The following is a 280,931-nucleotide window of genomic DNA, read 5'->3' as shown; positions in this document are numbered from 1 at the left end:
CTAAAAAGTATTTAAAATCAGGTTCCTGTATATTTTCGCAAAAAATACTGCCATTAAAAATTCATTTATTTCAAGTAATATTTACAAGTTATTTCAAAGTTAGTTATAATCATGATCATATTTTCATAAAAGTAACTAAATTTATATACTTCTTCAGTTTAAAGTAATTGATTCCATTCCTTTGTCAATTCATGGCATAAACCTTGCATCATTTCAATTGTTTGCTAATGGTTTCCTTTGCAAACTCCTTGAAATATATCCTGCCCTCCTTCTCTCACATTTTCAACTGCAGGTACTTTGCAACACCGTTTTGCTATTTGCTCAACACTTATTAATGCGCTCTTGGTCAAGTGATGCGGCAGAAAATCAAAAGGAAATATTTCCACATATTAAACTCATTTGTTATATTTTTTCAAGATTTTTTTTCACCTGCCCATTTTGGCCTACAGAGAATTCCAAGTAAAGATTCTCAATTATATGCATAATAGAGGACTGGAAACTATTTGGTTTGCCTCACAAATATTATATAGTATAGTTTGGGATTGAATAGGGACGTGACTACGATCTCATGTATCGAAAAGCATTTTTCATTGTCTGGCGACGGTTTTGTCGCTGCAAAAGTGTGAGGAAGGCGAAGCTGAGAGAAGCCCTAGCTGTGGATGTGGACGATGTGGATATGGACCTGGACCAAGTGGGGGGAACACATTGAAACGCAGGCTGCGAAAGGGCAGCCGAAAGCAGAAACAACAATGATAAACAGTTTCCAGTTATTCTCGTGCAAACACACAAAGGATCGAGAGAGGACAGAGAGAGAGACAGAGAGATAGAGAGAGACAGAGAGATAGATATGGATATATGTATGCGACGGCCACTTGAAGCAGTCACATCCTTTAAAACGACGCTGCTAAATATAAACTAAATAATCAATTGAGCGCATCGTTGAGTCTGGATGGCCTAACGGCTACTTCAAGGCCGGCAATTCCTGGAACGGCTGCCCATTGAAGAACGAACTTTTTCTCTTCTCTTCTTTTTTTTTGTTTTTGTATTTTCGTGATTTTGGTCTCCTCGTTGATACTTTCACACGCACTGCGGCGCACTGTGTGCACTTAGTTGCCACAGATACTTTTACATGCTCGTTTACAGCGACAGACAGCGGAGCCCTAGATACAGATACATTTAGTTAGGAATGCGCTGAGAGAAATAGTTTTGGGTTAATTGCTTCAACGATAGTGAGTACTATGCATATATTAAACGAAACTGTTTTCCATATACCATATGCTGCTCAACATATGCTTGAGTTGTACATAAATAAAAAGGTTATAAGCTTTCAAAAGTTTAAAACATTAGTATACAATTGATATATATGGAGCACAAAAACACAATTCAAATTTATTAAATTTTTAAAGGAACTCAATAGCTTTTCTAAATTAATCAGGTTTCTTGCTTAAATTTAGCTTAAAGCTCTGATGTTAATAATAAGTGTTAAGGACGCTGAAAGTTAAAAATCTTTTTACTATAGGGGTTTCATTAGTGCATTTAATTGAACACTTTGCTATGATCTTGCTTAAAGCTTTGAGTCATCTTAAGCTAAAGCTCATTGTTTTCAAAATTCGTGTACTAAAGAGCTTTTAATTTTGCGCTGATTTTAAGCGCCAAGGCACTTAGAGCTGCAACTAATTGCAGTCGCGCCTCAGGGGCAACAACAGGGTGGGGTGAGGAGGATGAGGAGGAGCCATTGGCATTGACAATCCAGACAATCCACGCTACATATGTATATATAAACCATATGAATGCATGTATATGGATATGCATTTATCTTGAGTATCTCAGGAATGTATCTTACTCGTTGTGCAAGCGCAGCCCAAAATGCATGCAACAACGACAACGACACCGACAACCACAACAACAAAAGCAGGCGGCAGCAACACGACAAACAACTCAAAATACATTCAACATTCGCACACACACACACTCATACACACCAGGTACGCACACTCGAGGCATACACACCGAAAAAGGACGCACAAAAATTGCAGCGACTTGAGACAGCGACGTAGACAGCAAAGCAAGCAGAAGAAGTTGTAGACGAGTCTCGGAATTCGGCAAGGGATCAAGAGGGCCAGAGACCAAAGACCAGGGACCTGTTTTGCTCTTCTCTCTCGCTCTCTGCGATTCTCCATGTCTCGCGCTCTGTCTCTCTTTCTCTGGGTTTCTCTTTCTCTGTCTTGCTCTCTTTTCACATTTTGCGCATTTTTCGACATTCTGCGTGTTTTTTTTTTGCCTCAAGTTGCGCGTTTGCTGCGAGTATCTTTATCAATTTCCTTGTGGGAAATTGTGTATTGCACATAAACACACACACACACACAACACACAAAATAAATATGAATTGTAGTACAAGAAAATTTGCTTCCTCCTCTACCGAAAACAATTCCAGTTAAATCCGTTCGCATCTCATTGTTGTTGACCTTGGCCTCCAGGTAAACAATTTACTCATGCGTCGTCTAATTAGGCTCTGGGAAGATTGAAAGCGCCTTTCATGTTCCACTCTCTCATTCTGCTTTTGCGTCTGCTTCTCCTTCTCCACCTTCTCTCATCCTGCGCATCCATGAACAATATGTATTCATATTTGTGTGTATTTACCTGTCGCCGCATAATTCTCGCTAACTTGATACCGACTAGAGAACAGATTGCATTCTCTGTCTTCCTCTCTGCCTACACACAACTTAATCTTCATTAAGGCTCCTTGACTTAGTCTAGTCCGAGTTTCTTCCCCCTCAAATAGACGATGCCGTGTGTGGCCAGTGAGCTATTGCAATTAGTAAGTCATTTATTATTGTTAGTTGCAGCTATTAATCTGGTCACTTCTGAGAACTAAACAAGACGTCACATTGCGAGTCCTTTATTATTATTAATACATCCTTAAAATCACAATCAATTATCATTAGGATTATAGCTGATCAGATGAGCCCAATCGGCAGGGATTTCCAAAATTAAGTTACTAACTTAATTCCCACATATATTATGTTAAAAACTTACGATTATGGCGTTTTAATTTAATACAATATATTGCAAATCTTTTTTTAACAAGAAATTCTCTATTATTAACGATCGAGCAAATTCTTAAAATATTAAATGAATGTATACTTCAAATGAAACAGGAACAGTTTTAAGCATGGTCTCTTCGTAGGGTTGGGAAAAATGAGAAAGCAAAAAATAAAGTAAACGGAAGAAAAATGTAACCATAAAACGAAGAAAAGTAAAAGAAGGCAATTAATTAGTAGGCATATCCGCAATTAGTGTGAAAATGATGGTTGAAAAACTGGCTGGAAATTGTGTAAGAATGGGCGGCAAAAGGTGGAGAAATTGAGAGAAACGAAAGTCGTTAACTAAAAAGCAGTAAAAATGGGGTAGTTATAGCAAACATACATCCATATCCCAGGCTGGTGAGGTGTCAAAGTGAATGCCAGACAAAAGCGGCACATAAATCGTGGCAAAAATAACGCCAGCCCATATGTCACAAAGCAGCAGCAGAGGCCGGAAAAGAGAGAAGGAAAAGCCAACAGGAATAACAACAACAAAAGGAGACGCAACAGAGGGAAACAAGGAAACGCGACAGGATACGAATGCGCGAAGCAATTAGCGCAGGGGAAGTCAATTGAAGTTGCAACTACAACGAATTGTAAGACGAAATGTTGTCTATAAAGTAAAAAATACAAAACACGCAGAGACACAAGGAATCCTTTTTGGGCAGCAGCCTGCATAACGTGGCCAAGTGAAAGAGAGAGAGAGAGGGGTTCGGATACGAGTTGCGAGTTCGACTTTGAGTTCGACGTATCAACAGCTGCTGTGGCATTCACCTGCCCGCAGACAGAAGGCGAATAGCCACATGAAAAGCCATCAACCATCAACAACAACAGGTGCATTGATCTCCCATATTAGAGCTCGATATAATTATGCGTCGCCTGTTGTAAAAACCTCCACTAGACAACAGAGAAGCGACCGACCGCTGACGGTTGACGTTGCGCATGCGCCGTTGAATGTCGCCTCCACTCCCAAGGAACACCTGACACCATCAGCGCCATCGTCAGCGGGATGGCCGGCCAAGACAGGAAGAGCCACTTAATCGAGACTCGTGGAAATTCTATAAATTATTTTGCAGTGGGCTACCTGTCTAATCCAATACTTGACCCATGCCTATCTATGTTATACCCGAATGTAATTTGAATATGCATCTTCGACTTTGGCTTGGCTCTGGGCACGTTCATTTTACATCATCATAAAATGCTGTTCAATATTTACTTTGGTTCTATTTTTTTCCAAAATGTGCACGTAAACAAATTTGTTTTGGGTTTTCGCTGATCCGTTGTCCATTTCTTGCTCTTGGACCACGACCACATGCTGAGTTCCCTTAGTTTCCACATGTTGTTATTCCTTTGGTTTTATGTGGGTCCTTGAAGAACCTTCCAGTTCTATCGTTAACTTCTGTAAATCATGACAAAACGAAACATATGACGAGTCCCTGCTCAGATAAGAATTACGACATTTTTATACTTTTTATTTAATTTGTTTTTATTTTCATTCATTTTATTTCAGTTCCTTTACATAATCTGCACAACATTCACTGCTTACCAAGCAGCTCAACATATTCCAAAAATTATAAATTTATTATTTAAAAACTTCAACGGCTTATCAAGGCCGTACAATTATGGATTTATATGCCAAGAGGTGAGTAATCCTTTCTATTTGAATATGTTTATTTTTTAATTATATTACGTATTTTTTGTGATCTATGTAAAGTTTTTAATTAAGTTTTAAAAACCTGTAAAATATTTAAATATTGTATTAAATTTTCCCCAGCCCAATGCCGTTTTTCGTAATTAATAAAAAGTATTAAGAAATCATAAACTATTTAGTTTAATATGTTGTTACAATGATCTTCCATTAGTTAGGTAATTATTTATATTCTCTCTGTCTCTCTTTGATGTCTAATTTCCTACTCGCATTAGACGTCTTGACTTCCTTTTCCTTGACTTTTAGGCAAACCAACCAATTAACACCCCACATAAAATTGAAAAGCCAACTGTGAGTTGCTGTCTTTTCCAATTTGTTTTCTAACTGACTTCCTGTGGCGACACAATTCACGACATTCACTTCCTTACCGCCAAAGTGAGGACCACAACTATCCTGGTAGGATAGAAGGCAGTCAGTCGCTATGATGTTTATCTAATACTCGTAATAACATTCCCGTAATTATAAAGTGACGGACCAACTGGTTATGGCTGACTACCCGCAAGTGGCGACTACCCGCAGTCAGTAGTCGAAAGTCTTTTGCTTTGAAGCCAAGTGCGATAATCTAAAATGCATTTTCATTCGCTTTTCCCAAAATTCCCAATTTAAAGGACAACGCACAATCGAACAGCTGTTGTAGGTGTTAAAATAAGTTGCCTTTGATAACCAAGTGGCGCAACGTGCAACGCGCAACCGCCTCGCATTCCTTTACACAACGCATTCCGATGCATTAAATATAGGCGAGGGTCGTCCTGCGTATGTCCTGCGTGTGATTAGTAAATAATTGCGCGCGAAAAAGTCATTAGAAAAGTGTTTAGTCGCTGTCGAGGGAATGTTGAGAGACTGTCACATCATTGTGTCGCTTTTTTGTCATGTTGCATGTTAATAATGTTTTCATAACGCACATGAAAAGTAGTTATACTCTCCATATACTTTGTGGCTTTTTAGTTTTTGTCATGTCCTGGCCAGGACAATTAATTTACCCCCTTGGGCCACAGTGCGCGCTTCAATATAATTGCATAATTGCCCAGTCATTTGGCATCGTCAGTTGCGACCCTCGCACTATGTCAACTCACTCACTCAGTCCAACTTCCAACTTCATCCGCGATCACTTAAGTGATAGTCCATTTTATGGACATAATTCGTGGTCAACATGTGTGCGACATAATTATTGGTATATGTAGCGAGGCGAAATATGTCAACTCTGCGCTAAAGCTACGAGTATAACGGAATTCTCTCAATCATCAACTGATCAAGTTGAAAATTTTGGTTTTGAGGTTATATGCAAATTGTGTTGCATACTTTTGAGCGCAGCGAGAATTAGGTTAGAATTGAAGCGAATTGAGAAAAATGCTTGAATAATGTATAAAGCCAACTTTATAATTATTTTAGTATAGTTAATACTGTAATTTACTTTCAAATGTAGAAAATTATTTAAATTTTTACACGAAACTTGAAGAAACATTAGAATTATTACACTATATTAAGCAGTTCGTTATTAAAATTACAAGAATTTCATATTATCAATATGGTAACATATTAAAAATATGCGAAGTAACTATCAAATCTAAGAAAATCTTTAAGATGTGGGATACTCTAAATATAAGGACGATCAAGAATGCAAAAGGATCTTAGCTGACTTGATATGAATAACAAATTTAGGAATGTTACATTTGACCTAAACTCCACAGCGTCGGATATATGATAGATTTCCCATTAATTTCAATTTTTCCGAGTGCTAATCAATATGCAATACATAGTCGTATTTTAGAATTTTCCTACATTTCACGTATCATTGCATTGGCCTTCAATGATTTGTTTGCGACAATCTCACAGTTACCCCAAAAGAAATGTCGTCCCTTAAGATGTTACAGCTGCCGCTTTCTCTACCTACGATTTTCACACCCAGATCTCTGCAGATCAACACAAAAATTTCCACGCTGCATCAGCAGCGCCTTTCACAAGACGCAAAATAAAAAATATAAATAACAACGACGAAGGAAATTGATTGAATGAACTTTCACCGGGAGCAAAATTGACAAATTTTTTGGTTCGGGTTGACAGCGAAGTTGAACCTTTAACCAAGCAACAACCTATAACTACACCCTTCTTCTGCTGACCTAAGGTTGACAAAAAGAGAAAAGAAAGAACAAAACTTGTGTGCGGTCGCTAGCACGTACGCGCCATTAGTCTGCGAGAGGATTCGTGGACCTCTTTTTTGTTCAATCGGCGAGGACTCGATCATAACTCATTTCTAAGCGATTCCATTTCCTTGTAATTTACTACGTGATTACTTTTTCTTGTTCATTAAACCATTAAACGGGATCGATAAAGCAGCAGCAGCAGCAACAGCAACAGCGAAGGAGCATCAACAAGATTTCTTGGTCGTAGCATTTGAATTTATGTGCAGCAGCCCCTTTTTATATATTTCGTCGAGAACATAGACGTTTCTTTAATGAACCCCATAGCACCTTTTTTTGCCAGTTACGAGTTGCGTCAAGGGTTAATCCTCATCTTGCCAAACTTCTCCAATTGCAAAAATTCGCGAAACGAATTGTTTGAAGTGCAGCAGCTTCCTCCTTTTTTTGTTTTTTTCTTTTTGCCGCAAGAAAATTCGTTACTGCTTGAAACAGAGATAAACATCTGCCGAGAAAAAAAGGAGGCAAACACTTCCTTCTATTATGCATAATGCATAATGTGCATGCAAATTTGCCAAAATTGCTTAATTTTCCCAACTTGAAGAAGGGTCTCAGCTAGAGAGAAAGAGAGTGAGACGTGCTGCTCTCGATTACAATTTCCCGGATGTTAGATGTTAATGTAGCCGATGGGTGCCTGTCAAAATTCAATGAATTTATGTATCTTGCATCTTGTATTTTTAGGTACGCCCCTATAGGCACATTTCTTTTTCTCGTGATTGAGTGGCATTGAATTTCCCTGCAAATTTCTACAACTGTACTAAAATGTTGCTGTTTTGCTTTCTCCTTGCAGTGCCAACACAACCAGCAGCAGCCGCAGCACCACCGCCAATGCATCCCAAGAGCAGATAGTCACCCCCGCCAGCATCAACAGCATCGACAACATCGATTGCAGCAGTAGCAGCAGCAGCACTGGAGCAGCATCAGCAGCAGCAGCCACATCCTCAACCTCAACTCATCATTGGCCTTGGAGCAGTGTATCCACCACGTCGGATATGTGTTCATGTGATAGTCAAAAAAATGCAACTTCTGCCACATTTGCAACTGGCAGCAACAAACGCAAGCGTCGTTCTTCATCAAAGGTGAGTTTTCTCCCTCCCCCACTTCATTTACCCCATTTCGATAAGGTTTATGAATGCAATTAATGGGAGAAAAGTGAAGAGGTTCAGCTCAGTTTCACTATTAGCCTCAATATTGTTCACTCTCTCACTCTCTGTGAATGTGGCGCCTCTGACTGATATCAGTGTGAGCTGCGCAATCTTATCAAGGAAATGCCAAGAGTCTATCCGCCTTGTCAATGACCCAAACGATCTTGGCATGAATGAATAGTGCAGTGCAATCGTCAGCTTTCTTCTTGTTTGCTAGACTTTGAATTTAGCATTAGGTCATCTATTTGTGCATAAATGTTTGTCTATTTCTCGTTAAAACAGAAAATCAAGCGCCAGTGATTGAATGTTTTTCTTTCAAAGTGATCAAAACACTTTCATTACATTTTTATTTCGCAAATAAAAACGTTCACTTTAGTTTGATAGTTGTATAAGCTTCATTTCCTATCAGCTCTACTTCGAATATGTCTATTTATAAGCTTTGAAATTATGACTTCAATGCGATTGTGCTTGTGGAAAATATTCATCTAACTCAAACAGCTGATCACAATTGTATTTGCACAATTACTCATCAAAATTTCCATGCTTATCTTCATTGCGTACGTTTTGTACGAGTGATCATTGGATTATTTAAAAGTAGTCTTCATTGCTGATAAGGTTAATGTTCCATTTTAATATTTATTCTTACGTATATGTACAATATTTAAATTTCATTCATTCATGATTTTAAATTTGTTCATTTAGGTGCAATTATATAATTACAATTTGTGCTTTGACTAAAGTGTTTAATTTAGCTGAATATTTACAGTATTCCTTATGTCCTTACGTAAAAAGCGATATTGTCATTTATCAAAAAGTGATCAAGTGATCAATACTGATATTCAATGCGAAAATGAAATGAAATTAACGAATTCTTAGGATCGTTGATTGTACTTGCACTGTATTCTATATTTAAGAAGCATTAACCATTAGAAACTTATCTGCATTCTAAGTGATCACCAATTAATATAAAGTGATCTTCATTCGTATTTATTTAATTGATTGACAATATTTATTTAAATTATATATAATCGGTTTGTGACATTACTCACTTTTTTGTGTTCTTAGATTTATTAACTTACGCCGAAATATTATATAGTGATCAGCAACGATCACAGATACTGATCATGATCACAATGATCCACGTGATCAACAAAATATTAGCGATCTTCATTCATTAGGAATTCTAAGCATATTTATTTAATTGGCTCTTAATATTCACTTAAATAACGTACAACTTACTAAAGGGTCTTTAATAGATGTATTCTTGGATTTATGATTGATGTCTATCTGAAATAATCCTATGCAAACGAGTCGAACAACAATTTGGCTTGTTAATGAGTAAATATGCTGGTTACATTTAGTTCTTTGATCTTTCGTTGCTTGAGTTGTGACCAAATAAGCCGTTAGTCACGTATCTCTGGCTACTGGGCATTTATCGTTGAGATGCATCCAAAGAACCCATATGCGAGAAGACAAACACAATGCAGCAAAGATCAGCCCAAAAATAAATGCTACTTATGAAAAGGCTCATTTAGCGGTTCGCTATTTTCGAAAGTCAGGACGTGGACGTCTTGGTGCGTTGCTTGCTGCGTTTTCAAGTAGCTGCAATCAGAGGGCCTGTAACACAATGGGAAGCCTGAAAGACCAGCACAGACAACATCCACAGTCTGATCTCTGCGGCCTCTCTGGCTTCTGTGCTATATGTGATAGACAGGCAGCTGTGTTGGTGCAAAGGATTTCCAAGCAAATGCTTGTGTGTACTTTTTCTCTTAATTTGTTTTTTTTGTTGCTTCAACTTCTTTTCGAGGGAACCTTAAAAAACTGGGATGGCAGCGAGCAATGAACTTGCAGAAATACTTTTATATGTATGCTATATCAACTATGGGTTGTTTTTGCAAACGACTCTACCCCAGTTTAATGCTGCAAAACAAATGTCATTTCTCTCTCTGTTGTGTGTTTGGTTTTTTTTTTATTTTCCTTCCACATTTCGCTCAACTGTTTTGCCTCAGCGCCCCCCAAGAGCCGATGGCTAAGAATTCCAATGCTCTTGCAATATGTTGAGCATATGCACAGTAGGACAATACGACAAAAGGACAGACGACGACGGCAAAGTTTGAGTACGTTGCGCATGCTCGCACACCTTGAGAGACGGCTCCAGGGGTGGGTTTTATGCGCAGGACCTAAAGTCAAGGCCTTGGCGAAAATGTCCGTTAAGGCGGCAAAGAAGTTTTTGAAATTGTAGTTATAGGTTAGGTTAGCTTAGACGGGTTTCTCGTGCGTGAAGAAGAAGCGCCCTTAAACGCGTGTAGGAACTAGATCAAGAAATGGGACGATGATGATGATACTTGATGGTACGAGGAGACGCCTTAACCACAACAAGAACGCACCGCAGGCGCACTACGGGGTTGCACTCCTTATCCTTTGGCGAAAGGATCGCGACGACGCGACGTTCCAATGCCGTTTTCTTCCTCTATCTAATTAAATATTCATCGAGTCGACATTTGTGCAGTAGCAAATGAAAAATGGTCGATGTACTCACTGGCTGACTGAGTTGCATTACCGGTCTTAAAAAAACGGGACACCTTTCCTTGACGTTCCGATCCGATCCTTATATGCAAATGTAGTTCCTTCTGTTCATTAGATTTCCGTTAAACTTTTATGCAAATCATTTTCTTATCGCGGCAGTAACAAAAGGGACGAATGCTCTGTAGTGTGTCATCTGTTTATGGGACGTTATGGTTTTCGTCCTTAATTATTCTGGGGATTCGTTTGCATGCTTACATTATTTTTTGTTTTGAGCTTGAAATATTATACAATATTTGTTTAGCGTACGCAAAAGGATAAAAATTATGGTATTATTTTACCAATTTGTCAGTGTAATGTAACCCTTTTGTGCGTGATATGTGTAGACTGCTTGCTTCTTTGCGTGTTTTTTTGTTTGGATCTTGTAAGCATGAAATCAGCACAACCTACCAAGCGACCTACCAGCCCCTTCGTCTTCTCTTTCTCTGCTTTTTTCCATCGAAAAAAGGGATATTTATTGAATACCGCTGCGGGTCGGGATTCTCGACTCGGTCCTTGGCTCATCTTGGCTGCAATCAAGTGCAGGACCTGGTGCTTGATTTCTGTCAAGTCACCAGACACATTGAGAAAACTTGATTTCGGTTTCGGTTTCAAGTTCCATTTTGTTTTAGTAGCCGATTCCCAGGCATCGTCATGCATCCCATTTTGGAATAGACAAGGAAAAATTGATGTAATTTGACGTGTTTTCCATTTTCTAAGGATTTCATTTAGCTTGATATGTAAACACAAGCTTAATGACAGTTGTGTATCGTGCGAAAGAATTGCCAGTTTGGGGTAATAATATTATAATATGATAACATGGAGTTGTTTATCTGCTGTGTGGGAACTACATTTTTAGGGCATAATAAATCCAGAAGAAGAAAAGAAGACAAGACAAAATTAATAGAGAAGCTTTATATTTTATTTGTTAATAAACCAAACAAATAAGCTATAACTATAACTTTAAAGGAAAATATGTAATTATTCTCAATATTGGAAATTCATAAGCTAAGACTTGCAGTTCTTAACAACAATTTAGTTTCATTTTATCTTTCATTAATATCATATTATTTTATCATTAATGATTCATCATTGCCAATCCTTCACCAATTGCCCATTGTCAGATTCGGTTTCACACTCAAAACTCATTTGCTTAGCTGTCCCTTTAATGCCGCTGCAATTTTGCGTAAATGCCGCAACAATTGAAGCCGCAGAACCTTTTACTTAATCCATTTTGTCATGGAATCTAACCAATTGCATGATTAATTACACTCGACAATCCGACACGAGGCGACTCTTTTTCCCGCTCGGACAGTGGAAATTGCCACTGGAGGAATTTCCATAATGAAGTTGATGATGACACAAAATATGTGCAATGTCATGTCCTGGACAACCGCGGAAAATGTTAAAAAGGAAAGCATTAACCCCTTGTCGGTGCCGATGACCAAGGGTCAGTTCTTAGCTGGTCGGGAAATATGAGTGTTTGTTATTGTCCTGCGGCCAGTGTGTCCTTTGGGAAATACGTCATGTTTGCATATCATTTATTAGCAGCAAAGAGAGAAATATTGCTGTTTGGCTTATTCTGAAGATGGTCAACGCGTTTGTCATTTATCATTAGAAAAGTTATGAGTTCTTTTCAGAGTTGCTTAGGAATTCTTGAGGAAATTAGCTCATGCCACTGCATGTTGCAGCTGCCTATTGCAACATATTAACAATTATCAAACTGCGATACGAAATTAAATGTTATGAAAGAAGTTGGTCGGGGGCGAATGCAAGAAACTCGAACTACGAGCACAATGCGATATTACACACATACACACACACAGAGTAACAACAACAAAAGTTACACCTGGACCCACGCCAAGGTTCGAGGTTCGAGGCGTACGCTAAGCGACGCCTGCGTCTCGGGGTCCGACAACGAGGACAGGGACGCAAGAAGCGAGGAGGAGAAGAAGAAAAAAAGGAAAGGTGTTTCGGTATTTACAGGGCGATCGAAGCGGCGACGGCAGACGAAAGATTACGACACATAAGCGCACTAGGACTTTAGGGTATATTGGTTGGAGTGCACAATACAATGGACAACAGAGTGCTAAGAATGAGGATGACGATGAGGACAACCATGAGGTTGACGTTGACGTTGTCGGGGACAATTGTCGATTGCATCATCTGCCGCTGTTGTTGTTAATGCTGATGCTTTTTTTTCTAAAACGAACTCCTGGCGATATTTCGAGTGATGTTTTGGGTGTCCTCGTGGGTTCCAAGTAAAAGTTCTCTAAGCAGGGATTGAGATCGAGAGCAGCTGCCTGCTGCAGTTCAGTTGAGTGCATAATTATATTTTTGCTGGCGAGAGAAATTCAAATCTTGAGACAAATGCTAAAAGAGGGCAACCCAGTTTAACCCTTGTTAAACTTGAGCAGCAACCCTCTCACTTACTCAGCCCACTTTGCTTTACCGCTCAGTAAATCCGCAGAGCTCAACACACAAGATCCACGGGGATCAATGCAATCACTCGGGTTCACATGCTCGGCATTAGCTTGCACATTTATTTGCCAAGAAATTCGTAAATCTTACGCTGCGCTTGACCAGACACAGAGCAGACATAACGACAGATGTTGACCAGTCAAAGATATGGTTGTGTAACTTATGCCATTGCACGCTTTGATTTTAATTACATTACATTCCATGACATGTGTCCATTTCCATTTCTATTTCCATTTGCCTTTAGGGTAAGGGTAACATTTTATGCCAAGAATAAGAAATTAAATTTGTCATGCGCTTCTTCTTCTCTGCTTATTTACCAGGTAGACACATTATATTTCCTTCTTCTCTGCTCTTACTCTCGCTCTCAGTTAGGGTTCAGTTTTGGCAAAAACCTACTCAAACAATTAAATCTGTCACATAAATATCATAAAAATTTACGTTATTTTCCTCATTTTCATGCAGCTTATTTTCCTACAAATTATGTGAAAATCTTTAATGAGACTTCGCCCGGCAGGGATTGTTAAGCTTTTATGATGTGCGAGATTGACAGCTCCTTTCTTTGGGGGGTTGCATTCAACCCAAAGTCTTGTGACGCTTCACTGAGTTTCAGTCGAGGTTCCATTTCATGTTCATAAGCAAAGTAATTGTTAGTCGTTTAAAAAGTATTTCAGAAATGTAAAAAAGGAAGAATTTTGCCTGAAATGATTTTTATTATTTTGCGGACTCAATGTAAAAATATTTATATTATTGTTGAATTTATGAGGCTATTTTATAAGGTTCATCTTATATATACTATTTTTTCCAATTTCTGGGAATTTTATGGGAATCTTTGCGTTTTCTCTGCTATATTAAAAATTTCTTCCGAGTTTCAGATCATATCATATTATGTGAAAATCTATGACCTGCTCTCCTCTGCCTTATATTATTTATTGCGAATTCATTCCGCAATTTCTTTGACTTTTTTGGCAATGCAACAATGGAGTATTTGTGTTTTCTTGCCATTGTCCTTCCTTTCCTGCATCTTCTCTTTGACGGTCTCTTTCCATTAGCCCCGCTCTACATTTTGCCTTTAGCAACACCCCACATGCTGCATTAGTGGACTGGACCGCATTCAAGACCTTTGCCAAAAGATAATTTATTGAAGAAAAATGAAGAAGAAGAATATTTGTAGCCAATATCTTGGGCTGCAGCTTGACAGCTCGAGCCAAAAAGGCGATAATGGTAGGGAGTTTAGGGTAGTAGGTAGTGATTTTCTTAACGTTGTCGTCTACCTGGAGTAGTTGACAAAAATAATTGTAAAAAGGATCAGCGGCAGCGGCAGCAGCCGTCAGAGGGATTTGTTGGCTGATAAACTGGCAGACGCAAACTGCAATGCCAAAACAACAAACGGGCGTCTTAAGAAATCGAATCCGAGTGGAAGCGAGAAGAAGGTAATGAGAGAGAGAGAGAAAGAGAGGTCGATCCTGTTTCACCGTTGCATTGCTATGCGAGTAAAAGCAACCCCTATTTTCGACTGCATCGCTGAGCAGGATAACGACAGCGACAACAACAAAACCGACGACGTCGACGACGACGACGACGAAGTTAACGATCAGGGGATCGACGATCTGGAACGAGCGGCGATGAGCTCAGTTGCACAGCGCAAGTCAACGCGTTTGCTACACGACAGCTCAGAGCGGAGATCAAATTAAACCAAATATTTTGAAATGCAAAGAAACCAAAAATAAGAAAATGAATCGTTGTTGCTGAGCCAACGAATAATACAATAATAATAGCGAAATTAACGAGTACAAAATAATCGTAGCACAGTTGCACAAGAAAGACTGACGACTATATAAAAACCGAGTGCAAAAACCTAATTTAAGAACCGGATTTCGCCAAAAATAAATAAAACATCAAGCACAGCAGCGATTAAAATGTTTTAAGTGCAAACAAAAGACTTTTATCATACCAAAGAAAGAACTAATCACGATAAAACCAAAGACTGCTGCTAAATTATACTAAATAAATCACAAAGCAAAAGTGCAATACACACACACACTCTCGAAACCTCAACATCAATCTCAAACTCTATCTCAAAATTTAACTCGCTCTCTCGATCCCACGCTCAACGGCAAGATAAAAGTGCTATTGTTATAACTGTAATTGTTAACTGGAAACTGTAACAGGAATTTGGAGCTACAAACCAGCATCCAGCTGACAACAAACATATCGTGTGTGGTTTCCTCATTGTGCGGGTGCATCTATAATACGACTCTCGACAGGATTAAAACATTTTTGACAGGCGTGCCCTCATAAATTATTGTTATATTAGGACATCCTTGAAGTGTCTGCCAATTAATTCGAAACACGTTTTTGCCCTGTTATTGTTCGCTGCTTTTGAAACGCGTTTCTCTTGCTCCTTTGTTTCGGCCAGTTTCTACAAATTGTTGTTCATGTTATTATGAAGCTGGAACAGAAGCGAAAATTCATCGAAATGGTAATAATTCACTACAACTCATTTTAAAAACTTAGTTTTATGTTGAAATCTAGAATCTTCTAGTATACTAGAAGAGTAATTTAGTTAAAAAAAGGTGATAATCGATTAAACATTCAACAAATGATAATCGATTATAAAGTTTTTGCAAGAATTCCGGTCAATTTAATGTATCGGTATTAACGATAACGTATCGATATTGATTTAACTTGACGTGTGACAAAAGCTAGTTGCCTTCTTGCTCTTCTTATTTTGCATTCAGATCGATCAGCGTGCATAAAAATGTTATATGTAATCTAATCGAAAATCACTAACAAATTAACATTAAAATGTCTGTTCTTGCAGGATCCTGAACTTGGTTTTGAGCCACCATCTGCCAAGCGTCAACAGCGTCAACAGTTTCGCTTTGTGCCAGCCTCGGCTTACGGCAGCGATCAGAGCAATCAGTCCTCGGTGTATACGTCACCGTTGACAGCGACAGCGGCGCTGGCGGCAGCAGTGGCACAGGATGTGCTTAGCATACGCAGCTCGCCAGCTGAAGAGCTGTCGGAGGCGCCACACAGTCCGCTGCCCGACAGCCCAGACAGTCCGCCAAGTCCCGATCGCGGCAACAAGCAACAGCCGGTTGTGGTGCGCTATGCGGCGGAACAGTCAAAGGCGAATGAAGTCGACGACGAAGAGGTGCTGGATGATAGCAGCGAGGATTACTCGTTCGATGAGGACGAGGAGGATGTCGACGATGAGGATGAGCAAATCAATTCGTCAAGCTGCTCGCCAGCCTCCTCAACCACCACCACGACCACGGGTTGCAGCCAGAATGGTGAACGCACTCCGGCCACCGCCACACAGCAACTGCATGATCCTAGCAATGCTGCTAATCGCACAGTGCTGAAGTTAAATCAGATGGACAATGCCATGCCCCACAACAACTACAAGTGCATGTCGCCAGCCATGGAGTACACGTTGCGTCAATGCCCACTGCCGGCCTTGTCGTGGGCCAATGCGGCCGATGTGTGGAAGAATATGTGCTTGCGCGATGAGCAGGATTCGCATTTGCGCAGTAGCAGCATGCTGGAGCATCATCCTGGTCTGCAGCCACGCATGCGCGCTATATTGCTTGACTGGTTGATTGAGGTGTGCGAGGTGTATAAGCTACATCGCGAGACTTTTTATCTGGCTGTTGATTACCTCGATCGCTATCTGAATGGCGAGCGTCAGGTGCAGAAGACGCATCTGCAGCTGATCGGCATCACGTGCCTCTTTGTCGCTGCCAAAGTGGAGGAAATCTATCCGCCCAAAATCTGCGAATTTGCCTATGTCACCGATGGTGCCTGCACCGAGCGTGATATCCTGCAACACGAGAAGATCTTGCTGCAGGCTCTTGGCTGGGACATTTGTCCCTTGACTGTGACTGGTTGGTTGGGCGTCTATATGCAACTGAATGTGAACAATCGTACGCCTGCTTCGTTGACGCAAATTGGCCAGCAGGCTGCGGCTGCGAATGCGAATGTGACAACGACGGGAGAAGCTGATGATGCCTTCATCTATCCACAGTTCTCGGGCTTTGAGTTTGTGCAAACAACGCAGCTGCTCGATTTGTGCACCCTGGATGTTGGCATGGCCAACTATCCGTACTCGGTATTGGCCGCAGCTGCCATTAGTCATACATTCGATCGGTAAGTTGAGCAGATCTCATCAGTTGTCATAGGCAGATGATCTGACTGTTTACTCTTTCTTTTTTTAGTGAGACCGCTCTGCGTTGCTCGGGACTTGATTGGGAGACAGTGCATCCATGTGCACGCTGGATGGAGCCCTTCTTCCACGTCATCTCCAAGAAGGCGCCCTATCTGCACATGAATGAACAGAACGAGCAGGTCACAAATAAGTTTGGACTTGCGCACATCTGCCCCAACATTGTCACCGATGATTCGCACATCATTCAGACGCACACCACCACAATGGATATGTATGTAAGTATCGTCAGCGAGTAGGCTCAGTCTCGAATTAGTTGTTATCAGTGTTCCAATTGAATGCTAAATGATCGTTTTACTTTTGCTCTCTTCAGGATGAACTGCTGATGGCACAAAACGCATTGCATGCGATGCGCGCACGCACTCAGGCCTCGCCGGCGACGGCACTGCGCGCTCCGGAGAGTCTCCTAACGCCGCCAGCCTCTAGTCACAAGCCGGATGAGTATCTGGGTGATGAGGATGAGGTTGTGGCAGCCACAGTCACCGCTACCGCCACAGCGACGGCAACAGCAGCAGCCGCAGTCACAGCTGCGAGCAAAAGCAGCTCAAGCAGTAGTCGAGTGTCCAGTCACAAGCAGCAACAGTAGAGCAGGGAAGGATGTAGCAGTCTAGTTTAGATGGAGATGAGCAATTGCTCTATCGCCGCCTTGTCACTGACTCTCTCTCTCTCTGTCTCTCCTGCATGCTTGCTTTCTCATACACACACACGCCCGCCCTAACAGTTTTAAACGCTAAGTGTTTCTATTAATAATAATAATATAAATATATATATACAAATATTATAAATTATTTATGCTAAGTAAAAAGTTATTAGTTTCCTAATTCCACTGCTTAAACACTATTTAATTGAAATTTACATCTTCGCGCGCTATATTTGTTTTGTTTTTTTAGTTTGAAATTTGCTCAAAACTCGCCGCACACTTTAGTTGTATAACAAACAACAACAACGACATTAACAACAAACAAACACAAACAGAAAAGGAAACATAAAACAATACCTATTTAAATATGTGTATTTATAAAAACAAACCAACAAACAAAATATAATTTTAATATCCACTATATATATATATATATAGAAATAGTTATTGCACAAAATTGAATTCAACAAATACCATTTAGATTAATTTTTTTTGCTACAGACCAACTTAAAGTTGGACAGTGTATTTATTATAGACTCCAGACTCAAGCAGAAACCACACAAATTGTTGGCAAATTGAATATATACAAAACACACAGACTTCGCTGTCAGTCGTCAGTACAATCGGTTTAGACATTATCATTCATAGCGTGAGACAAATACTAACAAACTAATCTATGTATGAGCTAAAGCCAAGCACAATTCACTTGACTAATAAACTAAAATTACTTGATAAGTTGAGGACAAATGCACAGAAACTAAAACGACTAATGCTTAATGCGGCAAATTCATCCACATATTTATTTATACAACAAATTAACAAACTAACCAATCAACAAACAGAACACAAAAACCCACAATACAGACGATAAGTCAACGCTGACATGGAGAAGTAATTAAGAGATATATGTATATGAGTAATGGCAATTGAATATCTGAGAAAAATGAATATGAAATTAACAAATACAATACAAACAATTAATTAATGTAACGCACATGTATTTGAAACATTTTATTGTAGACTAATTTGCCATAATTTGCTAAGCAAATAAATTTGTATATATAAATATATATATATATCTATATATGAGCACACACACACACACAACATATAAACAAACTGAAACGCATATAATATATTATTATATAAGTGTACAATTTCTATATGTATATTTAACACAACAAAACCACAAAACAAAACAGAAAAAAAACACAATATAGTAAAATTATTCACTTAGCCTAAGCTAAATTAAACATTAAGTGTTCATATGTCTAAGAATGGAATGAAAACAAAAAAAAAATGCACACAAAAACTAAAAAGCACTCTACGTATTTAAGTTTTATTTGTAGTTTTTAAAGCAATAATCATTTTAAAGTTATGAATTGATTTTAAATAATTTCACAAGTACGCTTATCCATGATTTAATGTCAACAAAAAAACAAACAAAAAAATAAAATAAATATATATTGATATTTTTGTATATACAAAACCAAAACTAATACAGTGTTTGTTTTGAATCATTGATGCTTAAGAATCCCAAATTTTCATGATTTAAAGGAAAAGTAAATTAACTTAATGGAAACCTGATTGATGAACACGATTCGTAGTTAGCTCTTTAAATTTAAAGGTGAAGTAGCTGTTACAAAACTTTGGGAGCTTTCTTGAAATTCACAATAACTATCGTGACGCGAAAAGCTTTTTTGTTGAATATTTCTGCTTTAATCACAGTGTATAATTTGAACGTGTTTGGGTAACTATAAGTAAAATATAAATAAAATGATAGGGAATAATTAGAAATTAATTTATGACAGATTCTAGATTTACATTTAATTGGATTTGAGAATTACGATTGATTTTATTTTATAATGTGCAGATTTACTTAAGCTCGCGCGATTTACATATCTCTCATTTTTATGTTAACTTTGCTAGAATAGTCAATAGTCGCATCGTCAGCATTAATTGGATACCATTTTCAACAACATGTTACATAACTATTGTATTCAAATTATATAAAATTAAAATTAATATCAGAACTAAAAGTAAGCAAATTTCTTTTTAAAAAGTTCGCTTATGTTTTAATACCGGATAAAGTGTAACCAAGCTATAACCAAGGGAAGTGGTAGATTTAGTATATTTTTTTGGCCTTTAATACACATTTTGAAATTCCACTTGTCACTGGTCACCCTGTGTTTTATGACCAATAACAAACAACAAACACGTTCAACCCCAATTATTCGATTACCAAGGACAACTGTTGTGTGAAGAAATTCTGTGAATTTGTGAAAATAGTTATTTTAATTTATTCGGTTAACTTAACATAGAGCAATCAAATATTTGTAAATGGAATTTGAATATGTGTTTAGTTTTAAGAGTATTCTTTGAAACTTGACTGTCAAAGAGGCCAATATATACTTTTCCAAACTTTTAAATGAGCAACTTGGCGCGCGTTTCCTTGGCATGTGTAATGTTGCCCTCTCCATCAGCTCTCCCCAATGTTGTTTTCGAAGTGGCGAGCAACATGCTCCCCAAAGCAATGGCCTCAAAAAGAGCGCAACGCTCTCAGTTTCAGTTCGGTGCGTGAACCTGGCGAGTGTGGATGCGTTTTTGCGCGAAACGCCAAATAGCCAAAAGAATTAAATCTAAAAGCCAATACAAAACAACAAAACTAAAACGCGACGCCTACAAATTAAAAAAAAATAAATAAATAAATACATGCTTGCAGTGCAATAAATAATTTGAGAAATTGACAAAGCACACATTCATACAAAGGAGCATTAATAGTTAAATTCGTGTTTTTTGCTAGTGTTAAAAACGGGAACGTCGAATGCGTCCCAAATAAAAATTTACATCAGTCGACAAAATTAATACAGTGTTGTAAAACAAGAGGTAGAAACGAATAAAGCACGAAATCGCGGCTGCAATTTAGAAAAGCCATGTGAAAATCTGTGTACACCACAATTTCTTAAAAGCAAATGTAGAAAAAATTATATATATATATATATATGTATATAAATATATATGTAGCCGTACATTACATATATATGTATATGTGTGTGTGGTAGTACAATATTTGTGAGCGCCAAAAAGCCGAAGAGCAGGCCCCAACTCTGACGCCGACGCCAACGCCGCGCAGTCATATAAATTGTCTCTCGTCGCGCGCATTTCGAAAGTACACGTCCACCGCTCGTCCTGTAAATCCTGCTCAACGTTCTCGTAGTAAAAACGTCGTAGCGTGTGTGTTTTTTGTCGGCAAATCTGTTGACGCTAACGGCGACGGCAACGTTTACTGAGACTGCGACTGCGACAGCGCTGCGCTTCGCTGCACATAGAACGGAGTACTCCGCCAATTTCGCCTCACCGTTCCATTCCTGCTAGGCGTTCCTGTGCCAAGCAAATTTTTGTTTTTGGTCAACGAACAACGCTTTTTCGCACTCAAGTTTCGAAATTGCGAATTTGGCGCGCTGAGTAAGCAAGTGTAAGTGTGACTGAATGCGAAACACTGACGGTATCCCGAGAGTGCGAGAGCGAAAGCAAAAGAGAAACTTTAAAGAGCGCGAGAGCCGTTATGCTTGACGCTCTCGCACTCTCCCTTCCCAAGCTACATTCGAAGCTGCACTCGTTGATTGCACAATAAAATTACGCTCTCACACACACATCCAAAGGGGAAAAGAAAAAAAACAAGAACCCGTTGAAAATCATTAGGTTTTTTTCTTTAAAAAAAAATTACATAAATTAGCAAAAGTTTCAAGCGGTGCCATAAATCAAAATTGTCGTGTCGTTGAGTGCGTGCGCATTTTGTTTTTGTGTTGCGCGCCCAAAAAAGTATGCTATGGTATTTTACTATTTACTACTACGCACGCTCCCACACACACACACACACACACACACTCGCACGCCCGCATTGTATACATATATATGTATGGGTTCTATATGTATATGTCTAGTGCGGTACATAATAACGGTATTATTGTGTACTACACTGCCACGCAGCTTACGCAGCTGCGTAAAATCTCAAGGCTTGACCACTGCCTCGTAACCTCTGCAGGCACTACAACACTCCCCCTCCCGGCTACCCTCCCAACAACAAAACTAACCCGCAGTAGCGTTAGCTACTCTAAGCCGTTCACCTACATAATGACAGAGCTCTTGGTGTGCATCGTTTGTGTGTGTGTGTGTCTGTGTGTGTGTGTGTGTGTGTGTGTGTGAGGGCGAGTGTGTGCATGTAAAGTTACTGGCAAACAGAATCTTTATTATCCTTGGTTTTGGTTTTATTGCGTCCTTCAATATTTTTTATCTCTGTTGCTGCGAGCAGCATCCATCAGCTCAATTAATTGCCGCCTGTCACTGGAGTTGTTCGGTTTGAAGTGCATCCTTTAGCTCAGCTTTTGCCCAAAGCTGCTGCAAACAAATTGGCTGTGGGCCCTTTTAGAGAGAGAGAGTTGGGGATTTTGGAAAACGTTCCTTCGTTCGCTTGTTCATTCGTTGGGCCAAACAAATGGGTTTCAAGTACTGCAGAATGTTGGCAAGTGCATGTCAAGGATTTGTGAGTGCTTCTGGCACGACTTAAAAGATAAATTCTTACTAAATAATGACATTAAAACATTGATTAAATTGCCAAAGTTCCCAAAATACAATTTTAGATGTGTGTCTATTCTAAACGTATCGAATTTCAAGATTAAAAGGTCAATAAATATAATTGTGTTGAAATTAAGTGAGTAGTTTTATTTGAATTATCATACGATAACAATATTAATGATTTACCTCTTTAATGTGCTGTTAGTTTAGTTCACTGTTTTATATTCCACTTTGGGACTGCTCTCTTATTTAAAAGTTTGAAAAGAACTCGTGAATTATATTAAAAATATTCCCTAAGTTAAGTAAGCGATCTGAATAAATAAATTAAATTTCTAGTTGTATTTTTTATATACCTTTTATATCATTTAATTTCAGATTTATTTGGTTGAAAACTTTCAAAATAAATTTGTAATAATATTTGAAATTTATATGTATGAGCAAATCTTTATGAATTGGAAGGAAAAATAAGATTGGAACTTTTTATTTGCATAACTTATTCTGAATTTATTTTGTTGAGTTAATAGTCTATTACGTTCACAATTGAGGAACTACTTTTTTACGTGTTTTGAAATATTAAATTATACCTTAAAATGTGTTGAAAAAAAATCAAAGATTAAGCTTTCAATTTTATGTGTTTAATAAGGTACCACATTTCAGTTTGGATTTATTTGTGATGGATTGCGAGTTCATTTAATTCTTTAAAGTTGCAGTTAGGAAATGCTCACAAATAAAGTGTTAAGTTAAAATTGAGAGCCGAAGTAGCAACAATGATTTTTTATGCGGATCAACAGTTTTGTGGTGAAATTGTGCATAAATAAACGAATTAATGTGTTTGCTCGCTTTACAAACCGTTATACCAATTATTAAAAGTATTATTGCTGTAAGCTGCTATTTACAGTCTCTTCAAATTACATTAGCCCAATTGGCAGACAAGTCATAAAAAGCTGTCAGGATACACACAGACACACATAGACATACCGCAAAGAACAAGTATGTATATGTGGGATGTACAGATTTATAAGTTATCAAAAAATTTTATATTACCCGGACGAACACACACACACATACACATACAGAGAGGCAAACCAAAGCAGAACACAGATGCAATGGAAACTTTTCGCCGTCGCCTATTGAAATTTTCACAATCACATTAATTCCGTTACCGAAAACTCCCAAGGCCATATTTGCCCAGCCATTTTATGTTGTTGTGGTTGTTGTTGCTGCTGTTGTCGACCAGCGAAAACAACAAAGCAAAAACGCCATGGAAAACATAAAAAAAAAGAAAGCAAAAAGGCAAACACAGCATAAAAAGAGAGCAGCAAAAGAAGACTGAAAGCAGAAAAAAGAGAGAGAGAGCGAGCAAAAAAAACAAAAATGGGAAAAAAAGAAAACAAAAAACCAACAGCCAGCGATATATGCGATATAATAAATCTTTTGTATAACACGCAAAACTTTATGAACGTGCGCCAACTATAAACTTTCACTTTTCAACAGTAGAGCGATAGCTGTGCCCTGTGTCCGTTGCGTATACGCCATGTAGCACATGCTTTTATGATTTTTATAACTATTATTATTTTTGCTACTTCCATGCATGCACAGTTTTCTTCTTGCACCAGGCATTTGGCTTTTTCTAATAAAGCGTGCTGAAAAGACAGACAACGATTCGTATATTTGTTGACACTATCTAAATCAGTGGAAATTTTCAATATAAGCAACATAATCGCTACTATTTAAAGTGTCAAATACAGTATTGTGTGAAAACTGATAACAGTTGTATTTTTCATTATTCATTTCAATAAAAATTTCAAATATTATAGTTATTATAGTTCTCTTGAACTATAAAAACATCTTTGAGACATTTTGAATAAGACAAAAGCAGTGCGGTAGTTAATATAACGCAAAAAATTTTGAAATATACCGAAGGCTATACTTGGTATATTGATTTAGAACTATTGTCGGAGATGTCTCATACATTTCCTGCAGGCACAAACTTAAAATTTATTAATTTATAGTTTCTAAATAGTACTATGTTCTAGATAGAATTAGCTGATACGGTAACAGATCTTCGTTAATAATTTTGAGAATTGAAGAATATGAAAATGTAGTATTTAGTATATGAATAATATATATTTTAGTATATTACATAGATGGGATAAATACATAAAACATTTCTTTTTTGCATTGTATTTCTTAACAAACATAGTTTCACTATATAGTCAAATAAATTTAATGTTAGTTCTTGTTTTAGGTGATTTTCAAATATTGTTTTTATTAATTCAATATATTTTTAAATTAAAATTCACTCTTGATATTGAAAATTCAACCGAATCGTTACAACTGCGTTAACAATTCGTTAGGATTGCGGTTACTTTGAATCATTATAATTTAGAATAACTATTAAACAAGCTTGTCAGTCTGTGTGCGTGAAGTAAATACATACATATGTAAGTTGGCATGTGTTAGTTAGCATTTTGAATATGTGTTGCATGCTTTTAGGCATCGCTGAAGCTTGACAACGCTTGGGCTGCATCCTGTGCGTGGCTGCCGTTCCATTTCTGTCAAAGTTTTTGATGTGCAGCGTGCAGTAAAAAAGGCAACACAAAAAGCGCTGTGAAATCATGCTATACATAAGTATATATACATACATACACATATATATGCTCTCTTGTGTTACTCTGTGTGTGAGTGTGTGCGTATCGGTCACAATAAATTGTCTTTATTTCATGCGGATGTGGTCGCTGAGGGGCTTGGGGGCGAGTGTGAAGTTATGTGCTGCCCGCAAAAGGCTTGCGCCATGTTTAATGAAAATTATTACGCGATATCCTTGGGGACACACACACACACACACTCATACAGAGATCGACTCGCACGATGTACAGCAATGTGCGCCTTTTTGGGGGTGGCATGCTCATACAAAAAATTGCTTGTGCATAGCCATCAGAGGACGACGTGGGCCAAATGAATGGGCCGCCTTTTCCACTGCGCATGTGCTGATCTCCCACGAAAAGGATTCGACTTCGAAACCAGAGCATAAACGACATGACTGCGTGTGTGTGTGTGTGTGTGAGCGTGCGATTGTACGTATGTTTGTTGGGGCGAGATGTGTTTATGCGTGTGTGTTTGAAAACGCATTTCTAGGTCAAACTCAACCTCCAAATGGAGCCCAATAAATGCCCGTTGCAAACATATTTTTACAACTCCTCGCAACCATTTTGTGCCATGGAATGGAAATTACATTCTCTCTGGCTCTGTTGCAATGTTCAAAGTTTCAAATTAGTTTTATTTTTATATCAAGTTTATTATTTTGTAAACAATAAAGCTGCGCCAAAACTCGTGCATATCTCAATTGTTTATTATTCTCTGAAGTGGTTTCGAATTCAAGGCGAACAACTGCACACGAAATTAGGCTAAAAGCTTTAATTGTTTGCCATTATTCCACTGCAATTGTGAATATCGCAATGATTTTGTTCACTTAAATTCTTGTATACTTAAAACAAACATGTATTTAAGAGACGGCAAAGTTTTCATATTATTTTCATTAATCGTTTATTGGCAAATTACGACATGAATTATAAAATAGATATTGACTAAAAATAGAAAGAGACTTTCTAATATTTTTAATCATACAGTTTTCTTACTTATTCAATATATAATCTACACTTCGGATTTATAATATATATAGTTTATTTATTTGTATATTTAATGTATTTTATATTATATTGCGGTTATTTTAAAATAAACAAATTAATGTCGATTATGTCTATAAGAAAAGCAAATATTTTATATAGGGTTTGATTATTTCTTTATATTCTTCAGAAATGTTATAAAATTAATTGAATGTTGATAATTGATTCTATAAAATTATTGAAGAATTATCTATTTGTTTCAATCAAGCAATTTAATTTCTAAAACTCACAGCCAACCTAAAGATTTGAGCACTTTAATTTATATATACTGCACCTAAGCAGCTATTTTAAATTGAGCAACAATAATTTCAATATTTCAATATTACTTTTTCGTATACCTGAAGAACAAAATAAATTAATGGATAGATTTAATTGAGAGCAGAATATGTGTAGATTATTAGTTTGTAAAAAGATAAGCTCGACGATTGGCAATCTGCTTTTCATCTAGAACAACATTTTCTTGAAGCAAGATTTTAATCTTAAAATAAGATTTTTAATCTTAAAATGCAAATTTAGTACACAAATCTTGATTTAGGATTTTTTCTAGATCGACAAAATCTTGGATTCTTGATTTAAGATTTTTTTTCTAGATCAAAAAAAACTTGAATTAAGATTTGCAATATACTTTTCAATATGGATTTTTTTCTTAAAACTAAGCTTTAATTTTTTTTGCTTACTTTTGATTCTAACTAAAAAGTGCAATTTAGCAAAAAAAAACATGTAATAATAGCAATTTAAAATCTTATTTCATTACAGATTTAAACTAGCAAATTCCAGAGAAATAATTCACGGATCACGAATTGTTGTCAAACAAAGCGAATATTAATTGCAAAAATGTTAAATAATCGACAGAATTACATTGAAAATAGTTGGAAATTTGTAAAAAAATCTGAAACTCACCACTCGCAAACAAATGAATGAAATTTAATAATCACTAATTACTGATATCAAATCAAACTATTTCATAGTACTCGTAATTGAATACTTATAAATAAATTGTGAAAACCAAAATTGAAATTCATTGAATTGATAAAAATTAATCGCGCGTTTTTCAAACAAAAAAGTGTCAATACATAAAAACGAAGTAAAACGAATTCGAAATTCGTTTGGTAAACGATTTTGTGGCTTTCACACAAAAACACACACACTAACTGGGGGAAAAAAAAATACCAATAAAATAATCAAATTGCAAATGTGCGAGTAAATCGAAAATAGTTTATTGAGTGTCGGTTGCGGAGCCGCAGATTTAATCGAAACCAAATCAAATCGCAACGAACTACACCGAACACAGCCGCAGAATGGAGGGCAAACATTTGAGTTGCTTTGTGGCCCTTTTGCTGGGCGTGTTAATATTCAAAATGCACATATTCCCAGCTGTCGGAGATCAGGATGAGGATATACCACACAATGAGTAAGTGCTCGCAGTTACACGCAATTATATACATATATACACATTTATTGTAGTGTATAGCAACAACTACATACATTATCTCCATCTGCTGTCGAAATTATTTTTATACCCATTTCCAATTATGCATAATTGAAACTGTGTGCCGAATCGATACAAATCGCTTGTGTTGTGTTTCCCCCAAATAGGAAATTAATTGTAAATTTGTTTATACATTTCGATTCAGTCAGTGTATAAATTATTCTCTGCCAATGTTAACTACAATGCTAATGGCCATAAATATACAAGTAATACATGTGTTGCACTATTTATGCAAATTTCAACACATTTTCTGCTTTCTTATTCATATTTCTAAATTCAAATTGTATTAAATATATATCAGTTCAATTAGTTTCTTTTGACAAGAAAGTTTTCTAGAATCTTTATTTAATCTTATGCGTCATCTATCGTTGCCTTTAAAATTAATGCATTAAATATGTAAAAGAGTGTCGAGTCTTTGTTTCTTTATTTTATTCATGACTTTCGTATTTATGAGTTTGGTTTACGACTTCTGTTTGTAGATGCCAATGCCAATGTCTAATGACTACCATCAAATTGAACTTTTCTGCATAGATATTTTTGGAATTTCTACACATAATGCCGAAACTTTTGTCATCCATCTCATTTATAACCCATTATATTTATGACTATTACTTTGTTTACCACGGACAATATGCCAATTTATTGGTAGGACAAAAACCCTGCAAAAGTCACTCGAAGCATCATTAAAAATGTGCATAAAAATAATGAGCGATAAAATGTAAAGATTCGCATATTAAGTATACGTTGGGGTAGACATTACAGATGACATGGGATGAAAGAATTTCAATTTCAATATTTGCAAAAATGTGGTCTAAAGAGCTCTCTCTACATGTGTCGTCGTCGTTGAGTAAGTTTGTGCTTGTGTGAGTATCTAATGGATACATAATAGGATTTTGCAATTAGTGCGCTGGTGTGAAAGAATATGGGTGTGGGTGTATGTGTGTGTGCGTGTGTGTGTGTATGTTTGGGCATATGTGGTCGTATGTGAGACTAAGCGAATGGCAGTCACGTAACCGCAACGTTCACTTGGCTAATTAACCCAGAACCAACTGCCATTTGCAGTCCAAACCCAGTCCATATAGAGAGGCAGACAGACAGGCAGACAGACAGCAGGAAATTCAGAAGGCAGGAAGGAAGCTAGGCAGCCTGGCAACTAAGTGATTTTTTGTCTAATGTCACTTTTATTTATTGAAATTAGATTTAGCATTCAGTTTGTCGTTTTTGTTGTTTCTGTTAATGCTTTTATTGTTGTTATCTTCCCCCGCATTTTGGCACTTTGACAAACATTTGTTTTCCTCATAATACTCTTAGCACAATACTACAATAATAATATTCTCATGATTTTGTAAAGCATTTGGTTCTTGGCTTATTATTACTACGTATGATCGCAATAGATTTGCGTTGTCAAATATTTTGTGTAGCATACTTTTAGGGTTCAACATTTTACTGCTAATAACAGAACTCTGTTAATGGTAGCTAAATTCTGTTATCATCAGCTCTGTAATCAGTGAACGAATATGAAAGATGTTTAATAAGTATTAAATTAAATGACAAATTCTTGATAATTATGATTAACAATATTGCGAGAAATTAAATTTGTATTTTGGGTAATGTTATCACTAAAATATATGTATGTATGTATCATGTATGCCCAGATGCGTAAAAATTAATTTCGTTAATTTGAAACATGAAGTTTATGCTTGTCCTTCTTTATTTTATTTGGATGTTGCTTTTGTGTGTCACTGCAGAAATTCAATTAAATTTATTTCAAGTTTGTTGCCAGCTACAACAACAACAGCAATCTGGGTGCCTTAAGGGGCCAACAGCATTGACGATTATGTTTGAGGCATGTAATGATGATGATGAAGTTGTGCCTGGTCTCTGGTTTTGGGCCTGGCTCTTGCTCTTGCTCTGACTCTGATGCTGGTCCTGGTCGAATGGTGGGCCCATTGCTTTTGATGTAACTGACCCAAATCGTGTTTATGCTCGGTAGTACTACATAGAATTCGTTCCGTTTGCTTCATTCATTCAACGGGATATTTTTAGCTCTCTGGCAGCATTTCAGCTAACAGCGCCAGCTTGTTGTTGTCACAGTTGCTGTTGATGTTGTTGTTGTTGCCATTGTGCCCATTCATTTGACTCATTTTCAGTTGCAGCATTGCCATTTTAATACAATGCCCGTTAGCTTAAAATTTCTCGACTTTGTTAGCAGCTGGTCAACATTTTTTGGACTTGTTCTCTACGAGCTGGTCACGTGCCATGGCCAGAGATTAAAGAGCAGGTCAGCCTGTTTGCTTGTAAATTGAAACTGAGCAACCAAAGCAGCAATTGGACTCGAATTAAGGTCTACTTTCTTCATGTAACAGTAGCTACAAATGTGCTTGTAAGCGCCTAAAGCTCTTTGCTAATGCTAGCAGGTTCTTTACAAGTTTTCACTGTGTCTTACCTTCTCTTTAATGTTTTTATTTTTTTATATAATAATCCCGCTTTTTGGTTTTCATTGTGCCGACTTAATCTTGCTTCACTCTACATTGAATTAAAATTAATTACAGACTTTTTATATTTAAGTCAATGTAATAACCTGGAGGGTCCTACTATTTCTTGGGAATACATCTATTAAAAAGTATTTATTCAGTAAAATGAATAAGTTCACCTTTATAGATATTGAGTTCGTTCTTATGCAGTTGTTCACGTTTTATTTTTGGTTTTGTGGTCTTGTATTAATTCTGATTCTGATTAGTATTTACTTTTAATGGCTATATTAAATGATGTGTTTTGTGTATTGAACGTTAAGAATGGGTTAACTTGGTATTAGTGAACTTATGTTGTCTTACAAATTTGAATAAACTTCAAACACAGTAAGATTCCTTTTAAAAGTTTAGTATATTTTAATTATAACAAAGCGGATTTAAAAGAAGTAAGAAAGCTAGAGTCTAATGTCGTCGAATTTGAGATCGTCTATCTATTTTCAATAAAAGCAAAAACAGTTCTTAAATATTCTAAAAATATATCAAATTAATATAATACCTAAAAAATACTAAACTATACCATTGACTATATAGACTATATAGATGTACCAGTGTACTTTAAATATACCATGAAGAACAAAAAATATACCACATCGTCTGCCAAAGCAACAAAGTTCTCATCAGCAGCCTTTCTTTGCTATATAAAATTGTTTCTTAAATAACTTCAATAATTTTTATCTGATTGCAACCCAAATTTTCAAGATTTATAAATGCTCTAGTTATGAATGTGCGAACTAAATAGTCTAGCTTCAAAATCTCGCTTGCTATTCGATTTTCGTAATGAATGTTGTTAATCTTTAGTGTTACACAGTTTTTCCAATGTCAATATAAGTATGCTATATTCTTTGTTCACGAAAATATTTCTCAACATATTTACTCAGTATAAAGTAGAATTGTCTCTTTCTCTCTCCCCAAGCTGTCTGTCACTTTTCTGGCCTGCACTTTATGCGCCGCTTCAGACTATATATATTTATAAATTAACTTGTCGTGTTCTATGCAAATTCAAAATCCACTTAATTGCAGCAAGAGTGCGACGCGTGCAGAGAAGGCGGGTGAAATAAAAACCAAATAATTCCCCAGACGCAATGCAACGTTTTCTATCCCCTGTGCGTTTCTCGCTGTTCGCTTATTCCTCTGCCTCTGCCTGCTCCTTCTCTTCTTCCTATTCCCTCCTCAAGCATTTACCGCTTAATGCACTTTCACTGTCATTTGTCATAAGTAGTTAGCGCTCTGTTTGTTTGTTTGGTTCGCTGTGTTTTTCTGTTCTGTTCTGTTCCGTTCTGGTTGCCATTGTTGTATTTTTATTTATTCACTTAAGCTGGCTGGGCTGTAATTAGATCTGCCACGCCCATGCACACACACACAGAGACAGAAACAGACACAGACACACCCATGGATATACAGAGACAACATTCTGCAGTGCTCACTTCACGTAGCGAGTCAAAGCTTCAAATGCAAATTTATTTTAAGTAGCATTCGCGCCACTTGCAGATACATGCAACAGCAACAACTAAGACTAAGAAGAAGCGCGTCAGCAACAACAGCAACAACAACAACTGGAATGTGACAGTTAATAAATCTGACAGCGAACAGAGTTGAGAAAGTCCACAGACCTGTCACGAAATAAAAGATGTACGTAATGTCAGTTGGCAGGTGTGGTTTTGCTTTTCAGATCAAGTTTCACCATTGAAAATCTAACATGAAGCAGGCAAATGGGTAGAAATGTTAATCACACATTTTCTGTGGAAGCGAGATATTCTCATTTGTTCTTTTTTTTAACTTTAATAGCTTGGATTCTGTTTCACTATGTTATTTCTAGCGGCGATCACACACCAGTGCGATCGATTATTTATCGATTATCGCTTCTCTAATTTCTTCCTTCTCTTATCGATATTTCCTGATCATCGATGACACATAAAGATTGTTTAATTGAAGTGTTGAGAAGTGCGTAAAGATAACTTAGTTTAGTGTTGTGTAATGTATAAAGATTAATGGATAATAAATGAAGCAACTCTACAGTACCTTTTCGCTTCAGTCAAAGACATTTTTAAAAGATTAAAAGAAACTCCATCAGACATTAATGAATTCAATCAATATAAAGCTTAGAAAGAACATAGGACATTCATAGATGTTCTCAAAAGATGGAGATTTAAAGCTCCTTTGCTGTCAAATAGAAACATAAATTACATGCTCGAGTTTTATGGGGAAACATGCTTCAAATAAAGTTAAGATTCAGAGTTGTGCTTTAAAAGTTTCGAGAGTTTCAAATTTCTATTCTTACGACTTTCGACTCTTACAAACTTTATGACTTTTCGCCTAATGTATGTATTTGAAGTGGGATTTGAGAACATAGATAAATCATGTGCGATATTATCGAACGAACGAATAGGAAAACTTTGCTACGTGCTTTAGTGAGCTCTTCAGATTTCTGCGCACATCTCGAAGATGTTGAAGAAAATCTCATTTCGATTTCAAGCTGCCAACCCATTGACCTATTACCTGGACCACAAAACGAGTGTCTCACTGTATCGGCATACTATACTATAAAAAGTTCGCTCAGCGGCGACAAAGAAAAAAGTGAAATCTAGAAAGCTGGAAAATAAAACTACTTCGATGGCGTATACGTGTACTCGTCTATGGTACTTGAGCATGACATACACGTGGTTCGTGCTCAAAAGGCGCACAACGCGCAAGACAATGCAAAATACACCTGAGCTGAATTCTTGCAGGTGAAGAGCAATGAAGAAGAAGCTCGAGATGTTGCTGTCATATAGCCAAAGAAAAAAAGAAAAGAAAAGGAAGAAGCCTGTTATGCTGTAACCCCTCCTCTAGTTACGCCCCACGCAGTTGTCTGTTGTCCTCAGCATATCACGTAGTTTTTTAGTCATTGTCAAGTTTTGTCGTGCACAAACTGCCAAAATGGCAAAACAAAATGCGCCTTTTTATTTCCAGGCCACGAAAATCTCTTTATTCCGTTACCAACCAACCAACTGCACACACACACACACACTTCTTCTCTTTGCTCACTTGATTCTCTCTTGGTCTCAGACCCCAGCTTTGTCTTACATGCAGGCAAGAGCCCCAAGATGACGTTGATGGTCTTTCATTGGTGCTTGCGGTCTGCATGTCGATGTTTTTGTGGTTTCTTTGGTTTTGATTTTATGTGTGTGCATTGTGTGCGCTCTGTGTCTGTGTCTTTTGGCTCTTTGGCTTTTCTCTGGCCAACCTACGTGAGTTGCATTTTGGTTCTTACATTTCTCTGTGTATTTTTTTTTGTAGTTTTGCCGAGGTCTTCTTGTTTTTCTTTTTATAGCAGCAACAACAGAGTACGGATGTTGTGAATGCCACTCGTTGTGGCATTGTTGAGGTGGTCATAAGCTCAAATTCTATAATCTAATATTCAAAGTATGCCACAAAAGCTGCTAAAACTTTTAGCAAAAGTTCGCTTAGATTACACTCACACGTTTCACCATTGCGTATACTTGATTCGAGCGCAAGAAATGCTCAAGAAAATGTCATAAAAATAAGCTTTGTTTTGATGAAAAATTGACAGTCAAATATTTAAACGAAGGTGAAGCGAGGACATCACAAGTTTACATTTCTTGTGAAAACAGAAACAGGCTTTAACATTGACATTTTGAAAACTTTTGTATAGGCTGCAAGGACTAAGCAGTATTTAAATGTGATTATGTAACATAATATTCATAGTAATATGTAATTTTGCATATATTATAGCATAGCAGCGTCCTTAACATATTTGTGTACGAGTATGTCTTGTATATTGATATTTCTGTATTTGCTTGCAAATTGTCAAAGCAGCAAAGTAAACATGGGAAGTGGAGGAGGAAACTTGAGTTCACTTGAGCAAATTGAAAAGCCAGCCAAACTCATTACAACTTAAGTCAGGATATGAACAGAGCGAGAAAGAGGGCAATCAGGGCAAGAGAGCTGCACAGAGACTGAGACTGAGAGTTACAATAAGAGGGCAGGATAATAGGAAAACAGGACACCAACAACAACAACAACAACAAGAACAACGATGGGAACTGTGAAAACATTTGCCAAACATTTATAATCTAAACGCGAAAGTCAAAGCAAAACAAAAGCTGCACAACACACTGCGAAGAGCTTATAAAACAGACGGTAGCCACAAGATAAAGACAAGAAACAGGAACAGGAACAACAGCAACAGCAACAGCAAACAGCAAATTGAATAAGTATAAACGCAGAGCAGACCCAAAAAAACCTCAGAGACAAGACAAGGCGTTGATAAAACCAAAATGAAATATTATTTCATAAAATGAAAAGAAAAAAGAACAAAAACAAAAAAAAAAGAAAGCGGGCCAAGAGCCAAGGCATGCAAAACAGTGCTACCCAAAAATATTTGCACAATTTTATGGCATTATCTGCAATATCAATAGCAAAAAGAGAGAGAGAGACAGAGAAAGAGAGAGAGAGAGAGAGAGGGAGAGAGAGAGGAGTGGAAGAGCAAAAGAAACAGCAACAAGAATGGCAACAGCAAGCCAACGTTGCGTATACGCAATGTTGATTACGTTCAGCCCTGTTGGAACGAGCTTTTTCAGACTCATCGTCGTCAACGCCATCGTCGTCGCCGTCGCCGTCGTTCTGGCAGCCATCTAGATACAAAATAAGCGCATGTTTATATGCACTTGACGGTGTGCGCCAGAAGAAGGAAAGAGATGGCGAGTTGGCGCAGTGTCAGGAGCGAGTGCAACAGGAATGGGGCAGGAATACGACTACATCAAGCAACAGACGCAGACAAAGTTTTATGGCCAACGACGATGCCCAAAATGATTTAAATTATATGAAAATTGTATTATGGCAGCGCCACAGCAACGACAAAAGTTGTTTAAATTGCAGGGTGGCTGCAAAGTCGAGGCGATGGGGGAACCTACTGATGGCTGATGGCTGATTGCTCCTATTGGCCCCAGTGCGGGGAAATGAAGCGTAAACAATGGAGCGATATAAAGTGGCGAACAAGTGATTGAAATTGGATAATGGCCATAATGGTCAGAAATGGCGAATGCGGGAGACCAAATGGGAGGCCACTTAATGAGCAATTCAATGCGGAAATGAGCGCCAAAATAATACGTGAAAGGAGAATTACGAAATGTGAATGCAAAATATGATGCTAGCCATCAAAAGAGTTGCTCAAAAGAAAGAAAAAGACATTTTTTAAATGGCACTGAAATGCAAAAAGCTGCAAATTCCATTCGGAGAATGAGAGTTGGTCCGGGAAATGTCTGCTCTTCAGAGAAGAGAACAGATTCTTTATCTATGGTTTAATATTGCATTTTCAATTGTAGTATGAAAATTGAAAAGAAAGAGAAAAAGAGATATAGAGAAAGCTTAAGAACGTTAGGGTAATCTGATTTTACTTAGAAGTTTCAGAGTAATGTACAAATTTTGTAGATGCAAAGACAAAAAGAAGATCGTATCTACGAATATTCAATTTATACCAGAATATAAATACACTATATTTTATGATATTTATATAAGTTTAAATTTTTAAATTTAAATTACTTTTGATTTATTTATTTACTTATTTATTATAAAGCTTAGATTATATATTAATATATAATCTATCCGAGATTTACTAGCTCTGGCTGATTTGACCTTTGGAGGTAAAAGTATGCTTAAATTATTAATAAAAGATTTCTTAAAAAGGGTTTAATTGCTTTGGCTGATATTTTGTCCTCTACATCCATATTCCAAATGTACCATTTACTAAATTTTCAGTATTTTACAGTATATTCTTTTCGTATACTTTAAGGATTATATCGCACTGTTTTAGATTTGGTTCAAAATGGGTAGCGGGCATCTCACAGTCGAGCACACTCGCCTCTAGCTTTCTTACTTGTTTTCATTTAAATTTTAAGCATTTTTAATTTGTGCTATGAACCAATTTTAGTGTTAAGCATTCCGTAAGTATAAAACTAAAATTGAATACTTTAATTATCTGACTTTTATTAAATACACCTTCAAAACTCGATGTAACTTAAATACTATAACTTAATTTTTTCTGTATTTTTGCAGAGTGCGCAACTGGGCCCTGAAATTTGGAGTTGATTTATGGGAATTTGGACGGCAATTTACCAAAATGAATGAAATCAAAAGTGTGAGTAAATAGTTAACAATATATCAGTGGCTGGCTGCCGTATGGCAAAAGCCTAACTAAATATCATAAGAACATTGAGAACATATTACATACTATACATATGTTCAGAGAAGCACGTTCGTACTTTGGGAATAAGTCAACATTAACATAAATTGGTTAAAAGCCTTAGTGACATTTGTAAATGGCTGTGATTGCTCTATGGTTTTGTTGTGCGGTTTCGGGACTTAGTTAAACAAATACATTTAAGCTTGGCTGCGATAAGAAATTATCGATAAACACGCAGACGATACTGGCTTAGTGCTGGCTTTACCCTCAAATGCGTCAATTTTTTTGTGTAATGTAATTTGCCTTCTTTTCTCAGTTCCCTACTCTGCTTCGCTGTTGCTGTTGCTGGCTTTTGTTGCTCGGGCGCTGCTCTAATGCAATTTAAACACAAATAAGGCTAATTGAGGCAAGGCTCGAGTCTAAGTGTGTGTGTGTGTGTGTGTGCGTGTGTATCTGTGCTAATAAGCATGGCTGTTTGGCTTTGGTTGACTGTCGGATCTGCGGTGTAGCATCGACTGCTCTTCACTCATTCGCGTATTTTTTGCGTTTAATCAGACGTGCATGAGTTAGTGGGCTGCCTTTATTACGAGTCTGTTTGTATGTTCATCTGTGCCACAAACGCCCACACATACGCATATGTACAATCACACGCACACACTCACACGAACGCACACCACATTTATTTTGCATACACAACAAGATTGCCAGCCAGCAAGACTATTTTACTATGAAGAATTGCCAATACGCTTTAGTTGGTGTCTCTAGTTAATCATTTTATCAACCAACTACCAATCTATTACATTTTTAGATAAACAAAGAAATAAATAAATGTATTTGTTTATAAATAATCATTCCTAAAAACTTGTAAATGAGAGAGCTAGTGAAATAACGCTTTCTAAGATTAGATAGAGAAAAGCAAATTCTTTTAAATGTTCTTTTACTTTAGAATTTTATATCTGAAATATAGTATTTATGATTTTCTTATGTATATGTATTTAATATAACATTTATAGTAATACTATTAATGCTTGCATATCGTTTTACAAATATCTTTTTTGATATATAATATTATTTTAAATTAATTTGTATTTTTTGTGCAACTTTGAATAGAGTTTAAAGTGGAAACAAAATGCATTTCGTATTAAAAGGCTTACAATACCCGTTAAAAGAGTATGAAAATCAACAAAAAAAGAGAAACATAGAGGGAGAGAGAGAGATAGAGCGAGTGAAGGAGAAGAAAAGATACTGAAAGGGCAGCAACAGAGGCAGCAACAGCAGCTAAAATGCAAATAAATTTGCTGGCTGTGACTGTCATTGAGTCTGTAATTGTCAAGTGACTCGTTTTTTGTTGCTCTTGTTGTTGCTGGTTCTTGTTGCTGTTGTTATTTTTGCTGTTTGTTGTTGGTTGTCGGTTGTTGGTTGTTTGGTTGTTGGTAGGTGCTGCCTCACCCACACTTACATATTTTGCCCATTGCCATTGCTGCTGACAATGTTTGTTTGTGTTAATTTAAAGCGTACGTCGCGTTGTGCAGGCGGCAAAAAATGAAAATCTACGCCCAGATTGAATTAAATATCAAGTATACGCGACGTTGTACTCTTGCGTGGAACTTTTTTTTTTTTGCATGCTCTGTTTGTCTGTCTCGGCATGCGTTTGTGTGCGTGTGTGCTTGTGTGTGAAATGTTATTTGCTTTCGTATGCGTGTGCGTGGGTCTCATAAACATAATGTCATAACAATGTGTGGGTGTGTGCGTACGTTTAAATGTGTCCGTGTGTTCGCCTTGTTCAACATTAACGCGTTCCTCTGGCAAAGCAAATAAATTGTGTGTTTTAAAATTATTGGCATGCCAAGCACCAAAAAAAAAATAAAAAAGAAGGATTGAGGATTGCTGACATGGGTTCGTTATAGTAAGGGTCTTTTTTTTTTTGTAAATTCCTAAACAAAAACGTTGGAAATGTTGCAAAATTTTAGCGCATATTGGACAAATGGTACCGAATTCGATTTTGAAATGTAGAGATATGAAAACTAAATAAAACAAAAAAAAAAAAACAGTGGAGCGGATTGAAATGCGAATTTCAACAATTGAGTTTCTTATATATTGAACAAATATTTTAGATATTAGCTATAGAAGCTTGTACAAGATGCCTATACTTGGGATAACTTATAAGGTAGTTCTAATTTTGGAAAAATTTAAGTGTATTATAATTTCATTCTTTATGAAAGCGAATAAACATTATTTTAAAAATACAATAGATTTCTAATTTTTACACTATTTTATTTTATAAAACTATGTAAATCAAGTAAAATATTGCATTGTTACAATATACATTATTTAGTTCTCTTTTTTAACTATATGCAAAGAAAATACTTCCTGTAATGAAAATACTTCAAAAACTTATAGAAAAAACTTTCTGGAATATTTGAGAACTGTTATGATTATTTATTCAATTGAAATATGTCAATGTTCAACTTTATTTCGTATTATTGTTTATTCGTTGTTTTCTAGAGGGAAAATAAATATTTTTATCCTAGTAGAAGAGAAATTATATTATCCCTCGATGCGAGCGGGAGCATAAGCCATTTGACAGGCAGACAACTTGCCTGACACTGAATACCCGTGTTTCGTGTACTTTTTTTCAATCTGCCAGAGGAAGAAAATGAAAAGTATTGACATGGCACATTACGACATACTTGCGACAATATTAATTCAATTATGGACAAACGTTTTTCTTTCCTTTTCTCCTATCATCTCTCCTCTGTATCTTTTTCTGTCAGTTGCCCTTCAAAATTTTGTAATAAAAGTTTACGAGTGCCGCCAAAGCAGTTCACAAAAAAGAAAAGAATGAAAAGAAAAGAAACGAAACGAAACGAAGCGAAGAGGAAAGGAATTAAAAGAAGGCTGCCATATTTCGGGGGATGGGGAAGCTACCTTTACTCTCCTATCCTTGTGCTCATTTCCTTTCGTTAAGCAATATTGTTGTTGTTATTGTTGGTGTTTCTTTTCCATTTTAAAGTAGCATAATAAAATGTTAAACAAATGCTGTGCACACGTTCAGCTATGCGAGAGGCGTAAAGGACAACAACAAAAAGCATAGACAAAATGCCTGCTAAGAAATGCTGCGAGTGAGTAAGATAGCGAACTCATTTCTGTTTGTCGCTCTGTGTATATACATACATATGTATGTGGGTGTGAGTGAGCGAGTGTGTGTGTATTTGGGATGCCTGTGCGTGGCGCATATTCATTTATTTTCCTTCTTTTTTTTTTTGTTTTTTTGAAACATTTACGCTGACTAGCTAAAAAATATATACGAAAGCCATGAAATATGTTGTTCAGACAGACACAGATATATACCTAAATGTTGTGTGCAAAGACAAGCTAAAAAGCCGAGACTGAAGTTGCCCTCAGCGGGTATTCAAAGCTTCAAGTCACTTTATTTTAAACGAAAACTTCACGCCACAAACATTGCCGGACAACTTCATAAAGATTACGATAGTAATCAAAAAAAGTTAAACGAAATATCCAACCATACACTTTCATTTAACAAAAATATTAATTATTTAAAATAATGATTACTTGAGCCTTAAGTATTCCATTGACTTGGCGGCCTATGCAAGCCAACATACTCTTCTCTGTGAGCTCCTCTGACGAAGGCCCTTTGCACACTCACTGCAAGAAGGAGGCTGGCATGACAGCACACTAAGTGTAGCACATTTGTGTAGTAGTCAAGTGACAGGCGGGGCGAAACGCAAGGGGCGAAAGAGTACGAGGCGAAATGGGCCACAACGCTTCGCAATGGGATGAAACGAAATGAAATGAAACGAAACGAGGCAAGGCGTGGTGAAGACAAGAGCGAGACAAGACATCGATGGCAAATGATGATGTGTTGCTAATGATGATGATAACGATGATGAAGTCACTGTTACGGTTACTCTTGGGTGATCATTATCGGCACGTCTTCGTCTCCTTCGTAGTCGTATTTTTTTGGTCTCTCGTTTTGCCATCGCGACTCTATCTCGACGCTGAGTGCAATGAAATATGGGTCAAAGTACAAGTCGAAATTGCAAAAAAAAAACACAAAAATGTAGCAATGCCGTTTTGCATTTGTTGTATATTATTTTGCTTGCCTTTATTTCTCTTCCTTTTCGGGGCGGCCTTCTTCAACCTGACATTTTTTCTCTCTCTTTTTCTCTTTGCATTCGCATTCAAATAAATTTAAGCGTGCGCTTATTTTGCACGTAATACAAAACTTTTTAACTGCAAAACTGGTAAAATGGAACAACGGCGCGTGTTGTCGTTTTTCTTCTCCTAATTTTCCTTTTTCGTTCATTTTGTTTGCCTCGTATTCGCTCACTTATTTCCTCCTTTTATTTTATTTTTTTTTTAAACCAACACGAAAGTAGCTTGCAAATTATTCTCCACTTGTGTACTTGGCATTCGGTTTGAAGGTAAAAGTAAACTAACTGTACGATGAGTTGATTGCAATTGCCCTCTGTGTATACACACATATACTGTATGTGTTGTAATTGCGTCTGTGTGTGTGTGGGTATGAGGGTATTCAGTTAGTTAAGTGTTGGCTGAAAGACTTAATCAGCGAAGCAACTGGCACAAGCGCGGATTGCGTTGTAATTGTGTAACATTGAAATGCTTTATGGATTAAAGATAGCAACATCTTTGAATAACTTGAATCAGAAAATGTGCTTGTTCTCGAGAAGACATAGAGAGAGAGAGAGAGAGAGAGAGAGAGAGAGAGAGAGAGAGAGAGAGAGAGAGAGAGAGAGAGAGAGAGAGAGAGAGAGAGAGAGAGAGTAGTTATACATAGTTTTATATAGTATTCATATAGAAGATATGCATAGTAAGCAATTAAGAATATTGTATTTACTGGCAAACTGGAGGAAATATTGTATTTACTGGCGAACTGGATGCAGCTTACTATACTATATATACATATATAAAATAAGTTACATCAGTTAATATTTCTTACTATATGTAAATTCTTATTACAATAATAAAGAGGCTCAAGCATGTTTAAGACCTGCAAGATCATATTCTCTTATATGTTAGTTGCTTGATATACCACAGGTGTTCTTACGAATTTATGGACCAAAAGAAGGTCATTATTAGGCAAATGTACTTGGCTATAATTGAACTTGAATATATAATTAGAAAAATCACATATTCTTTGGGTGTGACAAAACTAATAACATAGTTTAGTCAATTTGTACCGAATTAATTTAACCACGAATATCAAATGTAATATACATATATAATATTAATATAAAAGTTTTTTTTTTGGGTTCTAGTTTGTTAATCGCCACAAAAAACTGAGTCAAAATTCACATCAGCGACTTCGAAGGCTACTGTAGGGTGGGATAGACTGCGAAATGATCCGATAATTATTTGTTTTATTAAAAACGTGGACTTACGATTTAAAACTGAAAACTAATATTGAAATAAAAATTAAATTCCAAAGTATTCTATACAAATACATATATTTACTGAAAATTACTAGAGATGAAAGTAAAAATAATTTTAATGTGGCCGATAAAGAATTGAAGTATTTTATGTGTGTGGATTTGTTTCTTTCTGTGTGTAACATTCATTTTGTGTTAGTACTAAGTTATAATACCCTTTAACGCTATGACTATTGAGTATAAAAATTAAATTTTTCAGGGAGTCTGTGAATGCAGCATTACATGGTGTGTGAGTGTGTGTGTGTGTGTGTGTTTGCATTTCTATGCAATTATAATTTTTGGGGTGTAACCCAAAATGCAGATTGTTGGCCATTTGTTTGGGCAATGCGACCAACAGCTGGAGACACCAACTCCTCCTAGACTAGCTGCTCCCTATTGCCAGAACGCTTCCCCCTCTCCTTTCCCCTTGCCTCATCCGTTCTGCGCTGGTTGTAGCGGCTGGTTTCATGTGTAGGCTTTGGTGACAAATGCAAAGGCCAAAAGCGTTTTGGGTGGCTAAGAATGGCTGCGGCTTCGGTCTGGAGTTGCTTGTGTGTCTGTGTGTGTGCGTGTGTGTGTGTGTTTGGCTAACTAAGTGTGTGTAAGGCCGAACAGTGTTGCGGGCTGGAAAGAGACCAATCGTAAATCAAGGCATGACTGCCACGTCTACGACTACAAGGACGTGGCGGCACTTGAGGGGCGTGTCAAGGAGAAGCCCCCACAACACAGACAACGCACAACACACGGGTAACTCCACTCTATGGATTTGTGCCCTTTGTGGTTCGGAGCGGGTTCGAGAATGCGAATGCATTTAAGTTGAGGCAGAGGATCAGGCGTTTGGCTTCAGTTCGCAGCTTCAGTTCAAGCTCAAGCTCAGTTGGTTTGTGCACCCACACACACACACCCACACATATACATATATACATGCGAGTGAGTGTGGGTATAAAGTATACTCGGTGCTTGTCTATGCAAATATTTAAGTCTGTTGTTGTCGTTTGGTGGCAAAAATTGCGAGCATGACATACTACAGCGAGGCATACGAGGCAAACAAATGTAAATGGAAGCAGTTTGCGGAAGCGAGGAGGGGAAGGGGAAGAGCTGACAAGCAACTGGAAAAGGGCATTGCTAAGTGCTCTACCCAAAATGGGGCTGGGTCTGAAGTCCAAAGTCTGAATGGGGATGGTGCTCTTAATGAAAATATAAAGCAAATTAAATATTTAATTTAATCAATGTGTGATGGGACTTGCATTTGCACTGAAGGATATTAGATTTCCCACAACGAATCTGTCAACGTTCGCAATTCAATTCGCTGGGGGCACATGAGACTTGCTTGTGGATGTCAACAAAATAACGACAGTGGTTTTCTTGCCACTAGTTTTCAATCAGATTTCGAGCTCTACTTGTTGAATTCGTAATGCAATTTACTCATAGAATGACCGAAAAGTCGAATAATTATTTTCATCTCTTCATGCTTTAATATTTAGTGATTCAGAAGCTCTGAGAACACGCCAAGCATTTGACCTAAAAATACATTCAGTATGCGTGACTTTGTTTAAATGCCTGTAATTGTTTTAAAAATAATACATTTGGCGTGATGCGTGACACAATCCATTATTACGTTGAATTTCATTAAATATGCAAAAAAGAAGTTGAATATTCATTTCGGACTCGAAGTGTTAGTTAAATATAAAACAGATCGACGGATAAATTGTTTATTATTACAATTTGTTTTGACGTCGAATGAATTCAACATTGAGGCTAAAATAATAAACAAATCTGAAATATTTTCTTGGAAATGATATCTTCCAACAATTAAATCACCTACAACTAGTGCCAAACAGAAAATAAAATGCACAAAGTTTTAGTGAAAAATTACAAATTTATTGACCAAGTTTGTGAAAGTTAACAAGAAATTCGTCAGCTATTTTTCGTATGCAAAAGGAAGTCAATGAAAGTGAAACAAATAAACTTTAAGGGGTGCAATTAGAACTTTGAGACGAAGCCAATTAAAATTGTAAAACAAAAACCTGCCAATTAAAACTTTTTTTTTTTTGCTCAAAACTAACGAAAACGACACTGAATCGGGAAAAATGCGTAAAGCGTGAAAATCAGCGACGAAAAATAACTATGAACTTTAAGGAAGAATAAGTGAGAAGAGTTTGGGCTACAAAAAAAAAGGGAGTCAAGGAACGTGTAAAGGAATCTGCACTTCAATGCACACGGAAACATGCGCGTTGATGCTCGACATTGTTGCCAGACAGAGAAAGCAAAGAAAGAGTGGGAGATGTAGTTGGAGATGGAGTCGGAGTTGGAGTTGGAGTTGAAGCTTTAGCTGTGGAGCTGGAGCTTGGAGTAGACGACATCTTCATTAAAATCTAATTAGCGCATAGCCCGGCGAGAAGTTTGACTCTTGAAAAGTGAGTCCTAGACTTGCGACTCTGGCTTTTGGTGTGGCATGCAACCAGCGCAATGGCTTGAGCGCATAATCAGTCAGGTGAGGCAGTGAGGCGGGGAGGCGGTGAAGCAGGGAGGAAGGCAGCCAGTTGCATGCGTAAGCTGCTTAACTTGTGCTGGAATTTAAGCAGCACCACCAGATGCAGAGGTAGCAACATCAGCAGCTCAGGAATGCTTGACGTTGCGGGTGGCAGCTGCACCTTTCCCGTTGTCCTTGCTCCACTTAAAGTTTGATGCTGCCAACTGCACACGCATCCAACATGCAACCATTGCCGAGCAGAGCAGAGCAGAGCAGAGCGGAGCATTGGGGGATTGGTTAGCGGTGCCTTCGGGCAACTCCTTGCGCAACATTTTCAAATTCCAGAGTCAACCGCAAAATGAAAAACTTTCTATGGCTGCTGCTGTTGCAGCTTCTGTTGCTGCACCCGCTGTGTCCCGTTCCATCGCCTTAAATTGTATACATATTGTATATAGTTTTTTGCCTCCATGTTGGCAGCAGGACACTCACACTCACACACTCACATCCATAACATGTATAGTACACAAGCACGCGTATGTCCTTCAGGCGTGCATTGCATTTCGATGTTGCTCCCGGGGAAATTGCTTTATAAAATGTTGCTATCGCATTCAAGTTGTGGGCGGTGGGCCGGGGATGTGGGCGTGGCCACCACTGACGCGACCATCTTGCTCCCAACTTTTGCTATATTTTCCTACCAATTCCTGTTTTTTTTTCCTTGTTGCCGCTGCTGCTACTGATTTCTGCTGCGGTTTGTTGTTTGACATGCTTTTAATTTTCCACACATCTCTTTTGCCTTCCCGATTTCAACTATTATCGTTTTGATTTTTAAATGTTGCTAATGGTTTTGAGATGCTATAAATCATTTTCAATCGCAGCACATAATAAAAACATTATCAGTTAGTGCTTAATTTATAGCTTCTATGTATTTAAACTACATACATAAAACTTTAAGCGAGTTCCCAAAGCTAGTTTCTATCCAAGTCAAAAATTTTAAAATGCGATTATTTTATTAAAGATTTATTGAATTGAAAACTTCAAAAATATATAATAATTTCACAAAACAAAAAAGGATTTCATTACCAAACGACAAAGGATGCTGTTTTGGGTTGTCGAGCCTCGCAGATATATCGATTTTGAAAGTCACATGGTCGATCGTTTATCCATGAACCGGTTTTACTTTTGGCCCAATTGTATTCGACACAGTGCTCCATTTTATTGGCATTATCCGGTTGGTTTGGGCCCCACATTGCTTTGTCGATATGTTTGTTATTGGCAAACCAAACATGCTGTCCAATTTTTCCCTGATCTGTTCCCGATGTCCAGTAAAATTCACCGATATTGAATTCTTGTACATATGCATTGATGTCACGCCATTCTTCTTGGGTTTCGATCGATAACAGTTCGGCGTCCATAAGATGACAAGACTGATAGGCTTCGAACCAGTTCTTCTTTACATTCATCTCGAAAAAATAATATCCATGGGTGATTCGAACAAATGGACCCGTTGTCACATTCGTATTGGCAGGTATATCTATTAAGACATCATCTAATAGATAAATACACAAGCAAGAAAGCTACAGCCGAGTGTGATCGACTGTGAGATACCCGCTGCCCATTTTCAATATGGTATTAAAGTATTTCTCCGAAAAAAATACCAATATATATGTGTATATATTGATATACTATTCAGTGTATATTGTATATTGATAATCTTCAATAAATATTCTGAAAAAATAACGAAACATACCAATATCTATACTTGGTCTATCGATATACTGTTCAATATATACTCTAGTATATAAAATACTAACTGTGGCACATAGCTTTTGGCATTTACAAAATTTTGGTTAATCGAAGCTTTTTAACTGATCACATGCAAATTTGCCGAAATCATAAAGATTAGTAATTCTTTTATGAGATTTATACGGATAGACGGACAGACTGACAGTCAGATAGATATTCGGACGCTGATCAAGAATATATACTTTAACGGCAGCGGAGATGGCTCTTTATCATTTTTGCAAAGTTAAAGTAACCTTTTACTTTATGTGTAGCGGGTAACTAAACGTAATGTGAACTCACCATTTGTTACAATGGGAAATAATTTATATGCCAAGCATACAGATAATAATCCTAAGAACTCTAGAATACACGCGTACTTGAGAAACATTTTTCTACAACTGTTGAAAAAGTTGAAGAAAGCTATTCCTTATATATCCATTGCCAGTACAATATTATATATTCGAATTCCTTTCAAGATATACAAATGGCTATTTCAATATTATTTCCATATATGTACGAAAATTTTTTTTCAAATTTTGAGATTTTGCAAATTTGAATAAATTTGTTGATTTTGCATTGTTTGCAAAGTAGAAATATTTTGAAATATACATTTTTAACAAATAAGTACACATTTTGTTTATAAGATATTTGGAGTGCGAATCGAAATAAACAGTCTGCTTATTTGCTGAAATCTGTGAGTTATCATTTAAACGTGCTGCAGTAGAAACTCTTGTGTGAGAACTTCTTTAGATTAGCAACTCTTGTGGTTCGCATACTTTCTATAAATAATAAATTTCCTTATTCACGATTTAACCATATTGGAATATTTAGATATATTCAAATAACAACTTTAAAGAAAAACTTCTTGAATTTTTTATTTGTACGAATCGAGTCTGATAAAGAAAGTTTTCACTGTATTTAACAATTAGACGATTATTAAACAATGCGAGTTTTGGTTAGTGTATTTTGCAGATACATTTATCGATTCAGAAATCACATGGTCTAAACATTGAATCAATTTATTCTTCTATCAATTTTACTCGATGCAATGTTCAAATTAATTGTCGAGTACCCTGAGCTGCATTCTGTGTATTATAACCAAACGATATAAACATATATAATGCGAAGGAAATATTAGTTTATAAGCACAAAAATATTTGGATATACAATTTTTCAATTCATCAGAAATTCAAAGTGTTTATATGAGCCATATTTAACAATGAAACATTGTTTATAGCCAACATATTAATGGATATATTTGCAAATGACGCTCCACAGAGATTAATGAACTCAAACATTGATAGATCAATATAGCGAGTAACACGTAGATTTAATGGCCACCTGATTTTCATTGAACAAGCTTGCTTCCATAAAGGTGATCAATCACATGGGCAAGTAATTATTTTTAGAAAGATATTGAGACTTTTGACTTTTTATTTTAATGACTTGATTGGTATATGTATTTATATACATGCTTGCCTCTTAAAAATCACTTTGCTGCCTAATGTGTCTAATTAAATTTCACAAGCCGTTGCACAGCAGACAGTTCCCACTCTTTCCCTATCTTAGATCCCTCTGTCTTTTCATGTATGTGAGTAGCAGCAAGTTTGGCATCATCTTTCTAGTTCACACATACACATGCACACCCCCACGCACATATATACACACACACATACTCACAAATACAATCTGACTGCTACGAGACACGCATTTAGTGGCCATGTTAATGGCTGACACATTTTGCTTTGCTTTTGATTTGACGGTGTTTATGGAGACGAGAGAGGAGAGAAGCGAGCAGAGCGGAGCGTAACAACAACAGCGTAAAGTTAGGTGGGCGGGGCAAACGTCTCTCATTGCGAAACATAATCATCTTTCCATTGAACGTGTCGTCATTTGTTTTAATGTTCGAAGGCGTTGAGTAAAATGCCATTTTCATACGAGATTTGATGAGTTCTACTTTTCTTTTCACTTCTTCCATTTTTTCTTGCGTATTTTTTAGTTGTTTTATCTTCTTCTTCTTCCATTGTCGTTCCATTTGATATCAGCAATGGAATGGAAGAAAAGTGTAGCATATTTTCGGGGGCAGCAGTAAATTACGTAGCCGCATCGCTGGGCTGCTGCAAATGCATTTTATGACTTTTCTGCAAAAGTCTCGCCTCGCAAGCCAATTAGCTGTTAGCGGGGCGTGGCCGAACGCCTACTTTTCGCATGACAATTGTCACATTTCCAACAAAACTGTCAGTTAAATTATATTTTCGTAACTGGGCGTCGCATTTGTAATCATCAACGTCGCGTCGAGCATATTTCTAGTCCCTCTAGTGGAGTGTCTCTGTGTATTTCTCTATGTGTGTGTGTGTGTGTATGCATCCCAAGCGAATTAATTACAAAACTTTTCTTAACTGATTCAGTGCCAGTATCAACAGCAGTAGCAGCCTCAGAAGCTGAGACACAGCGAGCGTCTTTAGAGAAACGTTGCAAGAGCTGTGTATAAAACACACACACACACAAACACACGCTAAAACACACACATGTATGTATGTGTGTATAAAAGAGACAGTGCAAACATTTGCGGTTAGAGCCAAAATGTTGCCACAAAACTAAAACTGCATGGGAAAAGTCTTTGAGGCATTCATTAGTTCACTGGAGAACATTTTCAGTGCTTATATACTCTCGTGTATATGTGTATGTATATGCATGTATATGTGTGAGTGGAGATTGCAGATAAAAAGAAAGTGGCACAAACGCATGTAGCAATCGTTGCAGAGCATTATAAATTCAACATGAGGATTTAAAACTCCCAGAGTATGTCCGCTGCATTTGGCAGAGAGTCGTCCATTAGCCGCATATTACCAAAATAGCTGAGCGACTTTGACTTTTCTTCTAGAAGAGAGACAAAGCCATTTTATAGAATGTGTCATTGAACTTTCGATTGGTTGGCAATTAGTCAAGTGGAAGATTACATTTACAATCGAGTGACTTTATGATTAATTGTGTTGAAAAGCGTTAATACAAATAATAGAAAATTGGAAAATCAATTTTGGAAAATCAAAATATTTATACTTTGTGCATGCTGGAAATGTATGTAACAGGCAGAAGAGGAAACATATCCGATTTTATAAAGTATTCAAATTTGCTTTGGCTGATAATTTGGTATATTTTAGTACTGTATGGTATATTATGAAAGTAGTACTATATAATTATACCAAGGCTATATGCCTTCTGCTTATTTTAGTATTGTCGCGGTTTATTAAGTTGGTATATTTTAAGCATAATGCCACACTGTTTCGCTCTCATTAAAAATGGGGAACGGGTTATCTCACAGTCAATCACACTCAACTGAACTACTATTGAAGTTTCAGTAAAAATTTATAAATATAATCTTCAATATTTTAACATCTTTTCATTACTATAAAATGAACAAGCCAAAAAGAGTATTTTATTAATGTATTTTGTATTAAGTAAATTATGTAGACTAAAATCCTATAAAATATCTCTACAATGAAAATTGAATTAATTATGTATTCTTAAAAATGTATAATACTATTTGTAAAGGAAATTTGAATAAATTAGCTAGTAGCTGGAAAGCTCAAGCTTATCTCCAAGAGTTTCTTCCTTGGTTATTTTAAATCAATTTTAATTGCTGATGGAATGCGGTCATTTCATTCCCAGGGAAGAGTTTTCCCAATTGAAGTTTTAAGTAACTGATATAATTGGCTTACAAGCTGCACGCGCAGCCAATGAAAATCTTATTAAATTAATAAGATACATTAAAATCAATTTTACAACAACTTAAGAGTCGCCTCAAGTCGCAGAGTCGAACCGAAGAAGTATATAAGAGTTTTATGTGCGACAATATAAACGACAGTGAATGGCAAATTGAAAAGTTTTATAACCCCTTAACCCCTTGCTTCTCTCTAAGCAACGTGGAAATGGAATTGCGATGAGGCGGTAGGAGCCAAAGTAGGCGTGGCCGGCGTCTACATAAATTTCATAGTTTATTGTTTGCAGTAAGAACGAGAAATTACAGACAAATGTTTTTTTTTCTTGTGCTTTTTGTGTACACACTTTTCTTTATCGTTGTATTTTTTTTTCTTTGCAGCGCTTTAAGGACAATGACATCGAAGTGAAGCGCAAGGATGGCATCATCTTGCTGCGTGAATTAGCGGCGGAGGTGAAGAACTTTATGGATTTCAAGCGTAACGCAGTCATGGTAAGTGTGAAACTTGTCCCCTCGCCCCCTCCTTGGCCCCTCGTTGTGTCCCCTCGCTGTGTTCGCTTAACTCCCACAATTGCCCACAATTGACAAGTGGCTCAATAGCTCAAAGCGCACGCGACAAATGGCAAAAGCTCTCAAATTTAAGGACTACACTAAAAACACACACACATACACGCATACGTATACGCACAACAAACACACACATACACACAAAACAATAACGGGAAGGCGACGCTCAGTGGGACATTGGCGTAAAGTGGAAAACAATAAATTGCCGTGGGCCAAATACACAGCAACAATAAGAACAGCAGCAACAGCAGCAGCAGCGACAGCAACAGCCGCAACACCAACAACAACAACAGCTCAAGTTGCTTTGTGTGTGTGGGTGTGTGTGTGTGTGTGTGTGTGGAGGGGTCGACAAATTGAAATTAAAGTGCGCCAGCCACAAGGACAAGTTTTGATGGTGCCCGCAGCTGCTGCGGCTACTGCTGCGTGCCCATCGCCATCACCAATCGACGCCCAGTTGCCACTTGCGACTTGCCACTTGCCACTTACCACTTACCACTTGGCAGTTGGCAGTTGGCAGTTGCTCGTGGTTACCATTTTGTCAGTCGACACAGAGTCGACAGAGTCTCCAGAGCGGGATGAACCTCTGCGGTGTTGTGGTCTTTGCCCTGCTCATTGTGGCTTGCCAGACTGCGCGTCCTGCGTATCAATAGACTTCGTTTACTGTCCGGATAATTTGCTGCAGGCGTCGCTTCGGCACCGTGTCACAAGTCAAGCGAAAATCAAGCTTATTGTTTTTAAGGTCAAGTAGCTTATTTATAAATAGGTCTATGTGATTATTGCATTAATATACTTACTGCAAATATTTGGCATTTTCAAAAATTTTAACTTTATGGAAAGTTTTTATGCAGGGACTAATTAATAAGAAAGTTTATTCTTCGGAGATATTAAGCCAATTTAGTTTCCCATTCTTTTCATTCTATGCACTGAATATGCTTTTTATAATTCTCTCTGTATTCTGTGTAATCTCTATAACGTAATTTGCTTTAACAAATCTATTCATCAATTTAAAAAGTTATTATACCAATATCTATCTAGTAATTGGTTATTTCTATTGAAAAATGTATATAACAGAGGTGGAAGTTATTCGATAGACCCTATCGATATCAGTTGGCATTAGCAAGTCGATAGTCAATAAGCTATTGGTAGCATCAATCGTAAGAAATAGATTATTAGACGTGAGAAGTTGAACAACAGTTTTGTGAAGTAGATCGTAGCAGCAGTCATCCGTCATAACGAAATCACACTATACTTTAAAACATCTTATTAATTATAAATATATTAAACAATCAAAGGTTATCTACATATAACCAACATTACATATTTTTTTGTATTAATTATTAATTGCTTATTATATTATTTGTCTAATGTCTTTTTTATTGTTCGCCGTTTCCGATTAATGTTGTTTCAAAAAATGTATTTTGTTTTGTCCGCGCGTCAACATCGTGCTTGACATCGGAGATCAAGTAAATTAAGAAATGAAAACAATCTCTTTTTAGGGTATTCATTGTAGTTTTCTATGGATTGGAACCAGTGTACACTTTACTAAATGCCAAAGGCACTTTGTTATTAAAAAACTGTAGATCTCTTCTCTCTTTCTCAATTCTACTATTGCGTTTATATATTTTTGTTTTGTTGATTGATTGGTAAAGTATCTACATGGCCTCTTAGTTATGTTTCTTTCCATTTTACTAGCTAGCTGTCTTTCATTTCAGTCAGATTTCAGTGACTTCTCAGAGTCAGATTCCTACTTCATTTAATTTCTTTTTTTGTGGGACTCTGACAGTCAGCGGCCAAGAAATTATCAGATGAATTGCTGTCGCGAAATTGTTTTTGATATGCGTCCTAAAATGTTCGCATTCATTTAATTATGAGAGAGAGAATTCAGTTGCAAGCGAATTTCGCAGAAATATAAGAATATTTACAACTCGAGGCAACAACAAACACGTCCAGTAATCATTAATAATGCGGCACAAAACAATTAAATGTTATAATCAAGGCATAAGGCCACCATTTATATGTATGCTAAAGTCTGTCAGTGTGGTGGTATTGATGTGTGTGTGTGTGTGTGTGTGTGTATGCGTAGCCGCATGTCCACGTTGTATTCATGTCATGGGCCGACCCATGTCCATGTTCCCGTTCATGTGCGTGGGTATACATAAATAATTTTTTATGATTTCCGCAAAATATCGATTTAATTTTTTTTTTGTTTTTTTCTGGTTTTTTTTGGGTTTTTTTTTGTGGGTTTATTTGGCGAACGAAATCTGCCGCTACTTCCGCTCCTTATGGCCAATCCGCATACATACGCATTCACCAGCACATATACATACATAAAGACGCAGGCATACGCACATCTGTGTGTGTGAAAAGAGAGAGAGAGAGAGAGAGAGAGAGAGAGAGAGAGAGAGAGAGAGATAGGACCCAGCTGCGGCTGCTTGCTCGGTTGTCCTGTTTGTTCTGCAGTCTGGGAGTTTGGCCCTGACGCAAAACGCATACGAAGCACCATTAATTAAAAATCAACCCACATGAACAACAACAACAGCACCAGCAGCAGCAGCAACAACAACAACAACAACAACAACTATATCACCAAAGAAAGCGGTAACATCAAAAACAGCAAAACTGCAAACAACAGGCACAAGCAAACAAGTGCTATTCCTCCAAAAATGCGACTACAAGATGCTCTATATATGACTTGATCAATCTTTTCAATATTTGCTTGATTTACAAACTTATTTCCGAAGTAATTCGTACAAGGTCAATGTTCGTTGAACTTCAGACGAGATTATTTCAAACCTTTAATTTATATTTATTGAAACCATCTTGTTATGATAAACTCTTTGAGATTTTATGCTGCCAAAAACTGTTTTCTTAAAAGTATTTCAAAAAGTAAAAAAACATATAATAACATACAACTAAATAATTGATGCTTCTTTGAATTCCAAGAATTCGTTTAGGCAATTCTGTGGAAATAAACTATTTGGTTGTCAATATCCGTTTCAAAAAAAAAAACAAGTAAGAAAGTTACAGTCGAGTATGCTCGACTGTGAGATACCCGCTACCCATTTTTAATAAGGGCAAAATATTGCGGTATTATTTTCAAAATATACCGAAAATACTAAAAAATACTGAAAATATACCAAATGGTATGTTTGGTATATCGATATAGTACCGCATTCAAAATATACCATAGACGGCACAATATATCAGATTGTTAGCCAAGGCAAATAAGACCCCTAGTAAGTAGGCGATTTGCCCATACAAAAGTATTTCTTTAATAACTTCCACAATTTTTATCTGATAGCAACCAGGAATCATAACTACAATAGTAATTATACTATATACCAAAATTCGCAACTCTAGCTTTGCATTTACGCTTGTTATTAGATTTTTTTGATTTGCGTGGGCGGAAGTGGGCGTGGCTAAAATTTGAAACAAACTTGATCTGCGTGCAAACATTACAAATGCTGTTGAAAAAAAAATATAGCTCTATCTCTTATAGTCTCTGAGATCTAGGTGTTCATACGGACAGACGGACAGACAGACAGACACACAGACACACAGACGGACAGACGGACATGGCTATATCGTCTCGGCTGTTGACGCTGATCAAGAATATATATACTTTATAGGGTCGGAGATGCCTCCTTCTACCTGTTACATACATTTCCTGCCGGCACAAAGTTATAATACCCTTCTACCCTATGGGTAGCGGGTATAAACATAGTTTTAAAAATATATAATGAACTTAAATTTTGCGGCATCTAACCACACCGAATATGTATAGACAAAAATACAGTTATGATCAAGTGTGAGCATACAACAAAATAAGAGATATTTTAAACTAAATATAGACACATTTGTTGTTCTAATTATGATACAATTATATACATCATAATTAGTTAATTAATTACAATAAAAACATAAAAACTGACACAATCGTAAAATTACGTAAAGGTTATTTTTATAGCTCTGGAGTAGCAGTATATTTAGAACTAAGTTTGAACTTTGGAACTTTTCCTGTTTTATGAAAAAATATATAATTTCGTCCTTTGTTTTTGTTTTATGTACAATTACGTTGATTTTTGCAATTATCGTAAAACACAAAAATAATTTCAAAATCATTTTTGGCTTTCCACTGATGGGTTTTATACACTAGATAACTAATTCAGCGTAAATCTACATAAGTGAAGGGTATAGAGAAATGTTTAAGCTGACACTGAAGTTGGAATGTGCTCTTGCTGTTGTTGTTGTTTGCACAGCCAAATACTAGATTGACCATTGAATGTTTGAAACATTTATGAAAAACGCGAATAAAGACTTATAGAGCGAGAGAGGGAGAGAGAGAGAGACACACGTTTGCGATTGTATCGGTAGAAACTGTGGAAGTTCAACGAGCTGCAAAAGTGTCATACACGTGACCACGCCTACGATAACGCCCACAAAGAGACTGCGTGATATGACGTATCAAAAAGTCGGTAGCCAGAAGTGCGGAAAAAGAGAGACGAATAGGAAAGCTGCAGAAGCAGCGCAGATTGCGCCTTCTATTCCATACATAGTTTGCCTTTTATCGTTTTTGCATACGTTGGCTTAACTTTCAACTTGGCAACGTTGCGTATACGCAATGTGACTCTTTATCAGAGAGTTTAGTGCGAGATAGAGGAGGCAAGAGTGACGCACGAAGACAATACTCACTCCCACTTACTTGGTTTTGTGTGTTTGGCTTTCAAGGAAGTCGTTTTATTTATTTATTTCTATATTATTTTTTCTCTTCTCTTTTTTTACTTTTCTTGTCATCTTTTGTGGATCAAGTGACCTTTTTGGTTGGGATTTTTCTTTGTTTGATGTCTGGTTACAAACTATAAAACGCGGGCTGTCGCATCCATGACTTTATTATTATTACTTGTTATTCTTGTTCTCCCTGTATATGTATATGGTTATATTGCTTAGTATTTATAATTGAATAATGTTTAATTAACAACTGGCTTTGAAAACATTTTATTTTATCTAGCTAAGAATTGAATCGTAAATATTTGTGAAACCTTTATATTATAAATTGGTTCTTCGTCGACGCTTACAACGTTGTTATTTTTTCCCATATGTGATTCGAGTTTTCTTTAGTTCATTAAAACATACGAATTTGCTGGGTTCTTAAAAGATATTACATTTACTTTTGTGTAGTGTGTGGAGTGGGTAGCAAGTTGGGTTAAAATAAAATGGAATTTCACCACAGTTATGTTTTCAAATAAAATAATAGTTTTATGGACAACAATCGCAGATTACGCAAAATGAAAACCAGTTTTCTATTCTTGATTTCATTTCAAACTTTTGTGAATGAAAGCGCGACATAAAGTTAAGAATAACATAGTTGCTTAAATAAATCAGAAACAATATATGAACGTAACATTTTCTCTGTTAAGTTTGTGACCAAGTATTTTAAGTTCATTTTTATTTAATAATTGATGTTATACAATTCAGTTCAACTAAATCAAATTAAATTATTTTCTTATTAAAAATAAATACATTTCAAATTGTTTACATTTAAATAAAGAAAATAATTAAAATTAAATTATATTATTTATTTGGTCACCCCTATGTTATTTAAAAATTTGTGTTAGAACTTTTACTTACACAACTTTATGTCTCAGTTGAATATCTATTGCAATCAATTACAAAACAAATTGAAATAAGATTAAAATAGTCAGATTGTGACTAATATGTTGTACTCCATACAATTTACAATATATGTGTAATCAACTTATAAGCTTAAAACTAAACTTAGACGAGCAAGTTATTCCAGTGTGAGCACTAGAAATAGTTGTTTTAGTGACGCATTTTTCAGCCGCAGCGAAATATTAAAATATATACTATATACTAGAGACTATACATATGCATATACACAAACCAGAATATTCGCAGCTTATTGCACATGCACACTACAGATTATGTCTATATGATACTTGAGAGACTTGATTAAAATAATTGTAATTGCTTAAGTATCAATAATCAGCAAAAACAAGCAATAAACTTACAATCCAATGTTGGCTGTAATAGACTCTTTATTTTCTTTTGGCTTACCTAAAATCTTGACCTCAGAATTTATTTATTTAAAAAATTTAAATTTATTTCACAAAAGCTTCACATAAAATTTAAAGTATTCTTTATATGATTAGGCACTATTGTTTTGGCTAAGGTGCAGCAACAATTGAAATGGATTTGTTGCTGAAGTAATCTGATCGTTTATGGGCAATGAAGTTGTCTATGATATATTTCAATATCGTTGATTTGGTTTTTGTGTTATTTTTGTATTTTTATTTAAAATAAAATAAAATTAAAACTAAATTAAAACATATGGAAACATTGCAGAGTCTCCTTAGTCTTCTTGAAAAGCCCATATCAATTTTGAAAAACTTAATATACCCTTTTCAATATTTTTTTTCTAAAATTGAAAACTGTTGACATGCTAGTAGCGGGAATTCCGTTTTTTTATTTTACATTTTTGTGAAACTGGATTCTGGGAATCGCCCCGATTTGAATCAATCGATGTAATGTCCATATAATGCTGTCAACTATTCAGATTTTATAATCAGTTCTCTCTTGGTCTTCAAGCAATCACAATCACAAACCGAGCTTACAAAATGTTGAATAAGATTTTGTGCCTTATTGTGATGATCGTATATTTTGTGGTGCTCACAATGAGCGCTCCCTGCAGTGAAGGCTTCTATGCCAATAGAGGAGATCTGGTCATTGATATAAATAAACTAAATTCACTCTTCAATTGTGTGGAGCAGCAGCATCGGAATCATGGATAAATTGCAATGTACCGTGAATTAACAAATTGTGAATAAATGAGCTGTGTTTTGCAGTTATCATGAGCTGAATTAAATGTGTGAATTATGTGTTATTTTATTTATTGGATAGTTTATATTAATTATTGGTCGGCTTGTAGCAACTAAATATTATTCGAGTGATATGAACTTTAATAAATAGCAAAGTTTTACAGATGTAGAATTAAACAGAGCATATATTCAAGCATATCGAATTTATTAAATTAATAACACACAATTAGTTATCTAAGTGCACACCTTATAGAATTATTATAACTTTTAATACAGTGATTACAATACTCGTATAGTGAGAGCTCTTATCTCTTTTATTCGCAGTCTTCTTAGAAAGAATACTTTTCAATGTGTTCTGTTTTTTTTTTATACAGATGCAGTAAAAGTTTTAATCAAATATACAAACATACAAGTGAATTTTGAGTATACATATAGAGACATTCAAAGACAATTTAGCAAAGTGAAAATACAATTTGCGTAACTCTAACGATGAATTTATTTTTGAATGATAAAAATGATGTATTAACATAAAATTCACTTAATTACAATAATGAATATTTTTGATGAAATTGAAATGGGACCATAAATAACTAATTATTACTAAATGAAATAAATTAATTTTTTTATCAGAAGTGCCAGTTGTTTTCTGCATAAATATAATTAGTTTTTAATAATATGATTGTTAAGTTTTTTTTTGCCTCACTCTGTTTTAGTTTAGTGGTTTGTTCTAAGCTTGCACTGATGGTTTTTTATTAGGCATATACTTTATATTCTTGGTTATAAGTTATTGAATGGTGTAGAAATGAATGCCTACTTTTAGGCGGCGATTTAAATGAATGCTATGGTAATGAAATTGGAAAACAATTACCAATTACTTTTAATAATAACTATTTAAATTGTTGGTAATTATACCCGCTACCCATAGGGTAGAAGGGTATTATAACTTTGTGCCGGCAGGAAATGTATGTAACAGGTAGAAGGAGGCATCTCCGACCCTATAAAGTATATATATTCTTGATCAGCGTCAACAGCCGAGACGATCTAGCCATGTCCGTCTGTCCGTCTGTGTGTCTGTCCGTCTGTCCGTCTGTCCGTATGAAACACTGGATCTCAGAGACTATAAGAGATAGAGCTATAATTTTTTTTCGACAGCATTTGTTATGTTTGCACGCAGATCAAGTTTGTTTCAAATTTTTGCCACGCCCACTTCCGCCCCCGCAAATCAAAAAAATCGAAATACAAGCGTAATTTTAAAGCTAGAGTCGCGAATTTTGGTATATACAATATTTACTATAGTAGTTATGATTCCTGAAAATTTGGTTCCGATCAGATAAAATTTGTCGAAGTTATTAAAGAAATACTTTTGTATGGGCAAAAACGCCTACTTACTAGGGGTCTTAGTTGCTTTGGCTGACAATCTGGTATATTGTGCCGTCTATGGTATATTTTGAATGTGGTACTATGTCGATATACCAAATATACCATTTGGTATATTTTTAGTATTTTTGCAGTATATTCGGTATATTTTGAGAAAATACAGCAAAATATGTTTCTTTTATTCAAAATGGGTAGCGGATATCTCACAGTCGAGTACACTCGACTGTAGCTTTCTTACTTGTTTTAAAATGGAAACGAAATTCAAATGGTTTCTGATTATTGTAAACTGCTTTTTTTATTGGCCTATAAACATTCGTCTTAAGTTAAAAATGAAGTATTTGGGAATTATGAATTTACAGAGAAGTTACACAGAAGTATAACAATGTTGGCATTCAACGAATCGTTATTCCTTTTGTGCTGTTGTTGATGATATAAGCAATTGCTCCAAAAGGAAAATATTTGAAAACATATTATTATTATTTTTCCATTAATTATGGATTGGTTAACTGAGAAAATCCATTAAAATTACTATTTCTTATGTTTCAAATCGTGTTTTTTAGTTGGGAAAATATGTGACCTTTAGTTTAAGAAGAAGGATTTTCAATAGGGTAGAAATTTTAAGAGCAGCCATATTCAGGTCATTTGATACGACTGTTGATTTGTTTATGCTAATTATTTTGTGTCGTGCATTGTTAGAAGTTCAGAAACAATACTGTTGATTGGCCGTTGTTACTGGCTTTGTTACTAGCCAAGTCTATTGTTTGCAGCACTGTTAGATGAAACCAATTGTGTTTATCGCAATCAAATTCATTAAATCTGTGTAAATGCTCTGGTATCGGTAATCGGCAAACCCAATCAAATAATTAGTGATGCTCAATATTACGCGTTATAAATCTATTTGTCAACACTCTCACATTTCCCACACAGCCGCAATTCACAACTGACCCATAAACAGAGTACTGCCAAGTGGTGCGTATACGTGATATTATTTAAACACCCGACAACACCCGCACAATTTGACCAGTGGAATGACACAGCGACGACGTCGCCGTATAGGGCTGACGTTGGCAAATAATGACAATGAAATGAGAGAAAATAAAATAATATAAAAATCATTGTAAAAGGACGAGACAAACAGAATGTCAAGCTGCAGCTGAGTGAAATATTTGGACGAGTGGAAATGGAATTTGGTGGGCAGCTGCCCTGTATTCAGTCAGAAAACAATTAAAAAACTTATTTAATAGATAAAGCTATTAAAAATGGATATTTTCAAAGTCAATTCAAAGTATTAGTGTAAAAACACCTGGAAAACCTTGCTTACTATTTAAGTTGACTTTATGTGTGAGTCGCATGAGCACTTTGGCTTGTCTGTAACTATTTGCTTTTATTTTTACTCCTCTCTCTATCTCTCTCTCTCTCTCTCCCTGTCTCTGTACTCCTTGTTGTCACTCTTTGCTCGGTCGAGCCACACAAACAATTTGCAGTCATGTCGAACATGAAAAATAATGAAAAACGAAGCGATCCGTGCGTGGCAAAAGTCCACACGCAAACCACACTCTCACCGACCCTCACTCAGTCAGTCTCCAGCCTCTAGGATGGCTGGATGTCTGGCTGTCTGGCTGTCTTGCTCTCTGATTGTCTGTCCCTGTGGCATGCAACCTCATCATAATCGTTATCATCATCATCACGAGTGCCATCATTATTATCATCATTCGCTTCGGCACCTGCAGCTGCCTTTGTCTGTTGGCGGCATTAAAATGCTAATTGCCTGTAAACATAAAGGTAACTGCAGCAACGCCTGCTCACACACACACACTCACATACACATACACAAACCCACACACCTGTATGTAGGCGTCAGTTGCAGGTGTTGCTGTGTTGCATTTGCCGCTGCCATCCTGTCACACGCAACGTATGCGTAATTTTTGATGTGGTGGCCAACGTGGCGAATGCTGCTAATTCAATTTCTCGGCGTGCTGTCAATATGCCGTTATAGTTTAGCTACGCCCCAGCATGCGCTAATAGTTTGTGTCCTCCCAGCTATCAAGTAATGGTGAAGCGGAGGGGGAGTGAATGGAAAAGTGAAAGAATGGAAGAGTGGAAGAGGGAGAACTGTCTGTCGCTGACAGGCTTTATTTGCGTTAAGTTTGAAGTTTAAATTGACTTTAAAATTGCATTTAATGGCAAAAAGCTTTACAGTTTTGCTATTTTTATTGCAACCTCTTGCTCTCTTTCTATCTCTCTCTTTCTCTGATTTTGCCCAGAAAACTAAACACCCATTTCTGGGCCATTTCTCACTCATTCTCTTGGCCTCTTGTTGGCTGTCATTCTGCGTCTCTGCTCTGCTGGCTGCTTGGTTGGCTCGTCATCATCCTTGTTGTTGCTCTTATTGTCGCTGCTGTAGCTGTTGTTGTTTTTGTTGACTCCTTTGCTATAATGCCACTTGCACTTTGACGTTGACATTGTGAGAGGGTTGGGCATATATGTATATGTATGTGTGGGTATATTGAGCGTGTATTGAAAAGCCCTTCGAGTCTGGGGCCTGCATTTCTTAAATAGAAACATGTAAAAAGGCAACAGCAACAACGCCAAGCAAATGTCTTCACACTAAAAGCATTGCCATGCACCCAAGACCAGTCGGAGTCTCCAAAGGAATCACCCAATCTCGCCTCTGTCCTCCTCTCTCTCTCCTCTCCTGTCCTCTTTTATCCCATCTCCTGCATCTGCTTCAGTCTCTGTCTCTGCCTTCCTATCACATTGTCCAATGTTGACATTTGCCCCGCTGCAATTTTGATGCGCTTGCTGTTTATTTTATACACACTTACATACACACTCGTGCATATCTATCGCATGTGTGTGTTGCGGGGCGTGGCTGCGTATGGGCATTTAAGTGCCCACCAGAGCACAAGACCAGCAATCAGCCAGCGACTGTTGGCATATCGAATGGTAATTGCTTGGGGATGTTTATTAAGTGAATGCTCATAGTAGAATATCGTATTTGTGGCTTCGAGTACTTGCTGCTGGGAATACTTGAATGAACATTGAATAAACTAATATAATCATCGTTCAGAAACAATATGCAATTAGAAATATTAAGCGAATTGTTTTCTATAGATGTCATTTAGTCTAGCTAATACGAAACTGTGATCTTAAATTAAATTGTCTTGTTGGTTTATTTTATAGTAGATGGATGGTTTATTTTATAGGAGTGTGAATAACTCTGCGGAGCGGTATTATTCTTGAAATATACCATATTTATTTATATCGGTAAAATACTAAAATATATCGATATACTAATACATTTAATTTATACTATAGAGTAGAGCCACAGCAACTAAGATCAGACTAAAACAGCCAAATAATTGGTTTAGGAATCATAAATGCTGTAGTTATTCTTTAATGTACCAAAAATCGCAAGTATTTAAATTAATCTTGCCACACCAGCATGCATATATCGTCATATATTCATTAAAATATTGAGATTAACTGTGAATATATATATTTTCATTATCTTTCACTTGAGTTTATTTAATGTAATGTTGGTTTTATAGATAACCTTTGACTAAAGTATGTAATAGTAGAGTGTGATTGTACTTAAATAATATTGCTCTTCTTTTGATGACTGATGCCACCGATAGCTTAGTGTCTATCGACTTATTAACGTCAACCGATACCGATTCATTTATAATATGAATTATAATGAAACATTATTAGGATAAATATAATTGATGTAAAGAATTCTCAAAATATTCGCACATTGGCTTAACCAATATTATTTTTAAATATTTTAGTAATGTTAACTTGAAAATAAATATTTTTTAACTGATAGTATTTCATTTTTTAATATTATTTTACTTTTGCTATATACATATTTCATATGTAATACATACTTCAGTTTTATTAAAAATCTAAATGTTAATCTGCTGATTATTTTAGAAGAAGAATAAAGTTAGCACATAGCTTAAATATCTTTTGAAGCTACGTTTAAATAATTTAATATCGCAGTACATGGAGCGAACACAAAGCAAGTTATAAAACATTTTTTTCAGGTAGTGCGCTTGGGCAACAATTGTTACCCAGATCGAAAGATAGAAAGGAAAGCATGAAAAACTTATTATTTTCATTGCATAATCTTTGAAAACGTCCCGTACAAGTTGTCCAGACTTTAAGCAAACACAAAGTACACAAAAAATAAACAAGAAGAAAAAACTAGATAGCCATCTATGTATGTATGCTATGCTGCTGGTAGTAGGATAGTCGTGAAAGCTTTCATGTAGTCCAGGAGCAATCGCCACGCTAGCCAACGGACTCTTACATGTTCTCGAAATGCGTTAATAATCCTTAAAGTAAACCACATCAACTGTGAATGTGTCGCCACTGCAGCCACGGATCCTTACAGTCAGAGTCCGCGTCAGTCGTTATGCTTGTAGCTGCAAAATACTCCACCGACAGAGCAGACATCACGTCAGCGAGGGCTTCAAGAAGGAGGACGAGGGGCGAAGGTGATGGAAAAAGTAGAAAACGAAGCTAGGTTGGGGGCTGAGCCGCATTCACTTGATGTCAGTCTATTTGCCAGATGCTTATTCACCTCGCTTGCTCGACAGTCTCACCTTCGCAGCAGTCGCAGCTCGAGTCACGTCTAATAAGTTGGTATAATCCACAGGAAGACGCTTTCTGTGGTCTACGTCAGGTTATTATTCTACTTCTATGTCATATATTTGTATATCAAAGTCTGGCGAGTCGTCGTTGAAATGTTAAAGACGCAAATATTTAACTAATCCCTTACGAAAACCTAATATAAATTTCAACTACAAGTTATTGCCTCAGCATTTGGCACGTGCACTCAGTCGGCAAATATATATTGCAAATAAATGAAAAAAATAAAAGACCTTACTTTAGATATGTGCTTGTAATCTTAAGATGAAGCAGACAGAAATATCGTTGCTGCAAACCCAAACCCAAAATGAACGCTAATGTGATGAAAAAAATGCTCTTTTCTTCGCTTCAATAAAGTTTAGTCTACTACTTTGTTAAATTATTAGTTAAATTATAATGTCGTATTTTGAACGAATAATGTTGGATGTGAATATGAATATTACAATGCTGTAGTTGTAGACTTGTTTCTGCAAATCTATTTTGAATATAAAATATTCAATCAATATTTATTTGTACTAAACATTTATCATACATAAGCGATAAATTGTAACATATTTTGTTGTCCCTCATTTTGTGGCCAAACACCTCATAAAAGTTATGGTATCCGCTACAAGAGTATCTCTTTCGCCTTCGTATATTCGTATATGTATAAACGAAAAGCTTAAAAAATCACTCATACGACAGCAGCTGCCAGTTGACTTGGCAAATGGTCAATGCGAATCGCAGTCCGTTCGTTGGCGTTCTTCGTCGTGCTGCTTTTTTGTGCTGCATACTTTCAGGCTGTTGCTCAGAGCTCAGAGCCAGAGCTCAGAGCAGCCAGCCAACGCCCTTGCACTTGCCACGCACTTTGCTTCTTACTTTATCGCTTTCTTGCCATTTACACTGCGCTTTCATTTTTTCTGCTCGTCTGTCGCTTAACGCATTGCGTGTGATGCATTAGTCTGAGACGGGGTACTTAAGTGAACTGAAATTACGATGACAATCTTTATATTAATATTTTGCTCATTGAAGTGCGGCTATAAATCACTTCTTAAATACAGCTTAAAATCAACAGTGGCACTAAAGAGAAACTTTTTTTTTGGCAAAATATTATATACAGTTTTTATAACTTCAGCATAGTTTTTTGACTACAGATATCTTACATATTTGCCAGTGGAATTGATTCGAAAGGGGAATTCAGAACAGGTCCACATTACTTGTGCAAGTAGCTGCATTTTGCTAATTCCGGCAACTGTCTGACATTCGAGCAGTCTTTCGTACTTTGCCATTGCCATCTACATCGTTGTTGCTACTGCTTGCTGCTTGCCGTTGTTTTTGTCGCCGTCGTTGTCATTGTTGGCTTTTGAATGTTAAGATGTCGACAGCTGCTGACGCCGGGACAGACAACCAGCTGGTGTCAAATGAGAATTGTGTGCGAGGGCATTGCTCAGCAAAGCAGCGCGTTTTGCCCCCACCCAAAAACCCTAAGTCTAAACCATCTAGTCCAAACCAAACAAAAAAAAAAAGACAAGAAAAAATGGGGGAAAACTGAACCCTCCATGGCAGCAGCCACGACCTTTATAAAATATCCAACTGTTGTGCATAAGTGCATAATATTGTTAAAATAAAGAAGAAAAAATGTGAAATATGTTATGATACACGGCCATGTTTTGTATGATTCCATTCTACGCTATTCTGCTCACTTCTCTCATATTTTCTTGTATGTGATTTTGTTCCTAGACATGTTACACCAATTATAAGTACTCTGTTTTGCTACTTTAGTCTGTGTCCAGTTAAGTAGTCTACCAAAAGAGTTCGAAAAAGTTATGTAAATATGAAGAACATGTGTTAATATCAAAATCAATTGTGCTTAACAAACTTAAGGGATTGCAAGTCAATAACAAGTTGTACAACAGAACATAGGACTGAATATTTTTTTGGCTGATCTAAAAGGCATTTAGTATCTATTCTTAAAAGACTAGATTATTGCATAAAAAACAAGTAAGAAAGTGGCCTTCTGCCCATTTTCAATAAAACTGTATCTTAAGATATTTCAAATTAATATACCGCAAAAATACTAGAATATACCGAAGGATATATGTGGTGTGTCCAAAATATTCCAGATAGTCATCCAAAGCCATTAAGATCCGATTTCATTAGGCGTTTGTACGATAAAAAAGTATTTCTTAAATATAATATATGAATATATATTCTATGGGATTCGGAGATTCATCCTTCTGTCTTACATCCTTTCAAGCACAAAGTTATAATTAATATATAAATTTTATTATTACATAATAATATATATTAATATAAAACTATTATTTACTCTCGTCCATTCCTGGGGAGAGCCCACAATCCCACAAACGTGTTACTTGATTGAATTGTGTAAATGCAAATAAAGAACATAATTGATAATTTATATCCACATTATTAGTTTTATACAATTTATAAGAACAAATAATTTGTCTCCTTTCTTCAAACTATGTAAGGCGATTCAATCAATATTTTGGATTTTCTGGTTAGTAACTGTGTTAGTGTTTATTATTTAATGCCTTAACTGTCTGGCTGTCAACACCTTAGCCAAAGTTGAAGACTCCTTAACTAATTTGGCTACTCGAATAATGTGCAAATAACTTTGCGCTTGAGCTAAGACAAAGTTTTCAGTGCAAGTTTTGCTTGATTTTTCTTTTCTTTTCTTACTTACTTTTCCCGATGATGTTGAAGTGCCCGTGGCTGGGCCTGGCCATGTAGCAACTCCAACTGTCTGCTTCACTCTGTTCTCTGCTCTCTGTTTTCTGGTCTAGTCTAGTCTGACCGAGTTTGAGTTTACCCTCGCCTGGCCACCATTTGTCTAAGCCGCTGACACATTCCCGTGGCGCAGTGTTTGCCCAACGGCAGCCAATTTACATTGAAATCCTGGTCCACCTTTTGACGCCTCTTCCCTCGCTCTATTCCTTGAAAAGAGCTTAGGCCTTGCATTTTTCTCTATTGTGCAGAAAGTAGTTGAACTATTCGAAATGTACCCACATACTCCACGAAAACTGCGACCAGAGTTCGCTTCAGTCACTCTCGCACTCTCGCACTCTCGCACCTGAGCTGCTTAGGGCTCCTTAGCATCTGCAGCGTCTTCAGGTGCAGCCAGGCAAGCAAAAGGCAGTCTCCGTTGTTTTTCTGTTTTTCTCTTGCTCTTCTCTCCGCTTGAACTTTCCCACCCACACACATATACATATATCTATGTGGGTGCAACAACTGCAGGTGTTTGTTAGTCCCCATCTTCTTGACCCTCACCCAACATCCAGCATCCGACATCCAGGTTTCAGCATAGAGCACTCCGATTCTTGGCGTCCGTTCCCTCGTTGTCGCGTCTAATTTTACTGCAGCTAAAGTTCTTGTTTGTTTCTTATGAAAATACACACAAACTCAGGTTAAACTTGTGAAAATAATTCGTGCAGCAAGTTGCAAGAGCTACTACGACTACTCAAAACGCACACTGATTCGCAAGTATTTAAAATTTAATATCACTTACTATATAGAACCATAAATTAATTGACAACAAATAATGCTCAATAATGGCTTGTGTTTTGGTTTGTTTGGTTTGAGTAAAGAAATATTTGTAGTATTTGTTTTCTGAATTACTTGCGCTAAAACTCTAAAAACTAAAGTTAAATTAGGTACAATAAAGAAAGGAATACATAAAATAATATAACTTTTATACACATATTTGAAATAAGCATGTTTTGGCAAGAAGTTTGTACAATTAATGATCAACATTAATACAGTCTACTGTTAGATTTAGTTAACATGAATTAGAAATAAAAGATTTATATGATTTGCTCAATAATGGATTGTGTTTTGTTTTGTTTGGTTATTTTTTAAAAGATCCCCCATTAAATATGACATTAGATTTCATCTAAAGCGAAATTTGTGTACAAGGAAAGTGTCAGGCTAAAAGAATACGTCAATATTTTTCTCCGTAATTTTAAAGGTTTTATAATAACTTGATAACCGTAATTAAACAACACCTAAGGGAATATTATGGGAAAAGTGTCCGATGAAGAGGAGTGTCCAGATAGTAGAGTACACTTTTAAGCACATTAAAACTGTCTATATCCAGTGTGCACTTGAGATTTATTTCCACTAATATCCCACGTAGCTTGAATTGCTTTCAATACACAAACTAACACACACATTCTTACACGAATACAAATATAAAGAACACAAAGTTGCCCAGAGAGAGGGAGCGAGTGTGTGCGAGAGAGAAACAGAGAGAGAAGAGTAAACTCTGCTCATCGAACTGCGTGCGCTTTGTGCAATTTAAGGCGCCATCAAGGGAATAAATTGCATAAAGAAAATCTGGAAAAACTTTAGCCTCCAAATTAAACAGATTGATGAGCATGCCCCGGAAGTGCACACTTGCTCCTCTGATATATAATATATATATATATATATATATATATAATATATATATGTGTGTATGTGTAGATGTATAACTGATATCTTCATCTCGTTTCTTGTGCCTTGCAGCGATTGATGGACTCGGCGGAGCAGGCGGCTCTCTCGGAGCTGGAAGGCCAGAGCAGCTCGGAGTCGGGGGCATTGGGAGGACAGCAGCATTACGATGCGAGACGCATCAATGAGTATAATGCCGATGGCAAATTGGCGGACGGAGCTCGTCACATGGATATACGATTCATGCGGCGCTTCGAGCGTCTGCCGGTGAATCTCAGTCTAAGCTCGATTCTGGTGCCGCACGGCGTCGATTTGGATGAGACGGACGTGAAGTCGGCATTGCAGTGGAGCGCCCACTTGGATCCACTCTTCCAGAACAACTTGGAGCGAGATCCGGCATTGTCCTGGCAATACTTTGGCTCCTCATCCGGTTTCCTACGTCGCTTCCCCGGCACTGCCTGGCCACCCGAGGGCTCCAAGGGCAGCAAGCTAATCCATGATTTTCGCACTCACAATTGGTTCGTGCAGGCGGCGTCTTCACCGAAGGATATTGTAAGTTCTTTTCACATTTATTATCTGAGCATAGATTTAACATTTGATTTCCCTAGATGATTCTGCTGGATTCCTCTTCGAGCATTTCGGAGAAGTCCTTTGATCTGGCCATGGCTACAGCATTCAACATACTCGATACTTTGGGTGAGGATGACTATGTGAATCTGATTACCTTCTCGGAGGTGGTGAAGACTCCGGTGCCCTGCTTCAAGGATCGCATGGTGCGCGCTACGCCCGATAATGTTCAGGAAATAAAGTCGGCCGTCAAGGCAATTAAGCTACAGGACACCGCCAACTTTACTGCGGGTCTCGAGTACGCTTTCAGTCTCTTGCATAAGGTAATACTCAAACGCCGCTTAAGTGCAACATTTGTTAATCTATCTCCACCTCACAGTACAATCAATCGGGAGCTGGCAGCCAGTGTAATCAGGCCATCATGCTGATCACGGAGAGTACTTCGGAATCGCATAAGGAGATCATCAAGCAGTACAATTGGCCCCACATGCCCGTAAGGATCTTTACGTATCTGATTGGCAGCGACTCGGGCAGTCGGAGCAATCTCCATGAAATGGCCTGCTCCAATAAGGGCTTCTTTGTGCAAATCAATGATTTCGAGGAGGCTCGCCGTAAAGTCATCGACTACGCGCTGGTCATGGCGCGACCCATGATTATGTATCAGGCAGATCATCCGGTGCACTGGAGTCCGGTGTTTGTGGCGGGCAAATCAGGTGGCTTGGGACGCGATTCGGAGTATCAGCGACGTTTGGTTACGACAGTTTCAACTCCGGTCTTCGATAGACGAAATCATTCGGTGCGCGTGGCAAATCTGTTGGGAGTCGTGGGCACCGATGTGCCCATTGAGGAGATACGCAAGATGATACCTCAGCACAAGCTGGGACCGAATGGATATTCGTTTATCGTCGATAACAATGGGCGTGTGCTTTACCACCCGGATCTGCGGCCGTTGAGCGATGGCAATCAGTACATCGATCAGCTGCGACCCAAATACGCCTCTGTCGACATTACGGAGTTGGAACTGCCGGAAACGGAGGTGGGCAACGAGCACGAAGTAGTCGAAATGAACAAGAATCTTCTTAATGAGGTGAGTGAATCAATTGCCCATTGCCTAGAATGCTGTGTCAGCTAATATATTTCTATTCCTTGCAGATGCGCGGTGACATGATTCGTCCCAAGGAGGGCGAGACAGAGTTCACTGTGCTGAATCATTATGATGAGTCGAAGCGTGTCTCCACACGCACCCATCGCTACTTCTACGGCCCCATCGAGGACACGCCCTTCACGCTCGCTATTGTGCTGCCAGAGAAGTACGGAAGCCACGAGTTAGTCTCCCAACAGGAGATACGTCATTCGCGTAACAATGGTGAGTTGAAGTATCCCAAGCAGGGGTATATTGATAAAATGGGAGTAACAGACAGTATAAAGTAACTTTAACTCTATGCATGATCAATCGGCATAGTAAGGTTTACCTCTGTCTCTTAATTTGTCTGAGTATGTATAAAGATTAAATAGATAATGTAAATTTGAATTATAAACCAAGCAACATAAAGTAAGGCGGACAAATAATAGTGTAGTCTTGGGTGTAAGAAACCATTCTTGTTAACCTGTCATCGTCAGAAAGTAATAGTTAAACAGGAAGAATAATATGAGTATATTTAAAAAAGATCAATAATTTGATTTATATCTAATAATATATTTTGATGATAGATCGATTATCAGAAAGCTCAAGTGTATTATATTCAATTATTTTATATACATAAATAGGGATAAGAAATACCTCACTATTACCCCCAATAATATACTTTGATGATAGATCGAATTAAACTGTGACATATGTATACAGCTCAAGTTTGTTATATACATGAATAGGGATAAGGAATATCTCACTATTATAACCCTTCATATCATATCATCTTCAAGATATTTACTCACATCTTTTATACATTTCAGTTACCGAATACTTCAAGGGGGACAACTGGCGAGTACATCCCGATTGGGTCTACTGTGAGTACAATAGTGTCAGCGATTTGGAGAAAGAACGTGAGAGTTCCGGCGAATACACATCGCGCGATCAAGAGCCCAGCTTTGGCTCGCCAGAAGAGCAGGTTTTGCACTTCTTGGCACGCGCTGGACGTCCTGGCTGGAAGTGGATGTCGGTAAGCAATCTAATTATATTAAGCTTTAATTGAAGTTGATCTTTCAAGCTAATCTCTTTCCCCTGTTCTCTCAAATAGGTTCGACCCAAGTCACCGCAACCACATCACAATTTGCATGGCACCTCATCGAGTGCTGCCCACTTTGGAGCGCAGCATCTGAATGTTCAGGGTTCTCGCAAGGCAGAGCCCTACTATTGCGATCGAACCCTCATTCAGAGCTTGGTGCGTGATGCAATGGTCACCGATGGCCTAGACCGCAACACAACTGGCACATCAAACGGGAAGGAGGACAAGCAGTAAGTGTTTGCTGTTACTTTGTTTTCATTTCTTGTTTCGAAGAAGTTTTCAGTAACCTCTAAAGAAATCATATTTTTTCAATATTTTATATGATATTTTTTTAATTTTTATGATATTTTAATTTCTTATTTAATTTTTATTAAAATAAAAAAGAGATATATATATTTATTTTTTTACGGATCAATAAATAAGTTTGATAATTTATGCAATCAAACAACGTAACTATAATCATAGAAATCTTATTATTTTAATAAGGGACACCCAGAATATAAATTATATATGTCCGTTTAAAGATACATTCTAGTATCTCTAAGACCCAGATATTATAAATTTGTAGACTTCTAATATCCAAAAGTACCTTGACACATTTATCATATAAAAAACCTGAGGCTTTCAAGCTATTTGATATATAGTTATCAGTTGGCAATAATCCTGTCACTCTTGGGTGTTAGAGAGTTAATACTGATTTTATACACTCATAACGCACTTTGTCGTTTACTGCAAAATGATAGATTACGATCATAAAAATTCAAACCGTCTGTCTGTCTGTTTATATAAAAGTTTTCCACTATCTGAATTATTTAAATTATGTGTTTTTAGTTTGTTGTTTTTTTTTTTTGTATCCCAGACATATTTTAATTGAAGAAATTCGCTTGCAATTAATTTTTTATGCAAAATTTAATTCAAGTATTTTATTTCAAACACTAAAGCACCAAAAAATTTTCTCTCGCCTATATTTCCCTCACTCTATTTTCTATAATGCAAAAATACGAATTATTGCACCCAACAACTTTTCTATAATTATAATCATAAAATTGTTCTTTCCACACCGCATAAATAATTTATGAATTTTATTTATAATGCAATATTCAAACATGATTTAAATGCACATTTATAAATTTAGTCCAATCGCCACATTGATGGCAATTTTAAAGAGGTAAATGAAGTGTTTTTTTAACCTGGTCAAGTAGTTTTTGAACAAACGCAATTGCTTCAACAAATCAACTAGCGCACAATCTCGTACAAAGATGCTCGGATCCAAGTCCCAACAAGTCAAATGTCTGGAATAATCATTGCTGATGCCCTTGCAAATTGTCTTGCAGTCAATTCATGCTTTACTAACAGTTTTTCATCATCTTTTTTCACAGGCAAGGCTATCAGAAATTTGTGGTTGCCACTTCATTTGTTGCCACACGTTCGGGATTACTGCGCTGGATTGATCACATCAAAAGACCCGAGGACACGCCTGAACCGTAAGTAGAATGCGAATCACATAATGCAAATTATTTAAGCGGATATTGAAGGGCTTTTTTAAAACTAGTTACTGGCCTTTAGAATACTTGTTTTAATTAGAATCGATATATAATGATAATAGCTGAAATTTATTCTATTCTAAAACTAGTTTTCACAGTTGTATGAATTTAAATGTTTATTTATGTTGTTCATATACTTAATGTCAACTATTGGCAGCTGAGAAATTGTTTCACAAATATATCAATGAGATTAGATTTCTTACATATTCAAAAAATCTCAAATGGTGTTTAAGCATTGTTGACTTAGACTCACAGAAGAATCATGTTAATTATATAAAATAAAAATCAAAAACCATTAGCTGATCACATTTTTTTTTAATGGGAATTTACATAGGGAAAATGTTACATTTTTCATTTTTTTTTGTCCTATGGAAACAGGCTATTATATCATTAGTATTATCTAATACATTTAATTTCTCTGTTTTCTGCAGTCACTTTAGCGAGGATAATGTCCGTGCCATGGACACAGCGTGGTACAAACGTGCCGTGGATCAGCATACTGTGGAGCCCGACAGCTTTGTGTACAGCGTACCTTTTGGCTCTGGCTATGCCATCAAATCGAATGCCACCTTGGTGACCGCATCTCACGCCATTTTCGTGGAGCATCGTGGCCACAAGGCGCCCGCAGGTGTTGTTGGTCTGCAGTTTCAACACGATTCGCTGGCCAAGCACTTCATTAACATCACATCTACTGTGAGCAATCTTTAGTTTAATTTCCTACATATATTTCGATTATCTACAAATAACTTTTGCTATTTTGTAGTGCACTGGAATGACGGGCTGTAAGAGAACTTGCGCCTCAGACAATCTCGATTGTTATGTGCTGGACAACAGTGGCTTTGTGATCATATCAGAGGAAATGGAGCATACTGGCAAATTCTTTGGCCAAATCGACGGCACGATAATGGACTCTTTGGTACAGGATCGAATCTACAAGCGTGTCACTGTGAACGACTATCAGGGCGTTTGTTCCGACTCCGACAATCCCTACACTGCAGCTGGAGGTATTTTGAAGCCTCATCGCTTCGGCAACTGGTTCTTTCAACACTTGGTGGCACTCAGCGCCACTTGGCTGTCGTTTATGCCTGCCTCGCTGCGTGCCTGGCCTCAGGACGATTATGAGACTTATGATAACAATGGTGACGTGGTTTTCATTGAGAACAATTATTCGGACGAGTATGAGGAGACTTTCGAAAATGAATACAATATGCAAGTGGATCAGGAAATGGATGAGTTCTTTACCACAGCCGATGTGGTGAGTGCACCAAAGTGCTTTCATGTCTTATACACACTTCAATATATATATATAATTTTTATTGCAGGAGTACACAACACCACCACCGAAACAACACAAGCCACACAGTGGGCCTAGATTCACTCCTGATCCGCAGAATGCGCGACGCTGCGATCTGCGAACCGATCTTTACATGTTGCAGCCAGAGCGCCTCAACCAAGGTGGTCAGAACAATCCTCTGAAGGTGGGTGAAAGTAATGATCCATTTGCAGTTGAACTCGGATTAATTTCATTGAAATTGTTTTCCACAGGGAAAGCTAACCAATTGCCACGTTTCGGGCTGTGAACGCCCATTTAGTGTGCAGAAGATTCCGCATAGTAATCTGATACTGCTGGTAGTGGACACACTGTGTCCATGCGGTTCCAAGCAGCTGGACATCGAGCCCATGGAGGAATCAGGTGTTGTGGGTAAGTGCTGTCTGCGTCTTGCTGCGATGATCATTAAACCATACCCATAGGCTAGAAGGTGCTTTGTGCCGGCAGAAAATGTATTTAACAGGCAGCAGGAGGCATCTCTGACTCCTTAAAGTATATATACTATATTCTTCATCAGCATCAACAGCTGAAACCATAAAGTCATGCCCGTCAGTCCGTCGGTCCGTCTGTCTGTCTGTCTGTCCGTATGAACTCCTACATATCAGAAATTATAAGAGATAGAAATATAATTTTTCGACAGGCCTTGTTGTATTTGTACGCAGATCAAGCTACATTCAAATGTTTGCCACGCCCCTTAAAAATTCAAAATCCAAATCGAAAAAAATCGAACAACAAGCGTAAGAAGCTAGAGTCTCGATTTTCGGTACAAGCAATAATAACTATTGTTTTTATGATTTCTGAAAATTTCATTGTGATCAGATAAAAATTGTTGAAATTATTTATGAAATACTTTTGTAGGGGTGACAATCTCGTATATTGTTTTTATACCCGCTACCCATAGGGTAGAAGGATATTATAACTTTGTGCCGGCAGGAAATGTATGTAACATGTAGAAGGAGGCATATTCTTGATCAGCGTCAACAGCCGAGAAGATCTAGCCATGTCCGTCTGTCTGTCCGTCCGTATGAAACACTGGATCTCAGAGACTATTAGAGTCAGAGGTATAATTTTTTTCGACAGCATTTGTTAAGTTGGCACGAAGATCAAGTTTGTTTCAAATTTTTGCCACGCCCACTTCCGCCTCGCAAATCAACAAAAATCGAATAACAACCGTAATTTTAAAGCTAGTAATTGTGATTCTTGAAAATTTGGCTGCGATCAGATAAGAGCACACTCGACTGTAATTTTCTTACTTATTTCTAAATAAATGTTGAATGCAGTATTATAAAAATATACCAAATCCTTCGGTATATATTTGTAGTATTTTTGTGATATTTTGTGTATTATAAGAATAATACCGCTTTTCTTAAAAATGGGTATAGGATATCTCACAGTCGAGCACATTCGACTGTAGCTTTTCGACTTGTTTAATAATGAAATATTTGCGCAGGCGCCTGCAGCACGCGTCGTCAGAGCCAGGAGCAGGAATCGCGCCGTCGGCCCAAGAAGTGCATCAACTATCATCCCGAAGAGATCGAGATACAGCAGTGTGGCCGGGGCAGCACCTTGTTGCGCATGTCAGCCTCAGTTGTAGCAGCGCATCTTCTCATGGTTACCGTGACCTTTGTGTTGGCCAACGCGTGATACGAGCACTAAATGCTATACTGGATGTGAATCTGGATAAGGTGGTAAAAGGGCAGCAAAATAGCGGACAGAATAAGTTCAGTGGAAGGGTATTTAATTTTCATCGAGAGAAAAGAAGAAAAACTCCATGCACGTGCAATGCTTAGCCAAATGAAAATGAATGAAAATCAAAGAGATTCTTGTTTGAATTAAAATAAAATACTAACCAGTTACAAGTTAATATATCTATATGTTTGTAGACAATAATTTGCAAAAGAATATATTTCCATTGACAATTAGACAAAGTACTTATTAGCTAAATATTAGTTAATATTGTGAGTGTTTTGCAGCAAACCAGAGAATCACAATTTAAATCAAATATTTAGAGAGAGCGAGATAAATACTATACGAACTTTATTTAACTACGCGTATTTATTGTTTTCTCCAAACTTTACACTTAAGGCATGCAATTGAATTATTGAATATTTCCAAAATGAAGGCAAACTAGTTTTTCACAATTTGTTCGAAACATATATTGAAATATAGACAAAGCGATAATGCAAAATAGTAAGTTTATGTAAATAGCATGTGAAAGTATTTAAACACAACAAAATTCCTACCGAAATACTTAATTCAACAACTGATTTGTAAACAACAAAATTCATAATTTGCACTAACTGCGTACGCACAAAATGTCGAGTATTATATTTTACAAGGAAACCAAAACAAAAAAACGAAAAAAAAAAAAAAAACACGAAAAAACAAAAACAAAAGTTATATAACAAATTCACTGAACAAACAGAAGACTTGAAAATACCAACAGCAATGTATAAACGAAAAGCACATACAACAAAAACAAACAGATGAGAAAAACAAAACCAGTTCATATCGAAAACATATGCATGGCAGCCAATTTTGAACAGCAATAAGCAAAACAAATACAATAACAAAAAGTATATAAATAAATTACATAAATATATATATGATGAATTGTATGTATAAACAAATTAGTTTTGCAGAAGGAATAACATTTATTTTATATACATTTTATACAACATCATTTTGACAAACATAAAAATATAAAAATTATAATAAATATATCAACAGGAAAATCTGCGAGAGCCATATGAACAATTTCAAGCGTTTTATAGAAAATATTTAAAACAATTATTTACTTTCAATTTGCTTTAGAGACAAATAAATTTAAAGCTTATTCGAGATTCGAGATGTGCGTAGCATTTAATTTTTAAAAATCAAATTATAGAACTTCACATATCGTTGTTAATTTGGCAAAAAACTTTGTGTTAAAGTTACTGAAAACAAAAACTATTACGAAAACTATTTAAACTCAACACACACACACACACACACCAAACACATTTAAACACACTCACACGTACACAAACAAAAACACACGTCTACAATATAAAAAGGAAAAAATATTTTCTGTGTCTTAAACTTGTATAAAAAATGTCTTCCATTACAAATACTTAAAGAAAAACAAAAAACAAGCAAAAAGAAAAAGAAAAATTTATAACTTAATAACTACTAATTAACTAACAAAATATATTTAATATTTAACTTGAAAATCATTAACCATGCATTCAGAATTTAAATGTTTTCAGCTCATTTTGATGGCAGCTAAAAGCTGACAATAAAATAGCAGACGCGAAAGGTAAATTGAAAGAGAAAAACAAAAAGAGAGAAGAATAAAAAAATTACATTTAAAAAATTCTTAAAAGCATAGATTTAATTGCATAGAAAATAATATCTAGTTAGGCATGGTGTGGTCGGGTCTTTTGGCAAATGTTCAGACACAACCAATACGAACGAAGTTAAAGCAGCAAAAAAAATCAGAAACAGAAACAACCACAGCAAAGAACAACAACAACAACGCATGCATTAGACAAAATATTAGAGGAATAAAACAATATAGTATATAAAGATATATATATAATTGTAATAATTATAATATTAATTAAATATACGATTAACGTACTAATAGCAATTGTAAGGTCGTAACGATAAGAAGCTGTTTGTTAAACGATGTTTGTGCTGGGGTTGTACAACAGTGCGTATGTGTAATGTCTACAGCTAGTCGATTCAATACTCGACCATGTGTGCATGTGACTTGCTTGTCTGCTTGTGTGAGCATGTTTGTATGGATGTGGATGTGGATGTGGATGTGAATGTGTATGAGTGGCAACATGGACTGATGTTTGTAGCGGGGGGAGTGCGACGGACGCGTATTAGACCTTTGTATAACTTCTTACATAGTTAATGTACGAGTATACCTGGTAGGCCAAATCGCGCATATAACACACACACATATTCATGATTATTCCCCATTCGCTAATGGCCAGTTACATCATTATAATTACAATTCAGAGAACTATCCTCCATTCTGCTAAAATATCGAGAAACAAAAAAACGAGACAACTGTAATTCACTGTAAAACTGCATTTACTTCCTTCACAAATTAAACACAAAAAAAATACAACCACTGCATAAAATTTATAATAAATACTTATATAGTACCTACATTTATGTATTTGTACTTTACAAATTTCCATATCGAAATACAAATAAAACAAAAACAATTGAATTCTGAAATTTGAAATGGCATGAAAACGTTGTTCCGCAACATTTTCGATGTTTGTTTATTTTTTATAAATGAGAACAGAACAAGAAAATAAAAGAAAAATAACAAATTTGAAATGTTTGTATGTGTAGTCCATAATTTTCTAAAGGCATATGCATATATTGACTAATATAAATTAATTCAGAAATTACGCAACAAAATTACACACATTATTGGTCTAAATGGAAAGAAAACTAAAGAGAAATGAAGTGAAAATTAAGAGGAGGAAGTCGTATATGATAAAAACTACCATTATTAACTTACGAATTAAATCAAATTTTTGACAATGCGATTTTTGCTTTTTGGAAATCGTGCTTTTTGCTAAAAAACAAAACCAAAAAAGGAAAAAACGAAAACGAAAACAAAAAACAAAAAATCTTAAGACGAATGACATGAGAAACTATAATTATAAAACAAACTTTTGCTCTCTATAAACCCTATATACAAGAAACTTTCTATATAAAACAAAAAAACAAAAACATTTATATAAAATCTACTTATATCGTACATTCATACATACATATAACAAACTGATCCTTCAATCTCTCTTCAGATACTTACACTAAATGCAAACAAAAATATTTAAATTCATCAAATTTTTGTTTGTTCATTTATTTATTTATTTTTTTTAATTTCACGGCATATAAAATTGATTTGTTATAACTATTTTGCAGAATTGTCAAGATATAATACAGTGCATGAAAGACCAATACATTGGAATGGCAACTACGCATACATACATTAAAAAAAATAAATAATTAGGACTCCATAATGCAAAAAACAAAAAAGAAAAACTTGAAAAAACAGTTGAATATTAATTTAATAAAAGTAAATAAGAAAAAGTGAAAACATTAATTCTGTTATTGTTGTCAATGCATTGAAAACAACTTTTAATATGTGAGAGAATTGTTGTTTCATTAAATTTGTCACAAGGAAATATTAATGTTTAACACAAAACCATTAGATATATATATAATATACAAATGTATATTCCAAAGACAAGGCGAGAAGAAATAATTAAATTATTTCATGAAATTTGTAAAGCAAAACAAACTTTTAATTTTCATTCAATTTTCACACAAACGGCAAAACTGTAATATTAATGACCACCAAAGAAGACATTCTTACACACACATATACAGAAATATTACATCACTCTCACACACACACAACACACATACACTTTCATTTCCACAATACAGGCAAACATATGAATACATAAATATACAAAGCTTGTGTTATTTTGTAATGAAAATCTACAAAGAATTTCACCTAATAGTTTATCAACTATGAAAGAAACTTTAGTAAAAAAAAAATGATAAAAACAAAGCACACAGATGAAGCAGAAGAATTTGAGAAAATTAACTATTAAGATTAAAACGCATATTTAAATAATTAATTATAATTAATATAAAATTGCTCATTATTCTAATTATAAACACAAGTAAATCGGTAATACTTAAATAATATATTTAAACAAAATTAAGATTAATATAAAACACAAAAACAGGTGGCGCGTACGAAAAATAAATATTATGAATACATAATATCTATGAAATGAAAATAAAAACAAAAACAGTGGCATGAAATTGCAGAAGAATGAAATAATGAATGAGAATAAAATGAAAAGTATTACAAATAATCGAAACGAGTTTTAATTACCGTACAAAAAGTAGAATAAATTAAAAACAAGTAAGAAATCTTCAGTCGAATTAATAAACCGCAAAAATACTAATATATACTAAAGGCTACATTTGGTATATTGTATTTAAAATATACCTTAGAGTACAAAATATACTAGATTGTCAGCCACAGCAACTAAGATCCTTAGTAAGTATGTGTTTTTCCCCATTAAAATTATTTCTTAAATAACTCGTACAACTAAATTTACAGGAATCATAAATTTTGCAGTTCTTAAACCAAAAATCACGGCTCTAGCTTCAAGATTATGCTTCAAAATATTTGAAATAAACTTGATCTGCATTACAAGTGCTGCCGAAAAAAAATTATATCTCTTATAGCCTCTGAGATCTAGATGTTCATACGGGCAGACGGACAGACAGACGAACATGGCTTATCTTGGATGTTGGCGCTAATTAAGAATATAAAATATATCTTATGGGGTCGGAGATGCCTCCTTCTGCCTGTTACATACTTTTCCTGCAGGCACAAAGTTATAATATCCTTCTACCCCATGGGTAACGGGTATAAAAATTTGAAATAAACTTGAACTGCTGTTGAAGAAATTATATCTCCATCTCTAACATTCTCTGAGATCTAGATGTTCATATGGGCAGACGGACAGACAGACGGACATGGCCCGTCTCGGCTGTTAATGCTGATCAAGAATATAACATATACTTTGTGGGGTCGGAGATGCCGTCTTCTGTCTGTTACATACATTTCCTGCAGGCACAAAGTTATAATACCCTTCTACCCCATGGGTAACGTGTATAAAAATATAATAAAATAACAATAATATTAGCTTAAATTAAATCAACATTTCTGGCTCAATTAATGACTTCACTCCTTCATAGTTTGAACGTTCCGAATCACGGTATTTAATTGCCCAAATCACGCCATTATCAGGCAGATTGACATGCAGGTTACACAATCGTATGCCATGATTTTTATGGCCCACCATAAAGCTTGAAGTTTATCTGAGAAACTTGGCCAAACTTATCTATAATAAAATCTTGAATGTTCTTACCCCGAAAATCCCCTTCTCAGCAATCAAAGGTAACAGCAACAACAAGCCAATGTCAACTATCTTTTTTTTTTTGGTGATTGAGTTGAAAAAGAGGAACAACACAGAAAACACGCAGCTAAAGCACGCACAGCCATTATCTCAAGCGAAGCCATTATGAACATGAACTTGCGACGCTTTTGCCGTCGCTGATAAGCGATAATGGCACGGGCCGCTTGCCGCTTGCCGAACACCAGCTGCCAGGTGAAATCATCGGCATCGGCATCGAAAAACCCCAACCCCAACCCCAACGAGGCCCTCAGACAATACACAATATTGAAAGTGAAATGTTCGGCGGGCAGAGAAGAGAGGGAAAGGTGGAAAAGTAATCTTTGTTTATATTCGATTCGTCTAGCTGGAATATTGGTACAGTGATTGGATGCATCGCATGATTAGATTTGGCCAATCGCCAGCTCAGTTTCGGTAATATTCCATATTTCAATTGTATGTTGATGGCTACACGTGCATGCAATTTGTTTTTAATTTCTTTCTTGCCTTATTTTTTTGAATGCTTTTTGGGTTTTTTGTGTGTTTTTGTACATACTCGCTCGCATATATATTAATTTTCTTATTTATACGATTTCATGATAATCACAGTCTTGAGTTTAGTTGAGTTGAGGACTGTGCCAATTTTTCTAATCATTGTGCTAATTTGTTGTGCGTATCTTGGACTTCAACTTCTAGAAACTGATAATTCAACAGTAATTAGTCTTTGTGTCAAGCACAAAAGTGTGAATCATTATACCACGCACACACAACATCTGCTAAAGGGTATGCACAGTTGACGTTAAACTTGAATTTGGGTATTTTCATATTGTTCATTGCTTATAGCACTCATTCGTGTGGTACGAGGTATGGAGGAATCGTTCATTTTCAATTCATGTTTGTAAAGTTTTTTTTTGCAATACAAAACACAATATATAATAATCTATTGGGCAATTACTGGACACACTTCAAAGGGCAACACTCTAGCGTTGTTGTTGTTCTGCTTATCTCTATTCTCGAAAACCTATGAGTATTTTGCCAAAAGTTTGGATGAGTCGCAATCTTTTTCATTTACTACATAGTAATGATTGCCAAGTAGTAACTTAAGAATGTGTATACACACACTTTATATATGTTTTCGAACAATGTTAACAAAATGTTTAAGTGCGTGTGCACAATATAAAATACTAACGGAAACTAGATGAAAGAAGATTAAACTAACTCGTTTCGATATTTATAGAAAGGTGCTTCTAAGTATTAGTCAACTGATTTTAGTAGTAATAAAAGTAACTTACTAAAAGAAGTGCTACTAAGTATAAGAAATCTAATTTTAGTACTAATAAAGGTTACTAAAAGAAAGTTAACCACAATCCTGACAGCTCGATAATCCAGCAAAGTAACACTTGTGCTATAATTGTTTGCACATTTTTATGAAGAAATCAATCATACTACTTCTTATTCTACTATTATACACTAGTTGATCAAATATTGATCAAGACATTTCGTATGACACATTCGGTTTGTTTATCATAATGTTTTGGACCAGTTCTCACGTTGGCACAATGATTTCCTGCAATTGCAACTCACGAGTTTCGTCATTTGACAAGTCTTGCCAACCAAATGAAGAAAAACAAAAACACAGTGATAGGCCTAGTGATAAGCTGGCATGTGTGTTAACAAAAATTAGCATAGTAAACTGTGAGAATCAAAATCTACACAGACAATTATCACATGTTGACCGCATAAACAGAAGTGTGAGAGAGATAGATCAGGGGAGAAGATGAGAGCGATAGAAAACGAGAGATATAGTGGGTCTATAAATAGATGTTGATTGGGTGACAGTTTCGGTTTATTTTCGCCACGCCTTTTGCATAGGTAAACAAAAGTGACCAAATGTTAAATAACCACAACATAACATATATCGCTATATGATGTCAGACTGCAGGGGACGTCATACTCGTAAGATGCCAGCACAGCCAGATGATAGATCTGTGCGTCATTGGCACATTTGGAGGCGTGGATGCGAATTGGGAAACAGAGCTGGGGGAGAGCACGAGCTGCATGCGTGCTCCAAGTTCAGTTCAGTTCCCAGTTCCGTTAATTGATCTGTGAGTGCATTGATGAGCAAATGAAATTGTAATTGAAATTGAATCAAATTGAGCGCATACGCATTTGTGATACTTGTGTGTTCAAGTATTTCGGGTTGTCTGTTCTCCTTCTGCTTCTGTAAGTGGTTCACACGTCTGGCGCATGACTCGTAAATGGACTTTGGCATCACGTAGGCAAAAAAAAAAAAAAAAAAAAATGCTCTATGTACAAACGCACTTCAATTAGAACTCAAATTAACTCAATGTAGTTGTCGGGCCGCCCCTTCGATTGTCTGTCAGCCGTCTGGCAATGCATCAGCATCGGCATCGACAACGACATCAGCAACGGCATCGACAGCGACAGCGACAACGACGTCGACATCGCTTGGACTACAAAGTCCAAAAGTCCGATTGGCTATAGACGATTCTCAATATCGTTGGCTGCGTCACACTTACGAACACTTTTAACATTTATGGCGTGCATTACGTACAATTATTTTTAGATATTCGAGTAACATTTCTTTAAGCTCTTTCGCAGAGATATCTGAGGCATAAACTATTGTCTTAGCCAAATTATTTTTAGCTTCAGGATTCACGCCAAGTTCACATGCAAATCTCCCCGTTGTCCGCATGTGGGGGCTATTCCATAGGCACATGCTAAATACTTATGATTACCGGATTCGCCCGTGGTGGAAATGATTCAGATTTCGACGCGTGTATCATTATAAATCTTGGCCATGATCCGTTTGATAGAGCTTATATTATATGTGTGTGATAATTACTAATGAATACGCTGTACACAATCAGGGTATGGGACATTTTTTACTGCTTATACAACAATATACAAATATTATAAATTTGAATTTGAATTGAAGAACATTTAAACTTTTCTATCGAAAGTATTCTAGGTTTAGCCGTCCAGAGAATTTTATGCACAGCAAGAAATTTGCTGATCTTATCATTCCGTTTGGAAATTGGATATACCATAAATTAAGTCATAAACTAGTCTAAGCACCGAGTAAACGTAATTAATATTACTATTCAAAAGTGGAAAAAAGATCATAACAAGAAATGAATTATTAAAACTAAAAGAATTTCCTTAAACATATTTTTTTTTAATTTTCTGCTATATAATATATATTATATATTTAATATTATATTCTAAAATATTTTGTAAAATTATTTGCTGTCGTAATGTTTAGTTATTCTTACATCAACAAATATTTCTAAATCACTTAGATTTTATTTGCTGAATGCTCTAGATTGTTCATTTTAATGAGGGTTTGTTTTTCGCCATTTTGAATTTTGTTGTTTTCTTATTGCTAATTATTTCCAAAGTCGTGGGTGTTATCAATGGTTATCAATGTTCACTTTGAGCATGTCTGGGCACTTTCCGGTTGCCAACAAGGAATCATCTATAGCCGAAGGTCTTTGCAATTGCTACCCACTCATCTTTCTTTTTTTTTTGTTTCTCTTTTGTTTTTTGTTTTTCCCCTTTTTCTTTATTCCCCATTATTTCATCGTTATTTGTATTAGAAAAAAATTATTTATTTTTTTTTACAATATTTTTGTTATTTTTAGCTATATGATCAAAGATGAAATTCTCTTTAAATCTAGCATGCGAGTTCTGCATAATTTGTAGGGTATCTATAATACTCGATGGCAGACAATTTCGACAACGTTTTTTAATGTGTTATTAAATCGGGTTTAGAATCATGTAGAATCTGGAAACTACTAAAAATAATATATAAATTCAAGAGGCGCGGCCGAGATAAGCTTCTGTGACGTGCTCCTGAACATGCGCGCCTTTGGAATAGGTTAAACTTGATGATGTCCCATATGTGATCTTGGATTAAGATGGCTTTGAAATTTTATAAAAAATTCCATAAATAAATTAGCTGATATTGGGAATATTTGCGGCTATCGCTTCAGCCTGTTTCAAGGTAGACTTGGGTAGCTGCTATAGATTGTATCAGTCTTGAGTGTCATGTTTTTTCCATTGCCTTGATATTATATAACTTCGAGAATTTTGTAAATTAATTTTAATAATTTTGCCTAGATTATGATCGAACACTTATTTAATTCTTTATCGAATCCAATAACATGCATAGTGAACGTGAAAATTCAATCAATAATAAAAACTAATCAATCATAATTTGCGATACGCAAAAAAAAAAACATAATAATAAGACGCATGCGCCTCATCGTAAAGATTAATATCAACAACGTTTGACAGCGTATCCTGCCCAGACTAAAAGTAAATAAATGATTAAAAATACCAATTAGTCGAAAGTGAAAGCTTTATAACCTGACATCATTTAATAATGGTCAAGAATCAACACTCGACAACAACAAAGTGGGCACAAAGGCAACAACAGCGGTAGCGGCAGCGGCAGCGACAACGACAACGACAACAACGACGTCTACGTCGACGACGAAGCGACGCAACTCGAACTTTGGACCTGATCGAGGGGCACACACCACACAGATATAGCAGGTCCAAACAGCACGACGACGTCAGTGTTGTGTGTTGTGTTGCGTTGCGATGACAGCTCACGTTTTGTATGAGTTTGATTGCAACGCAACGCAACATGCTCGAACGCAGGAGTATTTAGTATGAGCGTGTGCCAACGCACGAGTTCCAACCGGATTTTAAATCCGGGCTGCGAATCGCCATGCAAATGGAATCGTCGCTGGGGGAAAGTCAAGCAGCAGTAATAAATATGCACGCTTATCAGATGAGAAATAAACTCACCATCGACCTCTCTCCGTCCGCCTCTCGCTCGCCTTGGCATAATCAGGTACACAAAATTGCGCATCATTTAATGAACGGTGGAACATGCTAAATATTTATATCGCTGTTATCAAACAATACCAAAACAATAATACACGCTCTCACACACAATCTCACACTTGCTCTTGCTCTCTCTCCCACTCTCGGGAGTAAATGAAGATCGGTGAATGGGACAATTCATTTCAGTCCCAAGCACAAAGCCAGACCAGAACAACCCAAACCAACTCAAGGCAGCCTTTGCGGTAGCTGAATGCCCAGCATCGAATTATTCACACGCAGACGTTCTGACTGCTCGGATCGAGCCAAAAAAAAGTTGCTCTATATTATTGTGATCAAAGCGAATGTTATTTTGGACAAAGAAAAGTGTTAAATGTTATTTAAAGCACTGTGCATAAATAATAATACTGCAAAGGGCGAAGCCTTTGAATTATAATTATGTTTTAATAACATTCATGAAAAAAAAAGAAAAACGCTTGTCATCGTCATATCAATATTTGACAAGTTCAAATGGTGAAATACTTAATTAGTAACAATGATTTTATAGTGAAAAATGATTTGCACAAATGAATAATAATTTATAAATTGCTCGGACTATTACACAAATCAGTTTACAATAAATGAAAAAAATTTAATTTTCTTTTAAAGGATTTTATAAAAAGGTGAGTTATATAATATATGAATGTAAATTAATTACGGAAGTAGATAAAGACCGAAGGTCACTGTTGACGGCCTTCATCTACTTAGATAACTTAAATAACTTTTTAGATATTAATAGATATCCTCTTATAAATATATTCGTACCAAATAAAAAAAATAATAAATAAATGCCAAAATTTCTCCGTTGACAGTTGACAACACATAATACCATTAGCTAAATATAACAGTCTGATAATCCTCTGCGTGTGGTTTAGCTTAAATATATTGGATTTATTTATAAATTTAAAATTTACTTTTTTTGGGCTTCAACTCACGTGTATTAAGAATTAATACGACATAAGAAATGGCTTAAATAAATTGGATTATTTATGAAACATTTATTTGTGATGAAATTTCTTTAAATTAATTGAAATCATTTAATCTTTTCGAAGTTAGCCATAGCAAAACTTATATGCAATTTGTATGTAGTGGAATCTTAAATTTTATTTGGAATTCATTTACGATTTTATCGGTGATAGATCAATGATTGCGCAGGTTTAAAGGGGGGCGCCATATTGGAATGACCACCATGCTGGCAACATAACCTCAAACCCGATTTCGCATATTTGGCTAAAAGCGTGTGAAAAAGTCAACTTATATAAACCAAATGGCGTATAAAGATTTCAATAAGAAATGTTTTCCGAAAATGTTTTGAAATCCCTGACAGCCAAGCATTTTGATGGGATTAACCCGCAGAGATGTGTAGTTAATTTTTAGCGTGTGGCAAAAAAAAGTGTATTAAGTGGTTTTTTGCTGCCTATAACCTAGCAAATCGGAGCAATCTTCGTGTGTGCGATTCCAAAGTTCAGACGAAGCATGCTCCAATACGCTGATCACAGCACATTGCTACGCTCTTTTGCCTGAGCAGAAACGAGAGAGTATGATGGAGACAGAGAGAGAAACAGTGTGAGATTACTCTGTCGAAAAACCAAAAATAAAACACAACAATCAAACAATTGAAATTGAAAAGTGAAAAGGAGCATTTCTGCAGTGCATTCAACTGCAACTGTATTAATCTTGGGACAAGAAATAATGATATGCCGCTCAATGCATAAGTATGTATGTATGTAAGCAGAGGAACGCATGGAAAACCCCCAGATGTCAGCGTTGCCCATTGCCCGTCTGCATTTGCATTTGTACTTTGCACCCCGAGTGCGCCCATGTGTGTGTGTGTGTGCACAACACTCTACACAACACTATGTCTCCAGTTGACAACGAACTTCGTCTTCGTCTGCGTCTTCTTCCTTATTTCTCTCTTTCTGTCTGCTGCTTCTGCTTCTGTGTTGGCGCTGCATCACGCTTCGGTTGCGTGTACAGTGACGTCGCCAACTTGTTTGATTCGCTGACGACGTTGACGCCAACGTTGGCTACGCTGCTGCTCTTATTTCTGCTCCATTTTCTCACAGTGTGTAGAGTGCAGTGTCTTTTTTTTTCTTCTGCATGTGTTGTCCCCCTTTTTAGGATCGTCACATGCGGTTTTTTTTTTGATTAAGTCGCGCGCCCCTAATTGGCATTTTTATAGTGTTGTATGTTACTGATCTGTGATTTTGTTGCTGATAATTTGTGATGATCGTTGCAAAAAAAAACAGAGGGTTACGTCAAAAATGTGCCGCGTGTCACGTGTTGGCATTCTAAAGACATCAGTGAGGTAATCGACGTCATTAGTAACTATGGAAAAACACTTTGGATCTTGTCAATTTGCGTAGATGCAAAATATGGACTGATAATGTTGAACTAATCGGTTTTATGTTTTCTGAAAGGGCATCATCGAAAGGGCAAGCAAAGCATTGTACATAACATTTGTACATACATATGTATGTAGATCACATATGATCACTACCAGGAAGAGTTGTCTAATATAAGCCACAGCATACTTTACGGATGAAAGAGAAAACCGGAATAGGCCAATAAAAGGCAAATACCATCTCGCGATAATAAAATGAATATTTCTCTTCCGACTTTTTGGTCTCTTATATAGTATTTCAGTTTTCATCTCTTCCGGCGACAAAATTGAAAACTTAGTGAGTAGATTGTTTGGCTTTGGCTCACGTAGCACTTTAATCACGTTTTTAAACTTGGCTGATGTAATTTGTATCTTGGCAAAGTAAAGCTTAAACCATTTGACAATGAACTGAAAATGCGAATGAAAATTCTCAATACATTTTAAACGCAGCGTAACAAGGTCAATTATTTCGAACTGGATCATTAGGCATGCGGCTGTTTAATTTCTTTGGCTGTTTTTTTTTTTTTATTTTTTTTAATTTCCGTTTCTTATAGTAATCGCAGCATAATCAGCTCGATTAGCGGCTCGGTGCAAAGTGATTAAGTTCTTGAAGTAAATATAATTCTACATAATCTTAAATCACATAATAGGCGCTACATTTTCAATGAATATCATCCATTCGAATATTCAAATGGCAATGTGAGTATGTGCCATTATTCATGTAGAATCCGCTGCTCATTGAATACTACATACACATGTAGTAGAGCGACTCGAAAGATTTGCTTATCAGCAACGTGTTGGCAATTAATTGATTGACTCTCATGAACACGACAAGCCAGGCAAGCAAGTGTTTGGGGGAATGCGTGAGTGATTCAATTTCAATTTCATTGTGCAGCCGAATTACGCTGCTGGCGCCTATCTGGCATTGGGCGTTACGCGGGGGCGTGGCGTAACGTTCACAGGTGCATTATCCAAAAATAACTGAAACTTAAATGAACTAAGAATTTATGCAATCTCATTTTATGCGCTGTTGGCAGCAGCGAAGTCGGCGCCGTCGTCTTTAGCTGATGCAATGAACCAGAGAATTTGCATATGAATTGTCTTGTCTTCAGCACCCAATACTACCATGGTGATGGTGGCGGGGCTTCTGTGTCTGCTGTCTCGAGAGGGGGTCGTTGTGGGAAAACGAACGAAAGCCAGCAGCAACCTTCGTGCATGTTCGTGTTCGCTGAAGCTCGTTCGTATGCCGGCCAACCAAGTTCGTATGCGTTCGTTACGCTCTCGACGCAACTCATTGGCTCTCTCGCGTTGTGTGCGCTCTCACTCACGACAGCGATCAATCAATTGGAATCGCAACTTCGCCACACATAAATTGTTCTACTAATCAGGCAGCTGGCTCATTCATTCACAACTCGTTTGCGCTGTCGCATGTCCCCAACGGAACTAAAAGAAAATTAGCAACAAAAAAATTGAAAGGAAAATAAACCATAAAATTTAATCACAAGCTGCGCAAAACTTCGTCGTGTGCATAATTCGTTTCGTATTTTGTGATTCGTGTCCGGGTTCGCAGCTTGACCCCGGCTTTGGATTAAAGCTTCGGCTGCCGCTTCGGCTCTGGATCGTGCCAAATCATCAAATTATAATTAATGTGCGCAACGGTACGTGTGGTCCCTATTTGATCTGCTTATATAGTATATAAATATATGGAGCACTACTTGCATGCCCTACGCGGCGTATACTTGATACAGTTACTCGTGTGTCTTTGAGTTCGATTAATCGCCCTCGCTCTGATTGGCAGGCGCTACATAACATTCGAATATGATTATTTCATTTAATTTTTTTTTTGTTGCGCAGTTTTGCACTGATAATGCCAATTAAATATTTTAATTGCAACGATTTGCATTTCAATTTGACATGCAACAATAAATAATCTCAAGAAATATGAATTATACTCGTATTGCCCTGCAGTTTGCCGCGTGTCCAAATGAGGGAAAAAAACGTTTCGATGGGCGATAAGTTGAACTTTCATGAACATGAAATACGTTGCAAGGGATCACTAGCTACTAGCATGAATCATTTGTACTCAATTTTAAATGCTATTGAATTGAATTTAAAATTTTATAAAAATTGTATTTTCCTTTCTATTTCCAGATAATTGCTACAACAAATTGTTCGTAATAAATTGAAATAGTGAACAATATGCATCAACTGCTCAAATAATTAGTAAACGTCTAGAATCATTTGGTAAAATCCAATAAAATAAATTAAAAGTGCAACAAGCGGAAAAAGCAAGCAAAACGGCAACAATTAGTGAACACAGCTGCAATTCTATGAGTTTTGTAAGCAAAAGGACTACGAACATTGAGTTTCTATTGCTGCCAAACAGATAACAATTTAATCGCGGATAAATAAAGTGTAGTTAATTAAGTAACTAAAACACCAGGTGTCCAGTTTACACAAGTGAACCCAATCAACCCAACTCAACCGGAAATGGCCAAGTACTTCATGACCTTGGCTCTGCTCCTGTGCCTGGCACTCGAGAACAACAACATCTATGCCCGGTCACATGCCAGCTCCCAGGAGTCGCTCAGCCTGCCCCTGGTGCGCACTCATCCGCATCCCAGACACCAGCCGCATCAGCATGTGCAACACACGTCGCAGCAGCTGCAGCAGCATCACACTCGCCAGCAGCGGGATCGTCAGCCAAAGCATGTTGCCCCAGATCCCACCAGCGAGGAGGAGGAACCGACGGCCAATCAGCAGCGGAAGCTATTCCACTACTATCAACGCCTGAGGCGTCATCTGCGTCACCAGCGGGAGCACCTATTGCAGCAGGAGCGCAGTTATCATCGTGTGTCGGATGAAGAGCTTAAGAACAGTCCCAAGCTGTGGCAGTTGCTCAGTCACGGATACAACTACGACGAACCCGATGAGCAAAGCGATTACCTGGACTCTACACAAATGTTTGCTGATGCTCCAGCCCTGGAGGATGCACTGCTGTTCAACGCTGAAAACGAGCAAGAGGATTATGTCAAAAATGAGCTGGCTTCAAGTCTGGTTGAGCCTGCGCCACCAGAGCTCATTGTAGAGCAACCAGTGGCAGCTCCTGATCCAGCCCCAATTGAAGTTCCAATTGAAAGCGCTGCAAACACAACGAAGAAAGCAAGTGGCGGCTGCCCGAAATGTGAGAGCAATCGCCAAGTGGAGCACATCACAGAGGAGGAACTGCGGCGCCTGCGCATCGAGTTCGTCAAGCAGCAGATACTCGAGAAGCTGCGCCTCAAGGAGAGCCCCAATGTCTCGGCCTCAGAGCTGCCACGCCCCATCTTCGAGGGCGTAACGCTCACACAGTCGGATGAGGCGAACAAGAATAAAGATTATGATGATTACTATGCGCGCACCAATCAGAAGTTTATACTCTTGCAGCGAGGTGAGTTCACAAAGTTAGCGGAAGACAGAACGATTTAGCTATAACTGCATCTCATTATCATTTGCAGAGGAGATCGAATGTAGTCGCCTGGGCGTGCATCCATCCATGTGCTTCAGCTTCAAGATCGATGACGTGGATGCCGATGGCTTCGATGTGAGCAACGCCGTCTTGTGGCTCTACAAGAACAAACAGAACTACACCAAGGCCAGCAACGAGAGCCAATCGAATGGGCCACAGAAAAAGCACACGCTGGTCGTCTCCGAGGTGGAGCAGCAACTGGACTCCGAGTATCTGCCGCTGGCCAAGGCGATAGCCATACAATCGGTGGATGATCAGGGTAAGCATATTGGATCAAATGTATAATTTCAGCGAACCTTTTGCACATCAAAGGCCTCTCTCCCTCCCAGTTTATAAGTAATTCCTATCATGATCACCGAGTATATTATAAGGCTGCAAAGCTGCGATGATAATGGCAAATTGTTTCTTGATGCCCACAGAGACTTGTTGTCAGTGAGTGGAGCGGAGCTTTGCTTTTTCTTTATTTAGCTTGTTGTGGGATCATTGGTTATTTACCTGATAGCGCAGCGAGAATTGTGGGTGAATAACTTGCGATCCACTTCAAAATATTTTTGTCGCTGATGCGCCAAATTGAACTTTGCTCACAAGACAATTTGCCCAGAAAACGATGCTAAATCGTGCAACGGCCGAGTTACGCAGGTCATACGTAGATAAGCTTAGGTGAGGCTAGCTCAGCTAAATACTCAAATTAATGCTTAGTCGGTGGAAAACAAAAACAATGAATTAGCTAAAACCGCAAATCTCAAATTACAGGCATTAAGAATTTAATTAATTTGCAAAATTAATGATTAAGTCATACTACTAGTACAAAGCGAGTTAAATAAGATACTCAAATACAAAAATATACTGAAGGTTATATTTGGTATATTGATTTAGTACCACTTACAACATTTATCATGGATTACTAGCCAAAGCAAAAGCAAATTACCAGCCAAAGTATCTAATACCCGATTTCAGTATGGCTTTCTTACCATTCATAGATATTCTGCAGGCACAAAGCTATAATACTCTCATAAACATATATATTTGGATAACTTTTTGTAGAAAATTGTACTTTATTAAATATTGATTTACAATATGTGTTCCCCATAAATTAATTTTGCTTGCATTCTTTCGCTTTTGCAGATGAATGGATGCAAATCAATATCGACTGGCCCATCAAGAGGTGGTACGGCAGCCATGAGCTTAGTCATCTTATACAGATCACCTGCGAATCGTGCGATATTAGCAGCATGGAGCAGATCATCTCGGTGAACAAGAACTACAGACCCTTCATCATGATCGACACGCAGAATCGTCCGAGTAAATCGCGTCAGAAGCGCAATATCAATTGCTCCAGCGGTGTGACCGAATGTTGTCGTGAGAAGCTCAACATTTCGTTTGCAGACATTGGATGGGACAATTGGATCCTGCATCCCAGTGGCTACGAAGCCTACTTCTGTCGTGGCTCCTGCAGCTCTGTGGCGAGTGTCGCCCAGGCTTCGTCACATCACAGCTCTTTGCTGGTAAGTTTAAAGCTTGCAATACTTTCGGTTATATTGAGACTAAATTTGGATTTTTTTCTTTTGTTGGCAATTGCAGAAAATCCTTTCATCAAATGGTACACGCAAGCCGTTGGATCTGATTCCCTGCTGTACCGCCAAACAGTATTCCTCGCTGCAGTTGGTCGTGCTTGATTCGAACCAGGTGGCGACAACCAAAACTCTGCCCAACATGATCGTCGAATCGTGCGGCTGCAGATAGTTGGGAATCTTATGGCCAAGGGCCAAGGCTATAGAACACACGCAGAAAAATGCAATTAGTTATACAAATCGAAATACATCTACCTAAGTTGTGTTGGGATCCGGAAAACCACATCGCGTTATCCCTCTCTCAATAACCATAAATCGGACAAATTAGATCTTTAGTGCGCATTTCCAATTCCATTTCCATGACCATCTCACATTATTTCCGTTTATTTAATTGCATTAATCATCTTCATGTCACTGCACTTATTTAAGCTAACGGTATTTAAATTACTTACTTATCTTAATTACGCTGCCATTAGTCGTAGTCTAGTTGCCATTAGCTTATTTAGTTAAAGCTAAAGTGAATGTACTTAAGCACTCGCAATCACACTCGCATTCGCACTCGAACCATGGATACTCTAATTCACATAAGTAGCTAGCCAATAATTGCGTTATCCACACATTAATTAGTTAATTTAACATTTAATTATACGTGCACTCTAGCTTAGTTTTGTTTTATGTAATGTTTCCTCGCCTCTAAGTAGTGTCATAAATTATTGAAAAGAAAAATAACAAAATGCTAAAATAAAATATAACTTCTAAATAAATTTTGAGTTTCAAATAAATTAATTTAGTAAGATATTGATTTAAATAACATAAGAAGTGTTGGGATTTCAATGAAAGAATAAACATTTTATTCTTTTAGAAATAATTAATAAAATAATATACTTTTACTAAAGTAGTTGACAGGTAGGAAAGCTACAGTCTAGTGTGGTTGACTGTGAGATACGCGATATAAAAATCACAATAAGTTTATGACTACGTATCCATAATTGTGTAGTAAATTCTTATGTTGTCAATTTACTTCAATAAGGAATTAATTGCTTAGTTTTAATGATTTTATTTTTCGAGACTTATACTATCTTACAAATTAGATTAGACCTTATATAAATGGAAAATTGAGCTATTGCCTATAAACCTACGCAACTTTTTCCTTAATCAACTTTGGCAAGATTTTGATTAATGTCAGGGAGTGAAGTGCATTACGACTAAATTCAAATGCCAAAAAGGCAAAGCGTCCATGTTGTTTGGGAGTGTAAAGACGAAGAATATGGTTAAAAATCTCCACAATTAGAATGCCCCCAAAGCGTCGAGATAGAGATGATTTTCTTGGTTTTCTGCGGAAAACAGAACTTAGCTTACACATATATTAGCTGTAATTAACATACAATTCCAGAGGCACTGATAAAGCCACGCCCATCAAATTGCCCAGATCTCGTGTCAGCAGAAATATGGGACTTCCTTCATGCCGCATATATGTGGGTTCTGGACACCACTTGAAAGCCTAAAAGTGAAGGTTGTTTGAACCGTTGAATTTAATTATAATAATATACAAATAGGGAAATAACTTTGAATGTAAATAATTTCAGATAATTTTTAATAGTTTAAAATATTTAAATAAGTTTAAATAATTAAAAATTGGTATAAATAGGTAGCCAATAAATTCCTTACCTGCCGCACAGACCAATGCGGATCGAAGCCGAGACGCAGCTTTATAAAATACACCGCCGTTGCCAGGCTGCCAAGTAGAAGAACTATAACAACAAAATGGATTCGTCGACGGTTTCTCAAGTAATCCAAGTGCCTGTCGATATTGCTCAATGTGCTGATGGCAATGTAACTGCCCAGCAAACACTGATGCAGGAACTCGGTGGCCAAATAGAGACGACTCAGCCACACGCTCATCATGCAGCAGCCAACGAGGCTATACAGAAGGACTTTGCGATTTCGACAGCCGCTTGAGAGCGACAGGTGTGAGCTGAGTATGACGAGGAATGCCATCAAGGACATGGAGTGAGCACACGGCAGACCGCCACTTGTCTCGCAGCTCAGATCGTGACTTTGAAGAGCGATGCCCGATCTGATGGCATTTCTATTCCCATTTGCGTAGAGTTCACGTAGCCACCAAAGCGGGCGCAATTCCGGATATATCCTGTGTAAATCACTTGTTTCAATTACAAAGTATCGATTATAATTGTCACGCAACTAACCATTTCTCTAGGGAACTCACTGTGCTGACTACGGTAATCATGTAGAGCAACTGCGTGAGCAAACCTTGACTGAGGATTCCCATCAAAGGAATCAGCACATTGAACAGCGTTCCAGGCTCCAGATAAACACTGATGAATCGGAACAGCGGTTCTGCCAAGCTCAAGCTGATAGGAATTATCATTTATTCATAAGCAAGGATTCTAATTGGTCAGAAATATATACTTACTGTTCCTGCACCCATTCGTTAATATGCAACTCCGCGTTGAGCAAATGGTGATATGAATCTGCCGCCAGGCGAAACACCTCCCAAATCCATCGGCAGGCTTTACTCTAAGTTACTTTTAACTAAAAGTTGATAAATATTTTGCTATTGCCAGGATTAGTGCCACAGGAAATTCGGAACTCAGCTGTTTTTAGCGCAAGCGCTTTAATTGAACACAGTGCAGTCCAAAATATTGTGACAGCTCCGCGATAGTGCACTGCTTCCCAAGTGAACTGCTTGGTACGGTTGATTCCCAGGGAACAGTCGCCGTTCCACTGCTTGGTCAACTGCTAAGTACCTGCTTGCAATTGAATTGCACTGCTTGTATGGAGTACATACTTACCAGCTAGTCAATGAAAACAAAAGATATTTATGGTGCGTTGTTTCAATTATATTGTAAATTTTAATAAATAATGCAAACGGTTTACAAAAACTGATAACAAATCATATTTTTAATAAATACACATATACACAAACATACATACATATATAAACATATACACATACGAGCATATGAGCATAAATTGAGTAGAGGCCGCTTTGTTGTTTGTCGCTAAATATCAATGAAAATTTTCATAATGCACTAAATAGAACTTGACTAAATTATGAACGCAGGCGCATGACAAATTTACACATACATTTAAGTACAGTAGAGATGTGTGTGTGTGTTTTTGTGAGTGTGTGTGTATGTGTAGGTGAGAGATAGTTGTGGTTAAATAGAGAAGTACGAAAAGTACAGGAAGAGAGTGTGCTTCGAAATTCGCTTAAATGCTGAGAATGAATGAAACTTAATACATAAATATTTCGTAGATTTATCTTTTGTATTATCGTAGATTCTTGTGATTGTTGTTGTTGTTTCTGGCAGAGAATGTAGAGTTATTCGGTACAGCAAAAAGCTTAACCAAAGTTCTCAAAGTGATGTATAAAGTAAGGCAACTTGCGTGTTTTATTCACTTCATCACAGGCAGACATGACGCTCTTTGTCAGCGGCCTCGGACCGCACGAGAAGACACCTATTTTAGAAACCTGCAAGAGAAATAGTTATTGGATTAATCATATTATATTATATAAATTATAGAGTAGCTTACATAGGAGTGCTTCTTCTGCACAAACTTAAGGAAGCTGGACATGTCGGGACGTCCGAAGTGATTCACTGCCTTCAGACCCGTGAATATCGAGGTCTTGGAGAGGCGCTGGAAATGGTTCTCGCAAATGTACTGCAAGGGAAACAGAAAATTAAATCAATAATAATGAAATTAATTTATTGATTATGTGTGATACTCACCAGCATCGTTGTTCTTAGATCGAATTTGTGGAAGAACTGTGTTATAAAGATGTGGATCTCAAGGACATTCGTCACATCCTTCTTCTCCACATCGCGCAACACATCAATAAACCACTCAAAGTGCTTGTGAGATGGACAGATCCACAGGAAGTAGACCTTCTTGCAGGCCACGCCCGAGTAGCGATTGGTGCTGGTGCCAAACACCAGATCATTCAGTATGGAGGCGTAGGGCGTGACACCGATGCCACCGCCCACCATGACGGCCACCTCAAACTTATACCAATCCTGATTACCGCCGCCAAACGGACCTTCGATGCGTATCTTTGGCTGATCCTCAGGATTGTAGTTGCACGGATCGAAATAATTCCGCAGCTTCCAGGTCCAGGGACCCTGTGCCTTAATGTGACAGCTGAGGAAGTTTTCATGTGGTGCAGAGGTCAGTGTAAAGCTATGCATCTCATGGGGTCGGAAAGCGGTGCAGGAGAGACGCACCCATTGCCCGGACAAATACTTTAGATTGGGCGGCCTGTAGAACTTGATTTTGATCACATCCGAGGGTAACAAGTCCGTCTCGATGACATCCAATGCCATGTACTTGGTGCGCAGCGAGACAATCTTATCGAGCGTGTAGACAATACCAGGTCCCAGGAAGAACATCCAGAAGCGAGGCGGCCCCGTCAGGCGCGCCAGTCCATGGATCAGACTCAGCAGATAGAGGCCAATGTAGAGCGTGTGCATGTTCCAGAAGAAATTGTACGCACGCTTGCGTATGGTGGGATGGGCAAAAACGAAAATGATGCACATGATGATGAAGAGCAGCACTCCCGTGGTGCCAGTCACGGTCTGGAAGAGCCAGAACGTGATGTCCGGCTTGTAGTCGGAGGCAAAGTGCACTTCCCGCGTAAGGCAGCGGAGATTCTCATGCGACTGCGTTGACACATGGTAAAAGTTCACAATGTGTCCGACTGTGTGAAGAACCGAGAAGAATAACGCTGTGCAGGCGGCAATCTTGTGAAACTGGATATGCGAGTCCAGAGGAATGTATTGCTGTATGGGGAATTCCTTGAGCTTCGTGATGAGATTGCTACAAAGACCGAACTGAATAATATACTGTTAACTAAGAAAGAGTCTAAGCTTACTCACCGGGACATAGTCAGCAGCAGCAGGGAGTAGCAGAAGGATAGCGAGGCAGCTGATCCTCGCGTGATCGCAATGCCCACGCCCATGATGTGCCGCAGATCCGTGTGCTCTGCCATGAATGAGTAGTGAATAAAGCGCTCTACGAAGAGTACAATTGTGACCACATAGAACAGGAATAGATAGAAGATATTTTGACGGTTCTCCTCCAGGAATGTTATGTACGCATCCCACTTGGCGAGCAGCCAATGTCGTGGCTTGTCCTGCATAGGTTCAATGTTGAACGAGGTCATGCGGGCGACATTCGTGGAAGTGTCCAGAAAATTTTGCTTGGCGCCCTTGCAATCGAGGCCAATGGCCACAAAGTCTCCCTTGTATTCCTTCATCATCAGCTTAAAGTCCTGATAGGTTAAGTGATTCTTATGCTCAAGGCCAACGTCCTGGAACATGCCATCAATCAGTTCAGTGACCTGATCATCGCCCAGGCTTGTGGTGCGTGCAATCTCCACCAGTGAGCGCATCATCTCACTCAGTTCACCCTTGTCGATGACGCCGTTTCGATCATTATCGCACATGTCGAAGATAATGCGAAGCTTGTCGTCGGTTTTGCCGCGTGAGAAGAGCACCACCGTCTCGAGGAACTCTTGGAAACTAATGCGACCATCCTGATCCTTGTCCACAATGTTGAACATCTTGCGCACAAACATATCGTTTGGTTTCATGCCCAGTGCGGCGGCAAACTCTGCCTTCGACAGGCTGGTCCTCATCACGGTCATCACTTCGCCATCGCTGGAGGCGTCAGAGCGACGTCTTCGCTCGCCAGGTCGTAGTCCAAACGTCAAGGCGTAGGCCTCCCGGAAGAAATATTCTAGCCGCTTCTGGCGGCGCTCTCGCGTCTCTGCTCTAGCCAACATAATGTCACGATTAACCTCCATGAGCGTGAGTTCCTTTTTGTGAAGCAGCAGAAAGTCCTCCAACTTCTTGACGAACTTACGCCGCGCTCCGTAGGACTCTAGCTCCAGCACCAGATCATGATCGCTGGGCACACGCAACAGTATGTAGGGCTTCTTCTTGATGTGATTGGTGGCTGACTCCTCCACACTGACCATGTCCACGTGCTGCAGACTAAAAGTGCGCAGCTTTTCGCCCTTGCGATCTACTGTATAAATGGCAGCCTCAGGACCGAACTTGACAGTGACCAGACGCTTGTGATTGGCATGCAACCACTCTCGTGCCAACATCTTGTCCACGGAACCCTTTTGCTGAGGTGCTCGCAATGCCTCTTGGCGTATCTTCAGCCTTCTACGCTTGCTGTTCTGTAACTTAACCACACAGTAGCCGGCGCCAGCACACAGAATGGGTACAAATCCAAGAAAGACGCATACATAGATGAACATGAGTTCCGAGCCGGAGAAGTAATCGTATCCCTCCAAATAGTTGCAGGGTTCAAGCTCTGTAGCATTCAGCTGCATTGGCTGCGGGCAAGGATCTCCTGCATGCCACATGAAGACATCGCGTTGAATCTCATCCTCGTCAATATCTGTGCTATTTACAATGATGTCCCACAGCGTAATCTTGCGTAACTCCGCAATTTCCTCGGGCGTAAAGATGCCATTTCGCTCGTTCTCGAACCAAAAGCGATCGGCGTCTCGCAACCGCGTGAACTGCTCCTTGATCACATTAGTAAAAAGCTCTCCAGGACGACCATAGGATTCCAGCATGCCGCCGACGTAAACGTCCACGTCGTCCAACTGATTGTTGTAGGCTTCTTTTAACATACTGCAGAACAGAAAATGGCGTTAATAATTCTTCTTATTTCACTTTTTTTACTTTTAGTTTCTAATCACTTGTTTTGCCTAGTCTTCAAAGGTAAAAGATTAACATAATCTAAAATATTTTACTACATTTATCCACTAAATTAGTCGTTAACTCACAGTCAGTCACAAATAAATTACTTAAAACCAATTCAGTTTCCGTGTTATTGTGTTTCTAACCAATTCTGCCTCTGGCATAACAAATTACTCAATTATAATAAATACCCAATAACAATTGTTAACTGCTTAAACTTACTCTAATAGCTCTGGCTGTGCTTCAAATAGCTGCGGATTGATGTCCGTCCAAGTTGCGTGTCTCTGCAGACCATAAGCTTCTCGGGCGGTGTTATAATCGGGCAGACCGTTGTCTCGACCCCGCATTATGTTCAGTGCACCCAAATCGCGGCGCGTAAACTCCATGGGTCCAAAAAGTTTGTCGCGCACATCGGAGCATAGAACAGGATCCTCTCGTTCTGAAATCTGCGAAGATAGACCCATCAGAACCTCTTCCACGCTGGTGTCGGTGAAGAAACCCTGCAAAAAGGTAAATATAAGTTCCAGAACAGTTTAAATTAAGTCACATACTCACGCTGGAGTCCCACCACGTGGAGCAGAGGCGAATCGCGGGATATCCCATTGGTGTCTGCTTGAAATTGCATTCACCATCGCGTCGATAGATTCCGGGTGGAATCATGGTGTGGCCAAAGCGAAAAGCGGCTGCTTGGAATATATGACCAATGCCCGGATGTATGTCCTGTTTATAGCCCTCATAGGGTGGCATAGGTGAACCCAGAAATGCCGGCAGGTACTCGTAGACAATGACGTTCTGTAGACTGGCAATCACAGTGTGGCGGGCACGCTGGAATATGTCCTCGTCACACCAGGTGGGATTCAAGCGCTTGATGCGTTGCGCCAGTGTGTTGTGCCAGCGCAGAAAGAGTATGGCAAAGGATAGGAGGGCAGGATTTTGATTGGTACGCGGATCTCCCAGCACTGCAATAAGGATTGTTGAGTACGAATTCTAGGATAGTCGTAGTATGATTTGGCTTACGGAATAACCGCTCGGGACTGAGCATCTTCATGACGTTCGGCACCGGATTGTTGAAGAGCGGCACCCGCATGGTGTTGCGCACCGGCAGCTTGCCATCCTTCTGGGTGAGCAGGGTGCCGTTGTGGAAGGAGCGCATGGCATTGAGCCACGCCTCGGAGGTGCTGTAAATGAAACTGCCATCAATCCAAGCAGTCATTTGATTTATCTGCGGAGTAGTTTTTATAGCGACATTTGTACACCAGTTTTTGACGCTCCCAATTGGTTTGTTTTTTATTTTCTATTGGGTTGCCCACTTTCAGACTCACCTGTTCCCTTGGCGCATTCGGACTTTGACCCGTGGTCCGATCGTAGGCAGCCCTATGGAAGGGTATGTATTTATCGCCGCGACATTCGCGATCGTACATCTCATCGCACTTCTCAATCTCAATGCGATGCATTTCAATGGGGCAGCCCGATTCTGATGCCATCACAATCTCATTGGCCACCACCTGCCCAAAGAAGGCCAGCAATGCGGTTCGATTGAATTTCGAACCCAATCCATCGCGTCCGCGCATGAACAACCGACTCAGTCGCCTCGTCGAGGGTCGATTGGCCCCTGCCATGGCGTATACTCCATCCGAGTATGAGGGCGGCGCCTTGCGCACCAGATGGCTATCTGAAAATTATTTTCAAATCCTATTTAATCACTGTTACTATGCAATTGATCGCGTATTATTATCGTGTTGGTGTTATGCTAATTTTAACATTTAGTTTGCATTCTCAACGAACCTAATTAAATTAGACTGCACAGTTCAACAAACATTCAGAAAGTTGCCGTATTTACATATAATTATAATGCAATAAACAGTATAACTATATCTAATTAAGACCACATGCAGTTCGTACTTACCTACAGAGCCCCAGTCGGGATGGGCCAGATTATTATACCAGCCATCGTAACGCTGCTTTTCAGTCTGACTATACATTTTTTCTGAAAACAAATCGAATTAAATTCGCACGATTAGAAAAACTTGTTAATGAATGCATTTTGCAGCAAATAATTTAACAAATATATGTTAAAAGTGATGAAAGTATTAATAATGTAAGTGTACAGATATAAGTTGACTAAATTTTAGAAAATAAAAGTGATGAAAGTATATATAATGTAAGTATACAGATATAAATTGATTAGATTTTAGATTCATTGGATTAAAAATTATAGTACATATAAACTTAACGATATTAATACTTTTGCATTGACACAAATTAACACAAGATGTCATATCAAAAACGTAACTATAAATGTCTTATGTTTCGTTCTATAATTTGATCTAATTCACTCAAGCATTATGGAATTTCCTAAAAGTTGAATTCAATTCAAACAAGTTATTCACGCAGTAAATCATTTATTAACTGATCATTGATTGTGACAGTTATATGATAATGTGATCCGATTTGATAGATCCGTATGTTTATTGTCAAATTGGGCATATACATATATAAGAATAGAACAAAATCGGTGGTCTAGATTGTATACATTCTCCTCTCTTAGTTGTCAAGCGGTTAAGTCAATAGATTTTACTGCGGAAATGAACGATTTACATATTAGACACAAAATTGGACGCGATTTATAAAAAAAAAAAATACAAGCGTAAGCTAAAAAATAATCTAATTGGTTTCCGATTTTCTGTATTAGCTTGAAATAATTTGAAGCGTCCATAATTAACAGAAGGCATTTAACTTAACAAGAAACAATGCTAGCCATTTTCAATAAATAGAACACATTGCGGTACTATTCTTATAAAAAACTGAGAAATTAATTTACCGAACATATTTTAAAAATATACTGAAAGCTATATTAAGTATATCGATATACTTTTATTTTTAAAATATACCATAGATTGTCAACGAGAACTATTATATGTTCCAATCCAGCATTAAATTATGCCTTCTGTTTGATTTGCATTTCTGCAGCTCTCAATCTAGATGTTCATACAGTTGAACAGACATGCCTATATAGTCTCGGCTGTTGAAGCTGATCAACATTTCCTAAATGAACATAGTTATAATACTCTATAAGAGATAGTATAGAGAACTTTATTTAAATCCCCCCAACTCTACACAGAGATTTTATTTAAAAAGCACATTTTAAAATTATTCAGTAAGAACTGCGAAAAAATATATATTTATAAGAAATAAAGAAAAATATAATGTTAAATCCCAGTTAATGTTGAGTACAAGCGTGTGCGAATATGTATATTACCTGTTTAATTGCGAAATAATCGAAAAAGTTGTTTATGGTCAGTTAGGCAAGCCGATAACTGTCGGTAATTTATTAAGATTTATTTTGTGACATTTTGTGCGTGCAAATTACGCATTAAATTGTTCTAGTTAAGATCTGAGAATGCCATAAATGTTGCTCCGAGAATGAAACAAAAAATGAGTTACAATTATTTGAACTAGTAGCTCACTAAGCCAGTTTTTTTTTTACATACTAAGTGAGAACTGCAAGTTTGTAGATTGTTTAGCTACTGAGTGAATGCGTTTAGTCACTTTAATTGACTGCAAAATTGATTGACTGGCGGTCAGGGCTTTAAGTATCAACCCCTCCCAAACAGACTATTGCTAATATTTAGGCCTCAATTTACATATTTGTTAGACTTTTAATTGGATGTAGTGTTTACTAGCACGGTAACTGTTTTATTATGACAAATTGAACATTTTTCAGCTTAATTTAATGTCGAGCACTAGAATTTGCTCAAATGTTTTTTCTATATTCATTAAATTAATTTACATTTTATTTATTGGTGTATTGCACGACAAACATTCTAATAAACTAAAATAGTAGACAACTTAAAGTAAAGCAACTGATTATTCATCCGTACTTAACTAGCTTTACTTTAAGACAAGCAAATGCAAAAAATTTTGTTTTTCTTAGAATTTAATTGAATTCTTAACAAAATTATTTATTAGTACCATATTTACGAATTTAGTGTTGTTTTTTAAGTTAAGCTTCTGAATCATAAGGTAAACTGGAATCCAAACTATGTCATACCCTATAGACACTACCTAGATTTCATTAATGATACCATTTAAAATCAAAAAGTTTTGTTTTCAAACAAGTTTTAGATTTTGTTTATCATCATTTTGCATGTTGTTACTATTGTTGTGCTGCTAAATTTGTTGAAACTTATCAGGAACGTGTTGATTTTACGTGTTCGGGGATTCTTTCCTCTAACTTCTATAAATATTTTTTTAAAGATATATTTAATGGGTAGCATGTATATTGAAATCTATATTCAACAGCTGATATAAGAAAATCTTTAGATTGCTCAAGTTTTATTTCAATATTCCTACCGGTTTTTATGTTTATCTGACTAACTAGACTCCCACAAGAGAAATGGTTTACTTTAAACCAGTTCAACAATGAAAGGCAATGGCCGCAACCAAAAACAAACTGGATGCTCGGGATTAAATGAATGTATAACAGAAGTAGTGACAAATGTGTTTGCATCCGAAGGCGAAAAGGAATACCTATTTGGGCGCCATAAATAATACTCGAAATAATACTGTGAATTTTTATTGAATAAGAATTACGAATTGAATTCAACTCTGAGATTGTTTGTCACTTTTATGTAGCGCACTCGAAATGCCAAACGTTTTAGCTCGATGATGAAACAAAAGAATCGCTAAACGTTTTTTCAGACGAAATAACTATTAAAATCATGACGTTGACAGGCAAAAGCAACATCAACGACAACAACACACAGCATGACTATATTTTGTGCCATTTTCGAGAGCAACGCTCGCACGTGTGTTGGTGTGTGTGTATGTGTGTGACTGCGAGTGTGTGTGGAATGATGGATGGCAACAGCAAGTGAGACCTGAGACTATATTTAAACAACAAAACACTGAAGCAACAATCTTCAGAATCAGATCCGGTTAACCAAAAAGGTATCTAGCAAAAAACAACAGCAACAACAGAAACAACAACAACGAGATGAAGAGTAGTTACACAGCGAGTGAGTGTGAGAAAGAGCGAAGAGTCAACGGAAGCCTCAGCTGACTTCAGATGACACACGTACGTACGTTCGTACATATAAATAATATATACGATACATATCGTACATCACCGATTGCGTTGGTGGCTTTGGAATGCCAGCGTCAAACACCTGCCTCACAGCACGGAATGATCGGACGGACTCCACCACAGATACCGATGTGTGTTTTTGGGGGAAAACATGCACGACATCACGGATTGCCCCCTCAAAAAGCACAACAAAAATATGATATACTTTCAGTATAAAATATATAAAGTACATAAGGTGAGAGACAATTGTCGGTTTGTTTCGTTCGTCATCAATTGTCAACGATTTCACGTTCGTTTTCTAAGTCTTTTGATTTGTCCACGCTGTTGCATGTTTCACTTTCATCTGTTAGCCTAATGCGTGACTTTTGGTGATTATATGGTCTATTGCAAAACCTGGGTATATCGCCGCACATATACATACGTGTACACTAAAATCTGTATACATACGTATCGAGTTAATGTGAGGAAAATCGACGGATTTTAGCGTAACTTATTGCGTCACGCAGTAATTAAAAGCGCGTAAAATTCAAATTGGCGGATTCATTTGGTAATACTCAGTTTCGAATGGAATATTTCATTGACAAATTACAATATTTTATAATTATTTTGCGTTGTTTGTAGTTTCTACACCAATAACAATTTAAACAAGATTAAAGTTTATAATGAAATAAGTATTGAACATTAATTTTAGTGTCTGTCTTGTATTATATTTGTTAGCCTGGTGTTAATCACGTGAATTGCGACTTTAAAAATCTATAGCAGTAGCTTATGAGCACAACCAAGACATCATTTAGTTTTAAGAAGTTGACCCAATCAATTTGTCAGAGGCGCCACAAATAAGTTTTCAATTCATTGGCACATAAAACTAATGCAATACGAGTACAATAAAGTCTATTTGTTAGCTGTTAATTGGTTGCCAATTCAAGAGTTGGCAAAAATGCGCACATGACTTAATTTCATAAAAAATCAATTAACACTATCCATACACCCAGGTGCAGGTAGACGACGCCAAGCCAAATTTAACAAATTTAATGAAGCCCAAAATTCTTTTTCATCTTTGCGACTTTAATTAGACAACAAGAAAAAGTTGTCAGCATCTTGAAATGCTGTCTAAGAATGCAGTCACTCCAAAAAGTCCAAAATGATACTGAATACAACAAGCCGGGCATTTGTTTCATTTTAAGTATTTTACTTACACGATGTTAATGAATTTTGTTTGCGTTTTTGCTCTTTGTATATTTGGCATTCTAACTCCATTAATCAAAATGCCATTTGTTTAATTAAAATCTCCAATATTGGCTATTTTAACATAGATGTAAATAATTAAATGAAATCTATAATGGCGAAAATGGTTACATAGCAAATTGATAGATCTTGGGAAGCACAACATGCTTGAAATATGCTTCATAATTGTGGTGGTTTTTATTTTGGACAATTGGCAATATAAAAATCGAAATGGAAGAAGAATCACAAAGTAATTGAAATAATTATGGTGGTTGTGGTAAAATCCCCATATAAGTACAATAAATAATAAGCATCGGCCTAAGATTATCCAAGTTGGGGATTTTTTGCCATCATTTGAAGTATTTGTAATGTTTTGCTTTTTATGGAAAGTGTAATCAATCAGCTTAAAAAGTTATTAAGTTAATTTGGAAATATTTGAAAGTTTATAACTATTGAAAAATGTCAAATTCACTATGAACTCAAAAGACTATTTGCTAGTTTAGTTCATAATAAAATCTTCACATTTTATCTTAATCAAGTATTCTTAATTTTCATTAATTTATACTTCCCGTATAATTAGCCATTTCAAATCACCTCAAGCAACTGCCATAGGAAAAGTTATTGTAATTACAACAAATAAACGCATCATAATGGCACATTATAACTTGCTAACGACTATTTGACGTCATCCTCGTGAGGAGATCTAACATACAGCTTGTGGTCTAGAGAGTCTAGAGTCTAGACAATACCCCTCTGTTTCTATGACTGACAGCATATCGGCAGACATGCCAAGATCTCGTGCCTCCAACTGACCGATAAACGACGACGGCGTTGGTTATTTATTATTCATATTAATACGAGTATTTCCTGAGCACTCGGGTGAATCGGGTGAGGGGGGCAATTGATTCTAAGATGTCTGACTGTTGAAGCTGGTCACGTACTATGTTGAATAAACGGTAAGTGGGCGTGGCCCAGCCCCAGCAGCTTCGAACGCCGCCGAGTCAAATGTCAACGCACGATCAACCAACCCATCTGGCTGACTTACTGACTGACTGACTGACTGTGTGTCTATGTGTATGTTTGGGTTGGTTACTTCGGTTAGCAGTTAACCTCTGTCCTCCAATCCGCCCTCTTCTATATAATTTCACGGATCGTTTTATTTGCTTGCAATTTTTTGCCAATCATTTGATTTATGCACAGCGGATCATTTGCCTTTTTTTGTTTTCTCGCTGTTGTTGTTGCTGTTGTTTAACGTAATGAAATTATTGCAAACAATGTGAAATATTACCCATTGTATTAGCGACTCCCCCTCTGACCCGCAACACCACATGTGGCACGTTTTGGTATGGGGAAGTTAAACATTGGATCACACTTCAATCGCTAGACTTGTATGCAAATATGTTTTGCCTTCACCTCATCGTTTTGTTTTCCTTTCTTTACCAATTTCATTATGTATCCTATTAGCACTTGCTCTTTGTTTTCTTTTCACTTGATTGACACCTCAAAAGTGTCTATCAAGTTAATCGATCTACCTTGAAAGAAAGTGGGCATAGAAATCGAAATCAATCTCCAAATTATTTAACTCAATATCAACATCAAAATAAGTGAAGTGAATAAGTGAAAATCTTATATTAAACTTGAGAAGCTCATATCTCTTTTTGATCATAAATTTGCATTTGCTGTCATACTTTTTATAATTGCTTTTAATCCCACTTCTATGCTGTGTCAGCTGGTTTGACTTAGCTCTCATCAAGTCAGCCTTGGTTAGTATGCATTTTTCTTTAAGACTTAGCCTAATTGAATTTGTATAGCCATACGAGTATATGCAATGCAAAAAATGTACTCACCATAACAATGCACAAATCCGAGGCTGAGGCCCAGACTAATCAACAACAATAGGAGGGCGCTGTGAGGGGCTAGCGCCCTAGGCCCTAGATATAGTCTCAGTCTCCAGCTATGCTGTGCTTTTTTAGATGTTGTTCGAGTGGTAGTTGTTGATGATGCCCGCTGTTGGGGCACGCTTGGAACACTCATATTGATTGCCAAGTATTGCTATTGTTATAAACAAATTCGTTGACTGGCGGATTGTATTGTGAAATTAATTAAACAAACTATGTAAAGCACTGAAGGGGGTCGCTCGCTAGCTCGATTGCTTGGGGCGCCTTAATTTTGCATTATTTTCGAATAGATTTCTATTATCACACGCCACATTGGCTGACTGCTGCGAAATACACGTGTGCAATTTTCAATGTTTGCTCATCTTTTCCGGGAAATTCTATATAGCACTACAAATGACACAGATTATATTAATATTTCTGATTCATATTAGAAACGATTGAAGATTCGTTGCTGCTTTAAGATAAACACTCGTGACGCGTTTTGACATAAACATTTATTCATTATTCATTAAATTATGCATTTATTTCACGATATAGTTATTTCATTTTGTCAAGCTTGATCGTTTTTTTTTATGTGTGCGATGTAGTATTATTTTGTTCTTGAATTTTTGTTGATTTTTGCAGTTAAATTCCTCTACCAAAACCCAAAAGCAATAATCGGCCAAAAAAAAAAGTTAAACTAATATGTAACCATAACAATTATTATTGTAATAATTCAATGGAATAAGTAGATCAATAATCGAATTCTATAATAAAATAGCACGCTTCAATGCATTTAAAATTTGCACTTTTAAAAATACATTTCTCATTTCAATACTATTTAAAAATGAATAAAAAGCAATAAGTAAAAAACAATATTGACCATAAGTGCTTTATATTTTACAATGAAAAAACAACAACTATAAAAAACAACTACACAAAAGGCTTAAGTAAATGACGAAATGGTTCGTTAATGTTTGAAATTAATTATATTGCACAAAGTAAGTAAAGCAGAAAAAAACGCGTTTATTAAATGCAATGTGTACAGCAAAATAAACGGCAAGTCAACCCACAAAAAGTTGAACAAAAAATATCAGATATACATATATATATGTATATATAAAATAAACGGAATTACCCACAAAACAATTGACCTTCTGCGAGCTTACAAACAAAACCGACAACCGACAAACGTCCATTAGTCATAATCGACAATAGTCGAGACGTCGAGAAAGAAGCCGAAAAAACCAACAACATAACACAACAGAGTAATAAAAAAAAATATAGAGAAGCAAAATAACAAAATCCATTGCACAACTGTAAACAATTAACAATAGCATTTACAACAACACAATCCTCGCAAAGCTAACGAAGTCATAAAGCCAAAGAGACACCCAAAATGAGCTCAAACTACTTAAGTAAGTCCAATATTCCTCCAGAAACTGTAATGAATACTCAAAGGTGATTGTAGAGGGGGGGGTGTAGAAACTCAAGCGAAGAGCTGCAGAAACTCATGAAAGCGTGGAAGAGTTGAAAGCGATAATTATAATGGAATGTAAAGAAAAATTACGCGGTTAAAGAGTAATGGACAAAGGTTGAATTGGGCGGCCCTTTTATTAAACCGAAGATTACTCAAAACCCACTGGCAATTACTGAGTGTAGCTAATTTAAAAGCACAGAGATTAAGCAAACCATAACAAATGTTGAGATTCATATAGGATTAGTTTTAAGTATTAATAAATTTCTTTAAATGTAAACCAAGGCTAATAATGAAACAGAATTATTTCTGAATTTAGAAAAGTTTCTTTTCTTCCCATTTTGCCTATGCAACTTAAGTATCTTTTAAACAACATTCTTGCTTCGCCTGGCAACAATTTCAATTTCCGGAATATGACTTTAATTACTATTACTTTGTAAAGGGGCCATGGGAATGCGGTGGGGTCTAAATTTAACCATAATTTGTATGCAAATCTCACGAGACACATGCACAGACTTGGTTTATAAGCTTTTCAACTTTTGCCCATAGCAACTTTCATTTCATTCGTTTTTTTATTTTTTTTCTTTTTCTTTATAAATTGTTGAACACAATTATTATTAGTAGCAACTGGCGAATTTTTTGTTTAATTTTCACACTTTTAACCGTTACTTTTTCACTTCCGATTATTTTATTTCCGAATTCGGAAATTTGACTTTGATTTTGTTTTGTTTTTTTCTATTGCAAAAATTGCGCAAGCGAAACAATTTTTTTTCTTGTATTTGTGTTTTTTTTTTATAGGTTTTACCAAGTTGTTGGAGTTGTTGCATCGCTGGTGCGAAGAGTAGGATGATGATGGAGAAGGAGGAGGAATGAGCAAAGAGAAGAAGCCACAGCAGCAGCCACAAAAATAAACACGAAAATAAATTATATTCACGAACGAAAAACGAACATAAGCAAAAGACAAGAAGACGACGCTCTACGCGAACAAAGAAGAGGCGAAATGACGCCCCGAAGACGACGAATTTGCGTGTGCGCAACAGAGATGGCGAACCAACGAACGACGACCCAAAAAAGCAACAACACAACAAAGAAGCAACAACAACTGGAAGACTATTTAAAAAAAAAAAATACAACTCGCATACACACACACGCACACACTGCAGCGGGTGGATTGTTTCACTTGTTTGTTGTTGTTGGTGTTTTTACTAAGTCTCTTATTTTTCTTTGGGCTTGCAATTTTCGACAAACAATTTCAACAATTTGCCATCCACATAACTTCGGTTGTCACTTTGCATAGATAAAAAACGCACAGCACACAAATTATAATAACGGTGAAGACGAAACCGAACGAAACGGAGAAGCACAAGTCGCAACAGCAACAGTAATAGCAACAACTACAGCGCATGCGCGACACGTTTCACATTCACTCTCACTACGATCAGAGAGCGATCCCGTTCCGTCTCAATCGTTCTCTCATTCTCACCAGTTTGCTAAGGCAGCAAGGGGAGCACAAACGTCCGCAGCGGCCAAGAGTTCGTTGAATACTGAAACTCAGCTGTGTGGCTGGCACCTCAGATGGGCTAGGGAGCACATCACACAAAATCCACCATCGCCCCCTCTTTGCTCTCCCAAGAAACCGGTCGACAGTGCTTGCGCTCTCTATTACTGGTTGGCTGTCTCTCCTCGCCGCGTGCTCCAACGAACATTGTACGGTTTATGCTCCATTTCGTTTGTATAGCGGATTTGAGCGATGTGGTTGTCCCCTGATCCGTCTCCATGTCCGCCTCTAAATGAGTTCCGTCATTTTCGACATGACAACGTGTCGTATTAATCATTGTCATGTCAACGTTTCCCACAGGAACCCAACAGGCTTTCAAACAACAAACAACACACACGCTCATTTTGTGTGGGCATTTCCAACTGGTCATCTGATCAAAAGAGATCAGCTCCGTGCAGATCTCTGCGAAGAGCAGGCTGAAGAGCAAGCATCTTCAATGGAACTCATCTTCCCATTTGCAAAGAGAGCCAAACTATGAAGAGGTTCACTTCATCGCGCTCTTCAGCTACATAATTGAGTAGTCAAAGCTAGTGATTGAAGCTCCCCATCAGCTGTACACTATGTAAATTTGCTTATACTTTTCGGTTTTTATGAGTTCTTAATTCTGTTAACGACTTGTTGTGGAAGATTTACGATCATGTTGATGAAACATGGGCCTCAGGCCTCAAATATTTGCATATAGAAAAAAAAAAAAATAATAAATACATATTAATCTATCAAATTGCTGTGTTGACACTGCAATTACATTTTTTTAAGCAGATTAAATGGTGAAAAGATTTGATACAATTTTTAGCGGATCACATTTGTGAGTAATTATTTCGGATTGTAAATTTTGAGAAGTCAAATAATCCGTAATCTAAATACTTAAGAGTTTTTTTATTTCTATCAGAAATTTTAAATAAATAAATTTGAATAGATTTAAGAATTACTCCATTATATCAGTTTTAAGAATAAGCCTCTTTTATCTGTGGCATTAATGTTATATGCATAATTTAATGTCGGGGCTCTACAGATAGTAATCGAAGTGTAATGAGTCAACTCGACTTAACGCCTTATTAGAAGGCTTTAAAATGAATTTATTTTGAACTCGTCAGAAGAAATAAAGTTGCCACTGTGCACGCATAGATAAAAATGTCAAGAGCTGACGACAGCATATAAAAATTAATTAATTTAATTACTTATCGAAGTGCATTACATGACGAGTGCTAAATTAAACTAAGATATTCGCATATGAGCATGTTTTATATTCTTAATGGCAGTTGAACATGAAATATTTTTTTCAAGTCGAAACAATTCCCAAGCAATTGATAAAACGCTTCTTATATTTGAAGTGCACTTGAGAGCCAAGAATGTCTTTCAATCTCAATGCGTGTGCAATTTGTGTATATCATTTTTGTATTATTCTTTGCAATTTTTTCTATTTAGTCGCTGATTTTTTGAACGTTCGAACATTAATAAATATTTATAGATGCGCTCGCTGCACGCTGCACTTGTTAGGCGCATCGAGAATAGAAAAAAAAGATAAATAAGAATTTTAATTGATTTTAATGTGCACAGCTGCAAAGCATGCATATGCAGTAGGCAGAGGGGGTGAGTACGGGCAGGTGGAGGGGAGCATTCGACCAGATCGAGAAAAAAGCTGTTGACATACTCATAGAAAAATTGACATAAAATATCGTCTTTGTATTATCTGTAAATGTCGGTAGAAATAATGATTGAATAGTGAGGCATGCACTGTGGTCAACTGATAGACAGCAGAAATCAATAAGCAAGTTATATAGCTGATCTTAAAGATTGTTTGCTAATATTGATAATGTTTATTAATCGAAGTAAATTTGACAATTTTACCATTATCATCGATTAGGAATTAATTGCCCATTCTCATCATTCAGATATTTATATCTTACCAATCATTCATTTATTTTTATAATTTCTACACTCTTAATGATCTTCACTCGTCATGAACTTTCCAAGCGAAGTTCTCCAAAAATAACTTCAATTAATTCTCGCAAAATTAAGTCCGAGAAACCAAGCCTCTTTCTTCGACAGAGTATGGCATACCACAGTTGAGGTGACGCAAATAATTCAAGCAGCTCCACAAGCCACGCATAGAGAAGTCAAGAATAAATTCACGGCAATTGACTTTGCGATGTTAAGTGTTGGCACCGAAAAGTGAAGGGTATAAAAAATGTGTTTAACATGATTTATCAGGCAATCGATATAAAGATATAAATTAGCTGCTGCTGCAAGTTGTTACGCTATTATTTATTAATTAATTTAACTCGGCCAAAGTATTAACAACTTTCACAAACAAAAAAATTAAGTGCGTGGCCAGAGCAAGTGACATTAAAGCAAAAAATCAAAAATGTTAAAATCGAATGAAGTAATTGGCGCAATACAGAAACAGAGATATAGATACTGGAAGAGAGAAAGAGAGGAAAATATGGGGAGAGGGGGAGGGGGATGCCGACATGGCTACGCATTGCTGAGTAATTGATTTTTTATAGTTTCGATTTTGATTTTGATTCAATTTGAAATTGGATTTCATTTTATTTGTTGTTTTTTGTTATAATTTTTTTTTTTTGGTTGTTAGCTCGACTTACAAAAATGTGGTAAGTGTATGTGTGTGTACCTATAATATTTAATGGCTTGCAAATCGAGAGCGGGCCAGTTTACAGCTCGCATTTGACAACGACGAAGGTCACAAGTGCGAGCAGCCGCTGCTCCTAAACTAACTAGATGCCATGACTCGACAGCGACAGCGACAACGACGACGACAGCAACAGCAACAGACAACGCACAATTTTATGTAAAGAAACAGAAAAACAGCAACAGCAACAGCAACAGAAACAGAAAAAAAACCAACACACAACTATATAAAATATTAATCAGACAGGTGACAATAACAAGAGCGAGAGCAACAACAATTTAACCCACTTGTGTGTAGCGTGCGTCGGCACAAAATGGAACACGCGCCGCCATTGAACGCAAAGCAAACGCACATTGCGCATACGCACCGTACGACAGTCGTTGGAATGGCATGATTAGAGAGACAATCGTTTTTTAACTAACTGACTAAGTTAAGTTACTCGCAGCAGCAGTAGCTAGCTAACAATCGGTAGCTGTTTGCCTAGCTTGTTAGCAAACAGTTTTCAGTGTGCCTCATAAATTAAGTCAATTTGATTGAATGGAGTTCTAACTTGAAGCCAGCAAATCATAAAAGACCAAAGAGTAAACACACAAAGAATAAAGATTTAAAGTTCTTGTAGCATAAAGTGTTGCCAAGTGTTTTGAACTCCCAATTCCCAGGTGTGCCCGTGCCCGTGCCCGTGCAGTAATCGCTTCCTCAAAGCTTTTATGTTCAATGACACCTATTAAGAGATCCATTAAGAGACTGAGCTCATGCCTAGCTATACTCTAACGATTCCCTTTCACTTATTAAATCATTTAACTAGCACGCTGCACGCTGCACAGCGCAGCCAATTGAATTATATACGAATACTGACAAAAATCATTAGATATATACGAGATATATTTATATCTAATGTAATTTTACCATATAAAGCATACTCAAACATCTCAATTAAGAGGGAGACTGCGGCACACTGTGCATGCGTACGTGATTTTCGCTTTAATTAGCTCGACTTGGTTTGCTAATTGTGCGGCAAGGTGTCCATTGGAAGGAGGGAGAGAGAGAGAAAAGAAGCACAAGACATTGACTTTGGTAATGAAAATAATAAATTATTGCCGGCTTAGGCCCTTCATGCAAGAATGCTTCGTGTTGAAGGATTCACTTCAGTCGACAATCAATAGTAAATGATTCATTGAAGCTCAACGTTATTGTTAAGGCAGCACAATTAATTAAATGCTCGTCATAGTTGCAAGGACATTGTAATAGTTTTTTTTTTTAAACAATACAATATTTGAAACATTTAAAACCCCAATTACTTACCTATAATTACAAGTAATGGGAACGCGTGCATGCGCATGTGATCAATTGATCGATCTGTCTATGCTTTAACTGCTCAAAGTTAAAAAAGAATCGTAAATAAAATAGAATATAAAACAAAGCACCGTCTACATTGAAAAAAAAAAAAACTGGATTAAATAACGTTTTATTTTGCATATATATATGCCAGTTAATAAGAAAATTAATAATAAAAATCCATTACTTTGTAGAGTTGTCAGCTCACCAAGTAATAATCAAGTACAGCCTAAAAGTATGCTTCAATATTTACTGGCACGTTTGTTGCTTAAGTCATTTGTTTATCTACAGTTTTAAATGCACAGTTTGAGAAGCACAGCAATGAAGCAGAAAACGAAAAATTTATGTAAATTAAAAATGAATCTATATTTAAATCACAACCAAGTATTGTACATCTTAAATTATCGTTGCTCAAAATCATATCTAAAATACTAACTAAAAATTATCCGGCTTCTCTGACATTTGTCTCAAATCTAATATTTCCGAATTATTTTCAAGTGGAAACATTTCCACCATTTCGGAAAATGTCCATCGCCTGGGCAACTGCTCAGCACTCCACTTTTGGCCAAATACTCGCAAATGGTATAGCAAAAATTCATAGAGATACATACGTTCCGGTTTAGTGTAATGAAAGGCAATTGAATAGTTTGAACAGCAATTGAGGCCCTGTAAAAAAAGTCAGCATTAATAAAAATTAGTAAAAAAAAAACACTTTGTAAACTTACCGTATCTATTTCTGAGACACTCATCTCTTGTAACCATGTTGGTATGCTCTCATTGCTTTTATAAAGAAAGCCCTCCACATCTAAGGGAAAGAATTTCGGCTTGTCATCATCGGCCACGGCTCGTGTCGAGTCAATTAAATGAACGCCCACATTTTGCAAACAAATTCCCATGTAGAAGTCTTCAATGCCCATCTTCCTAGCCTCTGGGCAGATTTGATCAAATCCGTAAGCCTGTTTCATAAATCGGCGCAATGCTTCGCGACTGAGCACATATGAAGCACCACCAGACATGTAGCTCTACAAATAATGAGGAATTTAAATAAATATTTGTTTAAATTTGTAAGAATATTATATATATTAGAAGAACTAATTAAATAAGAATAATATGAATGCTTCAAATATAAAGAAATCAATTGACGTCCATTGTAAAAGTCACGACATAATTAAGTCGATTTGTGCTGCCTTTGGCTGAATGTTTAAAATAACTGAATGGAAAAGAAATTTATATTCACAGTCAAGCAGAAAAGACAGTAGTAGATAAATAACTGGACAATGTTTATGCACAAAAGAAACTTGAACAAGACAAATTAAGTTAATAAGAAATAATGAATCTGTGTTGCTTGGCTGTCAAGGGTTTGCAGCAACAAAAGCCAACTATAATTAATAGCTTGTAAATATTGAAAAATATGTTTGCCTCACCCATCGATGACATTTTATTAAAGAAGCCGCATTCCAAGTAACAATTTCACAAGATTTATACAAATAGGCACATCAAAGGCGCGAAAATATCGAATCTGTTAATGCTAGTCGAAGTTATTAGTTACGGTTTGGGCATTTAGCATAATTACCCATCAAGCGCGTCGATTACAACTCATCCAATGAGTTGGGTTTTAAGCCGCCTTCAAGGCCTCTTCGTCGTGGGCGTCACAATGAGATATGATGTGTCAAAATACAAGTTTAATTGAAATGTAAGCCAGGGAGACTTTACTATGAATTGGATTGACATTTGCCAGTTTTATTGAAATCAATGAACAAACATGCAAGCCACAATTATAACATATTCTATTCAAAACCACACATTTCTTTGCGGCTTAATCAACAGAGACTTTCGCGAGTTACCTAATGAAATACATAAATGCATCCATATTCAAGTTTTCCCAGCAGATAATTCACTTTATGCTAATTGGCTTGTCTACCAAACAAAAGCAATGCGCAGCCCGCAGCCAAAGCAAAGGTAAAACCATTTATTGCTAGTCAGTAATATAATCACCATAATAAATCAAAGAAATTTCAAACAGCATCAAAAAAATATATGTGAGATCAACAATATATAAAAGTGGCTAGCAAACATAAAAACTATTATTTTTAGTGCAATTTAAATATAGAAAAAAAAAACAACCTTGCCACCTGCTGTGGTGTGAACTTGAATACTTGCTTTATACTTTGATTCATCGATTACAAAAGAATTAAATATGTTTTTATTAAAAGATGAAAACATTCATCATTTCACATGTTCCTCAGCACTTGCCATATTATTAATGTCTACAAAATGCCAAGTATTGCCCAATAGTTGGTTGTTTGTTTGAACAGTAATGTCAAAAGGTAAAAATATGACAACAAATACAACTCTAAGAGGAGGAGGAGCGGTCTCCCTGCAAACACGGTGCGTGCTAGTTTGCCTGTGCAATGACAAGCAACCTCGACGACCTCACGACAACTGACCATTAGTTAAAAGTTGCAGACGCTGTGAGTCATCATTGTGGGACCGACGGATGGACAGATGGATGACAGACTGACAGAATGACGAACGGCATCTTTAGTTGCTCTTTGGCAATTGGCTGCAAGTTTTATGGTTTCAATAATGATGCCGGCAATATCTTAGTTTTTAATGATGATATTTATAAATAAAATATCTTCAATTTTAATTAGCAAACCAATTAAACAAGAATATTCAAAGAGTGTGATCACAAAATGAACCGGTTATTCTGGACAAATTTCAACACTAAAACATGCATTTCGCTCGGTTAAACGTCATTTCACTATCCCGATAGCCGACGAAACAAATGCTAATTTCTTTCCGCCATAATATCAGGGGATTATACAAAATTTTAGCGAAATCAGTGAATATAGCTTAATATTATATTATAGATTCGAGGAAGCAGCCGGTGTTATTAACATAATAATAAGTATTATAATACTCTCTGCTCTATTTCAGACTAAAAACAAGACAAGTTAGTATACCCCACTTGAGAAAGAAGTGAAATATAGTGTTAATTTGATAAATAAAATATGTTTTGCGAGAAATGCCTTATCTAAAATGATATAATTCACTTAAGTTGACAGCCACTGGGAGTCGCAGTCACCTAACAAATGTTTACTGTCCAAACGCATTTGCAATGCAAATTTTGGACATATTTTGATAACGAGCAAGCGCGATGATCGGTTAATTACCTGATGAGGCAAGAACTAGAGGAGACAGTAACACTTACCACATTGTAGCGTCGCATCTGATAGCCAAAATAGAGCGGCATATTCGCATCGTAGGCGCTGAGCATGTGATGCAGATTCTCCATTATGACATAGCTGTAAAAATAAAATTTAAAAAAATTATAAATCCATTTTGCTTGTATTCACTTGCACTCACGTATCGTCGTCGGCTTTGAGAAACCAATCGTACTCCTCTCCATACTCCTGCCAGACATGACGGAAACCCTCGCGCGTTTTATTCCACAGATCGTCATATGAGCCTCCATCGGCGTCCACGACCTGGACCACCCCGAGGGGTTCATAGTCCTCGCTGCTGACAAACACCAACTTGGTGCAGCGTCTGCCCCAAGTGGCATACACATGCTGAGCATAGCGCTCCACGTACTCCGGACAGGTCAGCACCATGCACAGCACACGAGCTGGCGCCACCTTCCACTGCAACTCAGTTTCAAACTGCGCGAGACTCATTGAAGCAGCTGAGGAACCGATAAAACTTCTGATGCTGCTGCTGCTTATGGCGGTGGTGGTTGAACAGTTGATTCCATTGCGCACATCGTAGATGTGGAGGAGCAGCACAAAGGCACACACGAATCCGGCTATGAATCCCGTTAGCAAATGCAGCTGACTTCGCAATTGCCAAGCGAATTTGGTCATTGTTTTGCCTTTGGCCGTTGTCATGACGACGTTGCGGCTGCTGCGTTGTGTTCTGTCCAACGTCTAATTTGTTATTGCAGCCGTGTTTTGTTTTGATGTGCGACTTCAAGCTACAACTCTGACAATAGCCAACGACCGGTTTGATCTTTTGCTTTTGGGCACTTTTCTCACTAAGCCCGCAAGGCGTGTTCGCTGTGAGTTATCTCATTTGCATGAGGGACTCGACAAGCAGTGTATTGAGCACTACTTGCTTCCTTTTAAAAACTGCTTGCCACTGCAAATATAATATGCATGCCACAACACTTGTGTAATATGTAGAGCTACGTAAAATTGATGTACAACTTCAAAACTGTTTTCATGCGATTTTTAATCAATTAATAGCGATTTAATGTTGTCGATAAAAAATTACACCAATTTTAATTGCATTTAGTAATACGTATTTACTTATTTAGTTAGTAATTTCAAATGAAGCTTATGCATTTAAGCATAATTTTATTAAGGTACATTTCCAACGTCGTTTAATTTGGCAATTCATTTAATGATCAAGCCTAATTTTATTTATTTTGCATTTAAAAGAATTTATATTTTAAAATTGTTTATTAATTATGAGCTTTAAACCGAACACTCAAAATATAAAATACTATTAATATTTGAGATACCCACCACTAATTTTTGAAGAAAGCAAAAAGTGTGGCATTATTATTAAAATATACCAAATGAATAAAAAGACTAAAATATACTAAATGTTGTGTTTGTTATATTAATATAGTACTACATTCAAAATATACCATAGAGTACTAAAATGTACCAGATTTTCAACCAAATTATCTAAGACCTGTAGTAATCTAAAAAGTATTTCTTAACTAACTTCTACAACTTTTATCTGATCGCAATTAATTTAGGGAATCATAAATTTAAAAAAAAAAAATTGATCTGCGTCCAAGAACAACAAATTACAGCTCTATCTTTTATAGTCTCTGAGACTAATCAAGAATATATATTATATATTATACAGGGTCGGAAATACCTCCTTCCGTTATATAAATTTCTTGCAGGTACAACCCTTCTACCGGGTATAAATGCCCAAAAAGTAATTTCAAAAGAAGGAAATGCAATCCAGATATATTCGCAAAGCACTCAGAGCACAATTTAATATTAGCTGCATATTCTATTCTAATAAATGATCACACAATCAATGGGCCACGAATGTAGGTGGCAAAACCAAAGACTGAGTTGCGATACTGAATGACAAGTATCAATATCAGACGCATGCTCGACTAATCTGATCAGTCTAATTGGATGAGATGTTGTATCTGCTGTCGCTGTTCTGTCTTCATTTGTTACTCTATTCACGGCCCCTGAGATTCAATTGGATCGTTTGATGTGAATGCTTACGCAGCAGAAAACTGGGCGCAAAATGAAAAACGAAAGTATAATCGCTTCATTTGGTCAATTTTGTAAAAAAAAAGCAATGAGAGCAATTGATGGGCATGACATTGTATAACGGTCAATATTAAGTAATATCAATGTGGCGACTGAGGTATATAAACATCGAGTAACGTCAATTAAAAGTGCAGTTAGCTGACGATTTGTGAACCGCAAACAAACGGAGAAAAAACACCCATCAAATCAATATTAAAATGGCCTTTAAGGTGAGACATTGTATATGAGCCTGTGGACTAAATTTAATGATAATAACTTAACCGAATCCTTTGCAGTTTACGCTGCTCGCCTTGGCACTTGTGGTGACCGTAGGAGCCGAGTATGATTACACTCGGAGCACCAGCAACAATAACCAGAAAGTAGATGCTGTGTCCAACGATGTGAATTCTCTGGAACAGCACGATTCCAGTTCCAGCTCCAGTGAGGAATATCGCACCAACTATCAAGCACCCGAAACCAATGACCAGAACTCACAGGCAACTCCGAAAGGTTACGACTATCCCAGTCAATTGAGCAACTCCGATTCAAATGTCTTGCATCCCGTGAGCAACCCAGTAGCTGCCTCATCTTCTCTCTTCCCTGTGCCGTTGCCCGTGCTGCGCGAGGAACGCCAGCCAGAGGTCTTTCCACCAGCCAGCTACAGCTTTAACTATGCCGTCAATGACGAAAGCACCGGTGACATTAAAGATCACAGCGAGACCCGTGATGGTTATGTGGTGCGTGGTTCCTACAGTCTCATCGATCCCGATGGCTACAAACGCACTGTTACCTACACAGCCGACGATGTCCATGGCTTCAACGCCATCGTGAACCGCGTCCCCTATGTCCTTAAGAAGGTGGCCCTTGTTTCACCCACCGTGGTGCTCGATGAGCGTTCACCTGTTAGCACTCTGGTGTCTGCTGATTCCTCTAGCTCAGCATCTGTCAAAGATGGAGAAAATACTTTGACATCTGGCTCTGGCTCCGTCTCCGACTCTGGTGACAGCTATGTCAATGCTGCCAATCAACGTGACACTGCTGGTGGCATCTATGCTTGAGTGATAATGGTGTCGTATACCGTGATCATGTATTGTCTAATAGTGCTACAGATATTTCTAGTTTTATAGATTGTTTGCATTAAATGCGAGAGTCACAAATTAATCTTCTACCACTGTGCGTGTTTCATTTCATAAGTTTCATTTTATTGCATACTTTTAGGCTCTCTATTTAATAATAGGTCAACTGCTCGCAACACTTTTAACTATTGACGAGCTCGGTTGCTTCGCTAAGCAAGAGGTAGGCCTACTCGATTAAAACCAGATATGGACGAACCATCACGAACTAAGTGGCAAATACTAATCAAATAATTTTAATATTATGCATGTGATAAAGTTCAAAATGTGCAAATGAGAAATAAAAGAAAACAGAAAACGAGACAACAAAAATCTGGGCAACGGCAGACGTAACGTATCATGCATTTTAATCAGTTTGGAGGCATAGCGATAAATGCCAGTTGAGTTGCTCTGAAATAGAGAAAACGACAACAATGCGCTTGTTGTATAATGACACTGGCTTCTTTTGTTTTTTAGTAAAGCTAAAACACAAATTTCTGATTTAAACTTTCCATAATATTTGAATAATTCGTAAACTTATGACATTGTATTTAAGCATTCCACAAGACATCAAATAGTTGAATAAAATTTACTATTTGATGTATTTAATCTAACTTAAAAATAAGTTCTGTGAAAATAAATAATATATGCATTTTATTATGCTATTATTTGTAGTGTAATCGATAAATTAATTATTTTGTGCAAATAACTGAAACAGTTGCTCATCTCTAGATTTTTGCATTATGGTCACACTGGTTACAAGTCAAAATTGAGCGAAGCGCGCATGTACAAAAAAGCGAGTCGCAAGTCTGTCAACGATCGGCAAAGCGTGAAGTTCGCATCGCGCAACGAAACTGTTTATTTCAACCTCCATATAAGTATACAAACATACACCTGCAGCCGTGAGTTCGACATTTATTGCCTCCACTTTGTATTCCTAACGAATCCGCTAAGCTGTAAACTCTACGAAAAATAAACAAAACAGACACACTCGCCACACGAACGTCACATAATTCTGCGCCTTCGCCGAGAAGACGTCGCTCGCTCTGCCGGCAGAAGCTTCGCTGAAAAACGTTAAATAATAAATTAAAAACAAAACCGGCATATAGTGAGTGAATTTACAATTTAGCAATTGCAAATCGAATTAAGTTAAAAAAAAGAGGCACAGTACGTGTGAGTAAACGTGATCGAAGGAGACTGCAAAGAGTGAGGGAAGCATAATCTCTGTGCTTGAAGGTCAACCGCATCTTACAAGTTTCGCCTTTGCGTACATATGTATGTGTGCATACGTACATACATTCATACATATATCGCTGCGTCAGTCCACAAGAATGTGTTAATTTGGTATTTCAACAAAAACAACCGCATCAACAACAACGTCAGTTGTCTGACGACACAAACAATAAATTTGCATAAAAAAGTAAACAAACGCCCAGCAAGCTAAGCCATAATATGAAGATCTTCCGACCGCAACACAAGGTAAACAACAATTGGGAATTGTTGTTGATGCTGCTCTTTGGTTTGATCTGTGGCGCCTGCCTCTCGACGCTCCTGCAACGTGCTCGCAAATCAACCGATCCCAACTATAGTCAATATGCAGTCCCTGAAGATTTCACATCCTCTCAATCCGTATCCACATCACCTTCGAATACAACAACTCGTATACTCTGCATGATTGTGAGCAGTTCGCTGCAATCTCGTGCTCTGCACATAGAACGCACTTGGGGCAGACGTTGCCACAAACTGTTGTTCATGGGGAATCCGGCTGACAACAGTGCGAAGCTGAGAGAGCGCCACACCAATTCATGGACCAAGACACGTGCCTACCTGCAGCATGTCTATCAGCATTATTACGATGACTACGATTGGTTTCTCAAGGTGCCGGATGATACGTAAGTTTCGTAAATGTAATTGACATTCTTAAATTAGAATTTCTCATTATTCCAAGCGTCTGCTGTATAAACGTTGGAAATTTACTTAAAAATACAAACGATTTGTAACATATACATACACTGCTGGTCTTAGGTTAGACGCACGCTTACTTACTTGCGTTAAAGTTTGTTTAATATTTTGCTTTAATGAGAATTATAGTGAAGTTGATATGCGAGACCATTTAGTATTATATAATACTTTAAAACTAAAATTTTGAAATTATTTTAAAAATTTAACAAAATTGTGTTCTCAAATGATTGTTTAAAGGTACTCAAAATAAGGGGGAATGTTATTCGTCACTTAAGCTTTTCAATTTTGTATAAAAAAAGTATTTTTTTCACTTTAAGTCAACATTATTTATGTTGGTTTATTAGAAAAAAAGCCGGCCCTAGACATTTTCAATTACGCTACGATATATACATATTGATATGGTGGTCAGGTCATTTTTTACTCGAAATTAAATGTATGCAGCAAAGCATATAAATTTACTACAATTACTTTACACAATTCTGTTATCAAGAATTTGATTATTTATTGTTTCTTAGCACTACAAGCTAGAGCTTATTAATTATGGTTCCAGTCACTAACATTTGGTATTACAACTTTTCAGATTATGTTTTGTTTATTACATTATTTTTATATTTATTTCCATATTATGAATAATTGGATTAGTTTTCAATTTATGAACTTCAATTTGAATTATATTTTCCAGCTATGTGATTATGGAGAACTTGCAGCATTTCTTGGCAGGACATTCACCAGAGTCGCCCATTTATTTTGGCAGCAATGACTGGGAGCAGTCTAAGCAGGTGAAACTCTTTATGATAGACATAAATCTATCTTCTTTCTAATATGTTCTGCATTCTTTCTAAAGGGCTTCGTCTCTGGAGCTGCTGGCTATGTGTTCAGTAAGGCGGCGTTGCACCGTTTCATCAATTTGGGGCACGGTAATGGCAACCTTTGCAGTAATCGTAGCTATGGCATTGATCATGTGGAATTATCGCGGTGTCTGCGAAATGCGGGCGTCGTAGCTGGAGATTCCCGTGATGAAGATGGTCTACTCCGTTTCCTACCAGTTCCACCATATGTGAGCAGATTTCAGTTGATGCATTATACTGTAGTTTATAATATTATATTTCCAACTTTCAGAAATCACACGAACTTTTGTCGAGTTCTGCGATATCATTTCACTACAGTAATGTTGAAGATTTCTACATGCTGGATTATGTTATCTACCAGCTGCACCCCTTTGGTTTAAGTCGCGACCCACCTCAGCATCAGTTGAAAGTAATTCCACAAAAGTGGCCAATTGAATTGGCGAATATCAGTCAACTTCATTAGTTATCGTTGAGAAAGGGAGTGCCATGAGATTGAATCGGATATACTGCTGGAAACAATGCCAAAGACAAATACTATTCAGTACATTTAGTTATATTTTGATCGATTTGTTGAACGTGTTTACCATGTTATTGCTTAAAACTAATATATAATATTATTCTATAATTTGTAGTACACATATGTACGATAGCAACAAAAATTACTCGAGTTGTTCAACTTGTAAAGAAAATAAGCAAATTTTGTAAGAATTGTTTTTAACCGGAGTGTGATGGCATAAAGCATGAACATTTACAATCGTGAAATGATTCTCATTTGAATAATAAAGCAACCAGAGCAATAGATAAGATAATTCCAAAACTATTGTACATATCTACAATTTAAGATTATCAAGCGCAACTGCAAGAGGTTCATGTCCCTCAATAATTCCGTATGGACGCATATTGTAGATCAGAAAGTCAAATAAATACATCTGATAGTGCATGACATAATGAATAGTTATGGCATAGGTGGAACAGCACTCCAAGCCCTACAATAATAATAATAATTAGACACGTATAGCAACAATCAATGATCATCGAGAACACCACCTTTTTAAGTTTGTAGTTTAGGTAATAATATAACCAGAAATCATAATGCAATCGTCCTGGAATCATAATGTGCTCTAACGACAGCGGCATGAAGCGATGGCGACCATAAGAATCTCTGGAATCTGCGGGAGTTATGCCACAGTAGTTAAGGCAAACCCCCATTTCAAAGTCCTCAGTGCCGGACTGCTGACGATTGCAGCCACTTGAATGCAGGCCATGCTCAATGAGCCGACGTAGGGCTTCTCTGCTGAGCACGTAACCTGCACCTCCTGACATATAGTTCTCATCCTTATTGGGATGAAAGTGGCAGCCAAAGTAAATGGGCTCTTCTTTATGATGGGAATGCAACATGTAGCGCATATTATCTATAATGGCATAAGTATCGTCGTCGGCCTTGAAGAACCAGTCCGCTTCATTGCGATGATGCCTGTAGACATGTCTGAAGGCTGCCTTCGTCTTGCCCCACAATAGACTATAGCCCTCGCTGACATTTAGGGCCACTGTGTGCACTCCATCTAGGCTCGTTTGATTGCGACTGCTAAAAATGATTAGTTTATTGCATCGACGTCCCCAGGTTTGTCTGATTGTTCTTGCTACCTTCTCGTACATGTGGGGATAGGTCAACACCATGCAGATAATGCGTACCTCCTTGAAGAGTTCTTTGGCCACACTGTCATCCACAACTACAGCTGGAATTTGCACTGCTGATCCTTCTGGTAAAGCTGGCATTCCATTGACGTGTCCATAGGGACGCAGATGATAAAGCAAATACTCAAGAACATGCAACTGATTCGCAGTGGTGTAAGGAAAGGCAATTGGATACTTCAAAGGTTTGTTGAAACCCTGGACAAATAACACATAAGCAGAAATTCTTCAGAATAATAAGCAGAGCATTGCTCACCTGCTCAGTGTAAACTGCCCGATGGATGTATGGCCAATTCCAAAACTCAGAGCGCAACTTGAAGGGAAGCACTTCACCTGGAATTTGAAATGGAAACAATAGCTCACTTGGCCCCTGTTTCGTGTTAGCCAGACAATCTTGCCAGCTTGCAGTTGAGAAGCAATTCCTTGCGAGCAGCTGCTCTAAAGCGCCCCGACTCAACACGTAATCAGTGGAGTCTTTTTGGCCAACATGAGCATAGGGATACATAGCATGAAATGCTCTCAAGTAAATCTCCTCAGTGGGCTTGTATTTGGCCAGATTGTATCGCAGATTCTCCATAATCACATAGCTGTCGACGTGAACATGGATCAGCCAATCGAGATCCAGGTAATGCTCCGCGTAGATGATTTGATAGATGGATCCGATCGAGTGCTTTCCCCTGGCTAATGTGCATGCGATTGCATCGAGCTCCCCACGTTTGCAAAATGTGCTGCGCCTTGAGACGCTCATGATTATTCGTTAAATGAAGCAAGCAATGCACGCGAACCTTTAGATTCAGTTGATGAGCGATTGTCAGGTTGTCCCGCGTCTGGTTCCGAGATCCAACATCGTATTCAGTAACTCTCTCTGTGTACGGAGGCTGTATATATAACACAACGTCTCGTCCAGTGGGACCTAGAGCCAACAGATAAATTTCAAGCATAAAAAACAACACAAGACACACGACAATCAACACCAAAGCCGTTGGACAAAAGAAACGCCGTAAACGCTGGAACTGCATTTTCAATCAAACCGACGTGTTTGCCCAACTGTCAAAACACTGTGAATCGATGGCGTTGCCAGACTTGGTAGATAAAGTTGTTTTGGTACTTTCCTAGTAATTTATCTAGTATATTTGTGGTTAGTATTATTGAAACTGGTGCTGGCCTTAAAAAAGTGTTCATTTGACAACTTATACTTCTGTCCAAAAACTATTTTACAATATAAATAGCTATAAAGATTATAACACTGTTTCGACTTCAAAAATTACAAGATTATCTGAATATACATATGTATCTACCTTTTACATATAGTTAAATTTTAGCAACTAAAATATAAACACATTTTATTCCCAATCATTTTATTAGATACAAATTTTAGTTTTGTTTTGTTAAAATAATGTTTGAAGAAATTTTATAAGGTTTTCGAATTAATAATAGTAAATAAACTTATATTGAATTAATATAACATAATTTTCCACATTGATTTTAGCAACGTTTTCTGAAGGCATTAAAACGAAAAGATTCAATAGGCAATTAATGTAAAATTAAATTGTGCTGAATATAAAACCAAAATATCCTGTTTGAAAAATAAAAGTTCCCTTGCGTTAACGGTAAAAGAGACAAGGGTGGCAACCATCATATAACAAGTAATTAAAATTTTCTTCTTCATGTGGTAAACACTTTAAGTTATACAAAATTTAAACAATTGTTCATGTAAGAGTTTCGTGAGTTATTTGTTTATATAGTATTTATTAATTTTTTTTTTTTAGCTTCAATAGCTTTTGCCGATTTTGATTCTTTTTTTTTATTCACCGGTTTATGTAACTTGGCCGTCAGTGAATCGACTTCTTTGGAATCAACTTCTCTTGAATCCGGCTCAGTTGGAGTAGATTTAATCGTAGTAGTCTTTATTAATTTATCATCGTCATCCATAGAATCCTCATTACTGTTAGCGATTTCTTGTATTGGCGGTGGAAGGAATTCTCCCACTTTGAGCTTTGCCGGCAGGCGATGCGGTTCTCTGACTATGCCATACGGCTTTAAATGATAAATAAGATAATCCATGACATACATCATCTTTGGGCTGACATAGTGAAATGCTATTGCATTGTCCGAGCAGCAGTCAAGTCCCTGAAATCAAAGTAAATGTTTATTTCTATACTTGCGTTAATTCGAATTCAAATCTGTCTTACTTCATCGGTTTTGTAGAATTGGTATTGCCAATACCACCAACTCATATCTACTTTAGTTATTAAATGGTGCTCCGGAATAAAGGGAAACATGCGTCCACGTCCATTCCAGTCTCTTGAGTCCCCTGCAGTTACATTAAGATTCTCCATACATCTGCCAATTTCAATGTCTTCATTGACAACGGTGCCAGGAAGACACATTTTGGGATTAGGAATACCTTCAACCACAAATCGACGAAGTGCCTCTTTACTTAGTACATATCCTGAGCCACCCGACATATAGCCTTGCTTTACAAAAGGCTTGAACTTATACCCAAAGTGAACCGGCGTCATTGGATTGTAGGGGTATAACATTAGGCGAAGATTCTCGATTATGGCATATGTGTCATCGTCTGCCTTGTAGAACCAATCTGCATCGTTGTAGTGATGTTTATAGACGTACTTGAATGCCTCCTTCACTTTACGCCATAGATTTTCTCGACCTTCTCCCACATCCAACTTAACTGTGGGCAGCTCATCGTCTTGAGCTGAGCTCATGAATAAAAGAATGTTGCATCGTTTTCCCCAAGTGCGTTTGACGTGGCGGGCCTTTTCTTTATGGTTTTTGGGGTTTGTCATAACCCAGCAGAGGAGACGCACTTCTTTCTTGAGCTGATCGGCCACAGTGGAGTTGTCATATGGGTGATCATGGATTATTTCGGGAAATGTATTAATGCTTGGAGCCAGTTGCTTGATGTTGTTTTGAGAATTTTTATCGACTGGAATGCTGATTGCCTTAATACTCTCTGATATAGTTACATAAGATATTATCTGACCCAAACAAAAGCCTATGATGAGTCCAGTCATAAGAGTGAGAAATGATCGTTTTCTCGAATAACTCACTGAAAATGTGAATAAACATAATTGCAGAAATGTTTTGAAAATTAATTTAATTGACATTACCATGGGATCGCAAGTACTGAGTAACCATATTTGATATTTATCACTGACACGTATTTTGTAAAAATGATTCTTGGTTAATATTAAACTATTTGGTTATTTGAATGACGTAGTTTAATTCGAATTAAACATATTGCGTTTACAATTCTTTTGAATTATTTAACTAGCATTCAAGAAAAACACCTGACCTCAAAAGAGACACTATCGCGACAAACTTTCCGAAAAAACTAAGCTCTGAAAACATATGTGGTTGAGCTATAAACGAAATTTTAGAATCTTTTGTCTAAAATAGCAGCTGTGAAAACAAAAAGACGTTGTTATGTTCTATTTAATTTTTCTCTAACCAACTTCAGTATCTACATTGTGTTGCAAAATTATAGTAATTTTAGATATCCATAAAAAAGTATTTTAATTTTATTTATTGAGAATTATTATAAATCAATCATTTTTTAATTTATATAAAAATATAAAATATTAATTTATATTAATTTTCCTCTTTGTCATAATATTCGTCGTACTCTCTTTGTAGTTTTCTAAGTTCCCTTCGAAGTCTGGCTAGCCTCTTTTCATCTTTTTTGGAAATCTCATTCTTATTTTCCTTTTTAGAATTTTCAACCGATTTTTTCGTTTCTGAATTAATTTTCTTTGAATCTGATAATGATTTCTTTTTATCGTCTTCGACTTCTTTTGAATTAAGTTCTCTTCCATCTGGCTCCAATACAGTTGGTGCTTTTGTGGTTGTTAAATACTTGTCCTCGTCGTCTTTGGAGTCCTCATCGCTGTTGAGGAGATCATATGTTGGCGCAGGCATGAATTCACCCACATTTAACTTGTGCGGTAAACGATGTGGCTCTCTTACTATGCCATAAGGCTTTAGATGATAGATCAGATAATCCATGACATACATCATCCCCGGTGACACGTAATGAAATGCTACTGCATTATCCGAGCAGCAGTCCAGTCCCTAAAATCAAAATGGCATATTATCACCAATTTTCAAAATCAAAATAAGTTATTCTCACATCGTCAGTCGGATAGTAAATATATTTCCAATACCAGAATGTCCTATCTTTACCAGGTATTAAATGGTGCTCCGGAACGAAGGGGAACATGCGTCCACGTCCATTCCAATCTCTCGAATCCCCTGCAGTTACATTAAGATTCGCCATACACTTGCCAATTTCAACATCCTCGTTGACAACAGTACCAGGAAGACACATCTTGGGATTAGGAATACCTTCGACCACAAATCGTCGAAGTGCCTCTTTGCTGAGCACATATCCAGATCCTCCCGACATGTAGCCTTGTTTAACGAATGGCTTGAACTTGAATCCAAAGTGCACGGGCGTTTGTGGATTGTAGGGATACAACATTAGGCGAAGATTCTCGACGATGGCATATGTGTCATCGTCTGCCTTGTAAAACCAATCCGCATCGTTGTAGTGATGTTTGTAGACGTACGTAAAGGCTTCCTTCACCTTAATCCATAAATTTTCACGACCTTCTCCTACATTCAACTTGACTGTGGGCAGTTCATTGTCTACTTCTGAGCTCATGAATAGGAGAATGTTGCAGCGTTTGCCCCATGTTTTCTTTACATGCCGGGCTTTCTTCTTGTGGTTGGTAGGATTGGTCATCACCCAACAGAGAACACGTACTTCCTTTTTCATTTCATCAGCCACAGTCGAATTGTCGTAGGCGTGTTCGTGGATAATCGCAGGAACTGCGGGAATCCATGGAGTAATGGGATAATGTTCATGGTTGAGCTTTAAACTGATCTTTGGTATGTTCTCAGAAAGAGTCGCATAGGAAATTAACTGTGCAATGCAGAAACCTACAAAAAGGCCAGTCAAAGACGCGACGACGACTCGTTTTTTGTAATATGCTCCTAGAATATTTGATGAATTCTTTGAAAAATAATAAATTTAATATAACTTGTAGATGATCACCTTGAGCAGTCATTATGCTATCACGTTATGATGCTGAGAGTGATTATTTTTAATGAAGAATGACTTTTTCTCAATAGGCCATTTTTTACTTACGTCGATCACCTACGATCGAACGCAATGACGATTGTGAGATAACTAAACTTCAAAAATTGATATAGAATAAGCTATGTGTACCTTTCAACAGTTTTTGTGTTTCTAATGGCAGTTGTACAAACATAATAAATAACTTTACCTATGGTCTGACAATTATACACTCGAAGAAATTTCCGTCAAGTTCACCAAACATATTATATAAACTCATAATGAACTGCCGACGTATTCCAAATTCTTTAATTTACGTTATTTAATTACAAAATATACTGGGACAGTTCCCCTGACGATAACAAAAAGGTTTACGCTAGCCAAAAGTTCTTAACTATGATACTTTATACTATGGGCTTATACAGAGAACGGCATCGCTACACCGGCGATTCAAGTGCCTTTTTTGACACATTTATACTCATGAGTATGGGTGTCAAAAACGGCTTAATACTTATTGTGAGAGTCAGTGAGACACTTATTAATAGTTCGTTTGAGTGCCAAAAAAACAAGACTATGTTGTACCGAAAAATGGATGAAAATGCGCACTCGGAAATTTGGCTTTTAACGCACTCGGGTAAAGAAAGTGCTGGTGGTTCACATTAAAATTAACATAATTATTGTTGATATATTTGTTGACAAATAAGTTCAATTAAATTAAATTTCCCATTTCCCATTTGCTAGAGAAAGAACCTCTACGACTTTAAGCATAGCCGGTGAACGATGCGGCTCTTTAGCTTTAGACATGTTACAACATACAAATTATACGGTTGAGGCCCTGAAATAAAAGTCATGAACTTGGATGTTTCATGTTAATTGTAGAATACTACAATAATCCATCTATCTTGGTCTAAGAAAAAACATTTTAAATCAATGCATACTTTCTCCTAAATTTGGCTATTATTTTATCATCATCATTGTAATTAGATCTATTGCAAATCGAATTTGATTTGTTGACTCATACTACATGAAAGAAATAATTAGTTCTATTTTTGATTAATATCACTATAAACTTTCTTTTTTTGTGAAATGTAATAAATTATAATCAAATGTTGCTATGATTGCACATTTATTACTGATCTTAAACTCAAGTGGTTAATTACTTGAAATAACATGTAATAACAGTAATGCTAAATTCAGATTTACTAAAACAATTTGTTCTTTAGTACAAATTTATAAATTATATATTTTAAATAAAAATGCTGAAAATGGTATACAATTAACTAATAATTATAACCTTTAATTAGAACCTTTCAACTTAAAAAAAGATAACATAATAGCACACTTCCAAAAAGTAAAACGTATTTATTATTATTAAATACAATTATTTAAAACGTTCTCCAATAATTTATAGTGTACAAAAATGTTATAAAATTAAATTTACTTTTCTAGTGCTTTCTATCGTCATCATCCATAGAATCCTCATTGCTGTTAGCAATTTCTTCTATTGGGGGTGGAAGGAATTCTCCCACATTTAACTTCGCCGGTAAACGATGAGGTTCTCTGACTATGCCATAAGGCTTCAGATGATAGATTAGATAATCCATAGTGTACATTAATTCTGGTATAACATAGTGAAATGATATCGCATTGTCCGAACAACAATCGAGTCCCTAAAAGAGAACCAATGGATTATAACATAAATCATAATCTAAATAAATTTTCGATTGATCTCACCTCGTCGTTTTTATAGAATGAGAAATTCCAATACCAAAAACCCGTATTTCTATCTGGTACTAAATGATCTTGAGGTACTGAAACAAACATTCGACCACGACCATTCCAATCCCTCGAATCGCCGGCAGTAACATTGAGATTCTCCATGCAGGCCCCAATTTCAAAATCTTCAAATTCATTGGTGTCGTTTATGCATATCTTGTTACTAGGAATACCTTCAACTACAAATCGACGAAGAGCCTCTTTACTGAGCACATATCCCGGTCCCCCTGCCATAAAACCTTGTTTAACGTAAGCTTTATACTTGAACCCAAAGTGGACGGGCGTCATTGGATGGTAGGGATATAACATATAGCGAAGATTCTCGATTATGGCATAAGTGTCATCATCTGTCTTGTAGAACCAATCTGCATCGTTGAAGTGATGTTTATAGACGTACTTGAATGCCTCCTTCACTTTACGCCATAAATTTACGCGGCCTTCTTCGACGTCTAGCTTAACAGTGGGCAGTTCATCGTCATATTCTGAGCTCATGAATAGAAGAATGTTGCAGCGTTTTCCCCAAGTCCGTTTTATATGGCGGGCTTTTTTCTTGTGGTTTTCGGGGTTTGTCATAACCCAGCAGAGAATACGCACTTCTTTCCTTAGCTGATCGGCCACAGTGGAATTGTCATAAGGGTGATCATGTCTAATCTCCTGAATTGTGGAACAATTTAGTGCAACAGGATTAGTTTCGTGTTTTAACTGTAAGCTAACTGAAAGTATGTGCTCGGAAATGATAATGTAGGACATGAACTGGGCAACGCAAAATCCAATAAAAAATCCAGATAAAAGAGTTATATGTAATTGCGTCTTAGAGTATCCTGCTGAAATATTCTTAATTTTTGAGAAATATGTTAAGTGTAATAAGTTTTTGCCGTATTAATACCTTGATCCATATTTATTTTGTGCTGGCAATTTTTACATGAGGCTTGTTACAAGTTTGAAACTAAATTTCTTGGTTTAATCTGAAATTCTGAATTCACAATACCACAAAGTGTAAAAATATTACTGTTTAATTAATATCTAGCAACAATAATTGTAATATTCAAGTGAAAATAAAGTGAACTAAGTTCCTGGACCATTTTAGTCATATTGAGCCAGAAAGTTTTAGAACCTACATATTGTAATAGTAAATTACAAATTTACCAGAAAATTGAAATTTTCAAGCACAATTTTGTACATAAACTGTTTCTTAGTAGCATTCAGTTAATAAGATTTTTATCAATAGCTAATTTATTACTGTAATACAGATATAATAATAAATAATACCTTAGCTTCAAAATAGTGTGTCAGCTAATGGAAGTTGTTATGCCAAATTTTACCAGAAAATTTAAATTTTCTAGAACTGGTTTGTTCACTTGCCTTTTTATGGTCGCTTTCAGTAACGACATTTGTAGTAAAAATACTTATTACATTGGAGCATTTTATTGTAACATTATAGTTATTCCTTAACAAAAATTATACAATACAATATATTTAAATGTTCGAATGCAAATTGATATTAGGATTGTTCATCGTAAAGGAATCAAAGTAATCAATGCGAAGCGGCGTTGTGTAAAGTTTGACCAGGCACCAAGTAACAAAACATCCAATGATAAAAATTAGGCCCTTACGATTTGCTAAAAATAATGAGATAGAATTGGTCGTATAGATTCGATTAAAATCTTTTAGATTACCTTCGTTAAACAAAAGTCCTGTTCGCATTGTGCTACTAACAATTTCTTTGGGTCCTTGTTGGCTTGAGAAAACAGCTACACTTTTAACCTTGAAATGCTAAAAATGATTGACTTATTGCTTATTTATATGATCGAATATGTATTGAAGCCACTCACATATAATTTTTTATTTCGATATTTTCTAAAACCGACTTATCTCTCGCATCGCATGTAAGTAACTAATGTCTGAATGATGATGAATGATATATTTTACTCAAAAAAAAACGATCCAAATGCACCTGTTGCCATTGTTTGTATAGAGAATAACGACAACTTTGGAAAAAAAGAGAAAGAGAAAGAAAGAGAGAGATATTCATAAACATAGAAATAGGGAGAGCATAAATAAATACGTACATTACAGTGGCTCAATGCTTATTCATTTAGTAATTCATTTGGCATCGCTCTTCTGATAAGCTCTAATAGTTGTTAAGATACTCGCTTCCATTGTTTTATTAATTACCTAACTTTCTTAAATTAACTTCACTTGAATTGGGCTCGATTACAGCAGATCTACTCGTACTTGTCTTTATTAATCTATCATCATCATCCACAGAATCCTCATTGCTGTCAGCGACTTCCTCTATCGGCGGTGGAAGAAATTCTCCCACATTAAGCTTTGCCGGTAAACGATGCAGTTCTCTGACTATGCCATAGGGCCTTAGTTGATAAATAAGATATTCGAAAGCATACATCATTTTCGGGTCGATATAGTGAAATGATATTGTATTGTCTGAGCAGCAGTCAAGTCCCTGAAACCAAATTAAATGCTTATATTAATTACCGTTTTAATTCGAATTCAAATCTGTTTTACTTCATCAGTTTGGTAGAAAATGGCGCTCCAATACCAATAACTCATATTCTTAATAGGTAGTAAATGCTGCTCAGGAATGAAGGGAAACATGCGTCCACGTCCATTCCAGTCTCTAGAATCCCCCGCAATTACATTGAGCTTTTCCAGGCAACTACCAACCTCAACATCTTCAAATTCGTTGGTTTCACTCCGGCACAACTTATTATTTGGAATACCTTCAACTACTAATCGACGAAGAGCCTCCTTACTTAGCACATATCCCGGTCCGCCTGCCATAAAACCTTGCTTAACATAAGTTTTAAACTTACAGCCAAAGTGCACGGGTGTCATTGGATGGTAGGGATATAACATATAGCGAAGATTCTCCATGATGGCATATGTGTCATCATCTGCCTTGTAGAACCAATCCGCATCGTTGTAGTGATGTTTATAGACGTACTTGAATGCCTCCTTCACTTTCCGCCATAAATTTACGCGGCCTTCTCCAACGTCTAGCTTAACAGTGGGCAGTTCATCGTCATATTCTGAGCTCATGAATAGGAGAATGTTGCAGCGTTTTCCCCAAGTGCGTTTAATGTGGCGGGATTTATTTTTGTGGTTGTTGGGATTGGTCATAATCCAGCAGAGAATACGTACTTCTTTCCTTAGCTGATCAGCCACAATCGAGTTGTCGAATGGATGATCGGGGACACCATCTGGATTTGTGCAAGTCCTTACCGAAAAATTATTGTTTCGTTTTTGCTGCTGAATATTGTGTGATGGAATGCTCTCAGAAATTAACATATTCGAAATAAACTGTGCTACATAGAAGCCGATGAACATGCTAACTGAAAGTGCAAAAATCATGTGCTTCATCGAATATCCCCCTGAAATATTTATAAATATTTAAAGTAAATTGTTAAATTTATTTAGAATTTTGTGAAAGTTTTACCTTGCTCCTTCATTGTTATGCTTTAAAGATAATATTTTTAGTTTTTATTCCATAGCAATTTAAGTTAATATATTCCCAAAATATTCCAATGCGACCACACATGAGTAAAAGAGTTCATTTTACCTATGTCAATAGCTAATTTCTTACTGTAATACAGATATAATAATAAATAGTACCCTAGCCTCAAAATAGTGTGTCAGCTAATGGAAGTTTTTATGCCAAATTAAAAATATTTACCAGAAAATTTTAATTTTCTAGCACTAGTTTATTCGATTGTCTTTTTATGGTAGCATTCAGTAGCGACTTTTGTAGTAAAAATACCTATTAAGTTGAAGCATTTTATTGTAAATATTCCTTAGCAAAAATTAAACAATTGCCATATATTTAAATGTTCGGATCCAAATTGTTCATTTTTATCGTAAAGAAGTCAAAGTAATGCGAAGCGTTGTTGTGTAGAATTTAACAGGCACCAAGTGACTAAACATCTAATCATAAATAAAATAGGTTTTAGTGATGGGATACAAATAATTATATATTGAATTGTTACCTTCTTTTAAAAATATCCTGTTCGCGTTGTGCGACTTACAAAGTACCTGGGTCTTCTAGGCTTGAGAAAACAGAGTTCCACCTGGATTCTAGATCGAATAGCCATCAGCACAAAATACATATGTCATTATCGATAAGCATAGTGGAATATTTGTAACCAATAGAAATTCTATAATTTTCATGTACTCAAATTTAATCTAAGAAAGCTATCCTTGGGATATTTTGCCCACTGTAAAATCGTATGAATTTTTTATTTCGAATTTTTTAAGACGGGATCAATTGATAAATATTTAATATGAGTTAAATTTAATTTATCTGATTATAAGTTTAAATGTGTACCAATAAATATTATTGTACATGTTTATAACTTACTCTTTACCTTAAATGTAAAACGTAATTTTTATAATCGGTTCAGTTACTTATGTTTCGATAAGAATAAAAATCGAAACACTTTTGTATTGATAGTAATAATTTTGTTAATACTAATTTTATGCGTTAAATACTTTGAGTAGATACTATGTAAAATTAAAAAACAAAGCAGTAATTACTTCATATCAGATAAACCCACTGCTTATATGCCAGTCCTGCAAGCAGTCCACTGCTTTATATAAATGTTGCACTAAATTGAAGCAGTGGCAATCATTCTATTACTAGCTGTGCCATTTTAGCCATTTTCACGCCAATTCAGAACAATTAGAAGAGACAATAATTCAAAAAACTCAATTTCCATCATTCGATTTGAAATGCAATTTTTTATTACATAAATATGAGTAATACACGTTTCATTAGCCATGCCAATACACTTAAATCCATGTACATTCATAGGTCTTAAAGCTGATCGAAACTTTAATGTCTTCATATTATATTGCTAACTAAATGGGACAAAATACGTATAAATGTTTTCTTTGTGGTTACTTACAATCCTAGTGATATATAGTAATATATATGATTCTTAAATGTACAATGAATATTTATGTTTGTATTTATGCTAATATAGTACAACAAAGCGATATGTGCGCAGACTTCATTACTTCATTACAAACTAAAGTAACAGCACTCAAGTTTTATTGTTTTGGTATTTGTACAAAAAGTTGTAGCTCAAGAGCGATTTAAAACAAATCCTGAGTGAATTAAACTAACACATAAGCCGACAATTCGTGGGGAGATGGCAAAGTAAAGTATGATAAACTAAATGTAATCTATTGAAAGCGATATTTACACAAGATCTACTTATATACAAGTGTCTATGGCCTATAATCACTGTGAATCCTTCTTCGTTTTGTCAGTGCTTGGCTCCTCTGGCTCCTTGACCGCTGGCATCAGTTCGCCCACCGCCAATTTATTAGGCAGGACATCTGGTATATTGACAATGCCATAAGGTCTCAGATGATAAATTAAATAGTCCAGCACATACATTTGATTGGGCGAGACATAATGGAAAGATATGGCGTTGTCCGAGCAGCAGTCTAAGCCCTAAAATTAAAATTGTACCACTGTTAGATCATCCGCAGTCTGATATTATTTTATCACCTCACCTCATCCGTCTTGTAGTAAATGTACTGCCAGTACCAGAACTTCTTGTCCGTATGTGAGGGTATCAAATGGTGCTCAGGTACAAAGGGAAAGAATCGACCTCGGCCATTGGTGTCCCTTGAGTCACCAGCCAACACTTTTACATTCTCCAAGCACTTGCCTATTTCCACATCTTCAGCGCCAGAGTTGTCGCTCTTGCAGAGTTTTTTATTTGGAATAGCCTCCACAACGAAACGCCGCACTGCCTCCCGACTGAGCACGTAACCCGCTCCTCCCGACATGTAGCCCTGCTTTACAAAAGTCTTAAACTTGCAGCCAAAGTAGACGGGCGTCTCGGGATTGTAGGGATATAACATATATCGCAAATTCTCAACGATCGTGTAGGTGTCGTCGTCTGCCTTGAGGAACCAATCTGCATCGTTCATGTGGTGCTCGTAGATGTATTTGTAAGCTTCTTTGGTCTTGCCCCACAGGTTGTTGCGTCCCTCGCCAATGGGCAGCGCCACAGCATCTAATTCCGCATCCTTGGCTGAGCTCATGAAGATGAGCTTATTGCAGCGCTTGCCCCAGGTGCGTTTCACGTGGCGCGCTTTCTTCTGATGATTGCTAGGATTGGTCATGATCCAGCAGAGAATTCGCACCTCGCTGTACAGTTTCTCCGCAACGCTGCTGTTCTCATGCGAATGTTCGTGGGTGCCGACGTCCTGCTCTGGACCGGCCAGCTCCAGCATGTCGTGACTGTGATGGGCATCGTTGACGTCGCCATGTCGATGACCATAGTATGGCATCGACTCAGTCCGTTCCGGGGAGGAGGAGTAGACAAAGAGCTCTGCTAGACAGAAGCCAACAACAAGTCCGACGATCAGTGAGACCAAGGAGCGTTTATTGGAACGTCCTGCTTTTGATACTAAATAATTTAATAAAATCGAATTGAGTGAATGTCATTGCTGGACTAACCTTCGTTGAGTAGTGAACGACCTAGAAGAGTATTGGCAGTCATTTGGCTTCAGTGCTATGGTCCGGCTGGGTGAAGGATTCAGTTTCTAACGCTTAGGGGCTAAGCAACTTCAAATCTGTGGTACTGCGACCGTAGCTTCTTTGGTAATGTTTCGTAGGTGTAGATCCTGTTTCACGATCGTCTTACATCTTCTGCAACGAATGGATACACGGAAAGCTGTATAGAGTAAATGTATAATATACTGGTAAATTCTTCTTTTGCATCATACTCGTCAACTCAAGTCACTGTCTACGAATCTGGTAGTCAGCGTGTTTTCAACTTCTCTGGTCGATGTTTCAATTACTAGTGCCAAACTATCTGAGCAGAGTGCTCGGTTGAACTGTGTTAATATTATGCGAAAACGTGACAATTGGACCGTTTGGAAGGCGTTGTGTGTCCCACAAAGCATCAGCTGCAACGTTTTCATTTGCTAAATTTTATCATTTTTCTTTTTGTTGCCATTTCCATGCATTCTGCTATGCGTTCATCTTTCATCGTTCATCGTTCAATGCTCGTCTACTCTCGACATTGCTATTGTCGTTGCCGGCAACGGCGTTGATATCAATTAATTATCTCCAGCTTGTTGTACAATGCACGTGTGTGTTTTCTGATTTGTTTACCTCTTGTTCTACTATTCTACTGGGTCAGTTATGCGCTCATTTGTGTCTTATGCAATCTTTTTAATTCAAGTAACAAGTCTATATTGTATTATTTAATATTATTGTTCTATTAAATTTGAAGAATAACTGAAATAATAACTGAAAGTTTAAGTAAGCAATTCACGCTGATTAACTAAATAAACCCACACAATACACAATTTATGTTCAAACATTCATTATTTTTGGTTTGATTGATCTTTATTTGAACTGCAATATTGAAGTACGCCAGAAAGCCATTACCTATTTAATTTGCCTAAGAAATCTGTTTATTTATTAATTTTTTTATTGACTTTGCGTGAACTATTTTGCGAGATTTATGAACATTTGTTTATAAACTCGATGGGATCATTAACACACCAGCTACGACAGATGTTTGTGAATTGCTTCCATCGATTGCTATTCGAACACACTGGCACTGTATTGTTATTAATATTATTTTTAGCAATAATACTTTATTTTCGCTTAACGAGCATTTGAAGTTGTGGTCTTACACGATGCGCTAACGAGCAGCAACTGCAAGTATAATGCATATAAGTCGAGGTTCTTAAAGCGACTTCGAGAGTCGTGTTGTCAAGAATATACTTTAATGTAGTTGCTGTTTATCTTTAAAACATTAATGGAAACCAAAATAGCAAAAAAGAACAAAACAAAACCGCAGCCTGTCGTAAAATGCACATCAATAGAATAATAAAAGATAAACAACAAGTCAATGCATTACGTATTGAGTTTAGATATGGGTTGCATTGTCATTAGGACTCCATTTATCGCTAAACTAATTGATCTGAGCCATGGGCAATTCTCATTTACTGAGAATGACATTGCCAACAACAATGCCGCTTATCGACTATTACATTTCAAAGTTTATCAGTTTCTGCTTTCCATAGTGTTATCAGATATAGCCGTCAAACACTAAATATCAATGGCGAAACATTTCAGAGACATGAAACACGATAATGACGTCATGTACGGAGAGCGTTTATTCCAGGTACTCTCAACTGATTAACTATTTTCGAAAGTAATTCGTTTTTTCTTATCAAATTATACTTAATAAATGATCATTTTGTTATTGCAAATAATATAAAATGTAATATGTAGCATATATTCGAATTCGTATTCAATTAAATTTTAATAAACTCATATGACAAGAATAGGACACAAAAAAAACAATTTAGAAAATGTACACTAGAGAATTGTAAAAAACTAATGTGAATAAGATAGAACTTTATACAGAACGCAAGAATAAGAATAACTTAAAAAAACACTTTAGTGAATTAAGTGTGTCAGTCAATTCTCTAATTGATAGTAAATTATAAAAAAATTGAGAGAATGAGATAAAATGGGACAAGCAAATGTTATTTGTGTGTCGCAAGTCTTGCGGACAATTGCGTTAATTGCACATTATATTTAACTTTCATAGCTTTTAGGCAATGAAATTTTGTGAGTGAGAACTATAAAAAGCATTTTATCTGTAAAAAAAAAACCTTAACGAGCTCCACCTACTCAGTAGATTATATAGTTGAAAAGAGTAATTAAAAAGTTATCAGATACAGATATGTTCGTATCTGTGTCTAAGACAACAATTTTGACAATTTTTAATCAAGTTATGGAGCAATGAAGTGTTACATTCTTAAAACTCATCATCATGTGGTGTCTCTTTCTTAGTCGACAACTGCGCGCGGTTACTGAAGGTTCGAGTTTTAGAAGAAGTTTTTATTGAGTGAAGCAAATGATTCCTTTAAAGGATCTTTAAAGTTGAACACAAAACGTTGAACAAAATGTGTGTCGAAAGTGCGTGATTGAAATATCTCTAAAAATAATTGCGAATAATGAAATTTCAACGCTTACTCTCAAACTGCCTAAGTGAAGGTGGCCACTGGAAAAGACATCCGATTTTGATTTTTACGGTCGGTGTTATTGTCGGTTGTTGCCTCATTAAAATATTTAACACACCTTTAACCATCGACGGATTCGATTCGTATATTAGTCGAAAAAGAGACTTTATCGAAAACTCCGAAAACTCAACGCCCCATCCCCACATCGATGAAACGTTACCCGATGTCGGCAGCTTTCATGAGCACCCTTATGACGATACAACTGTCGCCGATCAGCTGAAGAAGGAAGTGCGTATTCTCTGCTGGGTTATGACTAATCCTAACAACCACAAGAAAAAGGCGCGGCACGTCAAAAAAACTTGGGGCAAACGCTGCAACATTCTCCTATTCATGAGCTCTGGCGAAGATGATGAACTACCCACAGTCAAGTTGGACGTGGGAGAAGGTCGCGAAAATCTCTGGCGTAAAGTGAAAGAGGCTTTCAAGTATGTGTATGCGCATCACTACAACGATGCGGATTGGTTCTACAAGGCAGACGATGATACCTATGCTGTGATCGAGAATCTTCGCTACATGCTATATCCTTACAATCCAGAGACGCCCGTGCACTTTGGATTCAAGTTCAAGCCATTTGTAAAGCAAGGCTATATGTCGGGAGGATCCGGATATGTGCTCAGTAAGGAGGCACTTCGACGATTTGTGGTCGAAGGTATTCCTGATCCCAAGATGTGTCTTCCTGGCACCGTTGTCAATGAAGACATTGAAATTGGCAAGTGCATGGAGAATCTTAATGTAACTGCGGGGGATTCTAGAGATTGGAATGGACGTGGACGGATGTTCCCCTTCATTCCGGAGCACCACTTACTACCCGGAAAGGATAAGACTTTCTGGTATTGGAGCTATATGTTCTACAAAACGGACGATGTGAGAATAACTTGAGTGCAGGTTGGAAAATGGATGATAATGTGTGATTTCGATTTTAGGGACTCGACTGTTGTTCGGACAATGCGGTATCCTTTCATTATGTCTCTCCAGCTCAGATGTATGTCATGGACTATCTGATCTATCATTTAAAGCCTTACGGCGTAGTGAGAAGTCATAGTCGTTTACCCGACAAACTGCAAGTGGGTGAGTTCCTTCCGTCCCCAGAGATGGTGACTGATGCTAGCAATGAGGATTCCATGGACGATGAGGATGATGTGATTGGCAACACAACCTCAACAACGACAACAACAGTAAATTCAATTGCTGCAGCTACTGAAGAGAAAAACGATGCTGGGGAAGTGGTGTGACGAAGCAAATCTAATCATATAACCACAAAGTCAAACGAGGGACAAGTTCAATTGCAATTTGTGGGGGTGTAGACTATGGATTGCACCCGTAATTGTTACTGAGCCCGCAATTGATGGTTGGGCGTCTGTGTGTTAATGGGCCAGCAATTGAAATGGCAATTGTAATTGCAAATTAATTAATTTTAGGCATGAAATAGTCGAGCCCCAACTTAAATAGTTGCACACTTGCAGTTTGCTCTGCTTCCAAATGCGTGTCACCGCAATTATTTTGCCGGAACCGTTTTCGCTTTTTCAAAGCATAGCAATTAAAAATAAATTACATAAATTGCTTATCACCGAATCACTTTGCATTTCAATGCGAATTCATATGCCTACTGTAATTCAACTAGTTCAGCGATACAAACTCATGGAAATCAAGTAGCGAAATGTTCCTCACATGCAAACTAAGTCAAAAATTGTAGTATATAGTATTCGTATATATAGCAGAACAATTTGTGTCGAGCTAAAATTAAGTTTAATATCTGCAGTTTCCCTATATACGAGTATAATAGGCAAAAATTGCAATGCTTTGTTGTCTCAATGAACTCATTTTCAACGTGTTTCTAATTCATAGTTTTTTCAATAGACCATTTATTTGACGTTGCTTATTTACCTTGTTATATATGATATAAATACGCTTGAATTGTGTTATTAATATAAAGTTGTTTGTTTAATTTATCGAATAAGGTAATTCTTAATTATTTATTTATAAATTTCAAATCATAAAGCAATTCATAGACGGTCACATAAGATTTTCCTCTTTTCGTTTCATTAGCATAGTACATAATAATAATAATAATAATAACTCTAAATTCACGACTAGAATAACATCAATTTTTATAAATTTACTTCGCACTAATAGAGATTTTATAATTCCGAATATCAATATAAAACCGAATGTGTGTGAAATTTTAATGAAATAATTTGCTCATACATTATATCAATTTCCCATTGAAGTGATTGCTTTTAAATTCTATGCCAATTTAATTCAATTGCTCGAATTGTCTGTGAACTTCATAAATGCAAGACATGAACTCAAACTTTTCTGCTTTACTTAAAAAATAAAATGTATTTAAGGTTGTATTTTATGTTTAACATTTAAGGTTTATATTATTTAATTTTAAGCATCAGCACCAAAAAGTTTTGAACGATCATGTTTGTATACTGTATTTATAATGGTTGTATTTTAATTTATTATTTAATGTTAAAGCAATAAATTACGTAATTCATGGAGACAAGCATTATGACTTTTCAATTACCGACTCTATTCTAAATATTAATTATGTAATACAGAGTAATAAAATGATTATATCATTGAAAATTCTATATATGTAAGTATGTATACATCAATTCGCCCCCGCCACGGCGGGGTCACAAAACCGTGACAGTTCATTCACAGTGGAGCATTGAAGCACGGGTAACTGACAACAAACCAATTGTTAAATTGCTTTGTGTATTTGGACCGTCGCGGCGGTTAACCAATAAAGTCGGCCACGCTTAGCTAGTCTCTCAAAAAGAATTTAATTAAATTGTGGAATGTGCGTGTGAGTGTGTGTGTGTGCTTTACTATATTTTATTTCCTTCACTTTCAATTGCCAGATTGCCAGAAACAAAAAACAAATGTATATACATGGTTTTCTGCGAATATAATATAATACTTATACACACCCATACTGAGTTTATGGCCTTATCACGCAGAAGAGGAACTGAAATGGAAATTGTTATCAAAAGTTTTATTTCAGCTTATTTTTTGTTAACATCCGACTTTCGAGTGTTGCATTTGTCACCATTTCGACGTGTCTATGATTTCAATTTAATATTTACAGCCATATAAAACTAATGAGAACAAACTGAGTCATTATTATCTAAGAACTCTCTATAAGAATAAACTCGTTTTAAGAAGGTTGTTTTACAGCACTCTAAATCAAAAAATAACAAAAAATGTTCATAAAATAAATCCCCTCTCCTTTCTTCTGAATTTTGAAAATAATCAAAAAAATTTCTGCAAAATTTAAGCTCAATCCTTTCTCAATGCAAATTTTAAAATTTTAAACTACATATCCATGACTGTAAAAGTGAATGTAGTTCGTCTTTAAACGAAAATATAATGTAGAAAATGTACGTATGTATATCAAAATGAGTATTTTTGTATGTATGTATGTAGAATCTATGTATGTATTATATGTAATCTATGTAAAGAGTCATCTCTAACCCCATAAAGTATATATGTTTGTGATCAGCGTCAACAGTCGAGACGATATAACTATGTGCGTCTGTTCGCATGAACACATACAATAATAACTACAGTCTTTATGATTCCTGAAATACGATCAGAAACAAATTGTAGAAGTGATTTAAGAAATACTTTCTTATAGCAAAAAAACAGCTTCTGAAATCGGGTCTTAGATGCTTTGTCTGGCAATCTGAAACGTTTAGTGCTCATGATATATTTTGAATGTAGTACTATTTAAATATACCAAACATTGTCTCCGGTATATATTACTCTTTTCTTGCGTTATATTTATTTGCTGTATTTTAAGAATAATACCCGCCTGTTTTGCTTTTATTCAAAGTGAGTAGATGGTCGAGTGTGCTCGACTGTAGCTTTCTTAATAATTCTTTATATAAAAGAGTTAAGAATGAAAATGAATGCATCGTGAACGTGACAAAAAAACGTAAGTCATATTTGACTTTGTCTTAAAAATGTGACAGCAAAACTAGTGTGTGGCTAATAATTTCTAAGACAATTCTTTGAAATCCTAGCAATTATTAATCAATTTTAATAATAATTTTGATTAAGTATTGGTTGTTATTATTTTCCAATTTTCTTTATTTTCAGTTTCATCAATTTTCATCAAAATGTTCACTATATTTAAGGCAAGTATTTAGAGTTGGTCTGTTTTTAATTTTACTTTGTTTGTTTTGTTCTTTGTTCTTGGTGGAAAGATGTTGAGTGAAGATTACAAATAGAAACGAAAGGCGATAACAGCACTAACAATTTGGCTTTTTGTTCAAATATTTTACAACAAAAACCAAAATATATTCGTCAATATATCATTTAAATAATATTATTGATCGCTTTAAGTGAATCCACATTAGTTTATCAACTTTGAATTTAATCATTGTGGTAGAATTTATCTGGAAAAGTCCTCATATACAATTTTAACAATTTATATGCAAGCAGCTATTTTTTCCCTAATTTTTTTTTTTGATAAAATGTAATTATTTTTGCGATAGAATTGCCAAATGGGACTCGAATCCATCAAATGATAAGCTTTTTCACATTAAATCTAACCCATTTTTCCAAGTCGCTGCATTGGCGAAACCAAAACAACCTTATCACCTACATATATAGTATATATGTCTGTATAGAAGTACCTTGTTATCTAACTACAAATTTGTGAAGCATGTGGTTTAATTTTGCAGTCAGTAAACGAATTTATTTCTAAGGTCATTAACAGACATTGATAGCTTGGGCTTACTCATGCCTATGTAACGGGGACTCTACTGGTTTATCAATAGGTATTTCTTACAACTTGATGACAACTAAGGCAACCAATTATAGAAACCAGTTGTAAGTTTTCTGGTCGGGTGTACATACATATATCAGCCATATATAGGTGACACAGAGATGTAGACAAAGAGAGAAACGGAAAAGTATTAGACGAATGTTTATTGTTTATTATTACAAAGGCAAAGAATCTTTTCATCTTAAGATTGATTATCTCTTAAAGTTTGTAAAATTATTGATTCAAGAAGCGTTTAAACTTTTTAGGATGACATGTTAATCCATTGTTCTGTCAAAACATCGTGAAATCGATGAAATCAGCTGCAGGAAAATTAACATTATACAATATGGGGAACGGACTTAACAATTGTTCTTTGATTTTCGCAGACAAAATGCATTATTCAATTGAATACCTGATACCTGATTCTTAAATCCGGAATTTGATAGTTGCTGAAAATTAAGAACAGTTGGCAGTCTACTGACTCATCTAAACTATGCAATATGTTTATAATTCATTTAGGTTTCAAATTACTTTTTCTTAATTTGAAAACAAAAATAAATAAATAATGAATATTAAAATAAATATTAACAGTTGGCCTCCAGAAATATTTAATTACTCGAACAACAATGAATATCTTATGTCGCTCAATTTGCAATACTAAATGTTGTACTAATGTTTACAGTCTGGTGATAAACTTGATGTAAATGTTTTGTCTGAAGAGGCCATCCCATAAAAATTCTCAAGGTAATTGCATTAACGCGTATTGAGAATTGATTGCCTGATATGTACAGATTGATAACTAATAAATATTTTCATTAAATCCAGTTTTGCAAATAAAATACGTATCCCAAATAATAATACTTGAGATATTATCTCATAAAATTCATACATAAAATTCACTTAATTTATACAAAAACTCAGCTACAATTATAACATAGTATAAAAAACACTCCATGCATTTCAACAAAATAAAATAATTGTTGACAGCAAAATCCAACGCTTCCGAAGCATCGGGTCAAGCTGGCTATTATTAAAATTATTATTATTATGAAGCAGCTTATCATAACAAGTGGGCTCTGGGTCCACAGACCTAAAGTAATACAATCTAAGTACATATACTTACAATACATATGTACATACATATTTTATCAACATACTTATGTTATTGTACATCCGATCTTACTTGGGCGAAAAAAAAACAAAACAAAAATGGAAATAAGATCATTCAAGAATAAAACGGAATGAAGTAGAGGAGAGTAGAGATGAAGAGACTTTTGACAAGGCGTGAAGTGAGCGCGCAGTTCAGCTGCGATCATATTTAAAGAAACATTGAATAGAATCACAAATAAATTAAAGAAATGCAGCCAGACAACGAGGCAATGCATTTCACCCCTGGAGTGAACTATAGTGGAAAGAGAGCCACAGGGAGAGAGAGAACCGCTACAGATAGCAAACGGAAATGGCAACTACTGAGAGAGAGACTGACTAACTATCAGGCGCAAGAAAGGGAGAGCGAGAAAACAAGCAGACTAAAGGGCAGCTGTCGCAGCAGCGCGTTATAAATAAGAACAACTATTGGGGGCGTCGTCAAACCGAAGCAGCTACACGCTACACAGATTAGTCGCCTCTAGTGACAAAAACCCACGCATACTTGTTTATAAATAATCAAATTTTTTGAAATTTTTTCCAAAAATATATACATATACATATGTATTTTTTAATTAATTTGAATATGAAAAAAACACAGCGAACAAGAAGAGCATACAAATTGAAAGCTAAAACTGTTGCGTTACGCGAAATTTTGGTTTCTCCTTTCAACTGGTTCTTCGTGTACTTTCAATGATATTATTATGTTATTTCTGCTGGTGCATACATTTATGTAAAATTGCCGTTTATTGTTGGATACGTTTAAATCGCGTCATTTATTTTTACTGCGTTCTCAAACTGAATTCTTGAATGTGTTCATTTTTTAATAGCACTTGTCTGCAGTTTGAGTTTAACTTTATGAATTTTCATTGGGTTTTTGTTTTGACTTACTAAGCGAACTGGTCGCGAGCTCAGCGAATTAACGCTGACAAAACAGTGTTATACACTTTTTTTTGGATTTATGGTTTATTTTTGATTTTGCTTGTGTTTTAGTCTGGGTCACATTTTGTTTATTACAGCACTGTAAGCTACTTACAATTGATTTTTTGCACATTTATTCGCATTTTATATGTTGCTTGCTCGACTTTGTTTTCGTTGTGACGACACAGCAGGACGCTCCCAAAGGCCGCGCTGCTCTTTTCTTTTGTTTTGTGTGTTTGGGATTTGCTGCGCATTCACGATTCACGTTTTAGATGCTATTTAATTGAACGTTTTATTATTTTGCTTTGTTTTTTTTTTATGGCGATTGTTGTGTTCGAGATCCGCCAACAACGTTGCAACCCTCAGCAACAAACGACAATAATAATAATTAATTAAACAAAATTTGTATTTTTCCCCCGACTCTCTGTTACAACAACGCGAACGAACGCGCGAGCGTACGAAGTGACAACAAAACAGCAACTGCGAACACCACGCGAATATTTTAGCCCATGCCAAGAGGCAGCAATTCAAGTCCGAGAGAGGTCGGCACTGCAGAGAGCGAGAGTCAGAGAGAGAGAGTGATTATTTGTGAACACATGTGTCTACTGACCCCTCGAGAACTTTGAGCGGCGCCCAAAGAGCGACGCATGCGTTGCCCCAGTTTCATGCTCATGCGAGGGGTGGCTCATGTCAGAGAGGAGAGTGCATTGTCAACTAACGGATGCCGGCTTGCGGCCGGCTGCTGAGAGCATGTTGATAAAGCAACTTAATTAACTCAACTCAAGCTCATATGGATGAATTATTATATTAGATAAGCAACCGGGAGCGAAATTATTAAAGAGAGTCAATTTGTAGACTTGTAATCGAAAGTATTGCATTCCATTATAGTGACTGTGAGGCATGTGCCTTTTCGACACATTTGTACTAATAAGTACGGGTATCAAAAAATATACATACTCATGAGTACGGGTGTCAAAAAATTCCCATACTCATGAGTACGGGTATTAAAAAATACACATACTCATGAGTACGGGTGTCTAAAAAGGCACAAGATTTTTGTGACATGATTTTACGCACGCGGGTAAAGCTGGTGCCGGTGGTTATAAGTGTAGTGTATGCGGTAGGCACAAACACTCGGTAAAAAATAATGAGTGGACCGGCACGATCTCACTCTGTGAGAGCGAATTTTGTTTGTGCTACCCTCGACGCGTCCAGGCGTCACTGACAGCTGTCTTCGGAGAGTCGAAAGAGCCAAGCGAGAGAGCGATTGCAAGTTATGTTAAACAGCTGTTTGACGTTTCTAACTTAAGGGTGAGATAAGCAAATATTTCTATCGTCTCCTTTCAATGTCACTCTCATATGAATTGCTTTTTATAAAATAGGAAATAGGTGACTAACATACTCTGTAATGCAATTGTTTGCATTATTGTTTCAAGGCTCTTTAAAATGAGAACTTTAGTTATTAAATTTACTAGTCATAACAATACTGTTATCGAAGTGCAAATAAATTAATAGATTGCTATGTTTTGTGTAATAAGATAAGACATTGTTTCAGTTTGTTATGTTATAACAGTACAAATACTTAGCTATCGTAAATTTCCAATTGGGCTCGAATTTGTAGCAAAGTTCACAACCACTATAGTGATATAGCAAACAGCTTTGGTTCATGTGCGCCATGCGATCACAGTAAATGGGAAATACAAATTGTGTTTCAATAAGTTGTGGTTAAAGAAAAGAAGAGTATTTTAATAGTTTTCTTTGCATTTATTTACTCGTAATAGTTGACTACAATTTATTATTAATTATATAAGGCACTTGTGTATGTGGCTTAAAAGTTAAATTTACATATGTTTATGTACATTTGTATGTATGTATATGTTTAGTTTCAATTGATTTATCCCATAATCATAAGTACTTGGATATTTTGATGACAATGTTGTAGGTGTTTTTATTCACTTATTATACGAGTATCAAGTGGATACACTCACACACGATTTGGCCATTATTTACATTATTCTCTTCGTATTGATCGCAGAACTAAAATACAAAGTCACGCCGTATTGAAAATAGATGTCGTGTGAATTAATTTAAAATAACTTAAATAAACACACGAATAATAATGTATGATGAGCAATAACAATTTCTGGGCATTATGATGTTCAGTCAGACCTTAAAAAAATGTCGAATGCTTGAGGAATTTTTTCGAAATTATCTAGTTTGTATATATATATAAATATATATGTATATATTTTTTGTTGCATTTTTTTATATTGGTATATATAATCGTTTCTAAACAAATTTAATTTGATCTTATGATATTATAGTTATTTGTACATAGTATTATGTGTATGTCTGTAGTATGTCGTATCTTTTATCTTATTTAGTAACTATAGTCTAAATGCTTGAGTACTAGAGTAAATGTTTGCTTACAAAATTATACTTTAGTTACGAGTACTCGCAGTTTATGAATATTCAGTGATTTGTTTTTTGTTTCAGACTGTGGTACAATGGATGCCAGGATCAGGATCGGAGAAAGGATCTTATGATACAATCGCTAGGACGTTTGGAATTTTTGTGATTTATTTTTGTTTTTGTTTGGGCCTGCCATCGGGTTTTCATGCTCACGTTTATCACTCAGTTATCTCAAAAGAAGAATATCACATGATTGCTAGAGTCCAAAATTGTGACCAATTGTGATCCTAAAGGAAAGAGCAGGACAAGATCAGCACCAACACCGAGATGGGGAACAAAGCATAGATTGCACTACGTGGATGGCAAGTCGATATGAGATATGTGATGTCATCCTCCTCGTGCTCGATGCCGTCTCTTGTGGGCACCTCGACAACAACGATCTCATCCGAGAGGAAACCAATACTAAAGGTGCAGTCGGTGCTATTCAGACAGCTGCGCGATTCACTCAGATTGGCATACTGAAATGTTGGCTTATATATGTCGAATATGGCGTGTATATCGTTTCGCACTAAATCGTTGTCACTGTAGAAAATGTAGTAGTAATAGCCATCCTCGGTGATATTTTGCATCACCGTATCCTGTTTGCCTTTTTCCAGAAAATGACGATTCGTGCACGCCGATTTGGGGGGAAATCCCTCGGCCAGGAGAATGGCACCATTGAAGCAGGTGAAGAGACCAGTCTCAAAGCTCGATATGGAATTGGATTCATCGGTTTCTGTAAAGTTCATAGCATTGCCACCATGACTGTATTTCCGGTCGTATACGTTCTCACGCTTCTTGCGCTCCTTTCGCTTGTAAAGCTGCTCGTAGAGTTGCCTCTTCTGCAGCTCATGGGCGGACACACTGTGTCGCCTATGGCGATTGGCTGTCTCTGTAGCGTTGTCGCCCAACTCGATGGCTTCCGCAGACTTGACGTGTGGTTGATGGAATCGCGAGCCCTTCTTCAGCTTCTTTCTGAAAAGTTTAGCGGGCGATGCGGTCGTTGTGGTCACATTGAGTGCGGTCGCATTGACTGCGGTCCCATTGACTGCGGTCCCATTGACTGCAGTCACGTTGAACGGCACGTGATCCTCGGTGAGATCCTCGCCACCATGATTCTCATGCTCCAGCAATCCTTCAGCTGGCAGTTTCTCCTCCGTGATCTCAAGTACATCCTCAAAGAAGACCTTAACCTGATCGTGACCCTGAGCATAGTTGGCACCCAGCTTGTTCTTGTTGTGATCCGTCAGACCGCACAGCTTGAGTTCGCGCTTCCCCTTGACCACCAGAATACGCGATCCATTGTAGAGGGAGCAGAACTTGAGCGACACCCTGGCACCCTTCAGCAAAAAAAATCCCCAGTACTCCAGGGTGTCATCGGGCAGAGTCATTGATTTCTTCAGCCGAATGTGCTTGCGACTTGTGGAAATCTCTGGTTTATTCTGCAGCTGAAACGCATTGAAGTGACTGTTCATCTTCAGCGTGTGTTTCTCGCAGAATATCGAGGAAATGCCATCCCTGATCTCAATGATGTCCGATTCCGCAACCGGGTAGACCACATCCGCAAATACCGTGTTCCGCAAATAGAGAGGCATTATGATCAGTGTCGCCGGCAAGATCACAATCATAATGCAGAAGACGAGCACTCGCTTGATGCCGTGCATTTTGCGGCTCTCTGAAATAAACAAAATAAATGGGAAAGATAAAAGATAAGTTTGTGTTTGATAAGAACAATCAGTTCCTAGAACAGAAATTATATAAAGTGATTTATCTTGATAAATTCTTGAGGGCATACAATTTTCCCAAACATCATTATTTATTTCACTAATTGCTCACTTAATAATCGCACCTTCAAAATGATATTCTGTTATTTTTTGCATTTTGCTTGAGTTTTTCCCTTAACGAAATCCTTCGAAATAGTTATATATTTTTTGTTTTATAGACAATGCGCTACGAGGTGTTTCTCTTGGGCAGGCTTGTCGAGTACTGTCTTGATTGTGCGATTATCAAATTAGACAGACGGCAATTTTCCATTCCATTTTGTTAATCGCAAGAGAGTTTATAAGTTGCTCGTCAAAGGGGGCGAGAGTTACCTACAAATGTGTGATTGCCTGAGAGCAGTGCGCAGTCTATCAACAAGCCACAATAACAATAATAACAAATACTGTTCAAATATATACCCAAGCTATTTACAAGATTCATTCGCTACCTCAAAACAAGCGCTAAGTGACAAAACCTATTTAATTAGCGGCCACTGCTCCACGCTCTAGCTGAGAGTCTCTCAAAAGCTTGATCTTGGTATGAATAAATCACCATATCATTGATCAATTGTTTGCCGAAATCTTTTATAAATATCATAAATACAACTACCATTTATTTGGAATACACTTGAAGAATCAATTCAAAGAGGTAAATGATTTATTTGTGCGCAAATCTGACAAGAATTTAAATTTAATAAGTTTGAGCTCTACTCAAGGTGTCTACATTTCTCATAAGAGATATTCATGTGAAGTTCTGGCCTTGATTGTCGCCAATATTTGGTGCATACTTTTAGGCGCCAGCGGTATCTATGTTAGACAAGCGAATTTGATATTGTTTCGGCCATAACAACAACAAAATATCAGCTTGTATTGCTAATCGATTTATTAAACTATTTTTGTCAGTCTGTTCCCAGTTGTCAACAGTAAACAATAAGCCCATAAAGGCAGGCATAGGTAAAGCACTTGATCGATAACCAATTGCTTTTCGTTCAAAATAATTATCGCATCAAACTATGATGCGATGGCTGATATCATTCCCATTTTAACTCAACCTTAATGCTATAGTGTACTCGGTCTGTCGAGGTATATGAAAATACCAGGCTAACATTAGACGGGCATTATCGATGTGCCGATGCTCGTTTGTTATCAATTTGGGGTGCAATAAATACATATTGCTTTCAACAGGTTGAAAGATCGGTTGACTATGCAGAGCAGCGTATTTATTAGTTGCGTCAATGTCACGTTTTAGTCGAATGAATTATTCGGGTACTGATAGTACACAGCTGATAAAAATGAAACGTGTTAAGACATTCAAATTTAGAGTAACAGAAAAAGCTGAACAAACAAACTTAGACAGTGTAAGTTACTCATAAAAACTACATATAGTATGTTCACATCAGAAACTTTTGGTAGCATATCGATCAATGTTCTTAAAGATTTCATCTTTTAAACTTATAAACGATGGATATGCAACACATTCAGAAAGTTTAATAAATTAGTAACAATCCAAAATAATAAACGACCTGAAAAAGGGACAGTTTGACTGCTAGAAATGATAAAGCGTAGCACTTGATACAATAAAAATACTTATCACCTGTTATAAGGAGAAAAGAGAATTTAAGAACATCTAAGAGAACTTCTTGTCTTGAAATGATATCTTGAAACTGCTTTAAATGTATAGCAATGTGCCACCCACTTTTACTTAGCTGCTAAGTATTTCTTTGTCAACTAAGCTTTTATAACATGTCTGTGGGTTGAAGCTATAGGTCATAGTTCGTTGTTCATAGCGAATACAAAAGCAAATTCTCATGGATATACATGAATAAATTTTATTTCTTCAGTCAATTTGCCCTAAGCTTAAAAATTTATGACAAGTTGACATTGAAACTATTGACTTAAGAATACTGTGGAATATGGAAAAATATCTGTGCATGCTTGGTATCCAAAGGTGTTCAAGAGTCTAAACTGGTTATGCAGCAACGAATTCATTCATCAGCTTGAAGTAGGCAAAACAACGTCTAACATATAAGACAAGAACATTCCATAGATTTCAAATTTTAAGAATTATTTCATATTTGGGGTTGTATTATGTTGATCGGAATGATATTCATTTGTTTAGTTCTTAAATTAACCATGAAGTAAAAGTTGTCACAGCACGGTACCGGTTATTTTGGGTCGAATAACTCTATAAGATCAGATTACTTCAGACAATTGTTAGTCAGTTGCATGAGAAGTCAATTAACAGTTTTAAAAATAACATTGGGTTAAATTTCTACAAGGCGAACAGCTATTTTCATAATCAAATATTAAGTCAAAGACAAATGCGTGCCGTACTATTTTCGTAATTCCAAACTAAAGCTTTATTCATTTTAATAACCATAATGTAATTAATGGGTAGTTACAAGTCCCCTCTTAAGTATTAAGATTCGTCTACCTCACGGTATTCTACTTCCTCTTGCTCATGAATTCTCTTTTAGTTTTGCGTTTCTAAAGCCTATTCATTGTCGGCGTGTGTTTATAATAAAATTTACATGCTAACATCTTCTATGGCATGTATAATATTTACCCGTAAATCTAGGAAGAGGAGGGGTACAAAAGGGGAGCAGTACTTATGTGTTGTACACAGTGATAGCTGAATTACACGGCATTTTGTTCTGGTTTCTTAGAAGAATGCAAATGCTGCTGTTGTTGTCAACTTACATGTTTATTTTTGTGTTGCTTTTTAGCTTATTTGTATTAGAGAGCTACGTCAACGTCGACGTCGACGTCGGCGTCGGTGCCGACAGCGTGACAAGTGCAAATTGCTGTATTCTTTGTGAATTTTCGCATACAGCTTATTTTGTTTATTCTTCGGTTGTTTTGGGCATTGTCTTTGTCTGTGTTGTGTTGAGGTTGTCGTAGTCCATCAGTGCAGATAAATAGCGTAAAAAGGAATATACAATATTTGGTAATCTACACGTGCAGCCAACTTTGTCTTTTTGTTATCATTATCTTTCACATTATCATTCAGTTGTTTATCAGTCCGAGCGTTGTTATTGTTATTGCCAAGCAGTTGCTTATGATATTTTGACACATTTTTCTTTATCAAATATTACTCTCAATCTTTTCGGTACGCACTCTCTTTATCTCTCTCTCTCGCTCTAAATTTTTCTCACGCTCTCTCTTTATCAGCCACTCTCTACGTGAAACGTTTTCTATTCTTGTTTGTTTCATTTATTCATTGTTAGTCATTTTATTGCCTTGTTTTTGTTCACTACATGATTCAATATTGTTCTAATTAGGCATTACTTTTATTGTGAGTTTCACATTAACTTAATTAATTAGAATTACGAAATAATTTGTTGATTTTCGCGACGCGCAGCACTCTATCATATACTCTAAACGCTCGCACCCAACTGACGACTGACGGCTCACTGACAGCCAAACTCTTGATTCGTCTCTGTTGCAATGGAAATTTTATGAAAAACAATGAGATTAACCAAACACTTTGCGCCATTGTGTCGTTCTCTCTTTCCCTGGCTGCTCTCTGCTCTCGGCTCTCTCTTACTTATTGGCGCACGCCATTGTGGAAAATCAAAACAACTCTCAGAGAGAAATTCCAATTGTTTTGATGTGAAGTTGGCTGCGCTGCCAATGCTGACTGTCAATTGGTTCAGAACTCGACTAAATGACTTCGGATAAATCGCTAATATAAATTTGAATATTTCCTTCGAAGTATCGAGCCTTCTTTTATTTTTGAAAAATATTAGCGTAACAAGTTAGAATTGAAATTAAATTAAACGTTGACCTGTATATTTAATTGTTGACGCTTATATAAATCTAAATTAAAAAAAAAGTAAATGACTATTTATTTCGAATTTATTGGATTAATATTTTAATTGGAATTGAATGTATTTTTATTGCATACAAAAACATATGAAATTTGCAATTATAACTTTAGTTATTTTAAAAGAAAATAGTTTAATAAAAAACGAAGCCTCTTTCAACTGCAAAATATATATGGTGTTATTCTCTCAATGCATACAAGCTTCGATAAATTTATTATGTTAAGTAAATAATAGTTTTATGTAGTTTTAGCTGAATTCGCACATTAATAGTATCAATAACTTGATCAGTTGGAAGGCCATAGTTGCTCTGACTGCACTTTGTACCCCAGAATTTAATTTTGAAATATTTATAAATAACGTATTTACAAATTCTCTGATAGTAATTTTGTATTTACAGCACAAAAAAAAGTATTTTAAATAAGTTGGGTCATTATTGAAAGCACTCAATTTTAAAGTCAGCACTTATTGAAATCTCTTACTGTGCAGATCCGGCATTGAGTAATAGAAATCGGTGTGATAATAATGCAATTGGCTGGCACTGATGGGCGAGTTGCGCTTCATTAAGGATTTCGCGTCCATGTTGCCTAAGGACGAGGAAATGAGGGCTGTCAGCGATTACAGAAGATAGAAATCAACGAACCGACACTCTCGAGTTATCACTCCAAACTAAAACTGAATTCTTTGGACACGAACGAGTATAATGACTTTCAACTCTACCCATAAGCTGTCTGTTTGCCGACTGTTAACGATGACAATGCCTATGACGTCCAAATACAAGCAGACTGGGTATCTGCCGCTGCTGCTGATTCTATGGGAGTGTTTACTGGACTCTGTTATGGGAAAAGAGAGGGCGAGAGAGTGGGAGAGAGAGTTTACAGATTCACGACAGGCAATCAAAATGTACAGCGGACTGATAAACGCTGAGACTAGCGGCGAGTAATTGCCATTTATTATTATAGTAAATTAGTAAACATTAGTATAAAATGTACATTATATAAACAACACGACAACAACAACAGCAACATCAGGAATGAATTGATAACAACTCAACAATCTTCTGATTAACCGACTGTGGCATCCGCCATGTGTGTACTCGTCAAGTTGACGTTCCTTCATCTCACTGCAACGCATTGAGTTGTGTCCATTTGGTTTAATGGGTAATTCAATATCGGCATAAGGCCAAAGCGAAAATGAAGACTGTTTATTGATTCGCAATTTCATAAAATGAATAGAAATTCGAGAATTCCAGTTAATTGAACTAATGTCATTTCTAATGGTCATTTTACGACTAGTTCTTAGATTGCCAAGTCAGTCAATTGGAGTATATAAAAATATATTCTCTTCATTGTGACACACGCGTTTTATTTGCATCTTAAAATCACGGTTTATCTTAATGTTTGCTCTATCAATCTAAAATTAATACCGCCATATCTACCGTTTATCTTACATTTTTGAGGCTCTTATCTTAATTTCTTTGCTTTATAATATTCCCATTCATATAGGAAAAATGTGAGTATTTTGGTTTAAGCAAAATTTTATTTATTTTAGAAAAACTATAATTAAATTAGAATGTTAATTTTTTGTTCAAGTTTAGTTGTAATTCAAATTAAAAAAAAAAAACTTTAAATTCATTTGTAACATTAAAAACAGGATATTTTATAGTCGAGCTTATTCGACTAAAACGTTATTATTTTTCATTGGGTTGCAATGTGTGAACTAAGATGGAAAAGTTTACGAGAATTATTGTCTTATAAAGATAAGGTCCATAAATATAAAATTTACAATTGTATGACAGATAATAAGAATGGAACAATATAAAAATTTAAACACATATGTATAAAAGACGGTACCTTTAAAATCAATTGCTTAGACCATAGACGATTTGTAAAGTTTTCTTTGTGCACTACGCTTCGCTCTACTTTCAAACTTTGAAATAAGTCGAACGCTCAGAGGTTTTTCCCATGGAATCGAACATTTTCCGTAGTCTAATTTAGGGGTCATTTTTTAATCATCTCATTGCAGGCTGCCCCCAGCCTTCTAGCTAATCTTCTCAAGAACTGTGTAACGTTCACATTGCATTAAAAATCTAATGAAGAACTTTGGCTTGAACTACTCTTATTTTATTTAAATTGGTCTCAACCGCATTGCCTTATATTTGCAATAAAAATCTCGTTGATTAAATATTGTGAATTTTTCATTTTTTGGAAATAATTTATTTCGTAATAGGGAATCAAATCACATGTGGTCCAAGAATGTTAGAAATCTATATATATTTATTTTTATTTGTTAGCTAAAACTGTCCAGAATGTTTATTCAGCGATCTTTGAGGCTGTGAGTCATGGGAAGAATGAATTTGAAGTCTTGACCTATATTTACAATTCGAAAATGAAATCTTAAGCTTTAAAAAACATTCAAATAAATACCGCTTATCTATCCAAATACTTGTTAGTCCGACTATCAACAGTTCGCTCTCTTTTTTCATAAATCTAAATTTATATTTATGCCTAAAGATTAAATAGTTTAATATACAACATTTATTTTGATTTTTTTATTGGTTTGAATGCCTTAGAATATCCGATGCCCATATGAGTAGTTCATACATATTTAGAAGGCTTTTTATAACATTTCATACACACAATCCGGAGCTTCAGCAATGTATCGTTTCATTGTTGGCAATTTTGGCAAAACTCTACTCATTGTTGGCCTTATATTTACATTTATATTTGTCAACCACAATTTAAGCCTTGTGGATAATAAACAATTTACACAATTCACACGATATCATGAACATTCACGTACGGAGTCAGAAATACTCCGGGAGGAATCCATGACAAACTCCTTTAAGGTCAAAGATGAGTTTAAGGTATTTTCTTCCCAATGCAAGATACCGAGGTCAGATCCATTTTCGCTGGATAGCATGCAATATTTTGATCCTCCAGATTTTATGGAATGCACAAATCAGTCGGACCTTATTACAGTTCAATATGATACTGAGCGAAGACAATATAGGCTGCTCATCAATGAAGCTTTAACCGAACTGATTCCCAATATTTCGGACTATGGCTGCACCTATAAAGAGATTGTTCGTGGAGAGTATGATCTTGTTTGGTAGGTAAGAAATAGGAATTTCTGTGTAGCACTGGTATTAAAGCTTTCCTAATAATTACGTTTCAGGACATTACCACCTATCGCTTTTAAGCAGAACTTGTGGGTTCCACGTCACATTCGGGGTATAATTGTAGAGTGCCATGAGCTGAGCAATCCCTCCCAAGTAATACAACGCGATGCCTTCGCATTTGTACAGCATCCGGTTGATCGCAATGACAAAGCCGACGAAGAACGCAGTCGGTCTCATCCAAATGTGATAATCATCGGCATCGACGCCATGTCGCAGATGAACTTCCAAAGAGCCATGCCACTAACAGCCAAGTTTGTGCGTCAGACGGGATGGTACGAGATGCTTGGCTATAACAAAGTGGGGGACAATTCACTGCCGAATGTTTTAGCTCTGTTGACAGGCGGATCTCCGACAGAATTGACTAAATACTGTGATATAAATACTCCAAACTGCATGGACACATACAGCTTTATATGGAACCATTATCGCAATGCTGGCTATCTAACAGCTTATGCCGAGGACTTGAGCACAATTGATACCTTTCACTACTTTCTTCCAGGTTTTAGGCGGGAGCCTGTGGATTACTATTTGCATCCATTCATGAAGGCCATCGAGCAAAACATGGATAAGGTGCAGCATTTGGGATACGAATTCTGCGTGGGTCGCAGGCAAAGCTATCGATATGTTTTGGATTATATTGCTCAGATAGTTCGACGATTTGTTCAGGAGATGCCGAAGCCTCTTTTTGGTTTATTCTGGATGAACAGTTTCAGTCACGACGACTTCTCGGGGGCAGCCAGTGTGGATACGGATTTCGTGAGCTATCTGGAGCGCTTCGAGTCGCTTGGATTGTTTGAAAGATCTATAGTAATATTGCTTAGTGATCATGGTCAACGAACTGGTCCACTAATGGACTTGCCTTCCAGCTTCCTAGAGGAACGCCTACCTATGTTTCACATCTATCTGCCACCTTGGCATCGTCAGCAGTATCCGGAAGTTGCCCGAGCTCTTCACTTGAATGGCCATCGCCTCAGTTCGCCATATGATCTGAATCTAGCCCTTAAGCATCAGCTGCAGATGCTGCATCCTCGAATGAAATTTTATCAACTGAAATGCCCTCTCTGTGTATCTCTGTTTGAGGTTCTTCCACCCAATCGTAGCTGCATGGAGGCTGCTATTCCACCCCATTGGTGTACCTGTGAGCCGCACAAACAAGTAACGCAAACCGAGAGGGTGCTGGAGTTGGTCAGACTAGTTGTGTATCGGATGAATCAGTATCTGATCATAAGGAATCATAAAAAGCAGTGCTATCATCTGAAGCTCCGAAAGCTCTTGCTAGTCGAGCGTAAACAGTTCTTCAATGACAAAGGATTCGAGGTGCAATCTCCCGATGGACTTGACACATATCGTTTTAAGTTTACTACCGGACCGAATGATGGTCTTTTCCGAGCCACGTTGTCCGTCAATAAAGACGATTCTCTAGTAGTTATACAAGAGGAGTTTATCACACGCCTCAATTCTTATCAAAAGGATGCGTATTGTATTCAGGACCGACATGCCAAGAGGTTTTGTGCTTGCCTCAGAAATCAAGCCCATGCAGATGAATACAAAACTTTCATATGAAAACTGTACAAATATGATATAGAAAGTACTTTTACTTTCTACTCGAAGTTATTTCCAATCAGCTTTCATCACAAAAACTTGTATGCAATATTACCACCTATATTTCAATAATATAAATGCGATTATGTTTACCTTCATTTACTAGTAACAAAGTTAAAAAACAACATTCTCGAATACAGTTTAGGTTTCACTCTTATGGCAGTCTTAATATAAAATACTTGTAGAATTCAAATTTAATAAAATCAAAAGCACTACGGCTTAAGTTTGCTTATATTAACTTAATTTTAAATCGACATATTGTGAAATGTTACGGGCATTTTCAGTTGATATATAAACATCCATTTTTTGCTATATACCTTTAATTTCATATAGACAATAATCTAGTTAGTTACTGTTATTTGACCTCATCTGCATGTGACATGTGTTATTAAAAAATGCAGCCAACATCAAAGAAATAGGTTTTGCAAACATATTCATACTCAAAACAAGTAAGAAAGTTACAGTCGAGTGTGCTCGACTGTGAGATACCTGCTACCCATTTTGAATAATTTTGCTTTTATTCAAAATGGGTAGCAGGTATATTGCGGTATTATTCTCAAATTATACCAAAAATACTATAAAATACTAAAAAATACTAAATTGTATATTTGGTATATCGATTGTCGGCCAAAGCAACTCAGACCCCAAGTAAGTAGGCGTTTTTGCCCATAAAAAAGTATTTCTTTAATAACTTCGACAATTTTTATCTGATCGCAACCAAATTTTCAGGAATCGTAACTACTATAGTTATTATTTTATATACCAAAATTCGACTCTAGCTTTAAATTACGCTTGTTATTCGATTTTTGTTGATTTTCGGGGGCGGCAATGGGCGTGGCGTTTTTTCAAACAAACTGTATATGCGTGAAAACATAATAAATGCTGTTCATACGGACAGACGAACAGACGAACAGACGGACAGACGGACATGGCTAGATCGTCTCGGCTGTTGACGCTGATCAAAAATATATATACTTTATAGGGTCGGAGATGCCTCTACCTGTTACATATATTTCCTGCCGGCAAAAAGTTATAATACCCTTCTACCCTATGGGTAGCGGGTATAAAAATGCAGCTAACATCGAAGAAATAGGTTTTGCAAACATACGAGTATCATACTCAAAAAAATGACATTCATACTAGAAAGTCTCAGCAATACTTGCACCATAATTCAAAAGGAAAATCTCATTCACACTTTTAACAGGCATCGATTATGCTAAGACACAAGACAATGCTACTAATACGGAAATACTTAATTTTATTATTTGCCATAATATTAACATTCATATGGTTGAATCACAGAAAAATAACAAACAATGAGGATGACGAACTTGTGCATCTTCCATCTGTGGCCATAACGACGACAACGGAAATTTCAGCGCTTCAGCGTCAGCAGCGACTTCGTAAACTTGTTCAGAAATATCGAAGTTTCTTGACTAACAAGGACTGGGATCAAAAAGAGACAGCGATAACCAGGCAAGAAAAAACTCGTAAATTCAATTTTGGAATCCAGCCTAAAGTGACATTTTCCCCGGATATTACAAAGTCGAGGTACTTTGTGAATAGTGAAAAATGCAAAATACCATATACAGATCCATTCTCGCGTGAGGCATTGGAAATCTACACGCCATTCAAGCTGAAACTTTGCTCCAATGAATCGGATATTTTTGAGCTGACCTACGATGTGAACTCTAAACACTATATGCTGCATATCAACGAGAAGACCTTGAGGCGTGTAAGTCCCAGATCGAGAGTCGTGTGCAATTTTCGTACAGTTAGCCAAGGCGGGAATATCTACAGTGAGTGAGTAAGGTGTTAACTAGATGGTAGACATTATTCTTTAAAGCAAATTCCTTCTAGGAGAATCTACTTCACGCACAGCCAGAAACTGCCACGGAATATAAGCGGCATTATCACGGAATGCCACGATGCAATGGATAAGTCAAAGATCGTCCAGCAAGATGCATTTCCCCTGGTACAGTTTCAGATGCAAATGCAAAATAAAACGAGTACTGAGAGCAATCCCAAAAGGCGTCAGCCAAGCGTAATACTTCTAGGCATCGACAGCATGTCACGGATGAACTTTCGTCGAACAATGCCAAGGACGGCTGAGTTTGTGAGTCAACGTGGCTGGTTTGAGATGGAGGGCTACAACAAGGTGGCAGATAACACACTGCGCAATCTGCTGCCCATTCTTCTGGGGCAAACCGTGGAGCAATATCCCCGCAAATGTGGACAAAATGAAGTCGAATGTATTGAGAAATTCCCATGGATTTGGAAGGATTATAAGAGGGCTGGCTATACCATTGCACTGGCTGAAGATATGGCTGATTCTGGAGTCTTGTTCACCAACAATAAGAATGGATATTTCCCTGGCCTAGTTGATCATAGTTTGCATGCGCTGCTGCTGCGAATGGAACAAGCCATGAAGACCTATGTGCGATTTGGCTACAATTACTGTATCGGACGTCGTCTGACTATATCGTATGTGTACGACTTCTGTCAGCAGATTATCTCACGCTACATGGAGGAGTCGCATCAACCGACTTTCGGCTACTTTTGGAGCAGCACATTCACCCATGATTATAACTTTGGCGCTGCCAGCTTAGATGCCAAATTTGACCAATATCTGCAACAGTTTAAGGCGCATAATTTATTTGAGCACGCCATTGTCATACTCTACAGTGATCATGGAGCACGCTTTGGCGAACTCTTGAATTTGTCGGACAGTTTTCTCGAGGAGCGTCTGCCCATGCTGCACATTTATTTGCCGCCCTGGTTTCGCCACAAATATCCAAAGTATTCGCAAGCTTTGTATTTGAATCGGAATCGCTTGAGTTCCAATTTTGATCTGCACAACACATTGCGGCACATTCTGCAATTGAATGCCACACTTCCAACAGATCTTGCCCCCCTAGTGAGGTGCCCTAGCAGCCAATCTCTGCTGCACACTCTGCCAAGGGAACGCAGCTGTGAGGATGCCTGCATCACGGAGCATTGGTGCACTTGCAAGGAGTTCATTGCCCAAAGCATGAATGGAGAAATGTTCTATATATCCAAGATGGTGGTCTACCATATCAATCGATGGATGCTTGTACATCGATACAATGAATTTTGCCAGCGAATTCAGCTCTCGGATATGGAGAGTGCGGAAAAGAAAATGCTCTTCGAGGAGAACAGCACGGAGACGATGCATGGCGACATTGCCATTTATCGTTTAAGATTTCGCACCTTTCCCGGCAGTGCAACGTTTCAGGCGACAGTACGGCTCAATCGTGAGCTCAAGAAATTGGATAATTTCTATGTGCCGGACATTAGTCGGCTCAATGCGTATCACAATGATTCGCTTTGTATCAACGATGTTATTGGCAAAAAGTTCTGTGTGTGTTATCCAAATACAACATTGGATCCTTTTATGAGCAATTGGAAAGAACTTAAGTTGACCACTTTGCCAAGTTAAGAGAAAATATTTGTAAATTCATAGTAAATAAAAATTGTAGTGTGTGTCATAATATTTATTAATCGATTACAAATGTCAAATTAATTTCCAGATGTCATGACATGCTGTATTCGAGCAAATTATTTAGCAATTTCTCAACACTTTTTATCATTGCTGTCAGTTCATGCTCTGCTTAATTTTCTATAAAATGGCAAAAATCCATTGAAAAATATCATTTAGTGTTTTTTCTTCGAAGTGAACGGAACTCTAAAAAATGGCACGAGCAAAATCTGAATTTAAGCAGCAGAAAAATATTCCAATCAAAAATAAAAAAATAAAAAAAAATAAAATAGTGAAACCACAAAAAATAAAAAGCAATCCCAAGAAATTTGTGAGACTTGCTAATGAATCAATGCAGTCACAAGTGAAAGCAGCAGCAGGGAATCAAGAAAAGAAATCGCTTTGCGTCAAGCGCAAACAACAAGATGTGGACAACGGGGTGAAGAAGTTTAAGAATAACAAGGATCAAGCAATAATTCGAGTGCATAATTCTAATAACAATATTCAGAAAGAGATAAAAGATTCTTCATTGAAACTCATAAAAAGCAGCGGTTTATTGAAACAAGACAATCTTAAGATACAATCTCTAGCTGCCAAGAAGAAGTCAGTTGTGAAGATGGCAAAAGTCGAGACGTCAGAGCAGAATACCGATATAAAGAAAATTGATATTAAATCGTCACATTGCTCTGAAAGTATTGAGAAAATTCCTTCAGCGCAGCAAGTAACGGGATGTCGGAAAGGAAAAAATGAAATATTAAAACAGAAGTTGGAAAACACTAAGCAAGAGCCAACTCAACCAAATCCAAGTAAACAAAAGACGGTCGCTGGCAGCAGCAAAGATAATTTTACACAACTGGATAACGCGGAAAAGATTCTCTTAGTACAGAATGTTCGATCTCGTCGTCGTAAGAAACAAGCTATGTCCCAGATAGTTACTCAACTGTCTACAGTCAAGCACGGATTTCCAAATAACAAAAATAGTTCAGAAGAGGTGGAAAACATGAAGCCAACTCAACCTCAACCGAAATTGAAGGAGAAATCGGTCCAAAAAGCAAAAAATGTAAAAGAGATCGTTGTCGACCCGATATCAGACACTTATTTATTCGGATCGCTTAAAGTAAAGCAAGGCGGAATCCACAAGAAGGATAAGCTAGATGATTGCTTGGAAAATTTGAAAAAACAAAAGTATCTAAGCATTGTGCAACAGCCAATCCAGCAAACAACTAATTCTCTAAAGAAGAAATCTGACACATCGCTACACGCAAATCAACAGCAGAATGAACAGTTCAATTGTGAAAAGATTCCGAAAGAAAATGGAGATATGGAGAATTCAAAAAGATCCAAGCCACAAAACCTTGCTCAGGAGCCAATTAAACCGGAGGCAATTGAAAAATCTCAATCTGGGTTATTCCCGAAGATTTCTCCTGTTAAGAAAGTGAAAATTGGAAAACAGGATAAAAAAACTAACTTCGAGAAAAAATCTAAGGAAAAGCAGGTCAATTTCAGTGAAAAGTTTAAAAGCATTTCACAGAATCAAATGGTTAATAATGTCGGACAAAAGAAAACTGAAGAAGATAAGCAGAACATTTTGAAAGAAATTCAAGATAACCTCGAAAAGAAATCCAGAGGATCCAACCCAGAAAGTATTGCCCAGAAATCAATCAAAGAGAAGGACTCCGATAGTTCGCAATCTGGGTTAAAGAAAAAAAAGAAGCATGACAAATGCGAAATGATTTCAAAAGGATCCAAGCCAGAAAACAAAGCTTTGAAGTCAATCAAAAGGAAGAAGGCAGAGTCATCGCAGACTGGGTTAATCGAAGAGATTGTTACAGTAAAGCAAGTTCAATTTCAGAAACAGGATCATGATAGTTGTGAGAAGAAATCTGAAGACAAGCAGGTCAACTTCAGTAAAGAGCTTAAAAGCATTTCACAGAAGCAAATGATTAATATTGCCGAACAGAAGAAAACTGAAGAAGATAAACAGAACATTTTGAAAGAAATTCAAGATAACCTCGAAAAGAAATCCAGAGGATCCAACCCAGAAAGTATTGCCCAGAAATCAATCAAAGAGAAGGACTCCGATAGTTCGCAATCTGGGTTAAAGAAAAAAAAGAAGCATGACAAATGCGAAATGATTTCAAAAGGATCCAAGCCAGAAAACAAAGCTTTGAAGTCAATCAAAAGGAAGAAGGCAGAGTCATCGCAGACTGGGTTAATCGAAGAGATTGTTACAGTAAAGCAAGTTCAATTTCAGAAACAGGATCATGATAGTTGTGAGAAAAAATCTGAAGACAAGCAGGTCAACTTCAGTAAAGAGCTTAAAAGCATTTCACAGAAGCAAATGATTAATATTGCCGAACAGAAGAAAACTGAAGAAGATAAACAGAACATTTTGAAAGAAATTCAAGATAACCTCGAAAAGAAATCCAGAGGATCCAACCCAGAAAGTATTGCCCAGAAATCAATCAAAGAGAAGGACTCCGATAGTTCGCAATCTGGGTTAAAGAAAAAAAAGAAGCATGACAAATGCGAAATGATTTCAAAAGGATCCAAGCCAGAAAACAAAGCTTTGAAGTCAATCAAAAGGAAGAAGGCAGAGGCATCGCAGACTGGGTTAATCGAAGAGATTTTTACAGTAAAGCAAGTCCAATTTCAGAAACAGGATCATGATAGTTGTGAGAAGAAATCTGAAGACAAGCGGGACAACTTCAAGGAAAATTTAAAAAAAGCAAAGTTCGAAAACATTGAACAGGAGCCAATTCAGCAATCTATTAATGACCAAAAGAAAAATTCTTTGACATTGCAAGACATAATTCAAAACCAGAATAAAGAAAATCACAAAATGTTAAAAGAAAATCGGGACACTTACGTAAAGATTTCAAAAGGATCCAAGCCAGAAAACAAAGCTTTGAAGCCAATCAAAATGAAGGCAGAAGCATCGCTGACTTGGTTCATCGAAGAGATTGTTCCAGAAAAGCAAGTCGTTTTTGAGAAACAGAATCAAGATACTTGTGGGAAGAAATCAGAAGACAAGCAGGTCAACTTCAGTGAAAAGTTTAAAAGCATTTCACAAAAGCAAGTACAGCAAATGATTAATAATGTCGGACAGAAGAATACTGAAGAAGATAAGCAGAACATTTTGAATGAAATTCAAGATAACCTCGAAAAGAAATCTAGAGGATCCAAGCCAGAAAGCATTGCCCAGAAGTCAATCAAAGAGAAGGACTCCGAAAGATCGCAATCTGGGTTAAGGAAAAAAGAAAAGCATGTTAATTGTGAAAAGATTTCGAAAGGATCCAAGCGAGTAAACAAAGCCTTGAAGCCAATCAAAAGGAAGAAGGCAGAGGCATCGCTGATTGGGTTAATCGAAGAGATTGTTCCAGTAAAGCAAGTCTTTTTTGAGAAACAGAATCAAGATTGTTGTGAGAAGAAATCGGAAGACAAGCAGGACAGCTTCAAGGAAAATTTAAAAGAAGCAAAGTTCGAAAACATTGAACAGGAGACAATTCAGCAATCCATTAATGACCAAAAGAAAAATTCTTTGACATTGCAAGACATAATTCAAAACCAGAAAAAAGAAAATCACAAAATGTTAAAAGAAAATCGGGACACTTACGTGAAGATTTCGAAAGGATCCAAGCCAGGAAATACAAATTTGAAGCCAATCAAAAAAAAGACAGCAGGAGAAGCATCGCTAACTGGGTTAATCGAAAAAATTGTTCCAGTAAAGCAAGTTCAAAACTGGGATCAAGATAATGGTAAAAATAAATCAAAAGAAAAATATGAAAATATTACACAGGAGCTAATTAACAAAACAACAAATGGAAAACAGGAAAAAGTTCAGCCATCGCAATATGACTTAATCGGAAGGATTGTTCCTATAAAACCAGTCGCAATTTGTAAAGAGATAAATTGTGAGACAAATTTGAAACAATCCAAGCCAGAAAATACTACGCTGTATCAGAACTGTGTGAATAATATAAAGCCTGAAGAGAGTTTCAAAGCGCAAATCTCCAAGAGTCCACTGAACCAAGTCTATGATGATCAGTCAAAGCAAATTAATTGCTCGGAGAAAATTTTAGAAAAGAGTGCGCAGAAACTAAACGAGGAAGTAAATAATACACAAGAAATAAGAGTCGAAACATCAAAGTCTGGGTTGATCGGGCGTATTCTTCCAGTAATGCATGTCGTAATTGATGAAGAGGAAAACAAGCGGGACAGTTGCACGAAAAATTCAAAGAGAAAGCGCGAACCAATTGAAATGCAGGCAGTCCAACTGGAAAATAATGTAAAAAAAGTGAAAACGGTTGAATCGGAGCTGAAAAAGCTTAAAATGTCTAATTTGGTAAAGCCTACACAACTCGTAGCTCCAGGAAAGGTTACAATTTGCCAGAGTGACACTGGGATAACAAACAGCAACTATGAGAATAATATATCACCACTACACCAGGAAAATTCAGGTGAGGCGACTAGCAAATATTATATATACATTACGATTTTGATAAGAATGATCTAGCAGAGCAAAATCAACTGCACGGTTCTATGGATGAGATGCTAAACGAACGTTGGCGAAAGATGAAAGCAAAAGTTGAGAAGAGTGAAAACAAAATACGCTCCCAGTTCATGCGATGTACTGAGTATGTATTGATAAATGAAGGAATGGAGGAATTGACTGAGGAGCCAATGCAAACTAAGAAGGCTGACGAAATAAGCCAAACATCATTGATTGGAAAGTTAAAGTCCCTTTTGAAACGTCGCCTGACCTGCCATTTTTAAATAGACCAGCTTTTTTTTTAACTTTGATTTTTTCAATTGTACAATGTAAAAGTAAAATACGTTGACAATTTGTTTTTGGATTTGCTCTTTTGCATTAAATGAATAACCATTACTATAGTACCTGTTATTGTTTTGTTAGTTTGGTTACTTTATTTGTATTCCTTTTATTTTTGCATCTTCAATTTAATTGAATTTTTTTTTTTGGTGAAGAGACCTTTAAAATTCATTTGGTTTTAAAAGTTTGTGTTATTGTGTACATTCTACTCGGCTTATCTAATAGTTCGATACAATGAAAATGAAATCTTGGCATAGAACGCATTAGACATTTAAAAACTATATCAAAATTCATCTGCTAAATACTCATTCCAACAATTCAACGCTAACAATATATGACTTAGCCTATTCGAATTTTTGTTTATAAAACTATAAAACTTTCGTAATACGCTCTGCGTGTAATCCTTAATCATGATAATCATTTATACTATCCTCATCTTTCGCTACATATACGAGTCCACCGGATATCGTTCGGCCTCTTCGAGCATGTGCCGAAAATCAACAGGTTGGGCAAGAGGTGCTACAGGTCCAGTACCAGGTCGTCCCGGTGCATGGCCGTTCATCATCTGGGTGGGTCGTTTAGCACCAGCTAATGCACTGCCCCGGTTCTTTAGGTGACCATTCATCATGCTCACATGGTGGCTGATCGTGGGCACAGATCCCGGCACGTTCGTCTCCAGATCGTGCAGTATTGCATCGGTCTGCTCGTTGCGCATCACATGATTGCCCAGCGACTCAATGACGTCTTCACCTTCAGGCACCTTATTGGTCAACTGTTGTATGTGATTGCGTATGAGTCGTTCAAACTCCCGCTGTACGGAGGGGCTATCCGTATCCCCATCCACCTGAAAGATGAAATCAGATTTACCATGATAGCGATAAGTAAATAACAAGTCTCACTAACAATCTGCAGTCGATTGCTTGTATCCATAGTTTTAAGCATGGGCAGCGTCTGTTCACGAAACAGCTCCAGGCGTCGTCGAAAAGAGGAAACAGTGTCGTCAATTCGTCCGCGTCCCAGTTGCAGCTTTGAACAGTCCAGCAGGATTGTGGGCGGAATTTGTTTGTACTGCAATGCAGAGTTACATGGATGTTAAAAGATTTTCGCCTTAATAAATGTATTTATTTAAACGTTAAATAAGCAACGCAAAGAGATTCCTAAATATTAAATTAAATAATTAAATTAAATATTAAATTAAATTTAATTAAATAAATGGCAACCACTCTCTTTGGTCCGGATTTAAACATATTACATCCTTTAAATAATTTATATTCTACCATGAACAATGCATTCATTCAATCATTAGAATCATTAGAATGTGATTTTTTAGTACAGTCTGGACTAATGGTAAATCTGAATGAATTTTTCAAATATTTACTTAAATGAATTACAATGCAATAGAGCTCTGAGCAAATTTATTTATATCCAAGCGATGGATATAATTAACTTAATTTAAATCAAGTAAGAAAACTACAGTCGAGAAATAAGAAATGAAAAAATCCTGAAATATACCAAATTATGGTACTGTAATACTTAAAAACATCAAAAGGCTATAATCAGTATATAATATTAATATACTATTATTTTTCAAATATACCGAAAAATTCAGATGGGAGATAATGACATAAGAGAACTACAGTCGAGAAAAAGAAAAGAAAAAATCCTAAAATATACTTTAATACTTAAAAACATAAAAAGGTTATAATCGGTATATTAATATATACTATTATTTTTCAAATATACCGAAGAATTGTCAACTAAAACAGGTAAGACTCGACTTGCGGCGTGGAAGTGAGCGTGGCAAACAAACTTGATCAGCGTGCAAAAATAACAAGTGCTGTAAAAAAAAAAAATATAGCTCTATCTCTCATAGTCACTAAGATCTAGGTGCGGACAGAAAGAGAGAAGAACGCACTTGGCTATATAGTCTCGACTGTTGGCGGTGATCAAAAATATTTTATGTGGTGTGACCTTTCTACTTCTTTCTACAAAACCTTGAAACAAAACCTTAAAAAGTATCTAGTATTATAAATAACTTTAAAGTTATCTTAGTTGGTAACTATACAAATATATTGCAGATTAAAATGTATCTCACCTTGTTCTCAAAGTATTTGACTTGTTGCAGGTTTCGCGGATAGCCGTCGATGATGATGCCAGTTTTGCCACGCAACTGCCGAATGTTATTGTCCAGCAGCTGATTCAGTGTCTTCTCTGGAGCCATCTCGCCTGCAGCCAGAGCTTCCTTGACCGCATAGCTCTCGGTATTGGCACGTGGCGCAGTATCCGTAATATTCCGAAGAAGTCGTCCCACGCTGTTACATAAGTGAAGAAATCAAATTAGGAATTAGTGTTGTGGTGCAGCGCAGGAACGAAAAAAATGAATTGAAGTGAACAAAGTGAATAAGTTCACGCGTATTCTTCTTTTTTGTTAGACCTCACATTAAAAAAATTGATAAATTAAAAAGGCTAGCAGCTTTAATTGTGTTATTAAAAGTAAGTGTTGTAAAATTCTTAATGTAATGCGCCTAAAAGGACAAGCTAATATAACCAGAATAAAACTGAAGAATGAAGCGTCGAAATGAAGAAGCCACTTTACTCAGTAAAAAAGGAAAACAAAAGAACATGAGTTCTTTATTATTCATTGAACACTATTATTTGGTATGTATGATAGATCTTACCTGATGTGCGACCAGCCTGGATTGAGGCCAACTGCCTTCAGGCAGAGCGTCGCCTTATTGCTGCCCGGGCCACCGATCACCCAAATGATGGGCGGAATTGCTGGCTCGGGTTCATCGCTGGCATCCATGCTGGTGCCGGCATGGCTGAGCTTGGGCTGTTGGGTGACAACCACGCCACTGTCATCGTCCGCAGTTGTGCCGCCTGTTCGAAGTGTTGCCGCTGCTGTGGCCGCATTGGCGGCTATGTGAGATATCACAGCGTTCGTGACATTGCGATCATCTGCAGCATCTGCAGGAGCATTCTGATTCTGATCGGCAATTGACCTGCGATCTACAGTGACTGGGGGTTGACTAGGTGCGGTGTCTACGCTAACAATACTGCCGGGTATATCATGTATCCCTCTGCCCATACCTGTAACTCCGTTCAGCATGGCCTCTTGATTCTCTAGCGCGCTCAATATGTCTAGCACTGCGGTGCGAAAGTCTTTATATACCTCTGTCGGTGCCCGCTCGCCATTTACCTGTCCCACAAATATAGGTATGTATATAATTCTCGTATGTATTTGTTCAATTAGGTGTACTCACGGCCAACAGCATATCACTCTGATCAAAATAGTCGGCAACTGGCATCACATTTTTGAAGAAATTTTCCAATTCCATTTTGGCTAAGGAGAGTACAACATGACCTAATTTAGCGCCATAATCAATTTGTTTCTGTAGCACAGATTGACGCCAAGATATTAGGATAACCCCATTAACGACTTGTATCTGAAAGTATACATACAAATAAGATGAATCAAATTCAAAATTTCTCAATTAAATAAAAATATAATTATTTTAAATTTCAGTGACTAACTCTTTTCCTCCTTGAACTTCTCGAACTCGTTTTTAGAGCTAATTTTAGCAACTGAATACTGCCGCAAGCTAATTATACTACAACCGATTGCTGATAGTTAGCTGTTAGTATATAGCGTTTGCCCTTTCCCAAACACTAATCAAGGAAACATTTCTTTTGAATTATATAACCGCCAAAAAAGCCTCTAGGGCCCACTTCAGCCAATTAGCACATACATATGTATATACACAGTTATGTGTACATATATGTTACCATATGTATGTATGTAGGTGCTCGATGTGTACAGCTATAGATCATTGTTATATGTTTGTCTCAAAATTCATGGGAATTCATAGACTAGGACAAATAAACGTCGACCCATTTGGCAGCTAATTAGTTCAAATAGTTCAACAGCAATTTGGGCTGACAAATAAGTATGAAAATAAATAAGACCTTCAAATAGTTTCATAATCAATATGCATAAAGGCGAGCAACTCGTATTTAGTATTATAACGGATTCGTTTACCTTCTCTGAATATTCAACAACGTCGCGCATGGAACGTGGATATCCTGATATCAGGTAGGCTTTGGCAGCTGGAGCCATTTTCATTTCCAACATCAACACTTCGGTGACTGTTTTCGACGATAGTTGCGAAAAGTCTTGCATATCTGGGACAAGACACGAATAACATTGTTAGCAAAAATATAAATAATATGAATATTTATTGTATTAAAATTATTTTTCTTCATCTTATTTTTATTTGACTCAACAAAATGTTGTCAATAAAACGCAATTCATGCGTCCTTGAATGCACGAATAAAAGTAAAAGTTTGCGTTTATTTCTAATCTTTCCTTGGTATCAATTTATGTAAACATAAAACTCTAATTTCCAGTTTCTGTTAGTGAACAATAATTGCACCATTAAAATTCAATTGGTTAATATTAAGTATATTTAAGTATACTATATAAAAAGATGCAATAAAATGTATATATAAAGCTGCATACAAAGCTACACTTTGGAAATTCTTCCGTTAAAAATATTGCATTATTAAAACCAGCGAAATATAACTATTAAAGAATAATCAAAAATAAATAAACAGGTAATCTAAAAATCGGTACCATTTTTTATAATTTAATTCCAATTATCAGTTGAAAAGAAAAGTGTACTCTTTACATTTATATTGTAAAATTATAAGAGGACTATTTACCATTTCCCATTGCATATTGCTGCAGCAAATCCATCATATTGATGTGCGTAACGCCGCGTCGCTCCTGCATAAAGGTATCGCAATGGGTGACCTTTCCACTACCTGGGCCTCCTAAAACAAATATCACTGGCACTTTTGGCGGATCGAATTTGATTTTTCCAGCATTTTGCATATCGATAGCGCCGATATTGGCCGAACCAAGACGGCCATTGGCTTTCATTGCCATTGCGTTGCCAGCTGCGGCATTTTGGCCATCTTGATTTCGTGTATGATTCCAATCGTTGCCTGGTTCGCCGGTATCTTGTGCCGCGCTGGCATCTGAAATCGCAATACAACATCCCTGGTTAATGATACAACATTCCCAAAGTCGATCGAAAGCAACAGTTGCCAACAATCATTAGCAAAACAGGAAACCGGATGTGTTGCCATGTTAGCACCGCGCCTTGTTACGTGCCAAACGTCATTAGTGCATGACCGGAAGCAATTTGTGAGCACTGGGAAATTAGCCATACACAGCGGCAAAAAGCACACCATTAAAATATATTTAAACAATTATTTAATTGTACACTCAAGGCATTGCGTCATCAATGTGACCGCTTGGTGGCAAAACTGTTGCCAACGTGCCGGAGGCGTGTCCCGGGGAAATTTCGCGTAATTCCAGTGGCTTTAGTCAGTTGACACTGACTGCAGGCTAGCAGGCTACACATGCGATTAGACAGCGTTTTATATATGGGTCCTATACTCCTGTGACATTTTTATTGATTTTCCTGCAGTTTTATTTAATTGACATGTTGTTTTGTTATTGTTGCTATCCCGCTTCTGCCCACGCAAGCACTTCGCCTTTCTTTATTCCATGCTTTGTTTTTTGTTTTTGTTTTCGGATTTTTATAGTAGGTTTGGTGGCCATTTGATGGTCAACGAACATGACCAAGGGCCAATCAGCGAGGCCGTGAGTGCCCCACAAATTATAGCATTTGTGCAAGGTCCTTTCGTATTACAAATATTTTGTCAAATCGTTTTGTATCCAAAATGCTTTTTTGAGCCGCTATGACAAAGCAGATTTGTTACCAACAGCCCCTATTGGATGTAATCAGTTTAAATCGTAATCATAATTTAATTTGTACTACTCCAAATACTAAACTTAATTTATTTGTGATTATTGCGAAATTTAATGAAATCTTCTGAATTTCCCATTGTGATTAAACTCGTTAGAATCAACAATCTTTGAAGAGTTAATTTTAATTTATAACAATAACTTTAAATATTACAAGATTTTGATCCAAAGAAAATGTATTAAACTCAAATATGACAATATTTATTTATTATATTATTTAATGTTTCTATTGTTGATATGCTCATTAAATAAGTGTCTGTCTTGTTTACGAATCTCATAATATTCAACTAAAAACATATCAATCTCAATTGTTGTCATAGATAATACTACTTCAAAATAATGACTATAAACACATGACTATATAATTAATGTATTACTATGATCACTAAACGAGAATAAATTATTTATATCTCTATAATGTATTCAAGTATTATAGTAATATATTTTAAATAATTTAAAAAAGTCTCATACGAACAAATGATTGAGGTGATAAAAGTGTATTTCATAATTACACCAATTATTATGCTCTATGGATTTGGATTGTGAGAGTTAAGGAAAGGGTGAAATGTGGTTTTCATTTTAGCGATACATTGGAAATACCCAAGCGATACTTAAATAGGGCTTGCTGTTTATTTTGTCGGTTGCTTTACTTCATTTTATGCTGAAGGGTTCGCTATGCTTACCTGTGTCTAAACAAATACCCATTATCCATTCGGTGGCCAGTATAGCTGAATTTTTGCAATGTTTTTTAGCTGTATTTTCACTATTTTCCGCAGAATTAACGAACGTTTAATGTGTGTTTAAGTTAAAGCTGGTAACAAAAAATCAAATGGAACTTTCCACTAGATGCCAGTGTGAATATATATTCATACGATTTGAATTATTTTCTCACATTGCATTCATTTAACCTACAAGTACATACATAGCAATATGTTATGTTTCTTTTCTCTTAATTCTTTTTTTTTCAATTTAATTCAAGTTTCGTTTTTTTGTATTTGTAGCTTTTTGTTTGTTATTGTACGGTATCTCTGGGATACACATAAATATTTATCGTAACCAACACGCACAGCGAAATAATTTACTACATAGCGCCGGTTATATCGGAACTGTCCGTTACCATAGTCTCCAGCGCGTGGTGTACTTCTGATTTCTGACTGCGATTGGGGCTTTTCAGATTCAGGTTCTTCAACGCAACATGCATGTTCTGCTGCCCGAACGTCCAAAACGAAACTGACTTTCAAATATGCCAAATGACTCGGATTTCGTCGTGGTCGCGTACTCTGCGGCCTCAGTTGGTCAGCGGCAACGTCAGCGTGGCTGGCGCGAGTTTCCAATTAATGAATACTTTATGAATTCCAGTGGTTCACATGATTCACATGCATACGAGTATTCGTGTCCTGTGGCTCAATTGACTTTGTCACAATTATTCTTCGGCCCGGGATTTTCTTCGGCACTGGAAAACCAGTTATCCTACCCGCACTCACAAATACATAGAATTGTTGCTCTTCGAAATTAATATACATTGTACTATATATGGAAGTATGCGAGTGTGTCATTCATGGGCAGCCATTTGTTTATACAATCCAAACAATGTCCTGGCCAGCCTGGTGAGTTCTCACTAATCTTTGAAGTACGAGAATTTGTCCCACTCCCGGCCATTCCAGTTGTTGTTATTATTATGGTTGTTGTCACTGTCATGTTACATTGTTGCGTTGCTACTGTCCCGATGGCTTTGCCTTGACTTGCAGCTGTTCATGCTGGTAACATATACACAAATATGTATCAGTTTCTACAGACCAAATGACTTATATTTGGCCATGATATATGCGACTCAAATACTTTTGGGAAAATACCTATTGCGCTTAAATTTATAGTATATTAAAACATAAATGGTATATTAAATATTCTATAAAGATATATACAAAATAAAACATACATCGACAAATTTTAGTCAGTGTAGCTGTGACCCGATCCTATTCTTATACAAAATTTTCGTTATTAACTTTTAAAAGTTTAATCCGATCTCTGGTAGATAAGCGACAAGACATTTTAGGCTGGCGTCGTTAATGAAGAGTATATGTATATAGTTCATTGGATTGTTATAAGGGATAAATTCTGTTTTTTCCATTTCCTGTTTCTATAAATGTATCTCCAATAAAAGACTTTCAAATTACCTTAAACTTAATAGAGCAAATAAAATAATTTACTTCTTAAGGCCTTACTCTTTACATATTAAAATTAATTAATTTAGATTGATCAAAATTAAATGAGATGAATTTAGTATGTATAATAAAATAAATATAATACAGGCACCTCATGTTGTCTCTCAAACATTTTAATAGTATTTGCTGTACCTATTCAAATGATCTCCACTGTTGTCTGGAGCTGTGCTTTAACATTCATGGTAGTATCGTCAATGTTCGGTTATGAGTGGATTTCATGCGTTTTTGATGGATAGAAAATTGCACCATCATGACGAGGCCATAAAACAAAATTGGTAAACTCGGTCAAGGGAGGAAGTTGGGATTTGTGGTTGTTGCCTTTAAATGGGAAAAATGAAATGTGATGTCTTTTGTGTGTCAGATGGAATGAGGTTTGGCTAAGAGAGCATCGAGGTGGTGGCAAAGGGAGTGGGGATGGCGGTGGGGGTGAAAGAGGGTGTTGTTTGTGTGCCATCGTCATTCAATTAATATTTCACACTATTGATTGCTTTTAATTATAGTGTTAGTTAACGATGAATAGAACCGTTGAGTTGGCATTGACAACTGACAGCTGTCAAAATTTCCAAAGTATATTCAATTAAACTTCTATTGATTTTGCTTTGTCCTAATGATGAGAGGTAGCTGGGAAGCACAATGCGGGGGTCAATAGGCGCGACAAGGACATGAAAAGAAGTTCAAAGCTCAAGGAAATCTCATATCGATCAAAACACTCACATATCGATCCAGGACCTAAACAGATGCGACGCCTAATTTGTGCCTATTGCCTGTGGAACCTGCGACATGTCATGTCAATCCGTCGACAAGGACAACAACCAACGCAGCGACTGCGTTTGGTTCCCATATCACAAGTCAAGGGAGGCCAACCAGCTTAGCCTAGTCTGGCTAATAGTATAGTATGTACATACGAGTGTGTATGTACGAATAGATAAGTAGGTTCTCAAATTTGTAGCTTATGCGTAATTCTAATCCTTCGCTAAGCCCATTGACCACAAACTTGTCGCCATCGTCATGTACTGTTGTGTCTGTCCATGGTTATTCTCTTTGTGACTCAACCTCTTCTTAACAGCACGTGTGTTTCTCGTCCTTGGGTTCGTACTGGGCGTTCGGTTATTAAATGCTTTTGGAAGCTTAATTAAGGGTACATGTTAAACTAAATACACAGCCAGCTATAAGAGACACAACCACAACAACAACAATAACAATAACCATCAATAGTTTAACGCCACCGTCTAGCTGGGTCAATTGATTCTTCGACAGCATGAATGGGGAGTATGACCCAACAACGCCAAACGGGCAGCTGGGATTAAGGACACTGTGAGTGAATGCGTTGAAAAGGTCGCATTAAAGGCATTCAAAGAGTTAACTGATACAAATGATATTAGGTTTAAGACATCTGCAATATTCTTTATCAGCTGCCTTAGAATTTTCTCTTGCTACTCTTTTCAGATAATTGTTTTCATAATGGCAGTCATTTTTAAGTCAATTCATAGTGTATAGTGAAGCGACTTTCAAGGGACGCTCTTTTACATAGTTATGATTGTCTTTAATTGTTAATAAAGACAACTGGAAGCAACTAATATCGTTCATATTATTAGGTTAACTGAGTTTCGTTATTTTTACAGTGATCCTAAAAGTATGCTTTAATTCCCTGAAGTAACATTTTCGTATATTAAAATTAGGTATTTGAAATGTCAATCAAAAACCAGTTTTCCTCTATTTTTCTTTAAAATCTACAAAATATTAAAAAGTAATCCGTTAAATAATTTGTTTTTTTGTAAGAATTGAAATGTGGCGATTTTCCCCTGTTGAATTAAAATCAAATCCATTTTCATGAATATTATTTACTTTAAAAACAAAATATAAGAAATTATCAATTTCAAAGATTTTTATGCTTTTTATCTCTCTGACTAATTAATCAAGTTAAAATTTAATATGAGTATTATAAGTAAAGGATTATTACTTATTTTCTACATACCCAAAAACATTAAATTTAACTCTTAAGGATGCATTAATGGGTATAATAACTATTTAAATGATTTAGTTTTTGCATCTGCTCATAAATGTCAAGCACATTTTTATAAAATTAATTTTTCTTCAGATAAGAGGAATAAAACTTTATAATTTCGATATTCGAATGTCTTTATCTCGTGATAAGCAATATATGTATATTAGCTAAGGTTAACTTCCCCTGTATTTGCATAGCTTTTTAATGCTTAATATGATTGTTAAACCAACTAAATTATAAATAGATTCTCGTACACTTGAAATGGTGCGAGTCGCAGCGATTGATTTGTCTATTAGAACAATTTGGGTTAATGTAGTCATTCAAATGTGATTAGTAACTTGTGTAAAATATTTACACAGCTCTCACCCATTTCTCAGGCACTGAATGAGTTTGATGAACAACTTTTAACAGCTTTAGAGCTGACACCGCCTCGACATTCTTTTTTAATAAATTACGTAACGCGTTAATGTGGCCGCTGTTGTTCTTACAACTGGGTGCTATAAAAGGATATAATAAATTAGTATAGACACGAAATAATCGTATCAAGCAGATGGAGGCATCCAGAACACATAAAGGGTTTTTATTCTTGCTAGATGATAGATGACAGGATTAGATGATAATCGTTATTATGTTTGAACTCAGATAAACTTAGTTTTATTTATTATTTTTATTTATTTTTAGAAGTTGTGCCTCACAATTAAAAGAAAAAATAAATTTTGCAACCAGAATACTATAACTTAAATGGATTGCAGCTGCTTTACATAATTGAGAAATCAACAGGTCAGCTTTTTTTAGCAATACTATTGTTTTATACTGTTAAGTTTATAAGTTCATAATTGCGATTAATTGAAGCGTTAGTCTGCATATAAAGTATGAGCAGAATATTAAAAAAACGTTGATGTATAAAATAGATGTTAACATAAACAAATAATTTAGTTAAACAATGAAAACACCTGTGTTTCTTGTACTTTCTTAAAATATGTATCGAGTATTTCACAGTCGAACATTCTCGACTGTAGCTGACTCAATTGTTTTGAATTTTCTTTTTTTTTTAGTCCTTTCATTAAGGGTGAATGAAAACTTTGGTTGTCCATCATTTAACCTTTTCGAAAAATGTCCCTCAATATTAATTTTTGATTATCAACTGTAAAGTTCCCAGGCAAGAGGACATTATTCATTCTTTATCCATTCGACAATTGCCACAAGGAGGTTCTGTTTGATGGTTTTGATTATTTTATGACATTTTTAATACATATTTGGGTTTTTCAGTTGGAAAACAAATATTGACAATTAATAGTTTTTTACATAGCGAAAAGTAAATACCCAAGGACTTACAAAAGATCCTTGCCAAAGTAACATTTATTTGCTTAAGCTTAACTACAATATAATATAATATCACTTGTTCAAAATTCTACTGTACAGATTGACTAAAGTTGCAACAAAGCTTAGACAATAGACTCTCTCCCTCCCAATATTTCCCATAGTTATAGATTCAAGTTAATTCTTTGGAGCCGGATCTCCAGTGCTTGGAGAATAGGCCTGATTCTCATATCCAGCATAGTTGCCCAATACCATGGAGATCCTGGAGGACGAGTGCTGAATACCATTCTGTGTTGTCTGCTTGTCATCGACAGCCTTGCCAGACTGTTTGCTACTCGTCGTTGGCAGCACGAAGCTTCCCTGGCGGCAACTGCGTGAAAGGAAGAGTCGCAGCTTGAAGAAGACGAAGAGCAAGGCATAGATACAGCAGGAGAGCACCAGGACTCCCAAGACGGTAATGAATGCATTTCTCGGTTGACTCCAGTCAATCACGTGATAGATATAAGGTTTCCCCTTCCTAAACACATTTTTAATTAGTATGAATTTCAAATTTGATTAACCCGCATTACTCACTTGTTAATGCCTCCGCACATTTGGTAAATATACGAAAAGATGGCATAGATGACACCGAACACGACTGGGAGGAATGCGTGGAGTAATCGCAATGGATGGGCCACAATCCAGAGGTCGATAAACATGCAAATCGAGTTGAAGCCATGGGTAAGAACATTGGTAGCATCCAATGCACTTTCATTAGCTACAAATGGCAAAGCATTAAGTTAAATTAGAAATTTGCATGCAGATATTATTAAAGACAACTTACCATCATATAGAATGCTCCAATAGATGATGGTGATAACTATCGATAGTACCAGCGTTATAATATGCATGCTCCAGTAAATTCTAAAGGGACTCAACCAAGCCTCCATATTAAGAAGTTTATCTATGGAGTGTGTTAAAAATCATTCTCTGAGTTTCGAGTATTCGTTTAAAGTACTTACCCGAATACTCTGGATGATAGTGCCATATGGTAACCAGTATGGCCCCAAGCAAATTGGTTAACATACACATCCAAATGCCCCAATTAGTCATATAGATGAAGTAAAGCCAGTAGCTAGTCTCATCATCGGCCTGGGGCCACATGGACTCGATGACGACGCCAATAAAGAAGAGGGCCATAAACCAGCGATAGAATAAATATGCCATGCTCTTTGTACAGGTTTGCCACTGTAATTTGGAATAACAAAGTATGAATATTAAGTCGTAAGAGTATATAGTACTATATCCACACATATGTTGGGATTGGGGTTGGGGTGTGTATTACGACTCTCCCACTCTCACTGCCACTGCCAGTCAAGTGGCCGTGATGAGGTCTTTTTGTTTTACCTGGCACCCCACGGTTCTAGAATACGGTTTCAGTTAGTGACTGTTTGCCGCTTATGAATATTTAAACTGTTTAATTTACAATGCCAGCACAATCGAGTGAGTGTCTGCAGGCCCTTCCATAGTACGAGTCCAGGTACTAGAAGTGACCTCTCATTCTATTGATACTTTGAATGAAAGAATCCATTAAATATGCTCAAGGTAAAACAATAAAATGGCTCAAAGCAGCCAACGGTCAACGCCCACTTCTCACAGTTTCGGTCGTTTGATTATGTAAAGCAAAGAATGAAGACACACGAAGTATAAACGACGTTCGACCTGTATCGATCAATAGGACACTTATAATGATATTAAAAGTTTCCCAACTTTGCATCGCAATTTTGCAAATTGCGGGATGTAACAAATTATAAACAGTCCCACATTCGCATTCGAAGGAAGGCCGCTTATAGATTATTTTTCGGAAATTTGCCATACTACTATATCTTTATACCCGATACCCATAGGGTATTGTAGCTTTATGCCTGCAGGAAATGTATGTAACATAAGGAGGCATCGCTGACCCTATAAAGTATATATATTCTTGATCAGCGTCAACAGCCGAGATGATATAGTCATGCCCGCCTGTCCGTCCTTCCGTATGAACACCTAGATCTCGAAAGTTATTCGACAACACTTATAATCCCAAATTATTGTCACAACCTGTTTTTACCTCGCAAATCGAATAACAATTTTGATGCTCAATTTTGGTACAGACAATAAAAGATGTAGTATTTGTGATTTCTGAGAATTTTATTACGATCGGATAAAAATTGTCGAAGGTATTTACTATACTTCTGTATGCAATCCGGTTTTAGCTGCTTTGACTAACAATCTGGTATATTTTGACCTCTTTGGCATTTTTTTGGCGTCTTTTGGTATTTTTTCCGAATATAATTTTTGGATATTTTAATACAATAATAATACCACAGTATTTTGCTTTTATTAAAAATGGGTAGCGGGTATCTCACAGTCGGGGACTCTCGAATGTAATTAATCTTACTTGTTTAGGTCCAATTAGTTTAAATTCAAATTATTCACTCCCATTACTAATAACAATTCTAATAGTTAAGTTGTACTTATATCCGTAAGTATTTTACTTACAAATTTGTTGAATAGTTACAAAAGCAGTCTTACCTGGGATTTGACAAAATCATCGGGAGTATCATGATCAAAGCCGCAACGTTTACGTCGAAATTCTTTCCTTACTGGATGAACAATTACTTGAAGCTTCGTCATTTTCTTCTAGTTTAATATATATTTTTGAGTAGACTCGTTCTATATATATTTGTGTTTTTTTTTAATTGCTTGTTGTGGGATTATTTTTACGAAATGTTTGCGTAACTTGTTGAGACATGCAACTACTATTTTATGCAATATCAATAGTTAGTTGGATTTGCCATGCTTTATTGTAATCGACTCGTGACCTTCGAAGCCCTGCGAATTACGAATTAAAAATGAATTATTTAATATATATATTATTCATAAATCTAAATTATTTCTAACCTTTACAAATAGTGCTGACACAGCAAGCCAAGAATTTCAGTAGGATCAATATGTTTTTGAAATTCATTTGCTTCAGTCAATTGACTAAATTTCAATAGGAAACAAGTTCTATATATATTTCAAAATTATTTCGTTATGGACATGTTTCGAAAATTAATTGTTCCCACATGGAGACCAACACTTTGTGGTAAGCTGCTGTTTCCATATCCATCTGCATCTCAACTAAATATTAAGAATCTTAGCTACCCGCAACTTCTGCTGCCCTGATCAGGTGTCGAAACTTGTTGGCTTTCCGGAGATTAAGATGGGAGTTGGGAAACTCAAATATATTTTAGCCAAAGTATATATTCATGGTGAGGAAGCTCATGCTAAGACGGTGATTCGTGCTGTGAGTTCAGCTAAATACCATCGTAAGTATAACTAAACTTAGTTGGGGTATCGATTTTATAGCGCAATATTAAATTCATTTTTAGTAAAAATTTACGATGCGCTGCGAAAGGAAGCAGCTACCAAAAATCTTTGCACTCAATGCTTAGGAGGTGGAACTATAGATCATAATTTGGAGAAACGTTTCATTAAAATCTCTGGTCACTCTCAGACTTTGGGCAGAGCGGATCATGACGAAACCAAATCCATTCTGTCTGACAAATACTCAGACTATAAAATTCATTCTGAATCTGCACCCTCTGACTGAAATCAGCATTAATTTCATTTTAAATTAAACTAATTCCAGTTATTGCTATTTATACGTTGAGTATTTTGTATATTGTTTTTATTGTATGTATATTAACACTACTGCAGACGTGACGGTGCACGCATATCAAAAAGGATCTTCGATATTATTCAATAAAAAATATTAATCTGCAATTCAATATAATATTTTTGGTATTTTACATATACTATATAATCTCAAATTATCGTGAGTATTGCAAGCAAGAAAGCTAACGACATTTAAAATTTTTCACATACAATAGCAAACTTTAATCGACTCAATGCACTTCGTGGAAATGTAATAACACCATAATTTCTTCAGAATACTAGCTACTTACACAGTTACTATTATGTGATGATTTGTGTAAGCCTCTTACATGGAATTAAAGTGCAACACCCTAGATAGCTTCCATTTAAATCTTAAATTGATGACAGCTAATTCGCTTCATTGCTCTCTATTATTTACCTCATCAGTAATTACACTCTCGGGTCATTTGATAGACAAACCGTTGGACAAATCAACATACTTGTTAATCGGAGTCCAACTTTTCATTATTACGAAGCTTTTGTAGCAGCCATAATGAACAAATAATTTAAATATAATAAAGCAATTAGTCTCCTAAGGTCATCACTCAATGGGTGCCATAAAAAGTAAGGTTATACTCACTTGTACATACAACTACCTAGGTGTTTCTATATGACTATAAACTACTTAACACAAGTTGGTTAATATCCAAAAGGCCTAATGGCATACTAAATTTAAAAGCTTTGTACTTATAAAGAAACTTTTTGGTATGTTCATAACCATTTCAACATTTTAACTGTACTTGTATTTCATTATGTGATAAGTGTTATTACTGTAATGCTAGCAATTCATTTCTATAACCCAGCAAACAGTTCCCAAGACCAAGATAAGTTTATATTTTAGCAAAAAAAAAATTTAAAATAAAATAGAAATAAGTGGTATTGCAACTTTATTATTTATTTACATTTTTCTGTGACATTTTGTGCTTGTTTTAGTAGAACTAAATCAGAAATGATTACAAATGTTCACAGCTGTTTTAAATAAACCATATCATTGCGAACATACTGTTCCGCTATTCACCTTTCGGTAAAATTTAATTATCGCTTACAAACGTGGAACACAGAGGCTTTTCTTTGATTTGCAGTAGTCTAAGGTAAACGAATGTTTTGATGTCTGCTTCGAACATAACACAACAAAACACAAAACTTCACAACAGAAACAGAAAACTCTTAATGAGCTGTGACACCCGCGTCCCTGAACTTGCACGAATGGCACCAAGCGAACTACATAAATATTATACATAGGCAGAGCTCAAGACACGTCTACAAAGTCGGAGACGGAGACGGCTAACAACAACAACAATCATTTTACAGCCCAACTAAGCGTGGTTGCCATGTGTAGTACTTGTACCTACTTACACATAGACATATCTTTTATGCTTTGTATATATGTATGTACATAGGTAACGCGTATATTAGCTATGTACGAGTATTTTATTTTATTCACGTTTTTGCCTTTTGTGCTACATTTTCGTCAACAAAGAGTTGGAGATACCAGTAAGTGAACACACACACACATACGAACATTAAGGTACGCTAGTATGAGTGAACAATATTTAGGTTTATGGCTTTTGCATTTGTACTACAATGAACCGAGGGTTTTACCTTAGTTTGAAGTTGAAAACTTGAATGAAAGAAATTCAAACTTGTTGACCTTTACAGCGGCGCCAACCGTGTAAACAAACTGAATATTTTGAATGCAGTCAAACCGCCTGACAAATGGCAAATATACCGCCGCATCATCGTTTATCCATCTGTCTCTTTATGTCGACTCTGCTAAAAACAAAAGTCACCCAAATTGATAAGATAAAGTTGGGGCAACACTGCGAGCATTCAGATGCCTTAGATTTTATATTCGTATTCTCATCTCTGGCTGAATTATTCATCTCAATTTGATGTCATTCAATTTCTTCGTGTAGAAAGTGAAATCAAAACAGTTCAACGGCATTAAAAAATTTCATATGCTAATATTAATCGCAGACCACAACAAATACTAAGCTAAAGTTTTCCTGCAGCCATCAATTTGCATATTGTGTTATTGATTGTAACTTATTTGCCAAAATTTATCGTTATCGCTGAGATTCTTGAGTTTTATTAAGCACTTGGATGCTAATTAGGCCATTGATAAGCCTTGATTGTGGGTTTTATTAACGGTGTCGAGTGCTGATTACAAAAGATTAGAGTTCTATGTGATGACGATCTACACTTTTGCCGTAGGTGCTAACAACAAAATAAAACACACTTTAACACTCTCAATTTCAAGCAATTTATCTTAAATTGTGGAATATCTTCAAATTGATTTCACACTTTATTTTATATTATAAAATTTAAGAATTTTGAAATGTCAAGGATCTTAATATTTGCAATTCTTGCTAAACCTTGCGATTCTCAGAATTTCTAAGATACATATCAAATAAAAATCAACTCAAATTTCAACTCAACTTCAGTGAGTTATATAAATTTACTTTACTATCTTCAAATAAATATCACACTTTACTTTATGTTATAAAATTGAGGAATTTTGAAATGTCAAGGTTCTTTATATTTATTTGCAACTCTCTGCTAAATCTTGCAAGTCTCAGAATTTCTATGTTACATATCAAATAAAAATCAACTCACCTTCGGTGAGTTATTTAAATTAACTTTACTATATCCGATCGAGTGTTGCTGAGTATTTGGGTTGCCGCTCCTTGAATGTACGAATAGAGGAAGTCAACGCTCAATTGCTGTTCACTTAGTTTACTATAAATTTAAATTGGCAAGACCTTCCCAAAGAGAAATAATGCCACTCATTAACGATAACTGAAAAAACGTGTATATATTTTGAGTACGTGCCAATAAAAACTACAATTAATATGCAATACTCGCGTGTAAGCCGGGTCGGGTTCATATACATAGATCTTCATATTTGATCTTAAACATTTTCGCCTTTTTCTTTGCTTAACTAGAGAAATATTTGAGCTAGCAATTAGATTTGCATATGCGAAACTGATTACATAAGCCTTTATTATTTTCAATCATTTCAACACAGCTTGCCTCTGTTCAATGAGAGATCTGCCAAAATTGGCAGCACCTCACTGAAGGTGGGGGCAAGTAAAAAACCCACTCGACTAGCCAAAATTCCATCATTGTAAATTCCACACACGTTGCCAAAGAGAATAAAATACTCGGCACTCTTAAATGGGCTAATCTCGCAGTAACAATAATGATGCCGTTGTTGAGTTTGTTGCTATTTCTACTTTTTTTCTTATCGTTATTTTTAACTAATTTTCCCATTTTTTCTATTTTTTTTTTTGTTTTTGCGAGTTGGGAGCGCGTTTTGCGTGTTTTATACGCGTGGCTTAGCAGTCTAACTGCCAGTTTGGGCCGTGTAGTAATTTCTTTTTGGGTCAACAACAAAAACAGCGACGACAATAATAATAACAACAGCAACAACAACACTAACAACTTTGCATAACGGAGCTTGGCTGGCTTTTATTTTGTATTTGGCGTATTGCATTTGCAAATTGTAATACAGCAAGAGTACAACAACAACAACAACAACAACTACACTCACATTCACATGCTAATGCAACACAGCCAGAGAATTATAGGCGACTTCAACATGCCACACAGATAGATCTCCACTTCACTAACAAACACAATCCAATCTTTCAGTCCAAAAACCGATGCAAACCCACCGCACAAATCACGACTTATCGACGCGACGCGCGTTCCAAAACTGATCGCAACTTGTCCAAGCCAGCAGCAGCTGTAGCAGACATCGTACCCAGTTGCACAGTGGTGACAGAGCCCGCATTTTAATCGCCAACAACAAATTCACTCATTCACTCATTTATTCATTTAAAGATGCAAATTTTGTATAATGGAGATATAAAGATGAGTCTGTCAAAAGAAAAATTATTGCTAGTATTATATAAATAAAAACTAAAAATATGTCAATACTATATGTACTTAACCAAATAAATATAATATATATAATATAATATATAAGGAAGTAGAAGTCAGAAGTGAGAGGTTTAATTTAAATAGTAAGTAAACTGTAAACACAATAACATTTTTTGTTAAAAATCATATTCGAAATCATTTCAATTGGATTTTCAATTCGGTAAACACATTTACTTTGTACAAGTTAGGTAGCAAACTATCAAACAACATTAATTTAAATGTATTGAAAACTTTAATAAAGCTTCCAGCTTGTTTTTATTATTTATCTTATTTGCATTCTCAAAAATAGACTCTAAAAGTTTACAATGCGAAGAGTGAACCACTGTGCACTTAAAACTGAGTATCGTAAGCCCAATATCGTAAATGTTATTCATTTGTAGTGGCGTCGACGACTGTACAGGTAAGTTATCAAAGTATCGCAGATTGAGTCTCGCGTTTGCAACACAAACATGAGATACTCTGAAGTAATTAAAATTTATGAATTAAAACAGAAGAGATTGTTGGACTTGGGCCTGCGACTTGGAATTAAGTTTATTTCTGGAGTAAGACTAATGATGAATGAAATTAATCATTTAATTGGTTAAAATCAATTGATTCTGACTTCTTTAGTTTCATTCAATTTTGCGGGCCATTGCTAATTGCGCTGACTCAAATGTTTAATTTTAAAGGCCCATTTTTTTCAGAACAATTAAATAGAAATAATAGTAAGGCTTTTTGCGTTTTGCCTCTGATCTTTGTTGTTACAAATTTTGAAATTTCTTAATGGGCGCTACAGAGGTAGAGTAATTAGTCTTTTATCTCGCTCTCTGTTTTGTTCACATTTTGGCAACGGGCGTGAACAGAATATAAGCAGTTAAGTCAAACCTCAATCTAACTGTGTGCAGTTTGTTTTTCTCTCTCTCCCTCTCTGTCTCCCTATCACGCTCTTTCTCTATCGTCTCATTTAGTTTCTCTGTACCTTTTGATGTGTTTTTCTCTGCAGAGAACTCGTTTCAGTTTGTTGGTTTAGCAGACGATATGCTCGTAAGACCATAACTTTATTTTCTTAACAATATAATTTGGCAATAATTTGAAGTGCCTCCAAATTTACCTTGCTGACTCATTCTTCAGATTCGGTACAATCCGTTGAAGCTGGGAGCTTTACTGCTTCAAATGTGGGACGAATAATAATCATCATACAATGCACATTTGCTTCTATCGATCAAAACGATTTGGCAATTCAATTAAAAGAAGGAATATGAAACCATTGAGAGAGTGGGTAAATGTGCTGTGAGTAATGAAAGTTAAAAATATACTTAGCCAGATGTACATATGTGTGTATTCCGAGTTACTTATTTACTATATTCTCTTTACCACTTACACAACTCCACACATAAATAAGTATGTCATTGGCCTTTTTACCCTTACTTTTGCAACGGGTATATCAAGTTTATAAAACGAATTTCATATTTGTATCATTATTAAAATTATTTTTCTTTTTTTATCTTCTACTTTAGTATCTTTTGATGTCATTTCTTTATTAAATGTAATTTTTTTTATGTAATAAGAAGTTATTATATTCGGCTTATCGCAACTTTTGTTGAGCTGAAATAAATTTGTTTTTTTGATAGTTTTTCACATCAATGTTAAGATTATCAGATTTTTATTATTATTTGAAATAACACGTTTTAAAGGAACCATTTCCATAAAATTAAATTCTAATTATTATATTTACAATAATTGTTTCAAATATTGAGCATTTTATTCATTATTCCATCAACAATTTAATATTTAACCCCATTCCAAATGGAAAATGTAACCTTCATCCAATTTCTTCAACAATTTCATATACTATGGATTCCATGGTAAGAACCTTTATTCAATAGTTTATACCGATAAAAAAAAATACTAGCTAAAGCCAAGATATTTTGCTTTGGCGTTAAGGAACATTAGACTATTCACTTAGCAATTACTGGCTAACGAAATAATTTAACTATAAAATGTCATAAATAAATGCAATATGTGATGACAGTGTCTTGTGAGTATGTGTGTGTGTATATCCATACATACAACTGTGGGTGGTTAGAAAGTGATTATGTGAGAATTAGGAAATAATGCTGGTGGTGCTACTTAAAACTACTAGCAGTTGATGATGTGAAAAAGTCGGCACTGGGTCTTATATTAGACCCACTGAATGGGGCGTCCAGACAACGCTGAAGGCGCGATTAAAGGCCTGCTTCAGCTTATGCAAACCAAAGAGGATCAGCCAATAGCAAACGATCATCAGGAAGACTCCGATGAAGGTCACCAGGCAGCGCATTGGATTATTCCAGTCCAAAATGGGATAGACATAGTGGTTGTTAAATCTGTAAGTGAAATAAAAGAATTTAATTAAATGCTCTACATAGAGAGTGGAGAGTGCGGGCTACTTACTCGTCTGTGCCGCCGTAGAGATGGTAGATGAGGGTGAACAAAAAGAAGACAATCGCCAGGACCATGGTCTGCACCATGTGCAACAGTCGCAGCGGAAATGCGACGACCATAAAATCGATTAGAATAAAAATAGAATTGAGCGCATGTGTTATAGCGCTAATCGCCGGAAATCGCGCTGGTTTGTCTGCAAATGCATAATGCACATATGATTAGTTATTTGTCATTCGAATTAAATATCCAATTTATGCTCATACTCACTCATGCGACCATTTAGAAATATCCAGTATATGGTGGATATGATCAGTGCCAATAGCAGAGACATATTGTAGAGCCACCAATAGATCTTCAGTCCCCACGTTGTGCGCCCCTTTTGCCCCGCCTCGTTTACCAGACTCCGCACATTCTGTAGATCGAAGTGCCATCGTGTGACCATCACCGCGGATATCAGCATAGTTATCGTGATCATACCGAAGCCCCAGTTGGTCATATAGATGAAGAATTTGCCTTCGCAGAATTGCAAAATGATGCAAGTGATGTAAACGGCCAGAAAGAATAACGCCCATATCCAGCGATATAGTAAATAATATGTGCTGACCTCATTCTTTTGCCACTGCAGGAGAACAGAAAAGGGCAAATGTCAATGAAGCATTCGGGGCTTAGTTATTTCGAATTGTGTAAATCATTCGTCATAAAATTAAAAATTCTTAATGAAAGAAAATACATAAAAATAACGAATAGATAATATTAAGAATATAAATGTATGGCTGAACAAATTTAAAATATTCAAATATTAACTGTATTTTAACATTTACATTTAAATTTGTTTAAATTTTACACTTTAAACCTTTTCTGAATGGAGAACTAATTTCGTAACTAATGAATAATTTCAAAATATGGCATGATAAGGACGATTTTTAAGAACATTTTTATAAAATATGCAACCAATTTGAAAACATGACATTTGATATGTCAACATTGTCGTATACTCGTATGTCATAATTATTGCTAATTTTATTGTTACTATAAAAATGTCGTGACGTACTGTGATAACAAAAAATGTTTATCATTTCGCAATTTCACAAAACTGAAATTCAATATTATATAACAATAATAATAATAATAATAAAAACAGAAAACATAGTAATCTATCTGCCATACCATAAAATTAACGATAAGAAATTATGAATTACGTAGATTCAATGATACAAATTACCCGGAAATTACGATAGTGCCGTATTGCTCACCGAGAATGTGCTGTGATTATAAAAGTTAAATACGCAGGTAAATATTTTGATAGCTACCTTATCTACATAGGGCGAGCCCTTAGAACCCTGAGAACTCTTAGAGCCTACTGTTAATTACGATTTTCAAAATACTATAATTTAATTGTAATAGTGGAATATTTGCACCTTGTCCAGACAAAGTTCCTGCCGTGTAAGCAGTATTTCAACTGCTGCAACATCATCATGAGGCGCTTATCTCTTCAACTGATACTGAGATGCTGTCAGGCGATGACGTAGTCAAAATCGTGTTTGTCTAGTTAGGAGGTGTTACTTAGTTTTGCGCACAATAACAAAACTCCCCTCTATTACGTAATACGGTTAGATTGATTGTACTATATGTTTGTTTGTTTGTTTATTTTGCATTGAACTTGGATTTGACGGAAGTGCTATGCATACAATTCGGCTGTGCCAATTCTGATGGGTGACACTGTATTCAATGGAGTCGGGTTACCAAAAATAACATAAAAAGCGATGTGTTAAACATTCTTGCTTAATTATTAATTCGCACTCTTGCTGAACTAATACGGGCACATGTGGAATGTGACAAATAGACTGGTTGAATAATATGTATAATATGAGTTTCCTAGAAGTCAGTTTTCAAACTACTCTCGCGGGAATAATAAATATAACAATATAAAAAACCAAAACTGCTCAAAAATTCATTCTAGGAGCTTATTTAAAATAAAAAGTACGCAATGTCTGCATACTTCTTATTTGCTTAATACAAATACGCTCAAGGCACTACAAATGTATATACTACATATTATATAGCATTATGCTGAACTGGAATTTATTCATATGCTAATTAAGAGAAGCTCAACATAAAGCCTCATTAGATATACACATACACAATTGGATTCGGCTTTGAATGTAATACATATTTAAGTGCTTAAAAATTGCATTTTTTTTCTCTCTTCTATTACTTAAAAGAGTATACGCTGTTCGTCACAAAGTTGTAACTTTTATTTTACATAAGTTATTTGCTTAGTTTTAGTCTTAATGCTTTTATGGCTTCAACGTGTACCCAGTAAAGTACTAAGGGTTAGCTTAAGTGATCTAACACATCACACATACTTCGTTGACCCCCAAGGAGAGGTGGGTGACATTTGAATACTCACCAGAAACTTGTAGAATAAATGCACATGATTGTATTCAAAGCCGAAATTCTTTACTTGCAACTCCTTGTTGAGGCCCTTGCCGAACCTTTTAAGAAATTGCATTTTGTAGCGAGTCGCGCGACGATCGTCGAGTGTGAATTGATGACTACCGCTGACTACTGTCTTTGAGTGGAAAACGTGGTAACCAAGTGTGAATGTGTGTCGTCTCTGGTGTCTCTCTTTCTCTCTCGCTTCTTCGTGTGAGAGTGTGTGCGTGTTTGCTTTTGAACTGCAGCTGGCAACTTTACGAAAAGAGTTCAGTTACGCGTCAGGCAACGCTTGACAGCTCAGCAACTTTTAGCAAATGTTCTCAGTGATCTTGAAAAAAAGAGACTGCTTAGCTCACACTCGGACGGAATTAGAACCAAATTCAAAGTTGACGTTAGCGTTAGCGTTGGAGTTCGAGTCTGACTTGGAGTCGCTGCCAAGCTACTTCAATTTATGCGCGGCGCTGTCGTGCACAACCCAACGAGTCACAAAGCGAACTGAAAGCGCCAAAGCTTTTACCCTTTTGGAAGACCCGACGATTCTGTCTGGCTAAAGCCGAACCCGGCGAACCGATGCACGAACCTTCCGATTAGAAAACAGCGCGGAGGCTTCGGAATCGCCGAACACAGTAAAGTGAAATGCGAAAAATGTTTACTGTCATAATACGCTTTATATACACGGGGGCATGTAGCTGGTACCGAATGTCGTCGATCGACGATCATTTCCAAAATTGATATTGTAACGTGCTTCACAGTAAAAGGGAGCTACCCATCACATACCCTTTCGAAGCAATTATAAATAATTATTAATTAATATATATCGGTATTTTAAGTATTCCGCATACTTCCTGCTGCGCATAGACTTTGAAGACTCTGAGTACAGGGTACAAGTGTGAACATAGATTAGATAAAATGGAGAGATAAAATTATTTTGCGTAATCATCTGTTGTCCAGTAACATTTTATCTTTTCAAATATTAAATGTGCAATAATATGTATACCCTTCTTGTGCCTCTCTGATTGCAGGGTATACCAATAAACTAAATAAAGTAATTTAATTAAGAGCATATCGCAAATGTGAAACACAAGAATATGCGTTCGCGAACGAGTATCGTGGAGTATCATATGGCAGATCGCTGTTAAATGTTCCATCCGAAACCGGGCGCTGTGGGAAGCATTTAGAGTATGATATGATATCAATGATATTGACAGTCACAGCGCTTTTCATCATCATCCGCTGACTTTATTGAACTTGAAGCCACGGAGGTCGATCAATTAAAATTTCCAGCTCTCCCAATTGTTTGATGTGTGAAACATTGTGCATGTGGGAGACTCTATTCTTTAAAAGCGCTCACAGAACATTTAACATACCCCAAATAGTTCTTTATGGGTTTGACCTACATTTATCTTATCAATCGTGCGATAAAAACTAAATACCCGAGAAAGTTATACTGGAAATAATCAAAGGTATTTCTGTAATACATAGAGGGAAGCTTATAGTTGTTCGATCAGTTGAGAATCGATCAAAATTTAAAGAGCTTCGATTACATATTGATTTATGTTCGCATTCCGCTCAATTTATTTAAGATGTCGGTGCTCATTCGCTCAATCGAGCTTCTCAATTTGCGATTGACTCAGTTAGCGACCTTGTCATTGACTTGAATCAAAATTCACAAGTCTTATTTATCTATTAATATTCAGTGAAAATCGAAGGTGTCGCTAAAGTTGAAGGGCCAACTGATTCTTATTGCTTCTCTATTGCATAAATTGAATTTACGAATATAATTGATGGCCAATTTACAAGTTCTTTACCAACGAGCCTCCAATTTTTTGGCCCTGCTAATTGACGTGCAATTGAAATTGCAATTTCTACGGGTATTCGCATGCCTCGAACAGGCATCAGTCATATTCGTATTCATATCTAATAATAATATTGCATGTCGACTGCAATAGATTTGTGGCAAAAATTTGAATTTAAATTATGGATGTGCGTGACACTAAAGTGATGGTCTTGTTTAGCTTTGAGAAAGTCTGTGATTGATATAATTTGCACTGCAACATTTAAATATGCCTCGTAGAAAGTAATCAAAGCACACTTTGTTTATGGTTGAATAATTGAATAATTTTGGTTTTGTTGTATTTGATAATTTTTGAGGGTGTAACCATGAATAATATTGTTTTAATCATTCTTAGAACTTAAATTTTAATGATTGGAAATTTATAAGTTTTTGTTTCCTGCTAATCGTATTTCACAAAAATAAAATACTTACAACTTCTTTATGGCGGCGCCTATTTTGTGAATGACCCGTCAATTGTTAATTCTAGTTACTATTAGTCACAGTGTTTATCTATAGCTTTGGGGCTTTACTCGAGTGTCGCCGCTTCACAGTGGGCGATTTGGTCTCGCTAGCGGCATTTAATTCAAATTTTGAAATTTAAAAAGCGTTGATATTTTTCACAAGTCGACAACAGATGCTTTGATTAGATTCATCAAAGCGTTTTAAAAGCTCTACGATCAACTGATCATCAGCTGTGAACGGTCAAACACACGATATGATTTTGCAAAGAGCTCTAGAAAATTCTTTCTTTTTTCGCGCATTGATTTCGAGTTCCTCGGAAATTTACAATTTTTATTAAATTTGTTAAAAGTTTGGCTTTTTATTATCTTCAAGGTATGTATTACAAAAAAATCAATATTTGTAACCGGCCTATAAATGTGTAGCTCATAAAACGTAGTGGTAATTCAGTGTATTAACAACGAGTCCGGATTAGCGTCGTGGAGTTGAACTTACTGGATTTAAGTGGATTCAGTCTAACTCTTTTATTAGCCGAAAGTGTGAATCAGTGGCCTCCAAAATGTGTAATATGAACTGCTATTACCTGCTAGCGTTCAAACTATGGTACTTTTTTAGGCACAGTGTTAGTACCAAAAAGGGATCTTTTTTTAGTATTGCACTCGGAAGTTATCCTATTTTTTTTTCCATCATTCCATCATTTTTTAGATAAAGTTTATATATGACATTTGTTAATTGAAGCTTAAAAAAAAATAAAAGTAAAACAAAATTTTATATTTAACAAATTTTTTTTTTAAATTAAAAAATAAATAAAAAAAAATTAAAAAAATAAATTGTTTAACTTAAAAAAATCTATGACTTTTCTCTGATCAGTGAAAAACAACCTACTGAAGACATCTATTTTAGTATAGAAGTTATTAATTAAATGCCGCTAGCGAGACCAAATCGCCCACAGTGCGCTTACGTACCACGAAGAGGGTCTGGGTCCCATTCCATAGGGATTCATAAAACAGACGAGTTCAAGTTCCAGACTGAAGCACCAACAACTGACGTCCCCCCAATAACAATGCTTCAATAATATGATTAAATGGTAAATTATAAATGATAAATTGGTAAAGTGTGCGAGAGTGAATGAAATTGCTGATTTGTTGCGATTTCAATAGACGGGACTCTTATCTCGAAGGCCATTAGAAAAACATCGTAAACTTCAGTTGATAGTTTATCATCAAGAAGGCTTATGGTCGTCTGTGAATCATGTGCAAAAATTCCCAAAAATATGTTTAAAAATTTACAACGCATTTGACGCGAATCATTTTCCGCGACACCATGCGACAAAGCGACTGGAAACGTGGGAAATCTTCCACTCGAAGGCAAATACGCTTTGACGCGTGCCCACAAACTTAGTTTGTTTGTGGACAACATCAATAACAGCGGCTAATCGGTTGTTGGTGCTTATCAAAAAAGGCGTATTGGAAGCGCTTTCCAGTTGTATGTTACTTATTCCCAGACATACATATGTACGTAATCTGGCGATAAGGATCGTCGACTGATAATTTTTAACACTTCAATTGCCATTCAACTCGAACTATTCGCGGAAATAATGCCAAATTGGCAGGCCTGTTGGCCCAGCTAATGCCATGGCTGCGACAGTTCTCATTCTATCGCCGTTTGAGCCAGCTGCTTTGGGCCGCTTTAGCAGCACTTGTCCAGTGCCGTCAACGTCGAGTTCATCCCGCCGGCATGCGCGACCCCAGCTCACAATGCTGTTGCCAGCCCATGCTGGATGAGTTCCAGAAGTCCAAGTTCGCGTTGCACCACGATGAGCCCGGTGATTTCTGTCGCTCCCAATGGCAGCGAGGCGATCGCTCCATCATCTGGCTTCTCTACCGCTGGCTCTTTGCAGCCTTCTTTGCTGGCGGTGTCCTGGCCAGTTGTATTCAGCACTTCAACGAGGGCACCTGGTTCATCTATCTGACGGATTGGGGCTTCGTCCTGTGCTTCTATGCCTGCACCTATGGCGCTGTTGTGGCCACCATATACTTCATTAGGCCCAGCTACTTTGGTGAGTATCTTCAGTATGTCAAAAAGACTTTGAGAATTGTTTATAAATACAACATATATTCAATTCAATTGCAGAATCCGGCAGTTGGGCTCTTAAGATCTATTGGGCTTCGCACTTTACAACCACAGTGCTGGCTCTGATGATAACCTTGGTGTTTTGGACAGCGTTATATCCTAGTAAGTAGATCTTGCATTTAATTGCAGTAGCACTCTCCTAACGAACTCTTCTTAAAGGCATGGCTGGTGGTCCAATTGGATTGTACAATCTTTGGGCGCATGCCTTCAATTCCGTTTGCATGCTCATCGATTGTTTCGTGGTCGCCTTTCCCACGCGCCTCATGCACTTCATCTATCCACTAGTCATTGGACTGACCTATGGCATATTTTCGCTCATCTATTATTTTGCTGGCGGCACAGACTAGTAAGTAGTTATATTTGCCAGTAGTAGCTTAGATCTAAGTTTATTTACGTTTTCAGTGGTGGCAATCACTTTATCTACTTCATTCTGGATTGGGAGAGGCCAGGTTTGGCCATTGGCAGTGTTTGTGGCTGCATTGTATTGGCTCTAATATTTTGCGTAATGGTCTTCTGGATCTACCGCTTTAGAATATGGATCTATGAGCGATGCGTTCAACCCCCAACGGAAGTAATGCAAACTCGAGAGGCTCCGGAGAAAGTGCAACGCGTTTAAGTAACTGTTAGTTGAATAAGTTAATAAACAATTGATAAAATCGGGGAATCCATTGATTAGGCGTCATTCATTAAAGCTTTGCTGCTCACCTTCATAAGCTGCATGCTACGTAACTCTTTGGGGTATGCACTGCTTTGATTACTAGTAAGTTGATTAAACACGAAGAATGTGCCGTGAGAAATCTTCCAGACAAAGGTCAGCACACCAACTGTTTGCCGCGTGGTTGGGTTAGTTTGCTTGTGGGCTAACATCAATGACAGCGCCATTTTGGCTTATCAGAAAGACATATTGGGAGTGCTTTACAGTTACACATATCTGGCGATAAGGATCGTCCACTGATAACTAGCACTTGAATTGCCATCCACCTGAAATTATTTATGGAATCATTGCCCACCTGGTGGGCTCGTTAGTTTGTCTAACGTCAGTGCTTATTCTACCGCTGTTTCAGTTAGCTGTTCTCCTCTAGCTTAGTTAGTTCAGTTCCTTTTAGCCGGCATGCGTGATCAGAGCCAGGAATGCTGCTGCCAGCCCATGCTGGATGAGTTCCATAAGTCCAAGTTCTCATTGCACCATGAGAAACCCGCTGATTTCTGTCGTTCCCAATGGCAGCGAGGGCAACGATCCTACATATGGTTAATATATCGATGGTGTTTGGCGGCCTTTTTTGCTGGCGGATGGTTGGGAAGCGTTATTGAAACCTTTAATGATGGGAAATGGTTCATTTATTTGACGGACTGGGGGTTTACCTTGGTCACTTATGCCTGCATCTTTGGAGCTGTGATAACAACAATATACTTCAATAATCCCAATTATTTCAGTAAGTTTAATAACACGATTTAATTCTATTCGTCGCTTCAGTTTCCTTACAATATTTGTAAATTGCAGAACCCGGCAGTTGCTGCCTTAAAATTTATTGGGCCTCGCACTTTACGGCCACAGTGTTGGCCCTGGTAATAACATTCGTCTATTGGACGACTATTCACCCAAGTGAGTTCTATAATACATTTTAAGTGGACTTCATTTTAAGCAACAACTTATTTATTACAGATATTGAGGACGAAGTCGATCTTTATAACATTTGGGAACATGCTCTCAATTCAGTTTTCATGTTTATTGATTTTTTCCTGGTGGCTTTTCCCACGCACATCATGCACTTTGTCTTTCCAATCTGTGTGGGTCTGATCTATGCCCTCTTCTCGCTTATCTACTATTTTGCAGGTGGCTTAGACATGTGAGTAATATCTAACAAATTCCTCTTGATATTGTATAATTTACTCTTGATTCACTCTTTTAGTTTTGGCGAACACTACATTTACTTTATCCTGGACTGGGAGAGGCCTGGCTTGGCAATTGGCAGTCTTTGCATAGTTTATGTCTTACTTCTTATCTTCTGTGTGGTCGTATTTTGGATGTACAGATTAAGATTATGGATATTCAGACGTCACATGAAGCCGCAAACTAGAGAAATAATACAAAGGCCAGCTCCAAACACCGTTTAAAATTCGATTATTATCTAAACAATTAATTTAAGTATTTTATAAGCTCATTGATATACGAATTACTTTGCCATAGAGTTTTTATAAGCTGTGTATTGTATTTTGATTAAATGGTAGCTTGTTATCAACCAAAAATTTTTGCTGTATGAAAATTTATAGAGGCGACGTGATTACAAATTGTACCTCTAGATGTTGACCATTGCGTCAATAAACATTTACTTAATGGGTTTTCTAAAATTAATCATTAAAAATTACCCATTTGTTTCCACTGCTAAATTCACTTCGAATGTTTTGGTTCAATTAGTCAATATCCAATTTTTTCCCTAATTGTAAAGTTTACTACTCTTTTTTAATCAGTTTTGAATCGTGATAGGCTCTGATAGTTCTAGAGGAAAACGGTATATTTTAACATTATATGTACAAGAAGAGAAGGTTCTTCATTTTATGTTTTGTCCTTCAATATTTTTATATGGCAACTACTTCAATATCCTGGGAAAAAATAGTAATGTTCTCTTTCAGGTAGGGTTCGTTATTATGATTGGATTAAACTACTAATCAGAAATCAAACGGTGATTCTCTAGCAAAACAATATTAAAGTAGTCTGATATTGCCCAAGAATAATTTTTTTATTTACAATCTGCTAGTACGCCCAGTGGATAGTGTGATAACAAACAAGCTTATCGTTGGTTAATGACATGTTACTGCTCTAATCTAAAACTCACTCTGAAAGCCCTTTCCGCGTATGCATATCAGGCGATAGAAATCGTGTGATGATTGCGTGCTTAGTTGAGTATTAATCGCTCAGCTGTTATTAATGATAAGGTGGGAATTTCCTTATGTCCCTTGGTATAATGATAAGGCAGAGTAATTGTATTCTTTTTTTTCTTGGGTTCTTTTAATATTTCCATTATTTCGATTTGGTCTTAAACGTTGTCTAATGTCTAAGCCATTTTCTGTACCACAGCAAACTGTAGCGATTGGATTTGGTTGGACCATTTCTCCAGTGCATTATATCTTGAAGCGCTGCTGTTAACTTTGTCCAACTGCAGAACTTGATTCACTTGGTCGATGCGTCCCTTGATGGTACTGTAAAATAACACATGAAGTTATTTATTTCTCGAAATGAGAAACAAGTGAACTTACTCATCCAAAATGCAGGAAACTAGCAGACTCTCCACCTCGGCGGGCTCAATGTTGAGTGCATTGGCTATGAAGGGTATGGCTATGTTCTTGTATGGTTTAATCAGTTTAATGAGCACCTGAGTGCGAATGTTGCGCAGCAAGTCTTCGATGTGTTCGCGGATGAATTGATCAGCCATAATATTGCTGCGATGTTGACGCAGAATAGTCTCAAACTCGTTGATGTCATTGTTCTGATAGGAATTAACCAGGTTTGTCATGGCCAAAATCTCTGGATCATTCTTATATGGTTTTGCCTCCTGCGAGTCAAATGGATTAATGCCGGATTTCATCAACCTGCCGAAAAAGGCGAACACATTAGTTATGCATCGATATATATAAATCATAAATTAAAGGTAGTACGATTTTATGTTTAAGTTCAGTTTAAACACACTCCAACCAGTGCTTGAAGAAAGCACGAGCCAATTGTAGGTCACAAAATCGTATTCTTACATTAAGATCACTTACATATTAGCTAGCACCAAGTATTTAAGGCATGTGGTGCGCCTTGGGGAACCGCTCTCATCGTAGTTTTTGAATGCCTCAAAGAAATCAGTGTGTGCTTTCTCAAATTCTCCTTCACGCAGATGCATTTTGCCGCCACACTCACGTATGACGCCCATAATGAGAGGATGTGGAATAGCGGACTTGATGTGCAAAGATTGTTCATAGAGAGCCTTGAGCTTTTTGTTGTTCTTTTGCACTGTGTACATTTGAATTTCCAACGCGTAAATCTCCAGCAATTGCGTACCCTTCTTGAGATCATCCTCTCCATCGTCTGTCTGACAGCTGGAGTGCAGTTGTTTGAGTATCTTTTGCAGTTTGGTGAAGTCACTGCGATCGAAATAAAGCTTTCCCAGCTTAGTGTTGGTCTTGAACCACAAGCGATCGTTCTTAGCATCGCGCAGTGCATCCAAAGTTGTCTCGTAGAAGTTCTGCAGCAGCGCCATCTAAAAAAGGTTGCAGACTTCAAATGAAAGTTCTTTGAATTCGCCATATTTATGATTTGCTTACATTCTTCGAGGTTGATATATAATCCAGTATAGAGTTGATGCTTTTCTCAGAGTGGTTGCGAGTGACTGCGCTCTTAATGTAGGTGAGTAGCTGCTTGTAACGCACCATCATTTCCTCATAGTTGCACTGCGAATTTGACGATGTTAAATGTATGTCAAGTATGAAGCTATTGCTTCACTTACCAGTCTAAAGTTGATTTTGATCATCTGCTTCAGCGCCTTGAAGCCCCATTCACCCTTCTCACCATTCTCCAAATCGAGCACCTTTTGAAAACTGGCGAGCGCCGCTTTAGGTTCCTCTTCCTTCAGTGACTTGCTGTTGTAGTATTGATTCTCCAGATCCACGTCCGGTTCTGAATTGCTGTCCTCGGAGTATTCCTAAAATATTGCGATACCGATGCCGAATTTGCAATTTGCAAGCAGATGCCGGGTGGGCATTAGAGACAGTGCGTGGATTTAAATGTTAAATGTGAAGCACTTACCAGGCCATAATCCTCATCATCGTCGCACATGAAATCGTCGTCGTTATCAGACATTGCGCAGCTTATTTGTAGTGCAACAATTTATTAAACAAAACAATGCCCAGAAAAGTGGCAGAATTTATGTCCCACTGTGGAATGTGGCGGTTGCCCGATAGGCAGAAGATAAATGAAGTGCAAAGCTGATATATCACTGTGCAGCACTGTCATTTGAAAGGTATCGATAGTTGCGGCGTATATACTGCAAGACAGTGTGACCATTTGCACCAAACGTGATTCTAAAATATTTTGGGGTCACACCGGAACATAATTTGAATTTAATAACAACGAATTACACATTAGTGAGATTCCAACGTTGCGATGACACCAGTGCGATCCTTTTTTTATGGAAAAAGTTGCGAGTATTTAAGTATTAGCATTTTTTGAATCAGCTCATATGAGGTTATAGGAAAACCACAAAAAACTATTTATTTGCATACGGAATCATTCTGGTCGTTTTTTAAAATTGTGTTTGCATGAAGCAGCAAGAATCTTATGGTGTAATAATTTATTTATTATAATAAGCCTAAAATGCGCTATATTAAACAGTGTGACTAGTCAGGGCGGAAAGTATACATACTTGAATAACAAAAAGCAGTTAACAAACTTTGCGGTTCTTTTTAAAGTGTGGTCAATTTTACTGGTGGTGAAATATTTTGGTATATTTTATATTCAGCACACGGTCACACTGATGATACAATACAAATACATCAAAACAAAACAAAACAAAACAATAAAAACCGGATGCACTTCTCATCGTCATTTAATAAGGTCATACAGTATGAGGTAAATTGTGGCATTTATATGTTTTTCTTTAATTTTAATAATTTAAAAACAGTCTCACACAACCATTGAAACGTTTGTTGCATACCACTTTTTTGCTGCGCAGCGCCATAAAACGAACTCATCCCTCGGCGGATCGCAACTCTCAGCCCATTTCCGAGGCGTTGCTGGCTCAGGTTAACAAGCAAACGCCGCAGCTGCGTCTGCTGGAGATAGCCTCTGGTTCGGGCCAACATGCAGGGTATTTGGCGCCATTGTTGGTCAACATTAGCTATCAAACAACAGAATATGAACGCCGGCACTTTGATTCAATTGCTGCCTATGCAGCTGACTGTGTCACTGGCAATATTTGTGCTCCGCTCTTTGTGGACATATCGCAGGACCTGTCGGATTGGGAGGCCAAAACGCTGGAGCATGTGAAGCCCGCCAGCTATGATTACATGTTAAACTGCAACATGATGCACATCAGTCCGTGGAATTGTTCCATTGGCCTATTTCGTGCAGCGGGTCAATTGCTTAAGCCCGGTGGCAAGCTCTTCACATATGGTCCATATGCTCAAGATGGGCAGCTGACGCCCCAAAGCAATGTGGACTTCGACGCCAACCTGAGGAGTCGTAATGCAGAGTGGGGCATCAGAGATATCCGAGATCTGCGACAGCTGGCGGAGTCGAATGGCTTGAAGCTGGACCGCATTACTGAAATGCCATCAAACAACAAATTCTTGACTTGGCTCAAGTCGTGAACTTTTCATGATTTACAATTATAAATATATACTATTAACTACAATTAAAAGTTAGACACTTTAAACTCATAATTGTAAGCGTAGACACAATGTTTTAGGTTTAGATATTGTCAAAGACTAAATTGTAACTATTTAAATTGCATTTTATTTTCGTATTCAATGAAAATCTTTCAATAGTTACTGAATGAATGAATAACTTTAAATAGTTACTGAATTTAAATATTGTTTACTACAATCAGAAAATATAAATTTTAAATGTTCTTTCGAAATACATTTGTTGAGTCAAAGTTGTTGTTGTGATAATTCTGGGATTACTGAAGTATTGCGATATTTATTTTAATAATGAACAATATGATTTAAAGTTAATATTCTAAATAAGTTAAATCAAGAATAGTAAACATATATTTTAATGTAAGACACTACTCATAAATTCATTCTTTGGGATATGATTAGAATTGTAGATTGATTAGATTAGTAAAAAACGAAATTTTAATTAAAGTTTTAGCACATTTGAAGAGTAAAAAACATAAGCTCAGAAGAGCAAAAGACAAACTTCTGGCAATATATCGACAATAATTGATTTTAAGAGCGGATTGCAATGCAATCTTAAGTTGTAGATTGTATTGTTGTCTGTCGGAATAAACTAGCGATAGAGCAACGAGCCCTTGACAAGCAGTAATGCCTGGGTATTAGTTGTAGTGCCATTTCTTGGGTTAATTGCACCAAGATAAAGTCGATGACGACGATACAGTTGGGAGGTCGTAAACTTTTACGAGTAGCGGCGTCAGATTAACTAGGCCAAGTGGACACCTTCAAGCGATGTGCAATGATTGACCCCGAAATCAAAAGCGATTGATACGCCAGCAACATCGTATATAAAGACGATAAATGTTGGTCTAGGGCCACTTAAAATCTGGCAAATCAACATGACGATCGCTTGGACAACGCTACTTCTTTCCTTTTTGCTGGCTGCTGCTGCTTGCGAAGCAATGCAACCCCCCATTGAGGCAGCCCCGCCTGGATGGACGCATTGTGGGTGGTGTGGAGACCACCATCGAGGAGTATCCCTATCAAATCTCGCTGCAGCGCTCCTATCACATGTGCGGTGGTTCCTTGATTGGTGAACGTGTCGTTCTAACTGCTGCCCACTGTGTGGACAGCTCCACAACATTCAGCGCCAAGGTGCGGATTGGCTCCACTCGCAAAGAAACTGGCGGAGTGCTGGTGCCGATCAAGCGTGTGCATCGCCATCCAAAGTACAATTCCCAGATCATAGACTACGACTTTGCGGTGCTAGAACTGGAGCAGTACAATGCGTCAAACATAACACAGGCATTTGTGCAGTTGCCGGAGCAGAACGATGACATAGATGATGGAACACTCGTCACCATCTCCGGCTGGGGCAACACACAAAACTGGGAGGAGTCCGATGTAAATCTGCGTGCCGTCATCGTGCCCAAGGTGAATCAAACGCTGTGCAATGAAGCCTACACTGGCAGCATAACAGATCGCATGCTGTGTGCTGGTTTGCGTGAGGGTGGCAAAGATGCCTGTCAAGGAGATTCGGGTGGTCCTTTGGTTGCTCAGGGTAAGCTGTGGGGTGTGGTCTCCTGGGGCTATGGCTGCGCGCGTCCAGAATATCCGGGTGTGTACTCCAGAGTGGCGTCAGTGCGAGATTGGATTGCTTCTGTTAGCGGCATTTAAGGCGAAGAAGACTGTTAAATTACAACAATAATCAAAATACAAACTTTGAAAAATGCAATTTTTGTTTTACTTCTTTACTTTTAAATTACCACCGATAAACATAATACAAATTTGAAAAATTCAAATGTTTGTTTTTATGGGCAGCACTGGTAATGGGCTGCACTATATTACTGCCCATAAAAAGCTGACTGCTATGAGAACGCGTGCAGCTGAACGCGGGATTTATTGTAATTCAAATTAAAGTGGATTTTTATTTACTTACTTTAAAAATCATAAATGTAATTGATTTTATTTTTATTGTGTCACTAGCAAGCAGTGTTCATTTAGGTAAAACAAAGTTGTTATTGCTGTTTTCATATCATCGATTTGCTAGTTGCAAGTTCCTTTAACGCCTTTTTTTGCTTTCCTGCTATCTTGCGATGCTCGTTCAATTTGCCGTTTCATGTGGCATGTTTTCACTGTTAACAAGTTCACGTGCGAAATTGCAATGACCCAAGTCGCTGCTCCTTGCCACACAAATGCACCCCCACACACATGCTCACGCACATTTTCAGTCTTTCACACTTTGCTCTGTTTTCTCATCGGCCGTATCGCCAACTGCTTTGACAAGAGACTCGACAGACAATTCTATAGGACACACGCTATCAATTGGCGTTGGCTTTTGAAATGGAACTGAGGCCAAACGCCAATTTGCAGCGTTTAATCAACAATTAGTGTGCAGCAAAGACATGTGATAAAAGAAAAGAGAAAGATTGTTACAATGTTGATAGTCCAAAATTATGAAGGCAAACAAGTACGCAGCATATGTATCACCATCTGTATCTGCACAAGTATCTATAGGTGCAAAAGTATCTGTAGGTGCAGCAGCAAATGTATCTGTATCTGTTCACTTTGCATATGTTATGCAAATGTTTGTTTTGGTCTTTTGAACTTCTATTTGCTTTGGGCCCATCATTAAGTGTACTTGCATTGAAGTTTTTAAAGGGTGGCAGTTGAATAGTAACTGATATGAGATAACTTCGACTACGCCCATCCCTCAGCTGACATGCTGTGTAAATATTTGGCTCTAAGCTCTTTCCGGGTCAATTACGATGATACTTGAAAGTTGCCTGTAGAAGTGTCTTAAAGTGCACATGATGAATGGACCAACATAAGAGACGCAGCTGCTCTCTATAATTTTGTAGTTGGCTAATGAAACTTTGTGTTGCATGTGCTCTGAACATTGATCAATTAGCTTGGACAACAATTAAATATTTATTTCATTAGCCAAATGAAAATTTGCATATTTTCAAAATAGTTAAGCAATTGAAATGAATTTCCTGCAGATCTTAGCAAAGATCATTACAAATTTCAGATACAATATTTGTTAAGGGGAAAACTGTCGATGGAATTTCGTTTTTTGTCTGACATTTGCCAACATTACAAATTACAATAGCTGCAAATAATTTATTACAATCGATTGCTTGTTAGTTCTGATGCAGCCAGGATGCTTGGCCAGCATTGTATGTCTTCAGCCAGACAGAGATAGACGAAGTAAGACTACTGCTCCTAAGTACAACAAGTGACAACAAGTTTATTGTTGTTTTTGTTGCACAACAGAACAACAATGTAGACTGCAATACAAACAAATCGACAAACTGTAATAATAAGGCAGTCCCATGGCATGCTATGGACAGCTATAGAGAGCGATACAGACGGCAACTCCCATGCATTGTCTGCTGCAGCAGCTGCAAAAACTTTCAACATCAATGTACGAAACAAACAAATTTCACATTTTCTATGTCCTTTGCTGGGAGAATGTTCAAGCCAAGACTTCGCTATCGCCAGCTTCGTCAGACAATGGCGAATGTCTGTCTGGCCGTAAGAGCCATAAGCTAAGACAACAACAAGATGCGGCTTAACTACTGCCTCGCGAATAGTTACTCGAAGTTGTCGTGGGGTCACTTCGACTGTCAGTCATTCAAGTCAACTGTCCCGCTGAAGTGGAGACTAATAATGTGAGTTATATATATATTTAGTATTGCCTTATAAATTACAAATCAATTGGTTTGTTAATTAATAAGTTAAAATAGTTAATCATTTACTTACAGCTGTGTTCCCTAAAATGGCAGTGCGACTAATGCAAAACTATATTTAGTTTTTTATATTTTCATATTTCTTATTATTAGTTAGTGAGTACATTGTTGAATTATTTAGAAATAAATACATTAAGCTGTTAGTCACGAAGTTGCATTTATAATAGTATTTTTAAATCTTAAGCTCGTAGGTCGTAAACACTGCTATTTGAAATAATACTAATATCAAATATTAGGAATATAAATATTATACAAGATTATTGGAGTACATTTCTTTATTTACCTTTAAATAAAAAAAATTCAAAGTTTTGGTTTTTGAATACATGCCTAGTCATTGATAATTGAAAGTGCTTAAATTGTAATTTTAACATCTCGTCTAATACTGCATAACAGTTTTATCAATAAATTTGAATTATGAATTTACAATTTTCACGAATTATGATTCAATGACTCAATTTTAGTAGTTACCAAGTTAAAGTTTGCATAATAATATCCAAACAATTAAAATTATTTATTATAACAAATGTGTTTTATTAATGATAAGCATTTAAAAAAGGTTCCTCTCAAAATTATAAGACCCTACTTTTTTTTTATTGCTTTATATCTTAATTTCTTTAATATACAGTTTTTAAATCGACAGCCACGGCACTTGTATTAATTTGCTGCAACATAAAATAAGTCTTTAACATGCTTAACAGAATCAGAGTGGTTCGTTTTTTAGCTGTTGCTCAACCAGAAATCCTTTAAGCCGCAAGTGTGGCACATTACGCATACGCAATGGATTCGCGCTTTAAGCTGACACTAGGCAATCGTGTTGATGCTTTAACTGAAATGTATATATCAATGTATCTGTGTGTGTATGTGTGTGTATAAAATAAAATTAAATACATGTGTCGCTGCTTGCTTGCATGTCTATGATTCGGCTGTGGCATACGTGGCGTATGCTTGATGCTCCAAACGATTTCGAAGACGATGCGTGTGTGACTATGGATGTGGCTGTGTCTGTGAAGGCTTGGAGCGCGCGCTCTCGCTTCCATTTTTTATGGAAATAATATTCTTGTCAGGATTAAAAAGGATACGTGACTTGAAAATTAATGCAATGCATAGGAATGTTGCTAGTTTCTCGTAGAACAACGACAATGACAACGACGACTCCGACTCCGATGGCACTCAGTTTGTTGCAACGTATATGCCACGCCCCCTGCCACCCAAAACACCCGAAATGTAACTCAACTGTCATCCCAGCGACTTTTGCCATGTCCCCCAACCCACGTTGCTCCCATCTCTCATCTCCCATCCAAGGCCTGAGCCTGTGTTTGTGTTTCTGTTTGTCTTTGGGTTGCCTCTGGTCGCCCTCGGTTTGCCGCTAAGGATGCTTATCGTGGGCATCACAGCATTATTGTCCTGTCGCCTCGACTATTGCACGTTGTTTTTCTAATTTTTAAAAAAGCATATTGTAATTCTGTTGTTTACCTATCATACAAACAGGCACAAATACAGTTACAGATACAGAAAGAGACACACTCGTATATATGTACATTTTTATAAATCTAGCCCGCAGCTATTTGTTGTTTGTTGTTTGTCTCCTGGTTTTGTTCACAGGATTTGCGCTTTTCGTTTACCTTCGAGTACCTGCTGCAGGATGTGGCAGGAGGTGGCAGGAGGTGGACCAGTTGGTGGAGCAGGCATTTGCCATTTGTCCTGTCATTTAATATCCTGAACGTATCCTTGGCAGAAGCTTATGCTTCTTGTTGTTATTTCTCGTTTCACTTGTATATCCTGTCTCGCTCTGTATTTCTCTCTCTATCTCGCTTTGTATTTAGTTATGCGTAACATGTCCTGGCAATGGCCAGGATGCTGATATATGCTTTTCAATTTTTTGAAACATTGTCCCTTTTTTTTGCACTCATTTTGTCATCTATTTTTCTATATTGTCTTCTTTTGTTTCTCTCTTGTTTATTTGCTGTGGCCAATGCTCGGCATTGGGTTTAGACATTAGGACGTGTTTGCAATTGCAAATTGACTATTTTGTTATGATACTTGTGTTTTTGATAGTAAATACATTTGCATATCGTATTTGTATTATTCTTGAAATATTTGTAAAACCCATCAAAATACTTGTTCTGTGTTTGGTCACAAAATATTTTCAAATACTCGTTTTGTCTTTTTCGCTTAACGACACAAGGAAACTTAAGTCTTGCAATAGTAAAATTACCTTTTCTTTATTGTTCTTTCATCTGCTAAAATTGTATTCTGAAAAATAAGTAAACTAATTGAACTTCGTCTTTATAAGATACGCCTTTATCATTATATCTGTAACACATAGGTTAGAAGGGTATCATAACTTTATGCCTGTAGAAAGTGTAAGCCCATCTGGCTTCTGTATGAACATCTATTTGCCAGAGGTTATAAGAGATAGAGCTATATTTTTTTCGACAGCATTTGTTATATTTGCACGCAGATCAAATTTGCAAATCGACAATAATCGAATAATAAGCGAAATTTTGAATCTTTATGATTCCTGAAAACTTGGATGCGATCAGATAAAAAATCTTGAAGTTATTTAAGAACTTTTTTTTGTATGAGGTTTACGTCTACTTAATTCCTATAGATTTGTCTGACAATCTGGAATATTTTAAATTTATTACAATATCAATATACCAAATATAGCCTTTTGTATAAATTTTTTTAAAAAATATTTTTGAAAAATAAGTAAACTAATTAGTCATCGTTTATAAGATACGCATTTATAATTTTATTTTGTTTTAAAGGAATATAATGGAGTCAAATTTAGATTGCCATATAAAGAATGATTATTCACATTAGGTATACATATATAGTATTTGAAATATTAGTACATAGTAACCAAGTATTTATTATTCTTTGGTTGAATGTAATATATTGTACATTTAATCTATATTCTTATCAACTTATTTGTTTAGTATTTAAAAGGTTGACTTTAATATACATGGATGCGAAATCCAAATAAATAATATCCGTACTCAACAAACTCGGTAGTTGTTCAATGTGTAAAGTAGGAAATATGGGGTTAAGCAAATTGGGTCCTCTTAGTTGTTATCTTATCAGAGTATCTACGCTATATTCACTATTTCACAAATGTCAAATGTCAATCGATAAAACAAATATGTTTGAGCTCTTCAATATGCTAAATTTAAATTTAATCCGAATGAAGAACATATTTACCATATTTTCAATACTATGTAATATTTTCAAATCAGATTAAAGCGCATTACTTTCCCTATTTTGTATTTTTTGATATACCAATAAAAACAATGATACTCTTGATACTCTTTTATTTTGAGCGTAAGCGATAAGAGAAAAGAAAAAAAATATATTTCGCTTTTTTATTATTTCCTGAATTGTTTGTTTTGTGTGAAAACAGTATGTGCAACAGTGTTTTGTTTATAAAACATTTCCGACCACACTATTGAGGAATTTACCTCTTGGATTGGTCATCACACTTCAAATGCAAGCTGACTCAAATCTATTTAATCTTATCGCTATATTATGAACCATAAACTCTATTTATCGCGTTTATATATGTGGAAGTCTAACATACATAAAGTACTGAGTGCCGTTCCTAACCCAGTCTGAATTAAGTTCTTTAACAGCACAGTTGCGTTCGCTCTTAAAAAAAAAATAAGAAAATAATACAAAATGTGGACAAAAGTGATTTTATCTCTGGTGCTTGTGGCATTTGTCGGCCTGCAGTTTGGTGAGAAATATAGATGAGTGATTGAAAAGAATATTTTCATAATATTTTATGCATTTATTTAGCCAACTCTCTGACCTGCTACAGCTGTAATACGATTCAATCTTGCCAGAATCCAAGCACTCAAACTTGCAGCAACACAACGGCGAATGCAACAAGTGCTTGGCTGAGCACCATCCACAGCGATGTGCCACAAATAAATGGCAGTCTTAACTTCAAGTGCATGAACCTCACCCATTTCATCTACGCAAGTAAGTCGCAAATTGTGAATCAAGTAAATTGGAGTTAACTCATAATTTATTAATCTCTAGACAATAGCAAACAATCTGAGATTCTGGGCTGCTTCCACGAGTCAATTCCAGTCTGCAGTCTGACATTGAATGCTACCAACAGTGCAACATGGGCCAAAACTTGCAAGACTTGCACCACGGATTACTGCAATCGCAGTCCGGCTGGCACATTCAGCAAGAGTTCTTACACAATGATTGGCTCTGTTGTGGCTTTGCTCTTGGTTAAGCTGCGATCGCTTTAAGATTAATTTATTTATTGAATTTGTTAACACAATTCAAATAAAATATTTGTCTAAAATATATTTGAATACTTGTCATTTCCTTTTCCATTAATTGAGGAATTTTTGGTAAGCTGAATAGTTGGGAATTTAAATACTGATTCGTCAAATTTGGCAAATTTTTCTACTCGTTTTTATCCGCAGCAAGTATTCAAATTATTGACTCTATTAGAAAGTATTGATAAGCAATATTATTAGTTTTTGTTATACCCGCTACTCATAGGGTAGTAGGGTATTATAAATTTGTGCCTTCAGGAAATGTATATAACATGTACAAAGACGAATCTCTGACCCTATAAAGAATACATATTCTTGATCAGCGTCAATAGGCGAGACTATATGACCATCAGTCCATTTGTCAGTCGGTCCGTCTGTCCACTTCCCACTTTCCCCCCAGAAAATCTATAATCTATAATATACCAAATAAATCCTTTGGCAAAATTTTAGTTTTTTGTAGACTATTAATTTATTATATTTTAAAATGAATACCACACTGTTTTGCTTTTATTCAAAAAGTGCAACGGGTATCTCAAAGTCGAGCACACTCGACTGTAGCTCTCTTGTTTTGTTTAGATATTGAAATGAGTCACAAGCGTATATTCAAATAACACTCTATTATCAGGAGCTAACTTTATTTATGATTGTCTGATAGCATACTAAGCTAATTATTTTTATTTTGAACCAACGGAATCAAAAGCATTTTCGGTATATGTTTTATACACAATAGAATACTAGTTTAATTTACTTATAATGTAGAGCACAAATATTCAAATTATAAATACTTTCAATATTGATTGTCTTTTGAAATATTGTAACTTAAACAAATTCTTAGGTCAGATAATACTTACTATATTAAGGTATTATAAAAAAGGGCTTTAAAGCAATTTGTCGTAATAAATGAATACTTGAAATTGTCGCTATAGAAGTGTTTATTAAATTAGGTTATTAAGTGAGTTCAATTGAATTATTGTTCTCGATTACTAAGTCTGAAATATAGATAAGCCAAAACGGTTGACAAAATTCTTTTAAAACGGTAAAGTACCGAATAACTGTGCACCTTTATCATGTGCTGTTATCAATACCTTTGAAAATTGATACTCAAAAACGTCATAAAGAAATGGTGGTTCACAAAATTGTTGGCGGGGAATTGTCCTCTTTCTGCCTGTCTTAGAAACTATTATCGGGTTTGCAAACAGTGCAGGCTCATAGATAGCTCAGCTAATTTATATAAGCATCGTCACTAATTTTGTTGAGGAATATCTTTGTTAACAAAACCCAAGGGGTTACAGTAAAATAATTCAGTCTGTGATATTTTTGTGTTCTTAACGTACGTGTGTGTGAATAATATGTGGGAAAAAGTGATTTTAAGTGTGCTGTTCGTGACGATCTCGGGACTTCAGTTTGGTGAGAAGTGAGCTATATGGTGTGAGAAACACTTTAACAAATAAATATATTTATTTAGCCAACTCGTTGACCTGCTTAAGCTGTGATACACTCGATTCGTGTCTGCAACCCAGTCAACAAGTCTGCAACGATGCCACAGCAAATGCCTCAAGTCTCTGGTTAGCGACAATGCATGCAGATGTGCCCTTTATTGCTCATAGCGACAAGTTCAAGTGCATGAACCTCACCTACGCTTTCAACCCGTGTAAGTTTCAAATTGTATAGTTTCGTTTTGTAGAGTTTACAAATATCTTTCGATTTGCAGCCAATATTAGAACCCATGCATTTCTGGGCTGCTTTCATTCGGCAATAGATGTGTGCGAACTGAAGCTTAACATCAGTCATAGCAACACTTGGTACCAAAATTGCCATGTCTGCGATTGGGATCTGTGCAATCGTAAACCTGCTGGTACTTTTAGCAAAAGTAGCTTTACCATTCTTGCATCTATTCTCGGCCTTGTCTTGACAGCTAAAATGATTTAAACACAAATAATTTATTTAATGAATATTTTAATTTTGCATTTAAATTTGGGTGAATTATAATACAAGTTTCTTTTGCGCTTTTAGAAAGTATACTTAAAATAAACTAAAAACTATTCAAGTAAATCTTTTCCAGTACGATATATCAAAACCATATTATAGTTCAGTTACATAACGACCACGTTGTGTTGTTTTTCAAATTAAATACAGTTATCGTTATCAATTCAAATAATATTTTAAAGGCAGATATTTACTCGTATCTAAATATTCCACCCTATTGAAATTAAATTTTAAAAATTAAACAGCAACTAAAACAAAAATTGTTTCCTATAACTCAAGAAAAACATGTGCGTATTCGCCTTTATCGACAGTTTATAATATTGGGATCCAAGATAGTAGACTATAGAACTTTTTATTGCTTTGCCTCAAAAGCAAAGAGTATTTGGAATTCGAACTATTAAGTAATAGAAGCAAACACCTTACAGCGCACATTGCTTAAATGATAAGCTAATCTGTGAAAGACGGTCAATCGTGATGACTTCATGCCGGCTGTTAACTATTTAAGGGTAGACTTCTAGCAACCTGGTGAAGTACCCACAACATACCGCACTTATCGCCAACCGTTTTTTTAGTCCATATAAAATGAGTTCTTAATCTCGCAAAGTGTTTAGTAAAGTCTGGAACGCTAAGCAGAGTACTTCAAGATCGCGCTACAATGTATAACAAAGTTTTGATTGTCAGCGTACTGCTCGCTTTCATGTGTGTGCAGTTCGGTAAGAGAAATGATTAAATATCAAATGGATGCATTTTAAACTAAATCTGCTTTGCAGCCACTTCTCTCACCTGTTACACTTGTGTGACTCCAAATGATTGCAGGAGTCCCAAAAAAGTAACTTGCACCAATGCAGCTGCCAATGAGACGAGTCAATATCTCAACGTTTATCATCAGAATGTGAGAAATTTGACAAGCTTGAGATTCGATTGCCTCGCTCTTAAATACACATTCGCAAGCAGTAAGTAGTTTTATCTCATATTCATACTTTTGCCAGAGATAAACATTGAATTGTCTTTTGTAGACACGACAGCCACACATCAGCTCCATGGCTGCATTCATCCAGATGTGGCTCCATGCAGCCTGTCGCTGAGACCGGAGTACAGTTACAATTGGAGAAGGAGCACCTGCAATGTCTGCTCGGGCAATAAGTGCAATAAGAATCCAGCTGGAAAAATGAGTAGCAGTGTCTACACAATCGCAGCCACTGCGATGGGCCTGATGCTGGCCAAGATATACGCTTAGAGAACCTAGGATTAACAATTAGGAACCATGAATACATCCGACTACTACCTCAATAGGTAGCAGAAAATATATATTTTTTTAAATTAAATTGTTTTACCATCTGTTTGACGTAGGTGTTATCTGCTTCTTGATATGGCATCGGGGCGGATACTTGATAAGATTGTGCTTTGCTTCTTGGCAAGAGAAGAAATGAGAATAAGAAATTCAAAATAACTTTTATTTTGGCGAGGCGATTTCACAATAGTGACTAAGTACTCAGAGCTAATCATTGATTAGGGGTGTTCCTTTACTACTCCAAATAAATATTTATTGCGGTAGATAATTAAACGAGACCACGATAAGATACGCAAAAATCACAAATAATAATTAAGTCAATTTCGATATTATTGACGAGTTTGTATAACCGTCGATATTATTGACGAGTTTGTATAACCGCATTGTTGTTCTCTCCAAGTTTTAGTTCTTCTATTGATGTATTCTTTCCATCATATTCAACAGTTTTGTTCTCATTCTTTTGACCACTCTCATCGAATCACTTGTGGGTTTAGCTTAAATGCCCAGACAAAATATATATAAAGCAAATATTCGTATGTGCCTTTAATTAATTATTATTTAATCACCTTTTTTTTGGGCTTCGATCATATAAAAGCTATAAAGCAGCAGCAATAAAAATACTAGACTTCTAATGGACATGTTGCACTCTTGATTTCTGCAGTCAAACTAATTTCCACCAAGCAGGAGAAGTCAAGAGAAGCGTTTATTCAATCTGTTATGTGAGTAAACCTAAATAAATAAATACGGTTGGAATCTATGGAAATGAACAGAACAGTTGTGTTCGTCTATTATTTCATGGACAGTAAATCATTAAATTCTGTTGAGCCATAAATAAACATATTATTGTCTGCATGCTTCATTTTAGGAAAAACTTGTAATAAAATAATATTAATTAAAGTTCCACTTAATACTGCTATGAAACTTTACTGAGAAGTGAGCGCTATGTTGAGAATTTCTTACTTATTTCTTCTCCTACAAAATATTTATATCAATAAATGTGAATCAAATAAATTTAATAAATATAAATTATGTCACTTGTTATTAGGATCATTATGATATCCTACTAATTATTCAATTGTAATATATTTCAAAATATCATATTACATTTAATTTTTATTATAGATTCGGTTCGAAGTTAAATCAAAATTAAATATGAAGCAGATGTGTAAGCCAGCTTATAAATATCTTTAATGATTCACATTTCAGAGAAGTGAAATCATGTCTTGTCATTACTTATTAGTATTGGATAATATGGAAAACACATTTAATAATATTAATTTTTTTATTCCTGTTTGGTTTTCACAAAGTGCATTTTAATAATTTGTAGGTAATCAGAGTGAGAGATGTGATTAGTTTGATTGAATTACTTTTTATGAAAGACGAACCCGAATTTCGATTGCAGTAGTTCCAGTTGCAGGCGTGGCAATCAATTACATTTCGATTCGATTGCTGAGGCAAGCTGCAAATGTCGATATCACGAAAGACGCATCCACGAAATTCAAGAACGGTGCTTTCATTATCTGAAATTAAAACAAGAAAGCGAAAAAATTGTTATATATCAATGAAGCTAAAATTTTTAGAATTTTATTTACCAATATGAGCCGAATACGGGAGATAAAGACACTCAAAGGAGTCGCTGGCATTTATAAAAGAAACTCCCGCATAAATAGTACTTAACCAATAGCTATTGATAATGGCAACTTCATTGTTGCAAGCTTGAAGGCTGGGATTCTGACACGATGTCAAAGTACTACAGTTGAAACAACTGAGTGAGTTGGCTAAAGAGAATAAATTTATTATTGGTTCAGCAGAATATTGTAAATATATCCTTCTTACCTTCACCCAGCAAGGATCCAATTAATATACAAATACACAATGTTCTTTTTAACATTTTGCTGCGAAAATGTAACGTGAACTGAGCTCATTTCAATCGACACAACGGTGTTAAGTACTCCAGCCGTAAGCCAAAAATGTATTTTATTTATTGGCGTTTCGATTTATTTGATTGAGTTGGATATTTTATGTTTTGATTTATACACAATCAATTGAAGCTATTAGCGCAAAATGATGTCGTTATGTGAAAGTAGGGATAAGCAATTGAAGGTGAAATAATGTTAGTAAGCTTAGAGCAGCAATTTAATATTTTCAGGTAAGTAAATAATTTTTTACCATTATTACTTACAGATATAATCTAAAAGTGGACAACCAATTTATTTATATCACAAAACACATTAATGTTTTGTTTACTTTTATAGAAGATTTTACGAATTTGTTTTAATAATGTATTCAAATCTGAATATTTCCGCTGCCTTTAGCAGTTTAGAACAATAATATTGGAACCCATCGTGATTTGATGGATTATCATTAGGCAGCTGAAGTCTATTTGTTTCGCTTGCTTTTTCCGGAAACGTTTTATCAAAAAGTTGTCAAACAAAAAAAAAATCCGCAATAAATGATGTCAATTAAAATCACTCTTAATAACTTGAACAACTCGGATAAATCTCAAATATTCTTGCAACTTCTTGACAGCGCCTAAAAGTCGGCAACAGTTTTTGCAATGGACAACATTATGTTGCCTCCAGTTGCCGTTGTTGTTGTTGTTGTTACTGTTACTGTTATAGCTGTTGCAGTCAGGCATTTAATTGATTGATTGCTGTTCGTCTATGTCTGCATCGATTTGCCTTCTGTCACGCCCACCTCGCCGATTCCCACGCCCTTTGGCTGCAGTCGTTTCATAACCAGTGGATTTACCCTCGGTCTCCTGTTATCAAATCGACTTCGTGGGTCCACATAACGGTATTGTAGTAGTAGTTGTTGTTGTTGTTGTTCTTACTGCCAATTAGTGCTGGCGCGTCATGTGTGAGAGTGTGTGTATGTGTGTGTGGATGCGTCATCAATTAATTTTTGTATTGTTGTTTTTCTTTTTCGGCACAAAATGTTGCATTTTCAGTGAGTTGGCCTCAGCTTGGGTTAGGCTCATGCTGTGGCCGAAACACACAGTACAGATGTATGTGGTATGTATGTGGCAAGCATGTGGACTATGTTTTGCAGAGAGGTAACTATGTTGACTGATTGGTTTTTCGATTCAATTGTTTTGTTGTTTTTGATCGAAATGTGTGTGCTTCCCCCTCCCCCCATGGGCAGCTGGATTTATATAACTGCAACTGAATATTGCAGTTTTGCTCAAAATATGCATTCACAATTGGGTGTTTTGTGATTATTCGTGATTTAACACTTGGCTTATACCCCAAATGATCTGTGATTCTATAGGGCACGTTTTGTTTGTTTAGTGTATTCACCTTGTATTGATAACATTTCCTTTCATAGCTCCACCTTTTTACAACTGCTCGACATATTAACACTTTTTTAATTGTTATTGTTTTAATCCCACAAAATGACATGTTCTGTTTTTTTTTTGCATCATACAATATATTCAGATTTTAAACCACATGTATTGTGATTTAAATATGCATAGAATGATCTTATGACAAGTTAACAAATTAATTAATAATTAATAAGTTCAATGGACCCTGAAAGCTATTTCCTCTTACACTTCTGCCCTAGCCACCCAAGCCTATGAATATTCGCAATGATTATCTATAAAGTGTCCCAGTTTCCCAGAGGAGGGATGGTAATGTGAACAAAAAATGCCACAGCTGTCACGCTTCCATTGTCAAATTACGTTAATAACATGAAGCAGGGAAAAATGAGCACGGAAAAAATGAATAAAACAGTCCCATTGACCAGCATGGAACCACATTGAGGTAGAATGGCGACACACAGCGACACAACGACATAACGAGGCAACGGCAACCAAATTAACCGCGAATTACAAATCAATTTAAATGCGCATTTTGAGGCTGGAACTTTTTTCTCTGCCTCACAATGAAAATTGAAACGCGGCGCGCAGATTTCCATTCTCTGTTCTTCAGCTGCTCTTTAGATTTGTTTTGGAGAGTCACAAAAGCGCAGCACAAAAACTTTTAATTCAATTCTTGTCAGGCATGTCAATGAGGCTGCTCCAAACAGTTTCTCATTTAGTATCAGCCTGAATCTTCTTTGTGTCTCTGCCGATCTCTTTAAAACCGACGACATTTGGTTGTGGTTCGGCTTGTGCTAATGGATATTTATTCAACAAAATTAAAGGTGCTTTAAGTGTCTTCAAGCCAAGTCATTCCCAAAGTTGAAAGCATGATTCTTATAGTTGTCTCGCCCTCACTTCTTTTTTAAAACATGCAAAATCACGTCTGTGCATCTTAATAACTTTTCGTGCTTGTGCAAACAAAACGAACGTGAAAGTTGGATAGGTGGTGTATTCTTCGTTAACATAGTACGCGGTGAGGCTTTTCATTGGATTTTCATTTCCTTGGCTTTTGCTCAATATGCAGAAATCAACTATAGCTGATGTTGAACTCTGAGTTTATGGTCGCTTCGTGTAGCTGAATAAGTTGTTCAGACTACTGTCTGTTTACGTATTATTTGATCTGATCAATATAAGGCTCCTATTGAAACAGAATTAAAATAATACCATCGCTAAGCTAATATTTTATAGCAAATATATTTATATTATTAAGCAAATATTAACTCAAAAGGTGCCTTCAACAAATGATTTAGACTAAGATGGAGATTTAAAAACTACAGTGGATTGCGCTCGTCTGTGAGATACCCGCCATCCGTATTTTACAAATATACCAAAAATATACCGAAAACTATTATTCCATAGACTACAAAATAGTAGGTCATTAAAAATAAATGATTTCTGAAATTTGAATCGGATCACAACCAAATTTTCAAGAATCATTAATGCGAAAAAAATCGCGTTTTAAAATAACGTATGGTATTCGTTTCTTAGATTTAGATCCCTATCAATTATAGTTTCAGAGATCTAGGTCTTCATACAGTAGTAGATAACTGCATCGTCTCGGCTGTTGACCCTGATTAAGAATAAATATACTTTATACATTTTCGGGATGCACATAGTTATAATATCCTTCTACCCTTTGGGTGGCGGGTATAAAAATAGATTTTATTTATAATTACAATGCATTATGAAAACTGCCATGTTGAACGATACCATTAAATGTTAATGAGTAAACATTAGATTGTAATCCTAGGAGTGATAGTGAGAGATAATCTCTGTATATTTCCAAAACTTATCGTTGCAATATACAATCGTAATAAAGCGAAAAAATACTGATATATACCGTATCATATTTAGTATATTGGTATACCACTAGTTCATAAAAAATATACCAAACATACCAACTATTGTCAACCAAAACAATTAAGACCCCATTACAGCTGTAATTAATTCTTGAATAACTTATAAGTTTTCCCAAACAAATTTTAAGGAATTAAAAAATACGCTTTTTGATATGTGCGCAATAATAAAAAGTATGGTAATCTGTAGGTCTTTCTCATAACATAACATACATTATAAAATAAAGTGGGAAGTCATTAAATATGGTTAGAAAGTCTTGAGACACATTTACAGTCTACAATTAAAAATAAATTAGTAGAAGAAAATAACGTATTAATGAAATTCCTCCTCCTCTCATCTGCATATGCGACTTATTGCTTTTCACGTTTTGAGTCGCTTTTTATTACTCAATTTCAAACTCCATGCGCTATTCGATGTGCAACTCCAACTCCGTATTCATCTCAAAGTGTCTGTCGTCCATTTTCATTCCTCTGTTTATAATGGAAAATTAATAGTTGCTAGTTGCTTGTTTATGCATGTTGCCGTTCCCCCTTTAATTGTCCTCGTGCTCCGTGTGCTTGCCCCACTTGCGGCTTGTTTGCATGACATTGGTTTCCATGTGTATTTTTTGCTGGCGTCAAGGTGCAAATGTATGTGTGACGTACCTTTCTGTGTGTGTGTGTGTGTGTGTCCTTGTGTGTTGCAACGGTGTCCGGCTCTGACCACGCGTTCGGGCAAACAATACCAATTACCAGCGCATATCAGCAATACGAGTATGCATCAGGATATGCCGGGCTTTGCCCTCTCTTCCCTCTTCCCTCTCTTCCATTCCTTCCTTCTCTTCTTGTTTATTTCCCTCCAGCTCTTTCTCTGTCTGCCTCAACGTCACTGTCTGCGCTTCCTGGCACGCTGCTCGCGTACATATTGTATATGCATATACACATGCATGTCTATATCTATATATGCATATATATATATATATAGTACATACATATATATGTTCGTGAAGCCAGACCTGGCTGATGCAGATGTCGCGCTCATGTGTGTGACTGTTTGTTTTTGGCTATTTGCTCGTTTAACTGACATTCGTCGCTGGCCGCGATTCAGGATCGCCAACTTTCTGACCGACAACGAAGCACACCCATTGTACAATTTTAATTGGCGTTTCAGTTATTGAAATGTGGCACTTGCCAATATCTTAGCCCAACTTCAAAGCGGGCGTATTTGTGAGTCATGGAAAAGTTTAAGTGAGATTATTATTCAAATTTCATTTAATATTTGCTTTGGATAAGTGACGTTCTTGTGAGTTTCTTATTATCAACATAAAGAGTTTTCTGTACATATTTATTAGATTAACATTTATATACATATATTTTAGAGTTTCCCAAATAGCTTCGTCATATTTTTCAATATTTAAAAACACCGACTTATTGCCCTCCGAAATATTAGGAATGATGCATTGACTGTGTGTTTAAATCGATAGTCAATATAAAGAATTTCCGGTATCTATGATAACATATTAGACGCATCGATCAACCATTTTCATCACAAATGATTATTGAAAATATTAAAATAATTTATTTAAATAAGTTTTTGATTTAAATGTAATTTGATTTTTGGAGTTCTAAGATTTTCTTTTTTAATATTTAGAAACACGGACTTATTGCACTACCAAATTTAAGGAATGATGACTGTGTGTTGATAATGATAGTGAGCATAACGAATTTGTTGTACTTTTTAGACACGTAGATCATAAATTTATATCAGAAATGAATATTTAAAAACAATGTATTTCAACTATAAATAATTATTTAATTAGAGGGCATTTTGTGTGCGATGCCCTTTAAGTTGTACAACTTTCTGCACTATTGTCGTGAGCTGCAAGGATATTAACAGTCAATAATGTCAGTTATTGGCCGACATATGTGGCAGTGATTTCATGTTCTGTCGCCATTACGACCGAATGGGTGAACGGTGGAATGAGAGAAGAGAAGAGGAGACGAGCAGCTGGAGACGGGCATTCAACTGGCATTTATTGTTAAAAGACTCGTTGTCTTAAGCTGTGATTGTGAATGCGCTCAATTGAAAAGTATGACAAGATGAAATAATTTTAGAATTTTGCTTGCATATTGATGTTTGACATTAAAGCTGAGGATTTAATGGAATCTGCTGTTGTTATTCAGTTATTCTGTTCTTCCGTTGTTGTTATTGTTGTTGTTGTTGCTAATATTGATGTTGCTGCTCATTTCGTTGTCCTCGTTTGCTGTTGTTGTTTGTCATTTTGGTGTTAATAATAATGCCCGTGCAGCTGTTGTGCTTGCCTTTGCTCCTGCTACTTACAAACAACAACAAAGCGACCCTCTTTCCCCCTCCCTTCTTCCACGGCTCAGTCAATGTCTGGCAACCCACGGCGCATCGACGTCGTCGTCGTCTTGTAGGATTAACTCTGTTGCTCTCATGCATAAATTGTGCAAGTTATGCAACCGAGCCGAAGGAGCCCCGGAGGGTCGCCACATATCAAAGCTGATGATGGCGATGATGATGCTGCAGCTGTTTAGTTGCGAGGGTTGCTTAACAACTTCAAGCCATTACAAGCAATAAAACAACAATGTAAGAAAACTGTTTTCTTTGCGGTATGGAAATTATAGTTTTATTTGCACTGCTCTTGATATCTTGCTTGACCTCTTGACGTGTCAATTTGCATTGCCCAACTGTGGCAATCATTAGCACAGTTGCTTATCTGGCTTAGCTGACCACAAGTTCTCTCCAAGTGTGTGAATGTGTGTGTGTGCCTAATGAAGTCTTTCTAATGACTTGCAAACAACACAGAAACTTACCAACTTTGGCTAAGAGAATAAATGCAGTTTACATTATAAAACTTTAAGCTGTCTAAATATTTTGCTAATCTCTTGAAAAGCCGTATCAACTAAAGTCAAAATTGATAAACATAGAATAGCATATTGATTGAAGTCAGTGTTGTAAGTCAAAGTTTAGAGTTTACAGCATTTATTTGTGATTAGATTGTGGCCAAGAGATTTTATAGATTTTTCGTAGCAAGTTGCGGTTTTCATTTTACTCACATTCGCAATTCACAATTCACAATTTTCACTTTTCATTTGGCAATTCGCATGCATTTTTGGCATTTGCAGTTTTCTCGTAAATTATGGCAAAAATTCTTTGTGTATTTACAGTATTTATCGCCTGTAAACATGGGCAGCTCAAAATGTTAGACAACAACTGCATAGCACACAGGAGAGTCTACACTCGTATGTGTTTTTGCTGTGATTTATTTGCTTAAAATTAAATTTTATAGATTTATGGGTTACGCAAATATTTACCTGCATGCCAACACTCATACAGACACCTATGGATATTTTTCCTACATTTTTGTTTATTAGAAAATAGAAATTTCATTTGCGTTTCTAATGTACTATGCAGCGCAATAAAATGTAATTAAATAAGCATATCTCTAGGCACAATAATATTGCGAATTCAAAATTCGAAAAGAGAAAAATTCAATAATAATTTTAAAAGATATAAAACTCATTATTATTTTAATATTAACGGTTAACAGTTTCACCCTCAAGTTCGCTGGTTCGATGCAACATGGCGTATGCGCAACTTGTTGCAGTCGCAACTCTGTTTCCAACTTGAAAGCAACATTTCTGTGCTTGCTTGAATTCAGTTTTACAGCAACTGCTTATGGAACTACAACAATTTGAGCCACGTTTCTCCGATCAAGCGCACAAGCTCATCAAAAACATCGTAAGAATGCGTCGTATACTTAATGTGAATGTCCGTTCATCTCATTTTTGGCTGAGGAGAAACAAATTGTGATATGTACGACGAAATCCTAGGCAAAAGATTTAATGTTTCTTCATTTCATAAAACATAAAACATGAAACTCTGTCGCCGTCGACATCGTTTCTTGTAGATTTTCACACTCACACACATTCTTACTTGGGACACGCTTGTGGCATTTTATTTCATTAGCACGTAAAATTCCTTTTAATTAATATATAAAAATTGCCAACAGCCGCAAGTTGTTGTAGTTGTTGCTATTACTGTCGGAATTCCCTCGGTCAGCAGACCCATAAAGTTAGTGCTGTGCTGTGGCAGTTAGACGAGCTACTTGTGGTTCAATTTGTGGCCCAGACCACATCAGACCAGACCAGACCAAAGTCGAGGAGAACAGAGCAGAGCAGAGACCACCAGACACCATATAAACACGCCCCATGCATTTTATTTGTTTTTGCTCGAATATCTGAGCATAAAATGTTGAAAGCAGTCGCTGCACGTGCGCAGCATGTTTAATTATCTTAATCTCAATGTGTATGTGTGTGTGTGTGTAAGAGTGTAAGTGTGTATGTTTTAAAGGACGTCATGTGGTGCATGTGGTCAGTGGTCCAGTTCCTTCAGTTTAATGCCCCGCTGTGCAACTATATGTAAACTTAAGAGTTCAGCTCAACAATTTAATCACGAATATCAAATTCTATGTTTTTCTTGAAATTCCTGCGATTGAATTTTGGCTGCTGTAAGACAAACTTTAAAATTAGCAAATGTACAATACAAGTAGTGGAATTTTATTGACAGCAAGTAGGCAATGTATTAATTTAATTAATAATGGAAAATGGTATTTTCAATACAAACTACATCAGCATCATTTTGTTTACTAAATTCCAAAGTATATAAATCCTTTTACTTATATTCTTTATACGAATACCAAATTAAATGTAATTTAGTTGTAAAATTTAGTTCTTTAAAATAAGTTTACTATTGTATATACTATTTTTTTTATTGTGGAATTGAATATTCAGTTAAAAATAAATAATAAAATATTTAACAAGAGAGTAAGAGCTCTATAAAAAAAATTGCGTACATTTTTTGTTAAATTTAAGTGCAATTGCCAAAATAGTAATTTGGTTACAGTCTTTTAAATTTGTTAATTTTATTAATATATTATCACTTAACTTCATTGTTAGCAACAATAAAGAAAACAAACAACAAGACAATAAAAACAGATTCAATAGCAGTCTAATAAATTTATTTAATAAATTGTTTCAAGAAATAGATGTACTTATAATTTTTTTTAATAAGTGTATTAAATTTATTGTAGTCCTAAAGTGAAATGGTTTTAGCTAATAAATCTTAAAAATAAGTAAATTATTTTACATACTTATTATGAAAATTTATAATGATTATTAAATAATTAAGAAAATAATAAGACAATTGATAAGCCAGTAAAAAAAAAACCATGTTAATAACAATAAATTAATTTAATTTAAAGTGTAGTTTAGTAAACTAAATAGAACTGCTGTAAATGTAATTTGGTTGCAGTAAAGGAGAATTTAATACAATTGTGTAAAAGTAATTTGTTTATAGTTTACAGTTACATATTATATATTACTTTTTCTATTGAACAATTCTTAGAAATGAAGGTAAAATACTAAATTATTTTATGAATCAGTAAACGGAGATTAAATAGTAGGCAAATCATTTTATCATTTATTTATTCAATTGATTTCAGAAGTAAATGTATTTTGCTTGCAATTATTATTCTAAAATTCAAAAATTAAATTAAATGTAGCTCTTAAAGTTGCTTGAATAATAATTTTATATCTGTATGGACGAGCATCATTGAAAACAAGTGCAATAGGTAAAATATTAAAATAATTGAAAACACAGAATAACAAAGTATAAATTGCAAACAAATAACTCTTTTACATTTATTTTTATATGTAAATAAATAAAGCTTTTTTGTGTTTATTAATTTTTATACTTGTCGCACAAAACCACAATCAAATCGTGCAGTTCGTACATTTTTAGTTGGAATATAACTTTTTTATCACACATTAATGTTGCACGAATGTTTCGACAATTGTCAACTGGGCTTTAAATAAACTACATCAATTTAAGCTAGAACCGGTAGAAAGTGAAAACTGTGGGCGTAAATGGTTAAAAAAATTGAAAAGTCAATAGAATTTGTAGTTAGCTTTCATATTAAAGCCAAGGTAAATAAAGTGATAAAACTAAAATAAAAACCTTTAGATTACTTTAAAAGTCTTCGTCAATAATTTCATTTCCTTTTGCGTCTTCGTAGAGTGTCTGTTTGAGGTTTTTTGACCGACAATATTAATATGAATGACTGTCAGACGCTGGTGTTAGTCTATGTATGTGTGTATGTATGTGTAATTATGTCACTGTGTACTATATGTGTGCAGCGAATCGTTAAATGTGCACGTGACAAGCGTGTAATGAGGAAGTCTTCAGTCTTCAGGCCAGTCCTCGTCTACACTGCGAGTCATCTTTATATATATATACACATATATGTAGTATATAGTCTATATATAGCTCTGCTGCAATGTAGCACCATGTTACGCATATATCGCCACACACATATATTTCAATCATTTTAAGTGTGTTTGTGTTACAGTCACCCAGGACACCACAAGATTGTCCTCGTCCTCGTCCTTGCTGCTGCTTGCTGCTTCTTGGCACTTGGTGCTGCAGGGCATACAACATGAAAATTGGACAATGATTTATGAGGCGTTAAGTCAAACTTCATATTAATTTCATTTCATTTTCGCAGCACTTTACGTGGCCGCTTTAAACTTTCAGGGGCAACGACCACGTTAAAACACAGCAACAACAACAAAAACAAAACGTGAATAAGAAAATAAAAAAACATATTTTCAAGTTAAAAGGAATAAAATGCGTCCGACACTTTCATATCGAACTTGGCAACCTGACGTGAAGACGTGTTATGAATTCCATAAAGCGAAAGACAATTGCTTCATAAACTTCAGATGCTCTTTCAATAAAATGTATATGGAATCGATTTAACATGAATAAATGAATAAATACATGACTGTCGTATTTTGAAATACAATTTATAGTGTCTGTTGTGTATGCATTGCGTGATGTGTGCATAAGATCTGACTTTATTGAATATCTATGTATAAGTAATTGGTGATTACAGAGTTGCCAGATTATTATTAGTATAATAATGTACGATAGTATTATTGTCAGTGAGGAGAGATTTTAAAGTTTTTAATTTCAGTATATATAACAGTGTCCAAAAGCGATTTTAAACATCAATTACAGCACAGATTACCAATGTTATTTATGTATAATATCTGCATTATAATATTGAATGCATTTATACAAAAAAAAAAATCAAGTATTCGACATATTTTAAAGAGTGAATAAAAATCACAATGTCGAAGATAGACATTCGAAATATGTTTGTACATATCATAAAAGAACATGCCAAGAAGTCACTTCATTTCTATTCGGTTTGAGTATTAATCTTAAAATATACCAAAATAATATACCATACCAAATTAATATAATTTGGGATATTTTAAGAATACACCTTGGTATATTTGAACGTGATAGAGAATAAATAAATATATATACGTTTAAAATATACCATGGAGTATAAAATATGCCACATTGTCAACCAAAGTAACTTATGTTCAATACATTTATAGCTATATAAATAATAAAAATTCACAACAATTCGACATATTTTAAAGAGTGAATAAAAATCACAAGGCCGAAGATAAATATTCGAAATATGTGCGCACATATCATAAAAGAACATGCCAAGAAGTCACTTCGTTTCGATTCGGTTTGAGTTGGGGTTGCGTTTGGGATTGGGATAAAGATTGGGGTTGGGGTTGGGGGTGGATGAAAGAAGTGAGGAGTGATTCTTGGATTGGCTTCTGGGCCTTGTTGGGCCCAGCAGCATAATCATATTTACGCCCAACAATTGTATAACATGTGTAATTCGAGCATTTTATTTCATACACACGCAAACCGAGTCACGCACACACAAACTGCCACACGAATACACTTCACTGGCCTCGACCAATGTGTGTGTGTGTGTGGGTGTAAAATAACTTGTGGCATGCTTCGAGGCGTTGGCCAGAGTGGCAGCGGCAACGGGACGCCGAATACTGCAAAATTCTCTGAGGTTTTTTGCTTTTCACACTCCCACACTCCTGACGTCGCCTGCCGCCCCTCTTCGTTCGTTTATTGCTCACTGAAGCGTTAACCATGGTCAATAAAAAATTTATTTAGACAACCACAACGACAACAGCAGCAAAAACAACAAGAACAACAAGACTAGCAACAACTGGCAACTGGCAACTGGCAACTGGCAAGTGGCAACAATAACATGGCGTATACGAAATTTGTGCTGTTTGCTGATAAAAAAATTTGTGTTCAGCCTGAATATGAAAAGAAACAACAACAAGCACACATGAAATTCAACAACTGCTGTAAATTCGGTATTCTCTGGCACTTTTCTCTCTATTATTTTTGGCTTTGATGTCGAGTGTTGGCATTTGATTTATTTTGCGCTTAAATATTTCAAATAATTCATATTTTATTGACTAGACAAAAGCGCAGGGGCAGTAAAAGTAAGCAATTGATACATAAATGGAAAAGGACAGCTAGTGTTAGACAGAGATAGAGAGGGCAGAATGTGCTTACATATAGATTTAAAAAGAGGAGAGAGAGAGAGAGAGAGAGAGAGAGCGTGTGAGCGAGAGGAAAACAATTAAGTTGAACGTTTCGCTTTGCAGTTCTTTTAATTCAATTTGTTTTTGCATTTTTCGAAAGCGCATTTTGATTAGTAATTGATTGCGGAGTGCGGAAAGAGTTTAATTTTCAATAGAATTCTAAATTATTAGATCCATATGCGAATATTATGTTTAATATGGCTATTTAATCATTGCATCTTCATTGAACTACGACAACTTTCATAATTAACCTTCACAAGCATGTGGACTCTTTTAATGCATGCACGCATGCATCAATTAGTTATCTCAAAGCAACGTTAAATGTTTAGCAATTTAAAACTGACATCAATCAAATACAAGCACAAACCGAACCAACAGCAATAGAAACGCAAACATCGAATTGCTAAATACAAATTTGTAAATTGGCTCACTTGTGACGTGACGATGGAGGATGAATGAGTTGCACGAGAGGGGGGACTAAACAAAATTGCAATGCTAAATTAGTTTTAATGCGTAATAAGCATATTCCAGCTGAATTAGCCAAAAGCACGGCAAATAACACAGCAACAACAACAAACAATCGCAATGGCAATTTGATGCCTTAAAGTATGCAATGCACATATTCAATTATTCATAGTTGAAATTGCAATGGGTAATGAAATGAAATCAAAAGCTGGATTTCCAATTGCCATATGCCAAATTCAAACCGACATCATGTTGTTAATGTCGCACTCTCTTTTTTCTCTCTCTCTCTCTCTCTCTCTCTCTCTCTCTGTCTCTATCTCTTTCACTCTGATATCTCTGCTCTCAATCAATTGCCTAGTACTAAAATGCCTTTGAGCCCAACATCGACATCATTCCAATTCCAGGCTCGACTCGTAATTACACTAATCTATGTATATTTTGCTCATGTATGAACTCTTATTTGCATGTAAGCGTATAAGCATATGTGCGTATGTGTGTGTGCATGCAAACGCATTTGAAATTGACCCTGGAGACATTTTCATTGCACAGCAAAGTCAAAACACATTTATTGTTTGGCTGTTCACAATGTTGTTGTGCTGTCGCATCGTTGTGGTTGTTGTTATTTTTGTTGCCATTAATGTTATTGTTGCTGGTGCATAGCTGTTTAATGTGTTGCTCGGGTTGCTTAATTGATCCCTGCAAGTTTTTGATATTTTCGTGCATTTTCATGTTTACTATAAGCTTGTCTAATCGCTAAAAATGCCAAGTAACTGATTCAAAATCCAAAGTTTTTGAGATTATTTTTGTTGCATCAAACTAAAATACTAGAACATGTACACGCAAGTGTGCAATTTCGTTTACCAAGAATTTTAGCGACATAAGTTTAGATAAAAAGTCACTTTAAAAAGTCGATGATCGGCAACATCGACCACGTGTCAGGGAATTGAGAATAAGTAATAGGTAAATATTTCAAATGCTTTTCAATCTGCTCTTTTTATCAAAACATGAACTGAGTTGTCAGCAAATGTGCATCGCTGGTTGAAGGACCTTCCACCGTAGAAAGTATTGAACATATATGTATTTACTAAATCAGGTATGTTTATGCTATATTAGGTTTGATATACACATATCTTTCAATCCTTTAATAATAGACGTGTATGATTTTAACTCAATAGCGTATTGTAAATACTTCATAAAGATGAAAGTATTAATTCTTAAGAAGTTAATAATTAATGAAAATCAAGGGATATAAAAAGAGCAATAAAATAGTAATTAAATTCATAAAGTGCTAATCATTTTTAAAATAATTATTATACAAAGAGATAATTTTTAAATTTTATTAAAAATCGAGAAAAACTAAAAATAAATATTTGCAGTAAATTGAATTAGAAACAAGATAGCTAGAGTGTGATCGACTGTAAGATACACTCAACCCATTTTCAGTAAAATCAAAACAGTTCGGTACTATTAATGAGAAAATACAAATATGGACCAAAAGCTATATATATGTTTACATATATTTATTATGGTCATGTGTTTAGTCATTTAGCCAATAAGAATGTTTACAAATACAAATTGAAATACTGCTACATCAACTGAAATAAACAAGAATAGTATATTTTTTCGTTCTTAGTGTAAATCTTGCAGCTTCCCAGTATTTGTAGATTGAGATTGAAGTTTGACATCTTAGATTTCCATTTATATTCAAATTTATTACTTTAAAACTTGGTACACTTTAAACCAATTTAGTTATTAAGAGCTCATTCATATATTCAAATCCCAAAAGTAAAATAACCCCACCGGGACCCGTACGCAATAATTGAGGGGTTATCCCTTTAAATAAGGCTGCAATGCCCTCCTCTCTATAGATAGTGTGGAGTGTAGGAAACACTCTGGAATATTTGATCTCACCATTAACAGGCTGTGGTCCTTGTATCCTGGATTTGGTCACATCAAAGGGAAGGCTTAGGAAACAACCTATCCAGCTGGATATAAAGGCAAGTCCAAATTTCCGAAAGAATTCTGTAATTTTAGTCTGGCGAACAGGAGTTACATCTCTCCCAGTTGAATATAATCCTAAGTATGCGACGTTAAAAATAAAATTCCGACAAACTGTTGCCGTCACACCTTTGAAGAAGCCTTGAAAACCAAATCCTCCATTTTTGAAGATCTCTTTGGCCACAGTTAACGTCTTAAGTCTCTTCCTTCGATTCGCTTGCTGGGTGATTTTGACCACTTCGAAGGGACTCTGTATGACTGCTTCGATCGTTCCGGCTACTCCCCCAGATAGTGCATAGGTGATAAAAGTCGGCTCTGGACCAAATTGTAAAACTGGTTTCAGTTGCTCAAAAGCCATAAACTTGATCGATCGCCGAGGAGTGTCGGAGAGTAATGGAGGAATCAAACCTCTCCAGAATGCTGTGATTCCCTCCTGACGATACATCTTGACAAAAGCATCAAAGACTCCATTGTAATGCTGTAGACCCTTCAATAAGGTATTCTTCTGTAACTGCAGCCGGGTTTTGATCACATCGAATGGCAACAAGAGAGATATCTCTACTATGCTGGAAATACTGCCAGAAAGAAGTTGAATTTTGATCCACTTGAAACGGGTTTGCAGTGACCCGGCTTCAATGTCACGAATATCAATAGGCATAGACTAAGCTAATTTCGAATTCCCCCAATTTTCCAACTGACAACACCAACTAAATAAAACTAGCTATTTAACATACTTTCCAGTAGGCAATGAGTCTAATTATTTTTTGTATTATTTATTACAATAAGTATTGGTTATTTTAGCGAATAGTTTGCAACTGTTTAATGGGTAAGGACCTATTGGCAGAGAAATTATAGTACACTCTGAGGTTCGGTTGGACTTGAGCTGTCGCTCTACAAACTCATGCAAAACCGCAAGGCTGATGTGTGCTTCAATAGTCATCAACTTAATTAACTATGTACATAAGTCGTGCAGCTTTCAAGGAAAGACTGCAGGCTAATGCTGGCATTTTAACTGGTCACTGTTTGTAAGGCTGCCAGGGAATTGAGAATAAGTAAAAGGTAAATATTTCAAACGCTTTTCAATTTGTTCTTTTTATCAAAACATGAACAGAGTTGTCAACAAATGTGCGTCGCTGGTTAAAGGTTCTTCCACTGTAGAAAGTATATAACGTATTTGTTAAATCAGGTAAGTCAAATTCTCAGTCAGGTTGTCTGACACTTTATGCTACATTAGGTTTGATATACATACATATATCTATCAATCCTATAATAATAGACGTGTATGATTTTAACTCAATAGGCTATTGTAAATACTTCATAAAGATGAAAGAATTAATTCTTAAGTTAACAATTAATGAAAATCAAGGCATATAAAAAGAGCAATAAGATTGTAATTAAATTCATAAAGTGCTAATCATTTTTAAAATAATTATTATAAAAAGAGATATTTTTTTAATTTTAATAAAAATTAAAAAAAAACTAAAAATATATATTTGCAGTAAATTGAATTAGAAACAAGATAGCTAGAGTGTGGTCGACTGTAAGATGTACTCAACTTATTTTCAGTAAAATCAAAACAGTTCGGTACTATTCTTAAAATATATCATGTACTATTATGTTCAAAATATACCTTGAAGTACAAAAGATACTATATTGTCAACTAAGACCCGACTGCACTGGATGTTCCAAAAATCACATTTACATTTTTTTTTTTTGATTTATGGGTGCAGATGTGAGAGTCCCATCAGTTAATGTTATCACCCATAAGAATGGTTCCAAAGGCAAATTTTAAAACTGCTACATCAACTGAAATAAACAAAAATAGTATATTGTTTCGTTCTTAGTGCAAATCTTGCAGCTTCTCACTACTTGCAGGTTGAGATTGAAGCTTGATACTTTAGATTTCTATTTATACTTAAATTTATTACTTTAAAACTTGGTAAACTTTAAACCAATTTAGTTAATAAGAGCTCATTCATATATTCAAATCCCAAAAGTAAAATAACCCCACCGGGACCCGTCCGCAATAGCTGAGGGGTTATACCCTTAAATAAGGCTGCAATGCCCTCCTCCCTATAGATAGTGTGGAGTATAGGAAACACTCTGGAAGATTTGATCTCACCATAAACAGGCTGTGGTCCTTGTATCCTGGATTTAATCACATCAAAGGGAATGCTTAGGAAGCAGCCTATGCAGCCTGATATAAAGGCAAGTCCAAATTTCCGAAAGAATTCTGTTATGTCAGTCTGGCTAACAGGAGTTTTGTCTCTCCCAGTAGAATATAGTCCCAAGTATGCGACGTGATATATAAAATTCCGATAAACTGTTGCCGTCACCCCTTTGAAGAAACCTTGAAAACCAAATCCTCCATTTTTGAAGATCTCTTTGGCCACAGTTAACGTCTTAAGTCTCTTCCTTCGATTCGCCTGCTGGGTAATTTTGACCACTTCGAATGGATTCTGCAAGACTGCTTCGATCGTTCCGGCTATTCCCCCAGCTAGTGCATACGTGATAAAAGTCGGCTCTGGACCAAATTGTAAAACTGGTTTCAGTTGCTCAAAAGCCATAAACTTGATTGCTCGCCGAGGAGTGTCGGAGAGTAATGGAGGAATCAAACCTCTCCAGAATGCTGTGATTCCCTCCTGACGATAGATCTTGACAAAAGCATCGATGACACCATTGTAATGCTGTAGACCCTTCAATAAGGTATTCTTCTGTAACTGCAGCCGGGTTTTGATCACATCGAATGGCAACAAGAGAGATATCTCTACTATGCTGGAAATACTGCCAGAAAGAAGTTGAATTTTGATCCACTTGAAACGGGTTTGCAGTGACCCGGCTTCAATGTCACGAATATCAATAGGCATAGACTAAGCTAATTTTGAATTCCCCCAATTTTCCAACTGACAATATCAACTAAATAAAAATAGCTATTCACTTTTCAGTAGGCAATGAGTTTATTTATACCCGCTACCCATAGGGTAGAAGGGTATTATAACTTTGTGCCGGCAGGAAATGTATGTAACAGGTAGAAGGAGGCATCTCCGACCCTATAAAGTATGTATATATATTCTTGATCAGCGTCAACAGCCGAGACGATATAGCCATGTCCGTCTGTCCGTCTGTGTGTCTGTGTGTCTGTCCGTCTGTCCGTATGAAACACTGGATCTTTAAGAGATAGAGCTATAATTTTTTTTTACAGCATTTGTTATGTTTGCACGCAGATCAAGTTTGTTTCAAATTTTTTCCACGCCCACTTCCGCCCCCGCAAATCAAAAAAATCGAATAACAAGCGTAATGTTAAAGCTAGAGTTGCGAATTTTGGTATATACAATAAATACTATAGTAGTGATTCCTGGAAATTTGGTTCCGATCAGACAAAAATTGTGGAAGTTATTAAAGAAATACTTTTGTATGGGCAAAAACGCCTACTTACTAGGGGTCTGAGTTGCTTTGGCCGACAATCTGGCACATTGTGCCGTCTATGGTATATTTTGAATGGTGTACTATATTGATATACCAAGTATACCATTTGGTATACTTTTAGTATTTTTGCAGTATATTTGGTATATTTTGGAAATGATACCGCAATATTTTGCCCTTATTAAAAATGAGTAGCGGGTATCTCACAGTCGAGCACACTTGACTGTAGCTTTCTTACTTGTTATTTTATGTATTATGTATTACAATAATTATTGGTTATTTTAGCGAATAGTTTGCAACTGTTTAATGGGTAAGGACCTATGGGCAAAGAAATTGTAGTACACTCTAAGTTTCGGTTGAACTTGATCTGTCGCTCTGCAAATTCATGCAAAACCGCAATGCTGATGTGGGCTTCAATAAGCATCAACTTAACCATATAGTATATCTACGTCATGCAGCAAGGAAAAGACTGCAGGCTAATCACCAATAGTGATCAGTTCAAGAAATTTAAACGATCTTGTTGATCTTTCACGGGTGCCTCCTAGGATGCTGCTGGCTTTTGTCAAAAATGCATCCATACTGTGCGATTTCTGTGACGAAACGAACATATATAGGTAAAGCTGAGGACCTCTACTTGTCTAAGCTCTGCCCCTCTTAGGGGCTGTCGATTGTACCTACCTAACTGCCTAATGGGTAGAGTGTATTGTTAGATTATCTTAAATTATAATTCATACCCTTGCCACCGTTTATAGTATATAGCCTCAACTATAAATAGACAACAGTGCTTACACGGTTAATCTAATAAATAAATTCGGCTGTATCCACTGCATTATCTAGTTGATGCACAGTCTTCTATTGAAACAATTAAGTTCATGAATATTAAATTCGTTAGACTCATTTATCTCGGTCGTAGATGCATAATGACTTAAACCACCAAGTGGAAATTAGGTGTGATATTAACTGCTGACTGTAAGAGTCAGTCAAATGCAAAAACCGCAACTAGCTTTTGGGGTTGGTGCTCGGGAAATGGACACAAACACAGAGAAAGACAAAGACAGCGATAGAAAAAGAGATAGAGAATGAGACACCAAGACAAACACGTCGACAGACCGCAGCTCAGCATGTTTTACAATTTGCACTTAATTGTCTGGCTCAACAGCAACAACGAGACGACAAAAGTAACAACAACAATTATATTGCACATTTACAAGCATATTATAATTAATTTATGTGAAGTGTTTTCGGGAAGTGGGCGTCAGTGTCTAAGTGAGCTACTAGACCATTGAGTTTACAGTTTACTGTTTTGGTTTTGGTTTTGGCTGTTGATTTTTGGCTATTTGCCCTTCCTGTGGACCTGCGCTACTGTGGGAGTTGGCCAGTTGACACGCCCACTTAATTGTTTGGTAATTGAAGAGCACTGAGCGCTGGTCATGTGGTCTGAAAGAGCAATTAGGGTTAGTTAAGGTTGCCTCAAAGGAACGAAAGCACTGACATAATCGAATCGTTGTTAGCCATCGACAAGAGGAGCGAATAAAAGACAGTGAGGATGGGTAGGGTAGGGTAGGGGCGGAAACATTTTGCGGGTTAGATGGAATCTCAGTTGATATCAGTTAGCATTCATTTAACTGCTTGCACAATAGTTGACGGAGTCACACCTGTGACATGCTCATAACAACAATTATGCTAATGTGGCCCACTCCGCAGACGTCCGACAACCAACATAATTGCTAACAAATTAGACATGGTCAGCCCCCTGGCCTCGAACACCTTCCATCTCCCTCTTACCCACACAGAGCTCACAGCTCACAGCTCAGAGCAGAGCAACAAATGAGTGTCTGGGCTGTCGGAGTCCATTGTACTCCCACTTGACTTGTCGTAGGCGAAGTTTAACATGCTGCATTCTCTATTCCCCAGAACGTGTGCGCGTGTGTGTGTGCTTCTATTTATCAGTGTGTGTGTAGGTGTGTATCCTGGCAATTTGCGTGTCACGCTGCACAAATGCGAACCAGGACCGGGGAAAAACCAACTGTAGCATTTGCCACAGGAGAACTCCTCTGAGCTCAGTCTGCTCTCTGCTCTGCGCACTGTCCGCTCACAAGGCCAATGAAGCAAATGAGTTTCATTTCATGTCCTTCAAACAGGTTGTATATATGTGTGTGTCCTGTGAAACAGGCTCTGCTTAGTTAGACTAAAGTGTTTGCTTGTCTGGCGTCGGTTCCTGCCGGTATTCGAGCGGCGTTCACGAAAGCTCTTCCTTTCTGTCCTCAGCACCCCAAAGGCTTGCCTCTTGTTATCCTCGAGTGCTGCACTTTTGATGGAGTGCGTTAAATTTATATTAGAATATTAAGTAAATGAGTGGGCTACTTAAGTCCACAGGAGTAGCGTCAATTTGTGCCCGTAGCGTAGTTAATATATGCGCTATCATGAAGCTGCGGATGATGGAACGACTTTTAAGGTGCTGTACAAAGTATCGCGGTAATAATAAGCAAAGTTATAGAAAGCATAGTATATAAAATAAGAGAATTGCTTATAGTCATAGACAACAAGTTGTAAGGAAATTATAGCACAGATTAATTTATTTCTTCGTTATACTTTTTATGTAAATTAAATATACGGTGTATGTTGTATATATTATTTTTAACGTTTTTCGAGAAAAATTGTGAATTGGAGATTTAAATTCATTAGAACATATTAAAGTAAATAAATAATTAAAAAAATTGTGACTAGTACACATTTAATAAGTTAATTGAAATTAAATAGTAAATGAAGTTATTTATACAGCTAATAAAGAATTTGGAGTGAAACTTTGAGAAAAAGAAATATTTAAAAAAAAATACGTTAAATTAGGGTTATATGAGCTTAATTGAAATAAATAGAGAATATTTAGAACGACATTGAAATCTAAGCTTTTAAATGTAGCTTGTAGATAATCAAGTGTGACTATTTAGCTTATTGTATAAAACGTTAAGCAAAGCATTTGATTTGCATTCTTTATTTTGTACATTCTCGGTTTATTTTTCCCATAAACACTAAGCTGATATTCACCACAAAGTCATACTTTTAAATTTCTACAAGCTTCAGACAATGTGTGTAGATAAAGTAGAGACAAGCGTCCCTTCTCTTGAAGCTTCTGCAAGCGTTGGCTTGTCCTCAGTGCAGACAGCTCTTGCTTCTTGTCATTTTAAAGCCATTTGATGTATGACAAATCAAATTTGACAAACTGCCAACAGTTGTTTTGCATCTTTGCAACATTTTTCAAACGCCTCCGCATAAAAGGCGGGTGCTCTAGCCCCTTGTCTGTTCGTAGAGAGTGATGAAGAGAGAGACGGAAAGAGAGAGAGAAAGAGACAGAAAGAGGAGGCAAGAATGAAACACATGTGAAATCAACGCTGTACTTTTGTACATTAATACAGTATAATGTTATCCCCACAAAGGAAAGGATGGACAGGCATGGAAGAAAGAGAGAAGAGAGAAAACGTTGCAGAAATTTACATACTCATGTTTTGCATGACATGCGAAAATATTGTTCAGGGGCTTTTCGATGGAAGTAACTTTAAAACAGACAAAGAGATGGGAACCATCTGCATGTTTTTCGGTTGATAAGGGACAATAATTCTAATGATGCTGATAATGATATTGCGGAAATTCAACGCCATCGGAATGCGGGGAGTGGAGAGTGATGCATTGCTGAGCTTAAATAAAATATCAAAACACGTACTACAACAGCAAAGAGAGGGAGCGAGTGAGTGAAAAACCAAAAGAGGAAAATTGCGCCATGCTCTTGGCACTTGGGAAATAAAAAGAGTTTGAGCCGAATGCCTTTTTGTTTAATTTCGTGGTACATATGGAGATGAACATGAGTCTATATCAAACTACGATATTTTAAATAAAAAAGTCTTGTGCGATGCTCTCTGTCTGACGGTCGCAATTCGCAACTCGTAACGCGGAAAGCAAGGGGGAAACCGGGAAAACGTGCGCTCAATCAAGCGCCTCTGCTGCTTCTGTTGCACTTCAACAGGGGAAATTTACAAGTCACACACGAGCGTAAGGAAAATGAAGAGAAAATGCGCCAAGTGGAAACCTAAGGATGTGGTTGCAGTTCCAAGATGAAAACGAAGACTCTTGACTCTCAGCTTGGTTCTCTGCATATCGCATAAAAAATTAAATCGCCAGCGTAAGAAATGTGCAATTTGCTCGATTTGTGCATGATTTCGCAATGTGTCCACTGGGAATATTCGTACACCCAGCAAAATGATTATGACAAGGCTCACAAACTACGTCTACGACTATAACGAAATAGTGTTGAGTCCAATTTTAAATCAAAATGGAAGTTTTTATGCAAATTTCTGTTAACGAATAAATTTTTCAAAATTTGAATCGTTTTTTGTTTGTAGTGAGTTAAGATGTGGGCTTCGATATGGGTTCATCTCTTAGTTATCTTTAATTTTTAAAAGTATTTGGTTAAATTTTTTCTTATTTCTTTATACCTTTTAAATCTTTACAAATAACAAATTAATTTATTAGTAAACAGAATTTTAATTCTTCTCTGTTTTAATATGTTAATTTTGGTTATGATTATCCATGAAAAATGTGTAAAATAAGTAAATAAAAACCATTCCAATTTCTTAGCATTAAATAATATGAAATTTAAATAATATTATTTTTAACTTAGTGTCATAAAATTCTCTAAATTTTCGCTGAGTGTAGCTACACATGATGAGTAGTCGTGCGTATAGTGCCCTTTTCTTGTATAGTAAATGTGTGCACATACAAAGCGAGAACCGGAATGGAATGTAAAAAGTATTCCATCGCAAAGTCGACACAGTTCTATGTGCGTCGCCAAAAAACGGACCCCAAGGACCTGGTGTCAGTTTGGCACAAGTTATTGCATTGCATCGAACCCGAAATGTCGATGATTTGGATGTGGCCAGGTTCTGGATAGCAGTTACCACTTCCTAGTTGACTGGTTGACTGGCTGAGTGGCCGTCTGATTGTCTGTCCAACTATTGCCCTACGGCGTCTTTGACTTCCATACGCTTTTTGATTGTTGTGTTCGACTGTCGCTTCAAGCTGCAGGCTTCAAAGCTGGAGGCGGAGAAGCTCATGGGTTCTAGATTCGGGGTTCGTTCGACATTTGCCGTTGCCGTTGTCGTTCGACTTCATGCATGAGTGGCATTGAGTGGAAGTTCATATTGGGTCTGCAAACTGGCTGGAAAGTCTCGGTCTCGGAATTCTTCGCTTGCCTCTGACTCCGATTCTGCCTCAGTCCCGAAATTACTTTTGCACTGTCGCTTTGTACATTTTATATGAAGACAAAGTTGCCAGGGGATGTCAGCAGCTCTGCAACGTGAATGTCCTACCTGGACTTTTGGCTGCATCATCCAGCCAAAGCGTCATCGTTGTCATCATCATCATTACGATGTTAATGCCGTGTTTTGGGCATCTACCTACGGGTAAAATCGAGTTATCTGCATCTGTTTTGACGTGACATGTGAAGTTTCGGAGCGAAACTTGAGACATAGTCGTACTCGAAGCAGACTAGTCGGGGGGCAAGTAAATTAGTAATCAATATAGACTCGGCTGCAGATGCAACCATTAGCTGCACATGGTCCACACTGCAGACATGATGCTGCTTTAATAAGCCCCAGACTCAAAAGAACTGCATGCGTTCCACTCGGGCTTAATCAAAAAACTTGCTAGTAGTCTGAGTCTGCTCTGCTGGCTGTTGATGGAATGCTACAAGAGCGAACAGCATCTTCAGCATCTTGTGGTACACATAAAGCACTTTGTATGCATGTCGGGGTCTCTTGTGCCTCCGCCTCCATTTCTCGCTCATCCTTACATCAAGCTCGTCCTGTGTTATGAATATAAATTTATTTCCCACGTCACAACACAAACATGAGTCTGCCACAGCGAAGCCGCACACAGTCACACACACTAACACACACACACATTTCACACATCGCGCATAATAATAATAATAAACGATAACGAAATTTACTTCCTAGAAAGCCGCACACGCGCTGGGAGACGACGACTCCAAAAGTAAACGGAGAATGGGCGACAAAGCGCATCCTTCCTATTTCCGGCGTGTGCTCTTTATGAAATTTTATGCTACCAAACTACTGCTACTATTACACTGGCTGAGAATAGCTATAGTCATAGGTATGGCTATTACAGCTAGTCCATGACTTATCATTTGCTTAATGCACGGGCTTTGTGGGCTTACCTTGTACAGAGGAAAAAGTATAAAATGAATCTAGATTGCAGTTATCTTTCGCTCGAACAGCATTATTAAGAAAAACAATTAAGTAGCAATTAGTCACAAGTGAGAGCGAAAATTGATTCATAAGATATTAACTCCAAATGGGATCATACAATTAATACAAATTCCTGGAAATATACCGAAGTAAATGAATCGAAGATAGCGAATATATTATAACATCAGAATTGAAATTACCTTTAGAACAAACAGTTCATGATATAATTGAAACTGAAAACTGCGATTCAAATTGAATCATTATTGAAGCAAAGTATTCAACATAACATTTTATAAATCAATATACAAATTCTAAAAGAATTCTAGATTGATTATTCTTTAAATTGAAAAGTATATTCTTATTTGAAGATTATAAATATGCTAAAATTGAATCAGAATAAAAAAAAACGTTAGTCAAGAACAAACATTCTTTAATTTATATATTTTTAATAAATAAAAAAGTTATTTTTGTACCCGATACCCATAGGGTAGAAGGAATATATATGTAATAGGCAGAAGGAAACATCTCCGGCCCCATAAAGTATTAACGTATATTCTTGATATCGTCTGTTTGTCCTTATAGACACTTACATGTCAGGCATAGTACTTGTTTGTTTTAGAGTATTGACACACCCACATAAAATCAAGCAAGCGTTAATTTAAAGCATGCAATCATCACTACAGTTTTTATGGTTCCAGAAGTTATAGTAACTTAATTTATTATGACAAAAAAAGGCTGCTGCAGTCGAGACTCGGTTGCTTTGGTTGATAATCTGGTATATGGGCAAATCCCAGAAACAGTCCACCAGCAATCAATTTTTAAATTTCACATTTTGTAATGTTTCTTTATATGGAACATTAAAGTAGATATCGAATTTTAAGAATTTAAAGCAAAAAAAGAAATTTCGATCATTATAAATGCAAAAATTTTTATCAAACCCAATTTTCATTATAATTTTCATAATTTTACTTACATTCGTGCTCTGCGCACACCTTCAAATCCCTATTGTATTCTTCACAATTTTTTTGCCTCTGCTTGGGCTCACATACAAATCAAAAGTAAATCACGCTGAAATAATTGTTAAGCACATTTATGAATATAATAAATAATGTTTAGTTTAAATAAAAAGATTTTAACATAAGAATGCCAGCGGAAAAAGTGTAACGTGCGATACGTAGCGTGCGACACAATGGGTATACGGCTTTGCTAAAAATCTATAAACATTATTAAGACCAAACGATCGGCTTTTGTCTTCTAATATTCTTAACTTTCTTTAGGATATTAACTTTCATAGGGTTTACTTTGCAGAATTCGCTAAAAATTTCGTTTGAAATGAAAATTTTAAAACTAACCTCCACTTTGTGTAGCGTGCGACACGTCACAATTTTATTAATTATTTTCAAAACAGTGACTCCAGTGAAATTGAATCTTATACCCTCCGAAAGTACTCTCAATTCACTCTAAACACATAACAAATCTTTAAAAAAAAACCCCTAAAAAATAGATTTTCATTAGCCAAAATCGTGCGAATGTAGCGTGCGACACGTGGGATTTGCCCATATTTTGTACTCTATGCTACTATTTTGAATACAATAATATATTTACCTACAAAATCATTCAGTATATTTTAGTATTTTTTTTAAATGTGTTTTTACATTTACTTGTTTACTATTTCACATGCTTTATATAGGCAGCAAAAATATATTTCTTTCATTAGAAAGCTTTTCATATTTGAAAATATTCAAAAAGTTAGACAAGGCTTTTTTGCTAACTTTTAGAATGTAATATTTATTTTCGCCCATATGGACAAATTTAAGAAAAGAAAAACGGAAGTATTATCAATAACAATATACATATGTATCGAACTTTTTGTAGAAAAAAGAATGAAGTTTAATATAAAGTGAATTTAAGAGTGGAACATAAAGATACAAATAATGTAAAATGTTAATAGTAATAGATAAATTTCACTATATATAATTACACATATAAACAACTTTGTTATCAGATGACATTATGCAATAAGCCCAAAACAATATTTAGTATCAAAGAAACATAGCTAAGCAACAAGTAAAAGTGTGAAACTCAAAGATGAAATGTTATGAAAAGATCATTTGAATTTGCTTTATTTATTGCAGTTAGGGCGTAATAAACATGGACTTTAAGTTATGCCTCAATTACCAAGAAATGTATGATAATATTTTAATGTGCTGCCATCATTTCTTTAAAGCGTTGTCTCAGCTGCGACACCTATTGCCAAAAAAGAAACGAAGAGAAAACCTCACATTGAGCATTCGGATGTGGCAACACAAAACCGCAGCTGCTGGCATTTTTCTAATACTCGTACTCGTCGTAATATTGATGTAAGTTTTCATTACGCGTCTCAACAAGAAGTCAGCCAGACAGCGCCATGTATGTGTGTATGGGACTGTGCGTGGGAGTGTGTATGTATCATATATATGTATGGGAGTGTGCGTGAGTGCTGAGGACAACATTATGATGATGACGTTGACAAACCTACGCATAAGGCGATAAGGCAAGGCAGCAGCTTAGCTTAGATTTTTTTCCTTTTGGCAAAGCAGAGCCAAAGGACGATGGCAAAGAGAGGGGAGAGGAGCTGGTCGGGGGAGAAAGTGAATCGCAGGAAACTCATCTAGAAAATTGTCAAAGTGACAGCTGTGCGAAAGTATTGTGACATGTGTTTAAATGAGCTGCATTTGGAGTATGGAGAGTGTGCTTCCAAGGCAAGGAAAGGCAACGTTCAGCTTTCAGCCAGACGCACTGCTTCATCTAGATGAAGAGCCTTAAAGCCACTTTCGAGTCAACTTAATTTCATTTTGCCTCAACTTTTTGAATACCATATGCAAACATAGCCATCGTCGCACACAGACGTTTAGCAAACAAACAAACACACACACACACACACACATCCACACAGTTGGGAATAGAGGGGAACACAGGGGAAAATGAGGGGGCGTAAGTAGCGTTCAGTGTGTCCTGTTTTGTGTTGCCTGCATAATTTAAACGGGGCATGCACAAAGTTAACTATTTTTGTCTGTGGCGTGCCAATGAATTCTATGCAGCTGACCAACTGCTGTGAGTGTTTTAAACAAGTTTCTCCCTTCCTCTCTCTCTTTCTCTTTTGATATCTCTCTCCGTCTCTATTCTTTGCTGTTGCAAAATAGCCGCGGCAACTAAATTATCTGCATTGTTTGCGTTTGTCGTTTGCGACTCCTCTCAATGCCTTTGTTGCAGCCTCTCACCGTTGTTGTTGCCACTCTTGTTGCTGTTGTTATTCCAATTGAAAAGGCCTCTTCTGTTCGTTTAGTGTGTTGTGGCATAAATTTCGTGGCTAAAATATGTTGTCGGCCTAGCTTTTTGGCTCTATAGATGACACCGCAACTCTCCCCACAGCCCCGACAGCCAAGCCGTTGCGGTTGACTAGTTTATTGTGTTCTCGTAGCTAACTTTGCAACTAGTCTGTAGTCCAGGGAAAAATAACGAAATCAATTAACAGAGAACAACGCAAAAATTGTGCATTTTAGTGCAATGAAATTGATACTAATGGACGACAAGCTGAGCTCCGTTGATGGCACAACAACAGGGTATATTAAAATTGAAAATCCTTCCAAAGTTTAATATTAAATATAAACAGTTCAAATTTTTGTTAAGTTTATTGTTCTTTTAGAAATTGTCGAATATGTTCTTGGAGAATACAATATATTATATATATTACCCGAAATCTTTTCATAATTTTATTACTAATTTGTGTTAGTTCAAGCTCCTAGAATCGTTCGCAGTTCACCTCTTTTAATAGCTCTTCAAGCTATTTTCCTCTTCTTTGCGATATTGCCTGGTTGGCTCTGTTTAAAAGCTTTTTTTATACATTTAAGTCAAGAAGACAAGCTCGTCGTACCTTGCACTTGACTCGTTAATCATTTGCCACCAGAAATTACGTATACGTCAAGTGTGACCGGCCCGATAAGCGTGGACGACGGACGTGGGCAAGGTTAAAGCCTGGGATGACACTTTTCCTCTGAGCCACAAAAGGCTTTTCACTTGATAAATGATTGCAGCTCCCGAGTGCACAACTAACGGGTTCAAGGTGACTAACAACTGCCTAAGCTGACTTGCTGCAGTCTCCAACGCTAACGCTAACGCCAACAAAATGTCATGGTAAAATTATGCAAATGAACGCACACAACGGAGAGAGAACAAACAATTTATCAGCCCATGCAGTTTCACCTGGTTTTCCATCTGAATGGCAGCAAACTTTGAAGACAAATCAATAGACTTGTGCCCCCGAAAATTGCAATTAAAATACTTGGCGAGAAACTTGAACAAGTGGAAAACGTGACTTGGACTTGACTGCTTTCTAATTAGTAGTAGAAATCAATAAGAAGGCATTCACGGCCGTATACTTGGGTTCGAGAAAACGATTTTACAAGCAGTTGAAGTCAGACACTGCGAAAAACCTCAACTTACATGCTCGCACATTGCGCATACGCCGCGCTGCGTGAAAATCAAAGTCACTGCACAAAAATCTGTCATGTTGCATGCTAAAAAAAAGTCAGTCAGAAAGTGAGTTGTAAGTTCGCTGAGGTTGAGCACAGGCATAGGAGCAGGAAGCCTCCTACGGACTATCGGACAGACATTGGCTGCCGCAATTCTCTGTCTGCATTTTGCTCTTTTTGCACCACGTTGTCATTTCGCTGTCAGTTTTTCAGCCTGTCTGTATGTTTGTGTCGCGCTGCTGTCGCTTAAATGTCGCCCGAAGAAGAGCAGCAAATGCGTCGAGCAGACGGCAACAGTAGATGGTGTCGATGCACATAAAAATGCACAACATATGGGAGAAATGTTTGCCAGCTTTCGTTCTTCAATGGACACCTTTTGCGAAGCTGAAAAGCCGACAAAGATTCATCGAATCGTTTAAAGTTCTGCGCATCCTTAACGTTCCTAAATTGTGAAACTTAGTTTGTTATGCAGTTAGCTTGGCTGCTTAAAGTTTGCTTCTGCTAATTACCTGCTAACATTTGGATTCTTGTCACCTGGCAAGTACTTAAAGCAGCTTTAAACTTTCCTTTCAATAGTTTTCGAGGGTGGCAGCAAAAACTTATGCGGCGGATAGAAAGCATAAAAACTAGATGAAATTAATGAATTGAGCTTACTGTGCTTACTTAAATTTTTTTTCCACTACAGTTTGGACTTATTAACCTGCAATACTTTAGCTAATGTCTTTTTATACGCGATTACTGATAATGTGGCAAGGTATTACATATTTTTAAGCGAAGAGAAAACACCGACTATTGCAATCGGGTCTTAGCTGCTTTGACTGGCAATGTGGTAAATATTGTTCTTTATAGTATATTTCGAATATAGTACTACTCCGATATACCTAATATGGCGTCCGGTATATATCCTTTATACGTTTAATATATTTTTAGAATAACATCGCACTGTTCCGCTCGAGCTTTCTTACTTGTTTTATGTCAATATCATTTCATTTGGCATATTATTTGAATCTTTGTTCAAAATATTTGAATAATTAATTAGCATTTTATCTTTTATTCACATGTACCCATGCAAATTTCGTGGGCGTTTAATTATGCCATATTTTTTCTGACTACATTTATTTTAAGAACAATAAAAAACATAAATTACACTTATTTTTGATATCTGTTTAAATATATATCAGGTCTCCGATTTAGGTACATCCTCCTAGATCTTACCTTTACAACTGTGAGTCGATAGATAATTAAGACATTCATAGTTATACACAACTACAAATTTATTACTTAAAATCTTTGCAAACTATATCTACTATATATATATCCTTATACCAACTTCGATGACAAGAAGTTACTCATAAAATCATAGCCCAAAAGTAAAATAACTCCAGCAGGAGCTTGACGTATTATCTGAGGAGTTAATCCCTTGTACAGGGCTGCAAAGCCTTCCTCTTTGTAGATTGTACAGAGCGTACGAAATGCTCTAGAATATTTGATATGACCCTTAAAAGGCTGTGGTCCTTGTATCCTGGACTTGGTCACATCAAAAGGAATACTCATAAGGCAACCCATCCAGCTGAATATAATAGCCAGTCCAACTTTACGAACAAATTCTCTAGTTTTAGTCTTGCAAGCAGGAGTTGCATCACGGACAGTGGAAAAAAACCCCAAGTGCGAGACGTGATAAATACCATTTCGACAAGCTGTTGCAGTTACACCTTTGAAGAAACCTTGTAAACCAAAGCCACCCTTTTTGAAGATCTTTTTCGCCACAGTGGCGGTATTCAGTTTTTTCTTCCGATTCGCCTGCTGAGTTATCTTCACCACTTCGAAGGGATTCTGCAGTGAGCCTTCAATCATTCCCGCTATTCCTGCAGCTAGTACATAAGTGATAAAAGTCGGGCTTGCAGCACCAAATAGAAAAACTGGCTTCAATTGCTCAAAAGCCATAAACTTGATCGCTCGCCGAGGAGTGTCGGAGAGTAAAGGCGGAATCATTCCTCGCCAGAATGCTGTGATTCCTTCCTGGCGATAGATCTTGGCAAACGCATCGATAAGGCCATTGTAATTACTATCAGCCTTTGTCGCGCTATTTATCTGCAGCTGCAATCGTGTTTTAACGAAATCCAGTGGCGTCAAGAGAGAAACCTCTACAATGCCCGTAGTTCCGCCAGACAGTAGTTGTATTTGTATTCTCTTTGAACGGGGAATCGCTGACCCGGGGATAGTCTCACTAAAAGGCATAGGTCGAACGAAATTCCCTTAATTTTTTTCAACTGTCAACATAATTTCAAATTTATTGCTTTTAACATTACAGTAGGCACTGAGTACAAAAAAAAGGGTAGAGGTTTTATTGCCATCTTCGCCTTTTCATCCGTTTTAGAGAATTATATCTCTTAAGAAATCGTAGTGTATTTTAATAATAACTAGTGTATTATATTTAACACCTTCCGGTAGTCTTTCCTTATTAAATATGCTTAAAGTAGTTAATTTTTTTTATCAAATGTTTATTGATCCTTACATCTATTTTATAATTAAGTAAATTGAAATTAATTAATCAGTTACAAATATTAAAAATTATTGCAAAATAATACTTTATTTACTCATTTATTTCTTGCTTTGCATTTCAGAGGAATCTTAATAGTTTTCTAGATACGTCTATTTTGTTATATTTAATTTATTATATTTGTAGAAATAGTGTATTGTGCCTGATTAGTTGATAGCAATTTCAGTTCGAGTATGGCGCTTATGGCACACTTCAAGTGGTATGTAATAACCTAAGCAAATATTTAACGAACCCACGCACTCGACACTTGAGCTTGGGGGGGACTTAAGCCAGCTAAACAAGCACTCAGCCAAGATTCGCCATCATGCTCACAGATTCATATATGAAGCCAGCGCCAAAGCCATAGTCTGAGTCGGAGTCTGAGCATTTGCACTCACCGCTAAGTGAGTGCCAGGAGCTATGCCACAGTCTATAAGCAGCGATACGTAAAGCCGAAGGAAAAACTGTTACGAAATATTGTGCACACTTATAAGTATTAGTATTTGTGTGCGTGTGTGTTTGTGTATGTGTGTGTGTGTGTTTTCTTGTTGTTGGCCTGGTTTCTCTGTTCGACTTTGGAGCCAGTAAGTAGCCGGCAGGCTGTCTGCTGGAATATCGCACAAGGCAAATGGCAAGTGAAAATGGCTGCAACGTTGCAAGGCGAGACAAGGCATGGCGTGCAACTGAAGCAGAAGCTGATGCTGCCACAGAATGCCAGCTGGCGCCTTAAAGTAGGCAATGCTTCGTTTCACATGTGCGAGGGTGTAAATATTTCCCATTCTCACTGCTTGCTTCTGTTCTTCTCCTGTTCGTGTTCGTGTTCCTGTTGATTTCCATTACATTCAATATTTTCTAGCATTTTATTTGTCTGCTTCAATTTGCGCGCTTCGAGGCGAGCCGAGCCGAGGCCAATGCAAAAAGTCTACAAAGTGAAAATTAAATTTAAAAACAAAATTTCACAACAATTTGCAGGCCTGGCGGCGCAAACGCTTAATCCTTTATGCCTGTTCCCTTGGACACACAAAAAGAAATAAAAAGAATGGAAATTGTTGGGCAACAAAAAAAACAAAAAGAAGGAAACAAAGTTACCAAATACTTTGGCGCATTCCGCAGTCGTGAGCGCCGTTGGCTACACTCAAAAATGTTTGCTGGTGGCCCAATAAAATCATCAGGAAATCCGCAGCCGGAATTGCAGCTGCCAGGACAAACAGCAATAACAGCAACAGGAGCAACACCAAAGGACAAGGCAGACGCGGCTCTGCTGTCTTTCAATTTCTTCTTTACGCAAAAAATTCCTTTACTTTACCGCCTCGTTCTTACCCTTTCCCCTAACATTTTTGCCTTTCTTTCATTTTTCCTCTCTTTTTTTGCACTTGAAACATTTGCCTGGCTTTAAAAAGGGAACTTCACAGACGACTTTCCATTAAATTGCTCCTGGTTGCATAGTTCAAGCTGCGACTGCAGAGACCTAGCCTCTGCCTCTTTGTCTTTGCCTTTGCCTTTGCCTTTTGCCAAATCAAATGAAATTATTCTCATTTTTTCAGGAGCACATCAATGTGTAGAGGAGAAGGTCTTGTTGAAAACTTAGAGAGAGTGAATACAATAATAAAATAAAGAAATGTTACCAATACATAAGTGAGAATTATTAATTCATGTATCATAGATAAATCATTAGTATAGAGCATTTAAAAAGGTGTTAAAAAGATATGGTAATAATTTTTATAAATTTTTGTATATTAAATGATTAAAAATATGTAATTCATTTAGATAAATTATAGACTAATTTAGAGTATTTAACCGTCCGCATTACGAATTCAAATTGTTGCGCTCTGTTTATATAATTTCGTTTCACATCATTATTATTTATAGAGTTGTTCTTGAAATTCTAATTGGCTGGGGCAAAACTCGGAGGTAGGCAATTAGGTTTGACAGTCGCTAGTTGAACTTGAGTTTTTCGTTGAGCAGACTTTTCTTCTGGGAGCAATCAGCTCGAATCCCTTTTTTCACTAAACACAGTCATAAAAATCATTCGGGACTCTCGACTAGTTGAGTGTTAATGCAAAGGGATATGTGATTGTCCTTGTAAGTGTGTCTGTGTGTGTGTGTGTGTGTATGAGTGTATCTTTGTGAGCGTTGGCAACCCACAAAGACAAATCCTAGCCGAGTACGTGTGGCATTTCCAACGCCAATAAAATCACAAAGTCACGTACAGAACGCCTTGGCCCATGTCCATCACAAGGACCCCAACTCTTTTCGTTGCCTCCCTTGACTCCCCTGCTCGGCTGCTGCTCGTGGTCCTTTTGTCCGTCTGTGGCTGCGTCTACTTACGTTTTGTTCGCTTTTATGGATGTCCTGCGGTGAATGTCTTGCCCATATAAGCGTGCGTCCCATCATGTCCTTTATTATGACAAGCTGCGGTTTTTGGGCTCACCGAATTCCTTATCGTTTTGGGTTCTGGTAATAAGTCAGCGTTGTGTTTGTGTTAATAGTTTTTGTTATTGTACATATTTATGGGTCGAGTTTGTGACTGGATGGGAGAGAAGGGGTGGAATGAAGGGAAAAGGAGAGAGAAGGGGCATATTTGTATGTACGTGTCCAGTTATTAGGATTAATGCTTGGCAATATGCTCGACAATTGCTGCTGGCCACTGAGCTTTGCCCTGTGGCGAGTTTAATGTGATGTGTGTATACGAGAGTTTAGTATGTGAGGTTATTTTGCGGGGCAAAAATGATGATGAATGATTTGATTGGGAGAAGTATTTGGGATTGTTAAAAGATTATCGATGTGATAAACTGTTTGACTACCACCTTCAAATCACTTTTAATATTTAAGTACTTAAGTGATATCCCAAACGAGATCGATGTGTATGAGAAATATTCTAAAGAAATTATTTATGGGATTATTTGGGATAGTTTAACGATTATCGACGTGATAAACTCCTTGACTATCACCTTAAAATCATTTTGAGTATTTAGGTACTTAAGTGATATCCGAAACTTGAGCAATATGTATGAGGAATATTCTAGAAAAATTAATTATGGGATTATTTGGGATAGTTAAACGATTATAAATGTAATAAGCTCCTTGACATTCGCCTTAAAATCATTTTGAATGTTTAGGTATTTAAGTAATATACGAAATGAGATCGATATGCATTTTAAACATTCTTTCGAAATTAATTATGGAGATCGAAAAGGAAATGCTAAAATAAATAATATGTCTATAAGATAAAAGTATAGTTAATTTAAAGCAGAGTCTATGCGACAAAATATTTAAAATGTTAAGATACGTTATAAATAACTAGTCTCTGTCATTAATTACTAAAATAAAATAGTCTATATATGGATAATCGATATTGCACTCAAAATATACCATAGAGTACAAAATATACTGGATTGACAGCTAAAGCAATGTTTTCTACCACACAAGAGTATTTCTTAAATAACTTTGTAATTTATATCTGATTACATTGAAATTTAGTTAATTATTATTTATTATTCTTAGGACACTTGATGTTTGGTGTGTGACCTCATTGCTGTGGTTTAAGTTGCGCTTCTCTATGTGGATTTGTCAATGGCAACTTTCACTTGACTGGCTTGCAAGTGCAATTCATGATTGAAATCAATGTAAAGGTTGCCACAGAATCATTCCCTTTCTCTAGACTGTCTGTGTGTTCCGTTTCTCTTGTTTCTCTTTGCCGTTTTCCGTTTGTCGTTTGCTATGCCCTGTGTCTTTGTCTCAGTCTCTTTCTCTGCGTTGATGCACAGAAACAAAAGCGTAAACAGAAGGTTACTGGCAATTTTTCAATGATGGCTGCTTTAAGAATTTATGAAAACGATGAAACTGATTTCATGGTAACCGTGCCAACTATCTGAGAGCCAAAGCAAATTCAAACCCATTCGAAAAAGCAAGCCAGACCAAAGGCAAACGCGAAACGCAGCGAAACGAACCAAAGCTGGGCAAAAAAACACGAGTCGCGAAAACAAAGATCCTTTTCGCAGGATTGCTGCAGAGCTACAAAGGTTGCCAATGCCATTACCACAGACGAGTAAAGAGAGACAGTAAATGAATGAGTGAGAGAGAGAGAGAGAGAGTGGTGCACAATCCCCACAGTTGCTGTTGCTGTTGTTATTGTTATTGTGGTTGTAGTTGTTGTTGCGGTTATATCCTTGCAATGATTTTCAGCGTCGTGTTTACCCACGTTCGACCCCCTCCCCCCTGCTGCTGCTCCGCATCTGTCTGTTTGTGCTGGCCCCTCCCCTTCTCCTGTCGCCCATCGCTTTGGTGCTGCCTCAGCAACTCACTGAGCTGTGCTAAAACCCACGGCCCTGGCCAGGAATAAATTATTAAATCATACACAGTTTTAGTTTAAAGCAAGCAGCTTAAAGTCCAACCAAGTCACAGCCAGAGAGGGAGAAGGAGTCTCGTCTATGAGCTGTTATCCTACCTGAGCCATTTATGAATATGCGGCGTTGAAATTTCACAGTCAGCGCTTTGCAAATCTGCTTAAGAGCACATCCTCTCTCATTGGCTCGTCGTCTTTCGTTGCCTTTCATTTAGTTGCCGTGCCAGTCGCTCAAGCGTCTAATTGAAGTTTTCGCCAAAGACTAAAAGAAGCTCGCGCTGAAAGTCGCAATAATCGATAATCGCTTAATTGGCTACGCGATTGACGCATTGATGCAGTGCCTAAGACTAAGACTGAAAGAAATGAGCTAACGAATCCACAATTGCGGCATCACGTTCAATGCGGCATCTAAATGATGGCGTCAATGACGGAAATGCTAAATGCCAAATTGTGGATGGTAAATGGCGAATGGCTTAAGTTGTCTCACTCTGGGGATCTTGGTAGAAATGAAGTCAAGGCGACACTCAACTTAGGATATTATTTGCACATTTAAGCCGTCTATTGAAGCCAAAGAGCTTATCAAATCTTACGCTGATTTTCCAACTAGTCATGCAACACTTCTCTGAACCTTCTTTCAGCCCTTTTCGTCATGACTCTTTAAAGTTTCATGTTTACACCTTTTTTTGATTACCTCATTTAATTGCCCATTGCCCAGCATGTTTCATAATTTCTCACAGATTGTATGCACCACAAATTATCCTTCACATATGTTGACATTTTATATGAGAGGAAAGAGAGACTAAGAGAGAGAGAGAGAAAGAAGAAATGTTGTAAAGTGGCTGGCGTCCTCTTTTGATGCTTTCGCTGTAAATAAAACATTGTAAAGAGAGCGAGAGACAAAAGGCAAGTGGCATAAAATGAGCAGACGACCAACTCATAAAACAAAATGCCAAAATACCAAAAAGTCAAAGCACAAGCCGCAAGTGCCGTCAAGTGCGAAATTTAAATTTGCATAAATTATACAGCTCAACAAAAAAATGAACCAAAAAGGCGAAAAAACAAGGAGCAGGCACAAAAAATGCACAAAGACACACAAAGCGAGCCATTTTAACATTACTGGGAAATCATAAAAAATATATCATGTAATCATCAGACGACGCGATGTAAGCGATTTGCGTTTGGACAGCAAGTGTCCAGCAGATTTGAGTGTAATAATGATGAATTTGTAAAAGGGGCGGTTTCACTTTTATTAATTCTGAGGGACGAGGGTAAAATGCGGGAACAATAGCAATCATATTTCATGGTATTTCAGTCAAATATTGTCGAGTGGATGAATACAATATTTACTCTAATTGTCTGCAAAAAAAAAGTGGTGAAAGCAGCAAGCTTTATGTTCAATTTATTAATCGCATCTATTTTTTCGTAAGGGAATCATTTTTTTCAAATAATGTTACCATGCAATTTGGTAATTAGCGTTGAGTTTTATACTTTATTTTGGCGAAGTAGTTTAGTATCTTAATTAGAACTGAACGAATTATTCGTTCTTATAGTTTACTTAGATCGATGAGTCCCATTGTAGACCGTCAGCTACGTTCGTTCGGTTGTTCCCAATATTGTCCGCATTAAAGAATCTAATTTTTTTGTTCATTTTCAATATCCAAATTATAATAAATGTAAACTGTTATTTGATGTTATTAGATTCAACAGTCCTGCGAGAGACAATCTGACTAAATTGAAAAAAAAAACTAAAAAAATGACTGGCCTAATAGAATGAAAGATCTAAACGAATGAGAATCAGATTTAAATCTTTTAAACTATATGAACGACCATCAAAGACACAGTTCGTTCGTTCAGTTAAATGAACCGTTCGTTTTAAATAGTTTAAACTTTATTATTTATAAGATAGTGGGTGAAATATTTGATAGTTAAGTAATAATTACATTATCCAGATTTTTATAACACGTGGTTTGAAATTTAACTTGTGGAAATTATCCCAAATGTCTTTTTCTGTGTATATGAATATGGTAAAGAATATATTAAAATAATGAAAAATAAAAAAAATAAAATTCACTTTGAGAGCTCTACGCCAATTCTTTCCTGTTTATCAGCTATATTTTATATATATTTCTATAAGTTGACAGTTAGGCTACGTTGAAGAACCTTTAATGCTTGATCAAAGAAATGAACTTTTCCCCGATTACATCTTTTTGGGGGTCTTCTTCTTAGATATACAGCTTTGATTGTGCGGCATTTGTGTGTTTCAAAGAGATGCATGGGTAGTGTATTATTTCTTTTGTGTATAGCCTCTGAGCGTCAGTGTTGTCATTAGGCTATGCATTTTTTTCTTCTTATTTCGAGCTTATGTCTGCAAAGAGTTTCAATTTTTTTCGGGAGCAGTGCACTCTACGGAAATCACTCACTCACAATCTATTGCACACACACACTCACGCTCAAAGACGGCCCCACACATCCTCCATTTACACATGCCGTGACGCTGCAATTTTAACACTTTGAAGTCCAGTTTGAATTTGGCCGTTGTATGCTGGATTTCTTTTCTTCTTTTTTTTCTGTTCTGCTCTGCTCTGTTCTATGTGCATCTATTGCAGGATAGTGGCAGATGCCCCAGCAGCCGTGGCAGCCTGTGGTGGTCTGTCCTGTGGTGCTTTGGTGCCCGTTTCCTTTTGCAACTATTTCAACAAAGCGCAGTGCAGTTACTTTTATGTTTTGTACGTGCCTCAGAGAAACGACAGCTGAGCAAAAACGCAAAAGAATCGCCGGCTATGATGATGTAGCACGTGTCAACATCAGTTGTGACTGGTCCTGCTACCAAACGCTCGATCTGGGACTGGCATAAAAACTGGAACTGGAACTGGGAAGTTGGGCAGTGGAACTGGCATCAGGGATGACGCACAACATGACCGCCTGTCATCATAAATGTCAGAGAAGTTCATCGCCAGGCGGGGCAACAACCAAAGGAACAACAAGAAAAACTAGTCCAGACATCTCCTGACATATTGCTGCATATCAAAGAAACGTTAGGCTGCAGCTAAGTAGGAGTTGTTCTCAACATATCGCGTGGTATATAGTGAAGTACTTGCATTAAAACACACGAGTAATTATGGCAAATATTTACCACAATATCTTTCTTAATTAGACAATTAATTTAAGTTCACAATCCAAAAGTAAACTATTTCGAGTAGGAAACGCATGCTAGTATTATTAGATTAATATACTATTTAGCAAATGTTGATACACAGATGATGTTCATTTAAGAAATAATAACTTCCATTCAGAACATCTTTATTAAATGAATAAATATTGGTCCACATTTGAAAAAAAATCGTATATTACCCTAAAATATTGTCTCCATAATCTTATGGCATATAAATTTAAAAAAAGGAATCAACTCAATATACATTTTAATAAAAAAAAATATATCAAATATATCTTTACAATAATCCAATTAAAATATTTATCAATTAATGACACATTTAAATAGATATCTTTGATCTGGCATTGTGCCACTGGTTGACTTTTGTTTCGAGTATTAGTCAACTCGAATAGAAATGGCCAACTGCCATAAAAGGGCATTTAGAGAATGTTGGAATAAAAGAACCGAGTGTCTATAGTTTTGACATCCTCAATAGTCGCAGTTGTCCAGTGGTCCAAATTAATTGGCATTGCGGCGATTGGGGTATTGGGGGATTGGAGAATAGCTTGTCGGCTGCCAAAACTGTCAGAAATTCAATGCGCGTTGTCCCGACCAGCATAATTTCAATTAATAATCAAATCGGCAAACCGAACACGAACTCAACCGCAACCACAGTCACAGCCACAACTAGACCCACGCCTATAACTGAACCTGCACCTGGCCAGAAACCAGTTCCCAGGGGCCGCCAATGGCAGCGGCAGACGGCAGACGGGAGGCAACGTTGGCGACTTTACAAATTGAAATTAACATCGTGTCAGAGGGGAGAACGGCAACAAAAGTAACCAGGTCATTGTGGGCAATGTTGAAGCTCAAATTAGAATAACTTTTGTGTGGCGAAACGATGTCGACGACACGTCTTGGAAACAAGGGGGGTGACATCGAGGTAGGCCCATCAGAATTGTGTTAATGAAGGCGTCAGTGTCTAGCAGAAGAATCTTTATTATTTTGTAATTAAGTGGCTTGCCGAGTGCCGTCTCTCCGGTCACTTCAATATGCAGAGAAAGCAGTCAGGAGGCAGGAGGCAGCAGGAGGAGGAGGTGATACAACTTGGCTTTGGAAACATTGGAGACGACGCAACTGGAAAAGAAAATTGTGTTGATTCAATTTGAAAAGACTCGGCAGGCTGTCAAACTCTGCCAAGGAGTTGGATAGACTCTGGCAACTCAAAAATTTGAGTGGGTGGGCGTATGTTTGAAGTTGAGCTCGTTCTCAGCTCTCAGTCTCTCATAAGAAGACTGTCATTCATGTTGCTTCTGTTTATGCTCAGCCACTTTCATTTATATTCACGCTTTTATGTTGGATTGGTCTAAGCTGTTGCCAGGTAACACAACGAAGGAGTCAACAGCTCTTGACCTATGAATTGTAAACTACTTAGTATAATATAATACATTATACTACTGTTTTTATCTTATGGAGAACTTTAATAAAGTAATTGCTTTATGTAACAAGTCTTAGTAACATAATTCCCAATTAATATTTTTTAAATTTGCAATAGCCTTTAAATTCGAAACTGAGTCAGGGACTTAAGATATAGAAAACAATTTGACGTCGTATTTCAATTGGTCATTAGTAAAATGATGTGTACTTCTTTAACTTATTTTTATTCCCATTATTTTATTATGCCTAAGTTCAGTTGAGCTAACTTGTATAGGAAATATTTGTTTAATACTTGTTATACTCGTTATACCAAAGGTTAGAAAGGTATTATAACATTGTGCCTCCAGGAAAAGTATGTAACAGACAGAAGAAGGCATCTCCTTATAGAGTCGGAGTTCTATATATTCTTTATCAGGCGAGACAATATAGCCATGTCCGTCTGTCTGTCTGTCCATCCATAAGAACACCTAGATCTTAGAAACTAAAAAAAAAGATATGAAATATAATTTTGTTATGTTTACACGCAGATTGAGCTTGTTTCAAATTTTGACCTCGCCCACTTTCGCCACGTAAATCGATAAAAATCCAGTAACAATCGTTATATTGAAGCTAGAGTCGCGATTCTTATATTCTTTATGATTCCCGAAAATTTGGTTGCGATCAGAATAAAATTGTATAAGTTTTTTAAGAAATACGTTTGTAAAGGCAAAACGCCTACCTACAAGGATTCTTAGTTGCTTTGTTTGATAATCTTATATATTATACACTCTACTTTATATTTTGAATGTAGTACTATTTTAATAAACCAAATGTAGTTTTTAGTATATTTGTAGTATTTTTTGCGATTTATTAATTTGCTGTATCTAAAATCTAATAATAAATAATAATAATTATTATATTATTGTGATGCAACTTAAATATTGTATCTTTATGTCTTTCAATTAATGGTATAAATTTCAATTCATTGTAATTTTATTGAGAAATACTTAGAATCTTATAGAGTGGAGTAAATTCAAAAAATTTAATGAAATAATATTTCATTTTCAAGAGCCCAAAAATTTTTCATTTTATTTATAAATCTTGCCTTATTTATTTCTTGGAAATTACTTAAGTGTTTTACGGAATTTAATGAAAGAACCCAGCCGAAATTCACATGTTGAGAATATCATGTTGGCATCGGGAGTCGAACTTGGGAAAAAGGAACGTGCCGCCGGCAAATTCTTTTTATGGAAAATCGAAATTTTGAAGACGGGCGTTGTGAAGGAAAAAAATAAAAACACGCGCGCATTTTCCTTATCTGTAATGATAGATGCCACGCCCACGTACGCATCGCCGCCCCTGTGGCAAAGCAAGCGACAACAATTTACAATAAATGGAGTTAAAAGTTACAATTCAAACGGCAGCTGAGTGAAGGAGGGGTAAGGAGACATCATTGTTGTTGGTGTTGTTATTGCTATTTTAAACGTGCGATAAGCCGACGCAATTTAATAGCAAAAATAACAATAAAATACGAGACTGGCAGGCAGTCAGACAGGCACACTCAGACAGATAGATTCAGAGGGAGCAAGTGAGAGAGAGAACACGAGAGTGACATAGATAGAGATGGAGAAGCAGGCAGCCCAACAAGAAAACAAGATCAGGAGCAAGCGTTGGCAAACAGTCGAAAAATAAATGTTGCCGCCTTCAGGGCGCCGTCCTTCTCAGCAAGGACACTGGGCGTGAAAAGTGTGTCGTCGCGCATATGTAAATATTTGCATAAAAACGATGACAACAACCGCGCCAGCGACAAAAAAGCGGGGCGTCAGTCTAATGTGGGCATAATAGCTTTCGATTATCGAGACAGCCGCGGGTTCTCTCTTTAAAGCAAGTCGATTTAAAGTGGCAGCCACAGAGCGATAAAAAATCTCTCCAATTCCATATATTAAACTATATGCATACTCAAATTTACAAGTTAAAATGAAAAAGTATGTTTCAAAAGCGGTTTTTTAGAATTATTCTTTCGTGTTTACTGCTAGCACATATTTGGCCGACACTTATTTCTATTTTATATTCAAAAATTTGAAAATGCATTCTAATAATTTAATTTAATTTCAATTCAACACCAAAACCAATTCATTGCAAAATAAAAACAGTTTTAAGCGGAATTACTGGTAAAATATACCAATTAAATATACCAACAAGTATATTTGGTATATTGATATACCGTACATTAACAATATATCAGATTGTTAACCAAAACAGTTTTTTGCCAAATAAAACTGTTGCTGCTCGAATTTAAGTCTGGCCTAAAAATCGAAAAGAGATCCAAAAATGGTTTTTTTGTTATTATTTACTTAACACCAACCCAAAAATATACAATTCAATTAGAGGGATTCAAAGAATTGTAGTTCTTAAACCATTATTCACATGTTCATTAAATTCCTATGTTTTCTCGGCGAACATTCCGAGTGCAGTGGAATGCTGCTTGTGGTTAGCAGTTGCCATCCTCAGCATATTTCTACAAGCCAATTTAGGAAAACAGTTGCATAGCTTTGGGCGTCGCACAAAAAGAAACAAAATTATCGGAATGAACTAAAATTTTCTTTGTGCTAGGCATGCACTAGAATCTTGGGGGCGTGGCAAGGATTTCACTAGGAAATGTGTGGCAAAGTTTCGTGCGGAACATGTTTGCCATACTTTTTATCTGCGCCCAATTCTTTATGCGAGCAGTTTATTAAAGGATGCGAACAACAGGGTGAATGTGAAAAAGGATAAAGTGTCCTGTACAAAAGAAGTCCTGCATTCCACTTATGGTGCATGAATGTGTGTGTGTGAGTCTGTGTGTGTGTAGGAGGAAAAAGTTGTAAGTGCATTTCGCATAAATGGAAAATTGTTCAATTTATCGGCGCACAAAGGAACACACGATCCAAGATTCAGAAACGTGGCCAAGGAATAACTTATAGAACTTTATGCAATTGAATAGATAAATATTTATGTTGGTCAACTGGATAACCGGTCTCAAGTCTCTAATTCATGCATACTCCTCCATCCTTAGCCTGCCTCCTAAGTAATTGCCACAAATGGGGCGAATCAAATTTGATTTGATTTGAGCTTTTAAACCAAAACAACAAAAACAGCAGTCTGATGCAAAGAACAACATTTAAAGCGCTATAAACAGCCATAAGCAGGATAAGGATGAAGAGAAGAATGATAAAAATATCAACAAGGCAGCAATAAAACATTCAACTCAACATCGAAGCACTGCAAGCCAGAGGAGGGCAGCCAAGTGAACATTGGACCATTGTCGAAATGACATCAATAAAATATTTAAGGCGACAACAAAGCGGAGCAGCCACATTCGCATTCACGAATGGCCTTCATGCCTCATCTCTTTCTCTGTATCTGTCTTTCCTTCTGCCCCTCTGTCCTTGCCACGCCCTCTCAGTTGGCAAAACAAACTGAAGAGGGCGCTGAATGGAGGAGAAACACACTCGACTGGCGCCGTGGCAAACGAGCTTAACAGCATAAACCGATGAGAACTGAAGAAGGCGACGACTTCGACTTCGACGTTGAGGATGACGATGAATTGGGATTGAGTGAAGACAAGAAACTCACTTCAAGCCAGCTTCAGGTTTTCACTCGTCTCGGTTTCAACTCGACTTTGAAGTGCAATATCGGAATTTGAATTCAATCGCAATTGCAATCGTTCCTCTTTTCCCTTTCAGCTTGAGCCTCATCCTTATCCTCATTCCCCATTGGTTAACCCATCTCCATAACTGGCTTTTTATTGCGGCTTCCCCTTCTGGTTTCTCTCTAGATTATTTGTGGCTGCCTCGTGGCAAGCGGCAAGCGGCAAGCAGCTTAGACTTGTTAGCAACGGCTTCGAGTCTTAGGCTCTTTAAAGGTCTGCGTGGGAAGGAGTACTAAGTACTGGCAATCAGGAAAAACATAAAGATGGGTTGCCAAAGATAGTCGAAAGACGGAATTCGGGCTGGAATTGGAATTGGAATTGGAATCGCAATGGTATTGGGCAGTTTCTTTAACCGTTGGCCAAGTTGCCGTTTCGATTTTTCATAATTTGAAACCTGCTGTTGTAGCAAAAGAATCGTTATCTCAACAACGCTTATCCTTATCATTTCAATGAAATTTACATATTTTAATCAAGAAGCGTCGATTTCCCAGCGGCAATCAATTTGCCGTCATCGTTTCGTTTCCAACTCAACAAAAATCAGTTGAGACTTCATCGTTCGATTTCCTTTGATCTTATTTCCATGGGTAGTTGCAATTTCGATAGCATAATTTCTGGAGCAAATGTGCTTTAAGTTGCCACTAGAACTCGGTCTTAAAACACAATCTATGATTTTAAAAAAAAAATGTGTTGGACTTAGGATGTCGTGGCCTGTCAAGTCGAAAGTCCTCCGTCGCGTCGATGGCTTAGCAAGGCGACAGAAAATGATAAATGTGTCCGTTTATTGTTGCTTCGTTTTGTTGGCATTTAATTTAAAGCGATCTGCTATGAATGACAAGTAACCCAAGGCCACCCACTCGAAGGGCAAAAGTCAATAAAATATCAAATTACCTTTTAATATGCGTTTGGCTAATGAGGTGGCGACTAAGTCGGTCTAAGTCGGCTGAGAGTCGGCATTAGAATGCGAGACTTATGTAGGTGTGAAGCGAGCCGTGAAATTCACAATTTTAATGCAAATTTAATACAATTAGCCTGACGGCGGCCAGCAACTTTAAGGCAGAGCTAAAAAATAACCAATAATCTGGCCAGGCAAAGTTGCCCTTTGGTGGTGGAAAGAAGGAGGGGGAAAGAGGAGACTCAAAATGCAATTGGGACATAAATTTCCATTTTCGGTTTTATGCCCTCGAGAACTCGCAGTAATTTAACGCTAAGTTTTTTCTTGCCATTCCCATTCCCATTGTTGTTGTTGTTCTGGTTGTTGTTGTTGTGCCGGGCAACCCGACGCGCCACAATAAAATAGTAAACATGCAACGGCAACAGCAACAGCAGCAACAACAACAAAAGCGGTAACAGAGCATAAGAAAATAAGTCTCGCAAAAAATGAGAAAAGCAACTTGCGCTAAGTGTCTTGCTGTCCTGCTCTATACGCTGTCATCCTGTTGCTGTCCTTTTCCATCTGGTTGCCGGACTGACCGCAAAACTAACTAAAAAAGGGGGTACAAAACTTTTTTGGAGCGCCTCAATTTACGCGGCTTTGAGTGGTTTTTGTGTTTGCTATTTATCTTGGCCCGGTTACGAGAGGCGTCTTCCATTCCATTCTTTTTGTTTGCCTTTGTTTTGGTTTTGGCGGCAATTTAATGTCATCATAAATACAAATTCCAACTCGCTGAAAGTATTTCGCAGTTCGTTTACTTGCGCTTGAACTTCACTTCACTTCAGTCTATTGTATCCTGTATCCTGTCCTGTTTCAGCACTCTCGTGTCCTCTGGCTACTTTAATCCTTTGTGCAGCTGCAATTCTATTAAGCCTGTCCCAGCCACCAGCTAGCAGCTTCACTCTTTCAAGCCACTCGCCAACCTCAATTGCCAATAAATTTTAGCTGTTATCAAGCCAGCGAGTCCACTTATTCATACACGTGCCACCAGCTGCTGCATCGACTGCACCAAAGCAGCTATGCAACACAACCCGAACGGGGCAAGGAGTCGACAACTGAGAGTGTATCCTGTTTCTCGACTCTCATTATTTAGCACTAGTTCAGTGGAACATTCACTCGCAAGGACAACAAAAGTCACCATCTGTGTTTTCTTTTATACAAAAGTCAACATTATTTTTCTAATATACATTTAAATATTAATATTGCTTTTTCATATTTTATATTCCTAATACAAAATGGAATGAAATTTGAAATTCAACGAAATATATATTTATTAGAATAGAAGTAAAAGGAAATTTATTTATATTATTGAACTTTTATTCAATAAATTCACTCAGTATTTTATTATACTACACACATGTATTTAAGACTTAAATTTTAAATATATATTTGTTCGCAAATAATGCGCAAAATATTTTTAACTATTTATATTTTTAAATATTTATATTTTTAAATATTTATATTTTTAAATATTTATATTTTTTTCAGTCAGTATTTTATTATATATTTAAGTATATTTTGTATATTTTTTTATATTAACAAAACATATAACATATTTTGCAGAATTTAAGTAAATAAGAGTAATGGAAAATGTTTTAAAGATTAAATAATAAATGTTAGATATAGAATGCTTTATATTTTAGTTTTAAATATTCAGTTGTATTACAAAAATGCAGTTGTTGCAAACCTTCAGTAATTGAGATTATAAAAGAAATTTTTTATCAATTTATGCCTAACATATTTTAAAATTTTAATGAATTAAACGCCAAATTCACTTTAAGAAAATTTAACATTAACCAGAAAACGTTACATATTTTAAAACATAATCTTTATTTTATACCAATAAATTTATTATAAAAATGAAATAATAATATAATAGAAAATTTTTAGCAACCTAAGCTGAATTAGAATCAACAATTACCAATTTCTTGTAAGTTTTTGTGTCATATGAGCATTACTTCAACAGTGCTTAATAGAATTTTGTGTGCCTGTTGTGAATCCTACACAATATCCAGCCAGAAGCATGCGTCGTGTCCTTGCACTTGAGGAACAGTGGCGAATGTAATAAAAATTTTAAAGAATGGCAAAGAGAGAGAGAGAGAGAACCAAACAACAAGACACGTTTTCCAGCGGGAAATGTTTCCTGGGTGCAAGTGCCACATTCCCCGCTCTCTTCTTTCTCCTTGTTCGACGATGCATTCGCTTTCCTAGTGTATTGGGAGAACTCCACAAGTGCCGACTACGCTCGTCGTTTGTTTTGCCCGTTGAGTGCAAATTATTTATGCCACATGCGAGACTCCAAACACACCTGCACCACAGCAACTTGCAATGCAATCAAAGCAAGCAACAACAAATAGAGAAAGCGAGAGATAGACAGACCGAAAGGCAGGCAGAGAAAGAAAGAGAGAGAGAGAGAGAACGAGATGTAGAACAAAAGCCACATTGCCATTTTCCACTTTCCATTTTCACTCGAGTGCAATTTGGTGGCTTTGGTTTCTCTAACACTCGCGCCTCGGCCGGAAGTTGAAGTCTTTTGTTTTCATTTCCGTTATTTAATGCAAGTGCCATTGTTGTTATTGTTGTTGCATGTAGCGTTAACTTTGTTATTGTTGTTGTTGGCATTTCTGGTGCCGTTGCCGTTGCCAGCTGCCTTGACTAACATAATATATGGCATTGTCCCCTCATGCCTCATGCCTCGTGATAAGCCCGCTTTCAACAACTTTTAACGCCACAAACTTGTTGGCACCTACTTGTCCTTGCCGGGACTCCTTTCGCTCCTTTGCTGCCATCCTTTTCACCACTTGGCAGCACTTTTCAGCCAGCACATTTGCATTTCGCCGGATTCGCTTGGCTCCTTACGTGAACTTGCTTGTTTGCCTTTTCGACTACATTTTGAAAAATCTCCCGCTTTCTGTCCTGTTCTGTTCTGTTCTATTCTTGCTCTATGCTGCGCTGTGCTGTTGCTGTCTAAACGAAGTTAACCAGATTTTCATGTTCAGATAATGATTTTCGCTTTATTTGCATGAGATTCTCACCATCCCAAAGCTGTGTATTCCCCGGAATCTCTCTCCCATCTCTTTGGCAGTTCCAGGGACTTGTCGTTTGTTTAGATGCTGCATAAAATTTATTGCCTCCAATGTCGGTTAAATAAACTTTTGGAAAAATGCTTTTGTTACCAAGAGAGTCTGCAATTGGTTTTCAAGAACTCGCATATTTTTGTGTGTATTAAATGGAAGTTGATATTAAAAATAATAATATGATTATTATCAAGATGATTGTTAATTGTTAACTGTTAATTGCTGGCTTCGTATAAGAGTTAATATAAAACAAAATTGTCTCGGTTAAATATTATTCCAAACGATATTATTCCTTTTGATATTGATTCCATTTTCGATAGTGTAATTAATATGTAAATATTATTTCATACAATATTATTATATGTGATAATCAATATCATACCTTTTTCGATAGTGTAACTATATGAGGATACAAATAAGTTCGGTTTTAAAAAGTTAATTCAAACTATGTATATGTTAATCTAAACTTAAGTTTTTGTTAAATCTCTCTTAGGCGATAAATAAGTTTTAGGCTAAGCCTTGATTCACTCAACGAGCTGTAGTATTCTAATGAAATTGGCTTACATTGAAATTAACCTTGGTTGATCGTTTGCCCCCTAATCCTTAACCCGTTTGGACGCAACTTTCAGCTCAGCTGCATTTACGCTCAATCTGCCACACACTTGCCTTGACGGCCACAAATTGCTTTTTAATAACTCAACTAAGCCAAGTAAAACTGGCAAAACAACCTTAACAACAACAATGGCTACAACCACAACAACAAGCTCTACAAACAACAACAACAACAACAGCAAGAAGAAGAAGCTTTGCTACTGTTTTAATTTTCCAACTGGCAGTTAAATGAAGGCAACAACAATCCACAAACTATGCAAAAGCAAATCTGTTAACTATCCCACCCAAAGCTGATTCCCCAACTTCTTCCTAAGCGTCTGCTCCTCGTCTATGCTGGGGAGTAAATCTCTGTTTTTGAATAGTTTCCCATACCAGGAAAGATTCCACCACTCGACCCGCCACGCACTGTCGAAACTTTAAAACTTGAGCAATTTGTGAATTTAGTGCCAAAGTTTCGCTTCATTTTTGTTTCTCCAGTTTTTCATTATCGTTTGCTGTTCGTTCTGTTCTGTTCTGTTCTGTTCTGTTGGGTTCACGTTCTCATCGAGTTGTTGTTGTTGATGTTATTGTTGCTGTTGATGCGGTTTCCAAATTGCGATTGTTGAGATTTTTGGGGGGCAATTGCCGCTGCGACAGCCAAACGAGAAAAGGATAAACTGCTTTGAGAAATATTACAATCATTTGTCCAATATTTGAATGCCATATTCCTCCCTAATGGATAGCCGAGAAACTTTAAATGGATAAATCGTGCATAGAGAGAGATATACAGAAAAGTTTTGTTAGAATTTGTTACAGTTTAATGAATATAGTCTGTAATAAACTAATTCAACCACAAATATGACGATAAATAAAGTATTAAAATAGGCCTTGGTGTGAATAAAGATCTGACATGAATCATCTTGTTAATTATTGGATTAACAAGTAAGAAAGCCACAGTTGAGTGTGCTCGACTGTGAGATACCCGCTACCTATTTTCAAGAAAAGCTCAGCATTTCGGTATTATTCTAAAAATATGACAGTTATATATTTGGTATATCGATACATAGTATTATTACATTCAGAATATATTATAACAGATTGTCAACAAAAGCAACAAACATCCGACTGCAGCAGCCGCTCTTTGCCATACATATGCAGTTCTTAAATAACATCAACAATTTTTATCTGATCGCAACTAAATTTTCAGGAACAAAAAAATCGAAAAATTAAATTTTCAATTTTTCTAGATTTGCGGTAGCTTTAATTGGCGTAGCAAAAATCTTAAACAAACTTCATATGCGTGGAGCAATATCAATCTCTATTATAGCTTTATATCGTATAGTCTCTGAAATATGTATAATGTTTCATGCGGACCGACAAATATAGCTATATCGTCTAGGCTGTTGAGCCTGATCCTGAATATACATAAATACTTTATGGGGGTCAGAGAAGCCACCTTCTGCCTGTTACATTCATTTCGTAAAGGCACACTCTGTATCCTTCTACCATATGGGTAACGGGTATAAAAATCGGGATAAATTCACCGAATTCAAACCGAAAAGATGTCGATATGTAAATCATCCTAGGTATGACAATATTTGTCTCTTCCAACCACTAAGTTCTTAAATTTTTCTTGTTAAATTTTAAAATAGTTAATTTTTTGGAAAAAAAATTATAAATTTCATATGAACAATATTATTCAGCTGCTTAATATCTATTTATGATATATGAGTAAGTTGAAAACAATATTTGGTGAAAAACATAATACACATAATAAACCGTTTTGCAACAGAACAATTGCCAAATTTAAAATGAAAATTTTCAAAGAGCAGAATATTTCCAATTTTATTATTCAGTCACTCCACTCTCTTTCCTTTCTTTTCTCCCATTATCCTCATTATGCTGGCGGACTCGTGCTCTGCACACCTCGCATCATAAACAAACATTTAAGCAGTTATGACAACTACACTATCCTACACACAACACTCACACACACACACAGACAGTGGCAACCAAGCATCCATGCATATGCAGACCGCTTAAGACTATGCAACATAAAATGGAACTATTAAGCAGCGCCACCAACACAAAAGAGGCAGAGACAGAGACAGAGGCTGTCTGTCTGCCTGCAGCAGAAGCAACAACAATCATGAAATGTTCCATATGCAATGTGGCAGCCACAGCAACAACAACATCAACATCAACTGAGCGGCACATTTTCTTTTTGTGGTAATAAAAACTAATTAAATCTGCACGAATCGCATGCCAACAAGCAGCCTCTGTCTCTGTCTCTCCCTTCTTCTCACTCACTCTCATTGTTGTTTTCGTTGTTGTGGTTCGTGTCCCTGTCGTTGATGTTGTCGTTGTTGCTGTTGTTGTCGTTGGATGCAGTGTTGCAACATGTTTCAACACTTTGCGTCTGGCCAGGGCACAAACACTTCGGCGCCAGCCAAGGGGATTTCAAATCCACATTGAAAATTTAATAACCAAAAATTTGCAGCCGAGTTTCGCTTTGGCATATTTTTCGTTTTTTGTTTCCCTTTTTACTACAAAAATTGCAAAAGCGAGCAGAGCGCTCTCCTCCAAATAGTACTCTATCTATCTGTCGGGATATAGCTCTATCGTTGGTTTACATGCATGTAACAGGCACTAATTGTTGTTGTAGTTAGCTCTTATTGTTATACCCTGTAGTAAATGGATTAAAAGTATTTTTGTGTGCGAAATGATGATTAAAATTTGAATCAGCTCACGCCTCATAATAAGATTAAATAACTTTAGATTAAAATATGACAGTTTGAATTCAGAGTTATATTTAAGTCGTAATTTAAAAGCATTGAAACATACATTTACATATATTATACCAAATACCAAACACTTTAGTACTTTACCTTTTTACGTTTTCTTTACAGCTGCAACTCACGGTCACAATACTACCTAACTTCAGAGGAATGAGTTTGAAACCGAAGTCGATATCACTTCCGATATTCGATATTTATATATTGAATACATATCATTGTGGGATTTGCTATGCAACTTATAGAGATAGAATTTTTATAAGTATTAAATAAATAAATTGGTTAATGAAGTGTATTCACTTCTTAGAAATCTACAAAAAGGCATAATTTAATTTGAAATTCATCTATGAAATTTACATTTATAGAGTAGATGTTAGCCAGTCAAGTTAAGAGCAGCTTTGGCTTTCCTAATTGTTGCTGTTGTAACGGTTATTCATTTATGTTTTATGTGGCATTCTCGTCGAATGTTTTTTGGCACACAGCGGCGCTGACAAAAAACCTTTTGGCAGACAGTTGCAGTTGTGATTGTTGTTGCTCTTGTAATTATTATTGTTGCCACTTTGGGCCCGAGTTGTGCGAGCATACTTCTACTTCTACTTCTACTTGCTCTCCTTCTTGCTGTTAGCCACGGCTGCTAAGTAATAAGCAACCACAACAACAAGCACAACAAACGACGCAAAAGTGTCGACAGACGAAAATGTAATAAAATTGTTGGCAAGTCTGAAGCACAAGGTAGCGAGCATAAAGTGGAGGATGTACTATATATGTATGTATGTATTATATGTACGTACGTATGTATAGTAGATGTAGATGGGCTTCCAACGGCTGCCAAGTGCCCCAATGTCAGTACACAACGTCAAAGAACACACACACACATACACACTTACACTCCATAATGGTGTTGTAATGCTCGTAAGCAGGTGTAATTGAATGGCCTGCTTTCCCCGCTCCCCGCTCCCTCATGAAAAACTCTCAGCGGAATTTCCGCCTTTGGCACGAGACTTCAAGTGAGCGACGATGTCTGTGTTTCTACTTGTGTGCATGTGTCTGTGTGTTTGTGTGTGTGTATGGCTTTTCCTGCTGCAGGAAATTTCATATGCATTGTGGTTTGCCATTAAATGCGATAATTGTATTAATTGTCGCCAGTGTACGAATTGTTGATGCGAGCACTGAAAGAGACATCCAAAAGTCACCATCTAAATATAACTGTAAAATTAAATTGATATATGGGCATTTCTCAAAGTCGCGAACGTACGTTCGTACGAGATAAATTAGAAAAATAAAATCGAAAACAAACGTTTCCTGAAACTTTTTTTTTACTCTTTGATAGCATTTGTTTAGCTCTTTGGTTAGTGTAAATTATGGGGCTTATCGATTTTTAATTTTCAAAATATTGTCAAAAAACATGCGGTCGCGAACGTACGCAAAATGGAAGTCGGCTTTGGCTTAATACAGTAAAATGCAAAACTCTGCGAATTGAGACGGAATATTTTAAAGAAATAACTTTACTTTTAAAGTAGAATCATGTAGCTTTCTATTAAGTCTACTCCCAAGAAAATATCTCCATTTATTTATTTTTAATTTAATTAAGTTCCGGTCGCGAACGTACGGTCGCGAACGTACGATTTTTCCATGTTGTTTTATTAATAAAATTTTTATTTTTACCACAACTTTTTTTTATTAATAACTTCATATTTCATAAAAACAAAACAAACAAACAAAACAAACTCAATTTAATGTGTCTAATAACATTTAAAAGCAAAAAAAATAAATTTTTATTAAATATGAAATATGTACTGAAATTTATTAATAGCAAGAAAAATATGTAATAAATAATAAGTAATAACTAACAAGTAATAAGTAACTGCAAACGACATAGTTTTCAAAAACAAAACAAAAAAAATTTTTTTAAATCCATGCGACGCTAGTAAAAATCGACATATGCTTATAGGTAAGGTCGCGAACGTACGCTACTTTGACAATCAATAAACAAGTAAGAAAGCTACAGTCGAGTGTACTCGACTGTGAGATACCCGCTACCCATTTTGAATAAAAGCAATATATTTTGCGGTATTATTCTCAAAATATACCAAATATACTGCAAAAATACTAAAAATATACCGAATGGTATATGTGGTATATCGATAAAGTACCGTAATCAAAATATACCATAGACGGCACAATATACCAGATTGGCAGCCAAAGCAACTAAGACCCCTAGTAAGTAGGCGTTTTTGCCCATACAAAAGTATTTCTTTAATAACTTCGACAATTTTTATCTGATCGCAACCAAATTTTCAGAAATCATAACTACTATAGTTATTATTATATATACCAAAATTCGCAACTCTAGCTTTAAAATTACGCTTGTTATTCGATTTTTTTGTTTTGCGGGGGCGGAAGTGGGCGTGGCAAAAATTTTAAACAAACTTGATCTGCGTGCAAACATAACAAATGCTGTCGAAACAAAATTATAGCTCTATCTCTTATAGTCTCTGAGATCTAGGTGTTCATACGGACAGACGGACGGACACACAGACGGACAGACACACAGACGGACAGACGGACATGGCTAGATCGTCTCGGCTGTTGACGCTGATCAAGAATATGTATACTTTATAGGGTCGGAGATGCCTCCTTCTACCTGTTACATACATTTCCTGCCGGCACAAAGTTATAATACCCTTCTACCCTATGGGTAGCGGGTATAAAAAAGATTGGTTTGAGTAACCCCAACGATTTTTTATATTTTTAATATATATACCAAAATCACTTAACACGAGAAGTTTCATTCACCTGCTTGCACTTATTGCGGAGCAATTACAATAAAATGATGTTTTTGGTCGCGAACGTACGATTTGAACATAGATAAGAAGCAAAATAAAAATAAACAGTTGATTGAACATATTTTCGCTCACTTTGCATTTTTTATCTTATTATTGGATTGCTATTAAGAGATTTGGTAGAAAAAGAGCAAACATATCATATGTTTTCTTTGTGAAATAATAAAACATAAAAATGCATACAAAAGGAGCTAAAAGAGAAAAAATTACATTTTTTCAGTTTGCAGGCAAATTTTTTATAAAACAACCGAGATATGCTACGGATCCATTGTATTATAAAAATTTGGATATTTCTTTATGACATTATACAAAAAAATACGATGAATGCGAAGATTTTTTTTTTCGGTCGTGGTTTACCTTTCTTTGAGAATTGCCCATATACGTTTTCTATAGAAAACTTGTTATACTAATATGTAATTATATTTATACAAATCAGTAAATATCATAATGATACTTGAATACCGAAAGTTGTTGTCAAATTGGCTGTAACAAGTTTTTTGAAAATAGTTACAAATCAAGTAAGCTAGAGTTGAGTATGCTCGACTGTGAGACACTCGCTACCCCTTTTGAATAAAATCGATTCGGCATTATTCCTAAAATAAATAAAACATTTAATATATTGCAAAAATACAAAAATATATCAAAGGCTATATTTGTTATGTAGTACTTATTAAAGCAATTAAGATCCGTAGTAAGAAGGCGTTTATTCCCATATATTTCGTAATGCCTTATATAATATGTTTCTGATCACATCAGGAATAATAAATACTGTAGTTGTTGTCGTTTGAACCAAAAATAGTGGGCGTGGTAAACATTTTAAGCAAACTTCATCGGTGTACAAACAAAGAAAGTGCTGTCGAAAAAGTCTTTTATATCTCGTATTGTCCTTGAAGATGATTATTATAAAGATTCAGTGAACGTTCTTTTAGTTTTAAATGATTTGTAATTCAAAACAATTTTAAAAAGGTTGTAAATTTAAAATTTACCGCGCTCCGAACATTTCCCTTTTTGATTTAAGGCTAAAAGAGTTTTACTATTTTTCCTATTCATTTAAATATCATAATTGATGTCCGGAAATACAAAAAATATAGAAATTACTAATATTAATATTAATAAATATTTGTTGGTGGCTGTAATTTAATTTGACAACTTAATAATGACCAAAGACCTGAAATTAACATATTTGATTATAATCATAGAGCAGGTATTTGATAGTCGAGCACACTCATATTGTAAACAAGTAAGAAAGCTACAGTCGAGTGTACTCGACTGTGAGATACCCGCTACCCATTTTGAATAAAATAAATATATTTTGCGGTATTTTCTCAAAATATACCAAGTATACTGCAAAAATACTAAAATAATATACCGAATGGTATATTTGGTATATCGACATAGTACCGTAATCAAAATATACCATAGACGGCACAATATACCAGATTGGCAGCCAAAGCAACTAAGACCCCTAGTAAGTAGGCGTTTTTGCCCATACAAAAGTATTTCTTTAATAACTTCGACAATTTTTATCTGATCGCAACCAAATTTTCAGAAATCATAAATACTATAGTTATTATTGTTTATACCAAAATTCGGAACTATAGCTTTAAAATTACGCTTGTTATTCGATTTTTTTAATTTGCGGGGGCGGAAGTGGGCGTTGCAAAAATTTGAAACAAACTTGATCTGCGTGCAAACATAACAAATGCTGTCGAAAAAAAATTATAGCTCTATCTCTTATAGTCTCTGAGATCCAGTGTTTCATACGGACAGACGGACAGACGGACAGACACACAGACGGACAGACGGACATGGCTATATCGTCTCGGCTGTTGACGCTGATCAAGAATATATATACTTTATAGGGTCGGAGATGCCTCCTTCTACCTGTTACATACATTTCCTGCCGGCACAAAGTTATAATACCCTTCTACCCTATGGGTAGCGGGTATATATATTTGTAGAATGTTCCGCTTCACATTTTATGATACTTTTGTTAATACCCGATTAGAATACGATTTCAATGGAAATTGGTTCGATTTTAAGTATAAAGTGTGCTGTGATGTTGAAAAGCATAACAAATACTGCTTTTAAATTTTATCGTTAATAGATAAATCATTTTTTATAAATGCCATATTTCATTGCTATTAAATGAAAACATGCTTTGAGTAATGGAATTCTTGTGAAGGGGAGCAGTAATTGTTTATTTTATTGCTAAAAGTTAAATAACATTTAATTATTCCGATTAGAATATTAGCTTTTATAAAGTTGGCCCTTAACCAGTTTATTACCCATTCAAAAACCACTTCAAATACCAGGAACGAAGGGTGTGAACTCATTAGAAGAGTGGCCCTTGGGTATCAAATGGTAATTTGATATTTTATTTACTCTACTTGTACATCAACACGGGGAAGGCATCCAATTGCTTACCTATTAATAGCCGAAACACTTTAAAATTAAATGCAAATTTGCCAAGGAAGCGGCAATAAAATACGGAAAAAGCCATTTATCATTTCAAACCACAGTCGCGACGCTTTTCCGACGCAGGCGTCGGCAGCCTGACAGCTTGAAAAATCCCTCCCAGATAATGTCCAGCCAAACACAAGGTGTAGACACAAGTTTAATTTATATTTAAAACGGCAGCCAGAAATTGTTACTGCAACATCAGCTAGTTGCGAAATTAGATCAAAGAAAACGAAAAGATGAAATCTCAACTGATTTTTGTTGAGTTGGAAACGAAACGATGACGGCAAATTGATTGCCGCTGGGAAATCGACGCTTCTTGATTAAAATATGTAAATTTCATTGAAGTGATAAGGATAAGCGTTGTTCAGATAAGAATTCTTTTGCTTCAACAGCAGGTTTAAAATTATGAAAAATCGAAACCGCAACAAAACATGTTCTAAGTGGCTCAATTGGCCGACGGTTGAAGTAACTGCCCAATACCATTACGATTACCAATTCCAATTCCAGCCCCGAATTCCGTCTTTCGACTATCTTTGGCAACCCATCTTTATGTTTTTCCTGATTGCCAGTCGCGATTTCCAAAGCAAACTTAGTTCTCCTTCCCACGCAGACCTTTAAAGAGCCTAAGTCTCGAAGTCGTTGCTAACAAGTCTAAGCTGCTTGCCGCTTGCCGCTTGCCACGAGGCAGCCACAAATAATCTAGAGAGAAACCAGAAGGGGAAGCCGCAATAAAAAGCCAGTTATGGAGATGGGTTAACCAATGGGGAATGAGGATAAGGATGCGGCTCAAGCTGAAAGGGAAAAGAGGAACGATTGCAATTGCGATTGAATTCAAATTCCGATATTGCACTTCAAAGTCGAGTTGAAACCGAGACGAGTGAAAACCTGAAGCTGGCTTGAAGTGAGTTTCTTGTCTTGACTCAATCCCAATTCATCGTCATCGTCATCCTCAACGTCGAAGTCGAAGTCGTCGCCTTCTTCAGTTCTCATCGGTTTATGCTGTTAAGCTCGTTTGCCACGGCGCCAGTCGAGTGTGTTTCTCCTCCATTCAGCGCCCTCTTCAGTTTGTTTTGCCAACTGAGAGGGCGTGGCAAGGACAGAGGGGCAGAAGGAAAGACAGACACAGAGAAAGAGATGAGGCATGAAGGCCATTCGTGAATGCGAATGTGGCTGCTCCGCTTTGTTGTCGCCTTAAATATTTTATTGATGTCATTTCGACAATGGTCCAATGTTCACTTGGCTGCCCTCCTCTGGCTTGCAGTGCTTCGATGTTGAGTTGAATGTTTTATTGCTGCCTTGTTGATATTTTTATCATTCTTTTCTTCATCCTTATCCTACTTATGGCTGTTTATAGCGCTTTAAATGTTGTTCTTTGCATCAGACTGCTGTTTTTGTTGTTTTGGTTTAAAAGCTCAAATCAAATCAAATTTGATTCGCCCCATTTGTGGCAATTACTTAGGAGGCAGGCTAAGGATGGAGGAGTATGCATGAATTAGAAACTTGAGACCGGTTATCCAGTTGACCAACATAAATATTTATCTATTCAATTGCATAAAGTTCTATAAGTTATTCCTTGGCCACGTTCCTGACTCTTGGATCGTGTGTTCCTTTGTGCGCCGATAAATTGAACAATTTTCCATTTATGCGAAATGCACTTACAACTTTTTCCTCCTACACACACACAGACTCACACACACACATTCATGCACCATAAGTGGAATGCAGGACTTCTTTTATGCAGGACACTTCATCCTTTTTCACATTCACCCTGTTGTTCGCATCCTTTAATAAACTGTTCGCATAAAGAATTGGGCGCAGATAAAAAAGTATGGCAAACATGTTCCGCACGAAACTTTGCCACACATTCCTTGTTCCCTTCACCCACTTAGGAACTGTTGTTAGGCTGCCAAGGCAGGCAAAAAAGTATTTTCCTTTGTTGTTGCCTCGAAAAGTATGTAATTCAGATCATACTTGGAAGAGTTTTTCCAATGGTAGTGTGGTAGATTAATAAAGAGGCATCTTTGCCCTTTTCCTATTTTTAATAGAAATTATTCATTTTTCAGGTGGCCAATTGCGAATGCTGCTCTTGTTTTCTTTGTACATTTCTTTTGGGGGTAATTTGTTTTTCCACTAGTTGGCTTCATTTGTATTTATTTGTTGACTTTGTTAACTTGCTTCTCATAAATTTTGCTCGAATTTTCTTCTTTTTCTGCTCTAAGGAAATTGTCGTGAATAGTTCATTTCAGCATATTACGTTTACATTTGACTTATTTTTGCACGTTTTTTTTTGTTTTTTTTATTTTCATTTTTTGTTTGTTTGTTGGTTTTGCAAAACTTTGTCCAAGCTGCTGCGATTGCAGTTGCTAGTAAGTTGACCTTTTGTTGTTCTTGTTGTTGCTGTTGTCAGTTGGTAGCAAAAAAAAAAATAATTTCCCCTTTATGCAGATGAGTCTAGTCCACACTGTCCTTGTCGTTGGTGTTGTTGTTGGTGTTGCCGGTGTCGTCCTTTCACGTAATGAAATTGACATCTTGTGTCGCGATTTCAAGCTGATTTCGCGCTTTTTCCATTTTCTTTATTTCTTTCACCGTGCTTTTGTGGCGCTTGTTTTCCCATCAGCATGAAAAAAATGCAAACAAGTTAACAGAAAATGCTACCGTTCTTCTGCCTCCTGCACTGCAATTCAATTTCCGCATTTGTTTGGCTTTTTAGTCTGAACTTTTAATAAATGAAAAAGGAATGCTTTAAATGCAGTTTATAAGCTCTACAAATGGCAAATCGAAATATATTTTTCTCTCTTTTATTGCTATTTATGCAGTTATTATCAAGCATATTCTTCAAAACTCTTATTTAACAGTCAGTTATAAAATACTTTTTTTTATTACAATTCAAAGTCTATTCTTAAGATTTTTTTTATACTTAGTTTTGCTGAAAATTAATCTCACATATTTATAAACCGCATTAAGTCGTAATACCAGATAGTAAAAATACGGTTAGCGACTTTAAGAATTGAATGATTTCCGCACCTATAAATTATTTAATAACAAAAAAGAAGTGAGCAGCGATTCATATCGATATGATACTCTTCCCAATAAATTCGGTCAGTTGAGAATCCTTTTCATTGCCATGGGCACAAATAGGACAATGTTTGTTGTGTCCTGTTGTGATTTTTGTTGTTGTTGTTGTTATTATTGTTATTCTCTGGCAACAGAAAACCCACAATGCGTCATTAACCATGGCAACAAGGCTGCGCTGCGCCTGCACTTACATTTTTTATTAAAAATTAAAGAAGAGTAATGAAATATGAATGAAAGGCTTGTGACACGCCCCCTACGCACGTACACGACAATAATTAAATTGAATATGGCAATATTTTATGATTTTTATTATATATTTTATTTGTTGTTGCAATCACTTGAAAAATGTTGCGTGTAATAAAAAATAAATAAATTAAATGGCACAACAAATAAAATGCGGTCGTATTGCCTCAGTCCATGCTGATGCAGAAGCTACCTCACACTCACCAGAATAACTAATTGTTTATTAATGTAATGCACTTTTAATACCCTGTAACCAAAGCAGAAAGAGTATGCTTGAGATGGGCATTAAAACGAACCTGTTGCGATTTGATTGACAATAATGGAACATAAGTTTGCATTGCGATATTTTGAAATTAATTATTAAAATAATATTCTTAAATCTCTGGATATTTAAATAACATAAAATAATCTTTCCAGCTCAAGAAATAAATTGCAAATTGATTTTTAATAATCGTAAATATAAGTAATGGATATCCGTGGAACAAAAACTCGATCATCTTTATTTTTTCTTGTTTTATTATTGTTTTAATGCATGTTTTTGGTTGTTCGTTGCAGCGTTGTTTAATTTGGTTGCTAATTAAGCATTTAACACATTCACTTGTGTATAATATTTGTTGTCCTCGATTTTTTTCGCTGTTTTTTAATTTGCTCACTTTCGAATTTGGCGTTGGAATATCAATTGATATGCGCCATTTAGTTTTATTTTTCGTTTGCAGTTACAACTCATTTCATATGCTTAAATACATGTTACATAGTTATAATAGTGTATATATGTACGTCTGTATATATCTGCATTTATATATATATATATTTATATATCGATTTGTATATAGATTTGTGTCGTTAGCTTTGCATTATTACTCGTAAGTCATCAATATAATATAATATATTTAACACGTTTTTCTTCTTTCTGTATTTAAAGCAAAACACAGCTTGATAGCTTAAATGTTTAACATTTCCATTTGTTTTTGTTTTTACATTTAATATTAAGCTTTAGTTACATATGACTTATCTTAAGGCTTAGATATTTGCTTGTGATTCAACAAATCGAATTAAATTAGATGAAAAACTGTAATCTGCTTGGGAATGCACAACTCTTCAAAGAGAGTTTGAAAGCGTAATTCTCTTTGGAAGTGATGTGGATTCTGGAAGTCTTAAAGCATATTTTAATATGTATAGCAAAGATTTGTTACGTCCAATTGAAGCCATTCACTTAGAAATCCCTATACATTTCGTTAGCTGTAATAGTCGTAAAGCATTTGACCATAGACAGCTTTTGTCAGCCTAAAATAACAGAGACGTCATTAACCATTAAATTAAAAATCTACTTAAACTGCAAGTGCCTTGTTATACTTACAACTTTCATTATTTTAATAGTTTTCTATTCATATTTCTCGTACATGCACTATAATTTAAATGATTTTAATTCTCGATATGTGTTTGGTTTTTCTTTTTCTTATATATTTTAGTTCCATTTAACGTTGCATACCTTAAGGCGTAACTAACTGTGTGTGTGTGTGTGTGTGTGTGTGTGTGTGTGATGGGTTGAGGGGGAAAGTGGATGCATAAAAAATGCGTTTAGCGTTAAACGCTCAAATATATCATGGTATAATAATTAAAACATTACTCATCTTTCGATTTATGCGATGTCATTTCAATGTGTAAGCACATCAATTAAGCAGAATGCAATAATCTTCGAAAGAGATGGTGAATTTTCCTACTCAGGTCTAAGCTAAGTTCATATTGGTTGTGGCTACACACTGGATTTCCATGCAGCAAGCTCTCTTTGGCTTTCTTGCATTTTGTTTCTTCGGGGGCGGATCATAACTAGGGTCTTCATTACTATTGGCTATACGAGTAAGTATCTGCTGTATATGTATAGTATTTGTATATGTATTTGTAAGTATTTCAATCTAATTGTATCTGCTAGTTCGTCTCTCCTTAAGCCTTAACGCTAGTGAAGTACATCGTATGTTGTATGGATATGTAGCTACAAGATACATTTCGTTTTGGCTAACATACACTTAAGCTAAGCCTAGACCGCAACGTTATTAACAATGTTGGTAACAATACCAGCCACGCTATGGCCACCGAGCAGTTGGCATCGTCGCTGTCCCCATCACCGTCAAGGGCGGGGCCTGAGGGGCTGCCGTTTCCTGTTGCAGCATTTTGGGTTTTATCTAGGAAGGATTTTTGTTCTGATAAACCGATTTCATTCAAATTCGATTGATAGCGCGTATCTTGGGGTGTTTTATTGATGGAGTCGAGAACGAACATGAGAGGCAGGAGAAAGCGTTAGAGTTTAAGAAATGGGGCAGAGAGAGAGAGAAAGCGAGAAAGAGAAAGACAAAGGTGTTGAGGTAAAGTGAACAAGGTGCCAGGGAGGTTATGAACAACTGAACAACAGTTTTATTCACATAATACTTACTTTTATCCTGCCCATATATGGAACGCGTCGAATCGGAGTTTCCATAACCGATATTATTAACGCCGCCCTCACCCCAATGCGATTCGGTTGTATAAAGTCCCGAAGAGGCTGTGGTTGGTGGATACGAGACTGCAAAGAAATATTTAATATATATTAATATTTTAAAGTTTTACTAAGAATTTAAATTTGTTTTCCCCAGATGTGAGTTTAGGGTACAAAAATACAAAGACGTGTTGTTCCTTTTTTCATTTGTTTTTTCATCGTCGCTTATTGTTTATGATTACTTTACATATTTTTATTTTTGTTCGTCAAATTTATTCCAATACTCAGTTGTTGTTGCTGCTGTTGCTATTCGCTATTTGCCCGCGCAATTTGCATACAAATTTATCAATTTTGACATTTTCAGCACGTTTCATTCTATTTGATTTCATCGTTTTTTTTTTTCATTCATTATTTTATTTATTTAAAATTGGTGCTGTCTGTTGTTTTGGCCTCACTCCACTGCCTATGCGTATTTTATACGCCCGAGTTGATTACGCAAAATGCTAATTATTTGATATTTTCATTATGTGACAACACTCCCACGTTTCACGTTGTATTTGTCTCCCATCTCCCACACAATCATCAACTTGCAATTGCCCATATAATTAAAGCGCACTTCTCTCACAGCTCTCTGGCAACATCATCGATATTTTTCAATTAAAGTATGTTTCAATTATGCTGCCCCCGAAAATTTTCTGCTCGCTTGCCCATATTGCAACTGCGATTCGCAGCGACTATTTCAAATATGTAAAATCATTTTGATTGTCAAACGCTTTTCAGTCATGATAGTACTTATTATATTAAATGTTCAATTTTGCACCGCAATCTCATTAGAATCTAATTAAAGCTTTGATTTGCATTCCCTTTTAAAATGGTTTCAGTTACCAGAGCACTTTGAATAATTCAAATGTGCATTAAAAATAACAGATTCTCTTATCAAAACTTAGCATTATTTTATTAAATTGTGTGAAATAAAATTGAGGTTCCACACTACTTTATTTCATTTCAATTATTTATAATTACACTCTGAGTTGTATTTAAGTTAATTGCACAATCGACAGGAAGCATTACCTTCAATCTTTCGGCAACTTTAAGCTGCCCTCAGCAAATCCATCACGTAATTAAACTAAAAACGTGATATTAACTCTCAACTTGAGCTACAAAATTGAAGCGTTGCAAAAGCAAAAGCAAAAAAAAAAACTAAAAACGAGGGAGAATACGTTACATGCTCTCTACGCCATTGAAGGGATAGAAATTTA

The 280,931-nt window shown here is 36.5% G+C and overlaps 35 protein-coding genes and 2 long non-coding RNA genes across 66 annotated transcripts in view; 17 read left to right on the top strand and 20 right to left on the bottom strand.

Moving 5' to 3' along the window:
- The window catches only part of LOC132798228 (G1/S-specific cyclin-E), a 23,717-nt gene extending 4,416 nt beyond the window's left edge, over window positions 1–19,301 (top strand). For 2 of the 3 annotated variants that reach the window (XM_060810010.1, XM_060810011.1), the window contains exons 2-6: window positions 4,594–4,725; window positions 7,777–8,065; window positions 15,996–17,326; window positions 17,395–17,620; window positions 17,716–19,301. In XM_060810010.1, coding sequence (XP_060665993.1) covers window positions 4,706–4,725; window positions 7,777–8,065; window positions 15,996–17,326; window positions 17,395–17,620; window positions 17,716–17,988 — 2,139 coding nt within the window. In that variant the 5' untranslated portion in view covers window positions 4,594–4,705 and the 3' untranslated portion in view covers window positions 17,989–19,301. Of the gene's footprint in view, window positions 1–4,593; window positions 4,726–7,776; window positions 8,066–15,602; window positions 15,654–15,995; window positions 17,327–17,394; window positions 17,621–17,715 lie in introns of those variants that run through there. The other variant, XM_060810012.1, reaches the window with a different exon arrangement.
- Window positions 19,302–20,611: 1,310 nt separating this feature from the next.
- On the top strand, window positions 20,612–79,367 carry LOC132791562 (voltage-dependent calcium channel subunit alpha-2/delta-3). 2 transcript variants are annotated; one of them, XM_060800531.1, is made up of 17 exons: window positions 20,612–21,517; window positions 27,060–27,714; window positions 36,378–36,459; window positions 50,309–50,419; window positions 67,870–68,346; window positions 68,403–68,684; window positions 68,741–69,448; window positions 69,514–69,727; window positions 70,315–70,520; window positions 70,599–70,816; window positions 71,722–71,754; window positions 71,966–72,070; window positions 72,562–72,823; window positions 72,894–73,385; window positions 73,453–73,608; window positions 73,676–73,832; window positions 74,911–79,367. In XM_060800531.1, the coding sequence occupies exons 2-17, from the start codon at window positions 27,602–27,604 to the stop codon at window positions 75,102–75,104; spliced, it is 3,810 nt and encodes a 1,269-aa protein (XP_060656514.1). In that variant the 5' UTR covers window positions 20,612–21,517; window positions 27,060–27,601; the 3' UTR covers window positions 75,105–79,367. The 2 variants fall into 2 exon arrangements, with proteins under 2 accessions (XP_060656514.1, XP_060656523.1); XM_060800540.1 differs by lacking the exon at window positions 71,722–71,754.
- LOC132798219 (C-type lectin 37Da-like) lies at window positions 45,466–46,596 on the bottom strand. Its single transcript, XM_060809998.1, has 2 exons — window positions 46,510–46,596; window positions 45,466–45,973 (listed from the first exon to the last, which is right to left on the bottom strand). Exon 2 carries the CDS (start codon window positions 45,885–45,887, stop codon window positions 45,504–45,506), a length of 384 nt encoding a protein of 127 aa, XP_060665981.1. The 5' UTR covers window positions 45,888–45,973; window positions 46,510–46,596; the 3' UTR covers window positions 45,466–45,503.
- Window positions 65,782–66,985, bottom strand: LOC132796670 (uncharacterized). The gene is made up of 3 exons (XR_009633576.1): window positions 66,872–66,985; window positions 66,050–66,744; window positions 65,782–65,991 (listed from the first exon to the last, which is right to left on the bottom strand). It is a non-coding gene; the product is annotated as an uncharacterized LOC132796670 (long non-coding RNA).
- A 6,243-nt stretch (window positions 79,368–85,610) lies between the features above and the next one.
- LOC132783462 (growth/differentiation factor 8) lies at window positions 85,611–93,588 on the top strand. 2 transcript variants are annotated; one of them, XM_060788639.1, is made up of 5 exons: window positions 85,611–85,995; window positions 89,907–91,185; window positions 91,253–91,522; window positions 92,389–92,768; window positions 92,845–93,588. In XM_060788639.1, exons 2-5 carry the CDS (start codon window positions 90,246–90,248, stop codon window positions 93,004–93,006), a joined length of 1,752 nt encoding a protein of 583 aa, XP_060644622.1. In that variant the 5' UTR covers window positions 85,611–85,995; window positions 89,907–90,245; the 3' UTR covers window positions 93,007–93,588. The 2 variants fall into 2 exon arrangements, with proteins under 2 accessions (XP_060644622.1, XP_060644614.1); XM_060788631.1 differs by lacking the exon at window positions 85,611–85,995 and adding an exon at window positions 89,170–89,413.
- A 287-nt stretch (window positions 93,589–93,875) lies between these two features.
- On the bottom strand, window positions 93,876–95,641 carry LOC132784798 (glucose-6-phosphatase catalytic subunit 1). Its single transcript, XM_060790658.1, has 6 exons — window positions 95,603–95,641; window positions 95,269–95,372; window positions 95,042–95,206; window positions 94,503–94,983; window positions 94,220–94,335; window positions 93,876–94,168 (listed from the first exon to the last, which is right to left on the bottom strand). The coding sequence occupies exons 1-6, from the start codon at window positions 95,639–95,641 to the stop codon at window positions 93,970–93,972; spliced, it is 1,104 nt and encodes a 367-aa protein (XP_060646641.1). The 3' UTR covers window positions 93,876–93,969.
- Window positions 95,642–95,727: 86 nt separating this feature from the next.
- Window positions 95,728–110,788, bottom strand: LOC132783451 (dual oxidase). Of its 2 annotated transcripts, none has more exons than XM_060788611.1 (11): window positions 110,722–110,788; window positions 107,732–108,169; window positions 101,481–101,561; window positions 100,897–101,246; window positions 100,592–100,796; window positions 100,130–100,533; window positions 99,797–100,074; window positions 97,733–99,505; window positions 96,590–97,673; window positions 96,393–96,521; window positions 95,728–96,330 (listed from the first exon to the last, which is right to left on the bottom strand). In XM_060788611.1, exons 2-11 carry the CDS (start codon window positions 107,916–107,918, stop codon window positions 96,202–96,204), a joined length of 4,620 nt encoding a protein of 1,539 aa, XP_060644594.1. In that variant the 5' UTR covers window positions 107,919–108,169; window positions 110,722–110,788; the 3' UTR covers window positions 95,728–96,201. The 2 variants fall into 2 exon arrangements, with proteins under 2 accessions (XP_060644594.1, XP_060644601.1); XM_060788618.1 differs by having other exon boundaries at window positions 107,732–107,961; window positions 110,722–110,738.
- Window positions 110,789–115,168: 4,380 nt separating this feature from the next.
- Window positions 115,169–118,831, bottom strand: LOC132797843 (glycoprotein-N-acetylgalactosamine 3-beta-galactosyltransferase 1). Its single transcript, XM_060809612.1, has 4 exons — window positions 118,151–118,831; window positions 117,996–118,089; window positions 115,507–115,803; window positions 115,169–115,447 (listed from the first exon to the last, which is right to left on the bottom strand). Exons 1-4 carry the CDS (start codon window positions 118,669–118,671, stop codon window positions 115,217–115,219), a joined length of 1,143 nt encoding a protein of 380 aa, XP_060665595.1. The 5' UTR covers window positions 118,672–118,831; the 3' UTR covers window positions 115,169–115,216.
- A 1,456-nt stretch (window positions 118,832–120,287) lies between these two features.
- LOC132784788 (larval cuticle protein A1A) lies at window positions 120,288–121,127 on the top strand. Its single transcript, XM_060790646.1, has 2 exons — window positions 120,288–120,299; window positions 120,366–121,127. Exons 1-2 carry the CDS (start codon window positions 120,288–120,290, stop codon window positions 121,125–121,127), a joined length of 774 nt encoding a protein of 257 aa, XP_060646629.1.
- An 812-nt stretch (window positions 121,128–121,939) lies between these two features.
- On the top strand, window positions 121,940–124,708 carry LOC132798311 (glycoprotein-N-acetylgalactosamine 3-beta-galactosyltransferase 1-like). The gene is made up of 4 exons (XM_060810124.1): window positions 121,940–123,073; window positions 123,826–123,922; window positions 123,988–124,200; window positions 124,263–124,708. Exons 1-4 carry the CDS (start codon window positions 122,634–122,636, stop codon window positions 124,452–124,454), a joined length of 942 nt encoding a protein of 313 aa, XP_060666107.1. The 5' UTR covers window positions 121,940–122,633; the 3' UTR covers window positions 124,455–124,708.
- A 23-nt stretch (window positions 124,709–124,731) lies between these two features.
- LOC132798310 (glycoprotein-N-acetylgalactosamine 3-beta-galactosyltransferase 1) lies at window positions 124,732–126,845 on the bottom strand. 3 transcript variants are annotated; one of them, XM_060810121.1, is made up of 4 exons: window positions 126,469–126,844; window positions 125,940–126,417; window positions 125,039–125,881; window positions 124,732–124,977 (listed from the first exon to the last, which is right to left on the bottom strand). In XM_060810121.1, exons 2-4 carry the CDS (start codon window positions 126,258–126,260, stop codon window positions 124,822–124,824), a joined length of 1,320 nt encoding a protein of 439 aa, XP_060666104.1. In that variant the 5' UTR covers window positions 126,261–126,417; window positions 126,469–126,844; the 3' UTR covers window positions 124,732–124,821. The 3 variants fall into 3 exon arrangements, with proteins under 3 accessions (XP_060666104.1, XP_060666105.1, XP_060666103.1); XM_060810122.1 differs by having other exon boundaries at window positions 125,940–126,411; XM_060810120.1 differs by having other exon boundaries at window positions 125,940–126,845.
- A 560-nt stretch (window positions 126,846–127,405) lies between these two features.
- Window positions 127,406–128,842, bottom strand: LOC132784781 (glycoprotein-N-acetylgalactosamine 3-beta-galactosyltransferase 1-like). The gene is made up of 3 exons (XM_060790634.1): window positions 128,815–128,842; window positions 127,876–128,753; window positions 127,406–127,813 (listed from the first exon to the last, which is right to left on the bottom strand). Exons 1-3 carry the CDS (start codon window positions 128,840–128,842, stop codon window positions 127,421–127,423), a joined length of 1,299 nt encoding a protein of 432 aa, XP_060646617.1. The 3' UTR covers window positions 127,406–127,420.
- Window positions 128,843–129,259: 417 nt separating this feature from the next.
- On the bottom strand, window positions 129,260–130,866 carry LOC132792443 (glycoprotein-N-acetylgalactosamine 3-beta-galactosyltransferase 1-like). Its single transcript, XM_060801837.1, has 3 exons — window positions 130,761–130,866; window positions 129,834–130,699; window positions 129,260–129,775 (listed from the first exon to the last, which is right to left on the bottom strand). Exons 1-3 carry the CDS (start codon window positions 130,771–130,773, stop codon window positions 129,296–129,298), a joined length of 1,359 nt encoding a protein of 452 aa, XP_060657820.1. The 5' UTR covers window positions 130,774–130,866; the 3' UTR covers window positions 129,260–129,295.
- A 1,290-nt stretch (window positions 130,867–132,156) lies between these two features.
- LOC132793026 (glycoprotein-N-acetylgalactosamine 3-beta-galactosyltransferase 1-like) lies at window positions 132,157–133,652 on the bottom strand. Of its 2 annotated transcripts, none has more exons than XM_060802629.1 (3): window positions 133,444–133,652; window positions 132,516–133,378; window positions 132,157–132,451 (listed from the first exon to the last, which is right to left on the bottom strand). In XM_060802629.1, exons 1-3 carry the CDS (start codon window positions 133,451–133,453, stop codon window positions 132,227–132,229), a joined length of 1,098 nt encoding a protein of 365 aa, XP_060658612.1. In that variant the 5' UTR covers window positions 133,454–133,652; the 3' UTR covers window positions 132,157–132,226. The 2 variants fall into 2 exon arrangements, with proteins under 2 accessions (XP_060658612.1, XP_060658602.1); XM_060802619.1 differs by having other exon boundaries at window positions 132,158–132,451; window positions 132,516–133,381; window positions 133,444–133,651.
- A 331-nt stretch (window positions 133,653–133,983) lies between these two features.
- LOC132798966 (glycoprotein-N-acetylgalactosamine 3-beta-galactosyltransferase 1-like) lies at window positions 133,984–136,144 on the bottom strand. Of its 3 annotated transcripts, XR_009634002.1 has the most exons (6): window positions 136,015–136,144; window positions 135,084–135,949; window positions 134,627–135,021; window positions 134,390–134,545; window positions 134,234–134,330; window positions 134,085–134,176 (listed from the first exon to the last, which is right to left on the bottom strand). XR_009634002.1 is itself a non-coding variant. In XM_060811016.1 (3 exons), exons 1-3 carry the CDS (start codon window positions 136,025–136,027, stop codon window positions 134,034–134,036), a joined length of 714 nt encoding a protein of 237 aa, XP_060666999.1. In that variant the 5' UTR covers window positions 136,028–136,144; the 3' UTR covers window positions 133,984–134,033. The 3 variants fall into 3 exon arrangements, 2 of the variants coding, with proteins under 2 accessions (XP_060666999.1, XP_060667000.1); XM_060811016.1 differs by lacking the exons at window positions 134,234–134,330; window positions 134,390–134,545; window positions 134,627–135,021 and having other exon boundaries at window positions 133,984–134,176; window positions 135,392–135,949; XM_060811017.1 differs by lacking the exons at window positions 134,085–134,176; window positions 134,234–134,330; window positions 134,390–134,545 and having other exon boundaries at window positions 134,971–135,021; window positions 135,392–135,949.
- Window positions 136,145–137,292: 1,148 nt separating this feature from the next.
- On the bottom strand, window positions 137,293–148,968 carry LOC132793958 (glycoprotein-N-acetylgalactosamine 3-beta-galactosyltransferase 1). 5 transcript variants are annotated; one of them, XM_060804143.1, is made up of 4 exons: window positions 148,604–148,968; window positions 139,051–139,242; window positions 138,096–139,000; window positions 137,293–138,033 (listed from the first exon to the last, which is right to left on the bottom strand). In XM_060804143.1, the coding sequence occupies exons 2-4, from the start codon at window positions 139,091–139,093 to the stop codon at window positions 137,818–137,820; spliced, it is 1,164 nt and encodes a 387-aa protein (XP_060660126.1). In that variant the 5' UTR covers window positions 139,094–139,242; window positions 148,604–148,968; the 3' UTR covers window positions 137,293–137,817. The 5 variants fall into 5 exon arrangements, with proteins under 5 accessions (XP_060660126.1, XP_060660151.1, XP_060660143.1 ...); XM_060804168.1 differs by having other exon boundaries at window positions 138,096–138,991; XM_060804160.1 differs by having other exon boundaries at window positions 139,051–139,239.
- LOC132793947 (glycoprotein-N-acetylgalactosamine 3-beta-galactosyltransferase 1-like) lies at window positions 141,040–143,680 on the top strand. Its single transcript, XM_060804131.1, has 2 exons — window positions 141,040–142,505; window positions 142,565–143,680. Exons 1-2 carry the CDS (start codon window positions 141,576–141,578, stop codon window positions 142,871–142,873), a joined length of 1,239 nt encoding a protein of 412 aa, XP_060660114.1. The 5' UTR covers window positions 141,040–141,575; the 3' UTR covers window positions 142,874–143,680.
- A 1,754-nt stretch (window positions 148,969–150,722) lies between the features above and the next one.
- LOC132795104 (uncharacterized) lies at window positions 150,723–157,199 on the bottom strand. Of its 3 annotated transcripts, none has more exons than XM_060805565.1 (2): window positions 157,006–157,199; window positions 150,723–152,614 (listed from the first exon to the last, which is right to left on the bottom strand). In XM_060805565.1, the coding sequence occupies exons 1-2, from the start codon at window positions 157,103–157,105 to the stop codon at window positions 151,188–151,190; spliced, it is 1,527 nt and encodes a 508-aa protein (XP_060661548.1). In that variant the 5' UTR covers window positions 157,106–157,199; the 3' UTR covers window positions 150,723–151,187. The 3 variants fall into 3 exon arrangements, with proteins under 3 accessions (XP_060661548.1, XP_060661569.1, XP_060661559.1); XM_060805586.1 differs by lacking the exon at window positions 157,006–157,199 and adding an exon at window positions 155,400–156,125; XM_060805576.1 differs by lacking the exon at window positions 157,006–157,199 and adding an exon at window positions 152,789–152,908.
- Window positions 157,200–159,133: 1,934 nt separating this feature from the next.
- LOC132798633 (uncharacterized) lies at window positions 159,134–161,404 on the top strand. Of its 2 annotated transcripts, none has more exons than XM_060810569.1 (2): window positions 159,134–159,634; window positions 159,701–161,404. In XM_060810569.1, exons 1-2 carry the CDS (start codon window positions 159,180–159,182, stop codon window positions 161,265–161,267), a joined length of 2,022 nt encoding a protein of 673 aa, XP_060666552.1. In that variant the 5' UTR covers window positions 159,134–159,179; the 3' UTR covers window positions 161,268–161,404. The 2 variants fall into 2 exon arrangements, with proteins under 2 accessions (XP_060666552.1, XP_060666553.1); XM_060810570.1 differs by having other exon boundaries at window positions 159,485–159,638.
- Window positions 161,405–162,464: 1,060 nt separating this feature from the next.
- Window positions 162,465–164,828, top strand: LOC132791003 (uncharacterized). 2 transcript variants are annotated; one of them, XM_060799788.1, is made up of 2 exons: window positions 162,465–163,105; window positions 163,167–164,828. In XM_060799788.1, exon 2 carries the CDS (start codon window positions 163,240–163,242, stop codon window positions 164,764–164,766), a length of 1,527 nt encoding a protein of 508 aa, XP_060655771.1. In that variant the 5' UTR covers window positions 162,465–163,105; window positions 163,167–163,239; the 3' UTR covers window positions 164,767–164,828. The 2 variants fall into 2 exon arrangements, with proteins under 2 accessions (XP_060655771.1, XP_060655763.1); XM_060799780.1 differs by having other exon boundaries at window positions 162,466–163,109.
- A 98-nt stretch (window positions 164,829–164,926) lies between these two features.
- On the top strand, window positions 164,927–169,695 carry LOC132790989 (centlein-like). 2 transcript variants are annotated; one of them, XM_060799771.1, is made up of 2 exons: window positions 164,927–169,265; window positions 169,325–169,695. In XM_060799771.1, exons 1-2 carry the CDS (start codon window positions 165,020–165,022, stop codon window positions 169,579–169,581), a joined length of 4,503 nt encoding a protein of 1,500 aa, XP_060655754.1. In that variant the 5' UTR covers window positions 164,927–165,019; the 3' UTR covers window positions 169,582–169,695. The 2 variants fall into 2 exon arrangements, with proteins under 2 accessions (XP_060655754.1, XP_060655746.1); XM_060799763.1 differs by having other exon boundaries at window positions 169,322–169,695.
- Window positions 169,696–169,723: 28 nt separating this feature from the next.
- On the bottom strand, window positions 169,724–177,233 carry LOC132791021 (adenylate kinase isoenzyme 5). Of its 3 annotated transcripts, none has more exons than XM_060799815.1 (9): window positions 176,156–177,233; window positions 174,359–174,676; window positions 173,676–173,818; window positions 172,900–173,082; window positions 172,727–172,835; window positions 172,315–172,645; window positions 171,732–171,948; window positions 170,540–170,704; window positions 169,724–170,480 (listed from the first exon to the last, which is right to left on the bottom strand). In XM_060799815.1, the coding sequence occupies exons 1-9, from the start codon at window positions 176,175–176,177 to the stop codon at window positions 170,079–170,081; spliced, it is 1,890 nt and encodes a 629-aa protein (XP_060655798.1). In that variant the 5' UTR covers window positions 176,178–177,233; the 3' UTR covers window positions 169,724–170,078. The 3 variants fall into 3 exon arrangements, with proteins under 3 accessions (XP_060655798.1, XP_060655790.1, XP_060655781.1); XM_060799807.1 differs by having other exon boundaries at window positions 172,315–172,835; window positions 176,156–176,380; window positions 176,590–177,233; XM_060799798.1 differs by having other exon boundaries at window positions 172,315–172,835.
- A 3,118-nt stretch (window positions 177,234–180,351) lies between these two features.
- LOC132796893 (protein rolling stone) lies at window positions 180,352–188,448 on the bottom strand. 4 transcript variants are annotated; one of them, XM_060808256.1, is made up of 7 exons: window positions 188,296–188,448; window positions 187,359–187,428; window positions 183,576–183,875; window positions 182,021–182,246; window positions 181,843–181,962; window positions 181,593–181,776; window positions 180,352–181,536 (listed from the first exon to the last, which is right to left on the bottom strand). In XM_060808256.1, exons 3-7 carry the CDS (start codon window positions 183,675–183,677, stop codon window positions 181,197–181,199), a joined length of 972 nt encoding a protein of 323 aa, XP_060664239.1. In that variant the 5' UTR covers window positions 183,678–183,875; window positions 187,359–187,428; window positions 188,296–188,448; the 3' UTR covers window positions 180,352–181,196. The 4 variants fall into 4 exon arrangements, with proteins under 4 accessions (XP_060664239.1, XP_060664223.1, XP_060664248.1 ...); XM_060808240.1 differs by lacking the exon at window positions 187,359–187,428; XM_060808265.1 differs by lacking the exon at window positions 187,359–187,428 and having other exon boundaries at window positions 188,420–188,436.
- Window positions 184,010–184,690, top strand: LOC132796918 (sex-regulated protein janus-B). Its single transcript, XM_060808275.1, has 3 exons — window positions 184,010–184,131; window positions 184,187–184,354; window positions 184,418–184,690. The coding sequence occupies exons 1-3, from the start codon at window positions 184,080–184,082 to the stop codon at window positions 184,636–184,638; spliced, it is 441 nt and encodes a 146-aa protein (XP_060664258.1). The 5' UTR covers window positions 184,010–184,079; the 3' UTR covers window positions 184,639–184,690.
- Window positions 188,449–190,363: 1,915 nt separating the features above from the next.
- On the bottom strand, window positions 190,364–194,035 carry LOC132789438 (protein rolling stone). Its single transcript, XM_060797461.1, has 4 exons — window positions 193,501–194,035; window positions 191,358–191,709; window positions 191,100–191,283; window positions 190,364–191,032 (listed from the first exon to the last, which is right to left on the bottom strand). The coding sequence occupies exons 1-4, from the start codon at window positions 193,600–193,602 to the stop codon at window positions 190,843–190,845; spliced, it is 828 nt and encodes a 275-aa protein (XP_060653444.1). The 5' UTR covers window positions 193,603–194,035; the 3' UTR covers window positions 190,364–190,842.
- Window positions 194,036–197,416: 3,381 nt separating this feature from the next.
- LOC132789429 (protein rolling stone-like) lies at window positions 197,417–198,619 on the top strand. The gene is made up of 4 exons (XM_060797450.1): window positions 197,417–197,881; window positions 197,956–198,057; window positions 198,115–198,301; window positions 198,358–198,619. Exons 1-4 carry the CDS (start codon window positions 197,452–197,454, stop codon window positions 198,569–198,571), a joined length of 933 nt encoding a protein of 310 aa, XP_060653433.1. The 5' UTR covers window positions 197,417–197,451; the 3' UTR covers window positions 198,572–198,619.
- A 365-nt stretch (window positions 198,620–198,984) lies between these two features.
- On the top strand, window positions 198,985–200,195 carry LOC132789445 (protein rolling stone-like). Its single transcript, XM_060797474.1, has 4 exons — window positions 198,985–199,388; window positions 199,457–199,558; window positions 199,619–199,802; window positions 199,866–200,195. The coding sequence occupies exons 1-4, from the start codon at window positions 199,067–199,069 to the stop codon at window positions 200,068–200,070; spliced, it is 813 nt and encodes a 270-aa protein (XP_060653457.1). The 5' UTR covers window positions 198,985–199,066; the 3' UTR covers window positions 200,071–200,195.
- A 624-nt stretch (window positions 200,196–200,819) lies between these two features.
- LOC132789424 (COP9 signalosome complex subunit 2) lies at window positions 200,820–202,901 on the bottom strand. Its single transcript, XM_060797435.1, has 6 exons — window positions 202,742–202,901; window positions 202,443–202,637; window positions 202,261–202,386; window positions 201,715–202,196; window positions 201,211–201,543; window positions 200,820–201,153 (listed from the first exon to the last, which is right to left on the bottom strand). The coding sequence occupies exons 1-6, from the start codon at window positions 202,793–202,795 to the stop codon at window positions 201,009–201,011; spliced, it is 1,335 nt and encodes a 444-aa protein (XP_060653418.1). The 5' UTR covers window positions 202,796–202,901; the 3' UTR covers window positions 200,820–201,008.
- Window positions 202,902–203,439: 538 nt separating this feature from the next.
- Window positions 203,440–204,574, top strand: LOC132789791 (UPF0585 protein CG18661). Of its 2 annotated transcripts, none has more exons than XM_060798066.1 (2): window positions 203,440–203,563; window positions 203,667–204,574. In XM_060798066.1, exons 1-2 carry the CDS (start codon window positions 203,469–203,471, stop codon window positions 204,301–204,303), a joined length of 732 nt encoding a protein of 243 aa, XP_060654049.1. In that variant the 5' UTR covers window positions 203,440–203,468; the 3' UTR covers window positions 204,304–204,574. The 2 variants fall into 2 exon arrangements, with proteins under 2 accessions (XP_060654049.1, XP_060654040.1); XM_060798057.1 differs by having other exon boundaries at window positions 203,456–203,563; window positions 203,616–204,574.
- Window positions 204,575–205,233: 659 nt separating this feature from the next.
- On the top strand, window positions 205,234–206,070 carry LOC132784757 (trypsin 5G1; the record flags this gene model as incomplete). Its single annotated transcript, XM_060790590.1, has 1 exon — window positions 205,234–206,070. A coding segment is annotated over one exon (774 nt), but the record flags the coding sequence as incomplete, so codon positions are not given.
- A 5,611-nt stretch (window positions 206,071–211,681) lies between these two features.
- LOC132793041 (uncharacterized) lies at window positions 211,682–212,407 on the top strand. The gene is made up of 3 exons (XM_060802638.1): window positions 211,682–211,818; window positions 211,881–212,066; window positions 212,127–212,407. Exons 1-3 carry the CDS (start codon window positions 211,761–211,763, stop codon window positions 212,345–212,347), a joined length of 465 nt encoding a protein of 154 aa, XP_060658621.1. The 5' UTR covers window positions 211,682–211,760; the 3' UTR covers window positions 212,348–212,407.
- Window positions 212,408–213,381: 974 nt separating this feature from the next.
- Window positions 213,382–214,871, top strand: LOC132798589 (uncharacterized). Of its 2 annotated transcripts, none has more exons than XM_060810509.1 (3): window positions 213,382–213,787; window positions 213,846–214,031; window positions 214,792–214,871. In XM_060810509.1, exons 1-3 carry the CDS (start codon window positions 213,730–213,732, stop codon window positions 214,803–214,805), a joined length of 258 nt encoding a protein of 85 aa, XP_060666492.1. In that variant the 5' UTR covers window positions 213,382–213,729; the 3' UTR covers window positions 214,806–214,871. The 2 variants fall into 2 exon arrangements, with proteins under 2 accessions (XP_060666492.1, XP_060666491.1); XM_060810508.1 differs by lacking the exon at window positions 214,792–214,871 and adding an exon at window positions 214,092–214,374.
- A 96-nt stretch (window positions 214,872–214,967) lies between these two features.
- On the top strand, window positions 214,968–215,713 carry LOC132798588 (uncharacterized). The gene is made up of 3 exons (XM_060810507.1): window positions 214,968–215,079; window positions 215,137–215,319; window positions 215,383–215,713. The coding sequence occupies exons 1-3, from the start codon at window positions 215,022–215,024 to the stop codon at window positions 215,601–215,603; spliced, it is 462 nt and encodes a 153-aa protein (XP_060666490.1). The 5' UTR covers window positions 214,968–215,021; the 3' UTR covers window positions 215,604–215,713.
- Window positions 215,714–215,884: 171 nt separating this feature from the next.
- On the bottom strand, window positions 215,885–216,384 carry LOC132798591 (uncharacterized). Its single transcript, XR_009633954.1, has 2 exons — window positions 216,224–216,384; window positions 215,885–216,151 (listed from the first exon to the last, which is right to left on the bottom strand). It is a non-coding gene; the product is annotated as an uncharacterized LOC132798591 (long non-coding RNA).
- A 501-nt stretch (window positions 216,385–216,885) lies between these two features.
- LOC132783565 (uncharacterized) lies at window positions 216,886–217,555 on the bottom strand. The gene is made up of 3 exons (XM_060788809.1): window positions 217,494–217,555; window positions 217,250–217,435; window positions 216,886–217,177 (listed from the first exon to the last, which is right to left on the bottom strand). Exons 1-3 carry the CDS (start codon window positions 217,546–217,548, stop codon window positions 216,957–216,959), a joined length of 462 nt encoding a protein of 153 aa, XP_060644792.1. The 5' UTR covers window positions 217,549–217,555; the 3' UTR covers window positions 216,886–216,956.
- A 29,635-nt stretch (window positions 217,556–247,190) lies between these two features.
- On the bottom strand, window positions 247,191–248,347 carry LOC132794272 (mitochondrial 2-oxodicarboxylate carrier). The gene is made up of 2 exons (XM_060804587.1): window positions 247,324–248,347; window positions 247,191–247,265 (listed from the first exon to the last, which is right to left on the bottom strand). The coding sequence occupies exon 1, from the start codon at window positions 248,278–248,280 to the stop codon at window positions 247,363–247,365; it is 918 nt and encodes a 305-aa protein (XP_060660570.1). The 5' UTR covers window positions 248,281–248,347; the 3' UTR covers window positions 247,191–247,265; window positions 247,324–247,362.
- A 29,349-nt stretch (window positions 248,348–277,696) lies between these two features.
- Window positions 277,697–280,931, bottom strand: part of LOC132798529 (lachesin) — a 32,362-nt gene continuing 29,127 nt past the window's right edge. For 2 of the 4 annotated variants that reach the window (XM_060810410.1, XM_060810411.1), the window contains exons 9-10: window positions 279,631–279,759; window positions 277,698–279,442 (exon numbers count right to left, since the gene is read on the bottom strand). In XM_060810410.1, coding sequence (XP_060666393.1) covers window positions 279,216–279,442; window positions 279,631–279,759 — 356 coding nt within the window. In that variant the 3' untranslated portion in view covers window positions 277,698–279,215. Of the gene's footprint in view, window positions 279,443–279,630; window positions 279,760–280,931 lie in introns of all 4 variants that reach the window. The other 2 variants (XM_060810413.1, XM_060810412.1) reach the window with 2 other exon arrangements.

Source organism: Drosophila nasuta, chromosome 2L, assembly GCF_023558535.2.
Source record: "Drosophila nasuta strain 15112-1781.00 chromosome 2L, ASM2355853v1, whole genome shotgun sequence".
Classification (NCBI taxonomy): Eukaryota; Metazoa; Arthropoda; class Insecta; order Diptera; family Drosophilidae; genus Drosophila; species Drosophila nasuta.
The sequence above is the reverse complement of the archived record's forward strand: the minus strand, read 5'-3'. Positions and strand labels throughout refer to the sequence as shown.

Bases quoted from the DNA above. Each gene is read 5' to 3' on its own strand.
- LOC132791003 (XM_060799780.1), top strand. From the start codon at position 162,520: ATGCTAAGACACAAGACAATGCTACTAATACGGAAATACTTAATTTTA. The intron at 163,110-163,166 runs GTGAGTAAGGTG...AATTCCTTCTAG, and splicing joins GGCGGGAATATCTACAGTGA to GAGAATCTACTTCACGCACA.
- LOC132789438 (XM_060797461.1), bottom strand. From the start codon at position 193,602: ATGCAATTTCTTAAAAGGTTCGGCAAGGGCCTCAACAAGGAGTTGCAA. The intron at 191,284-191,357 runs GTGAGTATGAGC...ATGCATTTGCAG, and splicing joins ATTTCTAAATGGTCGCATGA to ACAAACCAGCGCGATTTCCG. The intron at 191,033-191,099 runs GTAAGTAGCCCG...TTTCACTTACAG, and splicing joins CTCTACGGCGGCACAGACGA to ATTTAACAACCACTATGTCT.
- LOC132797843 (XM_060809612.1), bottom strand. From the start codon at position 118,671: ATGACAACGGCCAAAGGCAAAACAATGACCAAATTCGCTTGGCAATTG. The intron at 118,090-118,150 runs GTGAGTGCAAGT...TTATTTTTACAG, and splicing joins CTCAAAGCCGACGACGATAC to CTATGTCATAATGGAGAATC. The intron at 115,804-117,995 runs GTAAGTGTTACT...CATTATTTGTAG, and splicing joins AGATGCGACGCTACAATGTG to AGCTACATGTCTGGTGGTGC.
- LOC132789791 (XM_060798057.1), top strand. From the start codon at position 203,469: ATGATACAATACAAATACATCAAAACAAAACAAAACAAAACAATAAAA. The intron at 203,564-203,615 runs GTAAATTGTGGC...ATTTAAAAACAG, and splicing joins ATAAGGTCATACAGTATGAG to TCTCACACAACCATTGAAAC.
- LOC132792443 (XM_060801837.1), bottom strand. The intron at 129,776-129,833 runs GTGAGAATAACT...TTTTGATTTTAG, and splicing joins TTTACTATCCGACTGACGAT to GGACTGGACTGCTGCTCGGA.
- LOC132789429 (XM_060797450.1), top strand. From the start codon at position 197,452: ATGCCATGGCTGCGACAGTTCTCATTCTATCGCCGTTTGAGCCAGCTG. The intron at 197,882-197,955 runs GTGAGTATCTTC...ATTCAATTGCAG, and splicing joins CATTAGGCCCAGCTACTTTG to AATCCGGCAGTTGGGCTCTT. The intron at 198,058-198,114 runs GTAAGTAGATCT...CTCTTCTTAAAG, and splicing joins TTGGACAGCGTTATATCCTA to GCATGGCTGGTGGTCCAATT.
- LOC132784798 (XM_060790658.1), bottom strand. From the start codon at position 95,641: ATGTACTCCATACAAGCAGTGCAATTCAATTGCAAGCAG. The intron at 95,373-95,602 runs GTACTTAGCAGT...AAAGTAACTTAG, and splicing joins TGCAATTCAATTGCAAGCAG to AGTAAAGCCTGCCGATGGAT. The intron at 94,984-95,041 runs GTTAGTTGCGTG...TGATTTACACAG, and splicing joins GTGAGTTCCCTAGAGAAATG to GATATATCCGGAATTGCGCC.
- LOC132783565 (XM_060788809.1), bottom strand. From the start codon at position 217,548: ATGTTAAAAAGAACATTGTGTATTTGTATATTAATTGGATCCTTGCTG. The intron at 217,436-217,493 runs GTAAGAAGGATA...TATTCTCTTTAG, and splicing joins TGGATCCTTGCTGGGTGAAG to CCAACTCACTCAGTTGTTTC. The intron at 217,178-217,249 runs GTAAATAAAATT...TTTTAATTTCAG, and splicing joins CCCGTATTCGGCTCATATTG to ATAATGAAAGCACCGTTCTT.
- LOC132798966 (XM_060811016.1), bottom strand. The intron at 134,177-135,391 runs GTAAGTTTAAAA...CATTATTTTTAG, and splicing joins GACACCCGTGCACTTTGGCT to CAAATCGTAAGGGCCTAATT.
- LOC132798219 (XM_060809998.1), bottom strand. From the start codon at position 45,887: ATGAATGTAAAGAAGAACTGGTTCGAAGCCTATCAGTCTTGTCATCTT.
- LOC132795104 (XM_060805565.1), bottom strand. From the start codon at position 157,105: ATGGACGCGAAATCCTTAATGAAGCGCAACTCGCCCATCAGTGCCAGC. The intron at 152,615-157,005 runs GTAAGAGATTTC...TGTTTATTTCAG, and splicing joins CTCAATGCCGGATCTGCACA to AGAGCCGCAAAATGCACGGC.
- LOC132798310 (XM_060810120.1), bottom strand. From the start codon at position 126,431: ATGAGCGTCTCAAGGCGCAGCACATTTTGCAAACGTGGGGAGCTCGAT. The intron at 125,882-125,939 runs GTGAGCAATGCT...TTATTTGTCCAG, and splicing joins GGGCAGTTTACACTGAGCAG to GGTTTCAACAAACCTTTGAA. The intron at 124,978-125,038 runs GTGGTGTTCTCG...TTATTATTGTAG, and splicing joins TAAACTACAAACTTAAAAAG to GGCTTGGAGTGCTGTTCCAC.
- LOC132793947 (XM_060804131.1), top strand. From the start codon at position 141,576: ATGAAATTTCAACGCTTACTCTCAAACTGCCTAAGTGAAGGTGGCCAC. The intron at 142,506-142,564 runs GTGAGAATAACT...TTTCGATTTTAG, and splicing joins TGTTCTACAAAACGGACGAT to GGACTCGACTGTTGTTCGGA.
- LOC132798311 (XM_060810124.1), top strand. From the start codon at position 122,634: ATGAAGATCTTCCGACCGCAACACAAGGTAAACAACAATTGGGAATTG. The intron at 123,074-123,825 runs GTAAGTTTCGTA...TATATTTTCCAG, and splicing joins CTCAAGGTGCCGGATGATAC to CTATGTGATTATGGAGAACT. The intron at 124,201-124,262 runs GTGAGCAGATTT...TCCAACTTTCAG, and splicing joins TCCTACCAGTTCCACCATAT to AAATCACACGAACTTTTGTC.
- LOC132798588 (XM_060810507.1), top strand. From the start codon at position 215,022: ATGTATAACAAAGTTTTGATTGTCAGCGTACTGCTCGCTTTCATGTGT. The intron at 215,080-215,136 runs GTAAGAGAAATG...TCTGCTTTGCAG, and splicing joins TTTCATGTGTGTGCAGTTCG to CCACTTCTCTCACCTGTTAC. The intron at 215,320-215,382 runs GTAAGTAGTTTT...TGTCTTTTGTAG, and splicing joins TAAATACACATTCGCAAGCA to ACACGACAGCCACACATCAG.
- LOC132783462 (XM_060788639.1), top strand. From the start codon at position 90,246: ATGGCCAAGTACTTCATGACCTTGGCTCTGCTCCTGTGCCTGGCACTC. The intron at 91,186-91,252 runs GTGAGTTCACAA...TATCATTTGCAG, and splicing joins GTTTATACTCTTGCAGCGAG to AGGAGATCGAATGTAGTCGC. The intron at 91,523-92,388 runs GTAAGCATATTG...TCGCTTTTGCAG, and splicing joins ACAATCGGTGGATGATCAGG to ATGAATGGATGCAAATCAAT.
- LOC132798633 (XM_060810569.1), top strand. From the start codon at position 159,180: ATGTATCGTTTCATTGTTGGCAATTTTGGCAAAACTCTACTCATTGTT. The intron at 159,635-159,700 runs GTAGGTAAGAAA...ATTACGTTTCAG, and splicing joins GGAGAGTATGATCTTGTTTG to GACATTACCACCTATCGCTT.
- LOC132794272 (XM_060804587.1), bottom strand. From the start codon at position 248,280: ATGCCTTTTAGTGAGACTATCCCCGGGTCAGCGATTCCCCGTTCAAAG.
- LOC132793026 (XM_060802619.1), bottom strand. The intron at 132,452-132,515 runs GTGAGATCAATC...GTTCTCTTTTAG, and splicing joins CATTCTATAAAAACGACGAG to GGACTCGATTGTTGTTCGGA.
- LOC132793041 (XM_060802638.1), top strand. From the start codon at position 211,761: ATGTGGACAAAAGTGATTTTATCTCTGGTGCTTGTGGCATTTGTCGGC. The intron at 211,819-211,880 runs GTGAGAAATATA...GCATTTATTTAG, and splicing joins ATTTGTCGGCCTGCAGTTTG to CCAACTCTCTGACCTGCTAC. The intron at 212,067-212,126 runs GTAAGTCGCAAA...ATTAATCTCTAG, and splicing joins CACCCATTTCATCTACGCAA to ACAATAGCAAACAATCTGAG.
- LOC132796918 (XM_060808275.1), top strand. From the start codon at position 184,080: ATGGACATGTTTCGAAAATTAATTGTTCCCACATGGAGACCAACACTT. The intron at 184,132-184,186 runs GTAAGCTGCTGT...TAAGAATCTTAG, and splicing joins ATGGAGACCAACACTTTGTG to CTACCCGCAACTTCTGCTGC. The intron at 184,355-184,417 runs GTAAGTATAACT...ATTCATTTTTAG, and splicing joins GAGTTCAGCTAAATACCATC to TAAAAATTTACGATGCGCTG.
- LOC132791562 (XM_060800531.1), top strand. From the start codon at position 27,602: ATGGAGGGCAAACATTTGAGTTGCTTTGTGGCCCTTTTGCTGGGCGTG. The intron at 50,420-67,869 runs GTAAGTGTGAAA...TGTGCCTTGCAG, and splicing joins TCAAGCGTAACGCAGTCATG to CGATTGATGGACTCGGCGGA. The intron at 70,521-70,598 runs GTAAGCAATCTA...TCTCTCAAATAG, and splicing joins CTGGCTGGAAGTGGATGTCG to GTTCGACCCAAGTCACCGCA.
- LOC132798589 (XM_060810508.1), top strand. From the start codon at position 213,730: ATGTGGGAAAAAGTGATTTTAAGTGTGCTGTTCGTGACGATCTCGGGA. The intron at 213,788-213,845 runs GTGAGAAGTGAG...ATATTTATTTAG, and splicing joins GATCTCGGGACTTCAGTTTG to CCAACTCGTTGACCTGCTTA. The intron at 214,032-214,091 runs GTAAGTTTCAAA...TTCGATTTGCAG, and splicing joins CACCTACGCTTTCAACCCGT to CCAATATTAGAACCCATGCA.
- LOC132790989 (XM_060799763.1), top strand. From the start codon at position 165,020: ATGGCACGAGCAAAATCTGAATTTAAGCAGCAGAAAAATATTCCAATC. The intron at 169,266-169,321 runs GTGAGGCGACTA...AGAATGATCTAG, and splicing joins ACTACACCAGGAAAATTCAG to CAGAGCAAAATCAACTGCAC.
- LOC132783451 (XM_060788611.1), bottom strand. From the start codon at position 107,918: ATGAGTGTTCCAAGCGTGCCCCAACAGCGGGCATCATCAACAACTACC. The intron at 97,674-97,732 runs GTGAGTAAGCTT...CGGTCTTTGTAG, and splicing joins CTGCTGCTGACTATGTCCCG to CAATCTCATCACGAAGCTCA. The intron at 96,522-96,589 runs GTGAGTATCACA...TTTCCCTTGCAG, and splicing joins ATCTAAGAACAACGATGCTG to TACATTTGCGAGAACCATTT.
- LOC132796893 (XM_060808256.1), bottom strand. From the start codon at position 183,677: ATGACGAAGCTTCAAGTAATTGTTCATCCAGTAAGGAAAGAATTTCGA. The intron at 182,247-183,575 runs GTAAGACTGCTT...TCCAAATTACAG, and splicing joins ATGATTTTGTCAAATCCCAG to TGGCAAACCTGTACAAAGAG. The intron at 181,777-181,842 runs GTAAGTTGTCTT...TGCCATTTGTAG, and splicing joins TTGGAGCATTCTATATGATG to CTAATGAAAGTGCATTGGAT.
- LOC132793958 (XM_060804143.1), bottom strand. From the start codon at position 139,093: ATGACTGCCAATACTCTTCTAGGTCGTTCACTACTCAACGAAG. The intron at 139,001-139,050 runs GTTAGTCCAGCA...TAAATTATTTAG, and splicing joins TCGTTCACTACTCAACGAAG to TATCAAAAGCAGGACGTTCC. The intron at 138,034-138,095 runs GTGAGGTGATAA...TTTTAATTTTAG, and splicing joins TTTACTACAAGACGGATGAG to GGCTTAGACTGCTGCTCGGA.
- LOC132789424 (XM_060797435.1), bottom strand. From the start codon at position 202,795: ATGTCTGATAACGACGACGATTTCATGTGCGACGATGATGAGGATTAT. The intron at 202,387-202,442 runs GTAAGTGAAGCA...TCAAATTCGCAG, and splicing joins TCAAAATCAACTTTAGACTG to TGCAACTATGAGGAAATGAT. The intron at 202,197-202,260 runs GTAAGCAAATCA...AACCTTTTTTAG, and splicing joins ATATATCAACCTCGAAGAAT to ATGGCGCTGCTGCAGAACTT.
- LOC132789445 (XM_060797474.1), top strand. From the start codon at position 199,067: ATGCGTGATCAGAGCCAGGAATGCTGCTGCCAGCCCATGCTGGATGAG. The intron at 199,559-199,618 runs GTGAGTTCTATA...TATTTATTACAG, and splicing joins TTGGACGACTATTCACCCAA to ATATTGAGGACGAAGTCGAT. The intron at 199,803-199,865 runs GTGAGTAATATC...TCACTCTTTTAG, and splicing joins TTTGCAGGTGGCTTAGACAT to TTTTGGCGAACACTACATTT.
- LOC132784781 (XM_060790634.1), bottom strand. From the start codon at position 128,842: ATGGTTACTCAGTACTTGCGATCCCATG. The intron at 128,754-128,814 runs GTAATGTCAATT...TCACATTTTCAG, and splicing joins TCAGTACTTGCGATCCCATG to TGAGTTATTCGAGAAAACGA. The intron at 127,814-127,875 runs GTAAGACAGATT...CTTTGATTTCAG, and splicing joins AATTCTACAAAACCGATGAA to GGACTTGACTGCTGCTCGGA.
- LOC132791021 (XM_060799798.1), bottom strand. From the start codon at position 176,177: ATGGGTATTTGTTTAGACACAG. The intron at 174,677-176,155 runs GTAAGCATAGCG...TTGCGATTTCAG, and splicing joins GGGTATTTGTTTAGACACAG to ATGCCAGCGCGGCACAAGAT. The intron at 172,836-172,899 runs GTGAGTACACCT...TTTGTGGGACAG, and splicing joins AGAGTGATATGCTGTTGGCC to GTAAATGGCGAGCGGGCACC.